Source organism: Lepidochelys kempii, chromosome 18 (assembly GCF_965140285.1).
Source record: "Lepidochelys kempii isolate rLepKem1 chromosome 18, rLepKem1.hap1, whole genome shotgun sequence".
In the NCBI taxonomy this organism is placed as follows: domain Eukaryota; kingdom Metazoa; phylum Chordata; order Testudines; family Cheloniidae; genus Lepidochelys; species Lepidochelys kempii.
Window position 1 is genome coordinate 14,200,697 of NC_136397.1, and position 288,358 is coordinate 14,489,054.

The window sequence follows — 288,358 nt, forward strand, 5'->3', positions numbered from 1 at the left end:
GAGCTTCCACCATTCCTTTGGGAGACTGCTACAGTTTTACAGATCTCATTGTCTGGAAACAATTCCTGTTATTCACCCCAATTTTTGTTTTCTTAATTTCATCCCAGTTTATTCTGTTCCTATTCTCATCCCCACCCACCATGGTGAAGTGGTGTCAGTCCCATTAAATACTGGAAGCCAATTTAAATAACATAATATCCTGGAGCATCTCCTACAGATTTATCCAGTGAAAAAAGAGAATAATGATGAGATGGGAATGGGCCAGCTCTTGAGAAGCAGCACAACAGACTGCAACTCCCACAACCCTCCAGCTGTTTGCTACATTATGCGGCCATTTATATGAGACATGGACTGTTAACTTCCCAACAGACTCCCTCCATGCTAGGACGCCTCCTTTCAGATGTGGCCTCAGGAGGAGATGTGGGCAAGTGAGTTTCTGGTAGTGTGATTCCAATGGAATCTCACTGTCTGAGAGCCAGAGGGGATGGAGCCTGGAGTTTCTGGGGAGGCACATGACCTCCACATGGTTAGTTTTGTGTATCATCAAATCCTCCAAGATTCACCTGGATTTCATGGGGTATCTATGGGGTTTGAGTACCAAACCCTTTCTTCTACCACATGCTCTCAAATCCCCTGCCCATGATGAAGAATTCAAAGGAAACTCAATGAAGGAAGTTTCATCTCTTATTCCCTTCCCTGTGTTTTTCTGCCAGAGGGATTAGGCTGTCGCTAATTTACCATTGACAGCATAAACTTTACCCAGAGCCAGATTTAAACAATATGGAACTGTTAGAATTCAGATCAGAGCCTTGCCTTCCCGCATTAGGGTTCCTATCGGTAGGGGTCCCTGCCCTAGGGTGAGGGTTCCTATGGGTAGTGGACTTAGGACTAAGGTTAGGGTTCCTATGGGTAGGGGTTCTCACCCTAGAGTTAGCGTTTCTATGGTAGAGGACTTGTGGCTAGGGTTAGGGTTTCTATGGGTAGGGATCCCTGCGCTAGGGTTAGGGTTCCAATGGGTAGGGATCCCCGCCCTAGGGTTAGGGTTCCTCTGGATAGCTGTGATGGAGCGTGCATACCCCACACTAGATAAGAAAGGGTTAACCCCACACTGTGGGTGGTGGAAGTCCTGTCCCTCACACCATGCTGGGCATGCTCCAACTGCTGCCTCAGTATAAAAGGGAGCAGCTCAGCTCATTCTATTGAGGGAGGGAGGACACTTGGTGGAGGTGCCAGGCCAGGAACAACTTCAGTCAGTACCTGACTGCAGGAGCCAGCGATCCCGAGGACCAGACCGGAGACTTGTTGCCTACGAGCGGCCAGCTGGAGTTGGAATACCGGGGAGCTACCTGCACTGAGGACCTCGGAGATCCCGGCGGAGTATGGACTCTGGCTTCAGGAAACACGATAGGAAGTGGCCCAGGAAGGTGATGTGACTGGTATCTTCCACCCGAGGAAGGTCAGTGTGTTGTGATAGGATCCCTATTGACTGGGTAGTGACCACACTTGCCACTGACAGGGCCTTGGGCTGGGACCCAGTGGAGCAGGGAGGGCTTGGGTCCCCCTACCCTGGCTATCATCCCCCGGGTGGCAACCCAACTCCACCCATTAGGCCATGTAGCCTTGATCCCAAGGGCAGTCATATTGACTTTGGCTGTACTGCCTTGCGTCCAAGGACAGTCTGGTAGACTGTAACCACAGTGTAACCCTCACCCACAACCCACCCCAATGGGGAAAGGGGTGTGTGCATACACCAGGACAATAGGTAACTTGGGGGTGCAGTTAGGTTTTTTATGGGTAGGGATCCCTGCCCTAGGGTTGAGGTTCTTGTGGGTAGGGGATTTGGAGCTAGAGTTAGGGGACTGGTGGGTAGGGTTAGTGGTACTATGGGTAGGGGACGTGGGGCAAGGGTTAGGGTTCCTATGGGTAGGGGACGTGGGGCAAGGGTTAGGGTTATTATGGGTAGGGGTCCCCACCCTCAGGTTAGGGTTCCTTTGATTAGGGGACTTGGAGCGATGGCTAGGGTTCCTCCGGGTAGGAAACTTGTTGCTAGGGTTAGGGTTCCAAAAGGTAGGGGTCCCCACCCTAGAGTTAGGGGTCCTATGGGTAGGGGAGTTGGGGCTAGGGTTAGGATTGCTATGGGTAGGGTCCCCGCCCTAGGGTTAGGGTTCCTATGGGTAGGGGACTGGGGCTAGGATCAGGGTTCCTATTAGTACGAGACTTGGGGGTAGGGTTAGGGTTCCTATGTGTAGGGGTCCCTGCCATGGGGTTAGGGTTCCTATGGGTAAGGTTCCCCGCCCTAGGTTAGGATTCCTATTAGAAGAGGACTTGGGGATAGGGTTAGGATTCCTATTAGTAGAGGACTTGGGGATAGGGTTAGGGTTGCCATGGGTAGGTCTCTGTGCCATAGGCGCTGACTCCATGGGTTCTCCAGAGTTCCAGCACGCATTGAAAAAATAGGGGGTGCTCAGCACCAAAAAGCCACCAGTAGGTGAGAGGAGTAGGCATGTCGCGCCCAGTAAATTTGGAAGGCACCCATCTGCAAAAACAAAAGTCAACCCCTGTGCCCCTGGTCCCTTTTTCTATAAGGGTCTCAGCGTAACCCCTGTAACTGAACACCACTTTGCTCTCTGCGCATCTTCAAAGCTGGTTCTGGATCTGAGCTTTGTGGTTCAGGCTCATCCCTATTATAGACTGAGTTTGCTGGTCAAGAACCCCAACTCTCCAGGTATGATACACACCTCTCCTTGAAGTAAGAAGCAGTGCAGGGCATTCATTTTTACCCATCGTCTTAGCTCTTCATTTCTGGCTGCTCAGCTCCATTCTGACAAGTGCAAGAAATATGTGTGCTCCTAGATCCTTGTAAACCAAGCATTAGTCATGCTGTGTGTTTCAAGGACACCAGTCCACTAGTTTGTCAGCTGTAACAGAAAATGTGTTCTGCCAAGAGGCCTTTGTCCCAGTTTTATCGGTTACTAGTAAAAACAAAATTGCATATTTATGGCGATGAAGAGGCAGGCCAAGGTGTAGGAGGAAGACTAGTGGAAAAGATTATGAAGTCTACGTTAGTTCTGTATGGGGTTCCTATGAAAATAATAGCATCTTGTATTTTTATAGAGAGGAGAGGGATCTCTTGCTCCACCAATGAAAGTCATAAAGCACAGCAGCTGTTTAACAGCAAACAGCACTACCCAAGTTTAGGACAGGAACCAATTTCCATTTCACGCTGAAATTGCAGGGTGAATTTAGGTTGGTAGAATGCAAGGCTTTTGGTTAGGACTCAGTCTTTAACAATCTTAGGAAAGTGCCCAGGGATCTTTAAGGTCCTAATCCCTCATAATCATTATTTTTATGCCTCATACAGAACTGGCATTTCCAACACCACAACACTCTCTGTCAATGTGCTGGGCTGTAGGGGCCCCAGTACAGCAAAACACTTAAAAACGTTCTTAACTTTATACTTAAATTTCATTGACTTTACTGACTCAGGGCCTTAGTCAGCACTGACTGTTAAGGAAGAATTTTAGTTATTGAGATACTGGCAGCACCTACCTGTTCCTTGGAAATCTCTCAGCTCCATGCTGACCCAGCCCAACCTAGGCTAATTAATGAGAGCTGGTCTACACTATGCGGGGGGGATCAATCTAAGTTCCGCAACTTCAGCTACATGAATAACGTAGCTGAAGTTGACGTACTTAGATCTACTTATCTTTACTAAAAAGAACAGGAGTACTTGTGGCACCTTAGAAACTAACAAATTTATTAGAGCATAAGCTTTCGTGGGCTACAGCCCACTTCATCGGATGCATAGAATGGATCATATAGTAAGATATATTTTTAGAGACAGAGATAAGTTGAAAGTTACCATACAAACTGTGAGAGGCTAATTAGTTAAGATGTGCTATTATCAGCAGGAGAAAAAAACTTTTGTAGTGATAATCAAGATGGCCCATTTAGAAAGTTGACAAGAAGGTGTGAGGATACTTAACTCACCAAGGCGATACCAAGGTGTTTATCAAGCATTCTTAAAACTACAGTACCCACCTGCCGAAGTGAAAAAACGGACTGACAGAGCCAGAAGAGTACCCAGAAGTCACCTACTACAGGACAGGCCCAACAAAGAAAATAACAGAACGCCACTAGCCATCACCTTCAGCCCTCAACGAAAACCTCTCCAGTGCATCATCAAGGATCTACAACCTATCCTGAAGGACGACCCATCACTCTCACAGATCTTGGGAGACAGACCAGTCCTCGCTTACAGACAGCCCCTCAACCTGAAGCAAATACTCACCAGCGACCACACAACAAAAACACTAACCCAGGAACCTATTCTTGCAACAAAGCCCGATGCCAATTCTGTGCACATATTTATTCAAGTGACACCATCATAGGACCTAATCACATTAGCCACGCCATCAGGGGCTCATTCACCTGCACATCATGTGATATATGCCATCATGTGCCAGCAATGCCCCTCTGCCATGTACATTGGCCAAACCGGACAGTCTCTACGCAAAAGAATAAATAGACACAAATCTGACGTCGGGAATCATAACATTCAAAAGCCGGTAGGAGAACACTTCAACCTCTCTGGCCACTCAGTAAAGGGTGGCAATTTTGCAACAGAAAAGCTTCAAAAACAGACTCTAATGAGAAACCGCTGAGCTTGAATTAATATGCAAACTAGATACCATTAACTTGGGTTTGACTAGAGACTGGGAGTGGCTGGGTCATTACACATATTGAATCCATTTCCTTAAGTTAAGTATTCTCGCACCTTCTTGTCAACTGTCTAAATAGGCCATCTTGATTATCACTACAAAAGTGTGTTTTTCCTGCTGATAATAGCTCATCTTAACTAATTAGCCTCTCACAGTTTGTATGGTTTCAGAGTAACAGCCGTGTTAGTCTGTATTCGCAAAAAGAAAAGGAGTACTTGTGGCACCTTAGAGACTAACCCATTTATTAGAGCATAAGCTTTCGTGAGCTACAGCTCACTTCCTCAGAGCTGTAGCTCACGAAAGCTTATGCTCTAATAAATGGGTTAGTCTCTAAGGTGCCACAAGTACTCCTTTACAGTTTGTATGGTAACTTTCAACTTATCTGTATGTGTATATCTATCTATCTTACTATATGTTCCATTCTATGCATCCGATGAAGTGGGCTATAGCCCATGAAAGCTTATGCTCTAATAAATTTGTTAGTCTCTAAGGTGCCACAAGTACTCCTGTTATTTTTGCTGATACAGACTAACATGGCTGCTACTCTGAAACTTATCTATACTAGACACGATAAATCGACCCCTGCTAAATTGATCACTGCCTGTTGATCCGGCCAGTAGTGTAGACAAGCCCTGAGATCTGGTAGTGTCATAGCACAAAGTGACATAATTGCAGATTAATTCTATTTTTTTTTAATTAAGTTAATTTGGGAAAGTATCTATATCTACATAAAGGGGCCCTGACATATTCTCTTCGCAGTGTCTCGCCTTCATAGGTTTTGGAGGATCAGAACTATTTAGATAAGCGCTGCAATATTTTTCCTTCTGATAAACTGTTTGAGATGACACTCAAGTTGGAAAAGAGACGTTAGGAGCACATGTTTTAGTAGAACTCAAGTTAAAAAATTTACCATCGTACCTGGGATGGTAATGTTATTTAATGTTGTTTTCACCATTTTAGGACACAGTAATAGCCATGTCATTCTGGATTATGCTTTTTGAATACGTTTTTTTCTGATGTATATAAGAAGATCAGGTTGTTTGATTATTTACATTTGAACAATGTATTACTTTGCAGAGAGTACTGTCTTGTATGTATATGCCAACTGTCCAGACTGCTGTGAATCGATTCCAAATACATTTACAGTTCCCATGCAGAGTCAATGCACAATTCTGTTTCGGACATAGACTCCCAAGCATGAAGAATTTAGCAGATCTGTACCTTATCACACATGCATCAGCGGCTGTCTTTTAATTGCCCTGCAAACCTTTACTTGTGTGTATGTGGTCCTTAATTGTGCATTGAGTCAATAAGATTACTCGTGTGAGTAAGGATTTGTTGGGTTGGGCTCCTACTTACCAAAAGAAAAATATACATTATAACACACTCTCAGCTGGTGAAACATTGATAGAATGTCAGGATTCAGCTATACACTGCAACAGCTGGGCTAGAGGCTTCTATTGATATGATGTGCTATCTAGCGTATATTGGTGTCGCACATCCTAGCAAGTCCCCCTTCCTAGCCCAGTTGGACTGCTACAAGGGGAATCCAAGCCTGTGTTGCTTTGTCTCCCTGGGGTGTTTCAAGCTGTTGGGGCCTGACTGGAATCCAGCCATGGCCCCAATCTCTGAGTCTCTAGGCATACTCTCTCAGCTCAGACCTTCTATCTAGCACCCCCCTCTGAGTGTTGTAACCCACTGTCCAGCTGTCTAGCCCCTCTGCATGCAGCACTGAGCCTTCAGCTCCCTTGTACTTAAGCATACCCTTCTCCTAGAACCCACCCAAAAGGTGTGAAGCTTCTGGTTTACAGTTTCTCTCTTTCAGGGCCAATGTGGTAGTTGTGAGCGCTTAAACACTAAGGGCAAGTCTACACTATAAAACTAAATCGACCTACGTTACGTTGACTTACAGTCACTGGAGTAATTAAATCGCTTTTCCATATCTGCACTAAGCTCCTTGTGTTGTTGGTGCGTGTCCTCACCAGGAGCGCTTGCACAGATTCAATTGTCAATGTTGGGTATTGTGGGATGGCTTCTGAATGGCAGTAGCAGTCAATGTAAGCAATGCAGTGTCTACACTGACACTGTGTCAACCGAACATCAACCTAAACGCTACGTCTCTCACAGAGGTGGAGTTATTAAGTAGTCGTAGTGGGTAAGTTACATCAGTGGGAGTGACATTTTCATGTAGACGCTTGCACTGTAGTGTAGTGTATTTTCATGTAGACAATGTAAGCTGCCTTATGTCGACTTAGGGTGACCAGACAGGAAGTGTGAAAAATTGGGACGGGGGTGGGGGGTAATAGGAGCCTATATAAGACACAGCTCCAAATATCGGGTCTGTCCCTATAAAATTGGGACATCTGGTCACCCTATGTCGATCTAACCTTGCAGTGTAGACCAAACCATACTGGTAGATAGGCTTAGCACCGATTCTAGCACCGCTGTTCTTTACTTAACAAAACACATAGAATACAGATCATACAGAAAACCATAAAATATCCTAAACGTAATGTCCCTCAGTAGCTCACCTTTCCCTTGGGAGCTCATCAGGCAGGCAGGGTTCTTTGCCCCCTTGCCTATCCTGCCCCCGCTGCAGGCTCCCTCATCTTAATCTGGTATAAAATGGCTCCCTCCCCCATGTCCCCTCTGTGTGTCCCTTTATAATTTCCTGCCGGGGAGTGGGGGTGACCTGCTGCTTTTGTTCTGCTTTTTGGTAACTTTCCATTGCTCCCAAGGCACCCCCCCCACCCCTTCAGACAAGAGGAGGAAGTGTCTTATCCCAGCTAGAGCAAATCCATTGTCCAAAGGTATTTTACTTTGAATAGGCTATTGTCTGCTTTGTCACCCACCATTGTCTCTGGCCTGGCAAAAATGTGAAACAACTCTAACTCGCGGTGGTTCTACAAACATATAGGCTTTCCAAGACACGGTAATGTCATGATACAATTTCATAACCTCATCCACAACTCAGAATTGGTACAGACAGAACCTCCAAATCGTCACAGTTGAGCAGATTGTTAAATCAAGACATTTTTATGGGAAGCTTGAATAAGAAATGCAGATTGACTTTCTAGCTGCTGATAAAGCAAGTGGTCTGGGTCATCGTCCAGCCCCCAAAATAAATAGCTGTGAGGTAAACTGGTCACTTTGTCAAGGGATGGTTACACAGCAAAGTTAGAAGCAGCACTGCCCAACTGGCAAACAGGGAGCATAACACTGAGTGTCTTCCCTCAGGGTATTATCCTGTAGTTTCCTGCTCTTTTCAGAACATGGTGGTTCTAGCAAAGGTGTTGTAATGTGTGGGTAGAATGAACGGGGGTTTGCTCTTCTGGATGCAAATTAATTTTATGGGACTACTTTGGTTTGCTTTCTGATTTTCAAACTCTTGGTTTTTTCAATCTTTCTATGTGCTGGTGAGCAACGTGCCAGATTCGGGTTGTCCTGATGCTCTGGGTCCATCTCTGGTCGATGTAGTCACACCAGCCGTATTTGATTGCCAAGTCAGACATTAGTATCTATGCTGCTGCTTATACCTAAAATAAAATAATAAAAATCCACCCTCTTGCTCTCCACCAAGGAAGTAATAACATCATAAATGTGTTTATACAAGCTGTCCAAACCCTACTATTTTGTTATGAACTAACAAAATTCTATTGTCAGGTAATGATAGACTTGGCACATCTTGGAGATCATATTAAGCTCTAATAAAACTCTTTGAACAATGCATCATATGGCATTTCTCTAGCTACCGAATAGCACCTTGGAAATTCAAAGAGCAATCTGAGTAGTGGAAGCTGTTCCCTCAGGATGGAGCCTCACAGAAAAAGATCCCTGAAGGGTTTCAATTTTTTTGAGCATCAGTTTAAAGAGGAAATGATGCATCTGTAAGGGAACTGTGTAAAGAAAGTAGGCCTATCCTGACCTGCCCTCTGGCTGAGCCCAAGAGATGCTCACCACCCACAACTCCCACTGGTGTTACGGGAAGTTGTGGATGCTCAGCACCTCCTTGGATCAGGCCCCAGGGCTTGGGAAAATAAATTAGTTTACTTACATTTTTGTAGACAGTCTATAATCCTCTCTGTTATCTTCTAATGGGACAGTCTGTTTTAATAATAATACAGTGCATATCCATAGCACCTTAAATGTGAGAATCACACATTACTTTACAAAAAGAAAAGGAGTACTCGTGGCACCTTAGAGACTAACTAATTTATTTGAGCATGAGCTTTCGTGAGCTACAGCTCACTTCATCGGATGCATACCGTGGAAACTGCAGAAGACATTATATACACAGAGACCATGAAACAATACCTCCTCCCACCCCACTGTCTCCTTTTCTTTTTGCGAATACAGACTAACACGGCTGTTACTCTGAAACCTGACATTACTTTACAAACACAAGTTTCAAATGACCTCTATAAGGAAGTATTATTATTACCATTTTATAGATTGGTCAGCTGAGGCACAGAAAGATTAAGTAACTTGCTTTAAAGAAATGATTGGCACTGCTAGGAATAGCACTCAAGAATTCTGTCTCAGAGCGTCCTGCTCCCAGCACTAGACTCCCCGAGCTCCTTTTAATGATGTGGGACATTCAGTTGTTTCTTTCCCTACTTTTCTCTGATGTTCAGTGGGATACATGCTCACAAGATGTTGCCTCCATGTTGAGGAAGCAGTCATATTTCAACAACATAGAATATATAGCTGCTAAACTAAAATAAGCATCCTGGAGGTGGGATGAATAATGTAGGGGACTGGTAATGCATGAAAATCTTCACCTGCAGGATCCAGTTTAAATCCAGCCCAGGATGCTAGGGAGTGAAAGTTGCTTCTGATGGCTCTTTGGTGGCCTTTGTCCAATTCCCAGTGGTGAAGTGTCCATAAGAGTAAGAAAAACAGCACAATAATTGTTACTAGTTGTCTTTTAGTAGAGTAGAGCAAGGACCGACTGGTGTGGTGAATAAATTATCCTCTCGGCTCTGGAAGGCTGGTGTCCCCTACATCTGGAGTTTGCTTTGCTGGTATACTGGTGGGGCAACGTGGCAGGAGCTGTTACTGGGACTGCCTGTTCTATAGATAAACAGAGCTGTCTGTCATGCCAGCACTAAAGGCACATGATGAGTTTAAATATATAAAAAAAGATGGAAATAAAAACCATATCAGGGATGTCAAAACAGTCTGTTTTATTTTACTGTGGGCGTGAAATGGCGAATAGGTGCAAAACAGTCATCTCTGTAATGATAAAATCAGTCTGTCTCACTTTGGCTTTTATGAAGCTCTATACATCTGGGAAGGTAGATTTTCCTCTTTTGAAATTGGCTCTCTGATTGAATTTTTTGATCAAAGAGCAATAATAACAAAGGAACCTGAGACCATCATCCTTCTGCTGCTGAACAGGTTCTGTGCAACTGAATTATTCACATGCAGGCTTTTTCCACATGAGGCACCTGCACGTTTTCCCAGATAGAACTTAATGCTGTGTCTTAATAAAAAAGAATCAATGTACATAAAAATGCATCTGACTAATCTGAATGTCTGCATGCTTCTTAGGTACTTGAAAAACAGTTTAGCTACTCTATGCAGAAACGTTTATACTACTCAATTATGAGAAAGGCATTTTGTGCTTCAGTTTCTCCATCTGTAAAATTGGGCTAATAATTCTTAAAAGGACACCAACTCAAAAATCACCTATAGACCTGATCCTATAAAGACTTATGCATGTACTTAAAGTTAAGCATATAGATAAGTCTTTGCAGCATTGTGGCCTTAGATTACTTTAAAAAACAAACAAACCCTTGCCATATTTTTCTCTATTTTCTTCACGTTGTGCATTTGACAGTACTTTATGCAGGTCTCTTTTACCATTTCCCTGGTAAGCTACCAGCCTACAATGTGATATTTGTGGGCAGACCTCTACGCCTGTCATTGAAGAATCAGGCTCTAAGGGCTTGATCCTACTCCCCTATAGCAGGATCAGGGCCCTGAATCAATTCCAGCCTTGCTGGAAATATCTTTACAAATATTAACACGGGAGCAGGCCAATCCCTTATAAAAATGTAAAGGAATGTTTAGAAAGTCAGGATATACTATTTAAAAGCTGATGTATCAGGAACTGGAATTTTTAAAAAGTAATTTTTAAAAGAATGACTTGATAGTGACCCACTATTGAGTCATGAAGTTTTAATTAGTTAATGTTTGTAAAGTAACTCCAGATCCTCACGTGGAAGGAGCTATACAAGAGCAAAATATTATTTTTGTATTAGCAAGATACAGAGCAATCTTGTAACACAGTTAATTTCAATGGCAGGAATGCAAACAATTATTCTTTGGAGAAAATCAGGAAAAATTAACAACACAACCATGGAAATAGAGTACACAATAATAGAAAGAAGACAACAATCCTACATAGTTTGGAGAGACATCTAGGCTCCTGAAAATAACTGTTGCATTAGGCCAGTTATGCTGCAAACTGTTCCTTATGTAAATCCTACAATCTTTCATCAGTTCTTACCTAGGAAAAATGTCCTTGATTTCAGCTAGGCTTCTGGCTGAGTAAAGACTGAAGGATTTGGTTTCTGGATAGATTTCATTGCATTGCAGTTTGTGAATTTTAATACTGTACAATACAAAAAGGAGAAAGCATTGCGAGTGATATAGCATTTTACATTCCCACCATCCACCCACTCCCTATGCACCCATTAAATAAGTAACAGGGCGCCACCGTTTTAACTCCTCCGCCTCTGCCTCATCCAGTGGAAAACCACGCGAGTTTGCAGTGGAATATGAAGTTTAATGCGACACAAAAGGAACTGAGCATCTGTACCTTCCCTCCCTGCATCCAAGGGAGTCTGCATTGCAGTGTAAAGCAAACTGAATAACGCATCTGTCTTTAGCTCTGCCTTCCACTCCAGCCAACACAGACCACGGTAGTATGCATTGCAATGTTATTTATTTTTATCCTGGTAGCGCCCACGGTATGGTGCTTAACACAGGGCACGACTGACTGAGCAGCAGCATCTGCATTCTGCCCCCTTTTCAATGCAAGCGATGGGAGCTTGCAAGGCAATACAAAATGGATGGTGCGCCAGCATCTACATACCTCCCGCCTGCGCTCCTACCTCTACAGAGCAAATCATGTGAGATGGCATTGCCATGTGTGATGTTTAACACAGTGTAAACGGGCAGGCCCATGAGCACCCGCATCCTCCCCCTCCCGTGCTAAAGGAACGGAGCCATCCCCACGCTGGAGGAGGAAGCCCCGGGCTCTGCAGAGGGAGAGCAGGGGCCCAACCAGCCCTGGCTGTGACAGGAGTCCAGAGGAGAGGGCGGGGTAGTTTTGGTTTCTTCCAGGTAGAGCGTGAAAACAACCTTCCCCCCACAGAGATGAGATGGTTTTTTCCCCATCTGTCTACCGCCCCAGATGGTACTTTCCTTCTCTCAACCCCCGCCCCCCAACATTTCCCGCAGAAATGTTATCCACCCCCATGAGGTGGTCTCTCCCCTCCATGAACACCCCCCCCCGCAACAGGTTTGATTTCTCTCCTCCCTCTAATCCACCCCAAGAAATAAGGTGTGGGTGTCCCCCCCCCATAAATGGTTCTACCCTCTTGCCCCAGGTGAGTTCTCTCCTTTTGCCCCTCTCCCCCTGCGAAGATTAAGTGGTTTGTTCCCCTCCTCCATAGGAATGAGGTGGTTTCTCCCATCCCGTATATCCCATCCCTCTCCCTCTCGCTGAGTTGGTTTCTCCCCGGCTCCCCCTCCCCCGCCTGGTAACCGCTGCGGGAGAGAATGAACCTAAGTATCAGCCGCCGCCATCTTGATCTTAGCGGCCGCTGGCGGAGTGCTGGGCTCTGAGGAAGGGAGCGGAGCTTCCTCAGCGCCCCGGACCCTCCGCCGCGCGGCGCGGGACGCAGCCCGGCCCGCTGGGGGCGCCCCCTGTCCTGTCTCTTAGGGGTCAATCCCCCCACCCGCTCTGAGCGGGGAGAGAGCGAGCGATGCTGCGCCCCGGGATGCTCTGCCCTCTCCTGACGCCCGCCTGGCTCCTCACCGCTGGGCTGCTCTGCGCTGGGGTCTGGGCTGCTAGAGGTGAGTGAGCCCCGGGGGGGGGGGTGAACCCGCCGCACTGAACCCTCCCTGGGAGACTGCGTGTGAGGGGGCGCCTCTAACCCCTACCCCGTGACACCCCGCCCGTCCTCTGCGGGGCTTGAGCCGCCCCCCCCCTCAATTCCCCGTGACACCCCGCCCGTCCTCTGCGGGGCTTGAGCCACCCCCCCCCAATTCCCCGTGACACCCCGCCCGTCCTCTGCGGGGCTTGAGCCACCCCCCCCCCCAATTCCCCGTGACACCCCGCCCGTCCTCTGCGGGGCTTGAGCCGCCCCCCCCAATTCCCCGTGACACCCCGCCCGTCCTCTGCGGGGCTTGAGCCGCCCCCCCCCAATTCCCCGTGACACCCCGCCCGTCCTCTGCGGGGCTTGAGCCGCCCCCCCCCCAATTCCCCGTGACACCCCGCCCGTCCTCTGCGGGGCTTGAGCCACCCCCCCCAATTCCCCGTGACACCCCGCCCGTCCTCTGCGGGGCTTGAGCCACCCCCCCCCAATTCCCCGTGACACCCCGCCCGTCCTCTGCGGGGCTTGAGCCGCCCCCCCCCAATTCCCCGTGACACCCCGCCCGTCCTCTGCGGGGCTTGAGCCGCCCCCCCCCCCCAATTCCCCGTGACACCCCGCCCGTCCTCTGCGGGGCTTGAGCCGCCCCCCCCCCCCCAATTCCCCGTGACACCCCGCCCGTCCTCTGCGGGGCTTGAGCCGCCCCCCTCCTCAATTCCCCGTGACACCCCGCCCGTCCTCTGCGGGGCTTGAGCCGCCCCCCTCCTCAATTCCCCGTGACACCCCGCCCGTCCTCTGCGGGGCTTGAGCCGCCCCCCTCCTCAATTCCCCGTGACACCCCGCCCGTCCTCTGCGGGGCTTGAGCCGCGCCCCCCCCCCCAATTCCCCGTGACACCCCGCCCGTCCTCTGCGGGGCTTGAGCCGCGCCCCCCCCCAATTCCCCGTGACACCCCGCCCGTCCTCTGCGGGGCTTGAGCCGCCCCCTCCTCAATTCCCCGTGACACCCCGCCCGTCCTCTGCGGGGCTTGAGCCGCCCCCCCCCCCCAATTCCCCGTGACACCCCGCCCGTCCTCTGCGGGGCTTGAGCCGCCCCCCCCCCCAATTCCCCGTGACACCCCGCCCGTCCTCTGCGGGGCTTGAGCCGCCCCCCCCCCAATTCCCCGTGACACCCCGCCCGTCCTCTGCGGGGCTTGAGCCGCCCCCCTCCTCAATTCCCCGTGACACCCCGCCCGTCCTCTGCGGGGCTTGAGCCGCCCCCCTCCTCAATTCCCCGTGACACCCCGCCCGTCCTCTGCGGGGCTTGAGCCGCCCCCCTCCTCAATTCCCCGTGACACCCCGCCCGTCCTCTGCGGGGCTTGAGCCGCCCCCCCCCCAATTCCCCGTGACACCCCGCCCGTCCTCTGCGGGGCTTGAGCCGCCCCCCCCCCAATTCCCCGTGACAGCCCCGCCTGTCCTCTGCGGGGCTTGAGCCCCTCCCTCCCCCCCAATTCCCCGTGACACCCTATCTATAGATTTAACCCTATGGCACCCTAGCTGTCCCCTCTGGGAGGTTTGGACCCCTGTTCCCCTTTTTGGAGGTGAAGTTTACTCTATTTATGATGACATCTCATGCATCCCATCTATAATCTCTATGGCATTTAACCCCCAGTTCCCCTCTTTGATGGGGTCTAACCGCATTCTCTTTGGGGCACCCAATTTACCTACCTGTCTGTGTGGTTTGAGCCCCCTGCCCCTCTCCTTGAGGGGGGGAATCTAACCCGTTTTCCCCATGGTAATATCCCCTTTACCTCTCTCGCGGTGGAATTTAACCCTCTCTTATTTCATATGGGAATTAATCCCTTTACCTTGAGTAAAACCACCTTTTATGCGAGGGCTGAGTTGGGGTTGGAGGCAAGGTCGGCTTCCTTCGTTCTTTGGGGGATGATGGGTACTGCTGGATGATGATGCCTCTCTCCAGGGTGCTGGGGATGAAAGGGGGTTACTCACTCTCCTCCATGGTGCTGGGTTAGGGGGTGCAAGAGGTACGATGGGGAGTTACCCCCCTATACACAGCGTGCAACACATGATCCTAATCATAGATCAAAGGATGATGGAGGAGGGAGGAGAGAGTTGTCCTAGTGAGGGAGACTTCCCGACAGCTGGATGGGGATGGTTTATCGTGTGTGTGTTTGTGGTTGGGAAAGTTTAACCCCCCAAAAACTAGGGAGGGGAGTTGCCACCCGCACTTCTCTTTAATGCTGAGCCGGGCGTGATGATGGGTTGTAGTGGTGGGTTATTCCCGGTAAGGGAGACTTGCCCACCTTGGGTTAGGGTGGCTGTTCTCTTCCTTCTGAGAGATGTAGCTCGAGGCTCGACTGCCCAGGTCACTGGGAGTGGCTGGGGAGGCAATGGCTCTGCTAATGACTTTGTTTTAAGATGTATGTTGGTAGGAAGGAGAGGAATGCGGGAAGCATAATGCTTCTGACTCTGTTTTGGTTTGATCGTTGCGTTGATGGAGTCTGCAGCAAGGGGTGTGTGTGTTACATAATTCCCCCCCCACACGCACACAAAAAAATCTTGGATTTTACATCGTGAATATTTTCTTCGTCCTCTTAAAGGTAGTTTGCTCTGAAATTAATAGAGAAATAGAGGTCGTAACTCGTTTCAAAGAAAGGCTAAAGTCGTGAAATGTGATGAGACTACCCGCCCAATCCTAGACTGGTTGCGTATTGTAAATACAGCTTCTCCCCTGGTTCTTGAAAGGCAGGTGTGTGTGTGTGTGTGTGCAGTTTTAAAACCCTGATGGTATTTTGGTTAGTAGAAGAGCTTTGATCGTTAACTGTGAAAAGAAATGGGAAATCTAACACCTTATAGAGCCCCTTGGAACGTAATCTTCATGATTTTATAGAGAACATTGTCTTGTTCCTAAAGTAAACACGTAGTTTTATTGCGTCTTTTGCTATATACCCTTCTTAAACGTTAGCTGTTTGGATATTGATTGATCTTGCAAACTGAAAGCATACGCATTGCAGGTCTGCTTTTGAACAGATTTCATTAGAGTACTGTATTGCAAACTATTCTTTACCAGAATGTGAACCTATGTATTTGAAAGGCATACAAGATACTTTAATTGATCTGGTGGTGGTATTTGTGGACTTTAAATTTATAATTTAAAGGTGGAGCATCAAAAATGTGAATATTTGAAGAGATACTAAAATGCAACTGACTTCTTGCGATGGAAACATTTTATTTGTTTAATCTGTAAAAATGTTTGCTTCTATAAATTCACTGGAGTGAAATGCAATCTCTTGCTGCATTTTCTTTTCATAGCATCAAGACTTGATAAGTAATTGAAAGTCTACAGGACTTTATAGATAGTGGCTATGATTAAAAGTGCACAAGCTCTTTTCAGGTACTCTGACCAGTTATTATGAGTCTAAAGACCAAAATGTAACTATATTTTATACATGTAATATTTATGAAATCATCTCATTTTAACCCTGTGTATCTGCAGAACATGAATACTTGGTTGCTTTGTTGAAGTATTGGTAGAAATATCCGAAGGAAGATCGGAATACACGCTTACCTTTGTTCTATTTCTTTGAAAAGTTGGCTGCAGAAACTTAATTTTCCACTTGCTATTTTTATTTACTGCTAAGATTTCTGCAGAAGACTGTACATAAATGGTAGTTGTTTTAATCCACTAGAATTTCATCTACAGTTTCTTGTCAGAGCTCAGTCTGTTCTTATTTTCCAGCCTAAAGCTGCTTTTACTGGAGTAGAATCCTGAGCTGCTAGATTCTAAAGATTAGTTTTTAACTAACTTGTTGTTGTGAATTGTGGGTTATGAGGCCTTGTTTGGCTTTGGTACATCCACAGATAGAGGCTGCTACGCTTGAACACTTTAATTACTATAGATAGCACATACTAGAATGTTTATCTGAGGGTACATTTATCTGAAGCTACAAACTGTCTATAAGTAAATTATAGAATCGTGACTAGTGAAAGCTAGCAAAGCTTTTCATGGTGGTGTAATTTATAATGTGTATATAGCATTCTGTTACTATGCATAAAACTGAATAAACACACTTAAATTCTTACATTAAAAATACTATTTCCTTATATATGCTACTAATACATTAATAGTTTTAAAAAAGCAGACAGTGAAAATTGAATACTTGTATGTCATTCATCTTTGACAGTGAAAACCGACTAATCAATTAGTTGTTTTGTTTGTAATCAGTTTCACTTTCCAGTCCTCCTAACACAATGCAAACACTGCAGGAAAATGTCTTTGGGATGGGAAGCTGGTTCTCTTGTGGTAATTTAAAATAAATAACTACAACATGACAAAACATGGAAACATTTCAAGTGGGGCTAGGGGGTGTGTGTGTGCACGTGCGTGTACGTACACACACACACACACAAAGCTGTTGTCTGAATTTGACCTGACTGTGTCCTTTTAATACTTTGTGATTTCTTCCTACTGTTTCTGTCCTTCAAAGAAATTATATATATATAAGCTTAAATGGCAGTTTTCAGTTTTTGTTTAATCGGTGCTTTCAGGTATTATAAAGAACTAGAATATAAATGTTAAAAGTACAAACTATGTTGTTTAATGTCCATAGTATAAAAAGCAATTTTTATGAAATTATTTCTTTAGTGTTTATCTTGTAATCAGTTATGTTGCACTAAGAATGAGTATAATACCAGAGTTGTTAAACCTTTTAATATCAATTATAAGAAAAGTGTAGTGTTAGTATTGAGAAATACTCAATGCTTTGGTTAAATACTTCACTCTGATAAATAGAACTGAAAGGGAAATTGAATTGCAAAAGGGAAGAGTGCTTTCTTTCTGTCTTTTAAATGAGAAAGCAGTACATTTAATGACTAGTTCTTCAGCAGTCATTTACTGATCAGGTACAACATTAAGGTACCCCTGCTTCACCTCAGTCCTTAAGTCCTGTCTTTTAACTGAGTGATACAGATCACAGAAAGGAACAGTAAAAATCAAAACAGTAGTAATACCCAGGAAATCATAACTGATTTTGAGCAATTCAAGAGGTTTCCTGTGTTCTTAAGAATTTCTCAAACCTAACCACAAACAACTTTCTCACAAGTAGCATATGGTTTTTCAGATTGTTTATTCAAGATATTACAGTGGCCAGTCTTCTTGATACAGAGTGGTATATTTGGTTCCTTTTTTCCCTTTAGAAAAGTCAGAGTTTCAGATTTTCTTAAAAGATGGCTAAATCGAAAGGGACTTCCTTGTACCCTTGTAAATAAAAGAAGTCCTTTATGGGTCTAAAAGAGAAAATATGAAGGAGAAATTTATAAGTTACTGATAGAAAAACCTTTCTATTAATGCATGTATAATGTTGGGTAAGGCGTGGTATAATGGCCACCCTGTAAGTTGGATGAGACAATGCTAAGTGGTTTTTCCATCCATAGTACGAATGAGATGACGTGCATCTGCAGGGATTAAAGTGGAAGAAAAATGATTCTGTTTAAACAAGTATCCGTTGTTATGCCTATGTTTCCAGCATTCCACTACCTACTTTTTCTTCTCTCGCAGAAATAGCGTGCAGGTCACATGTCTTCCCCCCCTTACAGCCAACAAAGTAACATGAGCCGTAAGTTACGCTGATCGAAATCTCTGGTGTTATAGGAATAGCCTTTTTTTAGTTACCTTGTAATAAAAATTGAATGTGACCATGTAAGCTTTCATTCTGCTTTCTGAACTATCCATGAAACACTCATTGTAAATTTCTTTGCCCACTGCCTATGCCCGTCTGTCTATCTGGTTTTTAACTTCAAAATCACAGGCTACAGACTCCTTAACCTACATTTTTATTAACTTCATTTGTAATTTGTGTCAGTCTGTCGGGCTGTGCATGAGACCTCTGAGGTCTGGTCTATACCTTAAATTTAGGTTGACCTAGGTACATCCCTGTGTGATGTACAAGAGGGATGTAGTTAAGCCAACCTATCCCCAGTGACAACACGGTTAGGTTGATGGAAGAATTCTTCTGTTGACCTAGCTACCACCTATGAGAGGTGGATTTACTACAGCAATGAAAAAACCCCTTCCCTTAGCAGGTGTCCACACTGTATTCCCACAGTGGCACAGTTGTAGTGCTGATAGCTATGCTGCTGTAGTGTCTATAATACAGACCTAGGCTAAGTTTGATTTCTAGTCCAGATCCGCTACTTCTGCCTGGGAGTGAGAAACTGGAAATAATCTGATTTGGGTCTACCACATGACAATGCAGGCTGCCTTTAAACAAAAGTGTTTATCATTTGTTTAGTGAGAGTGTTAGAAATTCATGGGGATGGAGTTTTTTTTCCCATTTTTGTTTTGGTTACATTGGAGAAGACATCCAGGGACTGTCAGCATTTCCTTCAGGATTGTTTAAAAAAAAATTGATGTAGATGAGACACCATGATGGATGGTTTCAGAGTAGCAGCCATGTTAGTCAGTATTCGCAGAAAGAAAAGGAGTACTTATGGCACCTTAGAGACTAACCAATTTATCTGAGCATAAGCTTTCGTAAGCTACAGCTCACTTCATCGGATGTATAAAAACATAAATTGGTTAGTCTCTAAGGTGCCACAAGTACGCCTTTTCTTTTTGTGAAGAGATAGTAACATCAACTTGTATTCACGTGTATTTTAAAAGGCATCTGTGACTTGGACTATTCAGCCTGAGCAGTGATATATCTGCTGTGTACAATGAAGGTGAGAGTCCTCGTTAAATCTTGCTCACAGAGCTACTTAACTTCATCACAGGAATTCATTGCTCCCAAAATGGTTGAATCAAATATTGTACTGCTTTGCTAATTCAAGCTTTGCAGCATTAAAGTTTGCTGTTCTGTTGTGTGTTTAGTCTTGTTTAATTATAGCTGAAAAATGACAAGCTGGAGTTGAGAGAATATACAAAAGCTATTGTGGGAAGTTACTATATTGCGCCTTGCTAAACTGTTTAAAAAGAATTGTATCTTCAGTCATCTGGAATGAGTTAGTATTTCTCAAAGTAAAGAAGCCTGTTTTTAGCTTTCGTTGATGGGCATAATGGATATATCCATAGTGGTATCTGGGTAGTTAGGGTATCCTAACCTCTGAGTAGTTTTGTTTCCTGTTATGATTGCTTGCATATATGGAAACTAGGCAGTTTCTCAGTCAAATTTTGTACTCAACTGCAAGGAAGCAGTTTTCCTAATCAATAGAAAGGCTTGGCTGAATTAGATTTGTTTTAAAAATAATTTTGACAGATGATGATGTTTGTTGTTTGTTTTGTTTTTTTTCCTGTTTTTTTTTCAACTTTAAATTTTCACAGTTGCAGGAAATTATGGGGTGAGGGCATAACAATTATTTAATGACGGACATTGAGATTCAAAAAGTTAAAGCTTTATAACGGCTAAAACACAAACTCTCAACAACCCATGTCAAAATATACAAAGTAAATATCTGTAAATCAAACTCTAAGTTGAAAAGAAGCATTTTTGTACTTAGCCTGTCAATTTCGATTATGGATAGAAATATTTTTGTCAGTTTGTTTTATGTATGGTGAAATCAACGTTTACCAGTCAAAAAAAATTCTAATCCTTCCAAGCCTGCCAGTAGATGACAAGGTTAATATATGAAGCCCAGTAATACAAAAAAAAAAAAAAAAACTTAGTGATAGCGCTTTTGGACCTGGTAACATACATTCTTTTAAATGAAAGGGAAATTATTATTCACCAATTCTGCTAAAATGTACAGTATTCATTTAATTTGAAAAAATAAAGCAATACAATAGACATTATGATCTTGTTTTTAGTATTTAAGGATACTTAAACTTCATTGACCAGTGTTTGTGTGAGTTTGATGTTAATCCTCATTGTTAAATTCAGTTGGCCAGATCTGATTTCAGGGCTTGAAAAATGATCAGATACCTGCTGAATCACTTGATTACCTGTTCTGTTCATTCCCTCTGAAGCACCTGGCACTGGCCACTTTCGGAAGACAGGATACTGGGCTAGATGGACCTTTGGTCTGACCCGTCCGGCTATTCTTGTCTTCTTACCTGTTAGCAGATTTAAAAGGTATTGGGGCCAACCCTCAATGCTCTTAGATTCCTAGCTTCCCAGACACACCCCACTGCTGGCAAGTGAGAAGGTGATGACATTTTGGCACGAGTGCTGAACATGACTTTGCTTGCTAACTTTGTACTGCTGCTGTTGCTTGGTAAAGCTGTGAGCAGCTGCAGAAGTGCTGAAACAGTGTTTGGAGGCTCATGAGAATCATATTTTTAGCTAGTAGCTAATGTTTAGATCATTGTTGGGCAACCTGCGGCCTATGGGCTGCATGCGGCCCATCAGAGTAATCTGATTGTAGGCCGCAAGACATTTTGCTGACGTTGACTGTCCACAGGCACCGCCCCCCGCAGCTCCCAGAAGCTGTGGTTCTCTGTTCCCAGCCAATGGGAGCGTTGGGAAGCAGCGCCTGCAGGCAAAGGGGCCACAGCGACATGCTGGCCATTGCTTCCCACTGGTCCCATTGGCTAGGAACAGAGGATGGTGTCTGCGGACAGTCAACGTCCGCAAAATGTCTCACGGCCCGCAATCAGATTACTCTGATGGGCTGCAGGTTGTCCACTACTGGTTTAGATGGTTTTCCTTCCATCATAAGGAATGAAAACTTTCTGCAGAATGTAAGCTTTCAGTTAAAAGAAATGTCCACCTCAGTTACTGAGAGAGCTACCCACTTTAGAGTGGATTTTTCATACTGGGTAATAATAATTATATTTTACTCTTTTCTAATATCTTTTGTTAAAAGGCCTCAAAATTCATCCAATTTTTCCAGACATGAATTCATTCAACTCTTTTAGCATCTTTGGGTCTAAAGAATCATCACTCCCCTATTTTATAGATGGAAATAAAGTGAGGCTGTATGACTTGTCCATGGTCACATAGTAAATCTGTGGAAAAGCTGGCAATTAGACCCTTGAGTCAGTCCTGTGGTTTAATGGCAAGATCACTTTTTGTCTCCTAAATTATTATACACTTATTCAGTCTTCAGGTCTGTCTTCCAAGCTTGAGTAATGCAAGGCACTGACCAGGAGATAAAGATCGAGGTCTTTGGGGGGAAAAAAACCTCTATACAGTTCAGCATGTTGTAACCAGTCTGCTAAGTAACAACAGTAGCCTGTGTCCTCTTGTTCCCCCCCCCCCCCAGATGTTCTGGTTTAACTTGGATTTAAACTTGGAGAGTGGTCAGTTTGGATGAGCTATTACCAGCAGGAGAGTGAGTTTGTGTGTGTATGGGGGTGGGGGAGATGTGGGAAAACCTGGATTTGTGCAGGAAATAGCCCAACTTGATTGTCATGCACATTGTGTAAAAAGTTGTCACTTTGGATGGGCTATCACCAGCAGGAGAGTGAATTTGTGTGGGGGGGGTGGAGGGTGAGAAAACCTGGATTTGTGCTGGAAATGGCCCACCTGATGATCACTTTAGATAAGCTATTACCAGCAGGACAGTGGGGTGGGAGGAGGTATTGTTTCATATTCTCTGTGTATATATAAAGTCTGCTGCAGTTTCCACAGTATGCATCCGATGAAGTGAGCTGTAGCTCACGAAAGCTTATGCTCAAATAAATTGGTTAGTCTCTAAGGTGCCACAAGTACTCCTTTTCTTTTTGCGAATACGGACTAACACGGCTGTTACTCTGAAACAGTAGATGTGAGCACTTTATGCCATAGTTGGGACCCTCCTTCTAGATGATGTCCTGGTATCCTTTCGCACTGAGGATACTTCTCTGGGGCAGGGAACTCCACTTATTAGGAAGAGACAGGTTATAATGATGGGCAATTTGATTCTTAGAAATATAGGTAGTTGAGTTTGTGATGATTGGGAGAACTACTAAATAAATTGTGTGCTGGGCAGGAAGGTTGCGAACCTTTTGATCCATCTAGATGGACTTGTGTGCAGTGCTGAGGAGGAGTTGGTGGTCGTAGTACATGTAGGTACTAATGACATAGGGAAAGGTAGGACAGAGGCTGTGGAGGCCAAATTTAGGCTGCTACGTAAGAGATTGAAGTCCAGGACCTCAATGGAAGCATTTTCTGAAGTGCTTCTAGTTCCACATTCAGGGCCAGTTAGATGAGCAGAACTGCCGGGTCTCATGAATGAAATGATGGTGTTGGGAGGAGGGATTTCGTTTTATTAGGGAATGGGAAACCTTTTGGGAAAGGAGGAGCCAGTACAGGAAGGATGGGCTCCATCTAAACCAAAATGGAACCAGATTGGTGGCATGTAAAATTAAAAAGATTGTAGAGGAGTTCTTAAACTAAGAGCTGGGAGAAAGCTGACAGGTGTGGAGGAGCACACAGTTTGGACAAAGATGTCCCTTAGGGGAGGATTTATTAAAAAGGTTACTCTATAATCTAGCAAAGAAGAGAGGATAGAAGTTGATGAAGTACAGGTAGATACTGAAGAGAAACAGTCAAATGATGTATTCATTACATCACATGAAGGCAGACAGCTAAATATTGACAGATTTTACAAGTGCTTGTATACAAATTCTAGAAACCTAAATACTAAGATGGGTGAATCTGAGGGTCTGGTATTAAATGAGTATATTGATATAATAGGGATCACAGAAACTTGGTGGAACAATGGTAATCAGTGGGACATGAAAATACCAGGATACAAAATATATACAAATCACAGAGTAGGTCATGCTGGCATGGGAGTGGGACTATATATGAAAGAGAGCATAGAATCAAATATAGTAAAAATCTTACATGAATCAAACCCTACCATAGAATCTCTGATAGAAATTTCATGCTTGAATAATAAGACTGTAGCTGTAGGCATATACTGCTGACAGGATCGTGATGGTGATCGTGAAATGTTCAGGAGAATAGAGTGGCTACATAAATAGAAACCCCAATTATAATGTGGGAGTTCAACTCTCCCCATATTGACTGTGTATAGGTCATCTCAGGACAGGATAGTGAGAGAAAATTTCTAAACACCATTATTGCCTGCTTGTTGGAGGAGTTAGTCTTGTAACCCACAAGGAGTAAGGCAATTCTTGATTTAATCCTAAATGGAGTGCAGCATCTAGTCAAAGAGGTGGTTATAGCTGAACTGCTTGGTAATAGTGACCATAATGTGGTCATAATAGTGACCATCCCATAATTAAGTATAAACATCCTTGTGAGGGTGAAGATACCAAAGAAACACATCACAATTGTATTTAACATAAAAAAGGGGAGCTATACAAAAATGAAGAAGCTAGTTAAATAGAAATTTAAAGGAAGAATCACAAGGATGAAAAGCCTGCAAGCTATATGAAAACTGTTTAAAAACACCCTAATAGAGGCTCAAATTAAATGTACATCCCAAATAAAAAACAAACACAAAAATGTCACCATGGCTAAATATCAGAGTAAAAGAGGTGGTTAGAGACAAAAAGGCATCCTTTTAAAAATTGGAAGTCAAATCTGACTGAGGAAAATAGAAAGGAGCATAAACTCTGGCAAGTCAAGTGTAAAAGAAAAACTTGGCAAGTCAAAAAAGAATATGAAGAGAAACTAGTTAAGGATAGTTAAGAAAGTAACAGCAAAATATTGTTAAGTACATTCAGAAGCAGGAAGCCTGCCAAACAGTTAGTGGTTCTACTGGAAGATCAAGATCCTAAAGAAGCACTCAAGGAAGGCAAGGCCATAGCAGAGACAGTAATAAAAGGAGTACTTGTGGCGCTTTAGAGACTAACAAATTTATTTGAGCTACAGCTCGCTTCATCGGATGCATTCAGACAGTAATGAATTCTTTGCATCAGTCTTCACCACAGAGGAAGCGAGGGAGATACCTGCACCACTCTTCTTAGATGACAGATCTGAGGAACTGTCTCAGACTGGTGTGTCAGTAGAGGAGATTTTGGAACTAATTGATAAATTCAACAATAAGAAGTCACGAAGGCCAGATAGTATTCACCCAAGAGTTCTGAAGAAACTCAAATAGGAAATTGCAGAGCTACTAACTGTGGTAAGTAACTTGTCGCTTAAATCAGCCTCTGTATCAGATAACTGCTGAAGATTTTTTTTTTTTTTTTTTTTTAAAGCTTGGAACATAAGGAAGTACTTTTTCACTCAATGCAGAGTCTGCCTGTGAAATTCATTGCTAGGGGATGTTGTGAGGGCCAAAAGTATAACTAGGTTCAAAAAAGAATTAGATAAGTTCTTGAAGGATAGGTCTATCAGTGGCTGTTCGCCAAGATGGTCAGGGATGCAACCACATGCTCTGGGTGTCCCTAAACCTCTGACTGCCATAAATGGCAACTGGACAACAGGGAACGGATTACTCTGTAACTGCCTGTTTTGTTCATTCTCTCTGAAGCATCTGGCACTAGGGAAGATGGACCTTTGGTATGTCCCAGAATGGCCATTCTTATGTTCAGTTTTCTGCACAGGCTCCTTATTGTATACTGGGTCAAATAGAAGGAATGGTCTTAATCTTCAAAACCTTTGATGGGTTGGACCCAGGTTACCTCAGAGTGCGCCCTTCTACATGACTGCAAAATTATATTTTTCCAGAAACAATAGAACCACTCAATCCAAACTGTTTGTGAACTCTGGAGACAGAATTCTTGCTGGTTGGCTTATGGCTTTGGAACTTCCTTCTGCAGGACATGAGAATGACCACAAAGCTCACTGACATTTGGACAAAATACAGGACTTATCTTTAATTTTCCCATGGTTATGGGGGGAAAAGGAACTTCCCCTCACAATTTTACTGGATTGCTATGGAGTCATGAAATCAAAGTACAAGTTACTTATTTATTTTTTAGGGAGATCTGATATCATAGTGTGGTGCAGGGTATAAATACTTAAACGGTACAGATGGGTGAAAGTTGTATTTGACTTGGGCATGAATTCATTAAAGTAATTCTAAACTATATGTTACAATTTAAATGAACAAAATCACTAAACCCAGCATAATAGAATATTTTTTAAATGAAAATAAATGTTCTATAAATTTATTAAAATCAATACAATTACATCAAATAAAATTAGGTTGTTATATTAATGGAGTATCTTATTCCAGTGGACTTAATGGACAATGTCCATGTAGGGGTCATTAACCCCCACTGAAATTTAGCTATCTCTAGGGTGGGAAGTAGCATCCATCTTGCACCAGCAATATAACATATTTTTAAAGTAGTTAATGTGTTTTTAAAGGAAGAGTACAAGTGGTATTGGACAGTATATTATTACCTAAATTGAAATTAGGTGAGAATACTACAGTTAACACTCTTGCTTTTGTGAAAAGTTCTACTATATAGAGAGGGGGCTTAAACCAATACCTCTGATCTTAATACCACAATTTAAGTTCAAATGTAAGCTTTGCAGCTCTGGCCCATTTCTGCAACTACGACATGAGCATTTCTGCACTTGTTAATCAATTATACCAGTCATTACCAATTTCAGGGCTGGAGAAGAACCATTTCAGATATATCAAGGATATCTTCTTTGGACTAGTAAATTCAAATTTGAGAAACTGATTAGATGCAGAGGAAACAGGGAACTAGTCCTCCTCTTTCAAGCAGTGAATAAGTAGGCAGCAGAGAGATTTCAGTTTCATGGGAAACATGCTGGGCTCAGTAAATTATATAGTTTTGTTAATTTCCAGAGTAGTTATTCACCTGAAGGTTATGGAGGTTTGGAAGCTATCCGTATTCATACTTCAGCTCAGGCTATGAACACTTTCTCTCCAACTTTATATGGTCTCTAATAATAGAACTAGACCTAGTAGAGAATTAATGTAGGTAACAAGCCTGCACTGGGAGAGAGACTAGATAACTTCAGCTTCCTTACTTTCTGCAGTTTTAATGTCTCAAGCATTAAGCATTATGTTATTCCCTTGTAAAACTGTTCCAGAATCAAATAGAGTAAATTCAAATCAAATTTCTCACTGTGGGAAAGTTTCCTCATACTTAGCTGTAATTTTCATTTCATTACTTCATCCCATTCCTAGAATATCCACGTTGGGAGGGACCTCAGGAGGTCATCTAGTCCAACCCCCTGCTCAAAGCAGGACCAATCACCAATTTTTGCCCCAGATCCCTAAATGGCCCCCTCAAGCATTGAACTCACAACGCTGGGTTTAGCAGGCCAATGCTCAAACCACTGAGCTGTGCCTCCCCACACTGAGCTGTGCCTCCCCCCATTGCTTAAACCTATCCAAGGATTGCTTTAAAAATTGTCTGCAGCAGCCAGACTATGTCAGGTACGTGTACCTTTGGTGAGGTTATCTGTACGAAGAGTTCTATAAAGCCTTTATCTCAATAATTAATAGGCATTTCATTTCCATCATTATAATCTGTGTCATTTTCAAAGCTGCAGCTAAAATTCAAGAGGAAGTAATGTCTAGTATTCAAGAATCTCAGAACTTCATAAGGACTGAAATAGGTATTGTTATACCAGATTGTGTGAGGGAGAGTAGAGGCACAGAAACTGTGAACTGCAACCAAAGTTCAATAGTAAGTCTGTAGCAGAACAAGGAATAGAACCCACTCTTCAACCTACAGACCATGCTTCTCTCTTTTTCTCCAAAGTTTAGTGTGAATACATAGGTTCTATAAGACTGTATTCTTTAACTAACTCAAAGGGAACTGGAGTCTAATCTGGTTGACTTTTCCGTTTCCTCAGTTCTATGATCCTTGTATATTTACTACATTAAAATCCACCTGGAGTCTTGCACGTGAAAAGAAATTGTTTTAATATAAAGATTATGCGTTTATTTTTCCTGGGAATATGAAAGTGGTAGAAGGCTTTAAAATTACAGCTCTCTCACTGTTTAACACTGTATCACAGCAAGCAAAACAGAAGTGTTTGATCCAAGAGGAAGGCAGTGGGCTAAAGTTGCATGATATAATCAACAAAATTTGAATCTCTTGACCTTCAAGGCAAGAATCTTCTATTTATTCAAACCATTGAGGAGAGTAGTGACATTTTCAGAGGAGTTCATTTACACTCACATTGGTCACCATTATCTTGTAATGTGCTTATACTATACTTAATGATGTGTATATATTTTTATAGATTTTTGAACTAAATAAAGACTCTTAAGGAAATAATTTGTCTGAATAGTTTGTCATTGTATTAGACACCTAATTGACTGAGCTTGTGAAGCTCAATGATATTTAATTAGGCAATAATAGTGTACTTTAAATAATAATTCACTGATTTATTTCTCAAAGGAGTTGTTTTGACTTCAGTCTTTCTAACCTAGCTGTGAAGAATATTCCAGATGATGTGATCTTGTTTAACAGCCGCACCTCAAGCATGTCATTAAATGTTATTACACAAATTATCTGGAGGCCATGAAATGTTTTTTCTTCACACATCCTAGTCCTAGCTAGGTAGACTACCTAAAGCTGCAGTATCCCAGCTGCCACATCACATTTATAGAGATAAGATGCCCAAGGTGAGTGAGGTAATAGCTTGTATTGGACCAGCTTTTGTTGGTGAGAGAGATAAGCTTTTGAGTTTTCGCAGAGCTCTTCTTTAGGTCTGGGAATCCTACTCAGGGTGCCACTGTTAAATACAAGGTGGAGCAGATTGTTTAGCATAAATAGTTAACAAACATTTAAAGGGACCATTCCCTTATGCTAAACAATCTGTTTCACCTTGTATTTAACTGTGACACTCCAAGTACGTTTCTCAGACCTGCAGAAGAGCTTTGTGTAAGCTCAAAAGCTGCTTTCTCTCACCAGGAGAAGTTGGTGCAATAAAAGATATTCCCTCATCTCCTTGTCTCTCTAATAGTCTGGGACTGACATGGCCCAACTCTGTATACATCACATTTCTGACAGGTTCATTATCACCTCTCAAGGAAACAAACAATGCCTGTTATATTGATGAATGCACTATAAGGTGGGTAGAAAGCTGGCTAGATTGTCGGGCTCAACGGGTAGTGATCAATGGCTCCATGTCTAGTTGGCAGCCGGTATCAAGTGGAGTGCCCCAAGGGTCGGTCCTGGGGCCGGTTTTGTTCAATATCTTCATAAATGATCTGGAGGATGGTGTGGATTGCACTCTCAGCAAATTTGCGGATGATACTAAACTGGGAGGAGTGGTAGATACGCTGGAGGGGAGGGATAGGATACAGAAGGACCTAGACAAATTGGAGGATTGGGCCAAAAGGAATCTGATGAGGTTCAATAAGGATAAGTGCAGGGTCCTGCACTTAGGACGGAAGAACCCAATGTACAGCTACAGACTAGGGACCGAATGGCTAGGCAGCAGTTCTGCGGAAAAGGACCTAGGGGTGACAGTGGACGAGAAGCTGGATATGAGTCAGCAGTGTGCCCTTGTTGCCAAGAAGGCCAATGGCATTTTGGGATGTATAAGTAGGGACACTGCCAGTAGATCAAGGGATGTGATTGTTCCCCTCTATTCGACATTGGTGAGGCCTCCTCTGGAGTACTGTGTCCAGTTTTGGGCCCCACACTACAAGAAGGATGTGGATAAATTGGAGAGAGTCCAGCGAAGGGCAACAAAAATGATTAGGGGACTGGAACACATGAGTTATGAGGAGAGGCTGAGGGAGCTGGGATTGTTTAGCCTGCAGAAGAGAAGAATGAGGGGGGATTTGATAGCTGCTTTCAACTACCTGAAAGGGGGTTCCAAAGAGGATGGCTCTAGACTGTTCTCAATGGTAGCAGATGACAGAACGAGGAGTAATGGTCTCAAGTTGCAGTGGGGGAGGTTTAGATTGGATATTAGGAAAAACTTTTTCACTAAGAGGGTGGTGAAACACTGGAATGCGTTACCTAGGGAGGTGGTAGAATCTCCTTCCTTAGAGGTTTTTAAGGTCAGGCTTGACAAAGCCCTGGCTGGGATGATTTAACTGGGAATTGGTCCTGCTTTGAGCAGGGGGTTGGACTAGATGACCTTCTGGGGTCTCTTCCAACCCTGATATTCTATGATTCTATTAGGTTAATTTGCCCCACAACATGTTAGAAAAGACTTGCAATAGGAAAGAACAGGGCATCCACAGTGGGAAAAAGTAACATGTACAGACCTAATTGAACATGCATGAGCAGTTCTAAAAAAAAGTCACTGGGATTAAGCTTTTTTAATTCTTCTCCTGCTTCTTCTTTTTTTAAATTTAAAGGGGTGTGTGCTAAATGCAATGCTGATGTAATTATAACTCACTCAAGGCATTTACACCTCTCAATGCCAGGACTCAATCTGGTACTCTTTTCTTAACGTTAATTACTATTAAAAAGTCAGGAAATCCTCATTTGAGGTTCCCATACCAACCTTAACACTCCCCACTTGCACATATACATTAGGTTTTTTTTCATCCTTTTGTGCGTCTGTAAGAAATAGCAGAAATTTCTGCCTATCGCTTGATCTGACAAGTCACACCCTTTACTGTAAGCTGCTGCTGTTAGAGAAGCAAAATGCCTAGAGTACCACACTTTCTCAGATTATCCTGCAGAACTATCTGTAGCAATATGAATTAGCATTAGCAGAAACTTGGGTGCTCCATTTCTCATTGTATGAGAAACTGGACATATTAGTCTACAGTGAGGGTATGTCTACACTGCAGCTGGTATAGTGGTACAGCTGTGGCAGTGCAGCTGTGCCACTGTACCACCATAGTGTAGATGTGTTTTACAATGACGGAAGGGGTTTCTCCACTGATGTAGTTAATCTACCTCTTTGAGAGGCAGTAGCTAATTTGACAGAAGAGTTACTCCATCAACCTACCTCTCTCTGCACTGGGGGTTTGGCTAACCTAACCATGGAATTTTGTGCGAAATTTAAGTGTAGACTAGGCCTCAATGAATTTTTTTAAAACTTGTGTTCAGCAAAGCAGATAGCATATCAGGCATTGATGCTCCCCACTCCCCATTGCTTAATAGCAATTGCCATTAGACAGATTAAGAATTTGACAGGTGCTTGGACTGACCTTGCAAAACAGAGCATGTTGCTGGCTCATGTGTGAATGTTAGCGGCTCTAACCTGACATTTAAATTTTCCTTTTATATTACCAACATCAGGACAAAGGAGGCTGTTTAGCTACTGCTTTCTTAATTTTGTTGGTGGGAGTTTTATATTTAAAATTCCATCTTAATAGGTAAATGAGTGCTATTTTAAAGCAGTGTGGATAAAAATCAGTGTTTTTTATTTTAAAAAAAGAACTGGATTTAAGCCTGTTTAAAAGGAAATATGAGTTAAATACAAAATACATTAAGGCCTAAACTTCTTATCTCTTGAAACAATTAAATAAAAAATAAATATGCTGAATCCAGGCGCTTCTGTCAAAAACTTTCAATTAAAGGCTGTTTTTCTATATAAAGAGAGATTTCCCCCCTCCGATTCTCACTTCTGAGATCAAGCTTTATAAATATGGCACAATAGTAGTAAATAGCAATATATCATTCACCATTTTGTAACATACTAAAAATGAATAAGAATCTGAAAATATTAAGTTATGTAGTTGCTTAAATAATTTTATATAGTTATAGTGTACCCTACTGAGTAGCAAAAGATGTATCAAGTCTAGTGGTAAGATTCTTTTATAAGTAAATCAACGTGTTTTAATGGTTATATCAACCAATGAGAATGCACCTTTCTTTAGAAAATAACTGAAGTGCAAATGGAAAAGTTGATTAAATGATTTAAATCAAGGCTTTCCATTTGGTGATTTAAATCAATGCACACTATTTTAACGATGACTAGCAGAGTTAAAGTAAAATTCAGTCTGCAGTCATTCGTGTGTCCAGGAAGTTTCTCTTATTCAACTGAATTAAATGTGAGCTAGGATATAATGTCACATATTCATCATGGGATTTACAGCAGATTCCAGCAGGGGCTGATAAAGTTAGGATGAATATTGTGTTTCAGAGAAACCAGTGTAACTTAACCTGTTTATGTGACAGGAGATTAACAGCAGATTATGCATGTTGTGAATGTCAGAGCTAAAGTGGGCTGCCTCTGTTTTATTTTGAACTGAATATTTCAAGGGCCTTTGGAAAGAGTTTAACCTTGTTTTGTTTTTTTGGACAGGCTTTTGGAATCCTTCTAGTTTTCTGACAAACTGAAGGAAAATCAGACTGACAAAACCATTGTTCGTTATCTAACAAACTGTCATTGGACTCTAGTAGTGTTCAGAGCATATAATGTTATATAAACCAATTGTGATTTGTCAAAGGTGAAATAAGTAACTATTAAGCATTATGTAAATACTTGATGTTTAATGAAACCTATTTAGTAAAGTATTGTACATAGGCCATGTCCAATACTCAGAAAATGCTGGCTTAAGAATTTTTGGCAGTGCTAGAAGGGTCTGACTGACACACCTTTAGTTTGTAGAACTTCATTTAAAAAAAAAAAATGTGGGAAAGGTTGCTATTATGAGACCATTCCGTAAACTACTAATTTCAGTAGTGGGTTCTGACTAAAAATCAATGTCCGGATATGGCCTAAACTTGGTACAGAGACAGCGTTATCTGCAGAAAGGAGTTGAGTGCTTTCACCAAAGCAAACAATTTTTAAGAGAAGCATGTGGACTTTTGGGTTGGAGAGATAGCTCTTACGGTTTGGTTCAGCCTCTACTGTTTATGGACTCTGCAATCCTATAACTTAGATTCATAGATACTAAGGTCAGAAGGGACCATTATGATCATCTAGTCTGACCTCCTGCAGAACGCAGGCCACAGAATTTCACCCACCCACTCCTGCGAAAAGCCTCTCACCTATATCTGAGCTATTGAAGTCCTAAGTATAGGTGAAAATTTGTGCCTCTACTGTAGTCTCACCTTGCCTAAAGTGTGAGATTCAGACTTGGGAACTGAACCTGGATCCCTTGTATGGCAGTTAGCTAAAATCACAATTGCAGCTAGTGTTCCTGCTAAATAAGGATGTCTTAACGTTTTAACTGAATGTTTTGTCAGAACTACTAGTTTCTCTTCCAATATAAGGCAAACCAGTTTATTTATTTATTCAGAATAAAAACCAATGTATATGCTAATAAGAAAACTCTTACTATAACTAGGATTTACAGTTTTAAAAATAGAAATAAATTATCTTAAACATCTGGCTCAGGATATCCGTTAGTCACATAATTGTTTGACTAATGTATTGAAAGCCAGGCTTACTGTAGGGTCTGTTCTATACTTGAAAGTTTTTCTGGCACAGCTATGTCAATTGGGTGTGATTTTTGTTTTTATTTTTAACCTCTTCCTCCCACCCATGATGTAGCTGGGGTGGCAAAATATGGTTGGTAAAGGAAAAATTACCCATGTTGTGAAATAGCAATTGTGCAAAAATTAGTGGACCACAAGTGTATATTTTACCATGGATGTCTGATAAATCATACATCCTTGCCATTCAACAAGAACATAATTCTGCTCATTTTAAATCTGCAGTGGTGTAGTTCAGCTTTTTGTAAGCACTTAAATTAGAATAGTTAATGTGTATGGTTTTGTTACTTGTAGCAAAAGGAAATGTAATGAGTTGGCCTTCAGTTACTCAAACTTGTCTGAAGCTTCAGGACAGCTGCAACAACTGGTCAGTTTTCCGCATAAGACAAAGTATGTTCAGTTCTTCTTCGAGTGCTTGTTCATGTCGATTCCAATCAGGTGTGCACGCACTGCATGTACGGTTGTCGGAAAGTTTTCCCTTAACAGCTCCTGTTGGGTTGGCTGTGGAACTCCCTGGAGTGGCGCCTTCATGGCGCTTAATATATGACCCTGCCAACCCGACCCCCTGCTTCAGTTCCTTCTTACAACTCTGGCTAGTTGTTTAATGTACACTGACTTCAGTTTGCAGAGTCTAGCACTGTGAATGTTGAGATACTATGTAGACAAAAGCATCCTGAAGGATAAAAATCTAAATGTTTATCAGGTGTGAGGATTATAGGCAAGATTCCCTATTAAGTTTTAATAGGAGTTCAAGTCTGAACAAAAATGCCTTCCCCCTTCTCAATCAGGCTATGTTTCCTTGGTGTATGATGTAAGTTTTCCAGACCTCCATAAGGTCCTCCAAGAAAAGCATTGTGGACAAGACCCTGGAATGTGTACTGTATAAATAAGAAGAACCAAGTCCCTGCCTCTTTATTTTTGAGCAGGCAGTGAGACATCTTGGGCCTTTTTCAAACATGAAAAAGCAAGAAAGGGACAAATCCATTTTCTTTCTGTACAGGTTACTTTTATCTGCATTTGATATAATTGCACAAAGGAAAAGGAGTTGGTAGTTTTGTTGGTGGTATGGACCTTGCATATTTGAGTGTTTGTTTCAGCAACACAGTCCTTCATGGGGTGGAATTAAAATACTTTAAATAAATGTATATCACTTGTTTCTGCATTATTTGTGCATATGTGTGAGTAAAGTTGAAACTCCCTTACTTTCTTTCCAAGCTGTATATTAGATTGTTATTAGAAATAAGTTCACTAAAATAAAAAGTGGAACTCTGTTTTTGGCCAGGAATGGCTTTAAAGAGGAGAAAAGCTACCCTCCATGTCCACTGCTCTTTGAACTTAATTCTGGTAGATCAGAAACCACTATTATGGGTTAGTACTATGGAGGAGTTCAAAATTATGCAACACTGGAGGAACTTTTTTCATAATTTAATTTGTTCATATGCAGGTATACAGAATACATAGGACATAGCTATTTTCTGAGTATCTTCAACCAGTTAAGCTGAAACTTGAGTTCTGGTAAAGAAAAAGGCAGCATTTTTAGAACTGATACTTTAGATCACTAATTGCCTGTTATATGATGACGACAAATGCAGCTAGACCCACTTTCTCACATTATTTTTTTTTAACTAATTGGTGCATTGTTTGCAGTTAGTATCTTGTAATTGTTTCAGTTCATGAAATCTTGGTGTATATGCTTAAGTCAGACATGGGGGTTACTCCAAAAAAGTGCAGAGCTGAATGGTTCTGCCTTGCTTTTGAGGGGAGGAGGAGAGGAGAGACCTATTGGTGATTGTACATATTAGGACCTTAATGGACCACCAAAACAAACTACTTTTCAAAGCTGACAGGTAGCAATGTTGTATCTCTTTAGAGTATCTGTTTATGTAATTATTTAACTCTAGTACTTAGATGTACATTTGCAGTGAGAATGTTGCTCTTGAAGCTTATGTGCAAGAACCTGCAGTTTCTTACATCTGTGGTATTGGTAGATTTTCCAGTCTCCTTGAACACTTAATAGTAAAAAGGTGCTGTAAATACAAAGGTTAAGCATGTAATTGGATTGGTGTTATGCTGAGCATTAAGTGGAGCAGTAGGAAGAGCAGTGAGGTTGTGTGGAAAATAAGCAGTCCTCTCATTTTATTCCTTAAACCTGTTTTTAAATTTAAATTAATTTATCTTAGCTTTAAATAAAATATGACTTGTAATTTTTCTGTAACTTTCTTAAAAAGAGAATTTCATACACACAAAATGTGCAAGATTGACATGAGTGTAGATAGAAGTAAAAAACAAAACCAAAGCAGATGTTGCATCAGCAACAGTAGTCTCCATGAAGTGGCCTTGAAAAAATTTGAGCCCTGGCACAGGCAATTCATCTTCTTTGTTCTGATGACTGGTTAATAATAAAAAAATGAATTTCACTTGCCTGTCTAAAGCAACTCTCTTCATGAGTGGGTAAACAGAACTTTGCAAAGCTGCTATAGAGAGAAATTGGTGAGCTGTTCGTATCAGTAAAAGGTTCTTGCATATGTATCTGTATACAAAAAGGAAGTATTTGCAGATGAAGGTATAGACAGAAAACTTTTTTTTTTTTAAATAAAGAACACTTTGGGAAAATGGAGGCATAAATGCATGTAACATTAAGAAACCAGATTTCTTTGTTTTAATAATGTGCTGGTTCAAAATCTGAAAACTCAAAGTGGGAAAACATTTTCAGTATTTTAATAACTTTTAAAATAAAAATTAACTTTGTTTCCATAATCTTTTATTGTTCTTTATAGTTAACAAGCACAAGCCATGGATTGAAACGACATATCATGGTATAGTTACAGAAAATGACAACACAGTACTCCTGGATCCCCCCTTGATAGCCCTGGATAAAGATGCGCCTCTGCGGTTTGCAGGTACAGAATCTATCTTTATTGGTTTTTCCATTGATGTAAGTTCTTGTTTGTTAGAGATGCTGTGTGTTACTCAGCATTTTTTTTCCTAATGAACTGCAGCTTAAGAATGCTTCCTAAGGTTTTCCATAGCAAATGTTGGTTCATGATACTGGGTTTGTGTTTAAAAGATACAGCTCTTCTAAACAAGAGGTTGTTGTATCTTGCAGACTAGAGGTTTTATGCTTACACATTTCACTTCACAAGGAACATCCAGACAGACTGGTACAAGTGTAGACTTTAACCATCTCTTAAATACTTGTGCTCCAGATAACAGTTGCACCATTCAACACAGAAAACGTTCTGCGAAAGTCCGTTTTCTTATCATTCTGAAAGGACCCACCATTTATCTTCATAGTCTTCTTGGCTTGTGCTGGTTCTCAATTATAGACTGAAGGGGTTTGGTGAGGGTATGATTAATTGCTATCAGGATTAATGTTGTGTTCCTTTTGCACCATTTTTGGATTGAGGTTTTCTGCAGAAATCCAAAGGGTCAGTTTATTCAGTAATGTTGGATAATCTTTGGAAATGGATATCCTTTTCTACCTCTACAGTCACTCAGTCTAGTAGTTAATGCTATCCATATGCTTCCTCTGTGTTAGGAGATGAGAAGATATCTTATTTGTCTGTCCTGTTTTCTATATTAAAGTTAGTATTATGGAGTATCTTAAGCATCTTTTTTTTATCCCAGTAATATAGCTTGTTAGCTGAGGATCCTTTAGCCTGAAGTATAATGTTAGAAATCTGATTGCCAATCAGAGTAGCCTGGGAAGAATTCTGCATCCTCTTGGTAGGGAGACTGACTGTTCCTCTTAAGCCCTCTTAAGTGACCAACTAAAATACCTCATGGTCTGAATGCAGAATGCCTTAGTTTCTATATTGAAAGTGTCATATATAGTTTGGCCTGTTCTTGCCATAGGGCAGAAAATATATCCAGAAAATTGAGTTTTGCATCTGCATATTGATCTATTTATAAATTCATGGTACGCCCACATCTTGAAAACTGCATGCAAATCTGGTCGCCCCATTGGGATTGGAAAAGGTACAGAAAAGGGCAACAAAAATGATTAGGGATATGGAAGCTGTTCCATATCCCTAATGAGAAGAAATTAATAAGACTTTTCAGCTTGGAAAAGAGACAGGTGGGGGGAATATGGTAGAGGTCTATAAAATTGTAACTAGTGTGGAGAAAGTAAATAAGAAAGTCTTGTTTGTTTCTTCTCATAACACAAGAACCAGGAGTCATTTAATGAAAATAATAGGCAGCAGTTTTAAAACAAACAGAAGGAAGTATTTTTTCACATATTCACAGTCATTCTGTGGAACTCTCTGCCAGAGGATGTTGTGAAGGCCAAGACTATAACGGGGTTCAAAAAAGAACTGGATAAGTTCATAGAGGATAGGTCCATCAATGGCTATTAGCCAAGATGGGCAGGGATGCAAAACCATGCTTTGAAGTGTCTCTAGCCTCTGTTTGCCACAAGCTGGGAATGGGCTACAGGGGATGAATCACTTGGTTGCCTGTTCTGTTTGTTCCCTCTGAAGCACCTAGCATTGGCCACTGTCAGAAGACAGGATACTGACCTAGATGGACCTTTTGGTCTGACCCAGTATGGCCATTCTTAGAGTGCTTACTTCTGGTAGCTAATCATAAATGTACATCTTATCATTTTTATATCCCTTAAAAATCCCATCAAGTTACTATGGCATTTCCACGGTAAACATCTGATGAAGTGAGCTGTAGCTCACGAAAGCTCATGCTCAAATAAATTGGTTAGTCTCTAAGGTCTCTAAGGTGCCACAAGTACTCCTTTTCTTATGGCATTATGGTAGTACTTAAAGGCTTCAGTAGAGGTGGAGACTCATTCTAGTAGGTGCCATACAGATACATAGAGTGCCAGTCGCAGTTCCAAAGAGCTTTTAATATAAATAGACCAGAAAAATAAAGGGAGATAGGTAGTATTGTTATACTTTGTTTTACAGATAGGGAACTGAAGCACAGAGTAAGTGATTTGTCCTAGCTTGCACAAGACATCTAGGAATTGGATCCAGATCTCCTGGTCCATAAGCAGATGCCTCAGCAGCAAGACCATCCTCTTGCTAATGTGCTTCAAGTGACCACTAAAGAAAGCAGTCTCTAAGCTATTGGATAAAACGTTAGTTATTTGAAGATAGGCTGTGTTTTACTTTTTACATGGGAATAATGGCTTTCAGTTTCAGAAAGAAATTGTTGCTGATGACTATGTTTAAAGATACAGTAGCCAACAATGGGATACAGCTATCCCACAGATAGTCTCTTTGCTTGGGCTAGATATAAGAAGATTGTGTTTGAAGGACATTTCATGTTTTCAGCTCTCAGCCCGAATGAGATGTTTGTCTGCAGACACTTTCTTGTATAAGTAAAATCTTAAAGAATCTAGAGTTCCTGTAAAATAGTTGGAACTAGAGGCAATTCAACATTCTAGGCCTTATCAAGTTTAGGAATTTATCTTTTATTTGCAGCCTGGCAATAAAGACTGGAAATGATATGGAAATGAACTTACTAAATCAGCAGCCAGCTGAAATGTTGAGTATTCTAATTGTGTCAAGTGTTATGGATGTACTGGTCACAACTCCCTAGCTAAGAGTGCACTTACAGCAGGGATTTAACCTCTTTATGTATGAATATAAAGCCTATTCTGCCAAATATATAGCGCTTACACTTTAAGTACAGAACTAATTTTACAAGAATTTACAAGACAATCTACAAATTTATTTGAGCTGAAATTAATTTAAAACTGGGTCCTTTGACACAGGATGCTAAGCTTCATAGTCTTTTTCTTGTCAAGAATGATCTTAACAGGATGATACTCTTCAAACTGTCTGTATAGCTAAAAGTAACTGAAATCTTACGTATAGGCTATAATTTGAAGAAGTAGGCTGTAGCTGAGTTATAAATGACTATATCTAATTGTAGCTATGTAAACTACAGACAGGGTCAGGTCAACAGCTCAGGTAATTTTTAAGAGGAGCCATTGTCACCCTTCTTATACAGCTAATTTACATGAAACAATTACATTGGTTGTAATAAATCCACGATAGGAAGACTAGATAACTTGGGGGGAAATGTCTTTTAGAAATCAGTTTAATTTGGGACCATAAACACTTAACATTATAATGATTTTAAAAACTTATCACATGTCTTTACAGGACAGAGTTAAGATTCTTTGGTATCTTAATGTCTTTGGATTTCTTAAGTGTAACCATAACCCTGAATTTCGTGAGTTTTGTAATGATTGGTTTTGAGAAAACTGCAGCATCCTGTAATGGTTCACCCTTAAATTAATTATATTTACATTCAATCTTTAAACTAAATTAAAATGTAGTTTATCTTGGAATTGGAGACTGTTCTAATTTACCAGACCCTCTAACAGCTAACTTAGAAAGATACTTATCTGTAGCAAGAACAGACTTAATAAAGTTCTAACCATCTAATTATTGATCTCCTCACTTGTGTGCATCTGTCCCTTCTAGTACAAGGGAAAAGAAAACCATGCATAGAGAGGTGGCTCTCAATAAGAGTATGTAGATCAGTTACCAGCTTGCTCCCTCCCCAGTGATTCTTAACCATGGGTATTCTTAGAATTCCATGTTGTTCTACAGGTATGCACAGAGACTATTAAACAAAAAATAATCTAATAATGATATAGGAAGACAGACCTTCCGTCCTGTTGATTAGGAAAAGAGGATAGGACTTCTTTCTTACTGTTCAGAAATACTTCAAATGCTTGCCTTAATAGTCAATTGATGCTATGCAGTAGTTTGTAAAAGCAACAGATTAGGTATTCTGTATCTGCTGGGCAGTAAATGTCTTGGTACATTTAAAGTATAATTAAGCTTTAAGAAAACACTTGCAGGATATGTTCATATACCATATCAAATTTGTGAAGGGGAGGTTCAAGATTAGAGCATCATGTTACTTTACAAAACAACTCCTGTGTAGTGGTAGCAGTAAAAATATGTATGTAAACCTGCTTTACCTTAGCAAGTGCCTGTGACAATTGTAAGCTGACTTAATTGTGAGTTTAAATAAACATTAATACTGTGACTTCCAAGGAAACTAAAATTAGCAAAGTCCGAAGGGCAACAGTCTCAAATTGGCTAAGATCCTAGACTTTTATATGGTGTACATAAACAAAATATGCCGAGGGCTTTCCTTTATGTATTCAGAGCTGGTGGACTCGTATATTTAAATTCCTGATGACAAATACATTATGAGAATTTCTAAAAGTATTTGTCTAGCATTAAATAGGACAGTACTCTAATTTCCTTTTGAGGAGTGAAGATGTGGGCGTGGTGCTGAATCAGCATGATGACCTATTCTGGATTGGCTTATGCATATCTTAGAACAGAGAATAGTATTGTCATTGTCCAGCATCATTTTTGTGGGTGTTTAAGTGAGAAACCCTGTTAGAACAGTGACAAAATGTTGTCATAGCAAAACAAAGAGCTTCAGATTAATTGTTTTATTCTGCTTTAAGTGGTAAAGACTTAAATTGGTTAGACATGCACAATTTGTGTTGCCTAAAAGAGCTGAAGTTCTAATAAACTGCCCTTGCTTGTAGAAATTAAACCACTTCTTAAACTCTAATTTGGTTTTAAAATATTTAAAGTGAACTATTTAACCACTCTGATCATCCTCCATGTTATCCATCTTGAAACCTGTCAATGTGCTTTAATAATGCATTGAATTGTGGGACAAGGAACAGCAGTATTTTATGATTCATTAATATTGCTTTGCTCACTTGAATTGCACTATGGATGGTTCCCAATATTATGGCTTAACTATGATTACACATTCAAAGAATCCCAGGTGTTTGAAGCTAAATGTGATTATCCAAATATCTGCTTCCCAGTTAATTTGAGTGATTGGACATATGGAATATAACATATTTAAATAAAAGCAGGGATCTGAATGTGGTCCTACCAAATTGCCTTGTCTTGCTTTCTGACGTCAAAGTAGTCCCTGTGTAATAAATCTTGCTGATACCCTATTTTGTATCATGGGAATGCCTGGGGAGGATGACTGACAAAGTTGTGCAGTGAATCCTGTGTGAAAGCACTTCTACACTACAAATCTAGCTGTTGGGAGAATATGGTCAAATATAACTTTTTTTTTTCCTGGGACAATCACATTTTGAGTATAAATGAGATCAAACTGTTTAAAAATCATGCTAATGCCTTAAATTCTTAGCATACAAGGAACTTCTATCTACACTTCAATAAGGAACTATGCTTTTATGGTGCTTGTGGCACTGGGTCCCTCAAAACTGTTGAATTTGCAGTGTTGATGGACTTTAAATGGGTTTAAAGTAGGACTTTGTTTGAGATGAGCCACTAGTGGAATTAAGATTCTTCGGCATGATTATAATAGAGTTTTTAAAAGGTGGTAGTTAACCACTCTTAAACCATGTTATTTAGCTTTCCCCATATTAATAAATATAAAGAGGGCCCCCACAAAAATATTTCTTGGACTAGGAATCTTTGTGTTTAGAGAGTACATGTGTATGCAACTCTGAAAAATGCTCTTGTAGGATCTCTGTTCATTCTCTTGAAAAACAAAAAACACGTCTGTTAGCCCCTTCCTGGAGATGCATGTAACTCACATTTTCCAGTTGGTGACTGCTGTTGGTTTTTCTCCACACTGTACTGCCAGCCCTTGTTTGTTTAGGGCAGGGAACTGTGCTGACGTCCTGTCTGCAGCCTGCTAATGCGTAATGCGGCAGTCAACTATATAGTGGCTCTAAATAAAGGATAGGTTGGGTAGATGAATGCACAGTTTGTATAAAGGGTGAGCTTCCAAATGGCTTCCACACTTCAAAGTCCTAGTAATAGAATGATACATGTCTGGAATTTGTTAGAACATATTCATGCTTTCCCTCTTTGGAAGAAATGTTTTTCTCTTTGGAAGGGAGCTGGGATGAGATGCTGACACCAGTATTTTAAGAAGAATTTAGACATCAAACTCTTTATGCCCTCTAGTTCTAATATTTTAAAAACTAATTTTCAGTAAAGTATTTTACATCAAAGTACAGCATAATACCATGAGAGCCTAAAAAATATTACACTCATCAGAGCGTGCTGCAACAAAACAGTAAAAAGTTCCATGATAAAGAATGCCCTTAAGGAGACTGGATTATCTGTTTTCAGGCTTCAGTAAGGTGGATAAATAATCTTGTCAGTTTATACTGAACTGTATCTAAGTTTTGCTTAGCTACAGAGATGAAAATTTATCAAATGATAAACTAATATTCAACATGCTAATTGATTTCCGTTCCCTTCTGGGTGTGGCAGCGATGGAACCATGTTTCACCTCAATTCCAGAATGAGATAAGAAAGCTCTGACAAAAAGCATTGCTATATGAGGTAGATATAATGTAGCATGGTGCTTGTTCTTATTGGGCCGGTTTAGTGCTTGATGCATTATATGGAACTTAACTTTGTTGTGTCAGGATGAAGAAATTTACTAAAAAGAATTGTTTAATCATACGAAAGCTCTTGATGTACCAGGCTCCTGAGTTTTGCTGCAAAATCTCAGTTATTAGTTGTACTGATTTAAGGTGTATGTTATCCGTGCGCCATCTGCACATTGTCTTGTCCATCTTGATATATGCTCTGTAATAATACCTTTAACTTGGAGGGAGAAGAGGGAGCCTGCACCCTTGAAATATTTTGTACTTTAGGAAACTGAAATGTTCTGTTTTGCTGCTTATGTTAGAGACCATTTGGGGGGAAATAGCTGGTATTATCTGACAAGCTCTGCTCAAACTTGAAGCTGCATATGGTCTGTTAACAGCAATTTATCATAACTAACAGTTCGTTATGGGCTTCAGCTTTTTGATGCATAAGTCCCTTTCTTTGTAATGTCAGAGTTTTTGTTCCATAATGTTTTTTAAAATGGGCTTTTTATTAAAATAAGATCTCGTTACAATGAAATGGTAAAAGTTAACATATTGGGTAGATTCTTGTTCTGATAAATTGAACTGTAGTATATCTTGAGCAGAGACTTTAATACCCTTGGGAGTATCTGGAGACACATGAGTATTTATCAGGAAGATTAGTTGTGGATTACTGTAGTGGAGGGATGCCAAGGAATGTAGTACTTGAATTGCCTAGTGGCAGAGGTTGGCATTGGTGCTAGAGTTAGAGTTCAGTTCATCAAGAATTGAACAGCTTTTTTTCCTCCTAATAAAGACAACTGTCACATTAACACACTTCAAGACATTAAGCCCAATAATGTGTGTTGGGGTTATTCTGCCATATCATGGCCCTGCAGTTATGTAGTCTTCTGTAACCTTAATGCCTTGCACAGAATGCTTGACTCCCTAGGTGGGGTGTGCTCAGTACTTAAAAGCATGCAGTTGTGTTATAGTCATTTTTCTGTAGCTTTAGCCAGGAATTTAAGAAGCGTCCAGGTTTTTTTGAATAATCATGCCGTTAAAAATACCTTAAAATTCAGGATTATACTTATGTAAAATACCTTGGAATAGTTTGTACGGAAGCCCTAGGGGATCATAAACCTGGTGCATTTAAAATAAGGAGCTGATTATAAACCTGTGGTCTTCAGGGATAACTTCATAAGAGGTGATTTCAGAAACTAGCTCCTTTATAATAAGGATCCACTATTTAAAAGTGAGGCATTCTGCAGTAATTTTTCCTTTATCCTGTAGGATACGTGTGCTTTAGTATTGAACCAATATTTTTTCTTGTACTTATAAACATAGCATTGGTCTGTTTGCTGCATAGATAATCTCTTTTTAGAGCCAATATTTAGAAGTTTACTATTGCACACTTATGTATTACTAAAATAAATGAGAATTAACACTGGTTCCACTTGACTTGCATATTAAGAGTCGGCTTTTTCTGTAACTGTATTTCAGATCAAAGATCATAGTAGTCAAAAGTGTAATGTTCAACAGTGTGTAACAAGTGCAAGTTCATAGTTTAATACTATAATTTCTATTTGGATAAAGCATACTGTCAGCTGTATCTAGTAATCATGTGTCCAGATTCAAGAAGTTAAGCGGCTGAGTGTGGCTGGGTAAGAGGAGTGGAAATTATTCCTTGTTCATTAAGTCTGGAAAATATACTTGAGGGTATGAAAAAATGGGGAGGGGGTGGGGAAAAAGGTCTTCCCAAGTTAAAGCTTTTTTTACGTTGAGTACGCTGCTTAAGTTAACATAAATGTTCATTTTAAGTCCTGAATTAAAGAAATACTGTGAAGTTAAATTTGACATTGAACTTAATTTGCGAACACAAGTTATTATAGAACCTATACCGATAGAAATGTTTTCAGGACACATAAAAATCCGGTGGCAATGAAGAAATCTTTGCTGTCTGCAACCCCATACATTGCATCATTTAGTATGAAAACCTGGTGGTGAAACTGATGAATGTTTGCATTGTTCAAGCTGTGAGAAATGTTAACTGTAAATAAACTTCATTAATGGTGAAATGTAAATTAGATTTAAAAAAAACTTTAGAAACCTGAAGTGGGGATAATAACGTTAAGTAAAATTTTAAAAAGCCAAACCCCTATTCAGGATGTATCCCTTAAATAGAGAGACTAGTGTACGCTAAGTTCAGTGAGAATTCAACTTGATGGAGTTCTGCAAAAACACAGAAGTTCACTTAGTATCTACCTGTTTAATACATGAATATCCAGTTTTATCACCAGTACCCAATAAGGGAATATGAAATCTTTTTACAATCTGAAAGCAAGTATTAATTTAACCTGAGAATTCCAGTGTATGATAAACTAAAGGCTGAGGTTAAATCACATTAGTGAATGAGGCTCTAGATTTGTAACAGTTAAGACCACTGGAATTTGTTCATACAATTTTGTCCAAAGCTTTTCTGTGTAATGTGTGCATCTTTGACTTTTTCCTTATTTGCTCCCTCTTCAGTCTTTCCTGTATTACTGACTTGGGTTTATCTTTTCTCCCTTTAGAGAGTTTTGAGGTGACAGTCACCAAAGAAGGTGATAAAGGGTTCTTTCTATCCCTTTTATGAATATTAACCCACTAACTTTGGTTATGAAATGGGGAATCAGCACCTAAACAGAAGATCCTGTCATGCTCTTTTACCCCCATTTTATTCTCCCAGTTTTTTTCTATTTTAAAATATATTGATAGAAACTGTTATGTAGCCAAACCCTTGGTTAGAAATATCTTTAAATCAGACATCCATTTGAACTGTTTGGGATTATATTTAGGATATATGAACACTGCAATTAAGCTTTGGTTAAAAAATAGTACTTTCACTTGTAGCTTACATTTTTGGGGCATCTTAGGTTTCTCCCACACATTTTTTTGAAGAAGTAATATAATTGCCAAAACATAGCCACAACCTGCAATACACTTTCCTCACTATATGATTAAGTAGTAATAGTAGATCTGATTTATAATCCAGTTTATAAATAGTTTTAGACATAATGAAAGTGATTTACTTTCTAGGTTTCTTTTTTAGGTCTGTTAGAAAGAAAAGTCTGACTAGAAAGGAATATCTAGTAAATCCCTCTACATGAAATAACTGTCAAGATTTAACATAATTGGTATATTAGTAGACAGCGTTGAAATGGATGCCTGAAAAGTTGGTATTTCTACCTTTGTCATTCAGTAGTTTATTTTGATTCCCTAATTTTAGCCAGGTACATTGCACAGGAAGACTTTGTCCTTTTGACCTGTTGACAGAATTTCTGTAATTGTGGTGCTGAACCTCTACCTGAAGCTTCTTCACCTCTCAACTCGTAAATGTGCATTTTAACCTTCTGCTTTGGTCAAAGTAAACAAGCTGCTCAGCTATTCCCAGTAGCTTGGCATAGAAGATATTACCAGTGGCCTTGGCTGTATGCTCTCATAAGATCTACTCTTACCCTAGAGCTATCTCAAGTACTCCTGTGAAATGCCTGTCTACGTTTCTCTTTTGTATTCCTGCATGAATGGATGCAAAGTAAACAAGTTGCTTGGAAGGCAGACATATGCTTTTTTTTACTAAATTTCTCGGAACTCACCCATTTTAAAGCACAGTGCTCTTGCTTTGTCCACAGACCCTCACAAATCCCTGGCTGCAAAATACTGAGTCATTTACATTTGAAAATGCATGGAGAGGTTTCTGACTGAAATTCTAACCTGTGCTGCTTTGAATCTCTAGGTGAGATTTGTGGATTTAAAATTCATGGGCAAAATGTCCCCTTTGATGCTGTGGTAGTGGATAAATCCACTGGTGAGGGAATAATACGCTCTAAAGAGAAACTTGATTGTGAACTACAGAAGGACTACACATTCACCATCCAGGCCTATGATTGTGGAAAAGGACCAGATGGCGCTAATGCAAAAAAATCCCACAAGTAAGTAAATCTGAGGGTGGCTGAGGGGAATTTCAGTTTAAGTAGTCTTCTGATTGATGTGGCCTATAGTCTGTATATTTGAAATGAACGTAAATCAGGTGATTCTGAAGGCTTAAAAATTATATTAATGCAAGTGGTTCAAAGCAAAACGAGAATTGCTTTGAAGTCGCTACACGTAAATTCTAGGGTGTAGTGACTTATTTGTCCTTTGACATATTGACACCTCCGGATGTTCCACAGGAAACTAATGTGCTAAATTAGGCTAAATTGGAAATACTGAGGAAAGCAGTTAGAATCCCATGAGAGCAAGGACCTCCAAGGGAAACTGAGCTGAAAGAGTAGTCCAAAGAAAATCTCTCCAATAGGTGTTAGTATTGTGGAGGGATAAAGGAACACATGTTTCTATAATTTCCAAGCAGCCTGAATAGAAAATCAAATTGTTGGTTTAAGATTCCTCTCTTTCTAGATTAAAACAACAATACCAGAGCAATCTGCTCTTTATGTAGATGGAAAGGAAATAACCACATAGTAACATCTGCTTTAAAAATAATACAGCACTTTGGAAGAAACATCTGTACAGCATGTGGCAGACTACTGGTAGTGCTCAGGGAAGAAGGGCATAAACAAGATGAGGATTGGGTCAGGAGGAGATGTCATTACTTTCCTAGCTATATATCTTACCTAAGTTAAAGGGGATACAAGCATGGGAAGCCTTTTTGTAGGGAAAGATGCTGTAGGAAAAGTGATATTTAGGTAAACAAAATATTTGATAATACAATCAACTATTGAAGAAATACTCAAAAGGAAAAGATTACAAACCACTTCAGAGACTGGGTGGAATTCTATCCTCTGTAAAGTGTGGCTTCATGTGACTCCCTCTGCACAGCAGCTGTTCATTTTGTAGTAGAATTTGCAATTTTCAGCCACTTTTCCCCATTGCTGCAGGAGATGGACCAAACACAAAATGGCAGAGTCCTGTGGCACGTTATAGTCTATAAGGTGCCACAGGACTCTTTGCCGCTTTTACAGATCCTGACTAATACTGTTACCCTTCTGATACCAAACACAAAATGTAAATGCCAGTTCCCACCAAAAGGAACATTCCCTAGATACAAAAGGGAAGACAAGCGGAGTCAACAGTTTAGAGCAAGCCCAGTGCATGGGTAAAAAAGCAACAGCACTGTGATACTTGCTTCCTAGAGCATCAATAAATGACTGCTTAAACTCACCCCCGGTGTCAAAAACTGCACTTTCACTTTGTGGGTGGCTAGGCTCTTAGTCATCAGCTCTGTATTACTTGTTCTCTTGGTGTTGAAATATGTTACTCTCATACAAATTATTGAGAATGTACTATCCTGAATCTCCTTAACTGATGTGTGGCAATAAAGTTAATCTCTTCCTGCTGATGAAAATGTATCCTGCATTAAAGGAAATTTAAATGTCTAGTGAGTCTCTTTGCACTGCATTTGTTGGCCATATTGGCTAAAATAAGCCCCCTTTTTAAAAGAGAAACTCTTAGGTAAGCATTAGAAATATTTACTTCTGGAGGACGGAGGCATTAATAAAATGTTTCTCTCTAATGTTTTTACATTCCTGACACTTGTTCCATGATTCACACTTTGCTCTTTGTTGTTTTCTTCATTGACACATTTTTCCATTCTGTATTTACGCACACACTGTGACAAGTGCAAGAGGAAAGGCACTGTGTCCCAGACTTTCTGGGATTACTTGGCTCATGATAAAATATTTTAGATGGGTTTTCTGCTATTTTCATAATCTCTGACCTTTCACTTCCCCCTACAAAAAAAGAGCTAATTTTGTTTTAGCTGACTTACACAACTTTATATATTCTTATTGAAACAAAACTAGTCTAATGTTCTTGATTGAGCCAGTAGTCTGAAGCCTGACTTCTAATTGTCATTTTATATTTGTTTTCCATAACAAATTGTTAATTAAAACATAATATTAGGTGTAGTATAAGCTTGCTATCTGATGGTGCATGATAGCAGAAAGGGATAGTAGCGTGTTTGAAGCACACAATTAATAATCAGATATTGAGGTTTTATTCCCAGTTTGCCACAAATTTTAGTTTTTTAACCTTTCTTTGCCTCCCTTTTCCTCTGTAAAATGGCAATAACTTACTTATTGCACAGGGGTGTTAAGGACTTATTACTCCTGGGGGAATTCTGCACCACTGTGCATGTGCAGGATTTATGTCCCCTGTAGATTTCTTTGCTTCCCTACAGAAAAATTACTTTCTGATCGCTCCTTCAGCTACAGGGGGAGGAATCACTGTACACGGAGCTGCTCGCCCACCAGCCATGCATCCAGACACTTGTGCTGAGCCAGACCCCCACTCCCCCTGCTCCTGGGCCACCCAGATGAACCACAAGCACCCAGATCCCCAGCATACCCCCAGATTTCAACTGACATTCCTATGTTAGTTGAATGGCAGCTCTCTAACATTCCTATTTCACCCAGTGTTAAAAGCTGACCATTCTGTCTCTTCTCCAGAGCAACAGTACATATTCAGGTGAATGATGTTAACGAGTATGCTCCAGTGTTTAAAGAGAAGTCCTACAAAGCAACAGTTATTGAGGGGAAGAGGTATGACAACATCCTGAAAGTAGAAGCTGTGGATGCAGATTGTTCTCCCCAGTTCAGCCAGATATGCACCTATGAAATTGTAACTCCAGATGTTCCCTTTGCTGTTGACAAAGATGGTAAGAACCAAGGAGGGGGGAGAAATTGTTCTAAAGTGGTACTTTAGAATAATGTTTCAAATTTGGTCAATGTCAAAATAAAATTAGTGCTTCAGAGTATTCTATTACAAACTTAAATCACTCCATTTTATAATCTAGTTCTACAGTGTAACTGAGCAGACATGTTTTTGTGAGCATTTTAGAGTCCTATTTGAACTGTATATAATATAAGGTAGGTTGTCTTTCACCGTTAGTATGAACCTCGCTATTTCACCTGTCTAACATATCTAGCTTCCACAAGTCTACATTCAGTGCCACACTCAAATAGCAGTGACTTCAAGTGTTTGCTGCTTCTGAAATTTTATTTTGTTGGAAAGTGTTGTGTCTGTGTCCAGCGCGCCATCCATATTCCCCCCCGCCAATATTTTAGAACCCAGGGACCAAAGAGAGCAGTTTCTAAGGCATTTGCTGTTTTGGTCAGGAAGGACAGTCTTTTTCAAACTTCTGTAGCATGTTTAATTGTGGGCTTTATTGAAGAAGCTGGTGCCAAGTTCAGGTCTTATGGGATGTTAACCATGAAGTACAGAGCCTATGGTCTGCTGCTGTTTTGTCTTTTAAAAACAGCAATGTAGATATACCATGTTCTAAACCAGCTGTTAAGATGGTTTTTCTTTCTATAACTGTTCTTCCGTATTTAGGATTGGTTTTACAAATAAACTTTCTATAAAGCTTGAAAACACCATGTAAAACCTTATTTAAGACAGAGAGGGCTTGAGAGGTTACACTATGGAGTGGAGGATGCTGTGGTCAATGAAAAGTACAAATTTAACTTGCTCCCTGAACTGTGAAGGCCACATACCGTTAGAGTTCTCACTCCTCATCTGCAGACAGTTAAATCTTTGGTTTTATTGAAAGATTTACACTAACATAATGAGCTGCAAAAAGACAGTGCTAAGACTGCATCTGCTGCTGTATTTATTTGTGTTAATCTTCTGGATTTAATCTTAAAGAATTGAGTTTGCTGTTTAGGGTATTACACCCACATAAATTGAGGGAAGGGTTAATTAAAGCTTAATTACATGTTACTATCCAAGTCTTAGCACCTGGAGGGGAAAAAAGTATACTTAATGAAGCTGAGTCTAAAAGATGAACATATATTTGCTGTTAATTGGCTCTCCACTTTTGCCAGGTTATATAAAAAATACAGAAAAGTTAAACTATGGCAAGGAGCACCAATATAAGCTTACAGTGACTGCATATGACTGTGGGAAGAAAAGAGCTGCTGAGGATGTATTGGTGAAGATTAGCATTAAGCCTACATGCAAGCCTGGCTGGCAAGGTTAGTTCAATCCCCTCCTTTCACCAGCTGCTATTACTTTACTGCAGTTAAACACTGGTAAACACCAGAGATCTCTAATCTTATTTCTTTGTGTGGATATACAGGCTGGAGCAAAAGAATGGAATATGAGCCTGGGACTGGTTCTCTGGCTCTATTCCCTAATATACATTTGGAGACCTGTGATGAACCCATAACTTCTATACAAGCAACAGTTGAACTAGAGACTAATCATATTGGGAAAGGTTGTGACAGAGATACTTACTCTGAGAAATCCCTTCACAGACTCTGTGGTAAGAATGCATTGATTGGTTTGAAACTGAGTAAAAGTCAGAATAAGGAATATCAAACGAATGGGCAGACTCAATAACGAGTCAGTACAAAAGTTGCCCCAAAATCTTATCTAGCAGACCTTTATATACTTGGTGAGTCTGACTGAACTTGATGTTTTCAAATGACTATCTCATCAGAGGAAGAAGAATCATATTGTAGTCCCCTTTTAACCTCCCTATTCTCCTATTTTGGGCAGTAATTTCTCTTACTGGTGAAAAATGCTCCAGAATTGAATGACTGGGGGTGTGTGTGGATGTTCATTATTATTGAAAACTGCCTATTTTTCAAGATGCAGGACAAATGTGGGGGTGTCTTTTCAGAGGCCGTGATGAAGAGATGGATTATAAAGTGGAGAAAATAAGTCCTGGAATGAAGGACTTCACTTAAACCAGCTAAATCTATGCTCTGTTGCATAGGGGCTAGAGGGCCCTTTTGCATTCACCTATGCTCTGATTAGGAGGATTAAAATTCGTGAGCCCCTCCGATGCAAAATGAAAGGATAGAAATTATGGGCCAGTCTGTCAATGATGTTCAGCACCTTCAGTTGAAGTCACCCAAGACTGTGGGTGGTTCAGCACCTCTGGAAGTCTGGCCATATGCTTATAATATGTTGCCAAACCGTCTCATTGGGTGTGAGAAGGAAATTCTCCTCCCAAAATGTTAACTGAGGCTATGTCTACGCTACAGTTTCGTCGACAAAAGTTATGCCTCTGTTGCATGTCTGCACTGTGCTCACTGTGTCGGCAGAGCGCATCCATATTAGCAGCTCTTGCATTGACACAGAGAGCAGTGCACTGTGGGTAGCTATCCCTCTGTGTGCAACTGGCGGCAGGGTGCTTTGGGAAGGATTTGCAATGCCTCATGGGGCAGGTATAGCATCACATGATGCAGATTTCTCAATCCCATCTTCCATGTGCATCCAACTAGATTGCCAGCCACTTTTCAACTGACGTGTTGGGGGAGAGTATTTGTGGGGGAGAGACAAACTAGCATGTACTGGGGGAGTGTGTATGTGCGAGATACTGTGTGTGTGTTGGGGGGAGAGTGAGTGTGTCGGTGTGCTGTCTCTTTAAGTTCAGACAGAGGCTGGAGCAACCAGTCCTGCGGCAGGGAGAGGGGGACACTTCCCCCCCCATATTAATCACTGCCTCCCTCCCTGGCTCTGCACAGCAGTTGTCCTTGCCCCCTCCCCCTTCCAGCCTGTAGCCTGTCTGCCCCTGTGTTCCTGTTGCCTGGGGAAAGCAGGATTTTGGGTTAATGATTTGCTATTTGCTGCCATATGCTTAGCTGTCAGAACTTCCCAGAGATTTAAAAACGGAGAGGCGCATGCCTGCGTAGCTGTATGCAGTGTGGCAGAGTTCGAAACAGTGAGCAGAGTGGTCATGGTGGGCATTGTGGGATAGTGGGGGAGGCCAATTATGGCGACATAATGAATGGCAGTGTCTACACCAGTGCTTTGTCTCTTTAACTTTGCTGCGAAAAGCTCTATGTCCCTTGTCAAGGTGGCTTTATTTTGTCGGCAAAACAAGAGTTTTGCCAACAAAAGTAGCATTATAGTATGTACATCTCTACTGTTTTGTCAGCAAAAGCTGCCTTTTGCTGACAAAACTGTGTAGTATAGATAAGGCTTAAACTTATTCTCTGTCCCTTATCATCTCTCCTCTTTACACTATTGTCTTTATAATGGTGTAAGTTTTACATGAGCAATTCTGCTTACTCAGGGGCTGAACTTGACTTGTATGTAGGTTTTAGGTGGATACGTGTGTGCAGCAGTCTTATTATCTGCTGAAACTTTAACCAATAACATCCATATTTGTGAACTTTACTTAATATTGTGGCAGTTCCTGAGCTGCTGGCACTATTAATCAATGCAGAAGTCTGGTGTGCTTCACTGTGACATCAGTTACCCTGGATTTGGAGTTCTGAGTAAACAGAATGCTGAGCTTCTTTTAGGGAGTGGATATTTTGCATGATTAAACGGCCATTCTTGTGACTGATTTGGGCTCCAAAGGGAATCTCATCCAGCCCTCTTTAACCAGAAGAAGTAAAGATCTCAAGACTGGTAAAGAGTTATAACAGGAGAAAAGTGGTGTCATCCTCATGGCTCTGGAATTCAGGAAGTAAAATGCCTTAATGTATGATATTATGACTCCTAGCATAAACAGTGACAAGGAGGCTCTAGGTAGGCAAAGCCTAGAGAGCAAACATTGTTTGCTACATTGGATGTCTACCAAGAGGTTAAATGGCTGGAACAAGTAATTCAAAGCTGTTAGGCTTGACCATGTTTAACTACATTGCAATTTAATTTAAAATTGCTTGGTGCATGACACTAATACAGGATTCTTACAGCTAATGCTGAAAGGTTAGCAATCAAAACAAACAAACAATTTGGTTTGACACCAATTCTTAGATTCCTTCTGTGTGTTTTTAGTAATATACTTTTATTGTAGGTGTTTCCTCTGGCACAGCTGAGCTGCTTCCCCCTCCAAGTAGCACTGCTAACTGGACAATAGGACTTCCTACTGATAATGGCCATGACAGTGACCAAGTCTTTGAATTTAATGGCACTCAAGCTGTGAAGATTCCAGATGGCATTGTCACAGTCAATCTAAAAGAGCCCTTTATGATTTCGGTGTGGATGAGGCATGGGCCTAGTACCAAGGAGAAGGAGACAGTACTCTGCAATTCAGACAAAACAGGTTTGTAAATACTTCAATTGTAAACAGTCTCTCTTTGGTTTTGGTGATATATTTGTTGCAGGTCACTCAAGGCTCTTCTAGATTAGATTCACTTTGGAAGCAACAAGCCACGCTGAAAAACTCACTTTTATTCTGGAGTAATATCCAGGTAGGGAGTTATATTGGCATAGCTAGAACAGTATAATTATACAGCTGTAGTTCTACTGATCAATTTTCCTGTGTAGACAAGCCCTTAGAGTATTTAGTTTTCGTGTAGATAAAGGGAACTTAATACCAGTTTCTTTATACTGTAGAGATTTTAGCCATTGTGATATACCAATTGATCTGGCAGTACAATCTGTTTAGATTGTGTGATTTGAAACTCATTCTTGATACGTCATGACTATCATGAGGCTATATGCAGTAGGTTTAGCAATATGGATCCTCACTGTTCTGTTCTGTTCTCTTTTTTTTTAAAGAGGATTGAATGTGGAATATTTGCTTCTAGGGGAAAATAGCTCTCTCCCTCTCCTTCCACCCCCTCCATGGTGAAGCTGCTCTTATCCTTTGAATAGTTTCTGTGAATGCTTCAAACACCGTTTTGAAGACAGTATTTGTGATGGGTTCGGTCACAGAGACCCCCTTGGGACTGTCGCCTGTCATGCTGAATTTACCTCTGAGCCCATTTTCCCTGCCAGCTTGGGATTCCAGAACCCTGCCTTGTTGAGCCAGACATGCTAGCTTGCTGCAACACAGACCAAGGTCTGGTCCATGCCCCCAAAGCTGCAGACTTTAACCAAAAACTGCTCAGCAGGTCACCTATCTCCAGCACCGAGATCCCAATGGGATCCAAAATCCAAATAAATCCGTTTTACTCTGTATAAATCTTATACAGGTTAAACTCCTAAATTGTCCCTCCTCTATAACACTGATAGAGAGAGATTCACAGCTGTTTGCCTCCCCTGGGTATTAATCACTTACTCTGGGTATATCAATAAACAAAAGTGATTTTATTAAGTATAAAAAGTAGGATTTAAGTGGTTTCAGGTAATAACCGACAGAACAAAGTAAGTTACCAAGCAAAATCAAACAAAACACACAAGTCTAAGCTTAATACATTAAGAAACTGATTACAAATAAATCTCACTCTCAGATGTTCCAATAGGTTTCTTTCGCAGACTCGACTACTTCCTAGTCTGGGCCCAATCCTTTCCCCTGGTACAGTCCTTGTTAGTTTCTACAGGCGTTTTGGGTGAAAAGCAGGGACTTTCTCATGACTGGGACCCCTTTTGTTTGGCACAAGGCAGGAATCTTTTGTCTCTCTGGGTTCCCACCCCTCCTTCTAAATGGAAAAGCACCAGGTTTAAGATGGATTCCAGTATCAGGTGACACATTCACTTGTCCTGTGAGACCCCCTCCATTCTTCCAGGGCTGGTCCGCACATATACAGGAAGGCTTGCAAGTAAAGAAACCATTTACAACCAATTGTCCTAGTCAGTGAGAGCCATCAAGATTCTAAACCACCATTAATGGCCCACACTTTGCATAATTACAGTAGGACCTCAGAGTTTATATTTCATATTCCTAGTTTCAGATACAAGAATGATACATGCACACAAATAAGAGGAATATATTCAGTAGGTTATATGATACTTTACAAGAGACCTTTTGCCTGAAGCATATTCCAGTTACATCATATTTATACTCATAAACATATTTTTACAAAGTATATGGTGTGCAATGTCACTGTATTGGTACAAAAGAATATCTGATAACTCTTCTTTTGTAATTGCTTGCTGATAGAGTACAAGATTCTTGCCTCTGTTAGCTAGAGCAGGGGATTTGTTCAGTGATTTTTAGGAGAAGGCTTTCTGGGTAACAAGCTGTCTGGTCTCTCAAAGGAAGCCAAGCCAAAAATACAAGCAAAGCAAAACAAAACAAGGCCCCCTATCATTAACAGAATTGAATTTGATCAAAAGAGAGAGAGACATCTCTTTACATCTGATCTAAGAAATATTTTTCAACCTACTGCTGATACTGTCTACCTAGTAGCAAAGATCATTCTTTGAAACTTTTTTGTGTGTGTTTGCTTGAGAGTATCAGGATCAACAAAGAATCCTTGGAATTATTGGAATCCTTGAAGTAATTTGAATGAGAAAAAATAAACTTAGTTCAGAGTTGTGCCCTATTTTAACAGGGGAGGGAGGTGTACAGAGGTGGTATGCAGCATATCTCCAAAACAGACTGCTTTTTCTGCGCAGTTATGCATATTCCAGTATTGTTTGAGGTTGATAATTTCTGAAATTATGAATCCCTTTCATCTTCTTTTCAGCAGGATATTATACAGTTTCTTTTTTTAAAAAAACTAGGTCTCTTATGTTTAATCATAATATGTTTCTATTCATAATACATTTGTGTTGTTGGGATGGGAAACTACAAGGTTTGGGGCTTTTCCTTTCTCTCCCTCCTTGGCTGATTTATGCAAGATATGGGTAACCTGAATTAAAATTACTTCATCCTCACTCTCACTTCCTTGTATCTCCCAACATCTTCCTTTTATATTTAGTTTAGATCCACAGTTCTCAAACTGTGGGTCAGGACCCCAAAGTGGGTTGCAACCCCATTTTAATGGGGTTGCCAGAGCTGATGTTAGACTTGCTGGGGCCTGAAGCAGGAGTCCCACTGCCTAGGGCTGAAGCTGAAGCCTGAGGGCTTGAGCCCTGGGCAGCAGTAGTCAGGCTTCAGCCCTGGGTAGCGGGGGTCAGGTTACAGTCTCCCCCGACCTGGGCTGAAGCACTCAAGCTTTGGCCCCCCTCCTGGCTTTGTCCACCCACCCCCTGTGCAGCAGGGGTTGGGCTTCAGCTCTGGCCACCCCACCAAGGGCGGTGAGAGTTGGGTTTCAGTCCCCCTTCCTGGGGTCATGTAGTAATTTTTATGTCAGAAGGGGGTCACGGTGCAGTGAAGTTTGAGAAACCCTGGTTTAGATTGTTAATTCTTTAGGGCATGGACCATATGTGTTTAATATCCTCGTGAAGCATCTTTCCTACCTATAGTGCTATTATACATAGAATCATAGAATCTCAGGGTTGGAAGGGACCTCAGGAGGTCATCTAGTCCAACCCCCTGATCAAAGCAGGACCAATCCCCAATTTTTGCCCCAGATCCCTAAACGGCCCCCTCAGGGATTGAACTCGCAACTCTGGGTTTAGCAGGCCAGTGCTCAAACTACTGAGCTATCCCTCCCCCCCCAAACATGTTAAATGGTGTTAATTACCAGCAAGATATGCTGTTTAATTGGTAACAGAAGATTTTTCACTACCCACAATTTGAATTTTGTTCGATTTTCTCCTATTGGTAGGCTTACCCCTGTGATGCTTCAGTCCTAGTCCTTGGTTAGGATGGGGAAGGAAGAACATGTGTCTTATTAGCTATGATGTTATCAGTATTACTGTTGGATTGTTTAGGAATGGATGACCTAAAACTCCTTCCTGGGCACTTCTTTTCCCTTGAAGCTATAGCATGCTTGATTTATTTTAAATCTGTCTCGTGCTCTCATTTGTGAAGCTTAATACTATTCTGTAGGACGGTATTAATAGCACATTCACATATCAGTCATGTAGTTTAGGGTTACGTGAATTCTCAACTATCGTTTCCAGTTCTAGAGTTTTAGGGCACAGGGCAATGGGAAAGAGTAACATTAATGTAACCTTTTGTGCAGATATGAACCGGCACCACTACTCTCTTTATGCACACAATTGCCGACTTGTTTTCCTCTTCCGCCAAGATCCTTCAGAGGGAAAAACTTACAAACCTGCGGAATTCCACTGGAAACTGAACCAGGTGAGTATGAAAAGGGTACTTGTTAAGAAATTACAATTTAAGTATCCATAGGAGCCTAAAACAGCATGATAGTTTTACTTGTAAATTAAGTCTTTGTGGCAATCCAAACTCCTTATTCCACAGTTTACTAAAATAAACTGAACTGTGTTTTATAGTTCTAAAGTTTCAAGGCCATATTCTGCTATCCTTATTCATGTAGAGTTACATCTTGCTTCTGTAGTGTCCCTCAGGAAGTCAATGGGGATTAGTTATGGAATACAGTTCAATTCTGTATGAGTAAGGGTGGTAGAAACTAACTTTAGGTGAGTAAATTAAGTGTTTAAAAGATAGGAACCAGATTTGGTGGAACTTGTCTCCATTGAACACAATAAAAAATGAATGACCATTGTACTTGCAAGTATTCCCATGTGTTTATAACAATTAAGTACTTGTGAGCATATGACTTTTTTGTAGCCAGAGAATGTAATAAGATAAACTGTTTTTTAATTTTGCACACTGGAAGAAAAATTTTCCTGACACCATGTGCATTGCTGGTGTTAGATAAGCAAACTGACTTATTGGTAAAGCAATTTTTGTAATATTGGTAGCAGTCATGATCAGGAAGACTAACATTAGAGAGTTTAATTTTTTTTTTATTGGACCAATAAATGTGAGCAAAATAAGTAAATTTGTGTGGTTAATAGCTCTCATATAGAGGTTCCTTTAACTGCTTCCAGCTAATGTTGAGGATCTGTTTGTTTGCTGCCAGTTATATAAGCAGTAAGACACATCTGAATTTCTGATGCTGGAATGTAACCACACAATTAGTAACTTTCTAGCATTCTTCACATACTGGCATATGCTGCTGTGATTATAAAATGGCCTTGTGCATAGGTATAGTGAGTTGACAACATTCCCATAATTGCAACCAGCTTCCATTATTAAAGATCTCTGATTTTGGCTTGGGACTCTTTTTTTTTTTTTTTTTCCGAAATTGCCATATTTATATATTACACAGAATACTTCAGCAGAACAGGATCAAAATTTTTCAAATAGTGTTTTAATATGGCAGTGTACTAAATGTACTCCAGTGAGTACTTTTCTTTTCTGATTTCGGCTGTGCTGTGTTACAGGTTTTGTAAAAATTAAATTCATTGCACAGAAATATTTGCCCATATGGTGACTTTGCAACTTTCCTTTGTTGGCAATAGAAGAAACTATTAATGGATTTAACACAGACAAGCTTCTTTGGAAACAGCTTTGCTGTCCACAACTTTATTTATATACTTAAAAAAAAAATTGTTTCTTGGACAAAAAATTTTACTTAAGAAATAAAAGGTGCTGGAACTCTGTTTTTAAACATTACCGGTCTTTCTCTTCCCAGGTGTGTGACAAGGAATGGCATCATTATGTCCTCAATGTTGAATTTCCAACAGTGACGCTCTATGTAGATGGAGTTTCATATGATCCTTTCCCAGTGACTGAGGATTACCCACTACATCCTTCCAAGATAGAAACTCAGCTGGTAGTTGGAGCATGTTGGCAAGGTAATGATTGATTTTCTCATTTCCATGAATGGTTAGTTCTCTTCAGGGCAATGTAAAAAGCAATCTTTCATCTCCTACAGATTTTTTCCTCTGGCCCACTATCCCATATTTCTTCTTTAATTTAGTCACCTTTTCTGGAGTGCCGTTGTACTCATCACACATAGGTAGATATGAAATACCAAATTTACATCTAGAAATGCCAGGCAGGGTTTCACTTAAGAAGTGATTTCTGTAATAACTATGGGAGTATAGTCAGTTTCATTTTTGGTAATACTAACAAAGGTACATTTTATTCTTAAGATTACTAGGCAGAACCTTTGTTTCAAATTAGGTTAGAAAACAGACTTTAGAAAAACCAAGCTCTCATTTTTGGCCATGTTTCTATTTGAGGATTTAATTAAGTAACAGTAATGTTTTCCCTTGAGGATTTTACCACTTGTGGTTATAAAAAGAAAAAAATAGCAGCAGTTTTATATGCCAACTAAGCTTCAATTGTGATTCTCTGCAGGCTGCTTAATGCTGATTCACAGCCTATATTACTGGTGATGCTTGCTCATCAAAAGCCTGAGAAAATGGGGCAGGTGTCCTCTGAACATGGAGCATTGGAAGTAGATTACCAAGGCACTGCAGTGGGCTGCTCAGTTCAGTGCTTTTTTTTTTTTTTTAAAAAAAGCATTTTGCTTACTGATGAAATTACTTACGAGTTGGAAAACTGCTGATCTAGCTAGAAAATCTTGACCTAATAGAACAATACTTTTTTAGTAGACAAGTATTAGATCATAGATATTTTACTATAGGTCTGCAAGCTTATGTCAAACTGTTGCATCTGCATACAGTACATAGGACATTCATAGAGCATGCAGTAAGGAGAGTCTTATGGTGCCTCTTTTTCTCTGAGATTTGAGGCCTTGGAAAGATAAAATGACAGTCAAGTGGTCAGAATAAGCATTACATATTGTGAGGGGCCTATTACCTTTTCAATACTTGCTCATTTGCAAAATTCATTAACTTGCATCCAGTCTCCCAATCATTAGAGTGAATTAGTGAGGTTCCAGTTCACTTCATTTATTGCTATATAGATGGATTTCAGATTATCCCTTTTTGTTTTGCTATAGTGCAGCAGCAAGTGGAGCAGTAACTAGCTTCCAGAGCGCTGCAGTGTGAAAGGGGAAACCAGAAATAATTTGCCAGCTAAATGTCTGGAATCCTCCAAGGCTTCGATATAGGCTCTTATATCCTAACACAAGCCCAATCATTTTTACCTGTTAATATTTGTGTTCCTTTGGTCTCCACATAGAGGTTCCCTGTTGTGATGTGCATTAGCACCACTATATAATCCTTTCATTCCTTCCTGCTTCCATCATGGCTGTTGCCAGTAATGGACTTGATTTGAAATGGGGATGCTAAAACTTTGGGATCGAGGACTTGTGGGTCTATCAGGAAATTCTATTGAAAACCTTATTTTAAGAGGATTATAACTCAGTCAGAGAAGAATTTATGCAAGAGTGAAACTAATGCTTAAGGTCTTGACCTGAGAGCAATATTGTTTGCTTTACCAAACTTTATATATAATCTAGATCAGCCCAATTTATTTAAAGAAGATTTTAAAACTTTTCCCTCCTTAAAGTTATGCTTTCTAAATCCTCTTTAACATTTTTAGTCTACTACTCTTCTAAAAAGCTGCAATTTCAAAAATTGGCCAATTAATATATGCAGTATTATTAAATTGGTCTGAATTATTAGTCAGTAATGGCTCCTTTTGATCTGTCCATAATACTTTTTTTCCTTAGGAGATCTGTTAACATAGACTTTAATCTCCCCATCATACCTGTGAAGATGGGAATATGAAGTATACCAGCTGCTGGGTTTGGCAATGGTTTATATAAGAAAATCCAACTCTGTGTCTAAGGCTAAAACTGATTAAATTCATACCAGTTGTGAGGAGCTGGTTGGGATATAAGCAGAATATGCTTGGTGAAAGGGTGTGTGTGTGTGTGTGTGTGTGTGTGAGAAATAACTTACAAGTCCCTCACTACTTGGTCCCTTCCCCATTGTCCCTATTCTTTGTCTTGCTTTTCTACAGAATATACAGGAAATGAAAATGACAATGAAACTGTGCCTGAAACATCTGCAGGTTGCTGGAGTATTTTCCACTACTTTTTTTTATTTCATTTTTAAGCCAAGACATTGCTTCATCTCACCCATAGCATGAAATGCAGGCATTGCATTTTGGCCATTGATACCCCAACATAATCTGCTTCTGGGCTGTTTTTTCATTGTACTGTTATTTCCAATGCTTCACTTCCTGATTTTATTTTTACTGCATATAAGTGCACATCCATGGACAAACTTGAAACCATTGTGATTGCAGTGAAGTGGTGTAATATGAGCCATTAATTAATGAGCCATTAATACAAAGTATTAGCTACACTTTTTTTATCCAGTTTTATTCAAATATCATTGCATAGATCTTATATGTAACCCAAAGGACAATATGTCTTGATAACACCTAGAATTCCCAGTGGAGTACTCACTTGACCAGAAGTCTGTAAAAATGTCAGTTGGAGCCAACAGAAATACCAGCTTTTCTTCCCATTTGGCTGACGTTGCAATGTTTTATTGTTCTACATAGTTTCAGTGGTTCTCTGGGTTTCATGTCTTGGTTTGAGATTTAATTTACTACATATTTCTAAGAGAATACATTTAGGTACTTAATATTTGTGTAAGGTCTGGAACTGCCTTGAATGCCGTAGAAGTACATACATGAGAAGATTTCTGATAGCTTACTTTTAACTTGGCAAACAAAAGCATAACAAGATCCAAGGGCTGGAAGTTGGAGCTAGGCAAATTCAGTCTGGAAGTGAGGGAAACTTTTAAATGAGGGAAACTATTGGAACCACTTACTGAGGGCTGCTGTGGATTTTTCTATCACTTGGATGTCTTTCTGAAACTGCACTCTAGCTCAATCAATGATGAACTTGAAATAAGAGTTACTAAGTGAAATTCTGTGCTCTGTGTTAGGCAGACTGGATCATTGTAACAATCCCTTCTGGTTTAAAATGTATGCAACACTTCAGGTTCTTGGTTTAGCATAAATTGTACTTTGTTGCACTTTCTCCTGTCCTGATAGGTGTCTCCTGATTTTCTAGCGTTAATGACCAATAGGAGATACCATTTCAGCACTAGGGTTAAAGTCTCATCAGAGAGCTCATAAGCTCTGTCTATGGTCTTCTTTAAGTACACCACCTCGCTGTATAGGCAAAAGTAACATTTGTGATGGAAACACTAGCCTCTGCTTCACAGTTCAGGATGGCCATACATGTCTGTTTTGAGGGCCATATGCATGATGAACTGTTTAATTCTTTCATTGTGCTTGAACATGATCACAAGTTTAATACCCGGAATGGATATAAACTAACTTGCATGTGAATACATAATGGTAAAATAAAGCACATTTGATGATAAAAAGAAAAGGTTTAAGGTCTATAAAGATTTTTTCCCCCTTCTCTTTATAAAGGTGGCGAACTCCACATGGCTCAGTTTTTCCGAGGCAATCTGGCTGGATTAATGATCCGGTCTGGTAAACTGGAGAACAAGAAGGTGATAGACTGCCTCTATACCTGCAAGGAAGGATTAGATTTGCAAATTGCAGACGGCATTGGCAAAGGCATGAAGGTAAATGTGCATATGGATGAAGTGAAATGCACCTGCCGTGATTTACTAAGGGTTTGTCTATACTAGAAATGCTACAGCGGCACAGCTACGGCTCTGCAGCACCACTGCTGGAGTACAGAAGGGTTCTTCTGTTGGTGGAGTAAACCCACCTCTCCGAGAGGTTTGGTCAGCAGGTCAATGGAAGAATTCTTCTGTTGACCTAGCACTGTCTTCAGTGGGGCATAGGTTGGCTTAACAACATTGCTCTGGGCTGTGAATTTTTCATACCCCTGAGTGATGTATTTGGTCAACCTAACTTTCTAGTGTAGACTAGCCCTAAGAAAGCACGTTCTTGACCTGGTAAAGATTTTCCAAATAGCTATATTATAGATGCAGCTTATAAAAGCAAGAGTGTTTTTTCTCCAGTATATCTTATACCAGTTCCTCAAATGAAATAATCTATACCAACTAAAGCATTTTTGTGCTAGGATAGCTGCCTTTCACTAAGACTGTTAGTGGTATAGAGATGCAGTTTAAAAAAAATCACACCCCTAGTGATATTAATAAACCAGCAAAAGTTTTCTAGTGTAGGCTTGGCCTCTAGTGGCCTTTGAGAATGCAAATGGATGCATAAGCGCACACGTATGGAGCCTAACAAAACAACTTAACATAATAGGTCTCATTTATGCGTAGGTATTTTATTTCAGTAGCAAGGCCTGTGAGAACAAGGCTACGTTTTCCTGACTTGTTAGCTATATCTCTTTCGGATGACTAGAGTGACAACATTGTTCCAAATTCCTGGAATTTTTCTTGGATAATGAAATACTGTAAATGTTTGACTTAAACTTTTAGGCTAATTGGGGAAGTTAAACTGAGTTGTAAAGCCAGTGACTAATGATTCTTTCTGCTTTGAATACAAATGCTAATTATCTCAGTGCTTAATAGTTTAAGCAGTGCTGAGCTTTTTGGCTTAATTATTCTAGCACATTGGTACTTGGATCTCTTTTTTTGATTTTTCTTCTGCTCTTTGGAATGGTTTCAGATTAATGTGAATCCCAGCCGGTCAACATTGACCTTGGAAGGGGATGATATTGACAGGTTTGACAAAGCCATGCAACATATTTCCTACCTGAATTCCCGCCAGTTCCCAACACCTGGAATCCGGAGGCTCAAAATCACCAGCAATGTCAAGTATGTCCTAGTGCAGAAAAATGCATCTATACATAAGGATATTGGGGACTTGGAGAAATAAACTAGAACAAAATTCTTTAGTGCAATGCCATTGACATGGTCACTAATGCAGACCTTTACTTGTGAAGGCTTTGTTCATGAGCCTTGAGTACTGAGGTGAAAGGGAATCTTCCAGTGATTAAAGAGGGCTTTGAATCAGCCCTTAGAACAGTTACCAATACCAAATTTGTTCTGTTACATAAAAATCCTGATCTGTTTCTTGGGACTGTTGATTAGATATCAGTGGTATTGTAACATTTTTGGGGGATCTGATCCAGGGATCAATATTGTTCTAGATGTAAAGTAAGATATTTGATGCTGATTATGGCCAAAGTGTTCAAATTTAAGTGCCCAAATCTGTATCTAGGTACCTAAACAAGTGGTGTGACTTTTTTTTTTTTTTTAAAAGAGGTGTTAGGCACCTGCAATTCCCGCTTAAGTCAAATGAAACTTCTGGAATAGTGTTTTGGGACAGAATCTTTTTGCTGTGAACAGCAGCCTTAAGTGCCTTGAGCTATTGCATATTTGTTAGCATTGCTGTCAGAACTTCTCCAGACTGGTTTCAGATGACTTTGAAGACACTGATCAGAGGGGGGGTGACCAAAGTCAGGCTGGAAAATGGTAACTTAAAAAAAAAAAGGAAAAGACTATTTTGGATGTATTCTGTCATTCTTCAGGACTTTTTATGGTGACAAGAATGCACAATATTTCTGAGTATGCTGGTAATCTATAGGCCATTGATTCAGCTAGTGGCTGTCTACAAGCATCTGTATGAGATGGTTTATTGAAAGGAACTGCTATGCTGTTTGGACACTTAAACAGAGCTCTTGGCATTGGCATTGTTGCTTTACAGTAGTTCATGGGATGTTTCTCATTGGGTATGCATTTTCCTGGCTTCCTACCCAAGTTTTGGGTTTGAACGTACTCAGTATCCCAAAATAAAACTTGGAATGCTCCGGTGTAAAAAATCTTCACAAACAAAAGTTTCTCCTGGGTTTGCATCAGAGCATATGAAATTGTGAATTATGAACCATTATGTAGTTAGGCATCTAAATCCATCTGTATTTTCATGAAACAAAAAAGCATCATTTGGCCACTTTAATGACCAAAGTTCTCCAGGCCGTGTTAATAGGCATGTCACCCATCATTTCGAGTCTTATTTATATTTCTACTCAATTTATTTCTGGTTAGTTATTTCCTTAATGTCTGGTTTGATTTTTATTTTTCCTCGTTGGGCAATCTTGGTTGTGATCATTGCAAGTGTGCACTGTGAGGACTTCTCCAGTATTGCAGCCTTACCTAGTGGCATAATCTGTGGATGTTAGTCATAGCCCAGAAAATGGGGCAAAATGTTCTCTATGAGCAAAAATTCATTTTAACATTGTTCCCTTTGAGGGGGTGGTAGTGGTGATCTACATTTCCAACACAATTGATGGATTTATTATAGGACCCTTGGGTCTGAGACAGAGCTTATTTATATGGGATTTAATTAAATAGTTGAAATGTTTTGTAGTATTTTAACTATTTAATTGCCACTGCAGTGCATAACTGCCTCTCCTTTAAGCCTGTCTTGCACACTTAAACAAACAGCCGTTGTATCTTTTGTAGGTGTTTCAATGAAGAAGCCTGCATTGCCATTCCCTTTGTGGATGGGTATATAATGGTCTTGCAGCCTGAGGAACCCAAGATCAGTTTGAGTGGCATCAACCATTTTGCCCGTTCTGCCTCAGAGTTTGAGAGTCCAGAGGGAGTTTCTCTCTTCCCTGAGCTTCACATAATCAGCACCATCACTCGGGAGGTGGAACCAGAGGGAGAGGGAGATGAGGATCCTACAGGTAACAAACTTGATTACTAACCTGGTTGTGGAATCTGTCCCCGTCCTGCAAATTCTCTGCAGTGTGGGGATGGCCCTCCATGTGTGTATATCCCCACTGTAGCACAGAACAGAGGGGGTAGGTGTCAAATTCTTCATGATACTGTCTTTTTGATGTAGCAGGAAGAGAGTGGGAAGGCAGGGCTGGGTGAGAGGGTGGGCATACTGTTTTTTCCCTGGGCCTGCAGAACTTCAGTCAGAAGTGAGAACAGTCTTAGACTGTTTCCTCTCCAAGGGAGAGAATGCTTTTTGGGTGTGGTTTCTTAAATAAGAATTCAGTCTTACACCTAGATCATTCTTCATGGTCAAATCCATCGTACCTAGTCAGAAGGGAAGAATTATAGCTGCTTATGACAGCTCCTTCCACTTTGCCTTTGGCCTTTCTGCTTATTTCTTTGGCTTCCATGTCCTCCTTCAGTCCAAGAATCTTTGGTATCAGAGGAAATCATGCACAACTTGGATACATGTGAGGTCACAGTGCTAGGAGAGGAGCTAAATCAGGAGCAGGAAAGCCTCGAGGTTGACATGACACAGTTACAGCAGAAGGGCATTGAGATGAGCAGCTCCAACCTTGGCATGATCATCACAGGTAAGGGGTTGCCACCTTTGGCCTTGTGCTGGGAAGGGTTTGAGGCAAATGAGAACAGGAACTGTGTATTTGTGTGCTTACTAAGTGAAATATTTAAGTGAATGAAAACTTTGTCCTGTCCCATCTCCTTCCCCCACCCCAAAACCCCAAGTCTATAGTTCTGACAAGTAGCTGGGTTTTTTTTATCCTCTCAGGTGTTGATACTATGGCCAGCTATGAGGAGGTTTTGCACTTGATACGCTACAGAAACTGGCACACTGTCTCCCTGTTTGACCGAAAGTTCAAGTTGGTCTGTTCTGAGCTTAATGGTCGCTATGTCAGCAATGAATTTAAAGTGGAGGTATGTGAGCTAATCTCATCCCTTTGAAAGTGGTCAGAGCCTGCATAGATGAAAGTTAATGTTCCAAGAAATTGATCAGTAAATGGTTGGATCTCTGCTTTCTAAATATTACGTCATCAGAGTAGACTAGGGTGTGTTAAGCTATGTTTTAATGGGTTGTCAGTCTGAAAGTTGCCTTCACTGATTCCAACTCCAAGTGATGCACAAACCAGATCATATGGAGTTGGGACTCCGTGTGTATCCTACTATATGGAATGCAGTTAAGGGGAGTAAGTGGGGAAGAGGCTGGATGGGGAGGTGGGACACTAGAAAATGGACTGTTGGGAACAGTACTGCATTGGCCCTAAGGAAATGGACTTGAGAAGTCTTTTCCAACTCTAATTTCTGTGATTCTGTAAATTACTCTATTTTTTCTTGCAATGGGGCTTACTACTGTCTTGCTTGCATGACACAGAGGTTACCAGGAAGACTAATCCTGAGTGACAGGAGGAACTACTTGAAATAAAAATTATTATTGCCCTCCATGTTTACACTGGGAAAGAAGCTTAAAGCTACACAGTATCTATAGAAGAATATGAATTAATGAGTCCTGCTGTTGATGTGAACATCGAGGTTAACTAACCCTCAGTGTAAATATACACCAAAATTCATCAATAGGTCCTCTGAGTGATGATGATCTTGATATTTGCTGCAACATGAAGTTATTGTTGTATTGAGAGCCATTGTTGCATATCTGTATATCTGTCCATTGTAAACTTGAATTTCATAAGCTGCACTTTTAAAAATCAGCCAATGTGAGGACAGTGCAGTTAAATCTGACTAGCCAGCATTTGATAACCATCCCCCACTTCCCTTTCCCCATCGAGGAGCAGAAATTGCATGAGTAGCTAACATGGCTATGCTTCCTGAGGAAGTACTGTAAACTTTGATCCAGGATCTTTACAATTCAGCAAACTGGAAATGCCGTCCTTGGAAATGCTTCCTTGTCATTTACTATATTTCCCCTCTTCCTATTGTGCAGCTGGCCATGCACCACATCTGTCTAGTCACTACTCCCCATTACAGAGAAGGATACGCTTAGCAATGTATTGGTGGAGAGGAAAGGGAAGCTCACCAAAACATGAAATGTGCTGAACTTGTAGCTGAGCCTAACTTAATGAACCAGCTCTTCAGAACCTCTGTTAAACGTTTTTTCAAATGGTCTCTGGAGTTCCAAAGAATCTGAGTGTCTCAGTGTTTTGTCTGTGACCTGCTGTTTACTCATTGCTGTTAACTGAAGGTGATCCTACACCAGAATTGGGCAAACTACGGCCTGCGGGCCACATCCAGCCTGCAAGACTGTCCAGCCCAGCCCCTGGCCCGAGAGGCTAGCCCCTGAACCCTCCCCTGCTGTCCTCCCTCCCCCACACCCTCAGCTTGCTGCGCTGCCAGCGCTCTGGCCTGCCGCTTCTGCCAGGCAGCACGGCTGGCTCCAGCCAGGTGGTGGGGCTGCGAGCTCCTGCTGCCCTGAGCAGCATGGTAAGGGGGTGGGGAGCAGGGGGGTTGGATAGAGGGTGGGCCTGTGACAGATCTGTGCTGGTTGGTGTTGTGTTGTGTTGTGTTTTTGTTTTGAGGGGGATAGATACTGATACACAGGAACTGGATCCCATCTACTTGAACCAAGTGCATAAACAAGCTGCTTTATTTCCCTACCTTATTTTTTCCTTTTTGTTTTCAGGTGAACGTTATCCATACAGCTAACCCAGTTGACCATGCAAATCATATAGCTATGCAACCACAGTTTGTTCATCCAGTGCATCACACGTTTGTTGACCTCTCTGGTCACAACCTAGCTAACCCCCACCCCTTTTCAGGTAAGGATGGTCAGTCACTTAACTCCAATTGATTTTTTTTTTTTTTTTTTTTTAAACTGGGGGCCTGACTGTGTGGCTTCTTGTTGCAGAGGGTTGGAGTTTCTTGGGGTGCCTTTCCAGAGACAGCCAGCAAATTAAACTAATAATCTACACAGCTATTAACTTCAATGCTCTCTAAAATGCGAAGTCCTGTTCTGCTCTCCACACAGGAGGGAACAGCCTGCTAGAGATCTAGAAAATGCCAATCTAATGACAGAAACAAAGTCCAGCCCTTCCTGACTTGGTAATTTTGGAATACAGAACACTGTAGTGGGTGCTGTATAAGGACCTACATAAAGGAACTGGGGAACGGATTTCTCTGAACAGTATGACTTTTTATTCATAGAATATCAGGGTTAGAAGGGACCTCAGGAGGTCATCTAGTCCCACCCCCTGCTCAAAGTAGGACTGATCCCCAACTAAATCATCCCAGCCAGGGCTTTGTCAAGCCTGACCTTAAAAACTTCAAAGGAAGGAGATTCCACCACCTCCCTAGGTAATGCATTCCAGTGCTTCACCACCCTCCTAGTGAAAAAGTATTTCCTAATATCCAACTTAAACCTCCCCCACTGCAACTTTGGACCACTACTCCTCGTTCTGTCATCTGCTACCACTGAGAACAGTCTAGAGCCATCCTCTTTAGAACCCCCTTTCAGGTAGTTGAAAGCAGCTATCAAATCCCCCCTCATTCTTCTCTTCCGCAGACTAAACAATCCCAGTTCTCTCAGCCTCTCCTCATAACTCATGTGTTCCAGTCCCCTAATCATTTTTGTTGCCCTCCGCTGGACATTTTCCAGTTTTTCCACATCCTTGTAGTGTGGGGCCCAAAACTGGACACAGTACTCCAGAGGAGGCCTCACCAATGTCGAATAGAGGGGAACAATCACATCCCTTGATCTACTGGCAGTGTCCCTACTTATACATCCCAAAATGCCATTGGCCTTCTTGACAACAAGGGCACACTGTTGACTTATATCCAGCTTCTTGTCTACTGTAACCCCAGGTCCTTTTCTACAGAACTGCTGCAGAGCCATTCGGTCCCTAGTCTGTAGCAGTGCATGGGATTCTTCCATCCTAAGTGCAGGACTCTGCACTTGTCCTTGTTGAACCTCATCAGATTTCTTTTGGCCCAATCCTCCAATTTGTCTAGGGCCCTATGTATCCTATCCCTACCCTCCAGCGTATCTACCTCTCCTCCCAGTTTAGTGTCATCTGCAAACTTGCTGAGGGTGCAATCCACACCATCCTCCAGATCATTAATGAAGATATTGAACAAAACCAGCCCCAGGACCGACCCTTCTGGGCACTCCACTTGATACCGGCTGCCAACTAGACATGGAGCCATTGATCACTACCCGTTGAGCCCGACGATCTAGCCAGCTCTCTATCCACCTTATAGTCCATTCATCCAGCCCATACTACTTTAACTTGTTGGCAAGAATACTGTGGGAGACTGTGTCAAAAGCTTTGCTAAAGTCAAGGAATAACATGTCCCCTGCTTTCCCCTCCTCCACAGAGCCAGTTATCTCGTTATTCCATTGAGGAAATCTGCCATTCCTCCACTATGTTTTAACTTGGTGTGAATTGTTTAATGTTCCAGTGGTGCATGTGGGAGGAAAGCAATAGGCTTTGAAGAAAGGAGCCTTCATAGTAAATTTTTAATTGGTGGCTGATCTTCTTTCAGATTGATGCAATTATACTTATTCCTCATAGTCCCTGTTTGTCTGATTTCAGTATCTATATAAAAGCACCAGTTGAGCATAATAGGCCTGGTTCTGTTCTGCCATGCAGCTTGGTCCTAGGCCTTTAAGTACTGGCATGCCTCTGGCTCCTGAGCAGATGCTGCTAACCCTAGTGAAACTGCATTTATTTTGTCAACATTCCTTCATCAGACTAGATTGATAGCACCAAACTCTTCACTTCTTACCTGAGCAAGGTATGAATCCAGCCCATTGGACTGTGCCACCAATAAAGAAACTTACTAGTTTAGCAATCTCACCAGAGGACTGGGAGCCAGGACTGTCTGTTTTTGTCCTTGGTTTCCTACTGGTTTATTCTGTGATTGTGGATAAATTTGCCTCAGTTTACTCATCTGTAATATGGGGTTGATATTTGAAAAAATTGTAAGTACTGTGGTATTAGTATGATTATTGTTAAACTCCCTTTTTCTTGTCACAGTTGTTCCAAGTACTGCTACTGTTGTCATTGTCGTGTGTGTCAGTTTCCTGGTTTTCATGATTATTCTGGGTGTGTTCCGAATCCGAGCTGCGCATCAGAGAACAATGCGTGACCAGGATACTGGAAAGGAAAATGAGATGGATTGGGATGACTCTGCCTTGACGATTACTGTGAATCCTATGGAGGTAAGGCTTGTGTCCCAGGATTATGTTACATTGCAATTGATGGAGTGAGTGTATTACTGGTGGGCATACCTAGGCTAGCTTTAAGCTAGGAAGCACATGTAATAGTGTGGACATGGTTGCACAGGCTTCAGCACAGCCTAGTAATCAGAACAAAAAGCCTGCTGGGGACGTTTGTATGTAACTGTTGCTAGTCTGTGCTGAAGCCTGTGCCACTGCGTCCACGCTACGGCTGTTACCTGTGCTAGCTAGATTAAAGCTAGCCTAGGTATGCCCACTAGTATTACAATCGCACCTTTTCTTGCAGAGTAGACAGAACCCTTAATCCTTTTTTACAAATAGTACTTTCCAATCTGTCAAACATGCATGACTGTCAGAGCAGTATCGACCTGGAAAGGGGGTACTGCCGCAACAAGTTTAATGCCACAGGGAAAATTTGAATCCATTCCTCAGAAAGAGAACATAAGAACTGCTATAGTGGGTCAGATCAAAGGTCCATCTAGCCCAGTATCCTGTCCTCCAACAGTGGCCAATGCCAGGTGCCCCAGAGGGAATGAACAGAACAGGTCATCATCAAGTGATCCATCCCCTGTCACCCATTCCCAGCTTCTGGCAAACAGAGGCTAGGGACACCATCCCTGCCCATTCTGGCTAATAGCCATTGATGGACTTATCCTCCATGAACTTACCTGGTTCTTTTTTGAACCCTGGTATAGTCTTGGCCTTCACAACATCCTCTAGCAGAGAGTGCCACAGGTTGACTGTACGTTGTGTGAGGAGCAGTCATGTTTCTTGTGATCTGTTGGGTGTGGCTTGATGGCAATAAACTGCTCAAAAAATACCTGTGTGTTGTGCCAGACTGTAAATAAATATCACTGGCTCCTTCAGTATATTCCTTACAATAAACCCCCACCACATCAGCTTTTTCCATTGAGTTATTCTTGCTGTCGTCCTGGTTTGATGCAGTTAGTTTTTGGGATCATTTCTACTTCAGTTAACTTCTGATGCTTTTTGATATTTTAAAAAAAAAAGGGGGGGTGGGGAGAGCAGGGACACTTTAAACCACTAATGCTGCTATGTTCACACCAAAGGATCCTATTTCAATAGTACTCTCTTCAAAGCACTGGATGACCTTTGGGAATGTATTTATACTAAACAGGGACAAGACTGGCTAGTAACTTTCTGAAATCTCAGAACTACTTCAGAGCCACTTTACTTTTGACAATAGCCAGCTGAGTATTGAGCATTCACAACTCCCAATGAAGGTAGCGTATAAAAGGATAGGAGCCTGTAGGCAGCTAGAAAAGTCAATGGCTAATTTGTGTCTGACAGACATATGAGGACCAGCACAGCAGTGAGGAGGAGGAGGAGGAAGAAGAAAGTGAAGATGGAGAGGAAGATGATGATATCACTAGTGCAGAGTCTGAAAGCAGTGAGGAGGAGGAAGGGGAGCGGGAAGAGGACCAACAGAATGTTAACAGACAGCAACAGCTGGAATGGGATGACTCTACACTCAGCTATTGATTCCAGCTGTTCCCTTTGTTTTTGCTCTAGAAGACTTCACTGTAACCCTCTCCATCAAGGATCCATGGTGTAAAAAAGTCATTTTGGCCAGTAGAGCCAACCAACACATCCCAATATGTGTGTTATATTGGCTAGTTCCTAATACTGTCTCTAGAACTGTAGTTAGCACCACTCCTCCCTCACCTGTCCCTCAGTGACTGGATTTTTTACACTATGTGAGGAACCACCTTGCACTTTTTTCTTCATGTCATCTCAGCTAAGTGACTCTACAGATGTGTAGCCATTGCACATGAGTTTCTGGACACTTCCTTCCCCCCCCCCCCCCCCCCCCGGTGAAACAACTTTGGCTTGATTCATCTTATTCTTTCTGAAAGATGCAAAGGTCACTTGTTGACAAAGGGTAAAGTTGCTTATTTCAGCTTGGTGAATTTTTTCCCCCAAACTAGTGCATGTGTAAAGTGGCAGAATGAGGTTAATATGTAGAATGACTCTCTTTGAATATTTTGTAAATATATTGAATTATGTCATTTGTGGTAGTGAAAACAGGGACTGGGGTTTAAAACACGCTAAGGTAAAAATCATGAAGCATGAAATAATACAAGTTGCGTAACTATTGCAGCAGGAGCACAGGCACAGTTATCTAGTGTAGATGTATTAATAATGCAGTGTCATTGGCCTAGACTGCTGTGTTCACTCCAGCCCTGCTGTTACTTTCTTCCCCTCCTCCCCACTTTGTTTTATGGAGAGAACAGACAAGCTTGCAACTGTAAAGGTTTTTCAGAATTTCAACTGTACAGCCTACTACAGTTTAAGTTTTGATCCTTTGCTTATTTCAGTGTAAGGATTACTAAATTGAGAGGAAGAAATACTGCCTGGATGTAGAGCAAGTAAGTTTGCTATTGATATTCTGTTAATTAGAGTGGGGCTGGTTGTAGTCCAAGGCTGATGCTTGCTGGTCGCATTGCTGGCAGGGCAAGTTATTCAGTTGTTTGTAATAATGGTAACTGAAGCGTCTGAGACCTGTGTACACATGCACCTTGGCTACCAGTCTAGATAGGGATTTTATTTTTTGGGTTGTGAACTTTTCTGATTTAGGGCATGGGTGGGCATAGTTGGCATCATTCCTATTCAACACACTCTTGCTTAGTCCTTGTACAGTAATCTGGACTGTTGGTGTATTTAAACCTTTTGTTTACACTTAGTAAATCTGTTTTCCTGCTGATGAAATTATGGCATATATTATCCAACCAGCAAACCTTGTAAACTGAGTTAAGATTATTGTTCCAAGACATGGCAGGCTGATTTTCTGATCAAAGACCTCTAACGTGGAAGTGCAAACGACTACTTACTTAAAGGAATGGCTGAACGGTACGAAAAGTAAGTTATGACCCCATGGTGGTGAGTGCTAGATTTTTCGTAAGGCAGGTCTTGTTCTCTATTTAATACTTTTGGTCTTATTCAGAGCCTTGTCTTATGTATATCTGCTTAGTCAATTTAACATTTGGAGGTGGGTTAAAAGGTAACTTGATTTGCTTGCAATGTGAAATTAGAACTCCATTCACTCATTATAGTAGCAGAGTTCCAGATTTTGATATTGCATGTAATCTGTTTGTGTACATGGATTAAAACAGGTTAGTGGCTCAGCTTCCACCCCAGTAGTGGCAAATGTTGAATAGTTTCCAGTTGTTCCTTGAGCAGGTATAAAGGTGGGGGTTGGGGGGAAGGGTAGAGAGCAATGGGTGTGAACAACTGAAGGGAAAGTAGACCCAGTTACTTTCTATATCTTTTCAGAGCAGACCTATTCTTACCTACTACACATCTTGCCTCCCAGGGTGTGAAACAGGACCTACGTGTGGGTTTATCTGGGGTAAAGACTTGACTCTGGAGTGCCTTTTACAATAATGGACCTGAAAGCAGGGGAGAGAACCCACACAATCTACTTACTGTTTTTTAATGTAAAATTTTAGATTTCTAAAATGGGGAAATGGGTTTGACTACTTTTATGTGGTAACATAACTATTAGTTTTAAGTAAACTGGGGAACTTTTAACTTATGTCTGACAGTTGTCCTGTGTTAATGTCAATGTGTAGAAGACTTATTCTTCCATATACTGTAGCTGCTGTATTTTAGACTAAAACTGATCATGATTGAATGCTAGTGCTGAAAGGCTGTAAACTTTCTGATGCAGTTTGTAGCCAGTGTGGATGTAACTTTTCAGATCTGTATATTGGTAATAAGTCAGTCCAAAAAGTCTAAGCTACAATAAATTTCTGGTTCTAAAATCTGCTTGCTATGCTTTCTGAATGGTACAAAGTTGATGAGTCAAGTGATGGCTACAGTTTGACTTTAATGCCTAAAGGGAGGGAAAGATTTTGCCAGGACTAGTATACAACTTAAACATTTTATTTTTAGACTTACCAAAAGTGCACCTAAAATCAGATTGAAGGTAACTGAAAAAAATCCATCATGTAAACATACCATGGCTTAAAAAAATAAATTCATTTTTTCAGAGGGCACATACACAATAAGATCATGAATACCTTTCTAAATAAATAAGTATCAAAGTAAAAGGTAATTTCATCACTTTAAAAAGAATGCAACTTGTGTCTTGGACTTATTTACAAAAGGTAATAACCTTCATTTAAAAGAGGCTGAAACCATTGTTTGATACAATGTTTGCTTTGACTAGATCTTTGCTATACAAGATGGTATTAACAATTTTGTAGTTATTCCACAACTGAAGTGAGGGGGGAAAAACCTAAATTATTTTTATTCATGGCAGATAAGGTGAATTCTGCAAGACTGCCATGACCCCATTGTAGACTGATTAGACAGAAAGCACTTTAGTGCCTGCTTGTTTGGTGTGGTGTACACCTGCTATCTATTGCACTTTTAAAAACAAAACAGATGCAACTAACCTGCTGCATCATACCCTTACAAAACTAGAGCAGGGTCTGACCTAATGTAAACAAAAATGCTTCAGAATATTGTATCACTGCATAAACTGAAGGTGCAACTTTCCTGGTTCTATCCACTGCCATCACCCTGTATAGGGACAGTGCATCTTCTATCTTCAGTGGGTGAGGTGGCACCACCCATCTTCTCTCCTTCGTCGACAAGCCAGGCTGAAGGCGGATCTAGGGTGATGTTTCCCAACTACTGTGTATTAGAGCTTGGTAACATTATCTTCCGACTGTCAATAAAGCATCACAAGATGGAATACCCATTTCTAAAAATACAGCCCTGAAAGGGGTGGGGGCAGGTGAGCTGGTGAAATCTTCAACTAGAAAAAGTATTGCCTAGCAGCACCTTCCACTGTGATTACAGAGAGAGAGAGACTGAAGTTTAGATACACCAACATGCTATTTTCACTGCTAGTGCTATTCTAGTCTGGCTTTAAAAAGCTGATATGCCACTGGCCAAATTACAGCCTCTCTGAGCACAGCTCCACATCCCTAAAACTGTGCTAGTTCAGTACATTCCTCACCTACTGCTCAACAGCCTCACCTCCACCCTTAAATGATGGGCTGCATACTTAAGAACTTACATTTGCAAGCTTCACATACACCTACCTTTCAGTGTGTACAGTAATTTTATTGCCTCATGCTGTCCCCCTTCTGCCCTAGAGATCTAGAATGGGATTGTGCAGCTGTTGGTTAGGTAGACTCTTCGCAAACACTTGATCTGTAGAGGTGCAGGTGCTGATCTTCAACATGGCAACATTCAGCAGTCTTTGTCTATTGCTGTTACATTCACCTGGACCACACAAGGGCTATTTTGGTTGCTCTACTGTCTATTATCTTTGGATACATTGTGTGCCAACCAGTTCACCTTGGTTTTCCAGCTCTCTCGCAGGGCTTCATTAAATTTGAGTCTGAAGTGCTTCAATGCCTCCTCATCTGTTTTCCCTAAAGCTAGAGAATCCTGAAGGAAAGAGGCAGAAATTAGTATAGCCCTGCCCACCCAACTGACAGAGAAACAAACAAACCCCCCACCACCTTTGTTTTAGGCAGGCTGCTCTCTCAAAGTAAACCACATCCTATTTTCATGCTGGAGCTGGGAAAACAATCCTTTAAACACTAGCTTACAGCACAACCCCATTTCATCCAGCTGCAGGAAACCAGGTTTTTAGCACTTCAAAGGCACAGTGGGAACAGAAGGTGGTAGCTGGGAGAGCCAACACACTAAATGCTATGCCTGCCTCTTTGCAGCTGATTCTTCAACTGAGCATACCTGGCTGCAACAGGGGGCAAGGAAAAGGAAGACAGGATGGCAGAAGGTAATATTGCCAACTCTTGCAAAAAGAACAGGTCTCTCAAGCAACCTATTGGTTTTTAATTGAGAGATAATGAGTTTAGTTTGAACTTTTTGTAGTCCACATTAATTGAGAATCTCATTCATTTAAATGAAATCTCCAGCAGAGTCCCATCTCCTAGAATTGAGTGAGAAACTCTAAATAGTATGAGCAGGGAGCAACAGCATGAGGTAGAGAATCAATTACCAGCTGGTGCTGGCTATCTGACAGCTGGCTCCTGCATGCTGGAATATCTACTCATTGCTTTTGAAACTTGAAAGGAGCAATTTAACTCCCACTCCTTAACCGCTTACCTTTAGTCCTACCCTCTCCCACCCCCTGCCTCACCTTGAGATACTGAATGTCTTTAGAGCAGCTGAGTTCTGGCAAGCCAGCAGCTTTCATCAGTGCAAACAAATGCAGGAAGAGAAGACCATGGCACCTCAGGATCATGTAGGCTTTTTCACAGTAATCCCTGAATCTGTACAGGAAGAGAAGGGGCAAAGAGCAAGTGAGACAAGCAGCCCAACTAAAGTAAGAGTACAGCCATGATAGCATAAAAACATGGCCAAGCTGAAGCTTCACCTCTATGTTGAACACAAGGTGTTCCAACAGCTGGCCAAATGTTTTTCGACTAGCCCATGCTTCCACGTGTTACCAAAAGAATATGCTTTAGCGAGAGCTGGAAAAGACTTAGTTCATAGTATGTATAGTCCAGTGGCACATTGGCCCCAAATCCAGACCTGAGTCTCTCTCACATACGAACTGTGTGTGTTTATGGGGGTATGGACAGAGACTGAGTGAGGCCAATTCTTATGACATGAGTACTTGATGCTAGAGCTCCTGCAGGGGAAAGCCAGTTCTCTGCTGCGCCCTGTAACCAAATCTTCTAAAAATGCATTATCTTAGGAACAGCCACTCATACCAGTGGATAATCCCCAAGGGTTTGTCAGCTCAAGCAAGTGCTAAGGGGTAGTCTGGGTCATTTTGAACTCAAGTACATTCGCCCACCCTAAATTTAAATTGCTGGTGTGGTTGGAAGAGGAAGCGTTGTAGCAAAACAGATGCAAAAAGCTGGAGATATTTCTCCACTGCTATGATGATCAATACTTGGCGCACCACACCTTTCAAGGTCCATGGGCCCCGTGCATGCCTAACGCAACACGTGATGTACCTCATCCAGGGCACTAAATGCTCCAGCAACAGTTCTGTGGGTAAAACCAGACCATCACTGCACTCTCAAATGAACTCTCACTGAATAACGATAAAAGACAAACACACCCTGTTACCTGGAAGTGAACACTTTTCACAAAACTAGCAGGCCTCATCCTCAAAGGAAACCTGCACAACACCTTCAAAAGACAAGTCTGGGAGCTTAAATTTGCTAGAGCCTAAAAATCATGGACTGAATAGAGAGACTGGATTTACAGTTTAGAACAACAAATCTATACCTGCCCTCTCTTTCCCCTTCATGAATACAGAGGTGGTAACAGGCCACTTCACACTGAATGGTCCCTTGAAACCTGTGTTAACTAGTTATGCTAAACAATCTGTTCCACTTTTTGTATTTAGCTGTGACACTGAACACATTTTCCAGACCTGAGGAAGAGCTCTGTAAGCGCAAAAGCTTGTCTGTCTCCCACCAAATAAGATTACCTCACCCACCTTGTTGCTCTGTGTCCAAAACTGTTAGTGTGCATCTGGGGGCAACTGTTAGATGAAGTGATTGCTACAAACGGACACATCCAACCCAAAACATTTTACTACAGCCCAAGTCAGATCAGTGGAGCTTACCTTTCAAACTTCTCACTGTTGTTAGTTTTCCCTTGCTGGATCACATGCACAAAGTCGTAGGTTAAGATAAAAGGAACGCGTTCTCTGTTAATGCCAAATTTAGTCTTGAAGTTCCCCAAGAAATGGCCAAAATCAATGTGAAACAGCTGGAATTAAGAGAGAAAAGAATTATTAGGGGGATGTGTCTGCTTTCTGCTGATTAAACTCCCTTGCACTTCTCCGTATGAGAATGTGCTTTATCTCTCCAAGCGAAATAAAAAAAACCTACTCAGAATGATCAGGCCCCAGTGGCTGCCTGGCATCTGTACTCTACTCAGGATTCTATTCCAAAGCAATCAGACACAGTCTCATGGGAAACACTAGGCCACCTTTTGCATGTCAGTCCATCGATAGCAGGGGAAGTATTTACTTTGTAGGACACAAGTGTTACCAGTAATGCATCCATGCATAAGTTAAGTGCTGGCTGGGTCAGGAAGGATTCTTACCCCTGCAGCACTTGATACACATGGGGGATTTTTATGTTCTTCTAAAGCCTCGGGAGTAGGTCATTGCCGGAGGCAGGATAGCAAACTAGATGAGCCAATGATTCATTCCAGGAGGGCAATTCTGATTCCTGCATTATGGCTGGAGGGCTGATGCCCTGCTGGACGCAGCTGCAAAACTCTACACATGCCGATGAAGTGGTTGTTTTGGTTTTTTTTTTTAGATAGCGCTCACTAGGTGAGTACAGGTTTTTCATGACCAGGTTGCAAGGCTGCTCTAAACCCTGAAATAAACAAATCAATGCTGCTGTTCAAAGGGTTCCAAGCACACTCTAGTGGCAAAAAGTGGATTGTCACAAGCTGTGCAGAATTTATATCCAAGAGCCTTGCAGATTCCCAAGCCTCCATGTCATTTCTGTCAAGCAGAAAGAAACCCTCAGCAGCTGCAGCTCTCCAGAGCTTTCATAGAATCGTAGAATATCAGGGGTGGAAGGGACCTCAGGAGGTCATCTAGTCCAACCCCCTGCTCAAAGCAGGACCAGTCCCCAATTTTTGCCCCAAATGGCCCCCTCAAGGATTGAACTCACAACCCTGGGTTTAGCAGGCCAATGGTCAAACCACTGAGCTATCCCTGCCCCCCTTTCTTGAGCCCCGTAGATGCAGAGTGCGAAGTTGGCCCCCTTCCTGCTGCATTCACAGAGCAGAGGCATCTCTAGGTTTTTATAAGGTCTTTCATCACAACAATAACTGTGCTTGTTTCCAGGACAGCACTTGTCCCACAACAGGCATCTAAAACAGTAAGGTGAAGCAGGGATCTAGGGGATGTTACATGAAGAAAGTGCAGACAGAGCCACTTATTTTCCACAGCTCTGAATTTCAGAGCTCAGCAGCTGATCGCTTGCTCACTAACATCAGACAGCAATTCAAACAGGACTATAGCACCTAGCAATCTACTGGGCCTCTTTCTAGTTCATCTCCCATAGACCAGTACATTGCTGTTTCCTATGGCTTTGGCTCATTTCAAACTAGACTGAACAAGAGATGGGACTTCCACCCCTTCCCACAAGACTGTCCCAACAGTCTAATGTGTCCTGTTGGCAAAAGGGGTTTCCCCTTCCTAGTTCTGCCTGTAGCCTCTGGAATAATGGAAGTAAAGGACACCATATAAGCTTCAAGATGAGACCTGAAACCCAATGGTCATTAAAAATCCCAGGGAAGTGAAATTACAGCACAGGTAACTAACTACCTTCTTTGGGACCTCAGCTTTCATTAAAGCCTCTAGTCTTTGTAATAGCAAAGTAAAGTTTCAAAATGGGAAGCCAGTGTAAATGACAACCTTGAACAATAGCTGTGAAGTGTGAATTGCACCCTAGCCATTACAAAGTGGGTGTTAACACTAGTCTAATAAATACTGACATTTCCACTGTCCAGAACTATTTCACAGCTCATCAAGGCACACAAGAAAGAAGGGCAAATATATTCTGAAGCTATATAATCGCCTGTAAGTCAAGTCTAGTTTTGGCCACACAAACGGGCAGAGCTAGTGAGAATTTTTTCCTTTTTCTACTGTTGGGCTGGAAGGTCTGGGGCCTTTATCTGGGCCTCAGCAGCTCCCACACTATCTGATCCGAAGATAGTGAAGAAACCAACTGGGATGTTTCCATTCCTCTCCGAGTGGCATGCACACACCTATGGCGAAAGATACAAACAGCAGCAATGAGATCTCCAGTGCCAGCGAATGCTCCATACCTGGCCAGTTTCCCGGATCATGATGTTGTCACTGTGCCGGTCCCCTATGCCCAGCACGTACGTTGCCACACAGTACCCGGCGCAGGAAAGAGTGAACTCCTCTATGGCTTGTTCTAGCGCTTCGCTGCGGGGGACACAAACAAAGATGAGTCTAAACCCAAACAGAAGATTCTACTTTGAATACAAATACTTCACCCTTGGACTCTCGCTCGCATATCCCCTCTCCCATGTAAACTTGCTGAACGTGGTGTGACATGTACACAAACTACCAATCCTGTATTTTCTGTAAGGTCTTTCACCGGGGACTCTTCTTGTCTCTCCTCCATCAGGGAAGGGTGGATGGGCCTCCTGCTCGGTCTTAACCAAATCCGTTGGCTTCACAGGACTGGAGGGGCTCTGGGGACTGAACAACCCCACTCATCCCTAGTGGTGGTTCCTACAGGTCTGGGATAGGCAGGGTGAATTTGGGGAGGAGGGAAGCACTGTTACTGCCCCACACTGTAAGTGATAGAGAACTCAAGCCTGCAAGGCCATCAATCTGTCCCTCTCATTTATATCCCTTAAGAAGTATCAGGATTCTACAAAATGGGGACGATGCAGGCCCTTATCCCTTAGTTTGCATCAAGAGTCTGATCCAATTGGTAATGAGCATCCATGACTCCTAATAAAGCTGTGGATGCTGAGCTCAGCCCCCCAGTTTGGGGGTGAACCTGAAAAAAGGCTCTCGTATCCCAAGGGAGTAGTGAGCTTTGTCCTGCCCTGGAACATTTCCAAGACCTAGCTGTACACACGGGATGCTTGCTGGTCTATCGGGGAAGGACACAGGCATGAGAATGAAGCTATAGCCCAGGGATGCAGCATGCACTCCCAACTGTTCTTGAATGGCTTGGAAATCAGAAGGAACCGAAGAGGGGAGGGGACAACAGGGCAAAGCACCAGAATGCGTCTCCAGTTGGAAGGAAGCCTGAAGCTGCAGTGAGCACAGTACCACCTACCCTGGGTTCTTGGATTTTAGCCAGTTCAGCAGCGCATCCTTGTTGAAGGCTGCAGTGGCTGCCATGTTGCTCTTGTTCAGCTGGATGTTGGCAATGGTGTCCGAGTGCATGACAACTTCGATCAGCCCCGTTTTGTCGCCTGTGGAGAGGCAGCCGTAAGGGGTCATCCTGCAGAGATGAGAGAAACCCCTTCCACTGAGACCTCACACAGCATTGGCTTGGCTTTTCTTTGGGATTCCCCATCCTCCACTTTACAAAGGGGATTTGCTGGGATAAATCCGGGGGCGGGAAGGGGGGACTTCACCTCAACTTCACACACAGCAACCAGGGACCTCTGCAAATCCCAAGGGTACTCAGCCAGTAACAAGCATCAGTGTACAAAGGTGCCAAGCGCCTCAACTTCCAATGACTCCCAAGTGAGCTGAGGGCAGGTTGCACCCTGGAGGACTGGGTGTACAGAAGAAAGAGGTGCTCACCTGAAGGCCCAGGTTAAACAATAAATATTTTGCCCTCGTCTAGGACCTTTACTCTGAGCCTCTTTAAGCACGTTACAGACATCCACTAGGCCTTGTCATAACCCTCCTGGGAGGCCGGTCAGTTTCATTACACATGCCCCCCCTCCACAATTTTAAAGATGAGCAAGGGCAAAGGGAGGTACAAAGAAGCAGGGTGACTTGCCCAAGGCTTCACCACGACGCAGTGGCAGAGCTTCAAATAAAGCTGAGGCGGCCCAACGTTCTGTGCCCTACTCTGACCACTACTCATGCCAATGCTGAATGTCAGGGCCGATAACTGTAGTAATGATGGAAAGAGGTGATGGGACACGGAGCTGGAGGAGTTCCTTTGGTTCTTGGGGTAAGCAGGAGGGGAGCAGGAGCTGCAGTTCTTCTGCCTCCTCCATCCACCCTCCCTCATTAGCCCCCTAAATAGGGCTAGCAGCTGGTTTCATGTGTAAGAGCAGCCCCACTGGTTCCCTCTAGGCACAGCTGTGACCCAATCAGCCCACATCTACTGTGATTTCAGCTGCAATATCAGACATTTAAGTTCTTTCTCCCTCGCCCAATCATACCTCTGCTCTTACCTCCCCCTGAAACAACCCACTCCACACAGACTCCGGCACAGGGGCTGTGTCTCGGCCTTTCCCTAGTAGGGCAATATAGGACGACTGACAAAGTGATTCGGTCCAAATGCAGACTATCACTGCCACAGCACAAGTGACTCACCTCAGGTCCAAACCCTCCTGCTTCCATAGTACGTCCATCAGCTGGATCATCTGCAGAGTCAGCATGTCCTGACGGAGATCTGGTCAGACGTTACAAATGAAGACAGAGTTCTACTTCTCTCATTTTCCCCCTCCTCCTGCTCAGCTTCAGCAAATGCTTTCTTGAGAGCACAGGCATATGGAAGATGCATTTGCCATACTTCTCACTTTCTATAGCTGACCACTAGGAGGCACCTGCATTCAGCAGAGTTTCCCACTGTCACCGCAACTGGGCCTGGCAGTGTTAGATGCCTTCCCTCTCCCCGGAGCGGGACAGGTTTGTCTATTGCATTTCATTTTGCCACTGGCTCTGTTCCCATGGCTCTGTCTGGGGCATTTCAGAAAGCCTCTCTCTGAACACAGGTATCACTGAGCCTCAGTGAGCCAAAATGCACCATGGCGAGAACCCCCTTGCTACAGCAACCCCTACTGGCAGAGGCTGGGATAGGAGTACCTGAAAGCTCTTCCAGTCCCAGCACTCCTTCCCCATTCCCAGCAGTGACTCCTGCTATGAGAGCCTAGGGCTCCCACGCAGCTCCAGCCTCATTCCTTACAGCGACTGGGGCTACAGAGCTACAAGAAAGTCTGAATGACAGAGCTGTGCCTGGTGACTATTTAGATAAAAGCCTGTTAGATCTCCATCGGAAATCCTGGTGTCAAAGCCGCAGCCTCCTTACCTAACAATGATACACGGTTGAGAGACCAAGCCCCAGCCCATTTACTGCACGTTAATGTTTTATATCTATTAATGCTCCCTGGCGATCAGAGGTACAGAACTCGTAGGACTTACCGTCTCCATTTTTGAAAATGATGCCCACTCCCCCTCCACCTTCTTCTTCGTTATTAAACACAATCCACAATGGCTTCATCTTGGAGTCCATAAAAGTACATTGATCCACACTAGAGAAAGAGAAGAAACCTTTCATCAGTCAGGGTCTCTTCCCGCTCAGACATGGGGTGTGGAGCCTCATATGCAAAACCAGCTGCAAATGCTCTTAACAGACAAGTGACTAGCATGGCAGGGAGGGAGAGATCAGGAAAGCCAGTGACCTAGGCTCTTCCACCAAACAGTAATGCAAAAACCACATGGCAGTTAAGGACATGGAGCACCAATCCTCCTTACCAAACTTCAGCAAGAATAATGGTGGGGTTCAGAGGGCACTGGAGATTGGAAAGTGCCTCAAGATAGGTCTCCTGCTTCATGCACACATGCATCATCTCCTTGGCTTGTGGTTTGGTGGCCTTCTGAGAGCTCACTTTAATGAAGTCATTCAAGGCTTTCATTTTATTAAGTGCTTCCCCCTGACACAGACAGAGGAAAAAAAATAAAGTAAGAAACCCTGCTTATAGGGCCACATGGGAACGTACTGCTGGCTTCATTCTTGTTTCCCCGTAGTGAACACTGGCTACACACCGCATGTTTGGGGGTGGCTGCCCGATGGAAGTCCAGAACTTGAATAGCAGGACAGCCTGCAGGTCAGGAGTGAGCTTATGTTGGCAAAGCAGGGGAGGGACTCAGTCCTGAAATAGCGGGTTAGTGTAGAGGCCCAGGACTGCAATAAGAGAGGGGGCTGTGGGTTAGCCATGAAGTGCTCTGGCAGAGTTGTGTAGGGGTCCCAGAACTGGAACACATATGCTGTGGATCAAGATTGACATGCATTGGCTAGATCTGCTGACAATCCTATGGGTCCTTCTAATTTATCTCTTCCTCTTTATCTAAGGTACTTCCATGGCCCATCACCATAGTACCTGAGCACCTCACAGTCTTTAGCGTATTGATCCTCAGCACAGCCCTGGAGGGACGGCAGCGCTATTATCCCCACGTTACAGATGGGGAACTGAGGCACAGCAAAGCTAAGTGGCTTGCCCGAGGTCACTTGAATCCAGGTCTCCCAAGTCCTAGGCTTGTGCCCTGCACCCTCCTTCCTCTATCATAAGCACTAACATTTCATCCAGAATTTAAACAAACAAACAATTCCGTGTTCACCATGAACTGAACAATGCAGCTTCATCAGAGCACCAGCCAAGAGGGCAGTGCCCCATCGCTCTCTGCTGAGGGGAAGTTACCAAACCTGCTGCTGGGGGTGCGGGGGGGGGAAATTTAACATGTCTTTATCCTGCAGTATAACTGAGGGCTTCTGGCTGTGCGCAAGCACCTCTCAGGAGCTGAAGTTTATGCCGTGGGTCACCAGAGTGGTAAGTGATTTTCAAATCACATCTTGGATTTGGCCTATGCCCTGGATATCACAGTCACATGCCCTCTCCTGGGACAGCTGTGTCTAACAGTCACAGATAATGCTTTGCACTTTTACAGCCCCTGTCAGCCAATGACTGAAACCCAGATTTCTCAAGTGCTTAAATAATCCCAACCTGGGGAAAGTGAAGCAGAGAGAGTCATGGCCCTAAATCAGACAGTGAGACAACAGCAGAACCAGGAACTGACACAGGAGATCGGACTCAGTCCTCACTAGTGAACATTGCATTGCACTGTACTGCTGGTCTGCAAAAAGTCCTATCCATTCTGGACCAACCCAGCTGGAAGAAGAGCACCTTCACTTCTAAACCTCGGATTGTGTGTGTGGTGGGGAGGGATGTGAGCAAAACTGCACATGAAGGGGAAGTCTGGGTCGAACACCCCATAAAGAAAAGAATTATCACTGTCAGTCTGATGTTAGTTAGTTATCCAGACTAAGTCCCTGGGGGCAGGGACCATCCTTTTGCTCGGTGTCTGCACAGTGCCTAATACAATGGGCTCCAGGCTGGGGATGTATCAGTGGGAAGCGACAGAGAAGGAGAAAACCTGGGTGTATTTGTTGATCACAGGATGACTATAAGCCAGAGAGCCGCCAGGGTGATGCAGCTGCGAAAAAGGCTAATGCAGTCCTAGGACACATCAGGTGAGGTATTTCCAGTGGAGACAGGGAAATGTTAGTCCCATTATACAAGGCACTGGTGAGACCTCCGCTGGAATACTGTGTGCAGTTCTGGTGTCCCATGTTTAAGATTCATTCAAACTGGAACCAGTGCAGAGAAGGGCTCCTAGGATGATCTGAGGAACGGAAAGCCTACCTTATAAGAGGAGACAAAGAGCTTGGCTTGTTTAGCCTAACCGAACGAAGGCTGAGGGGAGATAGGATTGCTCTTTATAAATATATCAGAGGGATAAATACCAGGGAGAGAGAATTGTTAATTAAGTTAAGTGCCAATGTTAGCACAAGAACAAATGGATATAAACTGGGCATCAACAAGTTTAAGCTTCAAATTAGATGAAGGTTTCTAACCATCCTCTGAATGAAGTTTCAGAACAGCCTTCCAAGGGGAGCAGTGAGGGGCAAAACATCTAACTAACTTCAAGACTGAGCTTGATAAGTCTATCGAGGGGATGGTACGGTGGGACTGCCTATGATGGCATGTAACTGACCTGCGACTGCTAGCAGCAAATATCTCCAACGGCCGGTGATGGGACACTAGATGAGGAGGGCTCTGAATTACTAGAGGAAACGGTTTCCCAGGTGTCTGGCTGGTGGGTCTTGCCCACATGCCCAGGATCTAACTGATCGCCATATTTGGGGTCAGGAAGGAATTTCCCCCCAGGTGAGATTGGCAGAGACCGTGGGGTTTTTCGCCTTCCTCTGCAGCGTGGGGCCTGGGTCACTTGCAGATTTAAACCAGTGTAAATGGTGGATTCTCTGTAACAATGTCTTTAAATCATGATTTGAGGATTCAGTAACTCAGCCAGAGGTTAGGGGCTTATGTCAGGAGTGGGTGAGGTTCTGTGGAGGACCGCAACGTGCAGGACGACAGACTAGATGATCACAATGGTCCGTTCTGGCCTTAAAGTCTGTGACTAAGGCTCCAAGGCACTACAGCAATGCAAATAAATCTTTAAACACTAACAGATGACATGGCTGTGAGCAGGGGACGGTCGGCCTCCTGCCTCAGAGCAGCCCTTACCTGCTTCATTAGAACTTTCATATGGTAGTTGCTGCCTCTGCAATAGGCCTCCAAAATCAGGCCAAACCTGAGGGCGACTGCAGGGACGTGCATCTCTGACCTATAGAGAGAGGGAGATTAAAGCCAGCCTGACTCTCTGTAGCTAGTGACTTGTTCTCTTGTTCACACCAGCACAGGAAAAATATTATTAATGGCGCCATTTAGATTCTTTTTATGTAACAGAGAAAAAAAAAACCCAGAGGGTTCGAAAGAAAACTCCATTGTCTGAAGCCACGAGCCTTCTTACTGGAGACTGACTTGTTAAGCATTCCTCTTGAGAGCCACCTCAGTGTTCTGGCCTGGAGGAGCCTGAATCCACATTTTCAGAAGCGACTGCTGATCCCGGGTGCCTAGCCTGAGACATCTTAAAGGAGCCTGATTTTCAGAAAGTGCTGAGCACCTGCCTTCTAAAAAGCAGGCCCCTGTAGGGCACCCAGTGGAAGCATCCCCCAGTCACCAAATCTGGGCATACACTGAGATGTGTCTAAGGCTTCATGGGGAGCGGAGAGAGGAGGAGGGAAAGCGCACCCTGAAAATGCAACTTTTATATCAGGATCACCGACGTACATTACAGGTGCAAGCTAAACTGACACAAGCCAGAGTTAAACCAATGAAATTGTGTTGCACTGACTTAGTTAAACCCTGTGTGTGGAACATCATACCTCCTGTTAAACTAGTGCGACTTTGGGTGTGGATCAGGCCTGGTCTGTCCCAGAATGTTTAGAATCTCAGCAATCTGGAGTCTAAAAATATATGCCACCATCTTGCCTCTCAGATTCCAGGGTGAATTTGCCAGGCTGGCAGTTAGAAACAACAAGTAAAACTGTGAAAAGCACCTAAACTGACTTAGAAGCCTCAGTGCTCTGGGACATCAACCTGTCTTAAGCTCCCAAATCACTAAAGTACTTTTGAAAATCGTACTCAACATCTTGTTACTCGTCAAATGAGTCCCATTTGATATGGAATCAGCAAGAGAAGAAACACACAGAGGACCCTGGGATGCCATTTTGACAGTCACTTTCAGAGTCAGAACTGCACTCCTGGAAGTCTCACAACCATAGAAATACTTCAACTGAAAGAGACTGGGTAAGACTTATCAAAAGCCTTTCAATACGTGTATTAAACCCAGTCCCCCCCTCTCTCTCTCACATACACACACTCCTGCGCAATCAGGATTTCAGTAAAGGCCGGTTTTACTTGGTTACCCAGGCAGAGAATGAAACACGGTTGCTCCTTACCTGAGATGCCAAAACAGAAAGTGTCCTATTTTGCGATTGGCTAACGCTCTGTCCAATAGGAACTTGGTTAATTCACAGTCTAAGTAGGATTCATACTTGAGCACCTGGACGAGCTGCAGCAGATACTGAAACAATTCATCATCTCTGGGGAAGGAAAAGGAAGATCAAAGATGACGTCACCCTGGCTGCATCACCCGTACTTATGTCTACAGAAGAGGCTCAAGCATTTGCCCATAATCCTCCTCTGCCACCTTCCAGCCAATCAGAAAGCAGCTCAACAGCTTCCCCGCCGTGGTGTGCACTTACGTCAGCTTTTTTAACGAGTTGATCGTGAAGGAACCAACATAGCGATCCGGGAAGCTAAAATCCAGCAGCTCCAGGGCATTCAGGACAGGCAGCTCCGGCCAGGACTGGAGCAGGGAGACCATCTGCAGGGGCAAGAACGAGATGTGGAACAAGTAGTCAGAAAGGAAGAGGAGACAATGGCCACCGAGAGAGACTGATGCAAGGAGCCAGGCCTTGAGCCTGGAACACTTTGCTAACTGACAAAGGTTGCATTAGTTTTGGCCTCGGCAGCTGTGTATGCTCTGGGGGGCAAGGACAGTTTTCATCTGTGTCTTATATAGCGCCCAGAGCCTGCAAAGCCCAGAACACAGCAGAACCTTGACTTTGTCAGAGATGGTGCGGGGGGGACAATGTCTCATTGGACCCAACAGAACCAGGAGCCAGCTCCTCAAGTCCCAACCCAAAAGCCCTACAGCATATATTGCCTGCACCGTAACAGAATCCACAAGCTCTGGGATCTTAGGACCTGAAGGGGCTGAGGACACCCCAATGCGCCTGTGCACAGAGCAAAGGCCAATGGAAAATGGAAGACAAAAGCAGCTGCACACTGTCCCGCTTCCCAACTGGGGTCCCCGAAGTCCATTATCTGGGCTGGCTGCTTGACCCATGGCCCTCACCCACCCCAGCCTCACCTGGGCAACATCCTCATGTTTGTTCCACTTGGTGATGATGAGGAGCTTTGCCAAGGCCTCTGGGTACTGGTCCCGGATCTCGTACCTCATCTTCCACACCAGATCCTTCTCATGCTCGTAGAGTTCGGTGTGGCTCCTCCGCTCCAGGATCTCCCTCAGCTGCTGCTTCTGCTCACAGGAACATATGGGGCTCAGTCTGAATTTGAAATGGCCTCGCAGTTCGCTCCATTCCCTGGGAGATGCTGCAAGGCTGGGCCCCAGGGGGAGCTATTAGAGTGCACAACCCAAGTGGAGAAAGGAGCCAGGATGGACATGGGACAAAGCTTGTGGGGGCCCTCTCCCAGGAAAGCCAGGCCCATGCAGAGCTGAGGGCAGCTGGGTGAGGATGGGGTAGGGGGCGGGTCTCCCAGAAAAAGCACCCACAGAGTCCTATGTGTGTAGTTCCTTAGGGAGGGCCTGTCAGACCTGACAGCAGGTTGCTGGATGATGCCAGACACTTACCTCCTCTAGATCCTCTGGTATGGCACGGGTGTACTCTCCGTTCCTCCCCAACTCCAACAGCTGCAATACAAATACAGGCTAAGTGAAGCATCTGCCTTCATCTTCTTCACGGCCCACCTCCCCTTTATGCCCACCGGGGAACCCGCTCTTCAGCTACACTTCATGAGAGCCCAGCGAGTTCCCAAGCCCTCCAGAGCAGAATCAAGCCCTGCTGACAGTTCGGCAGCAGGAGTGTGTGTAGTGATCAGCCATGCAGTTCTGCTCTCACCACCAGGGGTCACTACACCAAGCAGAAAGTAGAAGGTAGAGAAATGGGCAAGAGGGCAGCAATCATGCAAGCCAAGGGTTCGAGTCCCTCTATGAGAATGGCACGCCTGTCAACAGTCGCAGAGATGTGAGGCACAGCCACGCTCAGTGATGTCCAAGATAACACAAGCCATTCCCTCCAGAGCAACAACAGTGATGGATTCTTGGAAGTGCTCCAGCCAAGCAGATGGTTTTGTACAAGCTGCCACGTGTGGTGACACAGTCGGTCATGGACATGTGTGCAGGGAATTATCAATCTCTTCCAGCAAGAGCAGAATTCCCGCTTCCTTTTCTCTCCTGAAGCTGTTTCCACTCCAGATGTCTGGTCAGTGGAGATGAGCAATAGATGTAGCTTTCTCATACCACATTTTCAGTTATCAGTGAGTGCTGGCCAGCTGGGAGCTCTCTCACAACACTCATTTTCCCTTACGTGTCTCTCCCCTCCTTTCCACAAACCTCACGCCAAGACAGGCCTTTTCAGAAACCTGCCCTTCTGTAAACACTGCAGAATTCTGGGCCCTTCACTTCTGACTTGCAACTGTCCATCTGAAATTTTACCCTCATTTGGAATCAGGCGGTTTTGCATTAACAAGCTTCCACTAGTGACAGGGAAACTCTTCCTTTTTGAACAAAGCCACTTCAGATAATCTGAGGTTGTCAAAAGAGGAAGCCCAAAGTTCTGACCCCGATGAAATGCAGGCAGAGCTCGCTTTCCACCACAGCTTGCAAAGTTCGTAAATCAGTTTGCGGACAAATGCTCATCTACGCGGAGCAGGTTTTCTGGGGCTTAGATGGGACTGACTGACAGGCTGGACCCACCCCAGTGTGTGTGGCGATAAGAACAAAGCTTTCAGTTAGTCCTTGGCAGCCTTTATTAACCAGCTACCTGCACCCAGCCCTGCTATGCTGCTCTATGGGACACTTAAGAACTTTGTGTTCTATAGACCAGGAAGCAAGGTGACCCATCCAGAGAGATGCCCTACCCTTTACCTGCTCGAAGGATGGGTAATACACAGAATGGGGTGTGACGCTAGGGAAGCAGATGACCAGGGCTGCTGCGCTCTCCGTGTTGGGGTTGCTCTGGACTGTGCCCATGGGGTTCAACAGCTCCCCTTTCTCATCTGAAAAAGTAAAAAGATCCTCAGGCTGGATTCCCAAAGCTCAGTGAAGGGAGATGGGAGGGCACCGTGTGGCACAGCAGACAGGGCACTGGACTGAGACTCAGGAGATCCAAGTTCTATTCTCAGCTCTGTCACTGACCTGCTGTCTGGCCTAGGGCATGTCTCCTCAGTTCTCGGTGCCCTGTTTCCCCTCCCAGCCTGCTGTGTCTTGTCTCTCTAGCTTGTGAGCCACTCTGGGCAGAGTCTGTCTCTCATGACATGTGCACCCAGCGTGCAGCACGAGGGGCCCTGATCTGGGTGGGGCCTCTAGGTGCTACTGTAACACAGAGACTTAATAACAGTCCCACCAGCGGGCAGAGAGAGTGTCAGTAAAATACAAGAACTCTTGCTCCTTCTGTGCTGCTAATAGGAGATGCCGCCCTTGCCCTTCCTGTGCTCCGTCCCCACTCCGATGGAGGAGACCAGAGCTGTAGTTCCTGGTACCTGGAAATGACGACCACATATGCAGGCAGCACTCTCCTGTTTTCAGCTGGTCCTTGTAGTCGAAGAGCATGACATTCACCCAGGCTATTGGGCAGTCCTGCAAGGGGAACACGGAGATTGAACCAGGTGTGGTGCCAGGAGCTGGCTGATGGGAAGAGGAGAGGGTTAGCAAGGGAGCAAGAGCAAAACAGCCCCCCCCCCAAATATCAAGAAATAACCCCGCCCCCCAAGAGCCCTAAAAATCTCCACATCCAGCACCTGGAGCAGGTAAAATTACACCCAACACTATATAGTACCCATTGCACCCACCCCTGGGGTGGAACCAGCAGCTTTTCAACAGCAAGTAGATCATTATGCTTCAGTTAGGGCAAGAAGAGCACTGTACCCACTTGAAACTGCAGGGGGAATTTAAGAAGGCAGAATGTAGTTACTGGAGTTGGAATTTGGCCACACGGACAGGACTGAAGTGCCTACACTTGTGGGAAGTGATCACACATGGCAAGGACTTTAGAGTAGGGGTTATCATAGAATCATAGAATATCAGGGTTGGAAAGGACCTCAGGAGGTCATCTAGTCCAACCCCCTGCTCAAAGCAGGACCAATCCCCAACTAAATCATCCCAGCCAGGGCTTTGTCAAGCCTGACCTTAAGAACTTCAAAGGAAGGACATTCCACCATCTCCCTAGGTAACGCATTCCAGTGCTTCACCACCCTCCTAGTGAAAAAGTTTTTCCTAATATCCAACCTAAACCTCCCCCACTGCAACTTGAGACCATTACTCCTCGTTCTGTCATCAGCTACCACAGAGAACAGTCTAGAGCCATCCTCTTTGGAATGCCCTTTCAGGCAGTTGAAAGCAGCTATCAAATCCCCCCTCATTCTTCTCTTCCGCAGACTAAACAATCCCAGTTCCCTCAGCCTCTCCTCATAAGTCATGGGTTCCAGTCCCCTAATCGTTTTTGTTGCCCTCCGCTGGACGTTTTCCAATTTTTCCACATCCTTCTTGTAGTGTGGGGCCCAAAACTGGACACAGCACTCCAGATGAGGCCTCACCAATGACGAATAGAGGGGAACGATCACATCCCTTGATCTGCTGGCATGTCTTACCATTACACTTGGCTACTTTGTATATTTCTACAGTTCCCTCCAAGACACTTTAATACAGGGACCAATTCAGTAAATATGGATTCAGAAACCAGGTTGTGCAGATAAAGCCAGGTATATCTGATCAAGGGGGAGAGGGGGATTGTTATTGTTTAATAAAGGGGGAAGGGACAGATTGCTGATCCTTTAGTATAACAATTAGCACTTTCCACCCACAGATCTCAAAGCACTTTGCAAAAGGTGGCAAAGTATAAATAACCTCATTTTACCGATAGGAGAAATCAGAACAGAGATGGTGGCAGAACCAATAATAAAGCCCATCTCCCCTAGACTCGCAGTCTGCTGCTCTTCCCATTAGACTACACTGCCTTCTTGGAACTCCACTGGCAAGCTGAGTTTGTTTGCACTCAATTCTTCAACAAAACAGTTTGGTCAGTGTGGCAGAACCAGCATTAAACAAGACTTGTCAGAAGCCTCCATGGTTTAAAGAGAAAACACACACAGAAACTGATCTCCCAAGAGGGTAGCTGGGGAGAGATCTTAGATGAAATTATCAGCACAGCCTGAAAGGGACATTTCAGTGCAAATGTGCGCACACACACAAAGGGGGCATCTATCAGATTTAAAAGGAGCCATGATAAGCCCTTTACATCCTTCCACTGACACGTTCTCAAGAAAACACTAAGGCTTCTCTAGCAGTCCTGGCAAAGGGATTTTTAATTCATGGGAGCGGCGGGGAAGTCAGCTGTTTCCCTAGAGTACTAAACATGAAACACTTCTGACTGACCTCTCACAATCTCCAAGCCCCTTTGTTGATTTAGTCAGACTCTGGGTAACTTCAGCATGATCACGTTTGCAACATTAGCTTCTAGGCCACAATGAGAAGCCAAACAACAACAAAAGTCCCTATCAAAACACATGGTGGAGGCTGCCAAAGCACAAAGTGAGATACTTAGTGGATAAGGTCCAGAAAGCAATGACTCAACATCTTCTATGTAAGGGCAGAAATAGCTTTGGCATGACTCAAAGAGGAAAGAGAACAAACCAGAAAAACACTAGTAATCTGACTCATTCCTGTAAGCACGCAGGTTCGCCTCTTTTCTTGGTAGTAAGTGATTCAACCTCACCTTCCTGCTTCTGGACAGTCCAGAGAGACCAACGGCGCTCTCCAGCTAGTTCATGCATCGCATCTCAGAACAGTTACAATGCTATTAGCAAGCAAGAGGCTGACCAGGGACCATGCTAGACAACAGGAAAGATTGTGGTACAAGGCTGGGAGTTTCAAAAGAATTTAAAGAAATTGGGCATACAATTCCCACTGAATTTCAGCGATGGCCTAGCTATTACTTAGTCCTGCTATGACTGCAAGGGACTGGACTAGATGACCTCTCAAGGTCCCTTCCACTCCTACGATTCTATGAAATTTGGGCTCCTAAAGGACTTCTTTGAAAAGCCCAACCTAAATGCACAGGCAAATCTGCCTATTCAAAGCCCCATCCTCCCGATACCAGCAGTCTCTCACTAAAGTCCGGTTCCCTTCTATCACCAGGACAAGCACATGGGTAAGAGCCTCTAACAATTCAGCTCAGACTCATAGTCTTTAAGGTCAGAAGGGACCATCGTGATCATCTAGTCTGCCCTCCTGCATATCACAGACCACAGAATCTCGCCCATCCACTTCTGTAATAGACCCCTAACCTCTGGCTGAGTTTCTGAAGTCCTCAAATCATGCTTTAAAGACTTCGAGTTACAGAGAATCCACCATTTACACTAGTATAATCCTGCATGTAACCTGTGCCCCATGCTGCAGAAGAAAGCAAAAAAAAACCTCAGGGCCTCTGCCAATCTGACCAAGGGGAAAATTCCTTCCTGACCCCAAATATGGTGATCAGTTAGAGCCTGAGCATGTGAGCAAGACTCACCAACCAGACACCTGGGAAAGAATTCTCTGCAGTAATTCAGAGCCCCCCATATCTAGTGTCCCATCACCGGCCTTTGGAGATATTTGCTGCTAGCAGTTGCAGATTAACTACATGCCATCGTACGCAGTCTCATCATCCCATCCCCTCCATAAATTTATCAAGCTCAGCCTTGAAGCTAGTTAGGCTTTTGCTCCCACTCCTCCCCTTGGAAGGCTGTTTCAGAACTTCACTCCTCTGATGGTTAGAAACCTTTGCCAATTTCAAGCCTAAACTTGTTGATGGACAGTTTATATCATTTCGTACTTGTGTCAACATTGGCACTTAACAAACCAAACTGGAGTTATTTAAGTTAACCCAACTGCCCAGATTTCTTCCCAATGGCCTTAAAGATGAATATTGCCTCTTGAACATCCACAGAACTGCAGCATTTGAATGACTCTCAGGTTTTATTTGTACTGAGGTAGCACCCAGAGGCCTCAGTCAGGGATCGGGGCTCCACTGTGCTAGGCATTGGTTCCCCCACTTAAAAAAAACCAGTCTCTCCTTCAAAGTGCTTCAGTCTCAGGCCTCCATGCAAATGGGACACCTGCACAGAACGCTGTTAGCATCAATTCATTCTGCCCACAAGAAGCCCCATCAATGCCAACATGGCTCTGTGCAAGCACAGGGGTCCCATCTGCCAGGAGGCACTTGCAGGACTGGGGCATCAGTAAGACCTTATGATCAAACAGCATCAACCCTCTGCTTTTCGATCCTCTTGCAAAGGCAGCCTGATGAACCCTGCATGCCTCTGGTTCTCAGCTTCGGGACTGTGCCTATGTTTTCAAGGAGGTTGCAAACTTTTGTACAGAATCGAAGCATTTGCGTGGAAATGAAAGTGTTTCTTGCCCTTCGGGGGTCGTTAAGAAAACTTTCCAAAGGGAAAGAGCTGGAGGGATTAAGTTTACTGACTAGATAGTACCAGGGAATGTGCAATTCCTGGGTGCAGAGAATATGCTTTTGGATCTATAATATTATGAATTAAAATTATCGCATTCCTGTACACTGGCTGTACAATGCTACACTTGGCCTCATGTGGGACAACAGACATTACCCTGTGTCTTCTCACTTGGGGCCGAAATAGCATAATGCACCCTTGAATATGGCAGACAGAGGATTCTGAGAGATGGGATCACAGGAGGGTCATTTTGGGGTGCAGGCGATGAAGGTATGAGAACAAAAGGAGCTCGCAAAGTGAATATGAGCACCATGGGCCTTCCCTTCTGTTGCTTGCACCAAACAGCCTCCCTAAATGTGTCTGTGCTTCCCTGCCTGTCCAACCCATTTCAAATGTCACCTGAAAACACATCTTTTCTGCTCCCTGCTTATTCCTCTTGTTCTCTCCTCCGCTTGGCTGTAAAATAGCTCTGCACAGGGTTTGTTCTCACGCCCCCTGGGCTGTAAACTAGTTCCTTACAGAGTTTGTTCTCTTCCCCCACTCCCTTGGCGGTAAACTAGCTGTGCACAGGGTTTGCATGAAAGACATTACTATAGAGATTACTATAGAGAAGAGCCATCATATAATGACTTTTAACCTCAGCTACAAATGAGGAAGCCCTGGAATGCAGAGAAAGGGAAATGAAAATAATTCCCCTTTCTTTGCAGTTAAATATGGAGTAAGTTACTGAATTTCCTCTCCCCTCCCTCCCCAGAGCAGTTACAATGGAACAGCTCCATCATAATGGCAGCCATTCCCCAATTTCCTGCTCCCCTTGGAGCAGTTGCAATGGGACAGCCCTTCATGGCAGCAGCTTTTCTATTGGCTGAAGTTCCCTCTTTGAACAGCAAGAGTCCTAAGTGTTTAGCTCAATGCTGCTTCCGCTGCCATACGGAGCTGGTGAGAATGGCCCAGCACCCACCCCAACCCCTCCTGGGCCTCACTTACAGCTTTCTTGGATTTCTTCTTGGTGGATCGTGCCTTCTTGGCCTTCTCGATGACAGCGTAGAGGGCGAAGCAGAGTCGTGCCATGCGGGGCAGGTCACAGATGCTAATGTCAAAATCCAGCCTCTGTTTCCACACCGGCTCCGAACACACATTCACCTCGGCGCTCGACACCATCTTGCAGAGCATCTCGTTGCCATGGTAAAGGCCTGCCTGTACCACCAACTGAGAGAGAAGAGTGCATTGGGATCACAATGTCCTGAGCTCTTCACTTGGGGACGCAGTTAGAATAGGGCCAGAACTGGGAGCCATGACTCCTGGGTGCTATTCCTATCTTTTGCCACTGTCTCTCTGCGAGCCCTTGGTCAAGTCCCTTAACTTCTCTGTGTGTCAGTGTACTGATCTATACAATTAATATGATCTCTTCCTACCTCACATGTGGGTTGTCAGATTTAATTAATGATTGCAAAGTGCTCATTTAATCCACTAGTAAGCTTGTACTACAGGTCCCTTTCTGTGCCCGATCAACAGAGATGAGTCTGTTACAGGCTTGGCTACTGAGCCTGACTATTTAGCTTAAGCTGTAGAAACTCATGTCTCTCTCTCTGGAGGTCACCAGTTCAATTCCCAGCATGTTGGATAAGATGACTGCGATCACCCTTGCTAGAAAGCACATTCTGCCCACATATATGTAATGTTTGGAACCCTGGCGTGTCAATTCAGTACTGGTAAAAGGCATCAGATCAACAGCCCTGGAGAATTAAATCCTGTTAATCCCAGGACAGGTACCACATGGGCAACAGTGGTACAAGCTGTCCTTTGCCAGTGTGCCTTACCCAGGACCCAGAGAGTCTCTACTCTATAGGGAAATTTAGGCTATTTTCTTAGGAGCACTGAAATTCAGTGGGAGTTGGGCACTTAATTGCCATAGGTTGGAATTTTCAGAAGCACCTGGGTAATTTAGAAACAATTCCCAGCGCAAGTCAACAGGGAATTGTGCTCCTAAATCACTTAGACACGTCTGACTAGCCCTCCCTTGAATCTCCACGCTCCAGTGAGTCATTGGCCTTTCTGCTGAGCCTGCCAACACAGATGCAAATTGCTGTTATCGGGTTTTTTTCTGGTGTGGTCTTGCTAGGTAAAATTATCAAAAGGGCCAAGTGACTTAGGAGCCTACTTTTGAAAATGGGATTTAGGCCCTTATGAAAAGCGTACCCCTTGTCATAAGACATTACTGCCTTGACAGAGACCGAGGTGAGTGAGGTACTCTCTCTTACTGGACCAACTTCTGTCGGAGAGAGAGAGAGAGAGAGGGAAAGAGAGAAGCTTTAGAGCCACACAGGGCCTTCTGGGACTGTCAAGGCTACAACTATATCGTATACATAACTGAGAGCAAGTCACTCATTTCACACCAGCCCCTAAATATGGGAATAACGCTAGAAATGACGCTGGAATTGTTCTTAGACCAAACATACAAAAATACTATAAACTAAAATCCAACAGCAGTAAAACCAATTGGTGGGAACATTTAACAAATCTTAACTGCCTAAAGGCTAGACAGGCCCAGATGAGGAAACTGGACCATGCCCCGTAGGGAAAGCAACCAACAAGAAACGGACATGAGCTTATGCCAAGGAGAAGCAAATTAATAGCACTGGGGAGGATGTGTAGAACTGGCGTGGATGCAGAACAAACTGCAAAGCACATTGCCGGTGGTTAGTTATCCCCTTTGAAATGCCTCTGCATATGAAGCTGCATTTCTGGCATTTGCAAGTCTCCATATGGGTAAATGCATCAGCCCTCACTTCTCCTCTCTCCTGCCTGGACCCTATCACAGAACAGGAAAGAGACCTCTTCCTAGCCTGTGCCACATCCCTCCTGCTGCACGTTCGTCCAGGTACTAGAAATCACCTCCAGTCAGGATCCCCTGCGTGTACTGGGAGCCACTTTCAGCGAGGCAAGAGCCTTATGAGCCCACAATGTCTACATGTGACACCTTCAGGCACCATTCTCTGCCTCCTTTATCTTCATTTGCCAAATCTCAGGGGTCCCACTCCATTTGTTGCCTGCTCCATTCTGTTAGCAAGTCCTCTGTTTCCCAGGGCCTATTTTCTCTCCATTCCCCCTATTGCTCCCCTATGCTGGGGCCACCTCCCCGTTCCTCTGCCCTTCCCCCCCCCTCACACAGCCCCAGTTCCGCCTCCTTTGCTGGTCTCCAGCACTTCTGCATCTCTGTTGAGGTGAGATCACCGCAGATGAGTAGCTAGGCTCAGTACTCAGAAACTCTTGCAGCTGAGGCTTCCAAGAATTTGCCACTCGCTCAGCAAGCTGCTGGCTAACAAGTTCCCTTCTCCTTCCTGTTGTGAAACTTTTTAGAGGTCGCCCTAAAGCTGAATGAAGGACAATGCGGTAAGGGGTCATGTGATCTTAGGTCTTTGATCCCTGCTATCTTTCACACAAGCGGTAAGCAACCAGATGCAAAAAACCAAACAACCCACACCCAGCCCGCACCTACCTTCATCCTCTCATCTGCATTCACCTTACTGCCTTGCACCAGTTCAATGTAAAAAGGCTGATGAAGGGACCAGAGAGACTCATGAGTTGGCTAGAAAGGGCAGAGAGAACAGAACTTAAGTCAGCACATGGACCAGAATGAAGACCGACCTGCATTCTCCGTGGCCAGGAGACAGGCTGGTGCCCTCCCAGCAGCAGGGCCCCTCATCGCCACTTAGCTAATCTCTATGCTCCCCTGGGATGTACTGTACCCACCTTAGAGATGGGAAACTGATTCAGGACCAAATTCAGCCAGAGTAAGTGGGTGGATCTCCCACTTTAACTGTAATACCTAGCACTTCTATAGCGCTCTTCAGAAAAGGTCTTTATGGAGATGTTCAGTATCATTTTCCCCATTGGGAACTGGGGCACAAAAAGGTGAACTGACTCACCTGGCTGGTTAGAGGCTGAGCCAGGAATAGAACCCAGTTCTCCTGCACCACAGTCCAGTGCTCTAGCCACTGTGCAAGACAGCCAGTGGACGCTGCTCATGCCAGGGCTGAATCTGGCTCAGAAAAATTATGGAATTAATCCAAAGCCAGAGTGACAGAGTGAGAGCTGGAATTAGAATGCTGGAGTTCCTGGCTCCCTGTCCTGTGCTCAAACTATTAACCCTGAGAATAGGGATGGAGAGGTGGACCTGGGGCGGGCATAGGGAGTCACTCCCATATTGACCTCAGGATCTCTGATAGGAAAGAGGAGGTTACTTACCTGTAACTAGAGGTTCTATGAGCTGTGGTAGCCCTATTTGTATTCCAAACGTGGGCGCACATGCGTGCCATACACCCGAGTTCGCAAGGTTGTCCGCTGACCCACACATTTGTCCTGCGTCCCCTCATGCTCATGGCCGAGTGTATAATAGGTTGTATGGGTCAACACCTCTCTCGTATCCCTCTTACCACTGGGTAGTCCAGTCTGCATCACAACAGCTGGAGGAAGGGTACTGGAATAGAGGTAAGGGCCACACATCTCAAAGAACCTCCATTTACAGGTAAGTAACCTCCTCCTCCTCTTCTTCTTCGAGCGATGGTCCTTATATGGATTCCAAACACAGGTGAGTAGCGAGCAACGATCATCGTGGAGATGGGTGCAAAGACGTGAGAGGAAGTGCAGTCCGCAGTACAACACGGCTTACAGCAGCATCCGCAGCTGCCACTTGGGTGACTGAGTAGTGGGAGGTGAACATGTGGACAGAGCGCCAGGTTGCTCCATGACAGATGTCTTGCCAGGAGACGTCCGCTAAGCAGGCTCGTGTAGAGTGTGCTGTGACTCCATCTGTTGGGTAGCGTCGTAGCATGCGCGGATGCACCCGGAGACCCATTTGGAGATTCGTTGGGAGAAGAGGGATTGGCCCTTAGATTGGTCGGCAATGGCTACAAACCGTTTTGGCGATGCGTGAGAGGCATTGGTCCTGTGGAGGTAGGACGCCAAGGCACGGCGGATGTCGACGGAGTGCAGGACCCTGTCCGCATGGGAGACGTACGGTTTGGGGCAGAACACAGAGAGGTGAATGCACTGATATAGGTGGAACTCCGACACTACCTTTGGGAGGAATTTAGAGTGTAGCCATAAGGAAACTTTATCTGTGTGGAATACGGTGTGAGGGGGAATCTGCCATCCTGGCTGCCTGTTCACTGACCCGTCTAGCTGAGGTGATGGTGACCAAGAAAATGACCTTCATGGAGAGCTGGGAGAGGGACATGTTGCCAGCGGCTTGAAGGGTGGGTTCATGAGGGCAGAGAGAACAAGATTAAGGTCCCAAAGGGGTGGGGCTTGAGTACTGGCAGGAAGGCACTGAGTAAACCCTTCATGAAAATGGACAGCGATAAGGTGTATAAACACGGAGCCGCTGTCTACGGGGAGGTGGGGAAGAAGGGGGAGGCACTGAGCACTGTCAAGTGGACTTGTATAGAACTGAGGGAAAGGCCTGACATTTTGAGATCAAGAAGGCAGTTGAGGAGGAAAGGTATAGATATCGCATTCACTGGGTGGTGATGGCAGTGAGCCCATGAGGTGAATCGTTGCCACTTAACTTAGTAGCAGGCCCTGGTGGACGCCCTCCTGCTTTGGTTAAGGATGTGTCGCACCAGAGTGGAGCAAGCCCTAACCACCCTCGTGGTCCTAATACCCGGCCATGAGGTGAAGCGGGCTTGGGTTCCGAACCTGGCCCCAATCCTGTGTGAGGAGATCCGGGAGTGTTCGGAGGCGGAGTGGTGTGCGGGTGGAAAGTCTGAGGTGGTCTGTGAATCAGAACCAGTGTGGCCAGAACAGGGCTATGCATATTACAGTAGCTCGGTCCCGTCGGATCTTGTGGGAGGAAGGGAATGAGGGGAAAGGTGTAGCAGAGGTCACCTATCCATGGGAAGAGAAGAACGTCACCCTGCAAATCCTCCCCTATGCCTCCCCTAGAACAATAAAGGGGCAGCTTTTGGGTTTCATGAGTGGCAAAGCGGTCCCACCTTGGGGTGCCCCATTGGTGGAAGAGGTATCGGAATGTGACGTTGTGTAACTCCCACTCATGGGAGAGGTAGAGAGTCCTGCTGAGTGCATCTGCTAGGACATTTTGGGTGCCTGGGAGGTATGTGGCTTGGAGCATCATGTGGTGTTTGATACACCAGTTCTGAAGGTGGATGGACTTGGAGAAGTGGGTGAGAGACCGGGCGCCATCCTGCTGGTTGATGTACAAGACTGCGGCGATGTTGCTGGAGAGCAGGACCCGATGATGGGAAGAAATGCCTGGCATGCAAAATGGACTGCCCTCAGTTCCAGCACGTTTGTACGAATCCTGGCCTCTCGTGGCATCCAGATTCCCTGTGCTGTGTGATGGTCCAGACAGGCTCCCCAACCTGCAAGGGATGGTTGCCTGCAGGGTGGGAAGGATGAAGGGGGTCCCTATCATGACCTTGGAAGGGTTGGTCCACCACGTGAGGGAGGCCACAACCGTCTTGGGGACAATGACTCTGGTGTCCAAATGGTCCTGGTTGGGTCTGCAGATAGAGAAGAGCCATAGCTGGAGGCAACGCATGTGCAGTTGTGAGTGTAGCATGATGGCGGTACAAACTGCCATATGCCCAAGGAGAGACAGACAACAGCAGATGTGCTTGTGATGCAGGTCTGCAATTATAGTCATCAGCATTATGAAGTGGTCCACCGGAAGGAAGGTTCATGCCACGATGGAGTAGAACCGTGCCCCAGTAAAGTGTATCATCTGTGTAGGTACGAGCACTGACTTCTCCTCGGTGATGCAAATACCTAGAGACATTAGGAGAGTGCAAAGGGCGAGGATGGCAGAGGTGAGTTCTTGTCAGGATAGCACAACAAGGAGCCAGTCGTCCAGGTAGGGGGACACACCAAGTAGCAGCATATTTGTGCTGTTATGACGGCGAAGACAGCTCGCGACCCCCATCGAAACCCCTTGTGACCCCTTGAGGGGGGGACACACCAAGTAGCAGCATATTTGTGCTGTTATGACGGCGAAGACAGCTCGCGACCCCCATCGAAACACCTTGTGACCCCTTGAGGGGTCATGACCCCGCTTGAGAACCCCTGGTCTGATGGCAGTTTGTCCTAGAACTCTACTAGCCCCGTATAATTATTAAAATCAAATTTGGCTAGCAGAGTCTGACAGTTTACTCTTCAGAACTGCAGCATCTCCAGGGAATACATTTTCCTCCCCAAGAGGTCCATGCATTTCGCCACCCGATCTGGAGGGGTTGATTTCTGTTGGTGCTGCGGGAGGAAGGCCTCATTAATAAATGGTTTCAGAGGTTGGAGAACGTCCAGGAGCTGGTGCTGCTGATCCTGAATCTCTTCCAGCAGTATTCCCAGGTCCTCTTCCACCAACTGGAGCAGGTCCTGATACTGCCGGTGATCATCTGGCGGAGACAGGGAAGGAGGAAGTGGCCATGGGGACCGGAGGAGCCAACAGTACTAGCTCAACATCCATCTCTTCCTCTGTGTTCAAGGGTGCTGATGGAGGAGCCTGGGTGGAGTGACAGGATGTTTGGAAAGGCGGAGAGACCTAGCGGTAGGTGTTCCAGGGTGCCCCGTGCAGCCAAGGCAAAGGGCGCTGTGGGGTGTGGGGTGCCCCACAGGTACTAGTACCAGACTCTCGCTGCTGGATCATACACGGGCGGATAAGGCAGTCGGGGACGCGAATCCAAGCTGTGGTGTGACGTGGGGGGAGAACGAAGGCCCCGACACCAAAAATTCCTCTGACTCCGAGGATGGTTCCAGCAGCGGGGGAACCAGTGAAACAGGTGGGCTGCAGGGTGGCACCACCGGGGGGTCATTCCAGGAGCAGCAGGAGTGGTTTGTCCACTGGAGCAGGGACCCCCCCAGGCGAGGGGGGGCTGGAGAGGATCGAAGAGGGAGGGGAGGACAGCACCAATTCCACGGTGGAGAGGAGGGGCTCCGAGCAGCTGGGAGTCCTACAAGTGCCCATGGAAATGCTCGAGGGGCCAGGTAGCGTCTCCGGCTTGTCCAAGTGCCACAGAGGTGGCGGTGGGACAGGTGGTTCAGGAGGTTCAGGAGCTGGTGAGCACTCTGCACGGGCGGGAACTAGGGTGGCCATCTGTACTGCCAGACCCCGTTTGCGCTGAGCTTTTCCCTGCCCCTGGGGAAGGTTGGGCATCGGTGTGGTTGTCTCCACGCATAACGTCTCATCCAACCAGGCGCGGCTCAGGGAGGAAACGCTGCGTTTAGTAGCAGGCTGCTGTGGGGACCTACTTTTGTGCCCATGAGAGGGCTTCTTGCTCTCATGGCTGGGCCTGCCCTTCCCCGGTGGTATTGCTGGATCCGGGGCATGGGAAATAATGGAAGGGGCGCACACCGCCGGTGAAGGTCACTGTGTCAGCGGTTCCGATGGTCCCGGATCCGAACGAGCAAGTGGCCTCATTGCTTCCTCCATGGAGGAACTTAACGGAGGCGGAGCTCCCAAGCTTCCCAGGTCCAGTGCAGGAAGGACATGCAGAGGGAACAAGGAGCCGCAACATGAGCCTCACCACAGTGATAAAGACCCCTCCGGTGCTTGCTGCTCACAGAGAATGAATGCAGGCAGGAGAGAGAGTTTTTAAACCCCAGAACGTGGGCCTGGTGCCCAAGCGAGGAGAGGGGGCAGGGAGTCCCCAAACGGGAATGACTAGCACGAACCAACCTACTACTAACTCTGCAGCTACTGTACACAACTATAGGCAAACGGACAGAAATCACTCTCTTAGCAAAAACTAAGAGCGCGAAGGACCAGGGCCGACGCAGGCCATGTGGCCGTAAGAGGGAACTAGAGAGGCTTCGACCCACACGACCTATTATACCCTCAGCTGCAAGCATGTGGGGATGCATGACACACATGTGGGTCAACAGACACTGCTAGGAAACCTTTTGGATTCAGGCACATGCGCAACCATGTTTGGAGGACATATAGGGACCATCGTTTGAAGAAGTAGAGGGTCTCTGTGCAGGTCCTTTATGTAACTGAGGGATGGGCCTCCCCAATTACCCCCTTTTGGCCTTGTTATGATTCCCGCATTAAGGAGCCAGGGTGTCACTCTGCCTGCTGGGCAGTCACTTCCAGGTGGCACTAGCATCTCAATTTGATTGTGGAAAAGACAGAGAAGGAGCAAATGGGTGTGTCAGAGTGGTGGGGGCAGGGAGAGAAGGGTGTCCAGTGCGCTAGCATGGTTACCTTTTTCTTGGGGAGCGGCGGAGGCTTGGCAACCATCTTCGGGGTGTGGGCAGTGCAGTTGGTCTGCTCCTCTCGCATAGCAATGATGGAAGAGAAGTGTACCATCGTCAGGTGGGGCATCAGGCCATGGTGCAGGCAGCTGCGGATGTACTGGTGGGAGGAGGGGCAGAGAGAGAACAGAGTAATCATGGCAGAACAGACGGCCTAGAAGCCACGAGGATGTGGAGAGGGCAGCGATGGGGGTGAACCAGGGCTGGGTCAGAAAGGAGAGGAAGGGCAGCATGTGGAAGTGACCCAGCAGCCACCAAAACTAAGTTCTGCTGCCAATTCCTTTCTAAACCTACATCTTTCCCAAGAGGCGTCTCTGGCACGAAGAACCCTGAAGACTAAAGTGCAGTTGCAAGAGTGAGTGGGTCCAGGTGCCCAAACCCATCCCCCATATATGCACCGGACTGCCTGGGTTTATGGTACGATGCCGGGAAGGATTCATTGCTCCGGACAGCAGAGAGCCCACTTTTGTCACAGCACAGGAGAGGGGATGCCGTTTGGGGGACAGTGTTGCTTCCGAGTAGTGGGAGGCGCTGTTCAACCCTGACGTTCAGCAGCTACATCCTGGCTGGGGAGAGGGGATGGAGGGAGTCACCCCTCAGAACCCCCCCCCAACACACACACAAGCTCACACCCAGTGATAGGTTTGGCTCATTAGCACTCAATGCCAAATGGACTCACAATCAAGTCACACTTTCTCCACCCATCTTCCATGAGCGAGCCCAGCCTTATGATCTTCGTGGTGCCTGCTCATAGACTCCCCACCAGAGGGCCATCCATTGGGGCAGCATCCAGGTCACTTTGTTAACTGGACAACGGACTGGGTCCCTTTAGGGTGTACTTCCAGCTCAACATAAGGGACATGGACGACAATAGCATGGACCTTTTCCTGCCTCCCAGAGAGAAAAAAGTTCCTGTATGCTTGGGAAAGAGCTCACCTGTAGGTGGAGGAAAGAGACTCACCTGGAACTGGTACAGGGGGTAGTTCCCATAGAGATATTCACATTTCCCTTTCACCTGCAGAGTATAATCCTCAGGGCTCTCCACTGTCTGGTGGCGGAAAACGGTAGCTTGCTTCTTGATGGCATAGCTCATTAACGTGACAGGGAATTCCTTGGGGGAGATCTGGAAGGTGAAGCTCTCCTGCAATCCCAACAGAACAGCATGTACAGTCAAATACCAGCTGAGCAGGGGATGAAATTAGTATCGGGAGTCGCAGAGAGAGTCCCGCAGCCCCGGATGCCAGAGGGGATAGCTAGATTCCCCAAAAGCACCTAGGGATGAAGAGAAGGCTACAGATGCAATGTGATTATCCACATTACAAACAGAGGTCAGAGTGGAGAGGGACATGTCCAGTGGTGCAACACAGGACTGGGAGCCAGGAACTTCCTGAGTCCCATTTGAAGTTCTGCCGTCTACTCCCTCTGCAGCCTTCAGCACGTCATTTAAAACTTCCTGCCTCCACTTCCTCAGTCTGCACAAAAGGGGGACAATACCTGCTAATCAGGGGTGGCTGCCAGGATGAATGCTTGGCAAGTGCTATGTTTTATGGATGGTTCCATTCAGGTTGAGCGGGTGCCTCCTTAGAAATTTTGTTTAATGCCTGGGCCCAATATGCCAGGACTGGGGTTATCAGAGGGCAGCAGGAAGGAATGAGAAGTTATCAGGTGCTCCGTGGCAGAGACAGCCTAATGCCTGGAAGCAGCAGGCTGGGATCATGAGACCACTTGACTCTTATTTCGAAAGAAAAGGGGATTTGTTTCAGCAGTGCAGAATTTTGAGAGAGGATGAGGGCAAAGCCCCATTTGGGAAGGGGAGCGTTTCCATCAATCAGTTGTTTGGTGGGGAGGTGGCCGGTTTACACACAGTCCTTCCAAACATCTCAATCTCAAGGAGTCAAGATAACTCCCAAACAGATGGAACCATGGGTGGTTGATCCCACAGCTGGATGCAGAACTGAGCGCGCAAACCCTTTACACATAACAGGAAGCTCAGGTTTTACCCCGCCAGACTCAAACTTGACGTTGACAAAGATGTTCTTGTTGGGGACGCGAAGGGCGCCAGTCCTGGGGCCTTTGGCCAAGGGCTCCAGTTGCAAGGGAAAGCTGTACTCCATCCAGGCCATCCAGGTCAGCTGCTGCCGCTTCGCCGCCTTCTCCTCACACAACTGTCGCATTTTTGCACGGAAGTCATTCACCTCCGGGTCGCGCACCGAGTCAAACTCATGCAAACCTGAGCAGGGTGTTAAAATCAATAGATAGATAGATAGATAAATAAATAAAAGGAGAAGATCCACATAGCAGTAGGGTCACTGGTCCTTGATAATCAGCTGCCTCTGCTGGGCGGGGAGATCGCAGCATCTCATAACATACGGTAGAAAAAGCCAAGTCTACAGCATTAGACTATGATGGCTACACAATTACACCAGTCCCTTCTCGGGACTCTTGCTGGGACAGGCTGGGACTAGACCAGAGGAGAGATCACCCCTTTTCCTCAGTCAGTCCACAGGGACTCCTGCTAGGACTGGCATAGCCGAGAGCTCCCCTAAGTCAGCATGCATGTATCTGAAGAAGTGGGCTTTTTACCCACGAAAGCTTATGCCCGAATAAATCTGCTAGTCTTTAAGGTGCCACCAGACTCAGTCTGTATCCACAAAAACAACACGAACACAGCTACCCCCGATACCTAACTCAGTCAGTGCATCTGTGATACTCCCTACACAGCAACCCTGGCTGAGAGAGGTTGAGCCTGAAGTAACTGAGCTCCCCCTGCAGCCAGCACTCGTGCTCTACCCTGATTAAAGCAGCTCCTCCTGGCACTAAGATGGAGACTCACCTTTCCCAATGAGCAAGCTGATCTGGGAGTTAATCAGCTTCTTGACGCGGTCACCTTCACGAGCCACCAGCCGAAGGACAGGCAGGAAGGGCTGGATGTCGCAGAGGCGCCGCTGCTCATCCTCCAGCTCCTGCTGCTCGGCCGTCTGGTTGATACACGTGAAGACGTACGCTTCGGGGTCATTGAGCATGTGATACAATGGCTCATACTGTGCGTGACGCCAGACCACCTGGGACAAAGCGACAGCAGGGTGTATCCACCGATGTGCCAGCCGACCTATCACATCCCCTCCCTACTGCCCCACTCTCCACCCACAATCCCCCATGGCCATTACACACAGTCACAAACAACAGCAGGGCAGCTATTGACTGGGATCTTGCAGGGCCTTAATGAAAGCCCCTGGAGAAGAGTAATAGTCATTTGTATGACACCTGAGAAATGCCATCCCTTGGAAATTCACAACTGCACACCCATGGGCAGAGGCGCAGTGCACTACAATGGGAGGCAGTGCTAACCCTTTTCACTACATCCCCTGGTCTCTACGCATAGACCACATGAGTAGCTGTAACTATTACTGACCTGATTATTTCTCAATGACTGATCTCACAGAATCAACTGTGAGGACCCAATTTTCAGCCAGACTTTAACCTGGCTTCCCTTTTTGTGCTTGCAATGAGCTGCAATAAATCTCTCTAGGTATCTACAGTATCTGAGCACCTCACAATGCTTATTCTTGGGTTTTTAGCCTTGCAACACCCCTGTCTGGTAGGGAGGCATTACCCCCATTATACAGATGGGGAGCTGAGGCACAAGTCTCACATCTATGACAGACCCAGGAATTGAAGCCAGGTCTCCTGTACCCCAGTCCAGTCCAGTGCCTTCCCCACTAGACCATCCTTCCACCCCAGTGGATGCCATTTAGACAGTTAACAAATTACCTGATTGTGACCACATAGCTGGTGACTTAACAACTAAAGCACATCTATTGTGTCCACAGTTTTCTGGCCTGAAAACTGCCGGCACAGAAAGAACTTCTAATGATCTGGCACTGACTGTCTGTCTCTTGTGCTGTGTGAGTCATGTAAGCCAGGCTGCTATTGCAACGAGAACCTTTTCCACGCTGATTTTTGCCTAGTGAATTGAAAAGGTAATTTCATTTCCTCTACTATTCTGTTCAGCATTTTATGCCTCAAAGGAAACACCGAAAACTTTTCTTTTTAACCAAAGTTCCCAATCGCCACGACACAGCTTCTGCTGTGCAAAAAAATTAGGCTACGTCTACACTGCAATAAAAGACCCATGGCACGGCCGCAGCTGGCCTGAATCAGCTGCCATGGGCTTGCAGGGCTAAAAATGGCAGTGTAGACGCTTGGGCTGGACCCTGAAACCTTGCAAGAGGGGTGGGCCTCAGAGCCCAGGCTCCTGCTGGAATCAGAACGTCTAACACTGCTAGTTTTAGCCCTGCACGCCAAGCCGCATAAGGCCCAAGTCAATTGACCTGGGATCTGAGACTTGGTGTCATGGATTTTTTATTGCTGTGGACACATACCCTAAAAGGGCAGTCACAGCAGAGAACAACTGCAGAACATGTGACTTAATCCAGAATTTGTATTCGGCTTGCCAGGGAGGATTTCTCTCGCTGGCCCACAGAAGACCATTGAGACTGAAAGGCTCAGGGTGAGGAGCGAGTGCTCCGGTGAGCGAGTGAGTGGCAACGGAATATGGGAATCTTTCACTCCTCAGTTGCTGATTCAAATCAGTAGTTACTCAAAAACCTATTACCATCTGAGGGCTGATGTGAACTGAGTCAAGTTCCCAGTGGACTGATGCCCATCACAGCTGGCCCTGTAACTGCCCCATATGTTGGCAGCCTCAGCAGCAACACCAAGGACTGACAAGGACTGTGGAGAGAGCGTCCCAGAGGAGGGTCCCTCTGGGTCAGGAATAAGGCATTCTATTAGCACAGTGTGGGAGAAGCCTGCATTGCTGCCAGTGTGTGGCTAAATGGGGCTGTGAATCCAACCCCTTTCTCAGGCACTGAGTTCACTTAAGAAAAATGCCCTGCACGCTTGTAAAATCGATCCCAAAGGTGACTCTTTAGCCACAGGGGTGAGGCTTGTGGTAAAGGCTGGTACCTTTTTGATGGTCCCCAAGCTGGCATTGCAGGATACAGAGAGGTTCAGGTATATGCCTGTAGGCAGCAGGAAGTCCACCTGGATAGTTTGGTTTTCCTCCTTGGACCAAAATTCCACAGGGCAATAGATGCCTGGGGGCATCCTGCTCACTTCTTAGCTACAATCTGCAACAAAGGGAGAGAAAGGACAATTATTTGTATTGCAGTAATTCCTAGAGGCCCCAACAAGACCAGGGCTTAAGCACTGCACAGACACACTGGGACACGGTCCCTGCTCTGACCAGACCAGATTATCATCCCCATTTCATGGATGGGGAAACTGAATTCAATCCGATCTCCAGAGTCCAAAACCTGTGCCTTAAATCAAGGACGCCCTTGTTCGGGTCCACCCAGACCCTGCCATGCGTACACTTCAAAGCAGTTTCTACGTAGTCATTGGAAAATATGAAATACTTAGTGTTACAGCTGGGCAAATTTTTTTTTAGTGCATGTTAAATGCGCCAAAAAATGAAATTGGGCACAGAAACGGTTTGCAACTTGGGATCACATACCGTGAATAGTTTTGGTCAGAAAAAAAAACAACACACAAAACAAAAAACAACCCACCACCACCTGATATATTTTTTTCCCCCAGAAATGTCATTTCTTCTAGTGGACGTTCTCTTTTGTTAGTCAAACTGTGTGTGTGTGTGTGTTTTGGTGAGGGGAGAAAAGGTTTATTTTGAACTGAAATGGAATTTTTTGTTTTTTACATTTTATTTTTTGGCTTGGCCCTGAACTGACCCCTCCCACCCCACCCCCACGCACACTCCCAAGCCCAATGATTTTATCAGCTCTAGCATTCGTATTAGCCTTCCCATCGACCCCCCACCCCCACCCCCGCTTCACAAAGGAGATTCCAGAATTCTCTCCCCCACAGTACAGGTGGGGAGACTGAGGCACCAAGAAGTGAAGGGGCTTCCCCACACACTCAGTCCGTGACAGAACAGCGAACAGACCCCAGGAGTCCCAACTCCCAGCCTGACATCCTGCTCCCTGTACCTCATTGTCTCAACCCCATTTCTGTCTTCCAGAGCCAAGTTCCAGGTATACTAGGAAGAGTTGGTGCGGGTCCAGATTATAATTTTTTAAGATTAAAAATTATTATTTTGTTTTTAAAAGAATAGGGGGAATAAATGCACAGAGTGGGATGGCCAGGAGTGGGGGCGGGGGGGGCCACAGGATGGGGGCTGATTTTGGCTTTATCCCTCCTTCCTTGCGGGAATGTGTAATTTGCTCCCCACACTATGAATAGCAGGAGAGTCTGTCCCCAAACCCAAAGAGTTGTTTTCAAACTTCAGATGGCAAACACTCCAAGGACAGCAGAGGGCATTAGTCATTACCCAGAAGCCACAGACTATCCTAATCCCCTCACTTTAGGGTTGCCAACCCTCCACGATTGTCCTGGAGTCTCCCAGAATTAAAAATTAATCTTTAATTAAAGTTTATGTTATGGGATGAAACCTCCAGCAATACATCCAACCAAAACTGGCAACCCTACCGCACTTGGTTTCTTCTTTGGGGATATGTAATGCTGATCAGGAGAATTCATCAGTTTCCACCCATTTATCCAGCAGGAAACATCCACAAGAGAACATAGCTTGGATTAATTTACTCTGCTGATTATGGTCAGAAAAGCGTTGTTCCCATCTGTTGATCTGTGCAGAATGAGTTTGGAGATGTTGGGTATAGTTCCTGATGGGCAGGTGCCCACATCACATCGGGATGGTTCCAGTTAGCCCTTTAGGATACGTCTACACACCAGCTGGCAGCATACTTCCCAGCACTGTTCAAGCTAACATGCTAAAACAGTGTGGCCACAACAGCACAGGCAATGGCTCAGGCTAGCTACCCAAGTACCTACCCAGAGGGTCAGACAGGCTCATACTGGCAGTCTCAGCAAAGAAACCAAGGCCTGAATAAGCCACAGGGCTGAAGTCCCTTCTTGCTCGCAGAGGGGACCCCCTTCGCGTCGGGGTGAGGCACGAAGACTATGCAGCGTGAGGAAAGCTCACCCTATTGCTTCTCACGCCGTGGATAATCAAGGCTTTGGCTTCTATCAAACTGACCCCTTTCCCTAGCACCTAAACCCAGTCTTGCCCACACTAGGAGCAACACTATGGGGTTTCATTTATTCTCCCTCCATGAAACTTGTGTTGAATTTGCTGTTTACAACTTAAAACCCAGGCTCAGCAGCTGCCAGAAAGGGGTCGCGTTTGGGGCCGCGAGTTCTCTCCCCCTTTAATCTGAGGGGGAAACCTGGGCTGCAGAGGCCAGGCAGGATCCCCAAAGTACCTCGGGAGCTGCTTGTAAGCCAGTCTTATGCATAAGCATGACAAGAGAAGCCCAGAATCTTATCTGCCAGTGCCTAGGAGCACAACACTTCCCCATCAGCAGTGAGGTAAGGATTCCCAGAAACACGAGCCATGTTTTATCTGTCCCACTTCCTTAAAGAACATGTTGTATCACACTGGGACCGGATGCAGAGACCACAAGCCACCCATGTGTCTTAGAGAGGGAGGGAAGGAGCAGGGTTTGTGAGTTCAAGTCAGGCACAGCAACAGAAATGATCCTGCTCTCCTGTCCACTCACTACCAGTGAGAGTAGCAAATTTCCAGGACTCCCACCCACGACCTCCACTTCCCCACTACACCAACACGGTTCCAGTACTCTCCAGGAGGGCAGCGGGGGGTTGACTCTCCAGCACAGCTAAACTGGATTTTACATCCCATGCGGCATCCTGGAGGTGTGGCTCTGTGATCCAGACAGCAGGTGTGAAATACTGTACCCAGACTCCCTAGCAGCACAGCAGGGCTAACTCAGTCCTTTCCTCGGGAGGAAGATAAATTGAAGACCATGCACTGAGCCCTGCAGGGATTCCTCAGTCCAGGCCTTGAGTAACTCTGCCTGGACTGTAACACCACCATAGCGCCTGGAAACGGTGTGTTAGGAGAAAATTCATGCATCACTCACGTCCCGTCCCGTCCCGTCCCCCCAGCATGCCACAGAAGGGTGATCCTCAGGCTAGGCCCTGGCTTGTACCATGCTCACCTGTGGACACGAAGGACAACAGCGGCAGCATTTCCTTCTCCATGGAGCCGCGCTGTGGCATGCAGCTTACTCAGAGTGTAGCACCAACACTTGGGTCACCGCGTTGAGCTACCCATAGTATATGACTCTTTACCCAGGCTGCCTATAAACGGTGGAGTGGAGGACTGAAGATGCTGATTTTGGCTTTCAAAGCTCTGGCAGGCCCTGGCTCCGTTCCAGACATTACCTGGTGGGTATGCGGGCTCGCCCAGCACCCTGCCACCAGAGATCCCATCTTATGCTCTTCCTGTAGCACAAGTGATAGGGCTCTGAGCTGAAGGTCCAGGGTTCAAGGCCTGCAAATCTTTGAAAGCCACTAGGGACAGGCGTTAGCTTCTTGGCAGGCGCTCAGGTACTACAGTGATACAAGAACCGGAATTATGCCAGAAGGGACCCAGGCTTTAGCTGTGGTGTTCACAGTTCGCTCACCCTTGAGGTTCTGGTCTCTCTCTTCCCCAAACTTTTAAATAAAAGCCCACTCCCAGGTGATGTTTTAAACATGACTAATGTCCCTGTCTTAGTCATTCTTCCTCCCAACCCTGTAGCCACTTGCTCCCTCAACCTGTATTCATTTACAATGTTACAGGGTTCGTTTATTATTGTTGGATGACATTTGGCCAGGTTCTGAACACCGCCCCCCAGCACCCTGAACACACTGACCATGACATTTTGGTAAAAGCCAGGAGTTGGGACGGGTGCCTTTGGGCCAGAATCCACCGCTCCACCCCCTTGTGCAGTGTCCTCCCTGCCAGCTTGTCGCTTCTCCCCACTCCAGGAGGGGCTACACGACTGTCGCAGAGTCTGATCTTTCATCCTGGGGGACCCCAGGGCACTCCAGGGACCATGCACTGGAGGTACATGTAAAAATATTAGCAAGATCAGCCCACCAGGAAACCTTCTTCCACTTTTCTCATCTCCTACGCCCAGCCCTATGTCATCAGTGTCACCCGCTGAACAACACCTGAGAGCCAAACCTGCCGCACATGTGAAAAGGGCTGCAGGATGAGGCTATCTATGGCATTTACTTGGCTCCTATAATTTCATCTTTGGACCTCACAGTCATTAACGCATTTATCCTCACAGCAGCCGGCAAGGGTGGACTGTTCTATTATCCCCATGTCACAGAGAAGGAGTAGAGCCATATATAAAAGAGACTAAATAACTCCCTCAAGGTCAGACAGAAAGTCGGTGGCAGAGCAGGGAATTGAACTCATGTCTCAGGCCCCAGGCTCACACCCTAACATCTTAAACACCCTTCCTCCCTGGGTGTGTATTTTAATTCTTTGTTCTGTAGGGCCCTGACCATAGCCCTCTGCAGGGATATACATAGGTTTGTCACCACACCCATTTGCTCAAGCGGCAGAAAGAGATGCTGTGATGGATGAGTGCTACAGAAAAGCCAAAAGAGAGAAATGGGCACAAAAAAAGCACAGAGCTCCCCAGAACCTTACAGAAATAATAGTCTGTGTATAGACCACAGACACACAGCACAGCAACAAAAATATACCACGAGCACCTCCCATTAGAACACAGCCCTAAGGAGGGGCCTCACCCTCCAATGCTTCCTCATTCACCCTGGGAAAGAACCTCTTTCCTGGCCCATCTGTGCACAAAAGTCTCTTACCCCGGGGGCAGCATTTTAGCTCCTCCGTAGCTCCAAGTCTTTGCTTAACAAGAGCACCAGTGAGATGTCCTTTGAGGTAAGGTGACTATTTCCCAAAGGGAAAACAGGACACCACGTGGGGCTAGCCCTGGCCCTCCCTCCCTCCCTGCACAGGGCTGGCCCGAGCTGCTCACCTGAGGCTTCCCTGCCTCCCGTGCAAGGCTGACCCAACCTACTCGCCCCAGCCCCATGCAGGGCTGGCGTCACTGCTCACCGGAGTCCGGACTGTCCCCCCTGCGAGGCTGGGGCTGGTGTCGCTACTCGTTTCAGCCCTGCTTCCCGCCCGCGCAGGGCTAGCATCTCTGCTCACCCCCATGCATGTTCCTCTGTGCCCCACTTTCATTTGTCCTGTTTGCTCATGCCAACTGATCAAGTTGGCAAAAGCAAACAGGACAAATGCCCACTTCTGCCAAAAAAAAAAAAAAAAGTCGGGACAGCCAGGACAGGGCTTAAAAAGGGACTGTCCTGGCCAAAACAGGATGTATGGTCACCTTACTCCAGGGCTCTGCTTTGGCTGACTGGGCTTTTCAAGTCCTGCAGTAGCTGCCTCTTGGAAGGGGCTGTGTACGGTCTGCAGCCCCCTTTATGGGTGCTGCAGGCATGACTGGGTGCATAGCAATAAGATGAAGGGAAATGTATTTTGCTCAGAATGTATTCTCTGATCTCCTGAGATGGGCAGGGCCCCAGCAGACTGAGGGGCAGAGTTGCCCCATCTTTACCCCTTACCCTTCTGTAAGGAACAAACCTGTCTGATGGGGACCACAATGAGGCTAGCAGGAGGATGCGTGGGAGAACCCATGCAGGACAGGAGACAACCAGGTCATTGCTGGATTCTTGAAAGTGACCTGCATATCTGAGGAAGGTTTGGGCCATGAACACATCCTCTGCGCGGAGCCTTCCATCACCCCTAGCAGTCTTTAAGACAGACAAGCTCCTATGTGACAGAGATGACAAAGCTTGGACCTCCCAGCAGGCATGGAAGAGGAGGCATGATGCCTCAGTTCCCTAACCTCTCCTAGAAGATCAGGCCTGTGAAAGACAACTGATTTTACGAGGCGATTAAGAAAAGCCCACTGCCTCTGCGCACTGACGGCTCCTGGAGGTTTCATCACAGTGTGCTGACCACGGGAATGGCCACACTGTGGAATAATTTTTTTAGAAACGTAAACCAACTGTGGGAGACTGGGCTGGTAATGAGATATTGAGCTCTCTCCCCATGGCCCCCGTCGCCGGTTCAGAGTTAGCCCAGCAGCGACCAAGAGATGGTAACAACTAACAGTCGTTGCGTAAGTTCCTTTGTAAAATGAATGGTGTGGGTTCGGCCTAGTTCCTAGGGGACGTCACCAAAGCTATCACTACTGGCACTAACTGGCTCCCTTATGGCAGCCTCGTGGCCCGCTGTTCCACACGTAGGGGCCTTGTCTTCACTAGGGGTGCTCTTACTTCCAGTTAGCTAACACGACATGAAATCCTAGGGAAGACACGGCAATCGTAGTTTAAAACACAGGCTGGAAATGGAGGTTAAACCTTAAACTCCCCCATAGCCTTCATCTTACCCTGCTAACCCACGTGAAAGCTGCAAACTGCCCTGCCTTCACTAGGCTTCTACCTCGTGTTAGTTACCATGAGATAAGAAGGTCCCCTTCTTCTTAATGCATTTGCACCGCAAGAGCATGTCAGGGCAGGGTTGAAGTACATTGGTGAGACAATGTAGAAAATACCTACAATGCAGGGTAGTCCCTGAACTGGTATATCGGGGTAGCATTTGCAAAACTACATTATTTGTTGCCATGCTAAACATATTGGTATGACATAAGTATGGGGCTTCAGTCATGTACTATGAGTTCAGAACATGCCCCGAGGACGGTGTCATCACATACAAAGCTCTTCTTTATGCAGTACATTACATAAAGAGACACTTAAAGTTATCCAGTCACTATTAAGCAAGCCAGCCCCTTGAAAAACAAAAAACCTATCTCCTCCTACAAAGCTTATCAACCACAGCTCCAGCGTGTTTACAATATGCAACCACTCAGGGGGTGAGAGAAAAAAAAAAGATCACAAACGGCACAGCATTACACAAGCCTCCACCATGCTGCACCAGGCAGATGCGAATGCTCCGACGCCTACAAATTGACAGCAGCAACATTGCTAATCCCACGACTGCAAAACTAACTTTCCAGTTTGTAAAAAGTGCCTGGTGCAGAGCTCACAGGTGATGCACGTAGAGTAGGGGACAGCAAGAAGGGACTTTCATGTTAGGCAGTGACGGGGGTGGGGAAGACGACCAAGGGAATTTATACCCAGACACACACACACCCTTCCCCCACCCCCCAACTTTGATGAAAATAGACCAAAGTTCCTATTTTGGCTCCATTCTTGCAATAAGTTCTGCACAGACAGAAATCACGGTGGACTCACCCACAACAAGCTCACTGCAAGAGGACGGCCTTTGTGGCTACATTTGTCCGTTAAAGTCATCTAGAACCAATTAACCTGGAAAATGTATTTATTTATTTAAAGTGAATTTCACGCTGGTGAAAGGTGCCAGAACAGCTTCCTTGGGGACTGAATTCATCTCTCTGTGGCAATGCAAGCTTCCCCTGCATCATCCCAGCAAATGCATCTACCCATACCTACAGGGCTCTATCTCGGCGCAAAAAACCCTTCAGTTCTAGGCTTCTTTATTGAATCTTGCCAGCAAGGCAGGAAGGACTCTCTGTTCCGCTACCAAGAGTACTGACACCACCAACTCATTTCACATAGGCCACTACTGAACAGCCATCAGATGGTGACTTACTGGTTGCTGTCAGCCTTGAGCAGATATAAGCCAGTAGCTATATCTAGTGGCTAGTAGAAGTTGCTGCTTCACTTCCCCCTTATGAAGCCCCTGAGGAACCCAGCCCACATCATTGTGGGAGTCACCAAAGCCTTGCTCCTGGGCTACCAAGGGCATTCTCTTTGGGGAACAGTAAGAACATTTATGCTCATCAAGTTTTGCTTATACCTTACAATTCCTATTAAGTCATTTATGAAAGGCCCAGACCCTACGGTCCAGCTCAGCTGTGCCTAAAGACATGTTTGTGCGCCCCCAATCCCTGGGACAACCAGTAGCTTGTTTGACCCTCCACATAAATAAGAGCTGCCACAGGGCTGCTCTAACTTCTGTTACCATCCATCCTATTTTACTCCCTCTTAAGGTCTTTGGTTCCCTCTCCAGTATGGTGTGGCCAGATCTGACCAATAAACTAAACACACAAGGTTATCTAACCAAAGTTAGTTTCTTATCCACACAGGTAAAACTCTCATCATCTAATGTTTTTATTACTGCAACTTCTCTCTGGCCCTGACAAATGCCATCTTGCCCTGCTCATATCCATTCAGAATGCTGCCACAAAGATCCTTTTCCTAGGCCATCACTTGGACTATAGCACTCTCTTTGAATCCCTCCACCAGCTCCCCCTCCTCCATTAAATCAAATACAAGCTGCTTGTCTTCCCTTTTAAGGTCCTTCACAGTCAATCCCCACCCTACATAACATCTCTCGTTTCCTATCAAGCTGTCGATGCTCCCCTCCAATCCGCCCACAATGCCAGCTGCCGCTGCCCACTTGTTACATTTTCAAACAAGCACCTTTGTACTTTCTCCTCTGTTGCCCCATATGCTTGGGAGGTGCTCTCAGCACAGATCTGCAACGCTACCTAATTATCCACCTTCAAATCCCTCCTTAACCCTCTCCTTTGCCATGATACCTACAGAAAAAAATTGACAACAGCGACACTGACTGTTGGCGTGCAGAGACTATTGCCTATCATGATGATGAATACTGTCTCATTGTTCACTTATGCACCCCCATCTATCTATATCTATTTGTTGTCTCATCTTATACTTCAATTGTACACTGCTTGGGGTAGGGACTTTTTGTTGTGTTCATATAGTGACCAATGGGGTCCTGGTCCGTGACTAGGTACTATGGCAATACAAATTAATAAATAATTATTAATAATAATATGAAATAAATGTTAATTTCCTCAAATCCTCATTTGTATTATCTACTCTATTTCAGACTATTTGGCCAACCATATTCTGAACTCTACTTCTATCTAAAATAAAATCAAGGAAAGGATTTCCACGTCTTCTCATGTCTAAACCAGCCTATATTTTATACATCAATCATTTATATTCTGCCAGTTAATTCACTGCATTCCTTTGCTAATAGCCTTTTTCATCCTTTTGCTGTTTATATATAATCTTATCTGCTATAATGTTTCTACAGTGTCTTTGAGTTAAAGATCTAAGCACTTGACAATTAATCTCCTTTACTCACCTTCTTCATAGGTTGGTTAAAAACACAAAACTATTAAACTGAAGCAGAGGGGTCCAATTCAACTTGTCCAAGACAGCAGAACAAGAACTAAATCAGAGTCAAGACCCACCAGTACTTTGTTCTGAACACTAGACAATGATTCCCTTCCTTGATAGCAGAAGAGCTGATGTTATCCATTGCTTGTTCGGTATCTCTTAGTGTCAAAATATCAATGAGGAACATCAGTGTAGTGACCATGGAGTCTCATTAGACACCCCACATGATGTAGATTTAATACTGCATTGCCTGACGTCTCAGTCCTGCAGATCAAACCCTTTGCTGAAGTCGAGGGAAATTTTATCTACACAAGGACCACAAGGTCAGCCCCAAAGCATTCACTTCTACCCTTTGGTTTAATCCTGCTCTTTCATATGCAGGAACTCTTGTCCCCAGAGACTTTACACTGCTCACACAAACACATACAGCCATTAGAAGCTCACAGGGGAAAATAATGGGAAGCAGAGCTCTGCTAATATAATCTGGACTGGAACTAACCTTGTTTGTGCATATGGCTAATGGGGAAGGGGCTGTCAGCAAGGGGAGACAGAAAAGAAGTCCTTATACATAACAGGCTGCTGTTCTATAGGTCTTCCTGCTCCAGAATAAATAGAAAGAAGAATATCAAACCGATCCACCCTCACTTACACTAATAGACAAGCATGGGTGAAATACCAGACCCCTGAATCTAACCACAAGCATATGCAGGGGTAAGTGGGGGATGGGGCGGTGGAGATCAGGTAAAAATCATTTAGAAGAAGAATACCAAAGCCAAACATCATGCACCATCCTGGAAGTGACACACAAATCAACGGGTTTGAGAGAGGGGGTAGAGGGAAAAGCTTGGACAAGTTAAAGAGAACAGCAGAAGAATAGTGAGGAAAATTAGCTGTCTAGAGCAGGGGTTCTCACTGCAAATTTTTTGGTGGCCACTATTACAATTTTCCCTAAAATAATTAATTTAAGAAAAACAAATAAATATGCACATATACCTGTCCAAATCAGTTATTTACATAGGGTTTTTATTTGCACACTCAATAATAATGTACAGTTGTGTCTATTCTTTACTGGACTTAAACAGAACAGAAACACAAAAAAGGTGTTTTGCATGTTCTTGTCTTTTTTTGGCTGTGGTTTTTGGAGAGTTTTTTAGGCTTACTAGCTAGAAAGTCTGCTCCTGTGAAGTGATATTTGTATATTTTTTAATATCACTTTTCACAGCAGCAGACTGGTTACCTAGCTCTGAGGCAGTGATGAGTGATATTTACAAACATACAAATACCACTTTTCACATCAGACTTACTCAGCCCTGGCAAGCCAGGGGACATATTAAGCCCTGGATGGGGAGGTGGGTGGGGAGACAGCAGGGGCCAAGGGTGATGGGATGGATGGGTGAAGGGCTGGGGGCAGCAGCGGGGGCCAAGGGTGATGAGGGGGGTGATGAGCCCAGGGCCAGGAAAAAGGAGCCTGCCACTGCACAGCCAAAACCCAGAGCCCAAAGCCCCAAGGTTAGAGCCCGTGGCCGGAGCCTGCCGCTTGCCACCTGCCACCCACCACCCCAGGCCTGAAGCCGGAAGCCTGAACCCCACTGCCCCTGGGAAGGTGGGGAACTCACACCAGCTATCTGCTCCTCTTGGACTTGTGGCGCCAAAGGGGGGCAGGGCCCAACCCCTCCTTGCAGCCCAAGGGAAGGAACCGTTGCTTTGCCCCCACCCCCAATCACTGCCCAGGAGGTTGTGGCCACAAGAAAAGCCCCTGGTGGCCACATGTGGCCATGGTGGCTGCATTTGAGAAACACTGGTCTAGAGGGACCAAAGACCCTTTTCTGGGTAGAAAGATTTTGGGTGTCACAACGCAATAGATGCGTTCATAGTGAAGCGATTGAGTTCTCAATGTTACTTGAGGAAGCATGTCTAGGGGAAAACAGCACAGTCCAGCAGTTAACGCGGGGGCTTGGGCAATCAGGACTCCTAGATTCCATTCCCCACTCTGACTCTGTGTGCGACCATGGGCAAATTATCTAACTCCTCTGCTTATCAGTTTCCCCAGAAGTTAAACAGAAATACCAAAATCTACCTTACAGGGATGCTGTAAGTCTTAAATATTTGTAAAGCGCTTTGGGATCCTTTGATGAAAGGCACAACAGAAGTGGAAGGTATTATTACCTGCTCAACTGAGCTCAATTTGGAGTTTGGTGGAGCTGGTGATGAATTAAAGCATCTAATTAGAGAGAAGACGTTTCTGAAATAAATGTTTCAACCCCTGTATGGGCCATAAAGCCAGAAACCCAATACATCTCACTGGTGGAAAAGAAAGAAGCCTCTAACATATTTCTAACTACCAGACAGGAACCAACTTTCTCTGTTTTTGGCTCCCTCCCTCCCTAAACACACACACACACACACAAGATGTACACATATCTCAGTTTTTAAAAGACCTTCTTCCTCATACCCCATCAAACCACATAATTCAAACTCCACAGCTAAGAACACAATAGGCAGCGTCTGCTGCCATTAACTGGGTATTTGGCAGCACACCCTAGTATCCAATGAGGTAAGGCTGGCTACGGTTGGCCAGCCACAAAAATAAGTGGGTGACTCCTGATAGCTGCAGGCAATCTGCTGGGTGGGTGATGAATTCTAAAGCTCAGGAACAAGGAAGAACAGGCTTAAGTATTAACAGGTCAAGTGCCTTCCACCTAGTGGTGCAGAACAGGAATCTCAGAGCAGTGGGAGATTTAAGAGTGAGCCTCATTCAGCCCTCCTTGGCCAAAAGGAAAGTCACTGCAACATGGTGTTCTCTGAGGTGTTCTCTGAGAAAGGGGTACAAAATGGGGGGGAGCGGAGAATGTGAAAGGAAATTCTTAGGGCTCTGAAAGCAACAAAGCAATCCAGGTGTTAGAGGAAAATATTTCCTAAGCACCAAACTATAGCTCATCAGACTCTTTTAAACTTGCTAAAGAAACAGCTTGTCTGGAGAATAAGACGGTCTCCTGGTGGCCCAAAAATTAATAAGGCTTCATGGCATACAGCACATACTTATACTGGATCCTCCATATGCCACAGCAACATTGAGAGTTCACCAGCTGGCAAGCTACAAAGCATTGGAACCTAATGGACAATGAGGCCTTATAATCGCTCAAAAATGGAGAGATTAAATTGAGGTTTGTCTACACTAAAGGAAGATCTGTAAAACAGCTGAAGTGTCACATGGCAACATGTAGAGCTACAAGAGTGATTAGAAAGCGTGGAGGGACTGAGATGTGAAAAGGTTAAAAGGGGTAAATATGCTAAGCAATAACTAAGGGAGGGAGCAATCTACAAATGCATGAAGGATGAAAAGAAAAACAGGGAAAGAAAGGGATTTAGCGTGTCAACAAAAAGCTATAACAAGGAATAATGACAAAAAGCTGATAATAATTAGGCTGAATATCAGGAAAAACTGCCTGATGCCAAGGTCACATCTATTGGCTCGTAGAATAGCCTCCCAAAGCAAGCGGTAGAAGCCCCATTGCTTGAGAAGCTAAGATTGACGCTAGCTGCCCATGATATGCCAAATTTTCAAACACCTCAAGTAACATTCCCCAAAAGATACTAAACCCCCTTAAATTTCTTATGCCCTATATCTCATGCCAGGATAGAATTTTGGGGGGGAAGTTTAGAAGAGAGTTTTATTTCCTATAATGGAAATGTCTCCCCAGACTAGAAAACCAGGATTTCTTAATCACCTTGTAACCTGATCACATTTGTGATAGTCAAAAAAATGGCTTACAATAGTCTAAATGCACTAGCATCTAAAGTCCCAACCAAGATTGAGTCCCTGTTATACTAGGGACTATACAAAACACAAAAGATGCTGCCCCCAAAAAGCTTGCGAACTAATTACACAGCAAGATTAAGGCTGGGTGGGTTATGTAAATCAAGCAGGGGTAATAATGAGGATTTTAAAGCAATGGGAAACTGTCTGCATCCCTTAACTGTTTACTTCCAGACTTCTTAATGTTTGGGATTTCTTCTGAAGTTGTGGAATTTTTGTAAAGAAGATTTCTGTTGCTAGAAAACTCTTTAATCTAACAGACAAAGTCACATCAAGATCCAATGGCTGGAAGTTGAAGCTTGACAAATTCAAACTGGAAATAAGGCCCAAATTGTTATTGAGGAGGAACCATTGGAACAACTTACCAACCAATGTGGTGGATTCTCCATCACTTGAAGTCTTTAAATCAAGACAGGATATCTTTCTCTAGTCTAACCACAAGTTATTGTGCTTCATGCATGAATTACCAAGTGAAATTCTATGAGCGGACTAGATAATTACAATGTACCCTTTCTGGATTTAAAAATCTATGAAATTTTGGGAGGGTGATGACTGGATGCCATTGAAACACACTTTAGTTTTAATTTGGGAATTTAAATTAGATTGGATAAAACATTAGGAAGTGCATAACAGGGATCAATCCTGAATACGTGGGGGGAGGGGGATCAAGGAGGGAATGGGTATGAAAGGACCTAGAGGACCTTCCTCTGTAGATAGCACAAATTTATGAACAGAAAAGAGCTATAAATGGTCTAGAAAAGGGAGCAGAAAGAAGCCAGATGACATAAGAAATGGATCCAAAAACTCAACACTGGGAAGTGAAACATGTCTGGTCCTGCCAGCCCTTCCTCTTCAATGATGCCTGCCTTCCTTCCCCCCCACACCCCTACAAAAATATAATCTTACAATGGTCTGCTCTCCAAAACGCTTTGTTATAAAAAGCATTTTTCCTTTTTTCTGTTTTGTTTCTGAAGAGTATGATAAGCAAATTGTAATGTAGATTGTTTAGCAAATGTTCTTGGGCATTAAAACAGTTTAACTTGCCTAAAAGGGATGTCTCTTTTAGGGGCAAATACTTCCAATTGTTTCAACAAGTATTATAGTAAAAACCACTAACCATTCAATCCAAACAAGACCAGTCTGAAACAATTGTTGCAGTCAAAGTTGCCACACACAAAAAGACACACTGCTTCAAGCTTGTTTTTCCTCTTGCAACAAAAACCCCTCACAATCGCTTATGATGCTTTGGAAACAAACTCACCTCATTTCTTAATATCACATACTAATATCAGCACACAAAAATGACTGACTTCACGCTACTGAGACGATAAAGCACTCAAAGGAAGGAGGAGGATCTTATTGGAGACTATGTCATATCCTAGAAACAGAGCACTGTGTTGATATATTGGATGTGACAAATTATAATGAACATGCTGGGTTATAAAAATCACACAAGGCAAAAATATTAAACGGCTACTCCTAGGAGAGGGAAGGAAGCGTATTTTAAAATCAGAGTCTGACTTTAACTCCATGTCTTCTTGTTGTGTGTATAGCAAAGGCATCTTAACAACGAACACTTGGTAGGCTTGCATGTTCTCTAGGCAGGGCGGCTGAATTCTTGATGAAGTAATACCATGTAGTGGCTCAGAAAAATCTCAAGTAGCAGGAGTCCGCACACAAAGAAAATGAAATATTCATTTCAGTCCAAAGAACGAGAACATCTGGCATTCAGCAGCCAAAGCGCAGCAGGAGTACATGGGTGCCCAGCTTCCCAAGACCGCTTTGCCTGAGAGGATGGGACCAGCCCACAGGAGCGGAAGGCGGCCCAGCGCTCTGCATTATGACTCAAGGAGGAAGCAGGGAAAGGGACAGCGGGCCCGGCAGCTTTACCCGCAAGGATGGAGAGAAGGGCAAAGCCGCAGGAACGCCGGCAGGGCCCACCCCCACCCTAGGGAGCCTGGGGCGGGGAGGCCAGCGAGGGGCAAGGCCGGGGTGCTGCAGAGAGGAGTCCGGGTCGTTTCCTGCGGCTCCTTTAACGGGGTGCATGGACGGGGGCGCAGTGGGGAGCGCTCCCCCCTCCCGCAGGGGTCTGGCTGCGCCCCCCCCGGAGCATTGGGGGGGCTGCCCCCCAGGAGCATTGGGGGGGCTGCCCCTCCTCCTCCTCCTCCTCCACTGACCTGACTCGGCCGGCTCCGTGCCCATTCCTGGCCGGGCTGCTGCTCTCCCCGCCCGGCATGGACCCGCTCGCTCGCCCGCCCGCCGGTGTAGCGGCGCGGCTGCAGCCGCCGTCCCCGCCCGGGGAGGGGGAGCGGGGGGCTGGGCCCCAGCGCGCGGCTCCGCCCCTCCCCAGGGATAGGGCAGGGCAGGGAGCGGCGGCAAAGTGCCCAGCTCGGCAGCAAGGGCGTCAGGGGCCGTCTGTAAAGTGCCCGGCCCCAGGGGGCAAGGACTCCCCGGCAAAGCCCCCACCTGGCAGCTGGGGAAGGGTGGCTGGGGGCCCAGCTCCCGCAGCACGAAGTCAAGGGGTTACACTGAGCCGGGGTGAGAGCCTGGGCAAACCCAGTGACATCCCCGCCCCAGGCCAGATCTGGCCCTTGAATTCCTGCAAGACCTACCACACCCAGGAGCATCACTATCCAGACAGACTCTGACCTGGCCAGGAATTTCCCCACAGCAAAGAGAGTCCCCCAGATTACCACAGTACTGATTGCCACAGGAGCCTTGTCAAACTCTACCAGCCTATACTTGTTACTATTGCAGCCTCCATCAGGAGTGGGGCCCTGGCCTGCCAGGTGCTCCTGCAAACACAGAGTGAGGACTATCCACCCTCCACCTTTCAGTGAGCTTGCAGCCTAATTTAAAGTAAAATACAACAAAGCAAGTGTGTCAAACAACAGAAGGGAACCAGAGAAATTATTTTGAAAGTAATACATTAATTTTTTCCATCATCGTCATCATGACGGTTGAAGGAGAAGGTTTTGTACCATGTTTGCAAGTTTGTGCTAGAAATCGAGGGCAATGACTGGCGAGTACCTCTGAGCCTTCCAAGGCCCAAATGTGAGACACAATGTAGCACAAACATCCCAAATCTCTCTCTCGCACACACACAAAATTATTCAGAGCAAACAAGCTGATATGGGATTCATTCCTCTTCTGAAAATAGCTTTCTATAATCTCAGTTACATGATTTTTCCTAATTACAATTAATTTTCAAAATTAAAAGTGAGGGGACACTAACTCTGTGTGGAAAGTAGGTAACTAAAATGAGCGCCATCCATCAAAACGAGATACATTTGAGAGCTTTGTGATAGACACATACTGTAGCTACTCTTTCATAACAGCTCGTTGCATTTAGTCAGTGCCTTCTGTTCAAGGATCTCTCAGTATAAATTGAATGAATCAAGCCCCAGAACACCCCGGGAGGTTGCCATTATCCCCATTTTACAGATAGGGAAACCGAGGCACAAAGAGTCTGTGACTTGCCTGAGTTGTCAGAGAGAGTTAATGGCTCTTAGGAGAGATTTTCAAATGCACACATGGCATTTAGGCTACTAACTCTGATGGAAAATTAATGGGAGTTAGATGGCTCACTGCCATATGTGCATTTGAAAATCTCCCGCTCTTACAAGTTCAAAACGTATTTTTGACGCATGGGGTGTTAAATAATAAATAGCCAACAATAGAACCCAGATTTCCTGATTCCTGTTTCCTTGCTTAGTTCCCTAATGACCTACCTCTTTATGATTTGTTTCTATTTATGTTACAATAGTCGATCAGAGTAGAAAGAGAATAATTCTATGTTATAAATGTTAGAGCATTATCCCACTCTCACTGGTATCAGCTCTTGTGATTTTACCATGATGTTTTTCTCACAACACTTGATGTTTTTCTTGAAGTCCCAGACTCCTGGAAGGGGATTCTTGCTCAGTCACACACAAGATATTTTTTGAAAATATCTCATCATTTTTTACATTTGGGGTTGGTAATACCAAAACCTTAGCATAAGTACAAAATGTCACTATCAATCATAGAGTTAGACAGAACACCTTGTCTTTAATATTGTTTAAATCCAGATATTTTATAAATCACATTTTATTCTGACCTTTTTAAATTCTGAGCCTCTCAGTTTTAAACCATAGGCCCTGGCATGTGTTGAGATATTTTTGACAGACAGTTTACAGGAATTCTGGTTTCTGTTCTGCTTTTTTGTAACAGCCTTTCTATTCATTATTTTTGCCTATCACATGTGCAGCAGTACATGGCAACAACATGGGCTTGTGGCAGTATATGGTAATAACAAAACATTTGCCAGAGGGGCCCACATGACACTGGACAAAGAAAAGTGGGCTGTGGGAGACAGGGGAGTTGAAAGGAGAAAAAAAAAATAGTTACAGTCCCACACCGGTAAGACCCTAAGAACTCCAGGACAGCAAGAGAAAGGAGTGGTAAGTTTTGGTTTGCTCTCTATCCCATATTACTCCAGTAACTCAAGAGTTAATTCTTTTATAGAGACCAAAAGAATACTTAGGGCTTCAGAAAAAACATAGAAGACATGGTCCGTTGCCCCAGAGAATGTACAAGCTAAATTTTACAAAGATGACATAGTAAGTTAGGATAACAAATCAGTAGGAAGCGGGTGTGATGTGAAAGGATCATGTTGTTACTTGGTGTATACACATGGTCTGAGCCAAGTCCATTTAGTTTCTGTGTTCCTGTTTATTAGACATTCCTGAAAACAGAATCATACATTGTTACAACTACTGTTCAAGCCTACACCCGTGTTTAACTGATTATTCTGGAGACTGAGCAAGTGTGAAGGAAGTGTGGTAGTTTCTAAACTGGGGACAAAATTTATTTTATATGCACATAGCCACAAGCGAGAACATTAAAAGCAAAACAAAAAGACCCACCTTTTTGTGAGCAACATTAAAGACACCATTTGTTTGCCTGACTGGGTTTTATGATAGAAGAAGCTACTGGTGTGGGCCAGGAAGAAAGGATTAATGAAAACCCTCCAACTCATGCTGTTGTTGGCCCATATTGCAAGATACCTTGACCCGAGTCCTTCCGGTATAAACAAGGCCCTGAGTTCAGCTCCCCCACCTACAGAAAATAAAACACAGTAAGTACGTGTGTTGGATCATGGGCTGCTGCTGCATGATCACCAAAGTCAAATCGAGAGTATATTTTCAAGGCAGGAGACACCTATCTTGTGACCACATGTGGGTATGACTATATATGTATTACACCCTCCTCTTTGAATTTGTTCTCCTCTTACACCAAATCTAGTCCAAGCCTTTTGTCTTCATCATCAAGGCCTTTCACAGCTCTTTCCCTCCATATTTATCCACTAGCCTCTTTTCACATTGCTCTCTACCCTTTCTGTTCCAAACAATGATGTCAGCCATAACCACCTGCTCATTTGCTTTTCCCACAACACCCCGTATGCACAGAACATGTTCTGTGAACGGATCCATATAGCTGCTAACCTGCCTTCCTTCAAATCCCTTCTCAAGACCAATTTCTGCTGTGAAGCTTACAATAAATTCATCCAATGTTTAAAGGTTAGACAGAACAGGCAGGCAGGGGCAGCTGAAGAACATTATTACAGCTCAGCTCCAGGTACTGCTAGCAAGAGTGCTCTCAGCTACCATGGCGGAACATGGGGAGAGAAATGACATATGGGCTCCCAGGACCCAAGCCCTATAGGGCTTTATAATAGTATCACATATAATTTTATTTATAACCTGTACACAGAACTGCCAGTGTCAAAGCTCCAATAGCCAGGAGTTTAAAAAAAACAAACCCCAAAAAAACACAAAAAAAACCACAACCACATTTAATTGCACCACAAAGCAAACAGGAAGCCATCACACTCTTTGGAGAATTACTACTATTTTCTCCATGGGGTTAACACCATTAAACAGGCAGGCAACCACATTCTTCATCAGCTGTAATTTCCAGTGGATCTGCAAGGGTAGCTGGTTCCCACTCTAATTTAAGCACGATATAAAATCTAGGTAATAAATAAATAAATCATTATTATTATTGAAGTCAAAAGAGTGGTTTTGCCACTGGACGCGTAGCAGGGTCAGGCTTGCGTAGGGTGAGCAGGAGGTCAGGCTAGATGATCATGATGGTTCCGTCTGACCTTAAAGTCTATGAGTGCATTACAATAATGCAATCTGGAAGTCACAGAGGGAAGACGTCCACGACCTCGTCAACTCACCTCTCAGAGTACAAACACACAGAAGATAAGGTCCTTTTTTAGAGGAGCTTACAGCCGGCCAATGGACAGTATACCAGTACTGGTATTTTAAGATATGATGACCATTATTCTAGATTCTCTTTTCCCATCCTCAAGTTGAGTCTCTGCAGTGGGTTCTAGTGTCACACTGCTGCCTTTTACATCCATTCTTAATTTGGAGCAGCACACGGTCTCTCCTGGGTCAGGAACATAAATACAGAGCAGAGCCTAAGAGAGTAGCCTGCAAATCTTAGGACTTTACAGTGTTCTTCTATACCAGATATTAGGGGGAAGGAATAGTTAGCATGTATATACGAAAAAGAAAAGCAGTACTTGTGGCACCTTAGACACTAACAAATTTATTTGAGCATCCAATGAAGTAAGCTGTAGCTCACGAAAGCTTATGCTCAAATAAATTTGTTAGTCTCTAAGGTGCCACAAGTACTCCTGTTCTTTTTATAGTGATATAGATATACAGATAAGTTGGAAGTTACCATACAAAGTGTGAGAGGCTAATTAGTTAAGATGAGCTATTATCAGCAGGAGAAAAAACTTTTGTAGTGATAATCAAGATGGCCCATTTAGACAGTTGACAAGAAGGTGTGAGGATACTTAAGGAAATAGAAAAGGAGTACTTGTGGCACCTTAGCGACTAACCAATTTATTTGAGCATAAGCTTTCATGAGCTACATGCATCCGATGAAGTGAGCTGTAGCTCACGAAAGCTTATGCTCAAATAAATTGGTTAGTCTCTAAGGTGCCACAAGTCCTCCTTTTCTTTTTGCAAATACAGATTAACACGGCTGCTACTCTGAAATCTGTCATGTATATACTGTAGCACTTTAAGTGAGCAGTAGCTCACGAAAGCTTATGCTCTAATAAATTGGTTAGTCTCTAAGGTGCCACAAGTCCTCCTTTTCTTTTTTCTTCCTCAGACTGCTATGAACATTCATTCTCACATTTACAGCTTCCCTATTCTCCACCTTTAAGCACCTAAAATGCCACAGCAGAGCAGTCCAATGAGGACTTTACAGGAAGCTTCATACATGAACTTTTTTAGACAGTCCCTACAGAAAGCAGTAAGAAGGTGGAGCTAATTTAATCCCACTTCCACCTCCCAGACCAGACTATTTAATGATACAAGAAAAAATAATTATTAATGGGACTGAACTAGAACCCAGATCCATAGAATCATAGAATCCCAGGGTTGGAAGGGACCTCAGAAGGTCATCTAGTCCAACTGCCTGCTCAAAGCAGGACCAATCCCCAACTTTTGCCCCAGAACGCTAAATGGCCCCCTCAAGGATTGAACTCACAACGCTGGGTTTAGCAGGCCAAGGCTCAAACCACTGAACTATCCCTTCGCCTTTAGGGAAGTTCAGATCTGGCTCCAAAATTTGAATTTCAAGCCCATTATTATTATTATGGATATAGCATCAACAGCGGTACCACATTAGTGATAGCACACAACAAATCAGAGGCATCATCAGAACAAATGCTCATTGGCTGGTTATACCCCCAAAAGCAAGACACTTAGCAACCAACTAACAAAAGCTGCTGGCTTTACAAGCTAATTTTTTCATAGGTGAGGGTGCCCATAATCTGCACTACACCAATGTGCAAAAAAACCAACACTTTTCCTTTACCGCTCTCAAAGTATTCTAAAAAGTGAGTAATCATTGTAACCTTCCCCCCACACACACACACCCTTTTTCTAAACAGAGGGGGAAATGAAGCCACAAAGAAGTGACTTGCCCCTAAAATCATAGAGGCAGACAGCAAAAGAGTGAAAAATAGAACCAAGGTCTTGAGTCCCCATCCAGTGCCCCAGCCACAGAGCTATAGCGCTTGTTTTGTTTTACAGCGGTATGAATCCCTTGTACTGCGGAGTAGCGGGAAAATTAAACAAAACCTAACAACTCATAGGATCAGGGAGGTGAGTAGTGAGCGCAGATGAGTAATTAGGGTTTTGAGGCAGCAACGGAATGAAACACATAACTGGAAGTATTTAAAAGTTGTTGGCTAATGATCCCTTAAGACATGAATTTGAGAGCAATGAGAAGGAAGATCAGTAGTCCTGAGGGTAATGCCAGTTGCCACCTGAGAGCGTGTGGATACAGGGAGATATTTCAAAGCTCATTGTAAAGGATACCAGGGTTAGGTGATGTGAACAGACGGAAAGAAGAGAGCTGCTCTGGGAAGCATGAAAGCTGGGTGCTAATCTGCAGTACACAAAGCTTCCAATTAATTGGTATTATAAAGGATTCTCTCTTTTTGCTGAAAAATCTTTGTTCTAGTTAAAGCAATTGGGGGGCTGCGAGGGGGCAAGGGAGAGAATTCACTGTGGTACGTTATCAAAGGTAAATGACCTTCTGACCTCTGCAGATGCACCAAGGAACAAAAGGTGAGTTGAGGCAGTCAATCCAAGCACCACCAAAAAGGTATCTCTCACACTGACTACAGTCAGGGAAAGGTCAGGTGACCATGATGAACACCACGAATAGGGACATAAAGGTTACAAGCATACTCAATGGCTATTCTGCAGCTAAGAGGGCCGTAAGAACTGGCATTTAGTATTTTATTCTGGATTCCATTCTCAGCTACATTGTGTGGGTCTTCTCCGGGGTGCCAGCGGAGCTCCATTGCTACTGTTTGCTCATAGGAAGCACGTACACAGAAGCTGGTATTTAGTTCCTTCCGTTCCTCTGTGTTTACTCTTGGGTAACCTTCCCAAGAAGGAGATGTGTTGAATGTAGGTCACGATGAAAATGAAAAAAAGCAATGGTTATTGCACAAGACCAGACTTGGGGTCAGCTGGGCAGTCTCACTAGCTTCTGTGCTAGTTTATAATTTTCCCCCTGGGGAGGATGCCAGGAGCTCTAGAGAAGCATATATATGGACGATAGGGACTTGGTGGGTTTTTTGTTCATTCACTGGACAAACATCAAAATGGAAACAAAAGAAAGGAATCTTTCCGTGAACTCTGCGGAAAGTGACTGATGGAGTAGGGGAAAAAACTCAACAGCAGGCCAGCACCAGGTGCTGGTTGTAACAGAACCAAGCCTATATCCATTGGAGGTTATACAGCACCATGCCACCACACACGTACTGGGAAGGACACAGCATGAGCTTCCAATGACCTTGCCTAGATGGAGTCTCATCTAAAAGGCATCCTTGAATCAAAACATATGCTGAAACAAAACAGGATGTAGAAATGGCAGGAAGAAGGAAGGTGAAGACAAGAAAAATTACCTTCTCTGTCTCAAGGACAGAATGGCACATTTTAGTGTTTATTCCTAGGGGGAAAACACTGTTCAAGTTGTGTGGCTGGATAGTGGACACTGTGGATTTAAAAAGACTACACAATTTACCCCAGCAATATTAGCAGAAGAAAAATAAGCAGCAAGAACTGACCTGAACTAGCTGGAACAAGACAGTTGAGATTCCTATCTTATTGATCACTGATGATAGCACAAGGCTTCTAAAGAAAAAAAAGTCCCTCAAACTTGTTTGGATTAGTAAAATGAGAAAGGAACCATCAGGCCTTGCTTGATACCTCTTCGAATCTAACTTCTGAAACCCTGTTGGAGAAACCAGCTCTGTGTGCCAAAATAGAACATTAAAGGAAAAAAATAAACTGACTTCTGCATTGATTTTACAGACAGTGGAGCAGCACTTCATAGCGCAGAGTGGAATTTATTAGCCACATGTTAAAAAAAGGGGTGGAAAAGCCACTGACCCACTTCTATTGATACATGAGGGACTAACAGCATAAGGCATAGTGTCAGTTATTCACTTATAAAACAAGAGGCAAAACAAGTTTACAAAAAAATAATTAAAAAAAAAAAGTTAGTTTAACCTTTTCACAGAGGGAACTCGGAGTCAGGAGCTCATGAATTCTAATCCCAGGACTGACACTCTGTGACCTTGGGCAAGTCACTTTGCCTGCTTGTGTCTCAGTTTCCCCATATGCAAAATAGGGATGAAACTATTTCCAAATCTCACAGGACTTTTTGTAAGTCTTAATGTCTATACAGTATTCTGAGATCATCAAAGGGCAGCGCTGTTGAAATGAAAGCATCAGTATGTGAACACAGAAAATAACATTGTTAATTTCTTTATCCCTTTAGAAATTGTACCAATTTCCCTAGCCCTCCCCCCCAGGATAAGAAAGTCAGTAATGCTTCTCACACACACTCCTTTTTTTTTTTTTTTGCTGAGGATCTTCAAAGACACAGGTACTAAATACAACGAGCATTAACAGATGCCACAACTTTCTTTTCAGTGGTTTGCAACCCAAATTTCTTGGGAGTATTTTTGCAGAAAGTAAGTGACCCATAAAACCACAAATTTCCACCATGAGCTGCAACGGCCTGTTCAAATAAACCAAGGTATTTATTCTTAAAATTACTGTTGGAGGATTATATAGCCCTTGTCTGATATCAGCAGTGATGAGGCATTCAATCATCACGTACCCAAAACTCCAGTTGAAGTCAACAGGGTGCACAAGGAATGTAAGAGTGGTTACCCAATGTAAAGCTGGGGCTTCAGAGAAAGCTTGGCTTGTGTTTCAATATTTAAATTGCCCTTGAATCTCCTAGCTCTGGAATTTTGGGGGTCCTTATTAGCCGTTTCCATTAAGGCCCAGATCTTGGAAGCGCCTTCTGGGGTGGACGCCGATATGCACAGCGCCCTGTTAAACCCATGCAAGTGCAGCTGTCTGCCTGCACAGGACAGCTTTAGGATTGGGACTTATGGGGCCTGGAAAGGTTGCTTGCTTTGGACTGTTAATTAAAAAAACCCAATTAAAGTTCAAGGTGTTTTATGCTGAATTTTTTAAGCAAAGAACCACACCCAGTATGTAACAAACCAAACCAGAAACTATACAGAGTTATGCATGAATGGACAGTTGCTCGTGACAGAGGTTACAAGAAGTTTTCCCACCACCTGAAAAACCACTTATAAGCAGCAAAGGCCATTGCATGAGTCATTGATGCCAAAGGGCTGAGGGGAAAGAGGTAGTTATGTGAAAAGACTTTAATTTAAAAAAAAAAAAGTGTTTTGGCAAGACAAAAATTGTTAGTTTAGCTATTAAAAGGATGAAATTTCCATTGGTGAACCAGGGGGAATTTCCACCCAAGAAATTCATGAAGAAGCAGCACATGTTCACACAGCAGCTGGGAAAACTGCAACTGTTGTCCCGGGGGGCAGTGCTGGGAAGAAAAGGAACCATCTTTGGTAACAGAAAGATTTTGTACTCAAACTTTGGTCCAAAAAAAAAAAAAAAATTTTTTTTTAAAGTTTGTAGTTTATTAAACATATTGTTAAAAATGACAGGTATGTTTCACAGAGGCATAGTTTAAGCAGGAGCAGGAGCAAGGACTCACAAATATTATCACTACTTATATTTATTATGACATGTTGTTTATAATGCAGTAGTGCCCAGTGGCTTTAACCAGGTCAGAGCCCCATTGTGCTAAGCACAAACATATAGTGAAATACATTCCCCATCTCAAAGACCTTTTACCAGCTCTCTTCTGACCACTTCTGTGATTGTGGACAACTCACAAACTTGTTACCTCAGTTTCTCCTTTTGTGAAGTAGGAACAACAGTATTTAACCACCTCTGAGCAGTGTTGAGAGGAATGTTGTTAATGTTTGTAAAGTGCTTTGCCCCAGTGGTGAGATGATTAGTTTGCACGGATAGAAATAAGACCTAATAGGTTTTCTTTTTTCTTGTCTTTCCACCTATGGTACCTCCACCGCCCTCACTCACCCTTTTATTTATTTTTTTTAGCCTAAAACAAAATAGTTGCGGTCTTTAGGGACAGCTTTTCTGACATCCTGGTTGTAATAATAGGGACTAATTACTGTGTTACATCTGAAATAAATATTCCCCACTCTGATCGGAGATTCTAAACTGTTTGTTGACTAGAACAAACCAAGAATAAAACCACAGACCTGTTTGTGTAACTGTCTCCATACGACTATAGTAATCAACAAACTCAATTGGCACTTTCCAAGAGCTTGGGGAAGTTACTTGAAGGCTTTCTGGTTTGGGCCCGTGACCCCTTGCTCACCACCAGATTCCAGATTGGCAGCTGACAGCCTGCTGGGCTATTAAACAAGGCAACAAGGGAGACCTGTCAACAAAACCAACCGCTTCTTAAAATGTACATGGCCTGAATATATTCCTGCAGTAATTTACTGTGGCAATGGGGTGGCAAGCTTGGGACATGGAACTTTTAACTGGCTTCTTCCCTTTGACTGCAAATGGCCACACACCCCAATACACAGGACACCTAGTGCATCCCCCACAAGAATACAGAGCTCTTCCCTATATTAGGAGCAGATTATGTAATGACGATATATAGAAAATATGTGCCTACAGGTCTTTCTCTCTCTCACACACACACATCCCTACCCCCCAGCCTGATATGGAAACCATACAAACTAAGCTATACAGGAGATGCCTGCTAGATATAAGTATTGTATCTAAAATATATCAAAAGCCATTCCCACATATGTACCTTTACTATACCCTTTTGGACCAAGTGAAATTTTTCATACCAATAGTCTGCAAATAAGTTTCTCTCTCTTTGCAATGTTGGCACTAGGTGCTATAAATAAGGCAAATTTCTCTTCTGAAAATACTGTATCACATCACCCCTTGCAGACTGCAATATGTACACAAACTTCACTTCTTTCTGTGTAGATAATATAACATATATGCCCCTTATCCAGAGATTTCCCTTCCAAGCCCAGTTTGTCAAGCCACCATCCTCTCGCCATTCAAATCACTCATTATTATTTGCCTCTTCCATGATGCCCACAAAAAGTGATTTAACAATTTTAAAAAATTCTAGCCATCTTTCTCCTCTGAGCTTTCCAGTGAGTCATGTTGTCTGTCTGTCTTTTAGGTCCCGATTTAGAAAAGCATTTATGCATATGTTTAACTTTAAGTAAAGTAGGAGCCCCATTAAAATCATTGGAACTTCACTTAAAGCATATGTTTAAGCTAGATCAAAGTTATCGACTCACACTGATGTAAGTGTTTCCACATGGGATGGTTGCACCCATAGCTAAATCAATTTTAGTGAACTGGTGCAATGTGTGTGTAGAGCAGGCCCTTAGAATGTAAACTGCTTGAGGCAGGAACGATGTTCATGTCTGTCTCTTTTACAGCATTGAGCGCACTGCTGGAACTTAAATAGTAAATAATAAATAAATATTTTTGTATTATAGCACTCACAGAGAGCAATCTTATCTAGCATGTTTACATACCAACTTCTGTTGCATAATCCCCATTTTCACCACATATAAGGACTGGATCTACGCACAAAAGTTGCACCAACATAACTAAAAGGGTTTTAATTTACTCCTTTCATTATTTTGGTGCCCATCTGTCTGTGGGTGCTCATTTCAGAATACTGCCTTACGTAAAATCAAAACAGGACACTTTTATTCTGAAAAAAAAAGTGTCTACACATAAATTTGCAGTGACATAACAAAAGCTGTGAATTAAAACCAATTTTATCATTTTGGTTCAACTTTGAGAGTAGACTGGCCCTGATCATTCTCTAATTTGCCTAGTCATCTGAAAATGTCCATGCCTGGTACCAGAGCAAGTGACTGAAGTTTGAGGAAAATGCCTTCATCTAAACTTTTTTCCACTTTAAATAAAATCAACGACACAGTATAACTACCCCCAACTTGTACACCTTCACATATCCTGCTAAGCCGTCACTTGTCTGGAAAGTTGTAGTGTTTTAAGAGTTAATTTCATTCAACTTTATTTCCACTGGGTCCTCATTAGTTGATTCCTGGACAAGTATAGTGCATGGCAACTCCTGTTTCTTCTATACATATTCTTTAAACAAAAATGACATTCTAAGACTAAGTGGTTAGATGTTCTCTTTTACCTGTGACACCTGGAAGCTGCCTCTCCAGTCCATTCCTACTGGAGGTAACTTCAGTAAAGAGGTCTAAAGTTTGGCTCTGCCCAACTACTGAAAAAGAAGCAACATCTTACAGGTGCTGCAGGAAAGTGCAGGCAGGTCATGCACTAAATGCACAGCAAGTTCATAGCTGTAGACAACCTGAGCTTGCATTTCCTATTGTGTTTCCTTGGTACCTGGCAACAGGAAAAAACAACTCTTGTTCCTCTCCCACAACCCACCTCCAGCTCTGTGTTTAGAACAGATGGTGAAATCAGCTCAATGAGCTGCAGAATTTTTTGGGGGACGGGTGGGGAGGGGGGAATTACTTTTTTCCAGCGCAATATTGGGTAAAACAATGAAGGACAAAATCCTTTCCTTGCGTGGTGCTGTGTAATGGGGAAGAAGGCAGTTCCAGCTATACATGAATTACCAGAACAGCCTGAGTGCCTGGGGAATGAGGCTAACAGTGCTGTAGACACTCAAAGCACAGGATTAGGAGAGGGGAGACCTGAATTCTAGTCTCCGTTAGGCCACAGAGTTCTTGTCACTGAAAATCTCCCCTAAATGAGCTGTTCCAAAGGTGGAAATGGAAACTGTGGAGAGGGGCACCTAACTTCCTCAAGCTCCTTTGAAAATCCCAACCTCAACCTTTCTGTGCCTCAGTTTCCTTGTCTGTTAAAGGGGAATGTAATTAATACAAGGATGCCTAGCAAATGAAGCTGAAGCCCTATCGGCATAGGAGAGACAGGGAAGCTGGCAGGTAGGTCTGTGTTAGTGCTCTGCTCTTTGGAACTCACCTCCTGATTGCATCTAAGCAGCTGGATGGCCTAGTGGTAAGGCTTTCGTCTACCAGGCCAGAGATACTGAGTTCAAATAGCTGTAGTGCTGTATTTGGGTGATTGAAAAGTAAAAATGTAGACAGGCATGGCCTAGGAGATCAGGCCCTAGACACAGAATCACAAGACCTTGAGTTCAATTCCTGCCTCTACCACTGACCTGCTGTATGACTCTGGACAAGTCGCCTGCTTTTCTGTGCATAAGTTAAGTTTATGCCTATATGGCCATACTGGACAGAATGCACCCAGTCTTGGCTGATCTCAGAAGCTTACCTGTCCTGGGCCTGGCTAGTACTTGGATGGGAGACCACCTGAGGATCTCAGGTGCTGTATTTTTTCCTGAGGTACACTTTGTCCTGCCTCAGCACTCGGGGGTTGCACTGGATAACCTCTTGAGAGCCCTTCCAGCCCTATGCTTCTATGATTCTGTATCTCTGACAGCCTTCAGCGCATGCTGCAAGGACTACTTTTTCCGCCAGCCTTGCCCCTGAGAAGCTGGGTAGCAATAGTGTGGGAATTGTGTAGGGAGGATGACTGATTTTTATCATTGTTATAGCAAACTGTGCTGTTATGAGTCATGGCTGCATAAAGACTCAGGATGAAACTCCACAGAAAGAGTCAATTACCTCTTGCATTAAATGCACCCTGACAGTTGTTAAGAGGTCTGTATACTGTAATGCAGTTGGAGCGTCTCTGTAATAATTTACAAATGCTGTATATTGACCAGGTGATGGAGAGGTTTTCTGGACACATATATTGGTGTAGTTTAATAGGGGGCTATAAGGAAAAACATAGAGGAAGGAAAAAGAATGGCTCCAGACAAGGATCTTCTCTGCAAACACGTGACGGTTGTTAAGACACAAAGCCAGGAAAAGGCCTGGGAGACAGAATGTCCAAAGGAGTACAGCAGTGTAAAAAGGAACACTCAGTGGGGACTTGTATGGGGGAATCTGACTGACACACAGGCATCTGCTGGGATGTCTGAAGAAGCGAGGCCAGCCCCAGTTGCTACCCAGGAATTGTAAGACTTTAGGTAAGGGAGATGTGTGCAGACTGGTGGTTGTTTTCCAATCTTTCTCTCTCTAATACTTTGTTCCTACTGTTAAAATAGACACTATTTCAGTTTTAAGAAGGCTGTCTGATCACTGGTCACAGATTCCCACAGGAAAGAACTGCAGGTGTCTGAACCCAGTTGGTCCTACTGGGTAAGTACAGTGGATACATAAAGTACTGTAGGAGAATTGTGGAATTCTGCCCCAGAATAGGTAAAGGCATGGGGCCTGGCACCTGGTAAGGTGCATGAAAGGGGACACAGTTGCAGACAGCCCTGTAACCAGCACTCTCCTTTGCTTAAATGAGCAGCCATACCTTTTTTGAGGTTCCGTTATGTTGCAGAGCAGCCACACAAAAAGTTCAATGCTTAGGCTCACCTTTCCAGAGCACGTGGTCCAAGATGAGCTGTTTTGCACTCCCGCATTCCCCAGGTGAAATACGGGGGCAGAGGCAGGAAAAGAAAACAGAGAGGAGAGAACCCAGTACAAAAACAGTCTTGTCTACACAAGAAAATCAGACTAGTTTAATCAATTATTTTAGAAAGTGATTTAGTCATATCACTGCAACCCTCCTGCCTGAGCATACAACTGGCACTAAATACTAGAGTTGGTCAGAAAAGGCTTTCATCACCCTGCCCCGCTCCCCTCCACACACACACACAGAGAAAATGCTGACTTTTCATCACAAAACCAAAACCTGAAAAACTTCCGCCAACATTTTTATCAGTTTTAGCGGATCTTGGGGGGCCGGGGGGGCAGGGAGGGGAGTTCCAAAAGTTTTTGGCTGAAAACCAAAAAGCTTGTCTGGAATAAAATTGTTTTTCCAGATTGAAACAGTTGGTTCTCAAGTTTTGGAGCATTCTGATGTTTAAAAAATAACTGTTCAGGGAAAGCAGATCCTCGCTGAGAAAACATTTAATAAAAAATAAAAAAATTTCCAATGGGGGGAAAAAATTGACAGAAATTTGCCACCACCCACACATCAGAGTAAGTAGAGATGGAGACACACCGCAAAATTCACTTGCAGATTTTGAACCACTACTGGGCTTGGCATTTTCTGGTCTAGGGTTTTGATTTGGGCTCCACTCCAAGATACTAACAAGGAGAGAAGATCACATAAGAACCGAGAGAGAATAAACTAATTGACAGGCAAGTTGGGCGCTGAGAGAGTCAATAAGAGATGGAGTTGATTGTTAGCAATCAGGTCTCAGGCTCCATGTCTTAGAAAAGATGAATATATAAAGACTTAATAATAAGGAAAAAGGAACCAGAAAAAGGAACCAGAAAAAGGAACCAGCTTCCTCTTCCCTGTACTAATACCCATGCTGATGGGAGATTGATACCCACTCCCCAACATCCCACCTCAGCTCAAATGTCTCCTCTGTGCTCAGAGATCTGGAGCTTAAGCACCCCTGCTGCAGCAGATTTAACTCCAGAGAAGAGCTCTTTGATGTGGCTTAGACAAAGTACCATGCTGGCTAGTGCCTATGGCTCACCACTGCCCTCTGCTCGATGAAATATCAGGCGAGCTCACTTCTAGGTCATAAGCCCTAATACTGCTCCAGGTAATGGAAATTCTCCCTGAGCCCAAGGGGTAAAGGCCTCTACTTCTGGAGCAGAACACCAGTTGTCACCATTAAGTGGTGCAGGACCATAGCAAGCAGAAGAGCAACATCTAGGTCCTAGGTTACGTTACAGCAGTTGAAAAAAGCAACGCGTGAGAAGTTAAACCAGCCTGAGACGCCTTAGATGTCTGCCTTTTATATGAGGCGCAGCTTAAAGGTCTCAGGGAGGCTTGTGAGTCTCTCCAGGCAGCAAACATATGACACACCACCTTGAAGGTGTCCCCAATGAGAGTGTTTCCTCTCCACTGCGCTGACCACACATTCACCCACTTACTAGTCTCTCAGGGTTACTTCAGGACGCTCTGAGGAACTGAGATATTCACCCAGCTGTGTAAAGACGAGTTTGCAAAAAACAGGCGCATTAAATAACATAGCCAGATGCTACACCTGTGATTATTATGTGGCAAAAGCAAAGAGCTTCAGAGACCCTTTGACACTAAAAATATATCCTGCCTCCTTCTCAGACTTCTCTTTTTTAAGAGAAGCACACTGCTCTCTTTGCTGTTTCCCAGCCTAATTTGTCTCTCTTGATAATTCAGAAGCATCTGCTCTGGGGCCAAATGGAGCCTCTGGCATAAAACTTCTTCTGATGCCACAGGGGTCTTTAGAGAGACAGGTGGGTCCTTCAGATCCTGAAGAAGAGCTCTGTGTTGCACAAAAGCTGGTCTCTCTCACCAATAGAAGTTGGTCCAATAAAAGACATTCCCTTATCTGTGTTGTCTCTCTAATATCCTGGGACCGACATGGCTACAACAACACTGCGTACAATATATGGGTCTTTAACACTCTGTCACTGTAGAATCTAGGTATAATATCTATGTAGAGATAATTCTGTGCTGAAGGTCCACGCTCTCTGCATTCCTCCATGTACATTATTTATTCATAGGGTTGCCTCTTCCTTTGAAATGTCATCTATTGCTGCTGATTATTCCCCACACTCTATTTGTGACATTTCTGGATTGTGCAGTTAAGAGCCTTGCCTAAGGTCACACAAGTAGTATCTAGCAGAGCATGGAACAAAGGCTACCTCTGACTCCTGGCCTTAATGCAAGACAATCCTTCCCCAGACTACATGTAAAACATCCACAGCAATAAAGAATGTCTGAACAGGGGAGACTGGGGAAAGGAGGACAGGTGGCTCAGCAAATTGGTAATCAATAGTGGGAACATTTCCGCTGCTGGATCAGATCCAGCCCAGGTCTGGAGTAACTGAAGGGTATTGACAGCTGATGGAATTTCAGACACCAACGCTGTAACAAAGGAGATGGAGAAGTACGTGCCCTACGCTCACTCTTCGCACAGCAGCAGTACCCCTCGTCTCCCACAGCTCCCCCTTTGCAGAACTGTTGCCTTCCCTCACCTCTGATTGTCCAGACTCTCTCACCCCATTTACCAGCAGGCTCCGTGCACTGGAGCAGAGGAAGGATTTCCGCAGGATGGACTGGAAGCAGCACCACATGAGCTGTTGTAGCTGTTGTAGAAGGCTCAGTGCCTGGTTCCACTTGGATTGTTCAGCAAGGGAGCATCACAGCAACTCTCCCCACCCATTCTGCTGCCCCTCCTCTAGAGTCTCTGGCTAACTGGAGGGAGGAGGAGGCCAGAATCGTGTATATTTGCAAACATACTGTGCATGGCACCTGAAGCCGCCCCTCTTGCCCGCCCCCCCGTGTGCCATACTGGGGAAACCAAGGCGCTTGTCAGGTGTATTAGCAAGGGCCACATGATCCACAGAGTTCAGGGGAATGAAGCCTTCCAATCAGGTAGCAAAGCACCCACAAGCTCATGGAACACTTATCGTAGAATCATAGAAATGTCCAGCTGGAAGGGACTTTGAAGTCTTCTAGTCCATCCCCCTGTGCTGAGATAGGACCAAGGAAACCTGACAGGGGTTTTTCCAAACTGTTCTTAAAGACCTTCAAAGATGGGGATTCCACAGCATCCCTTGGAGACCTATTCCAGAGCCTAACTGCCCTGAGTTAGAAAGTTTTTCCTAATATCTAACCTAAATCTCCCATGCTACAGATTAAGCCCATTGCTTCCTGGCTTACCTTTAAATGGCCTTCTCTTGGCCCTGGCTCAATTGTGAGTAGCTTCCACTCTTGATCCTCCTCTAGGGGGGCAGCTGCTGTGGCCATGGGCCCCCGTCGGTTAAACAGAGGAAGGGGAGAACACATGTTCTCCCACCCCACCTGCTCCCTCTGGTTCCAGCAGCCTTGCCTGCATGAGGCAAGTTGGCAATCGCAGCAGCACAGTAGCTAGTGGGCAAGCCTCCTTTCACCACAAGCCCCCCGTCACACTGAATTTGGATAGAACCGAGCCGCCCTGTTGGCAGCTTCAGCAGAAAACCTAGGACTGAATGGTCAGCGACTCCTTCCCATTGCTTTGTGGTCAGTTTTAGGGCACGTGAGGAGGGGAGTGTGTGGGAAGCTTGCACTGCTCTCTCTCGTGCCACAAAGAACAAGAAATAGAGGAAGAGACCAACAGAAAACACATATCAGCAGAATCTGATTCTTAAAACACAGGTTTAAGTTTTGCATGAGGAGTCAGCAGCTGTGATTGCCATGTACAAATTCCCCAGAAGTTTCCGAGAGACTTCATGTTACCGAGAGACACGGGGCATTTCCTGTAGATAAGAACCCTCATAGGGAGGGTCACTGATACTTTGTAACTTGTTTCTATGTTCCCTGCAAGAGCCTATCAATACTAACCGAATTATCCCCAACCACCTTCATGGTGCTGACTCTCCATGGATGGAAGAATGATCGGCAGCACTTCTCTCAGTTGCAAGTGCTCAGAATTCACCTTTCGGCTACACACCTGATTTTCCACTCACGCTACTTCCCTGCTCTCATGCTGGGATACTCCCTTCAGTGGTCCTTCATCCATGCTGGGTCCCATACGCAGGGCCAGATTATCGCATGGGCTTTAGGGGCTGCAGCCCAGGGCCTCGGGCTAAGGGGGCCCAGAAAAAAAACAACAACATAATTATATACAATTCAGTGGTCACCAACCCATCGATCTTGGAGCCTCTCCCAGTCGATCGCAAACTTCAGGCCACTAAAAGTCCAGCGGCACAGCAGGGCTCAGGCAGGCTGCCTGCATGACATGGCCCCACGCCACTCCCGGAAGTGACCGGCTGCTGGCACATCTCTGCGGTCCCTGGAGGGGGGCGGCGGAGTGGGGGGAGGTGGCTCCATGTGCTGCCCCTTCCCCCAGCACCGCCCCCGCAGCTCCCATTGCCCAGTTCCCAGCCAATGGGAGCTGCGAGGGCAGCGCTTGCAGACATGGTCAGCACACGGCGACACACGGTCTCTCTCCCCCGGGGGTACGCAGAGACGTGCCAACAGCTGGCCGCTTCCAGGAGCGGCGTGGGGCCATGGCATGCAGCATGCCTAAGCCCAGCTGCACTGCCGTCAGCCGGGAGCCACCTGTGGTAAGTGCCTCCGGGCCAGAGCCTGCACCTTGCACCCCCTCCTGCACCCCAACCCCCTGCCCCAGGTCAGAATCCCCCTCCTGCACTCAAACTCCCTCCCAGAAAGAAACTAATATACCAGCTGTTCTAAAGTAAGAAGTAGGCTATTTTGAATTAACTGAACTATATTCTACATGTTTTAAGAATGAAATGTAACCACAGAACAGCTTTATGTTAATTAAAAGGCAAGTTTAGTATAGCGTTAATAGCCTTGATGCCATAATTGTGATCATTTTGTTTTAAATTAGGAAAAAGACTTGTATACAGGTGCCCCACAAAATCTAATAGCCACAGGAGAGTTAATTTGGCCCTGCCCATAGGTCAGTTGTTCTTCACTCCCAGCAAGGAGCTGCCCGTCAGAAAGCTGAGGGTTGTCAATTTGGCAGCAGTTTTCTCCAATGAATAAAGCATAGTAATAGCTTCATTGCTCTTCTGGGTTTATCACATGTCTCTTTAAAATTGATGAGGGTTATAGAGAAGGACATTGGAAAGAGAGGGGGTTTGACTCCTGTGTACACCTAGCCAGCACAGAAAGCAGACACATGGGACTCTCTGCTAAGATCACGATAGAGCAGTAGCTAAACTCTAGACATGGGAGAACATAAAAATGGCCATACTGGCTCAGAATAATGGTCCGTCTAGATGGGGGAGATCTCCGCTGGGAACCAGAGAGAGAGCCAAGAGCCAAGCAGATGAATAAAACAGTATGGATGGACATCTTGAAGACCGAAGTGTGACACGTTCCCCCCAGGGTGCCACCTGGAACTGGGGTACCACTGAGCCCTCTGACCCATCAGCCTGGGCTCTCTCTCACACTGCTGCTGTGACAAGTTGCAAAGCCCTCCAAGCTTGCACTTCTACCAGCATTCACACAGGAAGGGGCACACCAAGCTGCAGCCACATGCAGGCTCCCTAACCACCAGCCTAGGACCCCAGAGCAGTGCCGTCCTGCCCTAGTCAAATCTGGCTAATATATGGGTTTAATACACGGTCTGCCTCTCCCTCAATGTGAAGAGGACCATGCACACGTGTGGTAACCAAGCTGAGATTTTCCCCAGACACCTTAGTCAAACGCTCACTGGTTTGGATTAAAACATAAAATAAGTTTATTAATGACAAAAGGATAGATTTTAAGTGATTATAAGTGATAGCAAACAGATCAAAGCAGATTACCTAGTAAATAAACAAAACCACAAACTGAGTTTAACACACTAGATAGGTAGGATATGAATTAGGAAATTCTCACCCTGAGTAATAAACAGGTTGGCAGATTCTTAAGGCACAAGCTGCCTTGGTTTTGCAGCTTGGGTTTCCCAGGTTTTCATACACAGGCTAGAAATCTCTTTTAGCCTGGGACCATCACTTCTCCCTGTTCAGTCTTTTTTCCTCAGGTGTTTCCAAGTGTTGTTGTTGTAGGGAGAATGAGGTCCCCCCCATGATGCCATTTTCCCCCTTTTAGATCTTCTTCCCACTTGCTGGAAAGCTCTTTAGCTGTGTCCTGGGTTAAACAGTTCCCACTGTGCAGTGCTATCTCTGAGAGGTTTCTGTTGTACACAGTTCCTGGGGTAATCCTTGTGCTTGTGTGCATTTTCTCAATGAGCCATTCACATTGTTTGGCCTTTTTACTGTTGTACCTAAAAGGCTGCTTGTGGGTGTTTCCAACCTCAAACAGGTTTCAGTAACACACACAGAGCCAAACTTCATAACTTCACATATGATGATAGCACACACAATCCAACGAGATATTAATGTCTAGCAGATCAAGACTTTTAAAAGGATACCTCACAAGGCCTACTTTGCACAAAACATGTCCTAATGACATGACAGTGGTGAATATTGGGGTGCCAGGGTGTCACACAAAGAATCTAAAAGGGCACCACACAGACACTCACACCACAAGCAGTAGGGACACCTCGTTTACATTTATGACACAATAGACTCCCATTACTTGAGCCTATTAGCTATATGTCTGTATCACAGAAGACAGTTACTTCTGCCATCATATCTGAGACCACAAATAATACAGCAGCCAGGTCATTCTTGTGCCAGTGTCCTTGAATTGAACTATCCACTGTTTTGTAATCTTATGAAAAAGGAAATTGTTAATACCCACCAGAAAGCTGGCATTCAGGAACCAGGAGGTACCGATATTCTGACCAAATCCCTTTGTTACCCTGGAACTGCTTCAGGTAGAACAAAGTCACGTAGCCCCTCACATACTTAGCAAGTGTTTGCATACCCTGCTCTCTCCCATCTTCACACCTGTGACATCTGAGGTCAGAAAAGGGCCAAGAAAGTGGCATTTTATTTGTAGGGGTTTAACAACTGTATAGAGGGTACCTCCACTTCCGGGATCTGCACCCACACAAATTAGAATGTTCATTTTTAGTTCCCTCCTGCTTTAGAGTAAGTTAATTTTAAAAAATTGCTCTATTATTTTCCCTCCTCTTCTGTCTCAGTTTGGATCCTTCCCCATGCCTTTGATATGGGCTCTGTATCTGGCTTTATTCCCCTCTCTGCCCCTTTGCCTGCTGCTACCTTGGCTTATTATTTTACAAGGCTCAGTAATCAATGCAATCTCTCCCCTTTTCTTCCTACAGCAGCTGCTCACAGATGACTTCCCATCCACCACCTACTGAGGTGAACCATTGCTAGAGCAAGCTCATTCCCTTTGTAGCTAACATCCCCATTTACCTTTCTCTGAGCCCTGCTGCTGTCAGCCAAAGGGACAGCTTTTTTCAGTCAATGGGAGTCGGAGGGTGCTCAGCTACATCCAGCATCAGAGCCATACGGTATGTCTATGCATTGAGCTGGAGGGGTAAATCCTAGCTCCAGTAGACAAACCTACGCTGGCACCCTTTGGCTGACAGCAGCCGGGCTCAGAGAAAGATAAATAGAACAATTAAATAGAGCAGGGTTCCTTGGTTGCCAGAGTCAATGGTGTAGGAAAAAAAGGGGGGGAGAGACCGCATCAATCATGGGGCTTTGTAAAAATAGAGCGTAGTGCGGGTAGCCGCTCCCAGTATGTACCCATTGTCTTGGACGGGTATGGACTCGGCGTGGCTAGCCCCTCCTGCCAGTCATGCGGATGCTATTTTTAACATGCTAGCTGCTCTATAGAAAGTCCTGTCCACACTGCATCCTGAACCCACTTGGCTCCAGCCTGGACTGAACACAGTTGTTTATCTCCATTCTGCCAAAATTTTGCTTCTGAACAGTTTACTTTTTTTTGGCTCTAGCCAACACATTTGCATCACTTAGTCATGGTGGACAAGATTGTCAATTCTGTAACAACCGTGCTAGCCAAAGTTGGGCGAGACCTGCCTGCTGCAGGGCTTCCTGCACCTTCCTCTTGGCCACCATCAGAGCACGACACTGGACCAGATGGATGGTTCAGCACGGTTGTAACCACAGTGTGTATGAACCTGGGCGTGTTACAACTCTCCAAGGCTGCAACTGTGCAGGTTTGGATATGACAAGTCCTAGTATGGACCTTGTTGTAGATTTGCTATGGGCAGGACCTCAATCTTGCTCATAGCAGACCATTTCTTAACAGAGATTACCTTCTGGAAGCCTTCCTTCCTATTATGGCTGAACAACATCCATGTGACAGGTACTGACATCACTCACATGGAAAAGTAATACCAGGAAAGTATTTAATGGATTTTTAGCTTCTTTGAATGCTATATAGCAGCTGCAGATGACGAGGAGGAAGAACCAGCACCATTCAATCACCCACAGACTACGCACAAGTGCTCCATGGACCAGAGTTTGGGACTCACCTCTCTGAACAGTTCACTCATTTTCCAGCATTTGCACAAGTTGCTAGCACTTAGGTTAGGGCAGCCTGTAGCTTTACCACCTCAGGCTGTGAGCTTACCTGGTCTCACAAGCTAAACAAGACTGGGCCTGCTTGGTATTTGGATAGGAGACCTCAGATGCTGCTGAAAACAGTGCTGGCAATCCAGAACTTAACCCAGCGGTCCCAGGATGGCGTGTGTGTGTGGTGTGGTGGACACAGGACACTATGGGGATGCTGATAGAACTGTCGTTCAAGCTCTGGCCACTTGTGGTCCAGGATCCCATGGGACTTTCCACAAGAGGCCAGTGCCCTGGGCAAATTCCAGCTCAACAATTGCAGTCACATCTCCTGAAATATTGTTGTATCATTCCAGCTTTCCCTGCTGATAGCCCTGCTCTGAGCACTCTCCTGGGCCAGGGACACTGTGAAGGAGTGATGTTCCTTGGAGTAACATGTGCCTATGCCAGCACTCCCGTCTCGGAGATTAGGTAGCCCCTTTCATATGGGCATGGCCCCACATGCAGCTGCAGGTGCCTCTTGGGATGCATCAGTGTGGAATGCTAGGCCTGAAGGCAGAGGCGCCTCCGTGCCCACTAACCTCCTCCTGCCCCAAGCTGTCCTCTCAGTCACTTGCAGCTTGTTGTTTCAAAGAGCAATGGTGTGAAAAAACAGGAAGTCAGCCAGAGGAGAGAGACAGAAGAAAGATCAAGGCAACAAGCAGCAGCAGTTGCAGCAGCTCCCCGCTCCTTTCCCCTCCCACCCCATTACCACAGGCCCCTCTCCGTGAGACGTGCCACACCAACTCTGACGGGAAACTGGTTACGCTGCAGTGTGACCAGAGAGCCCCAGAGAGGGGAAATCCAGCAGCCTGAAGGGAAATGCTTCTTACAAACCTATATAGACTCAAGGGGTTTTTGTGTTAAAATTAAAAAGGGCGAAAAAACAAACAAACAGGGCTGCGGTACAGCAAGGGCTCACGGATCCCCGGCAGCACGGGTTATTAATACAATTCCTGGCAGACCCCAGGCCAGAAATGGACTGAATGAGCAGCAAAACTAAGAAGAGGGAGCAGAGCCCCAGAGCTTGGCATCTCACGCCCACTCCTGCGAGATCTACATGGCTGCTCGGTCAGACCCAAGTCCTCGGACCAGGCATAGTCCATGGTGGACACTGGGAACTCCACCGGGGCAATGTGGAAGGGAACTGTGCTGCCATGACTCCACCCTCTGCTCTCCACAGATACAGGTGTCCAGTGACCCCATCCTGCATAGAGAAGAAATAGCGAGCTACTGTACGAGTGTGGGGGGCCACCTGCAAAGCTGGAGCCTCTACTTCTAGGAGTCCGATGGCAGCTCCCTCCCCATTCCCTTTGAATCCCCTTGCTTTTCCCTCTTTCACTGGTAAGCGTGGTCTCTCCTGGGCTTCCTCTCTCTCCCCTTCTGTTACTAGCCTTCCCTTGGGCTGCCAGCGATTCCACTCCCACTATCATCTCCTCGCCCCCGCAGCTGTTCACTGCTCCAGATGTTCTAGGCTAGATTGTAAGAAGTGACTAAGGATTTGGGGCACCCAAAATCACCAATTGCACTCTAAAACCTTGGTCTCTGTATAGTGACCATGGGACACGGTAGCTCCTGCCATAACAAGTGCCATCCCCAGCACAGACTGTGCTGTTCCACTATGCAGCCCCCTGCTCTTCCCCCTGGTGCTGCTGCTCTTCACTGCCATTGTGTCTGTTCTTTAGTCCTTTCCATAGCTCAGCCCTCCTCCAACACTCTAGCTGGCCATTTATGGGGTTAACGGTTGGATGAGAAACTGCCAGCTACAGCCCTGTGACCCACCCCTCTCCAAGCTAGCCATAAAGGGGCAGGATCTGTCACTCAACTAGAACTTCCAAAAGTTGCATTTGCCATAGGTCACACTCCTGTGGCCATGGAGGACCTGAAATGCACTCCGCACAGAGGCTGCTCTTCTCTCTTGTCAATACTGAGCACTTTCCTTTCTCCCCAGTGTGCTGGATTTGTAGCTTCAAATGCCCACTGAGGATCTGCAGCAAATCACAACACCTTCCATGAAATCAAGTGGGGTAACAGCCTTTGGCTCCTTTTGTACAGCCATTTAATTACTGAGCGGCTCTCTCCTTCCCTCTCACCTAGTCGTGTGCACCCACCGAAGATGGAAGGCGAATCCTCTTGCCCTGCGGCCCCTCAGAATTCAGAGATCACCAGTGATTTCTGAGAGGAGGGAGAGGCCTCTATTCCGAGGAAGTCGTCATTGTTCATGGCCTTATTTCTCCATTGTACATGACACAGAGATTAAGGAGTGGGGAGAAGGGAACTGAACAGCTAGGGACAAAAAGTCAGTGTGGGTGGGAAAGCCAAACAATCCACTGCACAGACCAACAGCCAACATCAATGATCCTTAAAAATAAAAGGAGTACTTGTGGCACCTTAGAGACTAACCAGTTTATTTGAGCATAAGCTTTCGTGAGCTACAGCTCACTTCATCGGATGCATACTGTGGAAAGTATAGAAGATCTTTTTATTTATCGTGTAGCTCACAAAAGCTTATGCTCAGATCTTCTATACTTTCCACAGTATGCATCCGATGAAGTGAGCTGTAGCTCACGAAAGCTCATGTTCAAATAAATTGGTTAGTCTCTAAGGTGCCACAAGTACTCCTTTTCTTTTTGCGAATACAGACTAACACGGCTGTTACTCTGAAACCTATCAATGATCCTTATTTATACAGTTGCTCAAAGGGTTGCCAGCTTCTTCGCTTTATTGCCATGACCAGCTGCTTCTATTTTTACACTGTACAATTAACTGGATAAAGTAGGAGCAATAGAAACAATATCACAAGGAGCTCAGTGATACTGAAGGGAAACATGCTGGCCTTGTGCCTCTGCAGACCCAGGCTCCAATTCTGATAAGGTTGCAGGAAGAATGCATTCAATGATCTCAGCCTAACCTTTATTGGACAACTGGGTTCATAGCATGAAGCCACCAAACAACCTAGTACAGTTCAGAATGATTGACAGCTTCTACTCAAGACAATGATAGTTGGCAGTGTTGCAGGTCAAGACTCAGGTGCATTGGCAGAGCTAGGGGTGGGGGGGGCATCAGTGTAGCACCTCTCTGCACTATGCCTGACTTCAGTGGAAGTCACCCTGCTGGGTTTTGTGGGTTGCAAGTCTCTTGTACACACAAACGAGGGTAGAGTTGTGCAATGCAAAAGCAGAATGCTTGTAACAGTGCAGGTGTCCTCACTGCCACAATTTCTCAGGTACTCATTTTGCATGTTACTAAACTCAGCATGGGTGACAGACACTGACTGTCTGGTAGAAGAGGGAAAGAGACAAGAGAAGAGAGGCTACCAGAGCAGCACTGCAGGATCAGTTTGGATCCCAGATCCACACAGCCTTCATCAGATCTCATGAGTCATGCAAAATTGCATGCACATGTATCAGCACCTGCACTTTACGAGTGCAAATACCTGCATGCATGCTTTTAAAAAATCCAAACACCTGTATGCATAGAATTGTTGGGCTTTGCACCTGCAAAACCCCTTTGCCCTACTGGGTGTTGTGGGTAGAAAGTCTCTTACACATGCAAGTGTAGAATTGTTCAAGTGCGCACACACAGTGAGTACACTACAGCTGGGGTACATATGTGAAAACACAAATGGCAACTAGGGGACAAAACATGCCCTGAATGCAAACCTGACGCTCACACAGTTTAAACTGCTGCCAGACCTGCCATGCAAAATCCACTCTTGTTCTTCTTGCACAGAGAGCACCCCCTAGTGTAGCGAAGTGGGAAAAAAGCTGTCTGTGTCATCCTCTTCTAATCCCTAGTGGGGGAAATGCAACTAACCATTTCTGGATTTGTTTTTAAAAGGTCTTCATATTGCTCACACAGAGGGCTGTGGCTGAGGACAGACACAGCTTGGTTTATTTGCAGGACTGACAACAATAATGGCAATTATTTTATTTTCTTAAAATGATACAGACCTGAAGAGATCAGCATTTAAACAGAAACACACAGGGACACAGACGCAGGAGGAGATTTACCAACAAAAGACTCACAGCTTTAACAGGAATATAAAACCCACCGAGGATGGCCCCAAATACTCCTGAACAGCTAGACCAGCTTCAGGCCAGCCTCCCAGGCTTTGACAAAGTCAGTATTCCCATGGCAGGCATGGAGAACGACAATACTTGGCAGCCCTACAAAAGACCTTGCCATAAAAGGATCTAATTGCTCACTGATGGGGCATGCCTCTTTCCTCACCACCTGGGAAGTGGGACAGACCGACTGCGGCATGAGAAACACCAGAGGAGACAGTGGAAGGTCCAGTCCTTGGCATTAACCTCTGCACAACGGAGTCCATAACCCCAGCATCATGATCGCAGGGCCCGAGTCACATAGGCCCTGATTAGGGATACAGTGAGTGCCATTTCTGTTGGCTGGTCCATACACATATCCAAGCACCTTAATTGAAATTAATTTAACCCAGCCTAGCCGAATCCATCACAAAGATCTCGGGACCAGGTCCTGAGACAGGGTCAGCAGTAGAGGATTCTCATTTATCTGTAGCTCAGTAACAACAACAGATATAGTTTCCGAGCTCTTCTCCCACAGGATGAGGGACCCACACCCCATGATTTTCAGAACCTCCCTCTAGATAAGATTTGCTTACAACTGTAGGGTTTTATGGCCTCATTTTCAGAGGGGATGAGCAATTGTAGGTGCTTCCCCCCCCAATGACTAAAAATAAAGCAGCCACTATCCAAATAGCACAATGCAAAGGCACCATCTAGTGGAGATAGGCAGTAAAGCACCCAGGAGCTGAAGAAGTCTTCTCTCTAGTGACCATTCTCTTAGCTTAGACATGCCCAGCTGCTTTTAGCATCATCAGTGGGAGTGACAAGCACATAATGAAGAACAGACCCCGCCCCCCCTGCCCCCATCCACCTTCCCATGTTCCCTCAAGCTTGTTACCTCTGTGTATTTTGCACAGAGATGAAAATGAGCCTCAAGGGCCCACTCTGAACTTGTCCTAAATTTGGGTGTTTTGGGTGGGGTCCACCTATAATTTTGCTCCATTATTGCTGTGTCTTGATGGGTGATGGGATGTATTCATTAATTGTTTTTGAAAGGTATTGTGAACTGAGATGTAACTCACAATTTGACATTCAGACACACACTGATCAATCTGCACTACCGCCAGAATTTCCTGTCATAGAGGATTTCCATGACAAGGCCTGTCCGAAAGAACTCACACATGCCTGGTACTCAATGTATTCACCTTGGGATCGTTGAGCGGACCCTGATGGGATTCAAACCTGTGATGTTCCAGGGATTCAGGGAGTTCCAGCTCAATGAAATACAGCCACAGTAAGAGGGAGAAAAAGTGGGGGGGGGGAGGTATTTGTAAGGAGATACCAGTTAGCTTTCAACCTGCAACTATCCTGCCCTGCAACCAGTATCTCTCTCAATATCGAGCAAAAAGCATTGCACACATGGGCAGGCGTAAGTGGTTAGCAAGACTGAGAGGAGATCTCAGTTGTGTATTCAACCCAATATGCAGTTGGATGTAAGGCTGGTCAAAAATTTTCTGTTGAAACTGTTTTTTAATGGAAAATGGGAGGGGGTGGGTTGACTAAAGTAACTAGACAGTGAAAAATGTTGACTTCCTGCAAAAAAAATAAAATTGATTTTTCATTGAAAAAAACTAATTCCCAAAACCCAAAATGTTTCTATTTGGATACAAGGTCACTGTGTCTTCTGGGAGCTGTAGTTCAGTTGTCTCATATCCCCAGTCTCTTCGATGGACTTTCATTCTCTCCCAGCCAGATTACATCTCGTCATGCACATGGGCAGAGACTCCCATGATGCACCACCTGTCCTCACCAGCCAGGGCTCCCATGCACCAATCAGGAAGCCCACAGGAACATCTGAACTACAACTCCCATGAGGCACTCCATTGGCATTTTGGTATCAAAATATTTTGGGTTAGGGTTTCCCCCCCCCCCACCGAAAAACTGAACTTTTCAGTGGAAAGACACCTCCATTTTCTGATCAGCCCTACCTGGGTGTCTGATGAATAGCTAGGGAGCTTTCATGGCAGTGTTAGTCTCCCCTTTTCAGGGTAACTGATCACCTGCAGAAAGAATGTTCCCATGCTGCTGTAAAGGCCATGACCATGCCAGTGAGATGTACTTACTAAGAGTAAAAGCCATGAACACCATGGAGGTGGAGAAGCGGGGTCCCCCTTCTATATATTTCTCCTGCTCTTTTGTCATCTGCTCACACCTCGAGTCCAGACACAAGCACTGTATCTACCCAGCGGAGGAGACTCAAAGACCATTCCTGATATACTCAACGCCTATTGCCTCCCTCTGCCCCCTCTCCCCCCAGACCACATATCAGCAGATTACAATAACCCTCACCTCACTTAACTAGAGCTTGCCTGGGTCTCCCCTGGGGTGGCTAGCTTTCCACTCTAAGCCACTGGACACCCTGTGGCACAAAGCCTAGGGCTAGATCCTCCCCTCTGATGGGAAATCCATGTGCTCAAAAGGGAAGGACGACAGGGGTCACAGGATCGGCAATACTGCTGGATCGTGGTAAAGACCCCGGGCCAGTAAAAGTTCTGTAGCAACCTCTGCCGGGTGCACCGGATTCCCTGGTGCCCTGCGAGGGGGATGTCATGGGCCAGGTACAGGAGCTTGCGGCGATACTTCTGGGGGACCACCAGCTGCCTCCTGATCCCACAGGACTCTACTTCCCTTGTGGGAGCCCATTCTCGGTACAGGAACCCCTTCTCCCACAGGAACCTCTCCTGGCAGCCTCTCCTCATGGTCCGTACCACACTGAGGTCAGCCAGATCCCTGAGCTTCCGCAAGGAGGGATCTTTCCTCAACTCGGCCTGGAACTCAGCGGCTGGGGAAGGGACGGGGCCCGGTTCCCCCTCAGTGACCAGGTCTGAGGCCTCAGCCTCTCTGAGCCGTGCCCCTCGGCGCTCCCCCCCCCACCAGGGTAGGGTCCTGCGCCTCCGGTGTGGTACCCTCCCCAAGGTCAGGGTGCAGTGCCCCTCGCCGGCTCTGGCTACGCGTCACAACCAGGGCGGTCTGGGGCTTGCTTGGCCAGTCCTCTAGGTCTCCCCCCATCAAAACCTCAGTGGGCAAATGGTGGTGTACCCCCACATCCTTGGGGCCCTCCTTGGCCTCCCATTTCAGGTGTACCCTTGCCACGGGCACCTTAAATGGGGTCCCGCCCACCCCTGTCAGGGTCAGGTAGGTGTTGGGCACCACCCGATCTGGGGCCACCACCTCAGGCCGGGCCAGCGTCACCTCCACGCCCGTATCCCAGTATCCATTGACCTTCCTCCCATCCACCTCCAGGGGAACAAGGCACTCTCTCCGGAGGGACAGCCCCACGCCCACCCTGTAAACCGAGCACCCTGAGTCCAGAGCCTCCAGCCCTCTGGCGGAGTTGGCCTGGGGTACTCTTCCCTCCTGAGCAGGTGGTAAACTGGCAGCCCCCCTTTCCTGGGTCGTCTGCCCCTCGTCCAGCTGGGTCCCTACCCAGTTAACCCTGGGTAGGTTGGGTCTGCTCAGTCTGTCCCTGAGCCCAGGGCACTGGGACCGTACGTGGCCTCTCTGGCCACAGTGATAGCAGCTCAGGTCACGTTGGTCCCCTCGAGCAGGTCGGAGGGGCCCGACGCTAGGCGTTCCCCGTGGGAGGGGGTTCTCCCTATTTCCCCGCTGGGAGGCCCCCTGGTGACTCTCTCTCTGCATCGGGGGGGGGGGGGGGGCTGTTCTTTTGGGACTCCTCCCGGCTACCCCCTGACCGACTGTTCACAAACTCGTCGGCCAGCTGCCCTGCGTGCTGGGGGTTCTCGAGCTTTTTGTCCACCAACCACAGCCTCAGGTCGGAAGGGCACTGTTCATACAGTTGCTCCAGTACAATTAGGTCAAGCAGGTCCTCTTTAGCTCAGGCCCCAGCTGTCCACTTGTGGGCATACCCCTGCATCCGGTTGACCAGTTGTAGGTAGGTGACCTCAGGCGTTTTACGCTGACTCCGGAACCTTCTCCGGTACATCTCGGGGGTCAGCCCAAACTCACGGAGCAGGGCCTGTTTGAACAGTTCATAGTCCCCTGCCTCCGGCCCTGTCATCCAGCTGTACACCTCCACAGCTTTGGGGTCCAGTAAGGGAGTGAGGAACTGGAGCCTGTCCGCAGGGTCAACCCTGTGCAGCTCACAGGCATTCTCAAAGGCCGTCAGGAAGCTATCTATGTCCTCCCCCTCCTTCCGCTGGGCCAGGAAGCACTTATCAAAGTTCCTTGCCGTCCTGGGTCCCCCCTCACTCACCGCAGCCGGCGCCCCACTGCTCCTCAGCCTGGCCAGCTCCAGTTCATGTTGTCTTTGTTTCTCCTCCTCCTCCTGCTCATGTTGACGTTGTTTCTCCTCATGTTGACGTTGTTTCTCATGATCCTCCAGCTCCCTCATTTTCATCTCCCTCTCCCATTCCAGCCGCCTCCGCTCCAGGGATGGGGAGCTCCGCCGGGAGGATCCCCTGCTGGGTGCCAGGGTGCCCTCGGTATTCACTGGGCTTCCCCCAACCCCTTCCCCAGGCATAGGTAGGAAGGGTCTCGGGATGTCCTCGGCAGCAGTCTGACCCCTCCCAGCCCGGTCAGGCCCCAGGGCCCATGCTGCGTCTGCCGGGCGGCTTCCCTCAGGGACAGGGATCGGGTCATCCAAGCGATCCCTCTCCTCCAACTGGGCAATCAGCTGTTCCTTGGTGGACCTCCCGATGCGCAGCCCCCTCTGCCTGCACAGCTCCACCAGGTCGCTCTTAAGGCGTTTAGCGTACATCTCTCTGCTGGCCACTCGCAGGCCGGGCAGCTTCCCACGGTTTCCAGGAAAAGCCCTTAATGTGCCAGTCCTTCTTGAGGTCACCACCTCTTTGCCAGGGTCGAGCTGCAGACTCCTCCGCCCCTGGGACTGCTCGCTGCAATCCCCGGGGAACCCTGTTACTGCAAAAGTCCTTCTCTCTGGTCGCACATTCCCAGGGGTTAACCGCTCCCCGAAACTGTCTCTCTCTGAATCTTCAGCATGCCTGGTCCCTGTCAATTCCCCTTCGTTTTACTGTTCCCCAGTCACTTACTGCAGGAAGCGCCGTTCACGGGGTGCAGTACATCCCACCGCTACCACCAGTTGTCACGGAGTGTGGGGGAGTCCAGGCCCTGCACCCCTCTTCCTGGGATCCACTGAGACTCTCAGCCAGCCAGTAAAACAGAAGGTTTATTGGACAACAGGAACACAGTCCACAACAGAGCTTGTGGGTACACCCAGGACCCCTCAGTCGAGTCCTTCTGGGGGAGCAGGGAGCTTAGACCCCAGCCCTGGGGTTCCCTGTGTTCCTCCACCCAGCCCCAAACTGAAACTAAACCCACCCAGCAGGTTCCCTGCTGCAGCCTCCGTCCACATTCCTGGGCAGAGGTGTTACTCCTCCTCCCCCTCCTGGCGCAGGTGACAGGCTCTCAGGTCTCCCATCCCCAGGGCACATTCCCAGGTCAACACTCCCCCCTCCCTGCTGAGTCACATCGTCACATCTCGTTACGGACTGGAAGGAGAGGGAGCACCTCATGCTGCTCCCTAGTGTCTCCCTGTGGCCAACTGTGGGAACAGCACTGTACCCAACTAAAGCTGGCCAGAAAAGAAGAATTCTGTTTTGCAAAATATTTCACGGTTTTGCCATTTGGTTCTATTCTGATGTGGAATGAAACCAAGAACTTCCAAAAATTTCATGGGGCGGGGGGAGGGGGAGCAACACACAGAGAAAGAGATGCACACCTGGGATGTGTATGCTTTAGCCACCAGGTTACTGGCTATTCTAGAGTGGGTTTTTCTCTCTGGTTTTGACCAGAAATCCCATTCTAGACCTGAGAAACCTTCCCAAGGAAAGTTTCTTCAAGAGGGTTTAATAGGGATGCTCTGCTTGGTTCAGAGCAGGGACCTGAACCTAGCGCTTCCAGATCCCAGGTCAGTGCCCCTCTCTCTAGCCCAATGAATATTTATTCATAAAAAGTGGAACAATTCCAGTAGGTGAGAGTTAAAGAAAGAGACAGACTCTATAGCCCAGTGGTTAGGGCATTCATGAGGGATGTAGGAGACCCAAGTTCATCCTGTTCATAAAAACTGATACGTTTGTGTGAAGTTTTGGTTTCAACAAAATCAGCATTTTCAGACAAGAAAACATTTTGTCAAAAAGCTGCCAACAAGCTCTATGCTCAACCTTCCTCCGAGCGGGAAAGCTGCCTCCATGTTGGTCTTGACAGAGCGGGTGCATTGGGAGGAGGGTAAGAGGAGATCCTGCCCTTCAAAAACTCGTCCAGCAAGACAGTCTTTTGTTTTATCAGTTACTGAGGCTTGATAGACGATCAAATGTTTCCCATTGGGCTTTGAGCACCTTTTCTCTAGGGCTATTTCCAGGATAAACCCTGCAATAATGGTTAAAATTATGAGATAGTTAAGTGAAGAGGAGGAGACCAGTGCTTCCTGTCAAAGTGTTCCTTGGCCGATAAGCTGATTTACCTTGGCTTTGGGAAGCTTTAAGTACCCAAAACAAGACTTAACCCTCTGTGCAGCCACAACTCTGAGGGGTCCATTTACCATATTCTGATCCCTTCCTGCTACCTTCATTACTGGGAAATTCACACCCTTTGCCAGTTTCATTTTACGCAGCTTTGTAATTGTTCCCCTCCAGCGAGGGTCAGTATTTCACTCTTAACATCTGCTCCCTTTCATCCAATGCACAAAGGCACCAAATCGAATGACAGTGAATATAGTCCTGGGAAAGGTCCCCGAGTCTTGGCCCCGATGACTGAAATCTCCTGTTTGTCCACACAGCAGCTACAGTGCAGCCAGCAGCAGCACAAGCTTCCCCTGTACTTCCTCAATCCTGAGCCAGGATGGGTTAGAACGGATGACCTGTAGTTGCCTGTCACCAATGTTCTGATCCATTCATACATCCCTCTGCCCCCACCATACATTTAAAAGGTAGCTTTATCATGCACACCATCCCAAGGATTTTCTCTCTTCAGAGCAGCATTGCTCAGGGATAAGGAAAAAAAACCTGATGTTAAGACTTGACAGTCCACTCAGTCTCCCATTGCTGTGTTTTAGGATTTATCCTGCTCCTTAATTTTGTATTTCTTGGGCTTTTTAAAGCGATCATCATACAAACAGACTTTCTGACATTTAATTAAACACAAATATTGTCATACATGTTAAGCATGCTTAGTGCAGATGGGTCCACTGCAATCACTAAATAAAACAAAGACTGAAGCAGTATTCAAATATTTATCAGCTCACAGCTTCCTTTTCCTAGACAGAGAACACTTTGTGGAGAAAAACAACAGGACCTGGAATGTTGTCGTTGTGAAGATTATTATAGAGACAAGAATTGCTGTTTACTTATTATAATTAAATCCAGACACCTAAATTAAAAGCTAAAACTGCTCCTTGGAAAGCATGATGAGTGTTGTTTTTTTTTTTAATTATCCCTTTCAAAGCCAGAATTTACTATAAGGGACAATTCCTGAAAGAATCTCTTTCAGATGAGAGATTGGCAAATCTTTGAAAGGTGTCAGACACATGAAGAGAAGCGTGAAGGGAATGAACAATTAGCCAGGGCCCAGATTTTCAAAAATGACTGATTTTGCATACCTCACAACATTTCCAGTGGCTAAAGTGGTCCTGCCCCTGGAGGTGGGAGGTCCTGAGGTGGGGGACTGAGTGCTGTTCCCTGGAAGTAGGACACCCTGGGGGATTGGGTGCTGTCCTGCCCCCAGGCAGTGGGAGGTTTCTGGGGGTAGGGAAGTCGCAGAGTGACACCCGCCCCCCCCCCACCACACACACACCTTGCAGCGGTAGCTCCTATCCCGCAGGGCTGGCTGAGCTTGGCTTCCTGCTCCGGATATCATGACCTGACTCCTGGGATTGCAGTGCTGCTCAGGTTTGGCCTGGCCCCCTCTTTAGCCACTTGAAACATTGGGAGGCATGCAAAATCATAGTCACGGGAGCTGCTACTTCAGATGAACAGAGGGTTTGGGGAGTCCAAGTGGGACAGTCCCACAAAAGCCAGGGCTGTTAGGAGATCTGGGTTTTGGGTGGCCAACTTAAACCATCTTAAAAAGAGACTGATTTTCAGAATCAGCCTCCTGTAACGTGTCTCAGGTCAGATACCCACATTCACTGGTCACTTTTGAAATCTGGGCCCAGGTCTAGCTAAACATGTATACCTTGCTCCTCACTGTAGTAGTGAAGCATCTGAAGTTTCAAAGTCACTCTAAATTCATCTCTGGAAGCTGGAACAAGAGATATTTAAAAAAATATTCATAACTACAGTATTAGGGTCAGAAAGAGCGACTCTCTCTCTTCCTAAATGCAGGATTGTTCCATGCTTTGTCCAGCCTAAGTGTGAGTAATTTACTTGGATTATAAGGATCTTGGGACAGGGACTGATGCCTTTTTCTGTGTTTGTACAGCACCTAGCACAGTGGGGCACTGGCCCAAGACTGGAGCCCCTCGGTGCTACTGCAATACAAACAACAACCAGGTATGCAAATCTAACAGCTCCCTTTCTAAAGCCGCTGTATAGTAGTTTAACTATCGTAGAAAATATTTCTTGATGTCCAGTCTAAACTGTTTTACTTTATTCCATCCCATTATAGATTGTAGTCAGTTTCCCATTCTTGTCCTTTTTAACCAAGCTACATATATTTAATTCTTATAATGCCTCCTCCACTCTCTGCGTCTTTGTTGCTTCTCTTATTATCCTTTCTAACTGGCCTATGAGCTTGGAGTTCAAGCACAGGACTGAGACTTGGAAGATCTGGATTCTCCTCCCAGATATACCAGGCTCCTCATGTGACCATTAGCAAGTCACCTGCCATCTCCGTGGCTCAGTTTCTCCATCTGTAACAGGGAAACCTATCTCACAGTGTTGCAGGAGGCTTAAATTGTTGATGCTTGTGCAATGTATTGAGATCCTTGGATAAAAACAACTACATAATGGCTGGATTGTAACTATAGTTAGGTGTTCCAAAATTGCAAATAAAATTCCACATAGGGGCTTAGCAACGCTGAATAGAGGAGGACTATCACCTATGGTTTTCAATTAGATGCTTCTCTGTATATAGCTCAAGGTGGCTAAAAAGCTGATTCTATTAATACTTTATGGGCTCATATCCAACGTGCTGGTCACAGTTACAAGCCTACTCTACAACAGAAAAGCTGGCTAATATAACTATGCAGGTATAGCTATACTGGCAAACTCTCCTAGTGTAGATGCAGCTTCTACTGGCAAAAGAGCGTTTTTCCTGGTGTAGCCCATACCAGGTTCCCTGGATTAAAAAGAAAAAAGCTCTACCAGCAAAGCACTCCCCCCCATATTAGGGAATCCACACTTGGGCTTTTGCCAGTATAGGAATGTCATTAAAATATCACCCCCCGCCCCCAGTGCACTATTAAACTGGCCATAATTTTGAATGTCAACCTGGCCATCCACAGGGGTCTTTCGGCATTAGTTCTAACGACTCCCTTCCATTCCCCCACCCCAGCATACTCTGGCTCCTGCCTATCAGACAGCACCTCCTCTGTATGTACCGTTGCAACTGCTGAGATCCGCTAAGGTGCTGGAGCTAAGAACCCATTGATCAAAGTCTGGGGGACAGTTGCAGAGTATTCTCAGCAGGGGGGCAGCAACTCTAGCATTCACTTATTCCACTGGTAAGACAGTCATGTTCTGTTGGCCTTACAGGAGTCATGGAAGGCCTCTCTCTTCTCAGGGTTTTTCCTTAGAAGATAATAACAAAGAGGAGGTTGGTTTCTACTGTCTTTTCTTTTTTTTTTTTTTTTTTTGGGGGGGGGGGAAGAGGAGAGAGAGAGAGTTGGTTAATCACAAAAGCTGTGTCCTCCTCCCTTTCAAATCTACAACATTTGCCTTGAGCTTGTAAAAACTGGGCCTGTTTAATCCATTAAAGTGAATCAATTCAACACCGCTGTGTGTGATTGTTTGTGGCTAAACTTAGGAAGTTACATTTTTCCAAATTAAAACTCATTTTATGAGTTTCTGCCAAATTTTTACAGTTTCTCTGAATCACCCTGTACTTCCTTCTTTGCTCCCCTTGGAGTCTGCATCACCTCCTAGCTTGAGACCATCTGTGAATTTAATTAACATGCTAGTTACTTCCATCCACATCATTTACAATCTCACATAGATGTTCAAGCATAACACAATGCTTACCCCTAGGAGGCTCTACAAGTCACCTCACCCCAATTAGATGCAGTGCCATCTAAAAACTATCTTCATTAGGCATCAAAGATCCCTTCACCCCATTCAAATATGTAAAATGGGCGGGCATGTGTTCGTTCCAGCAAATGATTTTTTCTTTGCTCGGTCTCTCATAACAACATCTTGACACTTTGTCCCAGAAACTGTAACTGCATGGTATTCAGTTGTCATCATCAATGTTCTGATGCTCACGCAGAGCAATACCACAAAACCCCTGAGGTTATCAACACAAAGCAGAGAAGACAGACAATGGAGCACATATTCCAGACTATACAGTCTAATTGCCTGACTAAAGAATTTCCATCTCACCCCTAGGATTTGCTGTGAGATTTCAGATATAAGGTTTATGGCCTGATTTTCAAAGTTGCAGAGCACCTGCAGTTCCCATTGACTTCACTGGGAGCTGGGTTTGTTCAGTGCCTCTAAAAACGTGGGCATTAATCATTTGGCTTTTTCTGCCTTTAAAGCCCATGAGCGTGCTCATGGCTGATCTCCCCATGCTGCCTGTTTTCTTAAATGCAGGAAGCTGGATAACTTTTTACACACAGAGCAATACTTGTGACTTGAGTTTGCATGTTTCATACTTTGTTTGATTCACTCTAGGATACTCTACTGCTGAATAGCAAAGGTCAAAGTATAAGCTCAATAGAGACAAACACCCTTTCATTTCCTTAGTAATGAACCTGAGAGCCATCACAACTCTAAAATAAGTCTGTTAGACGGTTTTCCTTACCCAACAGAAACTACCTTATGTGACTCCAGCTACAGGGTGTCAGGTTTTAAATTCGTGAAATGCAAAGGAAGCTGCATATATTGGGGTCAGTGGACATAGGTACAGCAATTCCTACATTTAGGAAAATAGAGACCCTTCCCCTCTCCACCACAGGGTAGAGCCAGGACCAAGAATGAAGGCAAGCCTAGGAATAAGACCACATCATCATACTAATGAAAACCCGCTCTCCCCTCGTAGATAGAGAATGGTGGGTGGATGACTTACAGGACTGAAAATACAAATCAGAGTCACCTCAAAGTCACAGGCTTGAATGAAAACCCATGCAAGTAGCAACTGAAAGCTGTTACTGCTTGGGTGGCTGGTCAGTTCCCTGTGTTCAAGGAGTTGATGGTCTCAGTCCAGCTACCATGTGGACTGCATAGTTAAAACCAACAGGGAAACTGGACCATTTTTTGCAGTCTTAAGAGAGAAGCTAAGGGCAACGGCAATGAACACAGGTGGAACAGTGTGGAGACACTTGCACAGCTAATGCCGTGTTTGTTTTGTGCATGGGAGGGAGGCTTTCAGTCTTCAGCACCTCCCACAAGCACCAAAATTTAAAAAAGTAGAACATTTTAGGAACCAGAGATAAACACCCTGTACTCTGCCCCACATTGATGATGCAGGAGGCGCACTGATGGAATCTAAGGAGTTCCATCTGACCCCCTTTGGCTAGCATGTGGTAATAAAACGAGGCTTTCCATAGGGTAGGAAGTGAGCCAGAGAAAAGGTCAGGGGACCCTTGAGGGACACACAAAAAATACTTCCTCCCCCCTCCCACAGGTTAGAGCTTTACTATCTAATGCTTTCATGTGCACCAAACATCTAACTACTGCCAGGAATAAAGCACTTTTTCACCATCAGCTGAAATATCCAACTGCTAGGGGTTGGTGTTATTTGGTGGCCTTCTCATACCAGCATGTCTGTGGTGACCCCATCAGTTTCTGCACAATTTTTGTTTAACACTAAAAAAACATTGTTCTCTCATTTTTTGTATTGCAGTAGCACCTAGGAGGCCCACTTATAGACCAGGACCACATTGTGCTAGGCACTGTACGAACAAAGACAGTCCTGCCCTAGAGAGCTTGCAATCTAAGACTTTCCTAGTGTGGCTGCAAAGAAAATTTTCTGCATGTGAACTAAATATGAACTGGTGTGTTTATCTTCTTGAGTCTGCAGACAGACCAAAACAATAACTATAGATGAAAGGTATGAACTATGCCTTTCATCACACTGGTGGTATTGGCTCTGAAGCCATGTGACAATATTGAAATGTCACCATTTCACTATGGTTTCTTTTAGCAGAAGCATTCCTCTTCTCTGTGATTGCATTCACATTTTGGGATTACAGGAAGAGCAGAGTAGAGTATGACTACTACTTTCCCCCTGCCCTCCCCTCCCCCAAGAATCATACCCCTGCCAACAGTTTACAAGCTCAGACCCTGACTGCCCATTCAGGCCAGATCACTGAAAAATTAAACAAAACAATTCACCACCCTATTTAAATGGAATTCATTATTTTCAAAGTTCTTCTACCTAGTTTTGAAAGGCTAACGCCCATTCTGATGGGAGCTGGAATGTTATAGATGCCAACAGCAGGAGAGCTGGATCTGTCTTGTACATTTCACCTGTGGCTGCCCACCAGTAACTGCAAGTCCTGCATTGGGTTTTTCCCTCATTTGAAGACAGACATTCTGATACAAGGAAAGGAAACACACTAACAAGCCCTGACCTCTGTAATAAAGCACAAAGCTGATCAGTTGTCTCCTTTTACTATGGTAATTTTTGAAAGGTTTATTTCTCTCCCACTCGTAGACACAGTCATACATATTATGCATATATTTGATATATGTTATAAGGCAGCAAATGTTAAAAGAACATGAACTACCATTATTAACTTCTTTTTGCTTGATGATAACTTTCTGAAAAGATCTATGGGGCTAAACTTTTCATCCCTGCTTCCAGCCTAAGGTTTTTATTTAATATATTTTATAATTCATATGTATTTCATACAGAGAGAGAGAGTATATATATAAATCTGAGGAAAGACCATTCAAAGATTTTTGAGTTATGAGAGGGGGGAAAAAAACCAAAATTTCCTTTTTCAGTTTAAAAAACACATGCGCGCACACACACACGCTCATGTATCTCACAGATAACTCAAAAGTGGCTGGGGACAAAAAATTCCACCGTGGCAGAGGCTCCAGTAACACATTGTATTTATCTCGGGTCTACAGTTTATTTTACTCCTTTGGCTACCTCTTCTATAGTCTGTCTTTTGTCTTCCATTAACTTCTAGGGGAGTCTGGTCTATACTTAAAAGCCTGGTCTATACTTAAAAATTGGATTGACCTACCTAAGCTACTCAGGGCTGTGACAATTTTGCATCCTGAGCACCGTCCGCAGTGAGGTCGACCTAGCCCCCCCCCCCCCCCCACCGGGTAAATGCAGCTAGGTCAGTAGAAGGGTTTTTCTATCTGCCTAGCTACCACATCTCAAAAAAGTAGATTAACTACAGTGAGGGAAAAGCCCCTTCCATGGAATTATCCACTGTAAAATCCCAGAATTATTTCTTCGTAGCTTTTTTTCTGCATTTAATACCCAAAGTTCAGCTATAAGCAGGTGGTCTGTTGAACAATATATTAGGGTTCACATTAAAGCAACAGTGGAAAATTACTTATTTATCTGAAAATCTTAATACTGCAACAAATGGATATTTCTTATATACACTTGCTTCACCAACGGATGGTCCCATAACTAAAATCTACTAAGGTTGCTAAAATTTTGTTTGTGTTGTATTATGGAAGTTAGTTTGAAGAACAACAACTTCAAAACTACTTTAAAGATTAAATATTAGAACTCTGGTCTAGTTTGGGTGACACATTCTTTTAAATCAAGGGGAGGGAGGAAGTCAACACAGTATTAAAAATAGTTTAAATAAAGCCATATTTTTTATAAAGTAACAAATATTTATTGAAACAAGTCTCAAAATGTAACACACCAGAAAATGCTGCTATGCATATTGATAGTATCTCAACCATTCATTTCTATAACAAACTGCGATTTCGACTAGAAATACTATTTGCGTTTAGAATCTTTTTTTGACAGGAAAAGAGCTGAAGCCACTCCTGAAATTCAAACAACAAAAGGACCGCTGCATTGCCATTATAACCCTGTTCACAATAACTATACTAACAAGGAACAGTATATAAAATGCCTCTGACTTCACTTCAACCAAAATAGTTTCTCTTTAAATATAAAAACGTAAGGATTACAACATTTATCCCAAAAGTCTTTGGTATTTAGCATCTTTTTAAAAAATAAAGTTATTCCTTTACATAACGCTTTTAAAAAAAAAAGTTCAGAAATTGAGTTTTGAAGGACATTTGCAAAAAGTATTTCACTTTTAAAAATGATAGCACATTACTTTCAGTCCCCAAAACAATTTCTCAGACTTAACAAAACTGAAATATCAGTTCATCAACTTCTCTTGCTTACAGATAACAGCCCAAGGTCAGGCATTTCCAGTTTCACTAGTACCACTGAATTTAACACAATAAAAGAAACAATGGTTATGCAGTGGAGAATTCACGTTTCTTAGGAGCCACCGGAAAGAATGAAACAAGGCAGCATACTTTAAATCCCTTCAATAATCCAAAAAAAATAAAATAAAATAGACAGGTTTTTAAATTCCTAACAGATGTACCAACCACCATTTTCAAATATATTGTCCTTGATGCTTCCTCAGTAACTGAGTATTTTAAAGCGGCTTTCATGAATAAAAGTCTCTGAAAACGTTAACACTATTCTTACTTAAACAACACATTATACCACTTCTACAATAACTATGTAACAGGAAACTAGCCTGAAACTCTTCATTCTTTCTTTGGAACAAGAAAGTTTTGACCCCAAATTCAAGTTATTTATAATACTTTGCAGACAGGGAATTTCTAAAATATTAGGGTTAGTTTTGCAGAACAAATAACGTCCTCTAGGATCCTCTGCCCGGAGAAGAATCAGTTTGGAGAGAATTAGAGCTGCAGGGCGAATCTCCGGAGCCCTGATATTGTTAGTGAAACGCACAACTCACTGTATTCATTTGGACTTCAAAGTTAATGCTTGTGTTTGCATTTATAATGTGGTACTGTCCCAGTTCCTCCCCTTTCCAAAGCAAGGGAAGTACAGGCTCACTTCCGAAGTCCATTCCGATGTGGCTCCTCTTCTCAGAACGGTGGTTCCCCTTTCAACCGAATTTGCACCCCCTTCTTTCAGCGAGGCTCCCCAAAAGCCTTTCAACGACTCCTCTTTAGAGGCGGCGCGCAACAAACCTCGCCTGCCGGTTACTGCGTTAACACGGGAGGGGTCCCCGTGATCAATCCAAGCGCTCCCCGCAACGCTCAGAGGAGAAGCGGGGAGAAGGGGAGAACACGGGGTTGTTTGGGCTCCGATCCCGATCCGCCGGGGAGAGGGAAAGGCCGGGGCACCTCTCAGGGTCCGGGCGCAGCACCCGGGGCCCTCTCCTGTCCGATGGCCAAGGAGTCAAAGGTCTATGCCGGCGGGCAAGGCGCCGTAGGGTCTCTCCTGCTCCCCCCAGTACCGCATGAAGGGCAGCTCCGGGGGCTGCTGGTAAGGGCAGCCGGACCCCGCTGCGGCAGGGCTCAGGTGCGGATGCGCCACCGCCCCGGGCAGCAGCAGCCGCGGGCAGGGGCCGTAGCCGCCCAGGGGCGCCGGGCACGGGGCGGGGCGGCCGCTGCTGAGCGGGCAGCCCGGCGGGCCTTGCCCCAGGGACGCCCAGGCGCTGCCCAGCAGGTAGGCGCCCGGGGGGCTCTGGCGGGGCAGGTAGGCGGGCGGCTGCGGGCCGGCGGGGGCCGGGCCGGGCCCAGCCAGGGCGGCCCGCTGGGGTCTCTGCAGCCGCCGCCGGCGCCGGTAGTTGCCCTGCTGGAACATGTCGTGGAAAGCCGGGTCCAGGGTCCAGTCGCTGCCCTTGCGCTCGGCGCCCCGCGCCCGGGGCAGCTTGAGGAAGCAGGCGTTGAGGCTGAGGTTGTGGCGGACGCTGTTCTGCCAGCCCTTCTGGCCCAGCCGGTAGTAAGGGAAGCGCCCCGCGATGGACTGGTAGATGCCGCTCAGCGGCAGCCGCTGCCCCGGGCTCTCCCGGATGGCCATGGCGATCAGCGCCACGTACGAGTAAGGGGGCTTCTGCGGGGCGGCCTCCCCCGCGCCCTGCCCGTCTCCCGCCGGCGGGGGGCCCAGCGCTCCGGACCCCGCGCCCTCCATGGCGCCGGCGCACGGCGCTGGAGGAGGGGAGGGGAGGGGAAGGGGCCGGGGGTGTCCCGGCGGCGCCGGTCGCTTCTGGGTCCCAGCCCGGGCGGGCGGCTCCCGGTCCCTGGGCTCCCTGCGCTCCCCCTCTCGGGCTCCTGTCTGCGGAGCCGGCCCCGTGCGCTCTGCCTGCCCTTGTGCCCTGGCCGGGGGGCCGCCCCCCGGCTCTCAGAGCTCCTGGCGCTTGTTTAGGGTCACGGCCAGGTCACGCCTTTGCTGTCATTAAAAACAAAAACAAACAAAAAAACCAAACCCAAATACAGCAGCCGGTCAAGAGGTTGCACCTGGACCCCGCCCTCTCCCCGCACCGGGCAGAGCCTGCAGGGCGCGTTAAAGGCGGGTAAGGAGAGCGAGTTCCCCCCCTCGCACAAACTCACCGGCTGCGAAGGGGCCCCGCCGCCTGCCTCCAGGAGAGACAGCGGGGTCGGGGCCGAAGCGGTCCTCCGCTGCGGGCAGGGTCCAGGGAGAAGGGCCGGCAGCAGGGGGGCCCCAGGGCAGCATGGCCCTGCGCCGAGACATCCCCTCTCCCCGTAGGCCCGGCCCCTGAGCTTGGCCACAGGAGCGTGAGCTAAGGCCTTGTCCACACTGGGCAGCTGCACTGTTTGTAAGGGGACTCGTTCAAGCCGCCCCGGCAGGGCTGGCGCAGCCTGGGGCGCAGCCCGCTCATCACCGTAAGTCAGGGCAGCTGCAAGGCGCTCTCGTACCTCAGCTGCCAGCAGCAGAGCATTCTGGGAGATTGCACAAGCCCAGCCCTGGCCTGAGGGAGGACTCTTGGGGGGCCCTATGGCCACTAAAACAAGTGAACCAAACAGTATCTAGCCCCCCAGCAGCACAGCCCCTTCCCAAGGGCAGGGATTGCCTTGAGCTTGGACAATGCTGGGGGTATTTCAGTCCTGCTCCAGGACACACACACTGTTCCTGGGACATTTTGTTCCAGCACGGAAAGCTGTGGGCCTAATGGTAAATTTAAAAGAATACACAGAGCAGCATCTACTTGCCTCTTTCTTGGCTGTGACTATACATTCAGCAGCAAAAAGAAAGGCCCCTTGATAAGCAGTTAAAGGGAGTTAGTTGATGGGAAAAGCCTTGAACACAGATAACCAAGACCAAGAAGAGAGTGCAAGATGGTTTAAGGTCTATCACAGTAAAGTTTAAAATTAGTGCCAACACCCCTTACGCTTATGAAAAGATAACTATTAAATAATTTAAAGTAATGACAGGTAAACCTCCTCCCGTTGAAATCACTGCTGGAAGTCAGTAGGACTTCTGCCAGTGATTTCAACCAGAGCAGACCTGTAAACAATATTTGAATTACAAAGTGTGGGTCAATGCTACCATGTGAATATAAAAGTTATTTACTTGTCAATTTATACATCTATTAATTTAAATGAGAAAATTAAATTAGCAAATTATACTATATATGTTTTGCAGAGTGTGTGAGGTAGAGAAAGGCTAGTAAGTAAAATTGGGGAATCACTATTTTTTTTTTAAATACTGTCAGCACATTGAGAAAGTTACCATTCACCAAGGAATCAACATATGGGTCTTGAACCCTCCATAGAAAGTGTCTGAGTTTGACTTGTGGCCTAAGTGGCCAACCAGGCTCAATCTAGCACTCTATCCAGTTTAGTAACCCCAGCAGCCTCCCTTATATCAGATAGATAGAGGATGACGTCTGCTGGATGATCCCATAAGTGAAGGCGGCATAGTGGCAGAATGCTACAGTGCTACGGCAACTCCTGCCCACGCTATGCCCGTCTCATCACAGTCTGCCACATTCACAAGTACGACAATTCACCAAACACTAAAATGTAAGAGTCAATGAGAGAGGGATAGTCTAGATTCTGGTTACACAACAAGTCACATTAGATCCTTAAAGAGCCTCTGCAGCTGCTTCCAACCACTTACCTAACCTAACCAAAGCTGTCTTAGTTATAAGTCAAAACCTTACCTACCTTTGCCATTAATTTAATAAAGTTATTGGTGCTTGTTTGTCTGGGCAACAGAGGCTCTGTTCTGCAGAAACAATTTTTATAAAATGAAGAAAGAGAAATGTATTTGAGTGTCATTTTGTTGCATTTAGATCCAAAGCAGCAATAGCTTGATGCTAGTGGATCACACAAAAGCCGTCATGATACGTTTAATTGATTACTAAATCTCTTACCTTCACTCTCGGACTTAAAGTAATGAGGGTAGAAATAGCACAAAGATATTCAGGATGAAATATCCCCGCCACCAACTGATAGCTCTCCTTTGAAACAGTTTCTGTTGACGTTTCAGAGTAGCAGCCATGTTAGTCTGTAGCCTCAAAAAGAAAAGGCTTCACTAGTACTCCTTTTCTTTTTTCTGTTGAGGGTGGTTTGTAAGGAAGTATGGATGGATTATGGAGGTACATCTCCTCTGCAATGGTGTTCAAGTCTTTGCACACTGCAATGAGAATACATCACTACCACTGCTCTTAACTGTAGACCCATGAAATTCCAGTAATACCTGACAGTGTTTGAAATGAGAAGTTTGCATGGTACAAGGACAATGCAGCCCTTTTAGAGAGTCCAGCAATATTCTCTTCCAGGGCTATTCTGATATCTTCCTATTGGTGCAGTTCAGTGCATTTGAAAAGGAGAAACTGAACAAAACATCACTCTTCAGCTGTATCATTATAAGCCAGGTACAGAAGTCTTCACAGATGAGGATGCAATATTATCAACTTGAAGCATTCTATCTTTAAAGAGGAGAATGAAAATGATGCAGGGAATTATTGACCATTCAGCCTAACTTTGATACCTGGAAAAATACTGGAACAAATTATTAAACAATTAATTTGTATCCACCTAGAATAATAAGGTGATAAGGAATAGCCACCATGGACTGGTCAAGAACAAATCATGCCAACCAAATTTCCTTCTCAGTGAACAGTGGGGAAGCAGTAGAGGTGATATATCTTGATTTTAGTAAGGCTTCACAATCCCACATGACATTCTCAGAAGCAAACTAGGGAAATGTGGTCTAGATGAAATTACTGTAAAGTGCGGGGGACGGGACACAGCTGTTTGAAAGACCATACCGAGTAGTTATCATTGGTTTGATGTAAAACTGAGGGGGTGGGGGAGAGAGCAAGAGTAGTAGGTGCGATAGGGGTTAGTCCTGGGAATGGTACTATTCAATATTTTCATTAATGAATAGTGGAGCGGAGAACATGCATATACAATTTGCAGATGATACCAAGCTTCAAGGGGTTGCAAGCACTTTGGAGGACAGGATTAGAATAGAAAATGACCTTGACAAATTGCAACGTTGGTCTGAATTCAACAAGATGACATTCAATGAAGACAAGTGCAAAGAACTACACTTAGGAAGAAAAAAATTAAATGCCCAGCTAGAAAGAGGGGAAATAACTGGCTCAGAGGTAGTACTGCTGGAAAGTATCTGGGGGTTCTAGCAGATCACAAGTTGAATAGGAGTCAACAATGCATTGCCATTGCGGAAAAGGCAAATATTCTGGGATGTATTAACGGGAGTGTTGTTTTTAGAACAGGGGAGGGAGTTGTCCTGCTCTACTTGGCACTGGTGAGGCCTCAGCTGGAGTACTGTGTCCAATTCTGGGCACCACACTTTATGAAAGATGTGGACAAATTGGAGAGAGTCCAGAGGAGAGCAACAAAAATGATAAAAGGTTTAGAAAACCTAACCTATGAGGAATGGGCATGTTTAGTTTAGAGAAACAAAGACTGAGGAAGGGACGACCTGATAACAGTCTTCAAATATGTTAAGGGCTGTTATAAAGGGGACAGGGGGATCAAGTGTTCTTCTCCTTGTCCACTGAATGTAGGACAAGACATAATGGGCTTAATCTGCAGCAAGGGAGATTTAGGTTAGATCAGGGGTGGGCAAACTTTTTGGCCTGAGGGCCATATCGGGGATGCGAAACGGTATGGAAGGCCAGATAGGGAAGGCTGTGCCTCCGCAAACAGCCTGGTCCCTGCCCCCTGACTGCCCCCCTCTGAACTCCTGACCCACCCGACCCATACAATCCCCCCCCCGCTCCTTGTCCCTAACTGCCCCCCCCGACCCCACCCCCTATCCAACTCCCCCACTCCCTGCCCTCCCTCCCCCCTCAAGAAGAGAAGGAATGAAAACTATCCAGTAGATTCTAGCATTAAATGGAAGGGAAAAACATACAAAATAAAGAGACTGAAGAACAAAGAAGTCTCCCACACCAGAAGAAAAAGTGTCTGGAAATTAGCACCCCCATTCCATAACAATAAATAGAAAAAATTTTCAGAGAAACTTCAGAAAGACAAAACACATTTGCTTTAATGTGTCCTGGAGGTTGCCAAACACCAGCAATAAAAGGAGGGGGGAAAAAAGTGGTAGTCTTTAAAGTCTACATTCAAACAAGAAGCTCTGATTAACCCACTCAGATCTTCCAAAATTTTAACTTCCACTACAAAATTAAAACATAAGCTTACCTGACAAGTATAAGCAAAACCCTGCCAAAGGAGAACACAAATCACAAGGCTATTGTCATAATTGGACCACCTTGATACTGAAGAGCTTGCACATATGGCATTTGGGGGGCTGAATCTAGCAGCGCTTATGCACTCACATGACTAATCCCTACTCATGCGAAGTAATGCCATGGAAGAAAATAGCACTACTTGCATGTGTCAGGATTGCAGGATCAGGATCTAAGCATCTTCACTCTCTCTCTCTCACATACACACCTTTGCCTATGAAACACTGGAAGACATAATGGCAAATTACTATTTGTATAACAGTATTGCCTAGAGGTCCCCGCTGAGATCAGGCCCATTGATGCCAGGGGCTTTACCTACAAATAGCAGGAGTCCCTGCCTCAAAGGAGATTAAATGACAAAGTCTACTGAAAGAGGCAACTGAATGTGGCTAATAATTAAGAACATTAAGTTTGCTGCACGAAATGGCTTTCCTTTCACCTGGAGGGGCTCAGGCTTCCAAGCACGATCTTTCTCAATCTTCCCCATCTCTGCTCTCTAACCTGGGGCTCCTCCTTGCCTTGAATCACAGGCCTCTCCTCATCTTGCCCGGCCCCATGACAATGAGGCTCAGGACACTCCAGTAGTAATGCAAAGATACTGGCTTAGTCCATGTTGGAGTTGTAGTACTTCCATTCTGGGTTGTCATGAAGTCCCATCCTCCAAGCGACTGCTCTGAAACGGAGGTAGAGGAGGGAGGCTCATGAGGCGTGCAGTTTGGATCCCACCCAGCCAGCTGAAAGTCATCCTTCCAGAGCCCCAGCCTGCGCAGGGAGCAAGTGGCCTGATCTTACACAAATCTTGAGAATTACCATGTGGTGCTGCCACCAAGACACACATTTTTACTTACTTCCTCTAAATTAACATCAGGCTCCAAAGACATTTTAAAACGAATACATCTATGAAATCAACACATTAGGTAGTAGGATTATAAAGCAGTTTCCCATTACACCAGTGTTTATCAACTATTATGTAGTCTGCAATAGTGTCCAAAGGCTCCCATCAGTGCTGAGACCCCACTGTGCTAGGCAGTTATATCAGTATCCACCAGTCTCATTTTTCTATGCTTAAGTTGCATTGTATTTGGCACAAGGAAACCCAACGTGCATAGTGCATCCCAGCTAGCTAGCTGGAGTGTGAGACTAGCACTGGGTTCATAGGCTAGTTACTTACCACTGGGTGTCCAGACTGGCAATGGAGAATAAATAAAGGACCATACAGGGCTAGCAGGAACAAACTCTCCCCATTAAAAAGACATTCTGGTCCATTTCCCCACGGGTAGGCAGCAGGAATACCGAATAGTAAAGCAGAATTTGAAAAATGCTTCTTTGATGGACACACATCATCAATAAGAAAGCACTGAAAGGGGAAGTCCCTAATTTTTCTAGTACACCTTATCGATCACACCTTCTGTGCTAATGAATGGACCTGATATGTCCAGCAGAGATGAGTCTAGACGATTAAATGACTGATAATGGGAAACAGACCCTCTCTCTCTCACTACTGATGTTCTAGCAAACTAGAAATGAAAGTTACCACCAGCTCTGTGGCAGGTCAGTGGCTGACATGGTACCTGTTGGTGGGTCTCAATTTAGTTTCTAATAGATACCTGTCCACATCACAAAATTCCCATTCACAACCGACACCCTGACTGGCAGTCTCCATGGAGGAGAAAGAATCGAATGGGCAAGATTATCAAGTTTCCCACTCACCCTAAAGGCGATTCCCTCCAGGTCAGGGTTGAATTTCATTGGTGGGGCACTGCATGGGGGCAACTTGCATTGCCTTGAGTTGTCTGCTAACTCTGTGTAGCTTTGAGATCACAGCTTGATTGCAAGGTACGCATGCGCACACACCAGCGGTCTCCCCCCCACCCACATGCGCGCACGGACACACAGAAATAAAAGACACATTTAAATGAGATTTATAATTTCAAATTTTTTGGGGTATTTTTTTCTGTTGTTTTTTAAAGAAAAATAATCCTCTTTAAACACCGAGCATGAACTAAAAACCTCCTGGGGACAGATTTCCCCGTAACTGGAGCACAATATAACTAAACTGTACAGCATCAGAGCCCAAAGCAAGCATACAGATAACATACAACATTTCTTTAGTAGGAGATAAGGTTTAGGACTCCGCTTTATCATCATTCCCCCCCTCCCCAAATACCTACTTCTACCAGCAGGTACCTCAAACCTTTCCCCACCCATCCAAGGACACGGAGGATTTGATAGTCACTTCTGGAGGCAGCGTTTGTGGAAACAGCTTCCTTGCACTGACGAAATAGGTGCTTTCTGACGTTCTTACAGACATCTGGGATAGAAGTTAAGGAAGGGTGGTTGGGAAATATAGCAGTATCCAGAGATATCCAGAGGCAGCACAGGCTCCCAGCTGCATCACTTTAGAGACCCCCAACTAGTTCGGCAATGTTTCACAATATTACTGTCACCCAGGAATAGGGAGTGGGATTTGGACGTTCACTGGCCAAAATTTGCCACTGAGTAAGCGGGCTGAACTGCAGCGAGTTCAGTCCGCTTATGTGCCAGGAATGCTTACCTCTAGGTCTGGGCTATTATAGGATATGACAACTTGTTCTCCAAACTCTCTTCACTCCCTGAACAATATACACAACACCTGCTGATACAGCTATGCTCTTGAAAAGTAGCATTGGGAATCCAAGATCCCGCCCTTAATTCAGAGCTGACATCATCATGGGAAGACTCTCCAGGGTCTTGGGACATGCATAATAAATCTGGGCACAGAGAAGAAGGAAGTGTGCATCTTTAAGGGAGGATGGGGAGGAGAGAGGGTGATCATTCAGCAGCAGGGCTGAGGTTCCTTTTGGTAAGAGTTCATTTATGTCCCACCTCTCAGTCAACCTTGACCTTATTTAAATAAAGCTCAAATCTTGTTTAATGTACAGAAAGTTTACATCCATCCCCCACTCCTAAAAGGCTTTTACAGCAAAAACAATTGGAAAAATAAAATTCCATCCCTGAACAATATTGTACGAAGACCCATGCCACCAGCAATTCATGCACAAAGATTTTGACCGGGGAACCATTTTTTTGATTCCTCCAAACCAGCGTTATATAGAACAGCAGCAGGATGGACATACTGTCCAGTAGCTGGATTAGGGCTGACAATATAGTGACAAACATGGGCTCAGATCTTTCAAAATGAAGAAACTCTTCAAACATTTATACACACACATGCACACACACTAACAACAGTGAAGGCTCTGCATCAGCAATAGCATCGCTCCTGCTTTGTTCTAGCACCAGATTGAAAGGGCTTGTGAATTTCCTCTTAAGTGAGAGCATCCAAAAAGTCTTAAAACGGCTTCAGACAGTGTCACCTAAATGCCTGGCCAGGAGCCCAACCTCCTGGCAGCAGATTCAGAAATGGAATCAGGGAGTTCCTGAAACAAGAAACATGCAAGAGGAAGAAAGGAGGGGCTGGGAGTCTACAGAGCCGCGGGTGCTGGGAACAAAGAAGAAATGCTAGACAGGGGCAAATCCAGCACTGGAGTTTGGTGGGGACAAATAAAAACCATGTGAAGTGGGGCCATGTGCTAGATGTGGCGGTGGGTAAATACAGCACAGACCGTGAGGTGAGAAGTGAAACAAATTTCGTAGCATAAGCAAAGTCACAGTGCACATCTATCACAATAAGACATACAAGACCACCATACTCTACGGCATGCCAGTCTCCACTTAGGAGCATGTGAGCACGCCAAAAGTCAGGACAAGGGGCCCTGACCAGGATACCACGGGTTGCTGCGGGTCAGGAGTGAGTTACAGGGCCACAGCGGTATGGAGAATGCTTGTGGAATGCCACTACCAGTTTTTTGCCTGTATGAACACTAAATACAACCCAAAGAAACATCAGAGGGACACAAATCTCACCACTATGAGGTCGCAGACTAGCCCAAACATGGGAAACATTTAATGCAAGTTACAAAGAGTTACTAATCAGCATAGGGCATGGCCCACTATTTCTGATACAGTTGCTAGTCTGAATCTAGGCCGTGGGGAAGGAGTTGCCTGGTAGACAGCCAGGCCAGAACACCAAAGGAGGGTCCAGACAAAGCTACAGAGTCAGAGATCCTGCTTCCACAATCTCTTGATAAGAGCCCGTGGCAGTCAGTCAGTCTCCTGCATGTGACGAGAGAGAGGAGAAGGCAGTAGGAGGGCTTCGCGGACCAATAGGGGCTATAAGAAGGTTGCTAAGATAATGCAAGAATAGGTGCAGAGACACAGGGAGAGCAAGACTTGAGTCACCAGCAATAAAGGCCACTTACCTGGATGGGCAGCACATTGATTAGTGTGTTTGGTTATCACTTTGTTTGTCCTAGGAGAGGGCATGACGGCTCAATAAGCAACATGAAGGAAAAGCAGTTTCTTAAAGCACCAGATCTCTACTATGAGGTGAGATTTTCAGATTAATAGGGAAGTCTGTTATCGCCAACAGACTACCACAGTGGTTGGTTGTGGAGGAGGAGGAGGAGGAATGCCCAAAGTAGCCAGTAGAAGGGCATGCAGAGGGGAAGAGACATGGCAAGCGCAATTCAGTAGATCCAAAACAGAAGAAGATGTGGAGAGGTAAGAGGATTCAAGACCAAAAGGAGAACAGGACCAGAACCACAGGAAGGTTCTGGGCAGAGTCCTGTCATGCTTCAGAGGCCTCATCCTTTGGGCCAGCCAGGTCTCCCTTTGTGCCATGTGGTTGGGATGGAGGAATTTAGACATTGGGGCCATAATTTTCAGACATGCCCATGATTTTGGGTGTCCAACTGGACACCTTAAAGGCACCTGACTTCCAAGGAGCGCTGAACACACCCTCTGGAAAAAAATTACCTGGCTCCTTTAAGGCATCTCAAGTTGGACACCCAAAAAATGGAGACTTTCAAAATTAGAAACTATTTTTGAAAGTCTTGGGCTAGCACCATGGATTTTAAGGGACATCCTGGACGTTTAGCTGGTCTGGTGCATCTCTAGCTGAGACAGACTTGCAGTTTAGCCAAGAAGGCAATACCTTAAATAATGAATGATAAAGGCCTCCACCAACCATGAGGAGCCAGGCCTCTAGAGTGGGGCATGTTATCAGACTCCTCCCTGTTAGAAGTGCTCTTCACACAGTTTCCAAAACAGTATGTTTATGTGGTTTACAGTAAGAACAAGCTGTGCAGCTCCCAATGTCAACAAACACATCAGCAGTCAGAGCTGCAGCCTGGAGCTCCTGAGGCCCGATGCAAGCGCATCAGGGCACATATTACAGTAGTATTGGCGAGGCAAAAAGCATCGGTTTGCTTTTTTAATGCAGATGTGCCCAGCTCTACAGCAGCTGTACTGGTTTGAGCAATGGACATGAATGGTTACCGGGAGCCAGAATTGCAGGAAGGCAACTGGCTAGAGACCTCAGACAGCAGATCACACACACACACACACACACAGAGCAAGAGAATCACAGAGCAGCTAAGGTCCCCACTATGGGTTCCGGAAACCTTAAGGAGGACATAAAACCATTCATATAGAACAGAACCAGGGAGAGTGAGAGGGAGGGAGAATAGGTGCCAACAAGGAAACCAGGCTGGGGAAGCCATTTCAATAATTGAAGACCAGGTCCTGCTTCTTGTCTCCAACTTATTGTTCAAATTCTTCTTATTCCATCGTGACCGTCCATCCAAGGTTGGTTAATAGGTGGGAAAGATGGGGTGAGACAAAGCCAACCAGGTCATTTACATCTTCTCCGGTTCATGCCGCGGACAGATTCTTTAGAAAGAAGATGCAAGGGACGTTAGCTGACCTCTCACCTTGAGCTGGGTATTACGAAGAGTCCCGCTGGCCACCTCCAGCATCACAACAGCCCTTCAATACGTTCTGCTCCGAGGTGGCAGCAGCAGCTGTCTGGCCCGGTGTCCCTGCAGCCTGGCAGGCAGTGGTTGATAAGCAGCATGCGCCTGTGGCATGGCCATAGGACACCAAAGCTGCGGTTGAATTGTTCTCGTGTCAGTCTCTTGGGAAGTAGGTGGCGTCACGAAGAGCCGGGGCGGCGCAGGTCAGCGCAGGCTCTGGTAGAGGTAGGCTGATGTGAAGATCGCATTGGCTGTCAGGCTCACGGCAAGGAGACCTCGGATAGTGGAGTTACCAAAATGACCTTTGCAGGGGCGGAGACGGGAGGGAGGGGGGGGAAAAAAAAGAAAAGAAGATGCCAGTAAGAACTGGTAAGGAACTTGATGAAATAACGATGAACAGAAGTCTCCCTTTCCAGGCCCAATGTTTTTATTCGGATCAGAAGTTGGTGAACCAGGTTTCCAGCCACAATCCAGGCAGGAAAGACTCTGATGTACTTCTCCATCCAATTCTTTCCCATTCCCTTCTAATCTCACCCACCGTTTCCTGACCCAGGAGAACACTGTAGTGCTCAGTGTTTCTCTGACAATCTGAGGAATAAGGAGAGCCTTGTAGTAAAGGCACAGGACTGGCACAGAGGAGATCTGCTGCCTTCTCCTGTCTCTGCCAATTATTTTTGATTATTGCCAAGTCACTTAGACACAATGAACAGTTCGTTCTCTCTCTCTCTCTCTCTGAGACACACACACACAGCCTGCCACCCACCTCTCCAGCCTGCTGGGTCTTCTCCTTTGGTGGTTGTGTCCACCACACAGGTGGATGAATGTGACGAATTATCCTCTTTTTTGATGGAATTATTACTGCAAATACTCCCTCTTTCCATGACTGACCTCATATCTGCAAGAGGAGAGGAAGAGGCACCATCAGAAAAAAACAGATGCAATGGAAATTATAAGCCTGTCGCCAGAATTGGATGGTGAAACATTGCAGAGCAGTGCTGCACAAGAGGTTAGGACTGGAGGTGAAGACAAAAGACAAATCCAGGAGCTCTTTGGCATAATTCATCAGTGTGAAACAAACAATCTTACCACAACTGCAATGGCTGGATGAATTTCAGAAGTCAGAATGTAATTATTTAAGCTAGAATGTGGTCAGGACAATTGGGTTAACACCCTTAATCATGTGAAAGCACCTATGATCATCCAAATAATAAAAATAAATAACAACAATGGGATCTTAAATGGCAAGTGGAGAGGATCTTGGTTTCACGTCGAATCTGAAGGACAGGGCCTCCAGCAGTACAGTGGCCCCCTAATTTTACCCACCCCCTACAGTGGTACACAAAGGGCCACTGGACCCAATAGGGACTCTCAGCTACTGAACCATCGGTACCACTTGGGTTTTCCTTGATGGTCTCCCCTTCCTTTTACCAACTGCTTAGCTTGCAAGCTGACCGACTGTGACTGGACTGGATGCTGGGGAAGAGGTCAGGCACGTACCAGGCATTCCACGCTCGCGGAGGTTCTTTTTTGGGAACAGGGTCAGCTCAGCAGCGAAGACATTGCTGTCGGGGTGCGGAGGCTCATCCAAGCTGGTCGGCGTGTGCAGGGCGTCACTCTGGGATGGGAAAAGCAGCAGCTTCTGCCCTTTCAGGTTCAGGCGTGCAGGACTGATGAGGGGCCGGCGGTAATGCAACGAGCCGGAGCTGGAGGTGACGGAGCCAGCCACCGAAGGTGCTGGAGATGGGATGGGGGATGGGGCGCAGCTTCCAGACAGCAGGGAGTAGTACTCTGAAATGGAGACACGCCGGGGGGCAGAGAGAGGGGATTTAGGCTGGGAAATGTGGTGGATGTGTTCGCCAAACAGTCTGCGAGAGGAGGGTGTGTATGTGTCCCTATTCATTTCAAAAAGTCCTTGCTGTGCTATGAGTGACCGGAGCATCTCCTCTATGCCCGTTCTTTACTCTGAGAACACACATTGTAAGATTGGGGCGGTTGGGGGGGGGGGGGAATTCAAAAGTAATTCTCTGCTGTTTCCTAGGGTCAGAGCCAAAAACTTCTATCTTTGCAAAGGAACTTGGGGAAACAAGGTATATCATAGTAGTCCTCAGTTAACTCTGTTAAGGCTATGTCTATACACAAGCGTTGCAGCAATTTGACTAAGCTGACTTATAAAATGATGCATTAGATCTGTGCAACTTGTCTTTAGAAAAGACCCAAGACTTTGCTCCATTTAAATGGAGATCGTTTAAATTCTCTGTTGCCCAACAGAACAGGAGGTTAGAAGGTCAACTCTCCTCTCCGTTCACTGAACTTTTCACCTCATGCAGCCCAGGTTCAACCCACTCTTACCCTTTCCACCCTTTAAGGTTCCCCAAGCCACAGATCAGCTACTTCTACTGCACCATCACCCCAGCATCTATCATGGAACTCAATGGAGAAAATTCAGCTGGGATTTCTGGTACTGAAACCACGATGTCACATCATGGTTCATGCTGGTGCATCACAATGGGGTAACTTTGGAGGGGAGAAGAACACTTAGAACAGGAGAGAGAAGGTAAGTTTTTAATGGCCCAACACCCGCTTTGGGTCTGGTCGCTGGGCTCCTTCAGTGGAGTTTACATTTTGCATGCAGCTTATTTTTAAAGGAGTGATTTTGGCAGATACTTTCAGACCGTTTGTTTGAAGAGTACACCAGGAAAGTGGGGGGTGGGCAGGGAATTAACCCAGACTGCAGCTGCGTTCGGATTGTTAAAACACGGGCAGTACAAACTTGATGCAGAGGCAAGGGATCCAGACGGGGACAGAAGGTCTGTCTGGGGTCAGAAGTGCAACAGACAGGTCACCGGTATGATGGGGCAGCGAAGAGGCACAGCAGACAAAGAAGTTTGATAATCAGTTCCTTGGACAGGGGGAAAAAAAAACAAAACAAAACCTAAAGAAAGAGGAAAAGAGCTGCAGATGGAAAGCTTGAAATCACTCAGTGAGATCTCAGCTTTTACATGTTTTCCAATATTTCTGCAGCTATCAAAAGAACGTGAAGCCTGGGGATACCACAGAGTAGCTTTTACCCTTTACTCTTCAGTTCTTCCTCAGTGGCCCTACATAACATTCACCTCTCTCCAAGCCAGGTAACTGTAACTGCATACACTTGTTGCAGGGATAAAGCACTCCAGCCCACACATGCACCCTCTTCCTGTTCTTCTCTGCCTCGAGGCAGGATGATGCTACTTCTGCAGCATTCCCCATCCCTGTTGGCCCAAGAAATGGAGAACCTGAACTCTTCCATGGCAGCAAGCTATACTGTCACGAAGTGACTGAGCCAATTCAAGGTCCAGTTGTGCGTGTAACATCCCAAGCAATAGAAGAAGTCTCTGACCACACCCCAGTGGGCAACAAAACTGTTGCAACTGGCCAGTCTCTGGGAAGAGGCCAAGGACTGAGCGGGCATGGAGAGTAAGTTTCCCTCCTAGCTTTGAGGTGTTGCCCTCCAGATCAGGGCTGAAATGCAACATACTTGCACTGTTGCTGCCAATGCAGCTGCCTAGAGCCTACAGGGCTCTCTCTGGCACTAAATGTAGACTTTAAAAGGTGTGTGTGTGTGTGTGTGTGTGTGTGTGTGTCTCTCTCTCTCTCTGAAATACTAGATTTTCCAGCCCATTTTGTATTCCCATTTGCAATAAGATTTTATAAAGGGCGATGCAGAGGACTTATAGCTGTAGCACTGTTGATGCATCAGTACACTAGCAAACCGTGATCCTGACTTTGGTGGGTGAGGGAACAGGGAAGGACTTTAGCAGTGGAGTTGCACTGCAGAGACCTTTGGAGCTGTATGATCTGGAAAAATAATAGTGTTTGGAAGTCACTCTGACCCTCACCCACTCAGAAGGCATCATGTTAAGGTCAGATCCAAATCCAAGGAAGGCTGATCTTGTGTTTAAAGCACTGCACTGGACACTAGAGATTTGGGTTCAATTCTTGATTCCACTGCAGATGCTGTAGCCCACTGGGTAAGTCACATAACTGCTCCATCCTTTCTACGTCTGTCTTGTCTACTTAATTGTAAGCTTTTGTGGGCAAGGGTTTCCTTATTGTGTGGAAGTACAGCACCTAGCGTGATGGGGATCTGAGCCTCAGTTCAGGCTACAAGGTGCTACTTGCAATCTTACTAATGATTACTCTGATCTTTCATTGGAAAGTGGGCAGGAGGGAAGAGATGGGGAAGAAATAGGGTTAACCTTCTACCACATGTTTTAGCAAGTCATTTCAACCCCTGGGAGTCTCGGCACTGAAAGTTCTTACCCTTACCTGACGCAGGCGACTCCTTAGACTGAGATCCCTGGGATGCCGGGCGGCTTCCACTGAACAAGTAGCCAGAATCTAAAAAGCAAACCAAAGAAACTCAGCACAGGTGCTAAATACTGTAGCAAGCACCAAGAAAAGCACCTGTGTTGTCCAGCCTCGCTAACACAAGTTAATGTACCAGCTCCAGCAACTTCCTCCCAGGACTGTCGTGTGCTCTGCTAAAAGGGGCTCTTCATAACCCCAAGCTGTCACACCGTGGCTAAGGGGAGACAGGCCTGAGGTGCACATGGGTTTGAGTGTTCAGTCATCCAGATCACCCCTCTGCTATAGAGCTGGCTTCCACCCCCACTGAGGGCGAGCAGAGGGCAAGCTGCTGAAGACAAACTCATCTTAATTACCTGGACCCAGGCAGCCGGATAGCATTCAGGGACCCGGTGTAAGAGTCACCACTGCCGACGTAAAGCTGCATGGACTAAGGCTAAGCCACTTCTAGCCCTAGTTCCATAGTCAGAGTGATCCTGGCCCCATTTGTTGCTTCCCTCTCTGCGCCTCCTTTCCTCCCTTCCCTTAAATCCTCGATAAAGCCCCTCATGACTGGCTCCCATAGTACCCCCCTCACAAGATGTGTCTCAGACCAAAAGCCCATTTAAGACCCTATAGGGTGTCACCCCAGGGTCCTGCCCACTGCCGAGTGAAGGGCCCTCCATTTCAATTCAACATTCCCCCTTCTTATTCCCTGCCCTACTGTGTAGTGTGGTGTTGAACAACTGTCACCTTTGCCCCTAGAAGTGGCTGCATTTCATTGACTGGCAAAACTAGGGTTAAACTATCTGGGATGAGGACACAGAGAGAAACATATGGTGTTATTACTACACCATATGTCTCAGCTTCTCAGAGAGTCTGAGCAATGGATGCATTGTGTGAGAGCGTTTCTGGCGACCAAGGCTGCTCAGTAACTATTTTGGAGTTGCATCCCCTGCCTTTTATGGTTCAGTTCTCCTGCCTGAGCTGGAAATGCTCAGTGCTGTAGAGGGAGCCAGCTCCAACTAAATGCTTGAGAAGTGCGAAGGCAAATCCAAGGACACTGAGTGCACAAGTCCTCCCTCGGGCCTTGTGTGCAGAAAGGGATCCCTTCTCTGCCTGGCTGCAGGGGAACAGAAGCAGCCAGCAAACTTCAAAAAAGTTCTTGGTAGGAGGCAGGTTGAGAGTCTCACAGCAGCGAGAGAGGAGAACTCGCCCCCTCCCCTCCCATGTTCCCCAGACAGCCTTTGCAGGCGCTGCGTGCGGCCTGCTCCTTCGTTCTATAGCTATGGACAAATCTATGACCCTTGGTGCTTCCCAAGAGGATCTTTATCCTTGTTTGAGTTGCTCTGTATTTTAAATGAACTAAGAAGCTGCTGGCCTGACAAAGAGCTGGGGAGAGGGTCTGAGAAGGCAACAGGAGGAGAAAAAGGAAGAAGCTGGCAAGGAGACTTGTGGTTTAACTGACACCAGCAGAAGATTCTACCACTCTGTGCTGCATAGCCAGTAACTTACGGGACTTTACTGTGGTGCCCATTACTTTCAGGATCCCACCTCTACTCAAGTGACCCTTCCAGTTCTCTCTGATTGCAAAAGTACTAACTGAGCCAGGATCTTTAGGTTCTGAGCCCTGTGCTTGGCGCGTCCCCTGCTTTGGCAGGGACTTCAGCATTTCAATGGGTCTGGACCGCACAGCACCTTAAATGCGTTGCGGGCTCAGTGCTATTTTAGAAAGCATCAGTACCAGCTCCCAACAGTCGCTTGCATGTGGCTCCCTCACCAGGGAGCCAAGGGCCATTAGGTGCACATTTCCTGCCATGCATTTGCACCATGGGGTGGCTTGTCACGATCTTAAAGGATGGAAGGTAGAGAAAAGATTCCACCCTCTCCTGCATGACTGAGCATGCAACTCTCTCTCACGTTCTAGTGACAGAATCACATGAATTTCCATCTGCATCTTTGGATGTGCAGCGAGGAACCTATGGTAAAGTTCAAATAAAGCTGCAAGAACCAGAAGACCCAAGCGTTATCCCCAAAACCTCAGTCCTGACATTGTCCTTTGGGACAAAGCTATTTAAATAAATATTGCTAGAGGTGCCAAATGGGTTTGGAGACTGAAAGCCCTGTTATGCACAGAAGAGATGCGGCACAGACAGGGCAAGCTTCCATGCACTGCTCAGCCCCGGTGCCTCAGCCTGGAGCGGCAAAGCCAAGCAAAAGTATGGTGGAGTTGGGGTGGGGGGGGAGAGAATCACAGCTGCATGGCAGATTTGCACCTGCTGTCCCCAGTTGTAAAGGAATAGGAAGAAGAATGCTATGCCAAAAAGCCACCGTCCAGCTGAAAGGTTTTGCACGGCTGTTCTTTCAACTGTTCCTGATGGATCCAGGAGAGCAGCTGGTGGCACGAGTCAAACTGAACAAAAAAGGCTCGGCTGTTCTTACCACGGTGGTGTTATTCTAGAACCCATCAGTGGCTTGGCCTCTGACCCTTGATAATCACTCACTGACAGGGCAGGGCAGCGCTTCCCTTGGATGGAGAGTAGCATGTGCTTGCTGGTTTCAAGAACAAATTTAGGGCTGAGGTTTAATGCACTGGTAGGAGACAATCTTCCCTCAGGCTTATAAATCTTCCCTGCACTGCACAGACTCTAGTCAGAGGCCCTCCCAGCCAGACAGTACAAAACCAGGAGCGTGGTGGGTTGCAGCTGTGTTTGTGCACAATAAAATCAGACTTAAAAGATGGCCCAGTCCTCTGCCCCATCAGTTTGTAGTGAGAAAAAGCAGCCTTACCCGCAAGCAGATGTACTCCAGTGAGAAACAGTAAATCAGGGCTAGTTTACACGAGTTCCTGCTCAGCAAGCTGGTGCACGGCAGATTCACGTTCGCCTTGCCATGCAGTAAGTTGTCATGTAGACAAGACCTCGGTCTCAGACTAGGAGAAGCTAACTTAGTGACTCAGGCCCGTTTTGTTCAGTTACTTTAAGACAAAGACAGCTCCACTCTTCTTCCCACAACCACTATCGTAATTAGCTCACGCCCCCCCCCCCCCCACCTGACATTGGCCCAAGAACTGAACTCTTTCACGCCTAGAAGATACCACAATAGGTGAAGGTTGAGCATGCTGGATGGGCAGCGTGCAGGGGATGTTTGCATCATTGCTGCCTGGGTTGCACTTATTTTAGATGTCTTCAAGCTCCAGAGCTGTCAAGTTTGTACCTTTGACTGACACTGAATTCACATTTAAAACCAAAAAAAAAAACCCAAACAAAACAAAAAAACACCCACCAGAAAACGTTGCAGCTTTGCAGCCTGGTTCTCCCTCACATGCAGAGATTTAAACTGTAATTACTATTATTTAAACTCAACAGTTCTGTTCACCTGCCTCCTCTAAACACGTTCCTAAAAAAAAAACCCTCCAGGAAAAGAGTGGGTGTGTTGGAAGTGTATGTTTAAATTGAGACAGACCCGGATCGCGACAGTGAAATGGAGACCACAGGCTGGGGCACTTGTTAGGGTGTTTAAAAGACCTCAGAGACACTCAGAACTACTACCAGAGCAGGTCTGGAATCGGGGTATGGAATACAAGACCCTGCTGATGGCTGTAAATTCTCCCCAGACACTTCTGGCTCCAGTTACAGCACACTGGTCCAGATGACAGATTTGAGCAGTGTGTTTTACGCTTCTGTTGCTGAGGAGGACAGGAATGTCCCACTCTAAGAGTCTGACTTTTATTAAGCTTCCTATCTCCCCCTGGCCAAAAAATACTTCTAATGCACTGCACAACCACCTGTGGGTAAAATATTTGCTTTCTCTCCTCCACCCTCAAAACAAAGGCAATTTGATCTCCCATGACAGCTCATTTGGAAGAGGGCTCCCACTGAGGGCAAGGATCCACACTACATTGGTAGTCATCCTCAATGATTGATCTTTCCCTCTCTTCACAAATGTGGAGGCTAAACTTTTCCAAGCTGCCCTAAGAGACCCAGATGCCCCTTTACGAGGAATTGGAGACCAGAGTCTCTTAGGAGGCTTTGAGGACAAGATCTAGCCCACCCAGACATCTTGAGGCAGTGTTTCTATCAGAGTACTCTGCACTAGAGCTATTGCCTCTCGAGGAGGTGGATTACCCAGGCTGACGAGAGAACCCATGGTGCAGCTAGGCCACTATAGAATTTTTCATGTAGATGAGCCCTGAGTCAGGGACAGCTGGGGCTTTAAAACCAGGAGATAGTTAAGCAAGAGTCACTTTTCAAAGACAGGCTCAATCTGACAGTTGGTAACAAGTTAACATTGCAATGTTGCTCTCTGCAGCCTACCTCAAACACCCGTTGGAGGGATGGTTCAATGGTCTAAGGATCAGATCTGCAGCAAACACAATTCCCTGAGTCCACAGGTTCAAATCCCAGAAAGGTTGACACTGCCATCCTGGCCTTTGCTACTGGCCTGTTGCTGAGACAGACACTGACTATAAGGCAGGATCTTCTGTCCAAGGGAGGGTCCCAGCAATTGCGGAGGAGTTGAGAAGACTTTGACCTCCTAGGGCCCCATAAGACAGATGGGTGACTCCTGGTACGTTTAAATGTGTTTATTGTTTTTATTATGTTTTCTCAGTGACGTTTCCGCTTTAGGAATAAATGTGCTTGCTTAGAACAGCAATTAATATGACTGGTAAATCACACCGGTCATAGCCCTTGGAGAGAAAGCAAAGCATCAGCGCTGGCCATTAGGCAGTCTGGCTTGCTGGGGGTATCACAGTGCAAGGCAGGGGCTGTGCAGCCTTAAAACCCCTGGTCAGAAGGCAGTGGAAACAGGGTCTCTACCCAGAGACAGGCAATGGCAGGAGTTCTGAGTCCTGACTGGGCACGCCTGGAGTGGACCACGGAGGGAGGAATACGGGGGCAGTGATCCCTGATACTGTGACAGCTGTGCTTTGGGGCTGAGGCATTCCGGTCACTGCCTTGTGTGTCAACAGTGGGCAAAGCAAGCCCTGTGTCTGCAGCTCATGGAGAGCTTTGGGTTGAAAGGCCCTAAAGGAGACATAGTGACACACTTGAAATACAAATCTGAGTGACTGATCCTCTCCTCACATGATTTTTGTGATTACAGTTCCTGAAAACTAATAACTTTCAATCTAGTCCACTGCTGGAGAACGGAACTCTCTGGAAAACACAAAGAGAACCTCTGACTGGAAACATTAAGCGGGTCAGTCACTGGGGGCAATGCTCTTTGTTCTGGCTTCCCAGCTCCACAAACTCCACCCACAGCTACTCACCTACCAACCTAAGAGCTCCTTTGCTCTACCTAGGTGGTGACAATACCAAAGTTAGTTGTCTAGTATTAAAATCAACCGCTTGACCCATAGCCATGGAAGAGCATTGTATGGTACTCTTCTGCACCACAGGGACTGCAACCACCCAAGGATCAATGAAAAGCATTTACACGCAACTCCTATCAAGAGCTGCCACCCGGGCAATAAGAATTAGCTTATGTGCACGAGCGCCAGCTTACAGACTCTCTGTTGCCTTTGAAGAATCAGTTATACCGAACCGGCAGGCTGACCATCTTAGAAGCAAGCCCTATGCTATACATGCTGTGCCTACAGTATCTGTGAGACACCTCGTGCAAGACCTGCAAGGAGAGTGTGTGCACACCCAACTCGTCACTGCCCACCAGCGTGCAGCGACTTATTCCGAATAACTAGTACTCACCACTCAGTTTGCACTTTTACAAGCAACATCATACAGTGCACAACAATGACCTCTAACTAGACTTACTAGTCTATTAGGCAACAGGCCAGGCACATTACAGTGGGTGGGATTCCATGACTCACTCCCACTCGGGTATGAACACAGCTACACTTTCATTTCCATCAGGTGTAGAAATGTGATGCATGCCTTACCTGTCCTGGCTAGAGAAGGGATGGTGCCCAGTGAGAGGGCCCTGTTCAGACGTCCAGGGAGCGAGGAAGAGGAAGCTCTGCGTGGGGATCTGAAGAACTGCTGGTTCGTCAGCTGGAGGATGCTGGGGGGCGTTGGGATAAAAACAGACGGCGAGCCAGTGGAACAAGGAAAACCAATCCCAGAGCCACTGGGGAACAGAGTGACCGAATCCCCGGAAATAAACCTGTAAATGATATGCATGACAAATATTCAGCAAGGGATAAATTCCAGCATCAACTGCTCACTGAGCTCTCACAGATGCACAAAAAGTGCAAAGCGACAAATCTCCACACACTCAGTAGTGCAACTAAGTATAGGTTGGTATGCTTGGTGGGGATGCCAGGATTGTGCCAATGCCTAGTCAGTCTACACAGGGAACATAGCACCAAATTAATCAGGAGTTAGCATCAAGTGGTGCCAATGTGAACAAGTGTGTCCCACAGATGTTCTATTCCAGCAATACTGAAAAAACCACCATGTCCACCTACCTCCAGTCAGTGCAGGGGCTGGCTACAAACCATTTAAAGGAGTTCACAACAAGCTAAGATGCTTGGCCTTGTTTATATGAGTCAGTTGCACCTGTTAATCTAAAGGTGTGATTTTAAACTGGTTTACTTAGAACCATTGTGGACACTTACTTCAGTTAAGCCTAAATCAATTAAAAACGGACTCAAGCAACACCCAAATAAACCACTCAAACTGAAGTAAGTGTCCACCACAGGGGTTTGCACTGGTTTTAAGTAAACCAGTTTAAAATCGCAACTTCAGTTAAACAGGTACAACCGACTCATGTGGATAAGGTCTTACTCTACAGGAAAGGATCTCACAGTAAAGCACCATTGTTGCCCGCTGCAGCAGTGTCCTGTCACCTTTGCCCGTCAGCTCTCTCCCTTGACTTCCAGCATGGATCATAGCAGTCATAGTAGGTTCAATTAGACAGCTGCCAGTTTGCTCCTCTTGTACGTACAAGTATTGCTTTTTGCTACAGTTAAACGCAGCAGCAGCCAATGTGACTAACTGGTTTATTTAGGCCTTTGCAGAATACATGCAAGTCTAGGACTATAGGGTTAACTTTCTGATGAGTAAGGGAGCTCGTATTTTTCTTCGTTCCAGGACACTGACGGGGTTACACATTTTTGGTGTGTCTACTCCTCCATCATCACGTATCTATCAATACTTAAGTTTCTCAACGTCGGAATGGAAGATCTAAAAGAGAAGTTGATGTTTAGACTCCAATGGAATAATACTCAGGGGATTCCATCAATTTACATTGAGGCCTTGGGCTCAAAGCAGTTGGTGGGCCAGATTCTCTGCTGGTATACATTGGTGTAACTCCACTGGTTTAATTATCAGCTAAGAATCTGACCAGATGTTGATAACTAGAATGCCTTATGAAGTGCATAAAAGCACAGTACCAATGGTGTGCGCTTGCGATTGCCCTGATGTTCATGGGAGTTAGGTGGTGAATAGAATAGCTTCCATCTCTAAAGTTCAGAGTTAAAAATCTCACCTCTGGTCATGCTAATACACTGAACATTAATGTGGTGGGCTCTTGTTCGCTAGCACCTCAGTTCTCTAGCTTGCTCTCTAGCCAAGTTACTTTTATGCCCCCCCCCCCACACGACTGTAGTATCTGAGCACCTCACAACATCCCCCGCAAGGCAGAGAAATGCTGCTATCCTCCTCATTCAGATGGATCAGTGAGGCACAGAGAGATGAAGGGACTTGCCTGAGGGCACACAGAGACGCTATGGAGGAGCAGGGACTTGAACTGAGACCTCCCAAGTCCTAGGCTAATGCCTGAATCATCCTTCCTCCTCTAGGGGTTGCAGTTCATACAAATGTGCACTAGCAAAGCTATGCAGTGGGAACTGTGCTCCCCAGTGATGCACATTGCTTGATTGGCTCATATCGCTTTATTAGTCTCTCTTACTTTCATGGACACACACAAAATACTGGAGTTCTCGACGTGGAAAAGTTTAGAAAATTTAAAAAAGTTTGCCTATATTCCAGAACAGTGATTCTCAACCTGTTTACCAATGGGGGCTGCATATGCGGCTCTGTGTGTGTGTTAAGTGAGCTGCATCCACACAACGTATATACCACCTGTATGGCCCTGAGGATGTCACATGGGCCGCAGCTGTGTACTGATTGGACCACAGATTGAGAACCACTGATCCAGAGCAACAACAGCCCTGGTTTCATGGGCAGTGGGTACAATAGGCTGGGGAAGGCTGTGCCTCCCCAAACAGCCAGGTGTGGCTCCGCCCATGCTCTGCCCCCAGGCTCCCCCGTCCTGCTTCTGCTCAGTGCAGTCGCTGCTCCAGTCTCCCTGTGGGGTGGCCCCAACTGGGGCTGCGCTGCCTGCCCTCACGTTGCTTCCGGTGGGGGTGTGTGTGTGGTGTTGGGCCACCCGCCGTCCCGTCACTCTGGGGCTGCGGCTGCCCCCCTGGTGCTCTGGGGCTGGGGCCGTGCTGCCCACCCTCCTGGTGCTCCAGGCGCGGAGCCTTGGGTGGAAGGGCTGGGACTGAGGACTAGCCTCCCCCAGCTGGCAGTTCAGGCACCACCCATGCCTGGTTCCCTGGACCATTTCAGAAAGCTTCCAACCAAGTCTCAGGAGGGGCTAGAGGACAGTGCCCCAGGCCTAAGAACATAAAAGAGTAGATGTAGATTTAAAGGAGGACATACCAAAAATACCAGTGTCAGATATTGTAAAATAAAGCTCTCAACTGTATAACAGGGTTCTAGTCCATAGCTGGGACAGCCATACCACAGGGATGCGTTTTGTTTTTTTTAAAATAGGGCAAGACAAGACAACTTTCCCAGCATTTTTCTCACAGGATTACTCCATACAAATAAACTATGCAGTTAGCAAAGCTGCATTAGATGTCACAATTCTACCACCTACATTGACATTGGTTCATAGCCCTAACAAACGATATATCAAAAGATTACTCCCATTGCCGCCCTCTTCTGTTCCTCCTGGCAATTTTGAAACAATCATGGTCATCAGAGCCCCTGGACACGTACGCATAGCTCAGATGATCTACACAGCAGACAGACAGACAGTTCTGTTCTAATGACACTACAAAAAACAATGCTTACCCAGGCTCCAACATCAGAATCATGGGGCAGGCACAAGCTTAGTTTCTGGTGGCTTTTTAAAATTGTATTATTGAAAGATGTCACAGGAAAAACCTGCTTTATTTAAATTTTATACAAGATATCCCCATGTTCTATTACAGGATTTGTAAAACAGTTAAAAACTACAGGAGAGAAAAGCAAGGGGTGGTGAGAAGCAAACTGCCAATACGTGGAGGAGTAATGGGATAGACAGTGCAATGGTGTGACATCAAAGCAATCTATTTGCATACTTCAGTCCCATCACTTAGACTATCAGATGTCTAGGGACGCTCAGATTTTAAGAAAGTGACTTCAGAGAGAAGTGATGTAGTCCCGTAGTTACACTGACCGAGCATCAACTTGTTAGATAAATACTTTACATTTTTGTAGTGCCTGATAGCAGAGGACCTCAGAAAGTTGAAACATCTAACTAATCTAAGTTTTGACATCCCGGTGGAGGTAAAGTATTACTCCCACTATAGATGGGAACACAGACACAGAAAAGTGAAGTAACTTGCCCAAGGCCATACAGGAAGCAGAACAGGGAGAAGCTGCCAGAATTCCCTGACTCTGTGCTCAGATTTATGGTGATTTATGCTATATAGCATTTTGAAACAAATGAAGCACATGCCATTCTCTTTCATGGATAATGGGGTGATACAGTGACACAATGGAAGCAACAAGACAAATTTGTCTACAACAAGCAGGTTAATTTTAAAAGATCACTGCACTTTAAAGGACAGAGTCAACATCTGAAATTTTCCTCTCTTTTTAAAAGCAATCTGCAAGTATTGGAGAAACTATCCAACTAGTTTCACCTATCAGGCTAACCAAGATCTGCATCAGCCAACCTTACAGTAACGTTCTCAGTCTGGACATGTCTCGTAACAGAGGCAAGCAGCTTATCAGTAAACCAAAATCTTCCCTCTGCCTAGATTCCAGAGGGCCTAGGACAAGATGCCATGCTTCTCAAGTCTAGCTTTACCCTTTAATGTTCGCACACCCACTCCCCCAACCCACACACCCAGATCCAAGCTCCGTCTGTGGAGCAGAAACGGACGTACACAGCTGGAACGGGATGGAAATGAAACAAGACTACGTGTCAGTGGAAATTGCCCATCCCAGAGAAATACCCACCATACACAAAGTGGCCAGAACAGCAAGGAACAAATCCAAGTCCTCACACGTGGTTCGTCAGGTTGCTTTCTCCTACCGCCATACCTTGCTACATTTTGGGGCAAAGGGTTTGATTTTGGACAGCTCCTCTCTGTGCCCGAACACACTGTGTCCAGCTCACGAGCTGTTGGAGCTTTCTCACTTGAGAACTTTGAAGATTTTACAGTCATTCATCACTTTCAGAGTCCATGACTGGGATTTAAGCTACTGTTTGAGTTAGATTTCTCCCTCATTTTCTTCCTGTAGACCATGCGGCTCTCCAGCCTTACTGCGCCCTAAACCTCACCTGGGCAGAGGGTCTCCTGTCTCCCAGACAGTGGAAGCAGGGAGGGAAATTATTCCCCTTGCACCATAATGATATGAGAACTCTTACAGTCAAGAAGGACAAGAGTGGCCAGGTAATCTGAGTAGAGGTCATGAGCGCAGCAGGCCCCTGGCACTGACTGACGGGGAGGAGAGTTCTGAAGGACTCTTGGTTTGACTGTAAAAAAAATTAAGTCCTCTGGCTGTTTTAAGTCAACAAGCACAGCTTAGTGTATGCAAAAGCCTGCCCCTTCTACAACACCCATCTCTTGTGGCCTGTCCAGTGGTGCCTTCTTCCCTTCAGTTATAGTGAGGAGTGAGTTCAGCACTGCTTAGGAGCTAGAGCAGAGGGCCTAGCATGGAAACGGGTTTCCATGCCTGAGCAGTAGAGCGCTCACCTAAGCAGTTTATAGAAGCAGGTGGAAAGGAAGAGGAGGAAGAACAGAGTCACTGTGCAGGAAGCAGCCACATCAGCCCCTAAAAACACAGCAATGCAGGATGGAGCTGTGACCTCTTCTCTCTGCCTCCCCAGGGGGCGAAGAACGGGCTCTGAACTGCGTTGCTCCATGTTGTGCATGTATAAACACTTGAGCAGCAGTGGCGAAGTGATGAAAAAAGGCTTTGGAGTCAAATGGGTGTTGGAAATAGTCAGGGCCACGAAGCCGTTTATTTTAAAACTCGATGTCATGAACAATAATCTAGTATCTCGAGTCATGTTTACAGTGATTCTAAAAATTACGAGACAGTCAGCCACAATTCTACTGTACAGGTACTTTAAATAGTGGTTAAGTAAAACATTGCCTGATATGGGACAGTATGCAGGACTGGAAGAGCTGCCTCCCACCAGCAGGGCCTACTCTGTGCCAAAGCCTTTCCTCAGTTCAGAACAAGGCCCACAAAGGGTGGATTTTGAATGCCATCTAAGGGAACTGAACAGGGACGACTTGTCATCCCCAGGGCAGAGAGGAGTAGTCAGCGTTAGTATGTGTCAGCAGGGCCCACATGGACCCACTCCAGTGACTGGACTAGCACGGAGGGGGAAAAAACCAAGGCAACATGCAGTCAAGACCAGATAATCTGCTTTTTCCACATATGCCTGCTCTGCCCACTGGACAGGGCCATATACAGTCAGCTTTCGGGCTCCATCTGCCCTGGCATAAGTGATCCCTACACATTTCACATCCCATCAAGGTCCACCTACAAGGATTCCTTTCTCCCAGAAGTCACCCTCCTTTAGGGGACGAGGGGCAGATGGAGCATGGCCAGAAAGCCACTTGCCCCATGTTCGTTCACGACCCTTCCTGAGCACTCACATTCAGCACGGAGAGTTCCGGCTTCCCACCTGACCAGCAGCACTGGATATTTTACAGTGTGCGCGGGAGATGCAGTGAGTCAGTGTGTGTGTGTCGCCACCCCCTGGAATGGCCCCTTTGGGGAGGGAGGGTGCAGGTGACCTCTCCATCGGACACCTTCTCACTGCTGCTCTATAGGGGGTGCAATTTAAAGTGCACTTCAGAACTGAATACTGTCCCTTTGGAGAACTTCCGCTACTACCACCAAAGCCTCAAGCGTTAAGCCGCACATTTCACCCCAGCTATGCACGTGCTGGATGCTGGTCACAAGCAGCTCTTACAAATTAAGCCAACCCCCCACCCCCAATTTCAAAGACAGAGTCAAACAAGCTAGGGCAATGGCAGCAGCTATTATATTAATATAATTTTTTAGAATAAGAGCATAAATAATTCCTCTACATTACAGCCACATATACATCTGCTGCAGTGTCTAACATGATTATTAGCATCACACAATTTCAGCTTGCTTTAAAGTAAAGAAGAGCACAAGTTAAAACAAAAACAAAAAAAAGGTTAAATTTCCCTCCTTTCCCCGTCCATCTGGCACACCCAGCTCATGCACACCACAGACTTGTACCAGGGAGGGAAAGGAAGGGATAATAGCAAGGGAAAGATGGGATATAAATATGCTGAAGTAAAAACTGCAAGGGGGTCAATTTACATGCAAAGACACGTTTCGGAAGGAGAGGAGCAGCAGCTGGGTGGGTTTCCCTGCTGCAAATCCTTTGCTCTCCCTCTTCCCCTGCTGGGGTCGGCAAAGCACCTTGGAAATATAAAGCACCATCCAAGTATCCTCTCAGCCCCAGCCAGCCTTGTTGGTAGGTAACAGAACAGAAGCAGTAGCTCAGCTGAAGCATGGGCTCTCTGTCCAAGCCAGCCAGTTCAGTCCCAACTAAGGCAGAGCCATTTAGTGTTGCAGAAGTTAGTGTATTCAGGGAAAGGCATGTCTCTGCCCCTTCCTTATCAGTCCACTTCTATCACTGAAGTGATTGTTCCTGCTGACAGGCAGCTGCCTCCCTCAGCCTTGGAACGGAGGGAACTGGCTCCCTGTAGAAGGAGCAGAGTTCACAGACAAAGTTTGTCAGATGGTGGCCATGTTTAGACTGATGGACAAAGCCAGCCACCATTTCTCACCACCCACTATCCCTACATGTTTGTAGCATCATGCTAATAAGGCAGAGTCCTTGCCCCAGTTTGCATCCTGCACTTGGATCTACTGGTGTGCCACCAAAACGAGGCCGATGGAAGCACAGAGTACCTGGGGCAGGATGTTTTTAATTTGGGAACATCTACACTGCTGGGTACAGGCACTCGATTTCGTTTGTATGCACAGGCCTGCAAGGCTTCGGGAATCTTCAGGCAACAGCCCTGCTTTGGTGGCTGATAAAACAGACCACAAGCTTCCTTGCTGACTGATCTCCAGTCCAGCTGAGAGGAGACACAGCAGGAAGGTTAGGGGAGCAAAGCACCTTAATTCCTGGTCTGGCACACTGTTGTGAACAGCCCAGATGGCATTCCGACTTGGGAGTTTCAAGAATGACCCTAAGAAAAGGCAGTGTTATGGTTTATTTATTAGCGCTGGTGACTGCAGTTCCAAAGACAGTCAAAGCATCTGCAAGCAGTCAGGCTGCAACAAGAGATGAGAACCTTCTACCTAGATCTAAGTGCACAAAAACACCCAACCAACGCCCCAGTATGACTGATACACCCTGTATGGATCACCCTGGGTATGGAAACAAGCATCCTACATCTGAGAGCTACAGTGAGTTAGACAAGATTGGCACAAGGAGGACAGGACAGGACAGATTAAGTTAGAGTCTTCCAGTGAGTCAGTCACTGCCAGTTTGATTTCGCTGCATTGTGCGATTCCATAAAAAAAAGTTATTTCTACTGATTATTTCTAGCCACATGCAGCAGCACGCACCTGCCAAGGCACCCAGAAACATCAAAGTAACATGACAGTGTGTTGACAAGAGCCTCTGAGGCTAAAATAAAACTGTTTCCAGTATTTTCCAGAAGGCTGTCTTGCCTTTGAATGTTCTGGTTAGAAACCTTTTAGGGATCCAAAAAAATTGGCTAAAAGCACTCTGGGATCTATCCCTTCAGCAGTACAGCCTAGCAGGTACCCAAAATACCTCTTGCTAAACCAAGATGTTAAATTGTCAGGGAATGTATATTTCCCACTCCCCCTGCCTTGAGGTCATGAACTCCAGTTTGATTTCATGCTTCCTAGCTGCAGTAACAGACTATCCAGATCAAGGGATTCTGGCCGCCCACAGTTTAAAGACAGATTATTGTCTCGGCTGCTTATTTCTGGTGTCTAACTTCCCCTGCACCCTCACCCGCCTCCACCCGTCTGCCACAGCAGCATATCGGAGGAAAGAACAGAGCTAGAGATCAAGCACACTGGATGGAGGGTGACATAACACAGCCAGCAAACTGGCATGCGTTTCTTTAGAAAAGGTGCCAGAGACCTAATGGCTAGAGGCAGGACACATCTAAACAGTTAGAAACTAAGGCACTGTCAAAGGGAAGCGAGAGGGCAAGAAGCCTGCCATCTGACCGAGGCCCAAGCGAAACCTCAGCTGGAAAACGACCGCCGAACCTTTGGGCACCAAGAAGAAAATGGGTGAAATGGTTCTCAAAGGACTGCTGCTTGAGCTGCCGTGGAGCATCTTCTTGCCAGCTGGGGAGTCAGCCAGGCTGATCCTTGGAGTGAGACCAACAGGGACGTGGCACTGGTCAGAACAGCCTCAGCCACTTTCCCTGCTTCCACTGGCAGCGTGGCAGGCTCCTGGACAGAGGAGGAGCTTGAAGCAGCGCCGGAGAAGACAACTCCCCTAAGGGGACAGGGACGGACGGGTGGGCAAAAGAACGTCCACCCTTCAGAGAGCTGCAAGCAGCAGCGCGAAAAGGATTGCAGAAGCACTGAAGAGGCCTTTGACCTGCAGTGGTCTGGATCAGCTGCTGTGGCTGATGGCTCAGCAATAGGTTTGATTGGCATTGCAACCCTGGGACGGGCTCAAAACAGGTAAGACTCGTCTTGTTTGAGCAAACAAGCTCCATCCCAGCACGTACTTGGTGTATCATTAGCCACGGAGCCTTTCAGCTCATGTGGGGCCAGCGTCAACTCCCACAAGGACTTTATTAGCTCTTGAACTGCATGCCCTGGGAAGAGCTCACAGCCCTCTTTCCTGGAATGGAATTGATACTTCCCCTTAGCACAAGGTTCCCCACGTCACAGCCTTTCCCCAGCACCCATGCTTCCACCTGACCCTGAGCCAGCCCCTGTGGACAGCCACACATCTACCATGCACAGCGCACCTCTGTGGTTACATAGGGATGCCACAGAGGGACAAGCAACCTAGAGTGAAGAACTGTTAATGGCTCTGCATTCACAGCTAAGCATGCCTGGCAAAACCATAAGGGGATCAATTCCATACCAGGCGCTCACTGACACCAAGGAGAAACCTAGCTCTGTGCAGCACTCTGCCTCTTAGGAGCTGGCAGAAACACACACAAGCAAATGATCTGATCCCTGACCTGCCAGCCCTCTGCAAACCCAGGAGTCACCTGCTTACACCAGCAGAAGGGCTCTGGTACACTGTGGAGGATAAGAAGGAACTATGACACAGCAAATGAACAGGTGGGATTAGCTCTTTACCCTGCAAGCTACAGTGCTTTCCTCACTGACCACCTTGTTCTGCACTCTTCTCAAAAGGTTCCTCCCCCTTGCCCCGTTCCCCTCTGCACACACGCGTGATGGCTACCCACTATGCTGGCCTCCCCTGAGCTACAGGCCTTACTGGGATAAAGGGGAGGCCATGCACAGCGCTGACCATTTAGTCAATCCCACCTCCACCATGAACAACAGTATCTTAATGCGAGTACCATGCGCTTGTTTGGGCACGGAGCACCCATTATTCACTAGCCCTGATCGAGGTGTTCAGGTGCAAATGACCCAGAAGCTACAGACAGCTAGAGACAAGAGTGCCAGGGCAACCTCCTTTAAGTGCCTGTATAACTGGAGATGGCTGCGGGCTGAAGAACAGAAGTCTGAGTTGAACGCAAGAAGCTTTAGAGGATAGATGAGGAGTGCACTTGCAAAGCAGCTAGAGCCTTGAGGCAAAAGTGATGCTGCTCATGCAAAGAGCTCACAGTCGGACACCTGGCAAGTCTCCCAAAACCCGCTAGTGTCATCAGAGATCCAGATGTGACCACGAGATGATAGATCTGAGCAACGAAGAGGGGAGATTATTCCCTTCGCAGCTCGTTAAAGAGGAAATCTGAGAACCCAGAAGGTCCTCTGGCTCAGAGCGGCCTCACAAGAGGAGATGAGCAAGGTCACAAGGCTAGAAGGAACCTTTCAGCAAGGCAAGGACAGAGGCTGTGGGTCTCTATCCAGCTAAGGCGGCAACACAGCAGAGTGAAAACTTGGGTCTCACACCACATAGACTTTGCTGGAGATTGAAAAACCTCCAAACAGGGAAAAGGAAAAGCAAAATACTGGATATCCAGCTCAACAGAACTTACATTTTTGTGCAGCTTAGCTGTGAATGGAGTGAACCTGAATCAGATCTGGCCCAACTGCCAGAAAATTTATTATATGGTTTTACCCAAGACAGTTCTGATGGTCAATATAGCGCCAGTTACTGATGCATTTGCAAGGATTTATTAGGCAACCCAGCTGGCCTGTAAGTGACCAGGCAATGGCACTAATTGAGAATGACCACTTCGTTAGGTGTGCATGTGGTACTAGGGGCAGTACCAGTGAGTGGACAAGTGGCCTGTTCCGTTTCTTAGATCAAATTCGCTCCTGCTACGATTCCATTTTGGAAGGAGAAGGAGCAAAGAGAAATCACCATGTCTCTGGGAATCTCCAGCCGGGGGGGGGGGGGGGGGGGGACGACGACGACAAGATGGCTGCTCTGGGCAAGCTTCTTCACTCCTTTCTTCCCCTGCCAGGAGACCGTGTGATGCCTTGCAACCTTTGCTTTTAAAAAGAAGCCCTTTAATACAAAGGGTTGTGTTCCCCATCACAACTGAAGCCCTGTATGGCAATCTTAGAGCCCAAGAGTCAAACTGGTAATAGAAAGCGAGGCCCTCACCCTGGCAGGTGGCCCTATAGGTCGGGTTGAGCAAGGCTGGCAGAGCAGTGGGGAGAAGCTTGCCTTTGCAAATGCTGGGGCTACTGTGGATAAGTAGGTCTTAATTCTCCAGAGCAACACCCTTCACAAGTACCAAAGTTGTATGTGCGTGGGGAGAGTGGGTGGGGGTGTTTGTCTGAGAGCAGAGAAGGGATTTGGATAGTAAAGTTCCCTGAAGACACCAGCAAAAAATCCCAACAAGAGGGATCTTAGGGTAAAGCTCCATGGTCAGGCTCTGTGCATGGACTTCCTCGAACAGTCGCCCGACACAGTTACAGGAGTTGCTGTGACAGCTGCCTAAGTTACAGCTGCACTGCTGTTTCTACAGGAAAGAGGATGGCTGTACATCCCAGGCTGCAGCCAGCTGACTTTGTTTGCTCTTACTGGAGATTTCATCAGACCAGCTCAGCATTACAACTCCGCTGTCTTGGTGAATAGCGGTTACAAGTGGCACTGCAGTGAATAGTTAGACATGAAAAATTGTTTTAAAAAAACCTCAAGCTTTCAGATATTCCCTTCTGTTTCACCATTTCTCTCACTCTGAGTAGCACCATTGACTTCCTGGGTGGGAGACACAGATTCTTTCTAGCAGGAGCTCCATTTTGATTTAACAAACACATGGTAAAGCAGAAGACCATTTAATCTACTGTCAGGATGGCAGCTCCCTGTGCTGTTTCATAAATATAATGCAAAAGAATAAGTAAGCAGAATCTTAAGTAATGTTGCAGTTTCCCTTTTAGAGCCCACCTTTTGCTGCAAGGCCTGTGTCCAGGCTAGAATGTCCTACACAACCAAATGCAGAACCACCCAGACCAGACCATCTAACCCATGGTGGGTGCCCAAATTGTTCCTCCTGGAAACACTCAGCCAAGAGAAAGATCCTCCCTTCCCCAACGCACCTCACCATTTGGGTCTCAAGATTTCATTTGGACCCTACTGGAAAGAATGCCGCCGATCACATTTCATGGGCTCGTTTTTTGGCATGGGTAACCCCTCCCTCACCTCCCAACTGCCACAACTCCAAAAAACCTAAGCACTTTCCTTTAGGTAACACCACGTAATTCAGATCTGTTTTCATGAAGTCCCATCTAATTAGTAACCAACCCCCTGGATTCCACCTCTCTGGCACTTCCTCCCATCAGATGTCCTGAACTCAGATGTCTTGAATACAAAAGACAACACTGAATGGAGTAAGGCTTATGGTTATGTATGCCGGAAGACTGACTATACAGCACAGCACCTCCTAGTTGTGATTTGTGGCCTAGCGTGTCCTCCTCCACTGCTAAGGCTACAGGAGCAGAGGAGAACGGTTTAATGAATACATAAATAAAAATTGTGCTTCCATTTAGATCTTCTTTACAACCTCCCCCTCAAAACACAGAAATTTGGAGATAAAATTTTAAAACAGTTGAAGATTTTGCACCAGTCAAGATACCCTGAGTTAAATAATCTTTAAAAGCACCTCTGTTTTCAAGCTATTAATAGTTCCAGTAAAAGCACCCAAGGAGCTCTTCCTATTCAGAGTAGAAGCCAGAGCACAGCAAAAGGACATGCGGTTAGGTGAGGCTACACAGTGGAGGGTGAGTGGAAGCAGGTTATTTAACAAGCGTGTCTCATCCCCCCTCCCCATTAAGGATCAGCCATGCAGTGTAAGTACAGAGAGGTTAAAAAGAATCCAGGAGTGCATTCCCGTCAGTGTAAACTAAAAATGATCAGCACCATTAGGAGACAACGTGGCATAGCCCTTGAGAGGCTCAGGGCAGAGGATCCCTCCAGGACTAGCTAGGGATGGACACGCAGTGAGTGGAGCTGGAAGGACAGAAGCAGCCAGAATCTCTTTGGCCGGAGGCGCAGAATGGGGGATGAGAGCAGTCTGTGAAGCAGCTGGTGGAAGATTTGGCTCTGGGGTCGCGCAGGGGTTGGTGTTTGCACCTCTGGCGGAGGTTTCAGGAGGAGGGAGAATGGAGGCGGCAGAAGCGGCTTCCTTGGCTAACGGAGGCGGCAGAAAGGCTATGAGCAGCTGGCTTGGTAGGAAGCGAGAGTGGAAAAAGGAGGAAGAGTCTTCACTGTGCTTCTAGGGGAAAAAAATAGAAAGAAAAAAAGAGGGAAAAAAAAAGAGGAGAGAGAAGCACCAGTCGCACAGAGTTCGCACGGCTTTTTTCCTCCTTCCCCCAGGGTCACTGCTCTGGCTCTGACCTTCGGGGCCGGTATCTCCGTTGGCCCGTTGACTTTCGCGTGGCCACTGCTGCGGTGAAGCCCACCAGGCAGCACAGGGACGTGGTGCCGAATTTGGCCGTGTCCAGCCAGCTGGGTGTGTCCGCCTTCAGGTACTTTTCAGCCAAGTGCAAACCCATCACCAGGAGCCACAGGACCGAGGCGAAGGCATCGATTCTCCGCAGCCTGGAATGCCAAAAAAAACGAGGATGTGCGTCAGAGCAACACGCCTACAAACTGGCCACCCAGAGCCAAGCCAGGCGTGGCCCCGGAGGGCGGCGCTGAGGAGTGAAGGAGGTGGCAGCCTGGGATGAACAGACTGAAGCAGGCTATAGGCCACCTCCCAATAAGCTGTGTCAGCTGCACGGCCCCCCCACCTGCCCTGATCAGTTACTGCTCCATTCACTAGACTGCAGGACAACAAAGAGATTTCTCCATCCTTGGTAATTCAGGCCATGGTTATAATCCAATGGGATTATCTAAGAACTCCCCCGCCCAAAATCTATATCTTTCAGAGAGTCCTTTGCAACCTCAATAGCATCCCAAGAATCTTCTCCCACAATCCGAGCACTGAATGGGAGACCGCCATAACAATATACATAGGCCTTTTAATCTGACAGGCAGGTAGGCATCACTCTAGGCACAGAGGCTCACTTAGTACCCGAGATAGAGGCAGGACTAGAACCCAGGTCTCCCGATTCAGCTGGCTTGGAGGATGGCTTGTGAGCACCGCAAGGAGACAGGAGGCCAGTGCTGCCAATTGCTGCATTCTCAGCCCTGTGCAGAGAATCAGTCCCCGGTTTGGATCTCCAACAGCCCCCAGATGGACACAGAGAGCACACAGGAGACCCACCTGATCCGTCCGGCCAGAAGCATGGCTAACAGGCAGGTGAACAGCCCGAGGAGGACGACCGCAATCTGATGGTTCCTCCCGTAGGTCCAAGCGACACTCAAGTTCTTCACCGTTTGCTCTGGCAGCAGGTGGAGTAGCTCCCACCAGCCTGCAATTCCCAGGAGAGTGCGATTCTCCGAGGCCACTGCTGGGCTCGCTGCAGTCCCATTCCCAATGGCCATGGGGCCAGTTTCCATAGGAACAGGGGCCGTGACTTTGAGTGAGAAGGGGTCACCTGACCCATACAAGGCCATCAGGACAAGGAACGCACAGCTGAGGAAAGTCAGGAACCGCAGAATTATCACCTGAGTCGGGGTGCTCATGGAGGAGGAGGAAGAGCAAAAGCTCTGCAAAGAGGAAGGAGAAATATCTCTGGTCACAAGCAAAACAAGTTGGGGGGCAGGGGAGGATCCTCAGACTGGTGCCAACTAAACATTTCTACATCGTATCGACCTACTGAGCAACTTGGCCTCACTGAACAGGGGGCTGCAGGTCAAGAGTGAGGGGTATCAGCACCGCAGTGGGCTGGGGAGGGGCAGGAAGGAGGAGAGCCCAGGACTGGAACAGCAGGGGATTGTAGGAGAAGGGCCAAACCCTCAAGTTATCACTCCCGCCCCTTGCTCAGTTCCACACTTGCTCAGTCCCACACTTCATAGTTCCCCTGCGGCAGGGCGAGTTGGTTCTTCCCACCCCTGCTCCACCCCTCCCTCACTCCTTCCAGTTCAATGGTGCCCCATAGATCATCCCAGCAAGATGCAAGCATCGCACAGTGAGGGGTGTTGCAATCCCCCAGCCTGGCACAAACCCAATGCCAAACATTAGAGACCAGCTCATCAGGGCCCGAGAGAGAGAATTATACTGAGAGAGATCTGGGCAGACATCTAGGGCACCATCAGCTGGACAGACAAGCTGGCAGGGGACTGTGATCACAGAAGACTCACTGTTATTCACCCCTCTGGATTTATTTACAGCTACAACATCAAATTTGGCCGAAGACCAGATGTTAGCCCTGGCCCCAACTTAAGCCAAATGTGATCCCATCATCCCACTTAACTCAAAAGCGGAATCCATCAGAGCCGCCCGGGCAGACACACTCACTTCCAGCCCCGCTCCTGGGTCGGATGCCGATGAGCCTGGGTCACTGCACCACTCTCCTTGCCACTCACCCTGCTGCCCATGGCCACGTACCTGCATATAGGGCTTGTCAGTCTCCCGGCGTTTGAAATGGTGGCTCAGCAGCAGCGCCCGGAGCTGCCGGTTCTGGTGCTTGATGTAATATTCCACAGCGGCCTGGCATGGGCGGCACAGCTTGTAGGTCTGCTCCAAGTGGTGCTTATATACCTCGATCTCCTCATCGTATTTACCCTTGGGAGAGAACAGGGAAGCAGATCAGAGGCACCAAACCCCAGCAGTCAGAGGGCACCATCGCTCTTCCACCAATGCACAGATCCCGATCTCCATACTATAGAGCAGCTGGGTACCACCTCAGAATTCTAGGTCAGCTGGGATCAAAACACCCAGCTAGCACGTGGGAAATGTCTCTCAGCCCCACACAGTCTGGGAGAGACAGACAGTGCTGATGGAGCAGAACCAAGCCACAGCAGCCTTTGGTGGTTTATGGGATATGGAACACAGTCAGCCATGACCTTGCTGATTTTATCAGCTAAGGACCACATCTAGGGGGAGAGGTGTCCCATATCTGTAAGCAGGTACCCCAGCTGGTACCTGCCCACAGAGATTTTCACTCAGCCCAGGCAAGCCAGCCAGCCAAGCTGCTTCCTCTTTCTGGCCTAGGTTCAGCAGCAGTCACCGGCAAAAACCCCCCCGCTCAAATCAGTGCAATAAATCATCATCAATGGTTGTCAAAACAGCCTGTGCGAAGGGTGCATTTATCACTGTCACTGGAGCGGAGACGTCACTCATCATGGCAGGTCCCAGGGCTCTTTCAACGCCATCTCCATTCCCAGGCTGTTCTGGGCTCCCTGCCCCAGCCGTGGCATCGGAAGGTCAGTTCTCTCCCAAACTTGGCTCCTGTTTCACCAGGGGGGAGCCAGGATGGGCCGGCCCCTCCCCTTCCCACATGCTTTATTTAGTCTTGCAGGCTGGGCTCCTATCTGAACCCTACAGCTCAGAAGTAGCTCAGGTAGCGGGGCAGCATGGGAGAAATCTTATCCTGCCCCAAGAACAAACAGGGGCCTCCATTCCCCAGGGCTGTCTACCAGCCCCATGTGGCTCAGAACTCCTGCTTCAGTTATGATGAAACACAGGTGGCCCTGAACACCACAAGATCAGAGCCTCCAGTGCCACAGCCCCTGCACTCAAGGGGAGCATCACACGGATGTTCTGCTGGCTTGAGTCTAAGCAGCCAAAGGGACAGCTCCCGAGCTTTCGACAGCACCCAGCATGGGCATCACTACCCATAGGACCCCAGGAGCAACAGTGCCTCGGAAAACAGAACAGACCCAGGTTGTTCTGATTGAACTCCGGCAGGACAACATGCCCACCCCAGCCTGTCCCTTCCTCTCCTCAACCCCTCATCTGTCCTCACTCCCAGCATGGACCTGCAGAGAGATCTCGAGGATGGGAGCGTGCAACTTTGCGTGGAGGCTGCTGAGCACTGACTCTACTGGGAGGAAAAATCCAGGCACGAGGGTCACCTCTCTGTGCAGGTCTTTTTTGGGACGGCTGGGGGGAGGAACGGGGTCAAAGAGCTGCATTTGAGAGTGCTAAAGGAGTTGGTGGATGTGATTGCAGAGCCATTGGCCGTTATCTTTGAAAACTCATGGCGATTGGGGGAGGTCCCGGACAACTGGAAAAAGGCTAATGTAGTGCCCATCTTTACAAAAGGGAAGGAGGATGATCCTGGGAACTACAGGCCAGTCAGCCTCACCAAAGGCCCTGGAAAAATCATGGAGCAGGTCCTCAAGGAATCAATTCTGAAGCACTTAAAGGAGAGTAAAAGTGATCAGGAACAGTCAGCATGGGTTCACCAAGGGCAAGTCATTCCTGACTAATCTAATTGCCTTCAATGATGAGATAACTTGCTCTGTGCATGAGGGGAAAGCAGTGGACATGTTATTCCTTGATTTTAGCAAAGTTTTTGATACGGTCTCCCACAGTATTCTTGCCAGCAAGTTAAAGAAGTATGGGCTAGATGAATGAAGTATAAGGTAGACAGAAAGCTGGCTAGATCATCGGGCTCAATGGGTAGTGATCAATGGCTCCATGTCTAGTTGGCAGCCGGTATCAAGCGGAGTGCCCCAAGGGTCGGTCCTGGGGCCGATTTTGTTCAATATCTTCGTTAATGATCTGGAGGATGGCATGGACTGCACCCTCAGCAAGTTTGCAGATGACACTAAACTGGGAGGAGTGATAGATACGCTGGAGGGTAGGGATAGGATACAAAGGGACCTAGACAAATTAGATGATTGGGCCAAAAGAAATCAACCAAAACAAGGATAAGTGCAGAGTCCTGAACTTAGGACAGAAGAACCCCATGCACCGCTACAGACTAGAGACCGAACGGCTAGGCAGCAGTTCTACAGAAAAGGACCTATGGGTTACAGTGGATGAGAAGCTGGATATGAGTCAACAGTGTACCCTTGTTGCCAAGAAGGCCAATGGCATTTTGGGATGTATAAGTAGGGGAATTGTCAGCAGATCGAGGGACGTGATCGTTCCCCTCTATTTGACATTGGTGAGGCCTCATCTGGAATACTGTGTCCAGTTTTGGGCCCCACACTACAAGAAGGATGTGGAAAAATTGGAAAACGTCCAGCGGAGGGCAACAAAAATGATTAGGGGACTGGAACACATGACTTATGAGGAGAGGCTGAGGGAGCTGGGATTGTTTAGTCTGCGGAAGAGAAGAATGAGGGGGGATTTGATAGCTGCTTTCAACTACTTGAAAGGGGGTTCCAAAGAGGATGGATCTAGACTGTTCTCTGTGGTAGCAGATGACAGAACGAGGAGTAATGGTCTCAAGTTGCAGTGGGGGAGGTTTAGGTTTGATATTAGGAAAAACTTTTTCACTAGGATGGTGGTGAAGCACTGGAATGCGTTACCTAGGGAGGTGATAGAATCTCCTTCCTTTGAAGTTTTTAAGGTCAGGCTTGACAAAGCCCTGGCTGGGATGATTTAGTTGGGGATTGGTCCTGCTTTGAGCAGGGGGTTGCACTAGATGAACTCCTGTGGTCCCTTCCAACCCTGATATTCTAATGATTCTATGAAAGGCAAAGTGATTTGCTTGACGTCAAACAAGGTTCTCGATGGCCCTGGGATTTGCCCAGGGGAGATGGGCACCTTTGTCCCAACAGTTGCAAGACACTGGGAAGGAAGCCACAAGCTGTATAGGAGAGTAGGTCTTTGAGCTGGCTACTCCTCTTAACAGCGACCCACAGCAATGGAGTGTGCGTGTGTGTGGGGTGCATGTGAAGGGCCACACCGGAGGTGACAATGCTATTATGACTTTGTATCCTGTTTGCACTTTACCACGTTCACAAGCGAGTGACAGCTCCAAAGATGCTCCCAAAACTTCTGCCTCATTAACGTCTTCAGCAACAACGGGAAACATTCCGGATTCCCTCCCTACCCCTATTGGATGGCTTCGTCCCCAGGCACAGCTGCCCGAGCACTAGAAACCCAGGTGCACCGAGGGCCCTGCAGACTTCACTGCAAATGGCCCATGGCCAAGATGAGGCTGCGTGGAAGGTTTAATGCTCCTTGTTCACACAGCAGCGAGGTTGCCAGCTGCTGCAGTTTACTGCTCCGTCAGGTCAGAGCAGGTGCTTATTACTGTGCCGGACAAAGGCGGCTTTATCCAGGGGGTAAGGGAGGAAAGGCCCATCTCCCTGGCTATCGCCGTGCCAAGGGCTCCCTCTGCTGGCACCCAGCTAGAATTACATAGGATAAGAGTGCTCTGCAAGCGTGGGAACCTAAGGGATGGGGCTGGGAATTTGGCAGCCACCTTTGGACCCTGCCTCTCTTCTCTAAGCTGGAAAGGAACAGTGTTCTGGAAGAGAGTCATTGCACAAGCATGAACTGTGGGAGGTCTTGAGGATTTGGGCATCAGGCTAGTGGGCACAAGAGAACTCTGCAGCTCACAATGTTACTACATTGACAAAGATCTTGGGAGGGCCAAGTGACCAGGCATCTCTACAGAAGGCAGCACCGTCCAGAAGCGCTGAGACCCAGACAGGGAGCGAAGAAACCCACATTCTCTCTGCCTCTGCCACTAACATGCTACCTGGCCTCAAGCAAGTCATTTCACCTCTCTGTCTAAAAGACAGGCAGTAACGATACCTCCATGGCCTTTGCAAAGCAATTTGTAATGGCCGGATGAAAAACACAATGGAACTGCCATGTATTATCACTGAGGGTCACAACCTTCTGGACTGAGATGCTTTGGGCTGCCACCAAGAGACACTCTGAGGAGCTGCTCAGCGGCAGCAGGCTCATCACATTACTGCACAGCCGCTCTTTGCAGGGAGTAAAGACTGAGCCAGCAGTTTATATGCTGACCCCACATGTCTAGCCAGTGTGGAACCAGCAAACGGTCAGGCAGAGGTGAATCAACCACAGAGGAAGCGAAAACTGCTGTTTCAGGAGCAAGTGGACAGAATCAGCATGAGACAGAGACACAAGAGAAACTCAAACACCATGAAACTGCCAGAAGGCATCCTCATTAATCACAATCCATGGGTTCAAATCTGCTCCCCAGGAGACATCCTGATTAAGCAGGCTCCAATTACATGGAATAGATTGGATAAGAAAAAGTCTACAGAGTAAAACTAACCCACTAGGTCCTGGGGTTGCAACCCAGGGGGCCCAGAATTTTTCTGCTGTAATAAGGGGGCTCATTGCATGGCAGAGGATGAGACCTACTGCCCTAGATACTTTGCAGGAACACAGTTAAAATAAGAAGCTGGGGGAGAGAAGCCCACACCAGAGCGGACTACCATCCCGCGCTCCACTGGGTGGACAGCACTGACGTCAATCAGCAGGAGAGCTTCCTAGAGCTGCACGAGTGGCAGCCTCATTGTCCTACGCAAGCATGAAGATGAACCTACTACTCCCAGGAGAAATGTCAACTGGACTGCGTTATTCTTTTTAACCTCAGTAGCTGGATCAGAGCAGCTCAGCTGAGGCCCTGTAGAAAAGGGCAGGGCGCTTGAGAACTACCACTATGTTATTCTGCCCATCGCATCCCACAAATTTAAGCAGGGCGAGGTCCGACCAGTATGGAGATGGGAAACCTCCCACGGAAACCCAGCCTAGTGGCAAGAAGTTATGCTAGCTGCTCAGTAGGTGGCGCTCTTCCTTCCGTGACTGACATGGTGTTGTTTGGCAGGCTGGACAAAACCTTAGAAGTCCTAACTACGCTAGCGATCCCACAGCAACCTTTGCAAGGTTAGGGAGAGGCGGTTCCAGTTTCCTGGCCACATTCTAACTCCGCTAATTCAATTCTTCCCATCTATAAACCCCCTCGCCAATGCCAATCAGAATGGAGAGTCTTCTTCACTCCCCCTCCTGAACTATTTGCACAAAGTCCCTGGGCAGCACTGAATACAGCATTCCACCCTCCAGCTGAGCGAAGAACCCCTCTCCCCCCATTACCAGCCTCCTGGGGCCTGGTGTCATTTGTAAAGCCTCACACAAAAGGCTACTCATGCAAAGTATTAAAGGGAGGGAGTTCAAAGAGCTGCAGAAATAATTGGGAGGCTGGCAGGATTCACTCAAGGAAAGATTAAAAAGAAGAATACAAACCCCCCATTTGGCTAAGGGTGAGGGGAGAGACATAACCAGCCTAGTAACATGTGCCGAAAAGGGAAAGGAACTGGCCTAATGAATGGATGGGTAAAAACTAGAGGTAATGAGCTAAAATTCAGAGACTCTGGCTGAAGATTGGGGGGGGAAAATAAAGAACACCCTCCCCCCCATGTAAACAATGAAATCTATTAGGCCTAGGCGTTGCAAACACACTGCTCTTTCCATACTGCTAATTGGGTCAGTGGGGTTCTGGTCCGGGAAAGGATTAGAACCACTGTTCCAGGCTGTGGCTCAGTTTCCATAGGGAAGTGATAGAAGTATCCTGGCTTGCCTCATTTCAAACCGAACAGGACCATAGTCTGCAAAATGGACAACAGGGAACCACGCTGTATTTGCAGAGGGGACCCAACAGTCTGGACTCTGAATAATAAGGGAAGTGAAGATATAAAGTGGGGCTGAGTTTAACATCGGGGAAATTCCTCCCCAAGACAGACTGTGAGGGCTGCACTCAGGGGCTCCTTGCTCAGTGTTCATCCAGGATTCTGCCATCAGCTCAGAGGACTCAGTTTTCTTAAGGCCCTGGACAAAAAGCTCTTTGTGTAGGTGGGACAGTAATTCCCTATCTGCATCATCATGCAGTTGCCATGGCCTCCCAGATAACTGGGGCAGGCACTTCACACACAGACACATGGGCTGCGCTCACAGTTAGAATGAGCAGAGGATGAGCTACCTGCATGGCAGGGAGAAGACAAGAAACAGCCCTGCTGTCTGGAGGATGCAATCCATGGAAAAATCCAGGGCAGGGACAGCAGGAGAACAACTTGGAGGCTGCTCGCATTGCTGAATGCCCTGCTCAGGGATCAAATCAACAGATTTGCCCTCCAGCTCCGAGGCACACACCACTCTCTGGAGACATAGGAGGGGGCTGGGTGGGCAGACAGAAAGGGTCTTGGTAGTTCAGTCATCTTACAATTGCCCAGAGCTTATCAAAATGGTAGATCAGGATTAAAGGCTGTTGTTCCTCCAGCAACGTAGAGTGGGAACATAAGATGCCTTCATGGATAGATCTGGGGACACCTGGATGTTATCTTTACCCAAACAGGATAGAGAGAGAGAGTCTGTCCAAGCCAGCACCTACCTCTTCCCTGGGTGCGAAGGACGCCAGCTGCTTGATCTTCATGGTCTGGTGATTGTTGCATTTCTTGCACAGCAAGATCTGGCTGCTCACCCACTGCTGTGGCTTGGTGGGGTCGCAAAAGGTGGTGGCGCCTGACACGACGTGGTTTAGGTGCTCCATGTACTGGGCAGGAATGGGTTTGTTGTAGTCTCCATTCTGCCAAGCAGCAAAGAAAAGCATGAGCTCTTGAGTCCACCCTCTGCAAGGGTTCCACTGTCAGTGCCCTGCCTCATACGATGAGGAAGAAATAAAACCAGAATAAGATCCGTTGCTCTTCCCCCCATTCTGTACGCCACTCCCAGCTGTTTTACAGGCCGCGCTGCAGAGATTCGTGCATACTCCTGGGCCATGGATTGTCTAGTGCACACACCACTAAGGGGTGCAAAATCAGCACTGTACCCTGCATTTCACTAAACTGCCCAGGAGCCACAGCAGGGGACAGACGGGCCCTATCAAAAATGTCCTTAAGCAGCTAAAGGTTACCAAGCACCCATGCCCATCAAATGCCACTGCATATCCTGTGACAAACATATTAGCCAGCACCTCTGGACCCTTCAGTCTTCAGCAGCCCAGCATCCACCAACTAACAGCTGGCAAACAACGAGGTTCAACACAGAAGATGAGTCTCCCACGGCAGAGAACAGCATCGGGCTATAACCCTGTGCATGCAGATGTGCAGGCCACAGACTAACATCTGGACAGAGTTTCTACCAAGATTTTAGGGCCAGTCAACATATAACAAAGTGTGCACACCCCAGAAGTGGGAGAGGTTTGGAAGGAGGAGAAGATGCAGCAGAGTTGGCTTCTTTTGCCATACGTTTGATGAGCTAATTATAGGGGAATGGCTTTAAGGGAAGGGAATACATGGAAGGGCAGGAAGGGAGTCAAAGTGCCTCGAGGTCAGACTTTAAGGAAATCCTGGCTGGGGACATAAAGCCAGGGGAAAGATGGTTGTGTGGTTAGAAGCAAAGGACTGGAGATCAGGAGACTGGGATTCTATTCCTGGCTTTGTCAAAGACCCACCCTGTGACCTTGAGCAAACCCTTTGTGCCTCAATTTCCCCACCTGAAAACTGGGCACAACCCTTCTGACGGAGTGGAGGGTGGGGTTTAATCTCTCTCTGTAAAGAGAGAGACTTTGGGAATCTTGGCTAGAAAGCCCTGCAGTTAAGGCTACGATGAAGCCATTTTCTGATGCTTATTACGCCGGGTATGTCTACCCAGCAGCAGGGAGGTTAAGTCCCAGCATCGGTAGGCATATGCGCGAGCTCCTAAAACACCATCATGGCCATAGCAACACAGGCGGTCGCTTGGGCTAGCCGGTCAAGTTCAATCCTACCCAACCTCTGGGTCAGGGGTGAGCAAACTTTTTGGCCCAAGGGCCACATCGGGGTTGCGAAACTGTATGGAGGGCCAGGTAGGGAAGGCTGTTCCTCCCCAAACAGCCTGGTCCCTGCCCCCTCCCACTTGCTGCCCCCTGACTGCCTCCCTCAGAACCCCTGCTCCCTCCAACCCCCCTGCCCAACCCCTTGTCCCCTGACCGCCACCTGCCAGGACCCCCCACCCATTCCAACCCCTCCCCCGCTCCCTGTCCCCTAACTGACCCGACCCCCTATCCACACCCCCACCCTGTAACTGCTCCCCCATCCAACCACCCCTGTTCCCTGACCCCTATCCACACCCCCACCCTGGCCCCCCAGGACTCCCATGCCTATCCAACCTCTCCCTGTTCCCCATCCCCTGACCGCCCCCCACCCAAACCTCTGCCCCATCCAACAGCCCCTTGCTCCCTGACTGCCCCCCGGGACCCTCTGGCCCGTATCCAACCCCCCCACTCCCCACCCCCTTACCATGCTGCTTAGAGCGGCAGGACTGGCAGCCATGCCGGCCTGAGCCAGCCGCACCGCCTGCGCGGCGACATAGCCGTGGGGGAGTGGGGACAGCAGGGGCGGGGGCTACCCTCCCCGGCCAGGAGCTCAAGGGCCAGGTAGGACGGTCCCGTGTGCCGGATGTGGCCCTCGGGCTGTAGTTTGCCCACCTTTGCCCTGGGTACATACCTGAGCAGTAGCAGCCATGCTGCTATTTTGTGTGCGCTAGCGTGTATGCGTCTGGGACTTGCACCTCCCCGCTGCTGGGCGGACAGACCCTCCTGCAAAGGCTCACCGTTCGGGCTGAAGTTTCCCATGCGGTGCCTACCAGCCCCGGCTGAATTTACTTTTTTTTTTTTTTTTTTTAAAAGCTAGAATGGTTCAGCCATTTTGGAAAACAAGGTTGGGGGAAAAATACATCATTTTATCCATGTCAAAAAATTCCCACATCTGTTTTGTTGAGAAAAATCTAGTGCCTCGATGCTCTGGAGCAAGGACTTGAAATCTGACAGGGTCTCCCTTTCGCTGTTTGTGAAATTCACTCAAACTTGACCAAATGATAAATCTCAGTTTACACATGCTCAGTAGAGACTTGTTAGTGTATAGCAGCTAAATTCTCTGCAGATTTCATCTGCACAGAGCATGCTCTGTCATGTGGGATTGAGTAGGGATTTCCCTGCAACTGCTGCTCCCACAGGGCACAGCCCCTCCCAGCAGCCTTCTAGCCAGGTAGCCCCTGCGGTACCTCTTGGAAGCCATTGTATTGTTCACAGTAGGGACAGTCCCAGCAGTTGCGATTCCCATAGGGCACCACCGTGTCCTGGTTACAGAACCAGCAGTTCACAGACATGTGTGTGGGCTTCTTCCTGTTAGAAACAGAAACAGAAGGGTGTCAAACTGAGCTGGGCCAGTGAGCTAGAAGGAAACAGGGCAGCAGCCTGTTTGCTCAAATCGGAAAATACAGGTGTGTTTTACATACAAGTCTGAGAATAGTAACCAACTTTCCGCACCCCATGCAGCCTCACAGTAACATCAGGATTTGAATGATCCTTCTTAGGATGGGGCAGAAGACTGGAGAGATGAGTACAGGCAATTCCAGCACCTCCTGGCTAGTCTCCCTGGGGCTTGCACAAGGAAAGTACCAACAATGATGGCTTTGCCTGGAATCCTGCTCTGCTATTTCTGCACCCCCAGAACTGCCTCATGTGCCATCCCCGGTGTGGCTAGCATCAATGCAACTGGAGGGTGCACAACAGTACCTGCCTAGGCTACAGGGTCCTGGCACACCTTCAAGTTTGTGCTCCAGTTGCCATGGGAAAGGGAAGCCTTGGTGGTATTGAAAGCTGCCGTGACCATCACATTCTATCAGGCCATGTGTGGGGACATCAGAAATATGAGAGACTAGCTGATAATCGCTGTGTGCCCAAATGGCTCATCGCACCTCACATTAAAGGGACATGGGTAGATCAGATTTGGCCCCAAGTTCAGCCATTGTAAACTGAAGCTTTTTACACAGCACTAGACAAATGAATTGGCAAGGAGGACTGAAGGATTAATAGGTCATTTCTAATTCCTACACAGTGTTCCCATAATCTTAAAACAACAGCCAGAGAAGGCAAGTTTTGCTCAAAAGCCAGCTATTTATCAGACCTCTGTAGTTACAATCCAAACCCACTACACTGGGCTAGTGCATGAAAATCAGAGAGACTTAACAGAATGAAACTGACTGGTCTACTGTCACTGTGCAAGCAGAGAGCTGCAGCAAGGAATTCATTGTCATAAACAGGGAACAACTAATTAGACTGTCAGGCAAGGTGCTAGATTGGCAGCCCTGGAGACTAAAATCATCCACCCACAAGGCAGATCTAAAGCACTGGGCGGGGGGGCCTTCCCCCACAACGCTCCTTTGTCAACATCTCCTTTAGAGGCAACAGGGGAGTTAATTCTCATGCCCTATTCAACTTGTGATCTCTCTCTGCCAATAAAAATGAAGTAGTGAGATTTTTGAAATATGGATTCCTGCCCACTGGGAACTAGACTGAGACCCAAACTCATGTCACACAAGCCACTAATTTTCAGACGGAAACAACTTCCAATCCCCATTTTTCTGTGCCTGGGTTTGAACCATCAGCCCAATCCCCTGAGCCCATCAGTCCCCCTTTTTTAAAACAATCCTGATAAAATAGGAATCTCAGCAAGTTTAGCCTCCTTCATGATGCAGCCTGACTGGAGGAGACCACAACAAAGACTTTGCTTAAAGTCTCCGCATTTGGACCTCTCGGATCTCTCAAGTAAAATTCTCTGATTTGGTCTTCCACCAGGAACCGAGCCAAGAAACAAGTTTCATCGTAGCTCAAAGAACAGAGTTAATCTGTTTGGGTTTATTAAAACCAGCCAACCAGGTCTGGGAGCGAAGGGACAGCTGTTCAAGCCAACAGCCAATCAGTGACTGTGTACAACAGCTGTCTCGAGTGACAGGGACAGCTGCTACCCAAATCAAGAATAGCAGTTTCTAGTTATGCCACGCAATGGCCGTGTCGCCAATGGACAGCGTGTTGGAAAGGGCTGTCCATGGCGTACTGCAGTAAACACTTGTGTGACAGGTGAGTAGCTGCTACATGTTGACCCTGTGGGACAAAATAAGACTCAAACACCGGCCATCTGTACCCAGGGAGGCAGAGGGGTGGAGTTCTCCTTTGACGCTTGTCCAATACGGCTGCAGCAGCAGGGCATGCAAGCACATCACGGGCTTAGAAATCAGAAAAAACCCCACAGGAGCTCCAGCAGCTATGAGAAACTTCCCATCCTCCTGCTGTGTGGAATCTGCTCTTTGCCTCCAATCTCTGCCCTTTTCGGTATTTTATCAATAGGACTTCTGTCCTGGTGCTTAGTGGGTACTCAAATCTGCTTTGCGTTACACAGATGCCTGGCTCCTCCTATAAATATTACCTGGGTGCTTCGATCTCTCTCCTCACCACCGTATCTGTGCAGCTACAGCTAGACAGGCATGCAGGACAGGCGCTTGAATGATTAAGTTCAAGAAACATTCAATGGCCATTGGGACTATAAAACAACGTGAAGTACCTATCTGACCCTGCCCTTCTTCTGGGAGGTGGGCAAGATGGTTGGGCTAGATACTCAACTCAAAGAAAGGGGTAGAGGCTTGGTCTGCTGATAAATGCCAATCTTCCTTCTCCCCTTTGATTGCCCACCTCAGATGGCTACTTTATAAACAAATACGGAAAGCTGCAATTAAAATAAATCAATCCAATGGCTGAGTGACAGCAACAGACTTGGGGATGGAAGATTCAGAAAAACAGCTCCAAGGAAGAGCCAATGGAAAGGGGACGCAGGAGGGTCTGAGATTAACTGATCTACCCACCGCTGCGTTTACATACCCTGCACTCACTGTGAACGAAAGCTGCCTGGCCACCCCGTGCTGGGGCAAGCTGAAGCAGTAAGTAACTACTTCAGTTCTCTTGGGCAGTAGAAATGCCACTGGAAGCAAGTAGAGGGGAAAAAGGCTTCTCACTTCTCTGCACATACCCAAGGCCTCTGCAACACAACCTCATTGCAAGACACAGATACCTTAGGGCCCCCACAAAAAGCTGCCTTAAAGATGAAGCTGAAAATCTGCCCAAGCTCCGTTTGCAGCCACCCTATGCAGTCAGTCAGCTGACCACAAAGGCCCATTTGAACTACAGCTGTTGATAAGAACAGGAGGAGAAATGCCCATCTGAAGGCATCTCATTCACACAAGCCCTCAGGACAGAGGCAGAAGCCAACCCACCCAGAGCAATGGCACTCATTCATTAGTGGACTGCGGCCAGCTCTGCTGGGACCCACATGGGCTCCCTTTGAGTCCTGGATTATCCAGCAGCCCTTGATGAGGGATCATGCTGACAATTGCAACCCAGACAGCCGGCACATAACATGCTTATAAACCCTCCCAGGGCCCTAGCATGGGGTCTATGCCAAGAGATCAGAGCTGAGAAAGTTTCTCTGAGGATACCAACTAGGTACAGATGGCAGGGCTGGGAGCTTTCCTTTTTCTTGTCCCATTTCCCACCTTCACACCCCTTTCAGTTCCAGTCCTGTGATTCCTGTCCATCTTCTCTCCACACTTCTCCCTCAGGGCCCCCAAGACTCCTTTCCCTACTCCTGCCTAAAAGACATGGCCAGGGATCAGTCACAGCAAGGAGCGCTCTGCGGCCCACCCTGGCCTTGTGTCAAAGGCAGAGCTGCTGGCATTGTTGCAGAACTAGTTCTGTTAAAGATCTTCTACATACTCTCTGCTGTCAGGGAACTGTTCCCTCCACAATCCACAAAGGACCCTGCTGCAAGGGAAGCTACCGACTGAAGGACTTGGGCGAATCTCAGAGAACCAGTGAGAAGCAGCAGCCACCGCTACCACCCGTGATGAGATTATAAATGCCAGGATACAGAATGCTAGCTGGACGGCAGGAGTTAAAGGGAGTGTGGTAGGGATGTGGGTACACCCCCTAATGCAAGACACTCCTATTTGAAACAGGAGACTTGGCAGGACCATAAATAAAGGGGTCAGCTTCAGCTCTTGAGTTTCTCCCACCCTGCCCAACAGTGCTGCTGCTCTCTACCAGTGAAGTTGAAGGTGGTGTGGAAAGTCGTACTGCTGGGATAAAAATGCTGCCCTGCACCAGAATACCCATCCCCATGGGCTCTACGGCAGGCAAGAGAGTGGGTTGGGGAGAAGAAAGAAAGAGAGAGAAACAAACACATATTGAAACCAACAGTCTATTGCAGGGGTGGCCAACCTCTGGCTCCAAAGCTGCATGCAGCTCTTCAGAAGTTGATATGTGTCTCCTTGCATAGGCACCAACTCTCTAATGTGCCGGGGGGGGGTGTGTGGTAAAAGTGCGCGCATGCTCACTGCAACTCCTGACTCTGCCACAGGCCCTGCCCCTACTTCACCCCTTCCCCCAAGGCCTCCACTCCTTCCTGCCCCCTTCCCTGAGCCTGCCATGCCCTCGCTCCTCCCCCTCGAGCTTGCATGCCGCAGGAGGCATAGGAAAGGAGAGGGAGGTGCTGATCAGCAGGGCTGCTGGCAGGCGGGGGGTGGGGAGGGAGCTGATGGGGGGCTGCTGAGGTATTACTGGGGCTCTTTGGCAATGTACATAGGTAAATTCTGGCTCCTTCTCAGGCGCAGGTTGGCCACCCCTGGTCCATTGGTTAGGAGGTATGAGTGGGAGAGTCCTGGAGATTTTGGGCCAGAGAAAGATGGTGGTCTTCACTGGTGAGCATTCTGGATCAGAGAGACAGCAACGTTAACCCCAAGCGTTCCAAAAGTCACAGGTACTCTTTGTCTTCTGGTTTCTGAGTCTGTAGGGTACGCTCCGGTCACATTTTCAAGCTTTTCTTTGCAATCAAGAAGGCTGGATTTTTTAAAGATGAAAACAGATTCTCATGTAATCACAAACTTCCAGGAACTGGAACATGAAGAAATACATCAAATATCTCAGCCTTTGTGCAATGTGCCTCAGGTGGCATGCGATCAGGATTCATCACTGAATTTGGTCCACTGGTTGGCTCGTTAGCTTCCCCAGCCCGGGTACTGGCGGGGAGTGAGACACGAGCGCAGATCCACGCCTCCCACACCAAATACCGTGAAACACCTACTAAAATTGGAAGAGCTGGCTACCCTGGAGACAGTAAACAGTCAGATATTTGCTGCCTAAGTTATCACTAAATGGTCTCAGCCCAGCTCCCAGGTGCACACCTCTCAAAAACACCAGCATAACTAGTACCAACTGGTTCCCTTCATGGCAATCTCAGCAGAGCACGCAACAAGTAAGTGGGCATGAGACTTGGATCCCGAGCAGGTGGTCTCCTTACCACATCATTAAAACATTCATGAGCAAGTGTGCCTAGCTGCTGTTGTGCTATACCTGCTTTGTGGTAAGATGAGGTCATTGGTCCCCAGGGCTGAGAACGGAGCATAAATATCGCACACACGGTGGTATTTCACGAGAGGGAAAAAGGCGTATTCTGAACTCCAGTGGAAATCCTAGAGAAGACAAGGCAGTTTGTAGTCTTCTTATGAATTAGCAGGTCCAATTAAAGACTATGAGGGAGCCTAGGGATTACCTGGACCTGCTAACTTCTGTTAAAACTATGCACTGTCTTGTCTTCCCTAGGATTTTAGCTCATGTTGGTTAATGCTAGTTCAGAGTGAATCTTCTCCCCCACAGTGAAGACAAGACCACACAGAGAAAATCTTCAGTGGTTAAGAGACCTATAGGAAAGAGAGGCCCTTCCCTCTATCCCCCTGAGAGAGTCCTAAGGCAATAAGATTTATTTTAATGCCCAACGTGCTCAATTCAAGACAGGTACTTAAAGAACACTGTTAAAATTGGGGGGGGGGGGAAGAGAAGAGAAGAGAGATGTCCTTCCTTTAGATTAGGTGGCCAATCCAAGTAAGCCACGGGCTACCGGCATTCACCTTTCAGCAGCCAAGCAGACCACCATACAGGAGTTTGAGGTCCATTTGAGGCACACTTCAGTCTACTTCTGGCTCCTCCAGACAGGTCTGCTAGAGGGCATGCTCACCAGCCCCTTAAGGATGATATAGTACTGGATGCCGTGGGCACAAAAGAGGGGTGGGGTCTATTGGGTCTGCCTCTGAGAAACTAGGAGAAAAGGAGTGCTTTCGTCCCGTCCAAAGGTTTGCTGGTACCAGAGACTACACAGGAGAACTAGACTAATAGGTACAAGAGCACTCTCTACTGTGGGAAGAGCATGGAAGCTCCGATTCCTACAAACATGCTTCTGTTTCTCCCCTCCAGATTTGCATCCTTATCAGGGTGGCGGAATGGCCACAAAGAATTCAATATCAACCCTTCCTTCACACAAAGGATCAGGATTTCTCCAGCTCCTCCTGCTTATTCAGGATAAGAAGCAATAATCCCCCTGGTATGACCCTGTAATCTGTTGCCATGGAAATGGGTTCAAAAATCAGAAGATCCCAACCTCATGGAGGGGAGGATGGTTTGTGGTGAGAGCATGTGAGTGGGATATTACCCATCTAATTGCAGGGCAGGAGTGAGGGACGAAAGTATGGGTACGGAGGGATTTCCCTAGGCTGGACTCCAAGGGATCTGTTCCAAGGTTCTAGAGTGACACAAAGTTGGATCAAAGTTTTAAAATGTATTTAACAAATTTACCTTTTTCAAAAAATCTTTTTGAGAGTCAATGCTCCATCTTAAATCAGTGTTCTCAATCCCTCAGACTACATCAGTCTTCCTCAGTACCCAATCCACACCAACCCCTCCCACTCCTGAAACTGCTTTGAAAAACTGTCCTTCATCAGTGGAAATATGCTCTAGAGTACCGTAACTTCACCAGAAACTCCTTAAGGGGATGTCTACACTGCAGCTAGGAACCTGTTTCCTGCTGCAGGAAGAGCAAATGTAGACATGCCCAGTGAGTGTAATCTAGGTCTGCAGACATTATAAGTGCTAATGACTCCATTCATCTCAGTGGGATGGGGTCACTCAGAAACCTAGGCTGCTCTGGGGTGGCCCATTAGTAGCAGGGGTTTCAGAGTTAACTACCCATTAATTTGTACTGGACAATTCACAGTTCTTCCAGGTACTGTTGCAGGCCCCCAGCCCAGTAGAGAATTCTGTAGGGAAGTGTCACTGCCACCCCATCGTCCCTTTGCTGTTAGCAAATTATAGGAGGACTGGGAAGCGCTGGTGGAATAATTTTTAACAAAAAGAACAGGAGTACTTGTGGGCACGTTAGAGACTAACAAATTTATTTGAGCATAGATTTTGTTTCATGTTCTCTGTGTATATAAAATCTCCCCACTGTATTTTCCACTGCATGCATCCAATGAAGTGAGCTGTAGCTCATGAAAGCATATGCTCTAATAAATTGGTTAGTCTCTAAGGTGCCACAAGTACTCCTTTTCTTTTCGCAGATACAGACTAACACGGCTGCTACTCTGAAACCTAATTTTGAACAGTACTTTGTCCCGGCAGTGCTCAGCACCACTATGTTACCCCCCAAACAGTTATGAAGACCAGTCCCTGAGAATGTTTTCAGAACAGTGGTAATTTCCCTGTACAGAAGGGGCTCAAAAAACTCTAAGATTCTCTGGATTCCACAAACACATTCCACCTGAGCCACTTAAGCAAAGCAAAGAGGCACTTTGGCTAAATCAGCACCAAGAATGGTCATGGAAGCATGGCTTATTTCATGGAAGATAGCTGCATGCCATCAGTTTCTTATCTACCCTTAATGTCAAATGGAAATGTCAGGTCCTTTACATGGGGGAACATTGACTGTTGTCCTATTTGTTCATTTATATAAAGCCTACGTGTTTTAGAAGAAACCTGAACTATTCTGCTGTAGGTGTCTTATTTCCATTTGAAAGTTCAAACTGTAAATGAACCTTACACTGGTCATGGGGACTGTCTCCTACTCCAGTGAAGCACAGTATGGGTGATAGGATGGCCCAAGTTTGCTCTGTTACACCAAGTGTGTCTTGTCAAAAAGCACATATCAAACATTGGTTTTAAGTTATGCTAGTTCTAAGCTTCTCAAATTCAACTCAGCTCCCACTGTGCAATTCAAATCCTGACTCCACCCCAGATACAAGAGGCTATAGAAAATAATGTTTCAAGGAATAAGCCTGAAAAAGGGGAAAAGATAACTAATAGAAGCGTATATAAGGTATATAAAGCTTCCTTAGGCCAGTACAACTCCATTCGATTCAGCAGGAATCACCAAAAATAACCAAAGCCTAAAGAGCACCATTAACCCCTGCTTACCTTTCTAAGTTGCTATAGTGCACCACTGTATGGCATGAGTGTACCATCTTGGCATTGCTTTCCCTAGTGGGATTCTGTTCCATTGCACTTATACACGCCTGCCTCCCCGCTAATGAACCAACCAAAAGTCTGCAAACCAAGTAAGTAGCTCTCACCTTCCCCATTATAATGCCTGTTCATTTGCTTAAAAAAATAAAAATAAAAAAAATATTGGAGCTGGAAAGAAAATCTCAAAGCCTGAGGCCAAACTTACTTCGGTATAAGTAGATTGCTCAGGGGGTGTGAAAAATCCACACCCCGTAGCAACACACTGACCTAACACCCAGTGTAGATAGCACTATGACATGGGAGAGTTTCTCCAATTGACATAGTTAATCCACCTTTGTGAGTGGCGGTAGCTATGCCAATGGGAGCTCTCCCATCAGCATAGTACTGTCTTCACTAAGGCCAGCTCTATACTATCACTCACTTTGATATAATTTATGCTCCTGGGTGAATTCTGTGCCGATGTGCAATGCAGAATTTGTGCAGAATTAATGTTCTTTGTAGAATTTTATTTTACCCCTGCAAAATAGGCGCTGCAAAGCTGCTGGACCTGGCAGAGTTCAGCTTACCAGCTCACAGTGTGCCTGCATGGGAGGCATGGGCAGGCTGCAGTTGCTGGCATGGCCTGAATGAAGGAAGCATTGTGTGGGCCACAGCCTTGCAGCAAGTAGAGCTCTGAGTCCAGCAGGGATGCAGACTGCACACACGGGCTACCGAGCCTGATCCTCATCTGCCCAGGGATGGGAGCAGACCCAGCTGCGCCATCTCTCCCAAACGGTGAGGAAGGGAAGGCTGCACCGCATTCCGCAGAGGGACAGTAACGAAGCTGCACAGAAAGGAGCCTGTGGCTGGGCTCTGGGGAGGAGCGAGGGTGCGGGCATCTGGGCCTGGGGGCACCTCGCAGCTGGTCTCTGGGGGGAAGAGGTGCAAGTGTCTGGGCCAGCAACCCCCAAATACCCCCTCCCAGTGTACACACCCCTCCAGCATGCTCCGAATACCCACCCCTATTGTACGCCCCCCTTCCAACTGCCCCTCGCCCTGCCATTGTCCTCTATTTAGGAACTTGAAATATGGTACCCCTACGCGGGCAAGGCAAAAAAGTGAGAATCAACTACGAGATGTGTCCAGCTGGCATGTGTGACACACCGAGTCAGGCACTCAACAAAAGCATAGAGGTTTCTTTAATTCTCTACTCATGGGGAAATCTTTTGTTGTTGACTGTATTGTTACAGACATACTTGCTGACAGATATTTTGAAATAAATCATCAAAATAACTGAAACTGGAGGGATTATATTGTGTTATTCTGACAAATAAAACATGGAGACTTTTAAAATATAGGGTGCAGAATTTTTAATTTTTTGGCACAGAATTCTGCCAGGAGTAAAACGTTCATTGCTCAGGGGTGCAAATAAGCCACCCTCCTGAGCAATGTAAGTTACACCCACCGAAGCAGAGCTTCTCCCGCTGACATAGCTACCACCTCTCATGGAGGTGGATTTAATATGCCAACGGGAGAACTCTCTCCCATCGGCACAGAGCATCTCCACCAGACGCACTGTAGCGGAGCAGCTGCATCAGTGCAGGTGCACAGATAAATAACTTATTGTAAATAACTTATTGTAATATAGTTCACAAAAAATGCCAGCCACTGACACATCTACAGAAGGAAGGGAAGACACTTCAGATTTTATGAATTTATGTATCTCCTGTAAGAGCCAAGTGCCTGGTGTTCAGTTATGGAACACAAAGACAGGAAATAGTTTTGGGGACGGGGAAAAAAATGTATCCGGCTATCCCCCTACAAATAACTGCTCCCAAACAGCTCAAACTTTTGCCCATTTCGGAATTTTGTTTCCTAGACAGATACTGAAATTATGGAAGAAATTAAAAAAAAAGACAGAAATGCCCTTCTCAGTTGCGTTCCTACCCATTCCACATATTTTAATCACACACAATTTTACCGTAAGACCCAAAAGTCCCAGTAGCAACTGAGGCATCCCCATGCTTGGTACTGAACAATCACATAAAGACGCAGTGTTTGCCGCAAAGAGCTTACAACTAGACTGGACAAAATTGGATTTTATTTTTTAAGAATTTGGACAAATACCCATTTTTAAGCATGTTTTCAACTTTTTACAGGTGTGGAAAATGAACGGGGGGGGGGTCAGACACTAATTATTTAACGGCAGGGGACATAACTACTTGTGGACTGCCAAAGCTTTGTAACTGTTAAAACACAAGCTGTCAACATCACGTCAAAATATTCGGAGCAGGCGGCTACTAAATCAAACTAAAAAGTGCTGAAGCATCATCTTCCTTAGCTGCAAATGTTGATAATCCAGGGAAATATATCCCCCCCCCCCACACGGTTTACGGTGAAACGGACCTTTATAGCCATTTTTCGATCAAATCTCATCCTCCCAAGCCTCTTTAGAGCCTAAATACCCGGGGGGGGGGGGGTCAGACAGGGCCACGGCACCCGAACAGGACAGCTCCGACGGTTTATGGACCGCCTAGTCCCGTGAGCATCTGTCCTTCCTACTCCAGCCCGGTCGGGGCCAAAGCTCCCAGCGGCCGGGGTCTTTTCTCCTCTTTTGCCGCCTGTGCGCCAGTGACAAGCTCGGGGGAGAGCTACGCCTCCTCCCCTGCTTAGCAGAGGGCGCCGGGCTTCCTGCCCCTTCAGTCTCTCTCCTTCAGCCACCCGCATGGCGAGCACGGTCCCCTCCACGCGTCGTCCCCCGTCCCGCCCGGCCAGCCGGCCCCACCACGCGCCCGCAAGAGCGCCACCCGCCGCGGCGGCAGCGCCCGGGACCCCGGTCCACTTCCCGGATTCCCCCTTCGACCGCACCCCGCCTCCCGCGGCGGCAGGACCCAGGCACCCATCGCCGCCTCCGCACAAAGGGAGCCCCGCGCGGGGGGGGGGGGAAGCGAGGCAGCAGGGAAAGCCCCGCTCCCCGGCGGAGCGCCTACGGGAGGAGCCCGGCGGCAGCGGGCCGGCCGGCGCGGTTCCGCTTCCCGCGCCCATGCGGCAGAAGAGGAGGCCGCCCCTTACCTCCGCGCGATCCTGCAGAGGAGCAGCCCGGCGGCGGCGGCGGCGCAGACGGTGACCCCCAGCCCCCCGGCCAGGCCGGCGACCGGGCAGCCGGCCAGCAGCGCGCTGGCCGCCTCCATTGCCGGAGAGCGGCCCGCGGAACGCCCGGTAACGGCCCGGTAACGGCCCGCCCGCCCCGAAGGCGGAGTAGCCGCGCGGAGAACGCGCCCGGGCCCCTCCGCGCGCTCCCTCGCCAGCCGATCCGCCGCCTGTGACCTTCGCCGCCGCGCTTTGTAAGCGCCGCCGGCCGCCCCTCCGCCCCGCCGCGCGCCCGCCGGTCCGCCAATCAGCGGCGGGCAGAGGGGGCGGGCGGGGATCGCGGAGGCTTGGCGGAGGGGGGAAGCGTGCAAGTGACTCATGCCTCGGAGGCGGCCCCCGGCTGCTGCGTCTGCAGCGGCTGGCCGGCGGAGGTGGGCGTAGGAGTGGAGGAGGCAGCGTGAAAGGCCAATGTCGTGCCAGGGGGGGCTGTGAATCAGGGAAGGCGGGCGTGTGTGTGATTCAAGCGCGCAGCGGCCGGCCTGGCAGGGAGGAAGAAGAGGGCAGTGGTCCGACAGCCGCACGGATTGGTCGCTGCACGCACCAGGAGGGCAGCTGGGGAGAGACGGGTTGTGAAACGTTAAGATCGTGCGGAGCCAGGGAGGCGGCGGAGAAGGTCGTGTTAGAGGGACGGGCAGGGGGCCAATCCCTCTCCAAGTCCGAGCAGGTTCCCTACCTGGGGTGCAGATGCTAGGGGAGTGAGAGTCAGAAAATGTTGAAGATCCAGGCTGCGGCTTGTACGAACTGATTCTGTGCACTGCCCTCAGCTTGGACTGTGAAGAGTGACCCTGTTCCCTTTCCTCATGGGAAATGTTTCATCTTATCTACTACCCTGGGGCTTGCAAACAATGGAAAGACCCAGGGCTGCAACCCCCTCCGGTTTTCAGACTGGCAAGGTAAATCTCGGTTTTTCAATAAGTTTCTGGTCTTTGAGAGAAAAATGACATGAAAGTATGCTAGTTTTGCTTGACAAATGCAGGTTAGTTACCGGTCTCCTCTACATCAGCCCAGCACTGGCTTTCCGAGCCTATGGCTAGAGTCAGTAATTTGATGGAAGAGTAACTGGGGCAGGGCCCTCTCTCTCCTGCCTCTGTTCAAGTCCACGTCCTCCTCAGAGACCTTTTGCCTGGACGAACACTGGGTGCAGGTTGTTTACAATATTAGTTTCCACCGCCCATATACTCTACACAGCACCACTCCAACAGTCCTGGAGAACCCTCCGCTCCTGGGGCAAGCAGGAAAGAGCACTCTTCCTGTCTGCTTCCCTGCACTTCCTTCCTGTGCCTTTTGTACCATCTGTCTAATTAGCCTCGCAGTTCTCAGCCCATCAGTTAGGCACAGCTCTTCTTAATGAGGTCTGCTCTCAAGTATTGAATTAGAACTGCTGTACCCAGCAGTCTGTCACACACCTCCTTACCCCCTCCTCCACCATCCCTTACCAGAGGTGCCTCCATGTAGGAGTCTCTCTCTCTCCCTAGGGTAATCATCTGGGTCACCCTGGTGGAGTCTGCTCATTTTCCACCCACAGAAATCACACTTTGTGGGAGGAGGATACCCCCACAGCTCAGGCTTAGCCCACAAGTCTTCACAGCATGGGCACCTGGGGGAATGGCTCACAAGATTCTCTCCCTTTGTATCTAGCAACGGATCAAGGTTACTCTCTTTATCCCACTGCTCACTCGGGGCCTCGGGTTCTCCAAATCCTCAAAACCATGCCTGGGTTTCTTCTCCTTGGGGCTGTGGAGCAGGGGACTTCATAGGTCCATCAGGCTCTACTAAGGAGTTCAGGCTATTTCCCCTGTACCTCCTTCCTTAATTCCTATCCCCGCACCCTCAGTTTCCTGAAGGACTCTCCTTTCCTTCTGACTTACGCTTTGTTGTCTAGAGGCTTCTACTGCTTTTCTTTCGGGCTCATTCTCTTCTCTTTCCTCTGGCTTCTTTTTCCCCACCCTGGGATTCCTTATACCGCCTTGTTTCCCTGTTGGGAAGGGGTTCCAGTCAGTGCCCAATACAACCAGATAGGACAGCCCGTCCACTACCCCAACCTGTTTCCAACAAAACCTCCCACTGACCTCAAGGCGCACCCAGGCCATAGGGCAGCATTTCTTATCCCCATGGACTCACTATGTTCCTAGTTGCTCCTAGAATCATCCAGTAAGACTTCACCAGCTCCCTCCAGACCAGAGAGCAAGCTGAGGCTGTATCCACAAGTCCCCTCCAGAGAGTTTCCTTCCCACCATAACTGAAGTGTGGACAGTTTGTCCATTGCTTTTCTCTAGTTTTGGCCCAGCTACAAAACTCAGCAAAACCACAGTCCATGTACAGGCAATCCCTGCGTGTGTCCCTGTCACCTGTCTCTCTATCCCCTTCCTGCTGAGGGTCTCTGGTCTGCCTCCCATGCTCCAGATCCCTATATGGTAATCCTCCCTTTGTGGGAAAGTCCACCTCTGTGCATTCCTCAGTTAATATTATGGCCGCATCCATCAGACCCCGTAGATGCTTCCTGGCCCACACTTGGTTATTCTCAGGAAGGCCCTGAAGGAACTGTTCTAGCACCAGAGCTCCCTTATTCCCCGCCCCCCAGTTTGGGTGTCTGGTCTCAGTCAGCAGATGGCCTAGTCCATCTGCCTTTGGGTGAATGCCCAGGGCCATAAACCCCCAGCCCGCCTTGCAGATCAGAACTTTCAGTGGAACTTCAGTGGGCAGCCCCACCCGCTCCAGAATGGCTCCCCTCACTGCCTTGTAATTCGTGGCTTAAGCCTCATTCAGAGCCATATAGGCCACTTGGGCTTTCCCCACAGATAGGGAGCCAGCCTCAGGGCCCAGGTTCCCCTATCCCAACCTGCATCCATACCTACCCTCTCAAAAGTACCCAGAATGCATCAGGATCCTCAGCAGGGCCTATCTTATGTAGGCCCTAGGCCCTGTGTCTGGTTTACCATCCCCCATCACAGGACTCACCACTTTCTGTAGGAGCTGCTGTGACATGTTGGCAAGCTTTTCTGCTGTAAGGCCTGCCTCTCCATGCAATAGGCTTGTTGGAAACTTTGCAGGGTCTTCTCTGTTTCACCAGCCATTGCAGGGTCTCCTCCATCATCCAGGCCACCAAACCTTCACGCTGGCTACGATCCCAGACAAGCCCCCACGTGTGGCAACCCCCCCCCAGCCCCCGCTCAAGTTCACAGACAGTTCAGAGGCCTTTTCAGGTAAAACACCCAGTGCTGTTTATTTGCAATATTAGTCTGCACCACCCCCATATCCTCCCTCCAACAGTCCTATGGAGCCCTCAGCTCCCAAGGCAAGCAGGGAAGACCAGTCTCTCCCATCCCACTTTCTTCCTGTGCCTTTTGTATCATCTGCCTAACAGCCTGATTAGCCTCTCAGTCCTCCTCAGCCCAGCAGTTAGGCACAGCTCCTCTTAACGAGGTCTGCTCTGTTAGAGCCGCAGTGACCAAAGTGCTGGCTCAGCTGCTATTTCCCAGCACCCCTCTGGTCCCCTGCTTTTGACCCTGTTGAATCATTCTTTGTCCCCTGCTTGACTTGAACCTTGGATTTAGTGCTTCCTCCCCTCAGGCTGGGGGAGGGGCCTTCTGATACAGGTAGGCTGGTTCCCTTCCCCCTCCCCCCTGAATTTAATAGATGATGTTGCCCAGTACACAGCTGTGAAATGGAAGTGGCACCTGGGCTGCAGCTTCTGGCTGGCTGGAAGTGGGACAGCTCTTTGGCTATAAAGAGGGTCAGTTCAATAGAGAGGTGCAGCCTAGGATCAACAAGAGGGGCTGCTTTTAAGAAACCAGCACTAGTTTTACATTTCTCAACTTCTGGACACCTGTATTTGGCCTAGTTTTCCAGAGGTGCTAAGTACCCACAGTTCCCACTGACATCAAAGAAAATTCCAGGTGTGAGAACTTCTGAAAACCAAAGACCAAGCTGTTTCAAAACCTGGGCCCCCAGAATCAATGGACAAATCAGAAAATTTGGCTGAGACACCTGTATTCTAATCCTAGCTCTGACACACTCCCTCCTTCTGGCATTGGTCAAGTTGCTTATAATTTCTGCCTCCTTTACTTCCAACTGTACAAGAGATATCTACCCACTTCATAATTACGAAGCAAGGCTGCTTCCACATGAGTACTTACTAAAAATGAAACAGGACCACAAAGACAGGTGGGGATGAGGCAGAACATGAAAGAAAAGGGGAATAGAGAATGGAATGAATATACACAAACTCTTCAAAGTTGGAGGTAATCAGCTACTTTTCAGGAGGAGGAAAAAGAAGTGACAGATCAAGACTGCACCACTTTCTCTAGGCACGACCATAATATATAACCAGTCATGCAAACAGCCTTCTGAGGAGCCAGGACACTACACCTGATCCATCCTCTCACCATCAATTCCATCAGAGCTACCCCAAAAATTAGACTTACAGAAACTGGTATCCTGAACCACCGTACGGCTTGTTTTAACCATTCTCCTACAACGGGTGAAATCCTGGCCTCACTGTTGTCAATGCGAGTTTTGCCACTGACTTCAATGGGGCCAGGATATTACCCAGTATTTGCAACATGGTGTTAGGAAGCAAGAACCTGGAAGTGAAACAAGTGACATTGACTAGTATATTTTCATTACCTAAACAGAATGAATTTTTAAAAAGACCACATCAATTGTGAAAAAACACAAACATCTCATCATAAAAAGGACTCCCCTGCCTTTTTAGAGTATTTTAACATGAATGTCCCTTGAACTATTTCCAGTCCTTTCCTCCAATAATGGAGTTAGGCCTAGACTTACTGAAGCAGACTTCAGTGAGAGATTACTCACAAAGCATGACATTAAATGTGTATAAATCTTTACAGGATTAGGGTCTTAGACTTTTGAACTTTTTGGATTTTAGTGTAAGGGGAGGGAATAATTTAAACTTGAATTCATCTTCCAACAGCTGTCAATATGATACTTTCAATCACCATCAAATAATTTGCCAAGGTCATTAGTAAAAACAAAATCCAAAACACCTTATTGAACAGGCTTAGGTATTTTAAAAAACCCTGTTTGTAATCTCAAGTTTTGAGCTTCAAGCAAACCACTAGTTTCCCTTTTTCTAAAAGGGAAGCACCAGCAGCTCAGACACTTGACCAATGCTGTAAAAGGGAGCCAATGTACATGAAAAACAGGAATAATTTAAGAAAGCAGATCTCAGATTCAAGTTTTGAAGGAATAAGCAGCAAAAATCTTTTGGTTTTCAAAACTGACAGTTTAGAGTCCCACAAGGGTTTTAGAAGAGAGACAAGAAGCAAAACTATTTTAAGAGTCCTTTCACAATTTCTAGTTTATTCAACTTTCAATTTTTTTAATTTTAAATTCAAATTAAATGTTACATTCTCTCCTTGCCAATGAACCACTGTAGGATTTAATAAATTCTTCTATAGTTACATTGGGCCTCATCTATAGGGTACATATGCTTCACTTCCTCCTACCTCTGCAGTTGTCCTCAAGGGGGGCTTAACTGTTAGCATCCAGATTGGCATTCTAGTACAGAGACAGAGTGGGTCAGTAAGTACATTTCTAACCATCATGGTTATTCTCATTAGCCTTTTATAAGCAGACAGGATTCTAGAGCCCTAGCCTCACTCCTGGGCTTTTTCCTAACTATTTGTAACACACTCCGAAGTCTGGGTTTGCTTCTTGGTGAAGTTAGAGAAGTAAACACTGGTGCATGCCCAAGAATTCAACACCTGCTGAAGTCACGAGGAGCTCAGTTGTTCAGTTCCACTGTAGAAAAGACAGAAGATGATCTTTCTTGCGCTGTAGCATTTGTCTCAGCTGTCAAAGCAAATTACACTAATGGGTACAAGAACACAGTGGCCAGTCAAAAAGGCAAAACCAATTGTAACCCTTTAAGTCCCCCCAAAATAATCCAGAAACACCCAGCAATTATACCCGGACAGTGATATCTAGGCCGCTGGGTGCTACAACAATGTACGTGACTGCTTAAGTTTAAGCACCTTTCAAGAGCCCCATGAAAGGATTCGAGTTATGCAGGGTGCGTCATTTAAAATGGAAAGGCAGGAGCTATGTCACTGACTCGTGGTGAAAGATGACCAAAGTGTGTGTGTGTGTGTGGGGGAGCCATTCAATCCGGTCTCTTTGGAGCACACAAGAGATTACTGAACCTACATTAAGTGGGGGGGGGGGAGAACAGTCCAATAGGTTGTACTGGAGTAGGAGATCTGTCTCTCTCCATTTTTAACTTCATACATGGTTTCCTTAAAGTCTCATTACATAACTTTATATGGTTTTTACTTAGCCCAGTGAGGTAGCAAGGGTTATCAGGAGGTAAAATGTGCATGATTCCATTCCAATCCCCAAGTTTCTATTTCCCGGGGCAAATCAGATTAATAATAATTATTGATATCACCAATTAAAACTGTTTAGCTCCTAGATATTGCACCAGAAAGTGGAGCTCTAGAGTTGGCTTCATACCTCGAAGAATTTGTACTGATTCCCCCATGCCATTCAGAAAAGAAGTCACCCACTGGAGATGAGGAAAGTAATAGATTAGAGAAGACTTAAATGATGCAAACATTAAATGAGGTGCCCCTCCCAAGTATGATTTAAGTTTATCTCAGGGGAGCTATTTTGCTTAGCCTTTACAGGAATGTCTTCCAACATAGTGGCTTATCCAGGAAATTCCGGCATGAACATTTTATACTGGTCGAGTTGCAAGTTACAAAGCTGCCTCACTGTGCTCAGTACCCCATTCTGAAAGATCACAGGAATGATGAGTATTACACCCATGAATCAGCCATGAAGCACACTGAAAAGTCTCAGGCCTCAGTACTTCTGGGAAACAATAGTGTGACACACCAGTGGTAGGTCTCAGTTTCAGACGCCAAACCAGTTCCTCTCCCACTTCAATACAGTTTTAATGACTATCAATCCAAGAGACATCTCAATAGCACAGGTACATATATGCCACATATACCTGTGCTTAAAGAAAAGGACAAACAAAACATACATAAATTAAATGCATGATTTAATTTAGTAGCAGTTTAATTCTGAATCATCTCTCCTTAAGTTAAAAAGTTTAATTAACTATTAACGTTAATGAGTTGAACCCTTCCAGAAAGCATGAATCCAAAAGGAAAAAAGTGTCCAGCAGGTGATCAGAGACTCATAGCTATTCTCCATCTTCATCACCTGTATCAGTCTCTTAAATGGCTATTTGCTCAAGTCAGTTTTTATTTTCCAAAGGATGTTCCCTGGCTCTGCTACTTAGTGCGGTCTTCCAACAGGTACACAATTAGCTCATAGGTGGACAACACAATGGCTGTGTTTGGTATCTGCCTGATGAGCTGCGCAAAGAGTCCTCTATAGAAAGCCAGGTAGCCTTCCTCACGTGCTACCAGACGAGCCGTCTGAAAGAAAGTCTTGTATTTTGTGCCTTCCTCTCGCAGTCTTGTCCGTATGACCTCTGGGGGGGAACAAACAGAGCACTAGGTTAGTGTCTCCAGTCAAATCCCCCAGCGCAGAAACACATACAGGTTTCGGAAAGAGCCTGCATAGCTTAGGGCAACCAGAACCTTACCCTGGACAAGTGAGATGCCTGTTGGATAATCCGCTCACCTACAAACCCTGGAGTCCTGCAGGCACTGCTCGTCAGGCAAGGCAGGAAGTTAAAATTGGCTTTCCACTTCCATGTAAACACCAAACTGCACAAAAAATGGATGGCTTGCTCATGACAGCTGTTAGTCAGCTGACTACCTCCTCTGTTTCTGCTCACATTCCCCACACTGTGCTTTGGGAAGGGGGTACACAGTTAAGTATGTCCTGTGCTCTCCTCAAGCTGGTGTATGGTGTGAGCTGTGGCTTGGTGGCATTTACTTACGATGAAACAGAGGGAAGCCACTTCTGATTTGGCACAGCTACAGTGTTGTTCAAGGCCATAGCTGTGATCGACAGATGCATTTGGGCTGGATTCCAATTGATTGAACAAGAGAGGCGGCTTGCAGTACAGTGCTTTCTGTGAGGGGCCCACCACTCTGAAACTAGCTTCCTCCTCTGCTCCAAAATAGCCAGGCTCCATTGAACTTCAGAACATCTTGCAAGATGCATCAATTTGTGTGGGCTGCTGTGGTGGGCAGCTTTGGAAAGGAATCAGATTTGGGGTGGGGGGATATCTGCATGGGGTGTGGGCTGTTTAGCTTTATGGCAGCGGCATCTACTCCCTTAGATAGGAGCCACTTGTAATTTGTATAAATCAAAACATTTATACAAGAATCAGGCTCTCTTTGGACAAGTCACCCTAGATTTTTTTTCTTACCTGACTCATTTGCACATAAATTTATATACTGTTCAGGTATGATGGAAGTCAAAAACAGTCTCTGTACAGTTGCAATAAAAACTGGCCTCATCTAATCTGTCTGGAGAGCTATGGCAGAGAAAGGCTTCTTATAGATTCAGAGCATTGATGGCACTATGAAATCTCTATGGAGTTGCATTCATTAAACAAGGTACCGAGGACAATTTAAAAAAGGAAGAGGAAGGCCTGGAATAGAATTAGTTTCTGACTAAAACTAAATTAGTCAATGGTTTGGTGAATCGGATTTCATGGTCTTTTCTCCCCCCTGGCTCTCTTCCATTTGTGATGTGATCTGTTGCCTAAAAGTGAGTGCCAAGAATGAGGTAAAAGCCCAGATTGGCATTTTCATGGTAGCATCTAAGGGTATCAGACTAAGAATTCAAGCCATGTTAACAGCCAGTATCTAGGGCTCTGATTTTAAAAGGAAGGAAAGAATTTGGCAGAGAGAGATGTGCAGGGAATCAGAATAATTTTTCCATAAAGCACAGCATATAGCGGAGTAAAGAAATACTGCCGGATAAGGAAGAGAATATCTTTGGCATTTTAGGACCAGCCTCATTGCCCTGTTTCCATCTCTCCCTTTAGCAGCCTTCTCCGTGCTACCCCTTCTGTATGGAACTCCCATCAATTTTCATTGTCTGAGGGGATGGTGATGGCTAGGCCAAATCCCTGCTAAACCCCTCTACTGAGCTGCCTACAAGAGGTGGGATGCGGCATCTATTTAACCACAATGACAAGCATAATCCAAATGCTGCAACCTTGTCATTCCCCAGCCCCCTTCTCCCTTGATGCATCTCTTCAGGACAGAAACAATAGTCTATTTGTTCTGTAAAGCACTTACCTCCAGTCATTTATGTGGCACTCAAAGTGAGCTAATAAAAATGAAAAACACACTCATGCTCCAAAGACCTGTGAGGAGCTGGATGAGGCTAATAGTGAAGAACAAGAGAAGGGAGGGAGAAGAGTTCGCTTTCTGTAGCGAACCTCCTTCAGGAAGTCCCAGCAATCAGCTGTTTAGCTAGCAAGGAGTAAGGGGAACAATGCTGAAGATCTGGGTACATAGACAGTCACTGCAGTAACATGGCATCTGCAGACATCCAGATTAATAAGAATATTACAGCACTGTCAGCCATAGAATAATACAGACTAAAGGCAACAGCTGTTCTACTGTACTGGTAAATGGAGAGTTTTAACATACCATGCGGATAAGCAATACAGGAGGCACAGCCCTTAGAAACAGCAGCAGCAAACATCAGTCCAAAAAAGTTTGTGGAGTTCCTCTTGGTCCCATTAGTAGGGGAAGGGGGCAGCTGGACATCCTTCAGGTGCTTCTTTAAACTTTCATAAATAGCAAAGCAGATAATGGTCTCCGAAATCCCAGCATAGGAGGCCGTCAAGCCTCTGTAAAAACCACGGACCCCTTCTGTCTGGTAAACGTATCTAGCACACTGCCAAGCATTCATCGGCTTTGAACCCCTGACTCTAAAGGGAGCAAATTAAAACAGGGTTAGAACAAGGCAAAACTCAAGAGGTTCAAAAATCTGCACAGACATTACAAATGAAAAGTGATCCAGGAGAAACAAGAACAGCTCTCTGCTAAGTGTAGCTGCAGGAATTTTCTAGGAATGCTGTGCAGAGACTTTTAATGTTCCTTTCATTGCTTTTGGCATTGTAGTCACATTTCAAATGCCAGTAGCAGGACTGTAATGCTAATTGTGCACATTTGCCTTTTCCAGTCAGCTAATACATGCCTGTGCTAATCTTTTCAGCGCCAGTCCTGGCTCCTCTGTCATAGTTTAGTGCTTTAATAACAGTACTATGGAGGGAGCATTGCTTTTTATTGAACTAGCAATTTCCTTCTTGTCTGGTTGGGGTGGGGCCAGAGACAAAGGTCTGTCTGTGGAATGATTCTTCAGGTAACAAGCAGCATTTAGGTTCAAAGGTGCCACCTAGTGAACTACTGGAGTTAGGCTTTTTAAATAATTTATAAACTGCGTAAACCAACATATTTTCAAGTACTTCTTGGTGAGTAATCTCAGTATCTTAAGGATCTTTCTGATCTATCACCAAACATATCCCTGGGAAAAAAATTGCCATTTTAAAGAGTCACATTATTAATGTAACCTTAACTATAGCAGAGCTCTCACTGTGCTAGAATCCCTCATGGCTTTCACATCCACCGGTGGATGTGAATCATTCAGCGCCAAGCTGTTACTATCAATTTTTACGTAAGACTATCCTCTGTCTCTAGAACATGTGGTTGAGAGTAATAGAGTCTTGAAGGGGGAGCCAAAGGACTTTAAACCCCTGAAGGGGACCCTTTTATTGCCATTATAGTGTTCTATGAAATTAAACAACCTCAATGATAGGATTTTTAAAAAAAACTTCACATTGTTCAGAGCATAGCTAATGGGCAGTTACGGAGGGGCTTGTATTATTGAACTAGCCGAAGAGAATATAGAACCTACTTCTGTATGATTTAGGGCCAATATTAATGCTTTTTTTGTCGTAGAGGGGACACACATTGCATCCTCAGTCCTGACCTTTACCTCGTTGAACCCACCCTGAGCATTTCTCTTCGGTGCTTGGATAGTTCGGTAATGGGGGTCATACAAGTGCCGCACAATCTTTCATGTACTTAGGTTTGACACCACTGTGTGTGAGGTGGGAAAAATGGGGAACTGAGGCAGAGAAAAAGACTAGTGACTTGTCCAAGGCCACACAAGAAGTCTGGGGCAGAGGTGGGAACTGAACGTGGGTCTTGAATCCCAAGCTAGCACCAATTGGACCATCCTTCCCCTCCTCAGTAGTGACCCCTCTTGTCAAATTAAGGTACAAAACTGATAGGCTTAAGCTGTACCCTGGTCATCTGACAGGACAGGGACTTAAAGGGTATGGGGGTTGACTGGGACAGGGAATAGGAAAAGCGCTTTGTCAGGGATGCCAGAGCCACAGATGGAAGGGGCAAGAACGTGTGTTTTGGAGCTCCTCTCAACTAAGATGACCCGATTTCTTTCAGTCACTTACTTCCGTTCCAGCTGCATTCTGGTTTTCACCATCCATATAGGGTTCATCAGGGAATTTGTGACAAAAGCTGAAAGACAAAGAAAACAAAAAAACAGCGTAATTAAGAGGGATTGGTTGCTGCAATAACCATGACAATTGCTAAGCTTTAATGCTCTGTAGTCCCATAGGCGAGATTCTATTTAGAGATTTCAGAACAGGAAGTATAGGGAGGGACGTAGTCAGTTTGGAATCAACACACTGCTACAGAATCATAGCAAGTTCCCCTTATGAGGTATTCATTCTCTCTACCGTAGGATTTTGTTAGCACTCAGCACTGGTATTATTATGTAGCCCGGGTTGCTGTAAACAATCTTTCTATAAGATTTAATATTTACTGATTGGTTTTAGAATAATTTATTAACTTGTCCATGAACCAATCATCCATACCAGATAGTTCAAGACTCTAGGTGGTGCTGTTGAGCCATCTCCTTAACTGAACCCATCCATGCTTGAAATAATTTGAGAATGTTTTTTAATGGGCAGTTAGGTGACTTAGGTCTGAGTAAACTGGTGCAGTCATCCTGAGGTAAATTCTCCCAGAACAGCAAAGTACCATCCCAACACTGACAAAGAGAGAGACTACAAAGAATAGCTGATTTAAAAACCATTCTGATTGGGGATTGGCTGATTTCAATTAAATTGCACCTTTCCTTATTGTTCACAGGAGCATCAGCATAACCTCCTCCTCCTCGTCTGCAAATGGCAAACGTATTTTCAGAAGAAATGTACACAAAGTTTTCCACATTAAAAGGGTTCCTACATAAGCAAGATGAAATACACTTGAGCACTAGCACATTCACTTGATATTGTGCTGCATGAGAGGTTAGTAACTTCACCTCTTCCCACCCCTTAAATCTTTAAGTCTCAGTTTCAAAGGCACTTATTATAACACGCAAATGGTTTCTTTCCCCAGCTGAGGGAATGACGACATATTGCTGGTCGCTGCTCAAGAACTGCAGTGCTTGGTGTATAACACAGGGTAAGATTTCTTTAAGACTAGGATTGTCAAAGGAGCCTAAGGCCCTGTCTATACTCTAATTGTACCGCTTGAATTATTCCGGTATAGTCTAGCACTACAAGCCCCCTAGTGGGATGCATTTACACCAGTACAAAAGTGTTTTGTTTTTTTTCTGGTAAATCTTATTCCTGTATGGGAAGGAGAATAAACTAGTCCAGAATAAGACACCTTTATATTGGTATAATTGTGCCAACACTAGGAGTTATAACAGTGTAAGTATTTCAGTAAATAGTTACTACTCCCCACCCCGAACCCCCCTCCCCAACATTGTTTTACTTGTGTAAAAACGTCGACAGAGCAGGCCTAAGGGACTTGTGTGCCCAACTCCCTTGGAAAGCCCCATAGTCTTATTTGAAAATCCCAGCTTAAATTCCTTGTTCCACTGGGTAATCCATCCAGTACTCTTCAGAATTTGTGACATATTGGACCCTCTGCGGTATACCAGTTGTTAGGCATTTCTTTATGTGGGGTGACTACAGCATGTACATATCTTATGTGGGTATTCACCTGGCAGGCTCCTCTAGAGTTTTATTTCTCACCTTCCAAATGCTTTACGGTGACTTTGAAAGTATCCTTGTCAGAGCGTCCCACAACTATGTTATACAACTGGTAAAAACAACCCTTGTTTGGAATTAATTCCTCCCTGGTTGAAACGGATACTCAGTTGTGTAAGTAGAGAGCTGCAGAAGTAAGCTGCATGACTAAGCCTCTGCATGAACATTAACTTCTAGTTCTGCAAAGAGGGGTTCCTTAAGAATCCATAGAGGAGCTTGCCAAGTTGCCTCCTGCCTCCCTGTTTTGAAGAGAGCTGGAAGTTTCTGGTCCAGCAGAGTTGATTTTCAACAGTCCCTGTACTTTGATTCCTGAGAGGTGCCCTTCCCAACATCATTGTTTCATGAACTCAGCCACCTCTCCTGATCTCAATCTTTTATGGAGATCATTTGCTGGATAAATGTTCCTTGGGAAAAGAATGCCCTTCTCCATGGTGAGGCCCAGCAACACAGTGGGTGTACAAACCCAGGGAGACCAAATGAACATTTTCAGGAAGATCTGGGCATTTCTGCACCATAATACACAGCTTGTGTCTTCGTGTGTATTATGGTAGCATACAGAGGTATCGATCAGATCAGGCGCCATTGTACAGGGTACTAATACAAACACAGTTCCCTGTTTTATGCTTCATTGCCAACATTTCCTGCTGCTTTAGTTGGGAAATGTGCTTTAGGCAGCCCTAGATGGTACGTGTACCATACAGAGTAGCATGTCGAAAGAATTATGGACCATCTGATAGATAAAACTTCTTCATTGCCCTCTATAAAGAGAGGTTCTTGAGAGTGGAGTGGAAAGGAAATGGTGCGTGACTGATTCTGGAGTAGGATCACCACGGATAACCCATTACTGGAAGCAGAATGGCTGGGCACCTTTGTACTATGGCAAGACAGCCTCGGAGACAAAGGGACACCCTCCATGTGATAACATACCTGCAGAGCCTGCTGAGCAAATGTGCACAATGTTGCTGTTGGGCACAAAAGTGCCATTAAATCGCTCCTTGGCTTTGGAGTAGCATGCAAAGTAGACCGCCCTGTGCCAGGAAGAAGAGAAGAAATTGCAACAGAGGATAATCTACAGACATGCAATTCAAACCAGTCACTGCTTTCCTCCCATAGTCCTGACCAACAAGGTAGATCTCAGAAGGGCCTCAACATTATTGTTTCCATCTGCAAAGGCTCAGCCTGCCAACCTGCACCGGGATGTCTGCCTTTACAGCCAGAGGATTAGAACTAGGATGTCGTGCATTTCATAGCTTCTGTGGGCCAAGCTCAGTGTGCACATCAGGAACTCCATGCATTCCTCCATTCCACCCCACATGTTCCCATGTGCCACCCCCTCTATTTCAGGGACTCCCTGCAACTTCCTCACTGCTCCCTTACGTACAGGGCTCTAACTCCCACATCCTTCATTCACCTCCTCAATGCCAGTGGCTCTGCCTGCCCCCCATTCCTCCCTCTCAATCTCCCCCCTGCCACCAGGGGCTCTGAGGTTCCCCCACTCCTCCGTTGGCAGAAGCTATGCCCCCCATTCCTCCCACTCTCCCCCACCAGAGGTTCAGAGTGCCATCCCCCCATGGCAGGGGCTCTGTGTACACCCCTATCCCCCCAAACTAGGAACCCCCAATTTCCCCTCCACCAGGTGTTGTGTGTGCCCCATTTTCCCCATGCCAGAACTTTGTGCATGCCCACATTTGCTGCCCCCTTTCTTTTTGGTCTGTCTTAATGTAAATCTCACATTTTTTGCACCCCTTTATTTCTATTGTCCCCGTCTATGCCCAGCGAGTCACCCATTCCTGATATTCATTTAAATACATGGTTCAGTCTACATATTTAAAAAAAAAAATAAAGGACTGGCTTGTACTAACAGAAACCCCTCTTTTTATCCAATCTCAAGTTCCCTCTCTGCAGATCAGTTATGTTAAGACAGTGTGTGAAACTGATAATGAAAAGCAAAAATCATAAGTAGCAGCCTGGATACACACACAGAGAAACAAAATGTACAGAAGCCAATAAATATGCCAGAGATAGCCAGATTTTTAGGCGCTGTAAACAGGCACTTGCTTTCAGTCTGCTCGTACACCTTCTCCCAGGGAGAAGGAGAAGGAAACAGACAAGGAATTGAAAAGTGCTAGGCAAGTACTAAGTAAGATTAATTCACATTCAGTTTTGATTTGCACACCTCAAAAATAATGGCTCGAATTTAATATATATTTGCATCACACTTGCATGGCACTTTTTTCATCCATAGATTTGCAACTGCTTTATGACAAGGAAAGAGCTTCAGTAGCCCCATTTCACAGATGGGGTAGCTAAGGTATATAAAAGTTAAGCAACTTGTCCCAAATCACTGAGTACATCTGTGACAGAGCTGGAATTGGAATTCAGGTCTTCTGTCTACTAGGACTATGTGCTCTTACCACTGGCCAGCAGTTAGTTCATAAATGAACTGTTCGGGTGGTTTTTAGACTAGTTTAATAAAAACAGAGCATTTATAATATGCTTAGTACAATCTTTTTGCCACAGCCTTAAAATGTACTTTTTTATTATTATGGAACTGAACCCTTTAAGATCTTTACCTTGATGGTGCCACTCCAACCAAGTTTGGACCCAATCCTCGGAAGAGCGACCTTGGTCCTTCTTTTTCCAAAATTGACCTAAAAAAATAAAAATAAAAAACAAAAATAAAGATCACCAACTACCTCTCCTGGTAGATAATAACCATCAGTCACAGATCAGGAAAACTGCGGTAAAAGATAACACAGTATTAAACAACAAACCTATTAGCGATCAGGCTGTGCTCTTTGGTAGAAAGCTGGCTGATTTAGCTATTGACTTGAAAAAGGAAGCTAATGCAATGGAACTTAAGGGTATTACAGACAAATCTGCATTTGTGTCATATGAGAGCAGCTTAATAGCTCAATTGCTAGAAAACTATTGGGAGCTGGGTTATTAAAAAAGTTAATGGAGATCACAAGAGAAGTCAGTTCTGAAAGACAAAAAAAGCATTCATTCTATCACAGCTATTCCTTCAGGGGGAACATTTGAAGGGAAGTGGAGATTTCATTGAGAAGCAAAGGTGTATGGGGTTGAGAGGCCTTGCTAAATGGTGCACCCCTTCAAATGGGTCACCTGTGGGGGCTAACGAGCATAGGAGGTGGTGTTCCCTGCCCACTCTGCGGTGGGCGCGAGACTGAGCTTTCCTAGTCCTGAGTCAGTGACGCAGGGGCTGCCCGGACCCTATGAGAATCAGAGAACCATGCAGATTTCCCCACATGGGAGGGAGGAATGGGGAGATAAAGACTAGAGTGGAACTGCCCCACACGCTCTTTTTGGAGGACTGTGAGAGTATTTTTTGGGGAAAAGGGGGACAGGAGAACACATGGTCAGAGCATGGGGGGAGGGTGAGGACTAGTTTCCAGAAGTAGGAACCTACACATTCCTCCTTCCAAGGGGAAGCATACACTCCCTGTTACGCAGCTTGGAGTCTAGTCTGACCAGGCATTACAAATTCTGGTTTAGGCCTCCTAAGCAGAAGCACAGAACACTGCAGTTGCAGTACTGTCAATTCCGAGCATTGAAAAAAATCATGCATTTGATATAGCAGAGCCTAAGTTGGCTTTAAAACTCATGAGATTTAAAAATAAAATAATAAATAATAATGTTGGGATTCATTCTCTTTGCCTTCTGGGTTTTGAGCTTTTAGGTTACACCTGGATCACGTTTTCAAGCTTTTCTTTGCAATTATGATGGCTAGAAATGTACTCTTCTAAAATGAAAGCTGAGATTGTCACAATCACGAGACTCTAAGAGCTGGGGCTTTAAGACAGCCACCAAATATAGTGCGAGTTGGCAACACCGGTGAAGATCAGTCCAAATTCCTGACCTTGAGCGTAATTTTTTCCTTCCCATGGTTTAAACCCAAATGGGTGAGATGAGCTGGCACCAATATAAAAAAGGGAAAATGGTTTGGATGCCTCCTGGGGACCCTGCACAATTTGTACAAGTTTGGCTCAAAAGCATCGCTAGTGTAGGGTTCGATTCCAAGCAAGAAGCCTTGGCACAGAGGGACATTTACAAGTAAGAAAATAATGGTTGAGCCCTAGTAAGTATCCGTGGACCATATTTCAACCATCAGCAAAAGCCACTTTTATTGCCATGGAGCTGCTTTGGATTTCAGTACGGTGGCCTGCAAGGCAGTAGCAGCCCTCCTATTTAATAAAAAAAAAAGTGCGTGTGAAAAACATGCGAGGAAATTCAAACAGCTCCTGCTTCCAAAGGTCCTTCACACGTGCCTGTTCTTTTGGTTTAAGTCTCCCATTTTGCAAAGTTTACTTTCCAGGTCATTAATGCTGCTGGCAACGTTTGCCGCAGAGCCCAAAAAACAAGCTCATTAGAAAGCTTCTGAAATGCATCCCCAAAGCAGAGCCGAATATTCTGTGTAAACTCCGAGGCTAAGTGTCTCCTAGGAAACAGATCCAGTGACTGCTTGTTCTTTGTCACTTTAATAGTCACGACTGTGGCTTCCAGCTGAGGTGACTCACCAAAATCTGGTTTACACACAAGCAGCTTGCCCTTCTGGGACCATTTTCCATTCTGAAAGGTTCCACAGGCAAGTTTAACCAGGTCTGTCCAGGGCATTTATTTTCTTTCTAGCCTTAACAGTCAGTGTTTTCATAGCCAATACACAACTCCCTGGGAGCAATCTGACAGAGGCCTCTGAAGGCTTTTCCCCTTTCAATGGAATTATTGATACCACTCAAAGCACCTAGTTCACCCACCCCCAGCTCAGCAGTTTCAGAAGAGAAGGGCAGAGGGAATTAATGCAAAAGACCCAATTTGCTCTCCATCCTGCTTTAAGGTTTCAAGTTCACAGCAGCAGGAAGGATCGCCACCAGCAGCATTATTTGAATTGTAGTGGCATTTAGGAGCTCCAATCATGGATCAGGACCCCACTGAGGTTGTTGTGTGTTTGCACAGCATCTACAACAATAAAAAGACAATCTATGCCCCAAACCCCTAGTATTCTACAGCCTGGAACACGCTGAGACATCAGTAAGAGGAGCCCCAAAAAGTCATCACCGCTCATTACCTGCTCTAGAAGGCTTGCTTGAGTCGAAAGCTATTAATACAGCATCTTCTCTGAAGAATCAATCATGAATAAGGCTAAGATTTTGTCACGGTTATTTTTAGTAAAAAAAAGTCATGGACAGGTCACGGGCAATAAATAAAACTTCATGGAAGCCATGACCTCTGTGACTTTTGCTGCTGTGGCTCCATGGTTTCCCCCGCCACTGTAGTAGCCGGGAGCTGTGGGGAACCCCCTCTGCCTGCGGCAGCTGCAGAGCAAGCCCCCCCTTTCACCTACAGATGTTGGGAGCTGCAGGATGACCATTTCTGTCAAAGAGAAAATGGGACACCCCCAGCCACTTGCCCAAGGTGGCCCCCTCCCCTCCTCACCCCTCCACTTGAGGCTGTTGCCCATCGCTGGAACCCTGAGGAGGGCCCCCTCAGGAGGCTGTTGCCTGTTGCTGGAAACTTGAAGGGGGCCCCCGTCACTGCTGTCACCTGTTGCTGGAACCTTCCTGGGGACCCGCTGGCTGCCAGCTCCAGTCCCTCGGCCCCTGGGGCTGAAGCAGAGACGGTCACGGAGGATTCTGGAAGTCAGGGATTCCATGACCTCAATGTAGCCTTAATCATGAAGAATCAGGTTCTGAACAGTTGACTCCAACGATATAACTAAGAAAAATGCTGAACGAGTCCATGCTCCCTCTATACCCCTTCATCCAATGTTGCTATAGAGAAGGCAATTAGTCTTGGGAGGAAAGTGCACTCCTATCTATAGGGAACGCTCTACAAATGTGGTCTCTGAAAACTTTCTTTGGTGGAGGTGGCAACAAGGAAGGCGTTTACACTTTCCTTGGAGAATGTGCCCATTTACACAAAGTTGTGGTTAACTGCAGCATCAAGGGGGTCTGATTTCATCAAAATGGGAAAGGGGAGCCAGTGGCAAGTGTACACTGTCTCTTTAGGAGAGTGCACTGAGGTCCTGTGTGAAATCAATTCTAGACTCTGAAGAATTTATTGTCTGTGAAATACAAACAGTACAATCGATTCGCAAGATTGCTTCACAGACATCTGGAAAAGGAGCCAGGCAAGCGACAGACTTTGAGCAGTTGCTGAAATGAAACAAGATTAAATAAATCCAGACCACAAATGCTGACTTTAATGAGTCTATAAGGATGGTAAAAGCTCACCCAGTTTTAGCCAACTTTCTATCTCCCCACAAAGGACAACCCTGAAAATGAGAGAGTGGTGAATACTGTCACAAGAACTGGCTACCTTGAAATGGTTTTATTGGACTCCCTTTTAATCAGGATTGCTTTGTGTCGCAGGAGGGAGGGGAGTTAGATGCATCCAAAATGTACTGATTTGCTCCGGTTACCTTGGTTGTGCATCGTGTACTGCTCTAGACTCAATCTGACCAAAAAAAAATGTTATAAAGAGGAGTGCTTGGCATTTGTGGGATAGGGTGGGAGAGAAGTATTGCTTATCTATAATAAGAGATTCAAGTTGTGACGTGACGCAAGCTACACAGTCTGTAGAGGACTTGATTGCCACTGTATTGTTATCTAATTCGTGCAACTTCACTGGGCAATGTGCCAAATTTATCAGTATTACATGAATCAACCAACATGTTTGGCTGGGCTTTTTTTTGGGGGGGGGAAGGGGTGCACCAAAATGCCTGATGTAAACAAAAAATCGTTGCACGAAAATAAAGTGCAAATATTTATTTGCACAGATCCACATAAACCTGGTGCAGATTAGATTTTGCCTTTGCTTTCTTCAGAAATGTAGCAGCAGAGACCTAGGCCTCAGGTTAGGCCATACAAACCCATTAGCTTGGGAGCACTGACTTGCCTTCGATCCAGTCTTCTTTTGTTGGATGTATGTCATGAAAAGATTAGGCTGAACACACTGCTGCTCCTACCTGTCTGCAGAGGCATCTGACGAGCCTTGGAGATTTTCCAACAGGGATATGCAGGGGGAGTTCAAACTCCCAGCTGAGGATTTACGGGAATGACCATATAATGTGCACTGCCTGAAACCACACATCAGTAGCAGACAGAAGGCTGCTCGTTCAGTCAGAAATAGCAAAAGAGGAGGAAAGAATAGGGCTGTCTTAGGGACTGTTCATGCTGGGTTTTCTAGCTGGACTGCTTTTGTGAAAGACACTGTCTCCTTCCTCTTCCCTCTCCTCCCCCATGAGTTCCCATGTGGCATGTCACAATCAGCGCCTTTCATAACAGTGCAGAGAAGCCCTCATTCACACGCATTCACCAGTGCCCTACCTGTACCAGAAAGGCCTCCAAATTCAAAAGATCACCCTAGACCAGGGGTGTGCAAGCTTTTTGGGTCAAGGGCCACATCAGGGTTGCAAAATGGTATGGAGGGCTGGGTAGGGAAGGCTGTGCCTTCGCAAACTGCCTGGCCCCTGCCTCCCTCCCATTTCCCGCCCCTGAATGCCCCCCTCAGAAACCCTGATCCATTCAACTCCCCCCCCCGGCTCCTTGTCCCCTGACCGACCCCTCCTGGGACCCCTGTCCCTAACTGTCCCCCAGGACCGCACGCCCTATCCAACCCCCCCGTTCCCTGTCCCCCCTCTTCCTGGGATCCCCTAACCCGCTCCCTGTTTCCTGACCAGTGTGTGTCTCCCCCCCCCCTCCCCACAAAACCTCCGCCCCGTCCAACCAATCCCTGTCCCCTGGGACCTCCTGCCCCGTATCCAACTCCCCCCGCCCCCTTACCATGCCGCTCAGAGCAGTGGGACGGGCTTATTGGAAAGCCTCGGAGGTGGGCGGGCACAAGATGTGCTGCCCGCGCAGCGGCGCGCCTGCGGGGGAAGGAAAACAGCGGGGGAGGGGCCAGGGCCTAGTCTCCTTGGCTGGGAGCTCAAGGGCCGGGCAGGACGGTCCCGTGGGCTGTAGTTTGCCTGCCTCTGCCCGAGACCTTCCAACCCCAGGTACTGAGCAAAGATTACATCATGTAGATCCTGTTTGCATCAGCTCAGGTTCTTGGACAGAAACCAAGTCTCATCTAATTTGCAGCACGTAGCTGGGAATGTAAGAAGGGGGACAGCAACGAATGATGTGGCAAACATGAAAGATAGGAAGCTTGTATAAAATGGATTGTTAGTTTTATCAATCTATTGTTTCAAAGAAGCTGGGAACAGGAAACCTGGCAGCCAGATCGCCACTGGAAAAGCTCAGTCTTGAAGCTGCCAATTGGGCAGTTTTTGGCAGAATCTAAGCCTTAAAAGAAAGACATGGATAGATTGCTCTGAAAAGCAATCCCAACTGTACACCACTGCGCTACTGCCCTGCAAACCCAGAGCAGTGGCATGTTACACACCCCTTCACCCTCCAGCACAGAGTGTGTCAGAGGTTAGTTTGGACCATTCCAATATTATGAAACTACAGTCTAATACTCTAAAACACAGTGCCAGTCGAGCAATGCAAGACACCACACGCTATGGCCTTTACACTCTTCCCTTCTTCATCACTTGATGGGCTTTTGGCTCTCTCTCTTTTTTTTTTAAAGTGAATTTTAGGCCAAGCCCCACACTATTTGATGACTGGTGTTTGTGGATTCTGCCCATAAAAGCAACTGAACACCCACCCACACAGGCGGGAGGGGGGCCCACAAAACCTTAGAAAGGTGGGTACAGCCCATCGAAACAAAAGGGACCAGGCTCCCTGAAACAGGTGGAGGGGTAGACCCCAGTTAGAGTGACAGTCTTGGAGTCCATGGTCCCCAGAACAGGTACACAGCACAGACAGCAGCAACGAAAAGTTTTTCTCCCATGCTGCTCCAACTCTGAACTAGGATCGTCATCAGCTCCAGAGATGAGAGGGAGGAGTTCTGCCTCAGTGGCTCACTCAGTCTTTCAGTCACACTGCTAAGACAGGGGCCTAGCCAGCAGGACTTGCCCATCACACTGCTCCAGTGCAAAAGACTGAGAAACATGAGAAATCCAAAAGGATGAACAGGGTGAGAATCCACATGTTCTGAGCTATAGGAAATGCTATGGAGGAAAGGCATATTTTTAAAACTTCTCCTGCAAGCAGACATACATATCACCTGTCAAGAGAATACTACCGTCTCTTGATCCTTGGGGCTTCATACTTACCAGAAAGCTTAGAGCCAATAAGTCTATTTAAAAATACTACCTCCAGACACTTATCCAAACCAATACTCTTTGGAAAGCTTCTCAGTGCAGTTTTAAATAAGTTCCTTTGAAAATTCAAAGGTGCTTCCACAAGATGTATTTTTAAAGGTTAATTCAACTTTTCAGTTGATGCTGAATACATAAGGCCCAATTCCCATCTCACACCAGTGAGAGTCCAGAAGGACACCATTCAAGTGTAAAACCAGTGCCAATGAAATCAGAGTCAAGTCCACTGGTTGCACAGAGGGCTACGAATGACAAGAGCTGTACTCACTTTAGAACCCGGAGAAGTCCGGGTGATACAGATGTCGGCCTGACCATTCCTTCCCCACTGATCGTCCCCAGCTGGACTTGAGGATAGTAGACAGTCCGGAAAGCTAGCCTTGAAGACTGGAGCCTGGTCTTTATTACTTCTAAGGGACATGTAACAATGGCACCAACTGTACCCCCGCACCTGTATGGCACAATGCAAACAGAATACGGTGTAAGCAAAAGAAGGTCATATCGAAACACCACCGTTATATAACAAGTGAAGTTCTTTCCCCTCCCTTCTCCCACTGCAAGAAAGAGTTACAACTGTGTTTATGTCAATACCAGGAGAGGGGAATTTTTGGCATGAGATAAAAGAGGAGGATTTAAAAAGAGATTCAGGAGCACTAATGCTTCCTTGTCTCAAAAAGATTTAGTGAATCATTTTCTACTCAATGCTTGCATAAGTTACCAGTGGCAGGAGGATTCTGAAGGTCAGCAAAACGCCCAAATCAATAGCAACTGATCAGTTCTTAGTCCCGTGTTCTATGTTCCTGTTTGTCCAGGTCACCTGATCTTACTGTGCAAGAGAATTTAGTTTTCTTGAATGGAGTGGGGTAATTCCAGTTTTTAGTGGGTCACTAGCCCTATTACAAAGAAGGCTCTAGATTTATGTCCTTGGGGGATTCTTCCATCAAGAAAGCCTAGCTAGAGAAGGTAAAAAATAGCAATTGTAGGGGACTTGTGCCAAAAGTGATGTGACAAAGCCTTCTCTCCTTCAGTCAGTCGTTTTAAAAGCAGTTCATACGCTCTCTTCTGAGAAGTGGAAGGTGGAGGAATCTCAGACTTCCAAGTTAATTGCCCTGAAAAACTAGCTAATATTTGAGAACAAGACAGGGGGCAGGAGAGGGGGGCAAAAGGACAAGCTCTGTGGTCAAATTGGATGGGTCACTGACTCTGATATGGGAAGCTCAGGTGTAATTTATATATTACCTTTACTAACAATTTAAAAAGAAACAAACCATGAATTCCAAGCCTGTGCATTAGCCCCTACTCACAAGGGTCAAGAAAATCTTGTCCTTGACACAAACGGTTGCCACCTGATAGAATCAAAACAAAAAAGTGTAATGAAAGCATTTAGTTTTATTTCAGTTTGTCTGTTGTTTTCTCAACTGTAACACCATGTGCTATGGTTGCTGCTCTTGTTCAACTCTTAATTTCCCCACCATTATCTACATGCTGACAAAACCCAATTTAGTCTTCTTCGCCTTCCTTTTCTTGACTAATGGTTTCTTCCTGTTAGCAAATGGTATAGAGAGGACTCGTTTACTTGGGGACAAAGGAAAATTAATGTGAATTAATTTATGGTGTGAATTTAAAGTGGATTTGTTAAACTGCATGAAATCCCTGAGTGGACACACTCATTCAGAATTTAAGTGATCTTATCTCAGTTTAGTTTAATTCACTAGTGAACAAAACCGAAATAAGGCCACTTAAATTCTGAAAGAGTGTCCACCCAGGGATTAATGGGGTGTAACTAATGCACTTTTAATTCCAAATTAACTAAAAGTGTCCATTTCTTTCCTGAATGTCCCTGAGTAGACAAGCCCTTAAGGGTGTCTACACACGGCATCGTAAATCCAGGTCAGTGGGGTCCAGGCTTGTGGACCGTGCTTCCAAGCCTGTGCTCAAGCATCCTCACTGTATTGGACACCTGGGTTTACAATTGCTGGACCATGATATCACAGCCATGCTAATGTGCGTCAGTACTGCACTACACAGACATTCTGACTTGGGTCTACAGCTTGAGCTGCATCCACCGTGCAAAACGTTCGAGGGGTGGGTGAGAGCCCGAAGCCCTAGCAGGGTCCTATGACCCAGGTCCTGAGTGCTTGCTGATATGAGTTAGACTGATTCGTGTGTGCGGATGAAGGGAGGGCTTGGGCTGAACCTGAATCAGAGCCTGGGCTTAGTGTGCAGTGCAGGCATACTGTAAGTTCGGGGGTGGGGTTCTCAACGTTTTCCTTTCTGAGCCCCCACCCCAACATGCTATAAAAACTCCACGTCCCACTTATGCCACAACAACAGGTTTTCTGCATACAAAAGCCAGGACCAACATTAGTGGGTAGCAAGCAGGGCAACTGCCCGGGGCCCCATGTCACAGAGGGCCCTGTGAAGCTAAGTTGCTCAGGCTTCAACTTCAGCCCCAAGGGGGCAGAGCTTGGGGCCCCGAGCTACACGTGGTGGGGCTTCAGCTTTCGGTCATGAGCCCCAGAAAGCCTAATGCAGTACCTGCTCGGCAGACCCCCTGAAACCTGCTCATGCACACCCCACCCCAAGGACTAGCAACTACTGTGTATACATTGAGCAATGAACAATGCTAACTCACACTACTGATTGGGAAACCCTCTGGAAATTAAAATAAACAAACAAACATGATTGAAAAACAAGGATAGTTGATTGCAAGATGTAGCTGGTTCATTTATTTTGACAAATGTTGTTTACAATGATTTATCCTAACAGTTCACTGCATGCTAGCAAATGTTTTTTTTCCCATAGTACATATTGTGTAAAGCTTCAGTAACACGCATAACTTTTCCAGTAAGCTTACAACACCATTCTGCTATTACATCTGTGCTGAGATGTGGGGCAAGGCTGCAGGTTAGGACAATATGCAAGTTTGTGGCTCAGAGAGGTTCTACAGTAACTCCTCACTTAACATCCTCTCGCTTAATGTTGTTTCGATCTTACGTCCCTCCTCAATTACAGAACATGCTCCATTTAAAGTTGTGCAATGCTTTGCTATAATGTCGTTTGGCTGTCTACTTTGTCCACAGCTGGCAGCCCCCGATCAGCTCCCCTACGCCGCCCCCGCCCCCCACAGCACCTCCCACCCGCTGGCAGATCCTGTGGATCAGCACTTTCCCCCTCCTTCCCCCGCCTCCTGCCCATGGCAATCAGCTGGCTTGCAGCATTCAGGAGGGAGGGGGGAGGAGTGAGGACTCGGTGCACAGGCTCCCCCTCCCTCCCTCCAATGCCCCCTAAACGTCGCAAGGCGAGGCAGGGGAGAAGCAAGGATGTGGCGTGCGGAGTGAAGGGGGAGGGAGGGAGGGTAGAAGAGACGGGTCAAGGGTGGGGGCTTGGGGAAAGGGGTGGAGTGGGCAGGCTGAGGGTTCAGTGCCCTGCCCCTGGTGCTTGCAGAGTAGGGGAAGCTGCAGCTGTGCAACGTGCTTCTCCTAGCCTACAGCACCTTCAGCCTCCTTGCCTGCCTCATGGTCTCCAGTGCCAGTGGGCTGTGCCTGTGTGGGGTAAGGCGGGGGCACCTCCCAACTATAGTACTGTACTGTACGGCAAAAAAAAAAATTTCCCTGGAACCTAACCCCCCCCATTTACATCCATTCTTATGGGGAAATTGGATTCGCTTAACATCGTTTCACTTAAAGTCACATTTTTCAGGAACAGAACTACAACGTTAAGTGAGGAGTTTACTGTACTGCTACGTAAGCGGCCTCCCCACTGCAGCCCATAGAGGAGAAGCCCATATAGCCACGCTGCCGGCTCTGTCTTCTGCAGGCACCACCCCCTGCAGCTCCCATTGGCTGGGGGAGAGGGACAGAAATATCATCACTAATCATTGGGCAGAATCAGCCATGGAGGCAGCATCATTAGTTGCCAGGCAGAGTAAGCCGTGGAGGCAGTGTCACTCCCCCACCCCAAGTCAAAATACCGGCCCACAACTATCTGATGCACACCTTGCCATAATCCTGAAGGTTTCAACGGCTTTGTCACTGAGGCCAAACATCAACAAACTGACAGAACTGAAGTGTTGCCAGGTGTCTGGCAAACACTAAAAACTCTCTGGCACGCAAAGAACTGTATAAAGTTGTATGACAGTTTTATTATTGCTAAGAAATTCAAAATAAAAAACAAAACAAACATTTTCTTTTCGGACCACCATTGTCAGTGACATTACTGGCCTGCTGGGGGGATTTGAGGACTGGCACTGGCTCTAAGGTAAATTGAGTGTGAGACCCCCTGAACTAGTGTGTTGCACCTCACCTTACATGCATGCTGCTGCTTCCTGCAATCATGCTGAAGCTCTCTGCTCCAGAATTAACCCTTGCCAGTAATGATCAACAGAGGCAGTGTGGCCAAGTGGATAGAGCTCCAAACTAAAACTCAAAAGAGCTGGGTATTATTCTCATCTCTTCCACTGCCCTGGCTGAGTGGCCTTGGTCAAAACTCTTTGCCCCTGTGTGCCTCAGTAGGATACTTCTTTTGTGAAGTGCTTTGTGATCTACTGAAGAAGTGTGCTATAAGATATTATTATAGGCGTTAGCTAGGATGTAGAATGAAAAGTTCAGTTTTCTACAACTTAAATAGGAGAGATCTTCCACAGCTCAACTCAATGGAAGGAAGCATTTTCTTTGTTTACACAAGCGTCTTAGCATTTCTTGAAGTGATAACATGCTATGAGATTCCCTTTGGAGAATACCATTTAATTCAGTGGATCTTATGGTGAAATTGCAATTTAGGTGTTGTCCATGAGAAGGAAGCAAAAAACTGCCCCTCATCTTACTCACAGGCCAAGCAGTGCCTGATAGAGTTACAAGGAACTTGCTGGAAAAACTCATACGCACCAGAGTAAAGTCTAATGCCAGGTCTACACACTAAGAACTTTTGCTGCTATAGCCAGGCTGGTTAGGGGTGATTTTCTCTGACATTTCTATGCAGGCAAATGCCCTAGTGTTAGGGGCGTGCACAAGAATAAAAGTTTGGTCGCTTTTGGAGGGGCAATCTCTGTGCTGTCCGCGGCTCGAGAGGCTGGTTCCCCCCTTCCCCCGAGTCAGTGGACCTTACTCATCTCTCCCCGTCCCGCCCCGGGGGCCAGTGGAGCTCGCTCTCCCTGACCCAGCACCGCAGGAGTTCTGTGCCCCTGCTGATTGGAGGTGGGCCTGTGCCACTTCTTGCCCCCTGTTACGCAAGCCCCTACCTAGCAAGGGATTTGCTGAACAACTCTTTTTGGTGGCCTCAGAGTGCGGCCACCAACCCCTGCTGGTGGCTGCTCTGACAATTTTTCCAACCCTAAGCCCCGCTGCCCCAGGCTGAAGCCTGCAGCCCCCTGAGCACGCTGGCACACTGGCCCCACATGTCTGCAGAGGCGCTGTCCGGAGCCCCCAAGAGGCTCTGTGGTGAAGAGCGCTGATCCCTTGCTGGCAGTGCTAGCAAACACCAAGGCAGCCAGGAGCAACTCCTTTGCGACCCTCCACCCAATCTCCACCCAGGCCACAGAAAAATCCCCTGGTGACCGCATTTGAGAAAAGCTGGTCATAACATGTGCTTTTGGTGGTAGAGCTAATTTTGCTTGCTGAATTGATATAAACTATCAGGGCAAAAGCATTTATTTTTGCCTGTATAAGCTGCATCTATCTACACTATAGGGGTTTTGACAGCAAAACTTTTAAGGATAGACTAGGCCTTACTGTAAAGATGATCAGAACATCCAGGACTATTTGGAAACATAGAGGGTACTTTAATTCCAGTTTCCCCATTATTGTTTGTATTTGCTGGATAGACTGCAAGATTCTTCCTCCCTTTACCATTAATAATTCTCCCCCATGCAAACAGCCCCCCTGTGAAATCTGAGAACTTTAGAGCCTTAAACTATGAGTAACAATATCAGTCAAGTGTGTTTTCCTTCGTCTTCTTGATTCTTGCTCCTTCCTATCACAAACAGAAAGAGCTTATCCTAAACTATTGGCAATCCATGCATTTTACAGTAACAGGTATTCTGAGAAACAGCTTTGCCTCCAGACATTTTAATCCACTTGATTTTGACCTTGGCTGTAGAATAAAACACCGAAGCTGCTTAGGAAGCTAGGCACACACACAGCAGCTGAAATTCTGTTGCATGGATGGAGGCTGAGCTACATTTACAGAAAAACTGACACAAAAGACTGACTGAACAAGCAGCTTGGTTGTTATCAGCACTTTGCTCACTTTGTGTACAGAACCTGGGCCTGACATTAGCTATCTGCTCTGCAAATAGAGCTTTGGAGCACAAGGCTTTAGCACATCTTCCTCAATGGACAGCATGAACTGTGCGTGCTGCCCATGTGCTTGCCTGAACACAGAGGTGGTGGAGGGGGAAGGGACTGGGGCCCTGGGCAGGGAAAACCCTTCACAACAAAACCTTTGTCCGGTCCCAGAGTACAGACTTTAAAATAGTTTGGGGTTGGAATTGCATTCTGGGCATGGATCTGACATGTACCTCAAGTCCTTCCCTCTGCTCCTGAATGCCTGGATCCAACACTGGCACAACAAACCAGATTCTACCTTCACTTATGGTAGTGTAAATCACAAGTGACTCCGCTGAAATCCATGGCGTGAGAGGAGAACTTGACTCAGCCTGTCTACACCCCCATCTTAAAGAATTTATCATCCAAGAGCAGAAACCGAAGTGATTAATGAATTCCCTTTGAAATGAAAAATTATGTAAGCACAGTAGTAGGTTTCTGCTTTCACCAAAGAAAGTCATCCTTCCCTATTTACATAAATAATGGGACAGATGCTTTAGTCATACAATCTTCTTTGCTGGCTTTCTTTTTATAGAGTGTCTTAACTGCTAGGTGCTATTACAGGGGGGAAAATTGGAGACACAAAATTATATGTAAAGCCACTCAAAAAAGGCAGAGCTTCGTAACCACCATTTTTGCAGTGTGTCACCCACATCCACATTATGTAACCAGATGCTGGTGAGACTAAATATTAAAAAAAACCCACACCCCTAAAACCAGAGTTTATATGCTCGGCAATGCCCTTAGAATTCTGGCAGGCTGCAAAGAGGGCAGAGAAAGCCCTCTCACTGCTCCTGGCAACTAACCAGCCATCAAAGAATTTCAGACCTTAATTGCTACAACAGGGTGCTAGGCAAAAGGCAATCTTGGCTACTGGGGTCCCTTTTTATTCAGGGCCGTAGGACTGTAGCCAAAACTCTGAATTGCATCTTGAAGCGAACAGGTGGCAGTGCAAAGAACATGAGCACTTGCTGCCTAATCTGTGCTTTCGTGCTGTTAGAGTTAAACATAAAGAACACAATGTTATGCTTTGATCATTTATATTACAGTAGCACTTAGACTGGGATCAGGGCCCCATCGTACAGGGACTGTAAGAAACTTTCCCTGCCTGAATCTTACAAATCTAAACATACAATACAGGTAATGGGTGTGAGAAAGGAGGCATTATCTCTGTTTCACAGATGGGGAAACCAAAGCACTGAGTGATTGAGTGACTTGCCCAAGGTCACACAGGAAGTCTGCATTAGAACCAGGAATAGCCCACACTGCACCATGCCAAACATCTAGTTACATCTTGTTTATTCCATATACATGATAAAACGAAGTTAACTACTTACAGACAATAGATTACACAATATGAAAAGGTTATCCGATTCTATGATTATTTTGTGCAGCTTGCTTCTAAAAATATACGGTCTAGGGTTTTACGTGAGTATGTGTACTAACTACCACAGCCCTCATGACTGACAGGAGAGCATTATGATTCCTACACTGAGTGACATCTCTTGTTATGCAATTTCTCCAACCTTCTCGGATACCTGGCCATTCTCCTCCAGCCACTAGCTACCTCCTCTGCCATCTTGTCCTGTTCACACACACGAACTGCCCTTCCATCCTGCAATTCAGTAACCTCCGACACGTATGCAGCCTCTACCATTTAAGTGCAAGTACCTCCTGGAATAAGTGTGTAACCTTTTCATACACAGCACGAGTTAGTATCCACATAATCAGCTTTAACCGCTCAGGGCAAATGTTACCAGCATGACTTTAAACACAACACTATCTAGCACAGCAAATCTCTGGACTTCTCTGCAGGTCAGCTCCAGTAAGTACTTCAGTATATTAACACTATGCTCTGATCAGCTGATTTTCCTCCGCATGAGGTTTCCTTGCATCATCTCTCCCTGTGATGTTTATTTCCTGGGAAGACAGCTGAAAATAGCCTGCTGCACATAAAGGAAATACTTTCTAGTATTCCCAGAGTGTCTCATACTCCCACATCTGGGAAAAGGAAAAAAACAGCAACAACCTTAAACAGCTACGCAAACAAAGCCAAACCCTTGCAGTACTGGATTATGAATAGGCAGCCAGATCAGAGTTTCCAAAGTAAAAGTTACAGCTATCGCGTCCACCAAGACTCCATATTGGTTAAAATTACTTTGAGGTACCAGCTGCAAAATTTTAGTTCTCATGACAAGATACACAGCTTTTATTGCATCGGCCTCTTGTAAAATCAAAATAAAAGGGTTTCACAATCAATTTGTTCTTCATTAGGAAAGAGAAAGCAGTCCAGAATCAGAAAGGTCTAAAGGTAGCTAAAAGTAGCGTCTACTCTCTCCACCCTCACCTAAGAATTACAGGCAGCAGAAACACGTGATCGCAACAGAAATGGATCTTTCCCATGATGTGCAAGAATTCCCATCAGTGCCAGAAGGACCACAAAGCAGCTAGTAAGCAGTTATGACAAGAACTGATGGGAAGCCCTATGTAACTACATACAGGGGGGCTGGAACAATTTGTATAGTGAGGATGCTGCGAGACATTGAACTGAACTGTAAACCCTGTATATAATTGGAAACCACTTGAAGCCAGGGGGTGCAGTAGCACCCCCCGTACCTCTCTGTACATATGATTACATAAGTATATTTGTTTATTTATTGTAGATGCAAAAGCTTTATTTAAAAATCATGTCCTGGTTGCTAGGCTCAACATTTGATTGTGCTTCTCTTTTTACCTCCCACTTTCTATATTTGCAAAGACCTTGACATTCATACTTAATGTCTGCCCCAGTACACAGTGACTTTATTCTAAAGAAGCTGTCAGCATCCCAACAACCTAGTCTATGTGCACGACTCCCAAAACTTAAAACCAAAACTCAACTAGAAAGGAAACCCGAACTCAGCATTGCTAGACCAAGCATAATTGTTGGGGAAAATTAAGAATGGTAAATGGTGTAATCCCAGAAGACACAGAATGGGTCAAAAACTGCTATGAGCCCAGCCAAGGCTATAATGAAGGATAATTTGAGAGGACCAGATTGGAAGCCCCCTTATTCACGCTGTCAAGCATTTGATAACACTTCACTCTTATATAGCACTTCTCAACAGTTGATCTCAAAGCGCTTTGCAAAGGAGGGCAGTATTATTTACCCCCCATTTTAAATATTGAGAAACTGAGGCACAGAGAAAGGAAATGACTTGCCCAGGGTCGCCCAGCAGGTCAATTCCCTTCAGTGGGACCACTCAGGTAAATAATTGCTCATTTACACAAGTAAGGGGCTCAATATCTAGCTCTTAACATTTCATTGTGCGCCCATCTTCGTCCTAGGAAAACTGGAAGCACTGAGAAGCGTCCCCAACAGCTGAATTTTGAATCATCTCAAAGTTAGGGGGTTCTGAGGTGAATGCTCTTTACAGAGCTTTTCCCCCGATTTATTTTGCGGTGGAAAGTTTCAGTCTGTTTTTCTGCAACATGCCACAATCTCCAGCAATGAATACTCAGTGGGGACTGTTAAGCAGGTCATGCCTTCAATGCTTGAGCACTGCATTAAGTGAAATAAGTGGATGCAAACTCAGGGACTGAAGCAGATTTTGTATTAAAATAAGTAATGAAATAAGGACAAGCAGACAAGCCCCTTAATTATATTAAGCATTCAATAAAGTTCCAACTAATAATTTTGTTACCAGGTACATGAATTCTTGCAAAGCATTTTCCTGTTTTCAGATCAGTGCTGTGTTTAGACACTACTCAGGAAATAGAAAGACCTTTTTCTTATCAGAGTGTACACAGACCGGTGGACTAAGCATTGGACTGGGAGCCAGGAACTCTTGAGTTCCAATCCAGATTTTGCCCATAATTTACTGTGGCCCTGCAAGTCATGTTAACCTGCATGTCTCTGTTTCCCCTATCTGTAAGGTAGATGAATTAGTATTCTCCTCCTCCCAGAGGGTGTTGTAAGGATGAGTGTTTGCACTGCACTATACAAGTATTAACCTCTGCTGGAGCAATTTATTAGGAGGCCTCCTCTGCCCTGTTCCTTATTGATTTAAGAAAACCCCACAAATCTACCTGCTACTGCAAGTGCTCTACATGGATCAATATTTTAAATCCTGAAGCTAGTGCAGAGAGTGGCAGCTTGTTTGTTAAATAGAGTCCTTCACCATAAAAACATGACACCAATGTTTTGTGACCTGCATTGGCTACCCAGTGGTCCCATGTGAAGTTTAAAGGTGTTGGTTTTGATCAATAGAGCCATAAATGGCCTGGGACTCACCTGTTTGAAACACCTCTTGCAGATGCAGTGATGCAACTTAACACATTGGCAGCGATCAAACTAGAGCAACTTTGGATGTAACTGAGAGCAGCCAGGAAGGTTCTCCATGAGGACTCCTTGTATCTTCCTCATCTTTGGAATCTGCCCCACACCTTTGGTCTGAAATAGCTTGAGCTGGTTGACCTTCAGGGCATACTGCAAACCCAATCTTTTCCAGCAGGCTTTTCAAGAGGGCTTTGCTGGCTGTTTCCTTTTGGAATCTGCGAAGCAGGGGAGGTTTTGAATTGGGCCCCAATCCTTGAAACATTTAAGCACACACACAAATTAAAAATTTTATTAAAGCGAATGTTGAAAAAATTATATAATACACAGGTTGGGAAAAGAATGTCTATACATCTAGGTATAGTGCATAGAGTATCCACAAACACAAAGTTAGTTTTTAAAAGTCATATGATACAGAGAATACATAATCAGCAATAACCCAAATTTAGCTGAATAGATTGAATACTACAGTTTAGATATTAGAATCCGAATACTCAGATACACTACTCATGAAAAGTTGTATAGAGATTTGGTAATGGAAAGCACATCTCAATGAGGGGAGTTTGTCCCTCAGTAATTGAGAATTAGGTTGGTTGTCCATTTAGAAAATACAATCCATGAGGACAGTATTTGTTACTTTCCTGAATGCATCCGATGAAGCGAGCTGTAGCTCACGAAAGCTTATGCTCAAATAAATTGGTTAGTCTCTAAGGTGCCAAAAGTACTCCTTTTCTTTTTGCGAATACAGACTAACACGGCTGCTACTCTGAAACCTTTCCTGACTGTGTTTCTCATCAGCACTCCAGCTCATTCCTCCTGGTATTGCTGATGTCCAGTGACGTGTTCTATGGAGATGTCCCTCAACCACCTGATGGCATCCAACACCATGAGTTGCCGCATCAGCTGGGCGTAGTGTTGACCAATTCCGCATTCTCTCAGCACTCACTCTTACTGGGGTCCCATGAGTGTAAGGCTCCGACGATCAGCGCACATGTCTGGACCTGTTAACCCTTAGCTCTCAAGGTTTCGGCCAGAGGGGCATACTTCTTTACCTTTCGAGCTCGGGCATCGTGGAAGGCTGGGGTCCTGTTCTTGAATAGCGCTGTGATGTCCACCATGATGATCTTGTTCCAGTCCCCATTGGTGAGGACAATGTCTGGTCGCAGTTGGCTGTCAGTTCCAGGGATGGCGGAGTTTACAGCAACCTTCCCCACAGGTTGCGGAATGGCTCTGGCCAGGTGATCTTGGATGGCGTTGTGTCGCAGCCGCCAATCTCGCATGGGGCTTGCAGCTACACAGTACGTGGGGTAGCGTCTCGTTGGCATAGCTGCACTTCCTGCATCGCTTGTTCCGATTCCCGTGGTGAACAGCTCTGTTCAATGGGATGCAGTTGAGCCAGGTCTTGTGGATGAACCTCCAGTTGGCAAATCAGGGAAGAAGTGGTTGCTGGCTTCCCACTTGCACGCACATCCAGTGGCAGCTGATGCACTTCTCCAGTCATCACATAGCGTTGCGGGCATGAGTCCAGAGCAAAGCAAAGTCTCCCCATCTCTTCCAAATTCACTTTCCAGCGAGCCGCTCAGGTAGGTGCGACATCTTGTTTGGAGGGGGTCCTTGCGATTTGCTTCTTGACAGCATCCTGCAGAGCACTCTCCGCGATGTTCCTCACCGTGGTGTCCGGGCACGTCAGAAGGCGTGAGCGATCACGGTAACGTCACACAGATCACCCATTCAAGGTGTTCAAGGCGTTACCAGGTCTCATTCTTGTTTGTTGCTGATTAAATCCTTCTTGCCTCAGACTCATCTTTCCAATCCACAGCACAGGAGGATTTGCTTTGCTGTTGTTAGTGTGATCCTTAACAGAAACACTCCATCTAACGAACAAGACGAAATCAGCAAGAACCACTGTGACTGCCTATAAATACACTAAAGCTAATAGGAAGCTCTCTCTCTACAATTTAAAGATGCTTTCTAGTGTCAAAGTCCATTCTTTCACTCCTAGTCTGCATTAAGTGCTGGATAGCTTCAAAGCTGTAGGGTTAGGTAAACTTGCATGCTGGTTGGGGCAGGGTCCATTTTAGTTTTGTATAAGCACAGTGCCTAGCACAATAGGGCCCCGCAGCCATCGCCATAATCACCAACAACATTGTTTTAAGTGATGGAGTGGCTCTTATATCAACTGCAAAATTGTCATTAAAAGGGGGTTTAAGTTCAGAATTTATCTTACAGAAACTTCATTTGTTCCCACTTTCTTAATGCTTTCTACTGGCAAAGTGGAACCTTTTCATCCTAGGCCCTGGTACTACAACCAACTCTGTGTGGGCTGACCCTTACATCTAGGGAGCCCCACTGAGTTCAGTGGATCACCATGCCAGGATCTGATTAGGTGGAGGTGCTTGCAGGACCGGAGTCCTAGTTTGCACCATCAAAGAGACCCTGATGGGAATTATTATTATTTGTGTGTACTGAGGTAGCACCTACGAGCCTCACTCATGGACCAGGACCCCATTGTGCTAGCTGTACAAACAGAACAAAGAGACAGTCCCTACTCCACAGAGTTTACATGGAGGGGAAACAAGAAACTTTGCCCCTCACTTGAATGGAAGAGCTGAAGCAGTGACAATGGTTTACAAAAATTGCTTTGATAGTGTAATATAGTTAGCAAAATAAATATCTAATCACTGAAGTTCTCCTTTAATCAGATTTTGTCTCTCAAGGGAATGTGCTGTAAGTTTATTATACTGCTAAAAAGCAAAACCCCATAAGGATAGCAGGGTTTATAACACTTAATCCAAGGTGATGTTGGTTTCCCAAGTTTATGTATCTTGTCACTGTTCCAAAACACACCAGATTTCCTATGCATATGTGAAGAGAAAAAGAACAATTCAGTAGTTAGGGTGCTAGTCCAGGACACTGAAGATTTGATTTAAATTCCTGCTTTGCCTCAGACTTTCTATGTCGCATTGGGCAAGTATGTCTCTCTCTGTCTTAGTTCCCCATCTGCAAAAATGGGCATAAACGCATACAAATTAAGCACATGCTTAAGTGTATGCAGGATTGGGACCTTGGATTAGGAGCTCTTCCAAACAGTTTGGACAATGCCTAGCAGATAGCACAGTAGCACCCATAACTATCTACATGTCTTAGGTTTTCATACGGACTTTATCACCATAGTAACATAGCACCTAACAATCTTTAATTGTAAATATCCTCAAGCAACGAACAATGGGTTGAAGAAAGATACAGCACACAACTCAGACATATCAGCTATCCCCAACAGGTTCCCTATTGAGCTATTACAGCTGGCTAATTTCTCAGCTATCTTAGTAGAAGCAAGTCTAGAGGAAGAATTTAAGTTCAGTGCATTAAGAGTTCACATGGAAGAAAGCAGGAAGACAGAAATGAATAGGGGCAGAGGGAGCCTCCAGCACAGCAGAAGAGAAGTGGTTGGTCACATGGTTAAGAGCTGTAAATGTTAAATAGCATAACCACACTGTGACCACCTAGGCACTTCACTGTCACCACTATGCTGCATAAAACAGCTTTATGAATTTCACCTAGATCCTCTAGCCTCAGGAGTGCAGGCTATGAGCTTGAAGACAAGACTTCACGACTACTTTGTTATTTTCATTTTTATAGACGTTTCTGTGGTGTTCATCACGATCATATATTCGCAAAACAGTGACCAAGCACAAAGCTGAGCAATTCCAGCCCAATCCAATACAGGGTAGTGGTGCACATTTGCACTAGCTTGGTTTGTTACAGTACCATTACTGCTGTTGAGTGCGAACTGTCAGTCATGAAACATGGATGACCGACAGCAAGGATGGATGGGAGACCTTCAGCATAGGGATCCTCTTCTATTAGTCTGTCTGTACAGTGCCTGATCTACCTCCCTGTGCCTTACTGCCAAACATGTGGTCTCAAGGGTGCTTGAACTAGACCCCCTCGTTATAAAAGAGGGGATGGTTGGCAGGGTGTTTCCTGTGACAGCCCAAGATTGGTGACTTTCTAGGTACGCTGCAAAAGACACCTGTTCAATAGGATCTCTGGAGAAGCTGAGGTTAGGTGGTGAAGGGGATGGCTCAGGTCCTGTGGAACTGATTTTAATGCTGCTGAGGATCAATTTAATTATTATTTATTGTACAATTACATTGGGACACCTGGAACCTTGGATAAGCATCTTTATTATCTACATAAATGAACAGATAGGGCCCACATCTCAGTGGCGGGATCCAGATACTACTGTACTTAAGTCAACATGTACTACTACAAGCCAGAAGGAGAAGAGGTAGTGCCTTCAGAAAACAGCTTTGTGGGGTTTAATTTACTGGATGAATCAGTACTGCTAACTTGAAAAACAGAGTATAAAAAGCTGTAATGGTTCCTGGCATTTCTGAGTAAATAACCTTCACAGAGAGTTCTGTGCTCCACCTTTTAAAGAGTTGTAAACTTCTTTCCTATTTTTATGTGAAAGTTCAGTATACTACATGTAGGATCCTAGATATTCTAAAAGTGACTAAATGATGAAAAGGCTACACTCTCTTTTCTCCTCCTGAATAACTTCTTGCAATAACATTTAAAAATATGGTGCGTCTCTCTCATTTTATGGTTGACATTCTTAGAGAAAAATCCTGCAATGCTAGCACTAAGTAATTACATGAAGCTTGGTCAATTTCCATTATAAGCCCATCTTTTTGGATAGTTCATCTGTCTGCACTACAAAACCTTCTTCCAAAGTACTTGCCAACTGACAGGACTTCAGTAGACTATATGAAATTGATCGCTGGTCTTAATCTAGTTAATAGTGGAGCCTTGCTTACCTCTCAGAACATTGGTCTGTTGCTAAATAGAGGACTTCAGTCTCCACAGTCTTCTGGCATCTTTTGAAACATTAGGTTATGCAGTTTCAAGGCCTTACTTTTTAATCGCAGCCTATGCAAGAAGTTCTAAATACGCTCTGCAAACATTCCCACCCCCACCCCCACCCCAAATTCAGTTAATTGATGCTCAGGCAAGTTGCCTAAAGACCACGGGCTGAGCTCTGCCTTTGTATGACGTCCTGCATTGACTTCAACAGGAGGCACACATAAGGGCAGGATTTAGCCTCAAGTCATTCATTTAACAAATGCAGCAAAATGTCACAGTTATATATGATTTTGTAATTACACACACTTGGATATCATAGCAAACACAACTCACTTTTCCTAAGGGCTTGTCTACACTGGCAATTAACAGCGCTGCAACTTTCTTGCTCAGGGGTGTGAAAAAAACACCCCCGAGCAGAGTGCTGTAAAGCGCCAGTGTAAACAGTGCCCCAGCACTGGGAGCTACACCCCTCATTGAGGTGAGTTTTTTTAGAGGGCTGGGAGAGCTCTCTCCCAGCGCTGCGACCACACAAGGTACACAAGACCACAGCAGCACTTTAGCATTGCCAGTGTAGACTAGCCCTCAGTCCGGTCCCAAGACCCACTAAGTTAGGGTAGGTCTTCACTAGCAACATAGTCATGGCACCAGCACTGGGAGAAAGCTCTCCCAGCGCTGTTAAAAAACCCACCACCTCCATGAGGGGACTAGCTCCCAGCACTGGTGCACTGTCTACACTGCACTTTACAGCACTGAAACTTGTAGCGCTCAGGGGGGTGTTTTTTCACACCCAAGCAAGAAAGTTGCAGCACTGTAAAGTGGCAGTGTAGACAAAACCTTTGACTTCTATCTTTACTGCCTAAGAGCTGCCTTGCAAACCAGTCATAATTTGCCAGCCCTGGCACAGAATCCATTGGTTTTTATTATGAAGACAATGGGAAAAACAACACACTTTCATAATTCTGATTAGTACACACACAAAAAGGCTTTAGTGTTAATACCTAGCAGGTCAGTACAGAAACATACAACTGGGTAGATACTGCTTTTTTAAGTCTCATGTCTCAAGCAAAAGCCTCTGAACTGTGCTCTTATGTAATCAAGAAACAAAACACAAAGCCTTAAAGCTATTGAAATTCGCTTTGGACAAGACTGAATTCCAGCATGTGGTCAACCACAACTATCAACTGCCATTACCCTTCCCAAGTCATCCTCATAGATCACACACTGCTAAGATCAAGAAAAACAAAATCCTCCCCACCGGGACATCCCTGCACCTGTATATGAAAGAAACCTGAGGATTCCAGGCGTTCAATCATAGTATTAAAAGGAAATTCTTGCCCTGCCACGTAAGTCCTCTGCACTTTTTCAGGACATGGTCTCTTCTATACTGCAGATGTGGACCTAGTGACTCCATCACAAACTGCTCTTTTCCCTTTGCCTGCCGCAGGCTGCACGAGCCTTACAGCATGAATGCATAATACAGGTCCTCAGAATGCTCCTTTCCTCTACCAGGACTAGTCAATATGCACCACAAGCGCAGGGTCTAGAAAGAATAGATTATTACACTGACCCTTCCAGGAAGGTAGTGACATTTACACAGAGTCCAAACTTCACTTTTATGGGGACGTTCTCAAGGGAGAGAAACACTTTTTGTCACTGAGGTGTGGGAGGGGGAAGAAGCACTAAACCATTCAGCCTCCGGAGGAATGAACACAGATTGCTATGTTGCTACTCCATGGCTCTTTCTGGCTTTGCAGATTAATGGCAATTGCTGCTCAGGGTATCCCTGGGATGTGGCACTCCAGTGCAGTCATGTTTCCAGCCAAGTGGCCCCAGTATCAAATGCCCACAAAGTCCATACCAAAGGCTGACCAGGGCTCTAAGAACCTCCCTAGTACCTTCTCAATTGCTAACACCATCAATACTGCACCAAAAACACCCCCATTTCCTTCTCAGTCATAAGGCTTTAGACTTGCTTGCCCCTAATAATGCAATATTTGGAAAAGATGTTTTATTTTGCTAAGATGCAATACAGTTCCACTGCAGGGAGGCAGCAGCACCACCTTACACAGCCTTATTGCAATGGCACAAACAACAAGAATACAGGGGAAGGAGGTGGATGAGACAAGGAAAGATTTAAAAGACTGAAAGGGAAAAAAACAGCAGATCAATAACAACCCAACATCTGATTCCAGGAGACAGAGAAAGCAACAATACCGTAGCATCAAATGTTTGCAATATCAATATCAAAAAATATGTATAAAAGGATGAGGAATTGCAGCCCAAAGGGAAAGTTTCCAGTGAGGTTATGAGCAGCTGAAAACAGGTTATAATGCAAAACTCAGTGCAAACCAGAACTGCAACGGTAGCAGCAGGCATGCACTGTGATCCAGAGCACTTCCAGATATCACTGCCACTTTGGCCTATGCTGTCAGCAGGTATATCCTGTGTGCCTGCACTAGAGCATGAACGTTTTGGGTCATGGATTGTGCCTTCCACGTCCACACAGCCAGGTCTTTAAAAGACAGGAAGGAGAATGAGCCAGTCTGCCCTAACCCCAGCCTTGGCTGCTGCAGAAAGGCATGTTCTACTGTGTGTGTGTGTCATGTGAACCTCATTAACCCCATCCCTGCCCGTACCACTTCCCCCCGCTCCTCAGTCGTATTTCTCTCTGAACTGAGGCACATTTGGGTGGACATGGGGGGGAGGAGGGTGGCGGCGATACTTTCCCTTCCCCCCATCCCACGTGTGAGACTATTCAAGTCTCACCCTCCCCATACAAAATCTCTTTATAACCGAAGCCTTTTAAGAGAATATCTAGAGATATCAACAGGAGAGGAAGGGAAGATGAGGCAGGAAAAATTAAGGGGGGACAGGAAAGAAGGAGAAGGGAGATATCAGCTGGTGAAGGGGGAACGAGTGCTGAGCCAGGACACCCGAGGGAGATGCAAGGAAGGAATAGGGGGGGAAGAAGAGAGGAGAGCAGGTGAAGGGGGAAGGGAAGAGGGGGCTGATCCAGGGCACCCGAAGGGAAGGAAGAAAAGAATGGGGGGGGAGGAAGCTGGGGACGTGGGGGGACCTGAGCCAGGACACCTGAGGGAGAAGGAAGGAAGGAAAGAAGGAATGGGGGGGGAGGAGGAGAGAGGCTGATCCAGGACACCCAAGGGAGACACCAGGAAGGAATGGGGGGAAGGAGGAGAGAGGGGAACAGGTGAAGGGGGAAGGAGGAGGGGGGCTGGTCCCAGGACACCCCAGGGAGGAATGGGGGGAAGGAGGAGGGGGGAAGGGGGCTGGTCCCAGGACACCCCAGGGAGGAATGGGGGGCAGGGAGGGGGGCTGGTCCCAGGACACCCCAGGGAGGAATGGGGGGCAGGGAGGGGGGCTGGTCCCAGGACACCCCAGGGAGGAATGGGGGGCAGGGAGGGGGGCTGGTCCCAGGACACCCCAGGGAGGAATGGGGGGCAGGGAGGGGGGCTGGTCCCAGGACACCCCAGGGAGGAATGGGGGGGAAGGAGGAGTGGGGAAGGGGGCTGGTCCCAGGACACCCCAGGGAGAAATGGGGGAGGGAGGAGCCCCGGGGAGGCCGGGCCCGGGCACTCACCCCCCCGCGAAGAGGTGGAGCAGCGTGTTCTCCTGCGGGGCTCCCGCCATGGCTCCGCCGCCGGCTCCTGCTACCGGCTCCGCGACTGCCTCCTCACTGCGCCTGCGCCGACCGGGCCTGGGACCAGGGCCTGGTGGGGGCGGAGCCTCGGAAATCACGTGAAGCCAGCGGGATGTGAACCCACCAACCAGGGACTTTCGGGGGCGGGACTTTCGGGGGCGGGGCGGGGGCGCTGGCACTGACGTCATAGGGGGAAACGAAAGCTCTGGTGCTACAATGCGGAGGAGGCGAGCCTGGAGCATTGCGGGATGGGGGGGTGCAGGGAGCTTGGGGGGTGCAATGGTATGGGGGTGCAGGGAGATTGGGGGTGCAGTGGGATGGGGTGCAATGGGATTGGGGGTGCAATGGGATGGGGTGCAGGGCGATTGGGGGCGCAATGGGATAGGGGGTGCAATGGGATAGGGGTGCAGGGCGATTGGGGGTGCAATGGGATGGGAGTGTAGGGAGATGGGGGGTGCAGCCCAGAGGCTGGTGCAATGGGGGTGCATTGGATGGGGGTGAAGACTTGGGGCTGGTGCAGTGAGATTGGAAGGGGTATGCAAGGGTATGGGTTTAGGGCTGGCACATTGGGGCTGGGAAGTACAGCAAAGGTAGGGCTGCAGGGGCAATCAGGTAGGGCTGCACTGGAATTAGATATGCAGCAAGAAGACTGTGCAGTGGGAATGGGGTTTCAGCAAGCAGGTAGGCAGTGCACGGAGGCTGTGTGTACACCAAGGAGGCAGCTCTTGCAGTGGGGCTTGATTACATTAAGGACACAGCCAAATCAGTTCGTATAACAGGATTGTGAGGTTCAATGGGGCAGGCTGTTGGGACAGCTGGAACCTAGGGTGCAATAGAGCAACTGTTTGCAACTGTGCAAAGTGTTGTCTGCAGTCTTTCAAGCAGATTGATGCTACAATGTGGTGACCAGGTTGCAGATATTTAGGCCTTGAGATGGGTGGAGATTTGAGATCAGAGGCATAATGATAGTGTCTGATAGGAGAGTTCCAGGCCATAAATTCAGAGCCTTCCTGAGATAAGAAAATCTTATCTGATCCTCCCTTGTGATTGCCTTGCTGATTGGAGTTCCTGGGTATTAGAGCTGAGTGCATTATACTTCTGAAGTTGGTGGGGGGGGATGAAAGCAGTGGCACGATTTGTCCTAAAGGTATTTTGCTACTGACACATTTCAGACAAAATAAACTAAACGCTGCATCTTTTCCCTGAGTGTAATGTCAGCATATTTTGCACATCTAATATCTCCCTCGCCTATCCTTCAAATCTCTCAACTAAACTGTCAGCTGACATCCCATTCCCATCATGCTCTATCCAGGTGTTTTCTATGGTCATTCACTTGCCTGACCTGGCAGGATTGAAACCCTCTACTTGGTATTGGCAGCCCAAATTTCCCCAAATTAAAAAATCATGAGTTTGGCTTAAAGGTAACACATTTCATGTTCTATTTCCAGTCTGGTTTTTGAATCTTTAAAGGGCCCAAGGGTCACATTTGCCAGCTTTTCACCACAGGCATGAGGGCTAGAGGCTTTCAACTTAAAAAAAAAAAAAAAAAGTACACTGACTTTCTCACAATCTCTTGACTTCTGGAGTTGCGGCTTTAAGAAAAATACCAAACAAAATCACAAGAGTTGGCCACGCTGTCGCACCCCAAAAAACATGGCTATTCAAATGATTGTAACTCACACTGTGGGCATGCAAAACAAAATATGATCCTTTAAAAACTTCTCCCTTTATCCTCTTAACCTCTCCAGAACAAACACACAGGTACTTGATCTGGATCCTTAATGTCTTTATTGACTGTGTTACCTGTATAAATCAGAATGTAAGCTACTCAGGGCTGGGCCCTTGCCTGCTATGATACCTACTGTGAGCCATGTGGAGCTATGGCCTTGATTCAGCAAAGTAATGGGACTATTCACTTGGTTCAAGCTAGGTGTGTGCTTAAGTATCTTGGGCATATGTAAACGGTAATTAATAATCAGATCATCCTCTGTATCCTGCCAGATACAGTTGGAGAAGCAGAGACTTGCCAAAAACACAGGCATTTCTAGACAGATGTCAAACACAGGGCACCTGGCTCAGATATCAGCTCACATCAACAGCTAACAACTCCGCCTGCATCACACATTTACTTCTTTATAGAGTCAGCATGCTTTCTAATACTGTCATTGAACACAGAACTATTTCACAAATATACCGGGAGTCTGTGGATTATTATTATAACAGGTATTTTTAAAGTGCTTATCAATGTAGCATCTGGACTGAGACTCTCAGGGGGTACAAGCCAGCAGTGCTATTAACCTCCTGCACCCACATCTTCCTTTAAGCATCTACATTGTGCCTTTTTATAACCTGACCCTTAAAGCTGGAGCTAGGATCTTGTGTCTGAATCACTTTAATGATCATTTATGTTGCACTTTTCTTCCACGGACTTCAAAGCAGCTTCCAAGGTATTCTATTCCAAGGTATCCTGTTCTGTTCTATGAAAGTTCTTATACCACGCTTATCACTGTAGTGTCTGAGCTCTTTTCACTAGTGCATAAAGCAACGTGACTACACATCTGTCATGGGTTGTTTGTTGTCTCATCCTGTCCCCAGGGGGAGAAGCACGTGCAGTGGAGTGTCTTGTTTTTGTAGGTTTTTTTACTGTTCTTATTTTTAAACATGCCTGTTGCTATGTGTTTATGTTGGCTAAGGCAGTTCCCAGAAATGTGCCTTGCAGTGGAAGGCAATAAGGTTTTTGATGGTCTTTGGTTCTTGTGGGGGAGTTCATTCCACAGTCTCAGACTGGCCCCTGAGAAAGTTCTGTCTCCTGCACAGACAAGCTTTACCCTTATTGTAGAGAGTAGTTGAGTTGTGAACCATGGTCTTCCTTCCAGAATGTTAGGTGATCTTTTAGATGTCCTAGGCCCAGGCCATGAAGCACTTTGAAGAGGACTGAGAAGACTTTGAAACTGATTTGAAATTGAATGGGGAAGCCAGTGCAGAGAGCAGAGGACTGGTCTGAGGTGCTCACAGCAGACTGTGCTGATGAGAAGAAACACTGCAGCATTCTGTATTAGCTGGAGTTTCCCAAGTGCTGAAGGTTTCATGCCCTGAAAATTTATCACATTGCTGTAGTCCAGTTGAGAAGTGATGAAGGCATGAATAACTGAGGCCAAATCATCATCCGCCAAGATGGGACAGAGTCTCTTAGCCAGATGGATATGACAGAAAGCATTACTCGCAGATTCTGTTATGTGAGATCTTGGCATCCGCAAGGAATCCAAGAGTACTCCTAGATTATGGAACAAATTGACCACTTGTGAATGTCTACCATCAACCAAAGGAAATGGCACCCTAACTGCAAACTCTTCAAAATGCTAGGTGAAAAGAAAAGGAGTACTTGTGGCACCTTAGAGACTAACCAATTTGAGCGTAAGCTTTCATGAGCTACAGCTCACTTCATCGGATGCATTCAGTGGAAAATACAGTGAGGAGATTTATATACACACGGAACATGAAAAAATGGGTGTTATCATACACACTATAAGGAGAGTGATAACACCCATTTTTTCATGTTCTGTGTGTACGTAAATCTCCTCACTGTATTTTCCACTGAATGCATCCAATGAAGTGAGCTGTAGCTCACGAAAGCTTACGCTCAGATAAATTGGTTTGTCTCTAAGGTGCCACAAGTCCTCCTTTTCTTTTTGCGAATACAGACTAACACTGCTGCTACTCTTCAAAATGCTAGGTATATCCCTAATTTGCAGATGTGGAAACTGACGAACTGAGAGTCAGCAATTTGCCCAAGTTTGCATGCTGAGTCAGTGGAAGAATCAGGAATAAAATCCAGTTCTCTTGTAGCCCAGTTATCTGATCTACCCACCAGACAATTCTGCCTCTAGTTCATTTTACCCTTTCACTGCCAAAAATATTTCAAACCACTCACCCACAGGAATGTTGTGGTTTAAAGATTAAAGTATTTCTCAGGCCAGTAACTGCATGTTTTCTCTGGAACGCCCATATGATACATTGATTTTCTTACTAGAATAATAATTAGGGTCTTTCATTACAAAGGATCAGACACACTACATACAACCCATTGGAATGCAGCCACCTCTGGGGCAGAGGCAGGCAAATAAGTTGAACACAGGAATAAATTTTGGCTATGCACATAGGGGACAAAATCCAACTACTACCAAAAAGTGCCATCAGATTTTACCAGTACTTTTATATTTTCACTTTGGTTCAGTCCATGTCATCATAAGAAATAAGAATCCATACATGGTTAGCAATTATAAACCTAATCTATGCAGCACAGTAAGCCTGTGTACCAATTCAACTATACTCAAGTGCTATGAAGAGGACTATGTATATGTTATTCAGGGAGTAGCTGACTGTAAATGTTTTTTGCAGAATGGAAAGGTGTAGGTGGGGAAGTTTAAAAGTCATCCTTGAAATGCCCGTACTATATGTCTGTGTTATAAAAGGTCCCATTCCAGTTCCAACCTGTGACACACTTTGCTGGCATTCTAATACCATTCAGCAGCAGGGATCTCAGTTTCATGTGTTTCAAGCCACCAACTGCAGTCCCAGAAAATCATGCCCTCTCTCACATGGTTCCCGACAGGCAGCTGTCAGTCATGGGACAAGCCTTGCACAGGGATAATTTTGGAAGTAGTGTAGTTTAAATGAGGGACCAACGTGGAGAGGGAAGGAGAAGAGGCAATACAGACACTCCAGGAAAAATGTTTCACCAGGATATTATGTTATATATAGGCAAAGACACTGCAGCTAGTAGAAACGTGTTTGTGATAGATAGATGGATAACAAGGAAAGATGACTTAGGTTCCGATTCCCAAAATGAAGGGGAGCTCCACAGAAGCCCTGTTGAGAATGATGCTATCTAGCAGTTTAATGTCAAAGGTAATGTGACATCCTTTCCTCGCCCACTCACGTTCATTATCTTACCTTGGCTCAGATGATCTGGCCCTGCTCTACTGTTCTTGCACTTTCTGGTCTGATTTTTGGGCAGCATCCTCCAGTCTGCAATTTACGAGGGCCACTTTTTCTGGGTCCAAAGTCTCTGTCCTGCCCTCCCCCACTTGCTCTGTATCTGCAGCCAACCCAAGATTTTTAAAAAGTGCATTAGCCTGAGACCTAGGGCATATCAATGCAAGCACTTACTGTGCCCCCACCAAGCTGGAGTGTACATCTACAGCACTCCAGCGTGCCACAAAGAGGGTCTATGTGGACCCTGCTGGTGTGCACTATAGGTTCCCTAGTGCAGATTGCTACAGGGTCCACATAGACACGTAGTGTGTGGCACACTGGAGCATTGTAGATTTACACCCCAGCTTGCCACACAGTAAGTGCTCATGTAGACATGTCCCAAGACTGAGGCCCTCTCTGTACTAGTGGTTCCATTGCAGAACCTGGTTACAACAGTAGTCACCTAACATGGTTAAAGGATGGCTCTGTTTTCACTATAGAATCATAGGGGTAGACTCCTGAATGGTGCTAAAGCTTTGGACTTTCCCAGGGTCTGAGGGAGGAGGGTCCCAAGCCCGAGTCCTGAACATCTACACCATAATTAAACTGCCCCTTATCCTGAGCCCTGTGAGTCTGAGTGAGCTGACATGGGCCAGCCTGGGTGTCTAATTGCAGTGTATTGAATTCCTGCAGGGGAAGCAGGGTTGCCATCTTGGTGAATTTGTCCAACAGCACAAATCCAGCTACTCTTATCTCCTGGGGCAAACCTAATGAGCTGCGACGATATTGCATCCAAACCACCAGCATAGTGCAGTGAAAACCACTTCATCACAGTGACATATTTTGGGATCCATGCAGGGCTAATACGAATGCTGCTGGAAATACGGCCTTGTGTTCACTAACTCACCCAAGTTGCACTGTCCTGTAGATGTACAGCTACATCGGTGGTAGCAATGATGGGATTGCCTAATGCAGACAGGCCTTAGGCTCTGGACAGGGGGGGTTAGAAAACACAGTGGGGAAAATTCCAGGGCCCTGTCTACACTAGAATCCCTATCATCGCTCCTGCGGGTGGAGAGACACAGGTGGCGATGCAGGTCAAACTAGATGATTTGTAGTTCGCCCCAAAAAGTTTAGCGTTGACACAGCCAATGCAGGAGCGCCCCGACACAATCAGGAATATCCTGAGCGAATGACAGCCCTACCTGGGAGGTGTTTCCTAGTCTGCTTGGTCCTTACAGTTTAGTATCATGTGTCATTATCAGACAAAGAATCACTGGCAATATGTATTAGCGTGTTATTGTGAATTGCCAGCACTGGCCCAAATCTTACATAAAAACCACAAAAATCTCCACTCTTTTTTTTCCTGACAAAACTGTAGTTGCCACTTGTCCTGGGGTGGAACTCCACTAAGTGGGCCCCTTCCGAACCCTTCCAGGTCCCCAGAGGACTTCAGAGATATCAGAGTCTCATGTTGCAAAGATGACTTATTGCATCTATGTACATTTTAAGAACAAGGGGAAGCATCTCAGCAATTTCAATAATTCAAGGAAGAGTCAACAGTTCTGTTTACCTATTCAAACCAGGCAGCTTTATCCCCATCCTTTGATGTGCCTGGGGAAAGCTCAGACAGCTGCATTCTGGCCACGTGAGTTAGCTGGATGTTTCTGAGAGGAATATCAACAGTGTTTAACAGTGTTTATATTTCAGGGACACATGATATTAAGCTCCAAAGTTTACATCCTACTGAATTCAACGGAGGAACTTTGTCCTTATGTTAGTGCAATGGTTTACACCCAGCTCCCCGCAGACACAATATGCCATCAGTTTATATGCTGCGGGTTTACTTCACAACCAGAAGGGCTACTGCAGTGTTGCCAACTCTCATGATTTTGTCATGAGTCACATGATAATTATTGTTTTCCTTAAAGCCCCAGCTCCTGGAGTCAAGTGGAGATGTGATGCTTTCAGCCTTCATTCTTAAAGAAAAAGTAAGTTTCTTGCCCTTGTGGCTGTGGAGAAAGCTTCAAAATGTGACCCCAGTGCACCCTAAAGGCTCAAAACGCAGAAGGCAAATAAAAAGAACCCCAAATCGATTATTTTTACATAATCTTATGATTTTTGGTGAGACTGACTCATGATTTTTGAACATTTAGGGTTGGTGATACTGAGCTAGGAATGTCTGGCTTTATACATAGATGTTTTAATCCTGGGGAAAATATTAAAGTCCACAGAAAGACCCTCACTCTGCACATTTTCCATAAACATGGGTTTTCTATTATTCCTGACAATAGCTCTGAACTAATGCCCCTGCAGCCTGAATCCAGAGTTGAACTTCAGGTCGCCCTCATGGGACAAACCAAACCGCTGGCTCTGAACGCTTCCAAACTTGTGTGTTTGAGATCTGGATCTGAACTTCCCCAAATTTCAGGATTCAGCCCACTGCACAAAAAGGTTCAAGTAGTGAACTCAGAACCATTATCTGGATCCAGAGTGTGGATCAGTTCAGTATGATGGGGTTCCAAATTTGTAGCCCTGTCCCTGCCCCTCAAACTCCAAAGAGCAGTCATGTTAGGCCATTTTGTATCTCTCTGCACTGACAATGCTGATGATGCTCACAAAAGTCAGAAGTTATTTTGGAAAAATGCTTTAGATTTTAACTACCTCGTTTGGTGGCTTGCGTGAGATGTCTTCAACACATTCATGGATTTTAAGCCTAGCAGGGACCATTGTGATCATCTAGTTTGACCTCCATAACACAAGCCATAGGATTTCCATGAATTAATTCCTGCTTCTAGTCCAATAGCTGGGCTTGAACTACAGCAGTTCTTTTAGAAAAACATCTGATCTTAATTTTAAAATGTCCAGTGATGGAGAATCCACCACAACCCTTGGTAAATTGGTCCAAGGTTTAATTATCCTCTTAGTTAAAAATTTGCACCTTATTTCTAATCTGAATTTGTCTGGCTTCAACTTCCAGCCATTGGGTTTTGTTACACTTTTGTCTGCTAGGTTGAAGAGCTCAGGCAGCCCCTGGGCCAGCAGCAGTAGTTTGGGTGTGTGGGAGGGGGCTCAGGGCTAGGGGGTTGGGGGAGTGCGGGAGGCACTTACCTCGGGGTGGGGGGTGCTCCCCGGCTCCCACTGGCATGGCCCCCCTGCAGCTCCTCTGGGCGGGGGAGGGGTCTCTGCGTTGCCCGCACCTGCAGGCCCTGCCCACGCAGCTCCCATGGACTGTGGCACCCGGTGCTTGTGGTGGGAACAGCCCCTGCCTCCGCCGCCTCGGAGCTACAGGGATGAGGAGCCGGGTGAGAAGCCTCTGCCAGCCCCGCCAAGTGCCAAGCTCTCGCGCCCACAGCGCTGTCCACACTACCGAAACGTGTCACTCCGGGGAGTGGTTTCTTCACAGCCCTGAGGGACATACATGTTGCCGACGTAAGCGGCAGCGTGGCCGTGTTTGCACTTAAACCACGGCAGTGGTGCAGCTCCAGCACTACGGCTGCGATGCTGTAGCGGGTCAGGGCCGACGCTCACATAGATTCATAGATTCATAGATATTTAGGTCAGAAGGGACCATTATGATCATCTAGTCTGACCTCCTGCACAATGCAGGCCACAGAACTTCACCCACCACTCCTAAAAAAGACCTCACACCTATATCTGTGCTATTGAAGTCCTCAAATTGTAGTTTGAAGACCTCAAGGAGCAGAGAATCCTCCAGCAAGTGACCCATGCCCCATGCTACAGAGGAAGGCGAAAAACCTCCAGGGCCTTCCAATCTGCCCTGGAGGAAAATTCCTTCCCAACCCCAAATATGGCGATCAGCTAAACCCTGAGCATATGGGCAAGATTCATCAGCCAGATACTACAGAAAATTCTTTCCCGGGTAACTTGGATCTTACCCCATCTAAAAACCCATCACAGGCCATTGGGCCTATTTACCATGAATATTTAATTACCAAAACCATGTTATCCCATCATACCATCTCCTCCATAAACTTATCGAGTTTAATCTTAAAGCAAGATAGATCTTTTGCCCCCACTACTTCCCTCGGAAGGCTATTCCAAAACTTCACTCCTCTGATGGTTAGAAACCTTCGTCTAATTTCTAATCTAAATTTCCTAGTGGCCAGTTTATATCCGTTTGTTCTTGTGTCCACATTGGTACTGAGTTTAAATAATTCCTCTCCCTCTCTGGTATTTATCCCTCTGATATATTTATAGAGAGCAATCATATCTCCCCTCAACCTTCTTTTAGTTAGGCTAAACAAGCCAAGCTCCCTGAGTCTCCTTTCATAAGACAAGTTTTCCATTCCTCGGATCATCCTAGTAGCCCTTCTCTGTACCTGTTCCAGTTTGAATTCATCCTTCTTAAACATGGGAGACCAGAACTGCACACAGTATTCCAGGTGAGGTCTCACCAGTGCCTTATATAACGGTACTAAAACCTCCTTATCCCTACTGGAAATACCTCTCCTGATGCATCCCAAGACGACATTAGCTTTTTTCACAGCCATATCACATTGGCAGCTCATAGTCAACCTATGATCAACCAATACTCCAAGGTCCTTTTCCTCCTCCGTTACTTCTAGTTGATGCGTCCCTAGCTTATAACTAAAATTCTTGTTATTAATCCCTAAATGCATGACCTTACACTTCTCACTATTAAATTTCATCCTATTCCTATTACTCCAGTTTACAAGGTCATCCAGATCCTCCTGTAGGGTATCCCTGTCCTTCTCTAAATTAGCAATACCTCCCAGCTTTGTATCATCTGCAAACTTTATTAGCACACTCCCACTTTTTGTGCCCAGGTCAGTAATAAAAAGATTAAATAAGATTGGTCCCAAAACCGATCCTTGAGGAACTCCACTGGTAACCTCCCTCCAACTTGACAGTTCACCTTTCAGTAGGACCCGTTGTAGTCTCCCCTTTAACCAATTCCCTATCCACCTTTCAATTTTCCTATTGATGCCCATCTTATCCAATTTAACTAATAATTCCCCATGTGGCACAGTATCAAACGCCTTACTAAAATCTAAATTAGATCCACTGCATTTCCTTTATCTAAAAAATCTGTTACTCTCTCAAAGAAGGAAATCAGGTTGGTTTGGCACGATCTACCTTTTGTAAAACCATGTTGTATTTTGTCCCATTTACCATTGACTTCAATGTCCTTAACTACCTTCTCCTTCAAAATTTTTTCCAAGACCTTGCATACTACAGATGTCAAACTAACAGGCCTATAATTACTTGGATCACTTTTTTTCCCTTTCTTAAAAATAGGAACTATGTTAGCAATTCTCCAATCATATGGTACAACCCCTGAATTTACAGATTCATTAAAAATTCTTGCTAATGGGCTTGCAATTTCTTGTGCCAATTCTTTTAATATTCTTGGATGAAGATTATCTGGGCCCCCCGATTTAGCCCCATTAAGCTGTTTGAGTTTCGCTTCTACCTCAGATATGGTGATGTCTACCTCCATATCCTCATTCCCATTTATCATGCTACCATTATCCCTAAGATCCTCTTTAGTCTTATTAAAGACTGAGGCAAAGTATTTGTTTAGATATTGGGCCATGCCTAGATTATCCTTGACCTCCACTCCATCCTCAGTTTTTAGCGGTCCCACTTCTTCTTTCTTTGTTTTCTTCCTATTTATATGACTATAGAACCTTTTACTATTGGTTTTAATTCCCTTTGCAAGGTCCAACTCTACTTGACTTTTAGCCTGTCTCACTTTATCCCTACATATTCTGACCTCAATAAGGTAGCTTTCCTTACTGATCCCTCCCTTCTTCCACTCCCTATATGCTTTCTGCTTTTTCTTAATTACCTCTCTAAGATGCTTGCTCATCCAGCTTGGTCTACAACTCCTGCCTATGAATTTTTTCCCCTTTCTTGGGATGCAGGCTTCCGATAGCTTCTGCAGCTTTAATTTAAAATAATCCCAGGCCTCCTCTACCTTTAAACCCATAAGTTCTTCAGTCCAATCCACTTCCCTAACTAATTTCCTTAATTTTTGAAAGTCAGCCCTTTTGAAATCAAAAACCCTAGTTGCAGATTTATTTTTGTTAATCCTTCCATTCAGTTTGAACTGAATTAGCTCATGATCACTTAAGCCAAGATTATCCCCTACAACCATTTCCTCTATGAGATCCTCATTACTCGCCAAGACCAAATCTAAAATGGCATCCCCTCTAGTCGGTTCAGCAACTACTTGTTGAAGGAATCCATCAGCTATCGCATCTAGGAAAATCTGAGCCCTATTATTATTACTAGCACTCATCCTCCAGTCTATATCTGGGAAGTTAAAGTCTCCCATGATCACACAGTTTCCATTAGTATTTACTTTATTAAAAACATTAAAAAGGGCTCTATCCATATCCAAATTAGATCCCGGCGGTCTATAGCACACCCCAAGCACTATCCCAGGGGAGGCTCTAATAGCTTTCTTCCCCAATTTAATTATTGCCCAGACAGACTCAGTCATATCCATTTCATCGCTTCTTATTTCTTTACATTCTATCTCATTATTGATATACAGTGCTACTCCACCACCTTTACCTTTATTTCGGTCTTTCCTAAACAGCACATACCCTTCAATACCTGTAGTCCAGTCATGACTACTATTCCACCAGGTCTCTGTTATACCTATAATATCTGGTTTCACTTCCTGCACCAGTAACTCTAGTTCCTCCATTTTGTTACCTAGGCTCCTTGCATTAGTGTACAAACATCTTAATTTTTGCTGTTTGGCCTCACTCACATTCTGTACCCTATTAGGCACGGTTATTTTACTACCAGTATAACCTATTAGACTTGTATCTACACTGCCCTTCCTCCTACCTACAGCTGTATCCACTCTTACTTCATTTTCTTTCCACTCTATGCTAAATTCTGGCGTGGAGATTACCTGGACATCTCCCAACCATCTCCCCCAAATTCCTAGTTTAAAGCTCTCTTAATCAGTTGTGCCAGCCTCCATCCTAGAAGTCTATTTCCTTCCCTACTCAGATGAAGTCCATCCCAAGAGAACTGTCCTCTATCCATGAATGCCTCCCAATGGCCATACATCCCAAAGCCCTCCTTATAGCACCACTGCCTAAGCCATCTATTGATAGTCATAATCTTGTCACACCTTTGTTGCCCTTCTCTAGGAACAGGCAGAATCCCACTAAAGATCACCTGAGCCTCAATTTCCTTAAGCGTCCTCCCCAGCCTAACATAGTCTCCCTTAATACTTTCCAGTGAGAATCTAGCCGTATCATTTGTTCCCACATGAAGGATAATTAGGGGATTCTTTCCCGCTCCCTTTAGAATCCTTTTTAACCTCAGGTCTACATCCCGTATCTTAGCACCTGGAAGACAGCACACCCTCCTATTTTCTGGATCAGCTCTGGTTACAGGCCTATCTATTCTTCTCAATAAAGAGTCCCCAATCACATAGACCTGCCTTTTCCTAGTGACGGTGCTATTCTCCAGTCTATCCCCTGTTCCCTCTGGCTGCAAGTTTTTTCCATTCCCATTCTCCCTTGTAATCCTTTTTAACCCATCCTGTATCCTCCTGGGGCTCATATTTGGTGTAATCTCCATTAACTCTTCCCCTTTTCCTATAGGACTAACCGCTCTTCTCTTCTTCCTTGCCCTGTCACCTTCAGTGACTACCTGCTGAGCCCCTTCTTCATTTTCCAACTTTGCAAACCTATTCTGAAGCTCTATTTCTCCTTCACTAGCCCGTCTTTTCCTCTGCCTAGTTCTTTTAGTCACATGCTTCCACTGACCACTTTCCTCACCCAGTCTCCCCTCAGAATTCCCTAGTCCTGCTTCCATCTGCAAGTCTGAGCTTTTCCCTTCAGATACCTCATGTCTTTGCTCCATAATCTGCTCAAACCCCTTCCTAAACTCTACCAGACTTTCCACCTGCATCTCCAAACCTCTGATCTTTTCCTCCATCAGCTCTATCAGACGGCATTTCATGCAGACAAAACTCTTAACAGGTGCCCCCTCCAGGATCATGTACATACCACAGCTTACACATCCAGTCATCTTCATTGTGTCATCTGCTACATGGGTCACTCCCACTGCCACCTCTGAATCTGTCATAGCCTTCCCACCTAAATCCTGTTAATCTGGGAAACACAAACCACACCAAAACACCACCACCCACAGCAAAACCAAACCCCACACAAGCACCACAAGACAAACTCCGCTTTCAAACTCCCACTCAAACTCCCCTGTTTACAGCTCTGTTTGCTAGCTCCTGTGCTGCTGCCTGACTGGCTGCTACCTTTATAGGACCCCTAGTCAGTGAAGCCCCGCCCCCTAATCAGGGCTCAGCTTCTCTCCCAGCACAAAGCCCCTACACATACAAATACTACCAATACAAAGCCAAACAAACACAAATACCTTCTCCTCCAACAGAACTCCCACTCAAACTCCCCTGTTTACAGCTCTGTTTGCTAGCTCCTGTGCTGCTGCAGCTGTCTGTGCTGCTGCCTGACTGGCTGCTACCTTTATAGGACCCCTAGTCAGTGAAGCCCCGCCCCCTAATCAGGGCTCAGCTTCTCTCCCAGCACAAAGCCCCTACACATACAAATACTACCAATACAAAGCCAAACAAACACAAATACCTTCTCCTCCAACAGAACTCCCACTCAAACTCCCCTGTTTACAGCTCTGTTTGCTAGCTCCTGTGCTGCTGCAGCTGTCTGTGCTGCTGCCTGACTGGCTGCTACCTTTATAGGACCCCTAGTCAGTGAAGCCCCGCCCCCTAATCAGGGCTCAGCTTCTCTCCCAGCACAAAGCCCCTACACATACAAATACTACCAATACAAAGCCAAACAAACACAAATACCTTCTCCTCCAACAGAACTCCCACTCAAACTCCCCTGTTTACAGCTCTGTTTGCTAGCTCCTGTGCTGCTGCAGCTGTCTGTGCTGCTGCCTGACTGGCTGCTACCTTTATAGGACCCCTAGTCAGTGAAGCCCCGCCCCCTAATCAGGGCTCAGCTTCTCTCCCAGCACAAAGCCCCTACAAGCCTCTACACATACAAATACTACCAATACAAAGCCAAACAAACACAAATACCTTCTCCTCCAACAGAACTCCCACTCAAACTCCCCTGTTTACAGCTCTGTTTGCTAGCTCCTGTGCTGCTGCCTGACTGGCTGCTACCTTTATAGGACCCCTAGTCAGTGAAGCCCCGCCCCCTAATCAGGGCTCAGCTTCTCTCCCAGCACGAAGCCCCTACACATACAAATACTACCAATACAAAGCCAAACAAACACAAATACCTTCTCCTCCAACAGAACTCCCACTCAAACTCCCCTGTTTACAGCTCTGTTTGCTAGCTCCTGTGCTGCTGCCTGACTGGCTGCTACCTTTATAGGACCCCTAGTCAGTGAAGCCCCGCCCCCTAATCAGGGCTCAGCTTCTCTCCCAGCACGAAGCCCCTACACATACAAATACTACCAATACAAAGCCAAACAAACACAAATACCTTCTCCTCCAACAGAACTCCCACTCAAACTCCCCTGTTTACAGCTCTGTTTGCTAGCTCCTGTGCTGCTGCCTGACTGGCTGCTACCTTTATAGGACCCCTAGTCAGTGAAGCCCCGCCCCCTAATCAGGGCTCAGCTTCTCTCCCAGCACAAAGCCCCTACACATACAAATACTACCAATACAAAGCCAAACAAACACAAATACCTTCTCCTCCAACAGAACTCCCACTCAAACTCCCCTGTTTACAGCTCTGTTTGCTAGCTCCTGTGCTGCTGCAGCTGTCTGTGCTGCTGCCTGACTGGCTGCTACCTTTATAGGACCCCTAGTCAGTGAAGCCCCGCCCCCTAATCAGGGCTCAGCTTCTCTCCCAGCACAAAGCCCCTACACATACAAATACTACCAATACAAAGCCAAACAAACACAAATACCTTCTCCTCCAACAGAACTCCCACTCAAACTCCCCTGTTTACAGCTCTGTTTGCTAGCTCCTGTGCTGCTGCCTGACTGGCTGCTACCTTTATAGGACCCCTAGTCAGTGAAGCCCCGCCCCCTAATCAGGGCTCAGCTTCTCTCCCAGCACAAAGCCCCTACACATACAAATACTACCAATACAAAGCCAAACAAACACAAATACCTTCTCCTCCAACAGAACTCCCACTCAAACTCCCCTGTTTACAGCTCTGTTTGCTAGCTCCTGTGCTGCTGCCTGACTGGCTGCTACCTTTATAGGACCCCTAGTCAGTGAAGCCCCGCCCCCTAATCAGGGCTCAGCTTCTCTCCCAGCACAAAGCCCCTACACATACAAATACTACCAATACAAAGCCAAACAAACACAAATACCTTCTCCTCCAACAGAACTCCCACTCAAACTCCCCTGTTTACAGCTCTGTTTGCTAGCTCCTGTGCTGCTGCAGCTGTCTGTGCTGCTGCCTGACTGGCTGCTACCTTTATAGGACCCCTAGTCAGTGAAGCCCCGCCCCCTAATCAGGGCTCAGCTTCTCTCCCAGCACAAAGCCCCTACAAGCCTCTACACATACAAATACTACCAATACAAAGCCAAACAAACACAAATACCTTCTCCTCCAACAGAACTCCCACTCAAACTCCCCTGTTTACAGCTCTGTTTGCTAGCTCCTGTGCTGCTGCAGCTGTCTGTGCTGCTGCCTGACTGGCTGCTACCTTTATAGGACCCCTAGTCAGTGAAGCCCCGCCCCCTAATCAGGGCTCAGCTTCTCTCCCAGCACAAAGCCCCTACACATACAAATACTACCAATACAAAGCCAAACAAACACAAATACCTTCTCCTCCAACAGAACTCCCACTCAAACTCCCCTGTTTACAGCTCTGTTTGCTAGCTCCTGTGCTGCTGCAGCTGTCTGTGCTGCTGCCTGACTGGCTGCTACCTTTATAGGACCCCTAGTCAGTGAAGCCCCGCCCCCTAATCAGGGCTCAGCTTCTCTCCCAGCACAAAGCCCCTACAAGCCTCTACACATACAAATACTACCAATACAAAGCCAAACAAACACAAATACCTTCTCCTCCAACAGAACTCCCACTCAAACTCCCCTGTTTACAGCTCTGTTTGCTAGCTCCTGTGCTGCTGCAGCTGTCTGTCTCACTACAGAGATGGGAGCGGTTCTCCCACCGCTGCCGTTAATGCACCTCCCCACGAAGTGGGTAGCTCCACCGGCCTCGCGCTGTCTGCGCTGGGGGTTAGGATTCTTCACACCCCTGAGAGACGTAGCTATGCCAGGGTAACTTCTCAGTGTGGACCAGCCCTGTGGGTTTGCTTTGACTACAGTCAGTGGGTGTGACTGCAGCTCAGGGCCACGCACCCGACCTAGCTTTAATCTCGCTAGCTCAGGCCCAGAGCGAGCTGCAGCAGTGAAAGCTTCAGTGCAGGCTGTCCAGATTTGCACAGTACTCCTGGGGCTAGCCCATGCTGCCATGGCTCCTCTGGATTAGATTAACGCTGGCTCAGGTATGTCGGCTCGAGCAGCAATCATACCTAGGGATTGCAGTCTAGACCTACCCTAAGGATTGAACAGGGCACTGGGTGAAGGTTTGCATTGTTTTGTACCTTCTCGGTGGCTACAGGACCCATGGCTGTCACTTGGGTCCTCTGAAGCACAGTGACTCACTCCCTGCATGCGTAAATGCCTGTTTGAGGTTGCAGACAAGCGAGCACAAGGAGAGGCAACTCCCGCAGATACACACTGACGGCCTGGGCTCCATGCAACTCAGGATCCTGGGTATTCTGTCTGCTCCCACCAGACTCCATGCAGTTCCTGCATCTTCTGTGTAGCTATCTTGGGTATGTCCATGGAGGTCTGTAGATGTGCCAGTCCCAAATATATCTAAGGACCAGTGCTGGGAATGCTGAACTATGTGAATTATATCAGCTAGAACAATTGAGTGCTTTTCCCTATGAGTGACCCTGATGGGCCATGTGAATGTATGGAGATAGGAAAGTCTGGGAAAGAGGCAGCTTATTCAGCTTCAGAACTGATCTGGTGACCTTTGCAGGTTTATCAGAATGTAGGTGAACAAGCAAGCCTGATTAGTGTGTCTCTCCCTTTTGTTTGCTGACAGTATTGATCTAACCATCATGTGATCTTTGAAGATCTTCCTTGGGTCGACAGCCTCTGATCAACTAATAAACCCTTTAACTTTGATAAGACTTTTCCTAACCTGGCAGTTAACTATCAACACATAGAGAGCACGTGTCTATGCCACTTGGTAACAGCCATCTAATCACAGGGACAGTGCTCTCCTCTACATTTTGCAATTAATTCCATCTCTTGGCTCCTGGGAATGTGTGAATCCAGAGACAAGAGACTGGCTCCTAAGGAGGTGGGGACTCACTGTGAGTATGCAGCCAGAAGGGAATGACTCCCAAGGGGCATGGGTGCCTGCTGCCCAGAAAGAAGGATCCAACTTCCAGGATGGGGGTATGAGGAAGAGTGCCCATTGTCCAGTCAAGAAGGGAGGCCCAGGTGCTCATCTGGCTGCCCATGAAGTCAACAAGCAATTCTATCGAGAGAAAAACACTGAACTAAAGATGGAGGGTGCAGGGCCATCCCTAGGCATACGCAGCATACACGGCTGCATCGGACACCCGAAAATTTGGGGCACCACCGGGACTATAGGCGCTGACTTCTCATCTTGCCAGGGGGTGCTCGACCCCCCCGCCTCTGCTCCAGGACCTACCCCCACTCTACCCCTTCTCCGAAGCCCCCACCCCGCCTCTTCCCGTGCCTGCTCCACCCCTGCCCCGCCTCTTCCCCACCTCCTCCCCCAAGTGGCTCCATCCCCACTCTTCCCCCTCCCTCCCAGAGCTTGAACGCTGTGAATCAGCTGTTCGCGGCTCTCCAGAAGCACTGTGAGTGCAGGGCCACCAGCACACGAGAGCCATGGGGGGAGAGGAGGAGCTTGGCTCTGGTGGGTGCTCTGCACCCACTAAATTTTCCCCAGGATGCTCCAGCTCCGGAGCACTCACCCACGGAGTTCGTGCCTATAACTGGGACAGCAGGAAAGAGCAGGTCGGCTCCCACACACCCAGCGCGCTCTGCGGTCTCCTTACTAGGCAGAAGCCAGGGGCCATATTCGCAGAGCTGAATGAGCCAGCATAGGGGCATCAGTTTAATAATACTGCGTAGGGCCCCATAAATCCTAAGGACAGCCCTGGGAGGGTGCACTGTACACAGCTTGTGTGAAGAGCTGCAATAAAGCTGCTTCCATATGAGAAACCTGCTACAGTGCCCTGTAGAGCTGTGTGAATCACAGATTTTTTTGTTGTGCTGGCAGAGCCAAAAATTATGGGGCAAAAGAGTTTCGGATTGAACTGAAAATTAAATTTTTCATCTAACTGAAAAGAAAAAAAAAGAATAATTGAAATGAAAAGTTTTGTTTTGATTTTGAACTTTTTTGTTTTTACTTAAAAGTACAATAAAAGGACATTTTGAAACAGTCATTCTGAATTTTAAAAAATCAAAAGATTTCATTTAGAAAATGTCCAAAAAAAAAAACATTTAATTTTTTTTTCCAAAGTGAACAATTTGGTGCAATCAACACTAATTTGCAAAACGTTTCAGTGCTGCTGAATCTGCATTTTTGACCCCCCAAAAAATTTTTTGGCAAAAAAACGTCAAGCAGCTCGAATCCCCTGGGCTCTGAAAGAGCCAGTAGGGACCAGTTTAATGGAGTTCCAACCCTCTCTTTCTGCTGGGATTACTTTTTGGGCTCTGGGCCAAGCTTAGAAAAACATCATCCCCAATGACTAAACCATCAACATCCAGGAGAACTAGATGGACATTTTCACTATCCACTGCTTGCCTGGCATTTAATTACAGCTCAGCTCAAGCTACTGCCACAGAACAAAGGCTACAGGGTGAAAAAGCTAAAGGCACCAAGTTCACTGATGTGCACAGCTCTCAAATGTTCACAAATACATACAAAAAAAACACACACTGATGCAAACAGCTGTGGAATAAGCTCTCTTCTACATAACCCTCCCTCCCACCCCTGCCCAGTACATACAAATGCACAAAGCTGACATAGCTGGGGTTGCTCTTCTCCTATATACACACAACCACAGATGTGTACACAGACACACAAACATACACAGAGCAGGGCTAGTCCTTCTACATATACAACCATGTTATAAAAAAATCAGCACCTTTTAAGCCCCAATTTCAGGCACAAATGCCATCCCCTCCACCCTCAAGCACCCCGCACAAAGATGGGAAGGTCCCCCTCCCCCCCCACACCACTGTGTGCCAAGAGCAGTGCCAAGAGATTAGTTATAACCCAGAAGCTAGCTCAGGAGAGCAGCTCCTGGATGGAACCGGTTTGCTCACCTGGGGAGGTGCCAAGTAACCTTTTCACAAGCTGGAAACAGGAAATTGGATCGTCTAGCTTGAGCTGTGAGAGAGGGGGGAGAATCTGCTTCTGCCAGGTGACTGAGAGGGGAGGGAGAAGTCAGCATGCCCAGGTGATGGAGGGTGTGGCGGAGAGGAGCCACACCAAGCAGCTGACTAGGGAGTGGGGAAAGAGAGGGAGAAGTGGGGATACCCAGGTGATGGGGTGGGGATGCGGGAGAGGAGCCAGCCTTGGCAGGTCAGGGATGGGGGAGAAATGGCTGCTCCCCTGGCATGGAGGAGAAGATGGAAAAGTTTCTCCTGATAGGAAAAGGAGGGAGTTGTCAGATGGGGGAGGGGGATTACAAAGTTGCTCATGTCTAGGGATGCAGGGTGGAGTGGGGAAGCAGAAGCTGCAGGGGGGATGGGGAGAAGCATGCCCAGCTTAAGGGTCCCAGTAGGGTGCGTGGATGAGATGGGCTATGGCTCAGTCTGCGGGGTCTTTCCCCCAGTTTAGTTTATTCAGTAGCCACCCCACTGCTGTATTTCTGTCCCAACCGTACGCCTGAGGGGGAGTCCACCATGGCCGTCGCTCAGTTCACTGGGCAGCAAGCTCTGCCATGATGGCAAGTGGCCAAACAGGAGCAAGAGCGACGGACAGGAATGAGGAGAACACCAGCTGCCCAGAACACCAGCTGCTCAGGAGAACGCCACAGCCCAATGCAGCAGGGCGTGAAGAAGGCGTAGGCTCAAGACAGCCACTCAGCAAGCAGCTCTAGGAAAAGCCCTTGGGCAGGGGTCCTAGCAGGCTGCAAGTGATCCTGGGACTTGGAGAGGGAGGCCCTGTCTTCACTGAGAGCTGAACTGTTCTTGGACAAAGATCTGTCATGCACGGTGTGCCTGACGAGCGTGGACAGGCTAGAAATGCATCAGGGAGGTCTGGTTACAACACACTCAGTAAAAGCTGTAGGCTTGATTCTCAGTTTCCCCATTCCTGCACTGGGAAGGAATGCAGTGGGGCAGATAAAGGTAAGGTTTCAGAGTAGCAGCCGTGTTAGTCTGTATTCGCAAAGAAAAGGAGTACTTGTGGCACCTTAGAGACTAACCAATTTATGTGAGCATAAGCTTTCGTGAGTTTTGTGCTGATTGTATTCTGGAGTCATCCAAGACATACCCAGCTCCAAGGATAAGTTAGAATAGCCTCAGGGGATCCTGCTCCATGACTTGGGATCCTAAATACGACCCCAATACAAACAAATAGTAAGAGGTGATTTAGACACCCAGGCCACAGAACTGGGCTACTCCAACTCATTTCATATATGCCACAGCCATTTTCAGATACCAGCAGCCCGACGTGGATGTAAACACATGGCCTAGAGGGTTCAGCTATTATTAGAAAGTCTCTGAGCCGTCCTGTCCCTCTAAAGTCACCCTTTTATTCTCAACATTAACAAAAGCAAAACCAGAACCAACCAAACAAAAACAAAAACAAACCCCCAGTCCAGCTGATTCTGGAGGATTTTTGCTTTTCCCTCCATGGTTTGAAGCCTTATTTCCGGAGTTAAATCCCTAAATAGAGGGGAGGAATATACTTAACAATGGACTATAATGGGATCTTGACTGGAGCAGATATTTTGATCACTTTAATTCGTTTCACTTCAATTACTCTTTGTCACCAGCACAGGGAGGAAGTAGGGTGCTCAGGTAAGAATCACTGCCTGCTCTCTAAAGCCATATCTTACACTGGATTTCAGGTCTCATTAAGGAGCCTATTTACATATGGTTCCAGCTAAGTGGTTTGTAACGTGGCTTGGCTGGTCAGTGTGAATGTAGCCAAATTGCATTGGAAGCATGTTTTGCCTGAGATCATCACCATTCTGACTTAAAAGCTAGCAGAGATTGGCAATTATATTCAGAATTACTGCAGATGTTCATGTATTTCATCCTTACCTTGGCTAGAATGTGTTTCTCAAACACAGTTCAGCCCAGTCCATGCTGGCTGGCCAAACCATACTGCAGAACAATTTAGCTGGAGCAATCTCTAAGCCAAATTTAAACACTGCTCCTTTGCTCATTTCCCAACCCAGTGTGCATGCCGATGAAGAATGTCTACCATCCAGCTGCCTTCTAGCTCACAGTCACCACCAGAGAGCACTCTAAGACCAGAGTCAGGAGCACAGACAACTCAGAGCAGTGTAGGAGTTAGAGCCAGATGCAGGAGGATCTTTACCAGATCTTGTAAATTAGCTCTGCCTGTACATCTCTGGGTCAGTTTTATCTGCATGTTTTCAGGTCTCACCAGCCTCCATGGATTCAGAGCCCTCCTTATGCATCCTCCCTAATGGCCACTGCTCCGGTCAAGATACACGCCGGAGAGATCAGCATAAAAATTCAGGTGATAACAGTAGTCGATCTGAAACTCAGGAGTGCAGAGCCCCCATCACTCCTCAAGCTTCTCACTCCGCTTCATTAGAGATCAGGATCCCATTACAGCCTTCCTCTGTACCCCTTTCAGATCAGTATCCTGGCCCCACACTTTCTCTTCCTAACCATGGTGAGAACAAGCTTCTGCATTTGCCTGTATTTATTGGCTTTCTGTCACTGTTCATGTCACACCCCAGAGATGCAAATATGGCTTTACCTACTGGCTCTCCTTTCTTTTCCATTCTCCTCTTTCAGGATTGCTCTGAAATTGAGGGATCTGTAAAAACTGTAGGGTCTCTTTGCAACCATAGGCATGGCATGCCCCAGACTCCTGCACTGTCCACAGTGCCCAAATCTTTCTGTTGCGCCAGCCAGACACTCTGAGTGGGTTTGGCCTATTGTGGAGTTCCATGCTCAGGAGCATCTGGTATTCTGGCATGCTGAGTGGCACACCCAGAACTTGAAACAGGAAACATTGGGGCCCACAGGTAGCAGTTTAAGGAGTTGCAATCAAAGGTAAGAGACAGGGAACTAAGAGAGCTATTGGAGTAATCCTAGGACAGTGTCAAA

General features: G+C 45.9%; 5 protein-coding genes and 2 long non-coding RNA genes across 18 annotated transcripts; 2 read left to right on the forward strand and 5 right to left on the reverse strand.

Annotated features, from left to right (window-relative positions):
- Window positions 1-7,734: 7,734 nt before the first annotated feature.
- LOC140900183 (uncharacterized) lies at window positions 7,735-12,002 on the reverse strand. Its single transcript, XR_012155589.2, has 3 exons — window positions 11,548-12,002; window positions 11,236-11,340; window positions 7,735-8,257 (listed from the first exon to the last, which is right to left on the reverse strand). It is a non-coding gene; the product is annotated as an uncharacterized LOC140900183 (long non-coding RNA).
- Window positions 12,003-12,484: 482 nt separating this feature from the next.
- CLSTN1 (calsyntenin 1) lies at window positions 12,485-74,493 on the forward strand. Of its 4 annotated transcripts, XM_073316578.2 has the most exons (19): window positions 12,485-12,809; window positions 35,789-35,911; window positions 44,937-44,966; window positions 46,139-46,334; window positions 48,849-49,057; window positions 50,226-50,375; window positions 50,480-50,665; window positions 53,156-53,404; window positions 57,102-57,223; window positions 58,587-58,749; window positions 60,833-60,883; window positions 62,267-62,424; window positions 63,446-63,594; window positions 65,242-65,468; window positions 65,925-66,095; window positions 66,290-66,435; window positions 68,153-68,288; window positions 70,506-70,690; window positions 72,020-74,493. In XM_073316578.2, the coding sequence occupies exons 1-19, from the start codon at window positions 12,719-12,721 to the stop codon at window positions 72,209-72,211; spliced, it is 2,934 nt and encodes a 977-aa protein (XP_073172679.1). In that variant the 5' UTR covers window positions 12,485-12,718; the 3' UTR covers window positions 72,212-74,493. The 4 variants fall into 4 exon arrangements, with proteins under 4 accessions (XP_073172679.1, XP_073172681.1, XP_073172680.1 ...); XM_073316580.2 differs by lacking the exon at window positions 60,833-60,883; XM_073316579.2 differs by lacking the exon at window positions 44,937-44,966 and having other exon boundaries at window positions 12,486-12,809.
- On the reverse strand, window positions 70,956-124,868 carry PIK3CD (phosphatidylinositol-4,5-bisphosphate 3-kinase catalytic subunit delta). 4 transcript variants are annotated; one of them, XR_012155539.2, is made up of 24 exons: window positions 124,754-124,868; window positions 109,607-109,770; window positions 107,472-107,700; window positions 106,639-106,868; window positions 105,600-105,779; window positions 104,589-104,738; window positions 98,868-98,957; window positions 96,356-96,577; window positions 91,406-91,502; window positions 90,792-90,922; window positions 89,496-89,555; window positions 88,995-89,162; window positions 88,324-88,445; window positions 88,018-88,161; window positions 86,741-86,840; window positions 83,910-84,088; window positions 83,577-83,686; window positions 82,749-82,827; window positions 81,526-81,693; window positions 80,531-80,654; window positions 78,300-78,445; window positions 76,854-76,986; window positions 75,784-76,135; window positions 70,956-71,529 (listed from the first exon to the last, which is right to left on the reverse strand). XR_012155539.2 is itself a non-coding variant. In XM_073316575.2 (23 exons), exons 2-23 carry the CDS (start codon window positions 109,745-109,747, stop codon window positions 75,998-76,000), a joined length of 3,141 nt encoding a protein of 1,046 aa, XP_073172676.1. In that variant the 5' UTR covers window positions 109,748-109,770; window positions 124,754-124,868; the 3' UTR covers window positions 73,848-75,997. The 4 variants fall into 4 exon arrangements, 2 of the variants coding, with proteins under 2 accessions (XP_073172676.1, XP_073172678.1); XR_012155538.2 differs by lacking the exon at window positions 70,956-71,529 and adding an exon at window positions 73,848-75,404; XM_073316575.2 differs by lacking the exon at window positions 70,956-71,529 and having other exon boundaries at window positions 73,848-76,135.
- Window positions 124,869-167,222: 42,354 nt separating this feature from the next.
- On the reverse strand, window positions 167,223-178,389 carry LOC140900227 (forkhead box protein L2). Its single transcript, XM_078849376.1, has 2 exons — window positions 178,329-178,389; window positions 167,223-168,215 (listed from the first exon to the last, which is right to left on the reverse strand). Exon 2 carries the CDS (start codon window positions 167,955-167,957, stop codon window positions 167,223-167,225), a length of 735 nt encoding a protein of 244 aa, XP_078705502.1. The 5' UTR covers window positions 167,958-168,215; window positions 178,329-178,389.
- Window positions 174,461-224,896, reverse strand: TMEM201 (transmembrane protein 201). 3 transcript variants are annotated; one of them, XM_073316751.2, is made up of 11 exons: window positions 224,564-224,896; window positions 213,397-213,517; window positions 210,746-210,940; window positions 204,028-204,204; window positions 202,801-203,186; window positions 201,930-202,133; window positions 188,593-188,816; window positions 182,676-182,747; window positions 179,868-180,158; window positions 179,134-179,265; window positions 174,461-178,672 (listed from the first exon to the last, which is right to left on the reverse strand). In XM_073316751.2, the coding sequence occupies exons 1-11, from the start codon at window positions 224,680-224,682 to the stop codon at window positions 178,575-178,577; spliced, it is 2,019 nt and encodes a 672-aa protein (XP_073172852.2). In that variant the 5' UTR covers window positions 224,683-224,896; the 3' UTR covers window positions 174,461-178,574. The 3 variants fall into 3 exon arrangements, with proteins under 3 accessions (XP_073172852.2, XP_073172851.2, XP_073172853.2); XM_073316750.2 differs by having other exon boundaries at window positions 182,670-182,747; XM_073316752.2 differs by lacking the exon at window positions 224,564-224,896 and having other exon boundaries at window positions 182,670-182,747; window positions 210,746-211,008; window positions 213,397-213,443.
- On the forward strand, window positions 224,856-258,632 carry LOC140900113 (uncharacterized). 3 transcript variants are annotated; one of them, XR_012155563.2, is made up of 4 exons: window positions 224,856-225,534; window positions 236,728-236,885; window positions 236,977-237,042; window positions 258,248-258,632. It is a non-coding gene; the product is annotated as an uncharacterized LOC140900113 (long non-coding RNA). The 3 variants fall into 3 exon arrangements; XR_012155564.2 differs by having other exon boundaries at window positions 258,298-258,632; XR_012155562.2 differs by lacking the exon at window positions 258,248-258,632 and having other exon boundaries at window positions 236,977-244,345.
- On the reverse strand, window positions 231,671-266,069 carry SLC25A33 (solute carrier family 25 member 33). 2 transcript variants are annotated; one of them, XM_073316755.1, is made up of 7 exons: window positions 265,967-266,069; window positions 247,133-247,312; window positions 240,209-240,286; window positions 238,563-238,663; window positions 236,025-236,091; window positions 234,196-234,479; window positions 231,671-232,109 (listed from the first exon to the last, which is right to left on the reverse strand). In XM_073316755.1, the coding sequence occupies exons 1-7, from the start codon at window positions 266,014-266,016 to the stop codon at window positions 231,907-231,909; spliced, it is 963 nt and encodes a 320-aa protein (XP_073172856.1). In that variant the 5' UTR covers window positions 266,017-266,069; the 3' UTR covers window positions 231,671-231,906. The 2 variants fall into 2 exon arrangements, with proteins under 2 accessions (XP_073172856.1, XP_073172858.1); XM_073316757.1 differs by lacking the exon at window positions 265,967-266,069 and adding an exon at window positions 248,166-248,207.
- Window positions 266,070-288,358: the final 22,289 nt, after the last annotated feature.

What these genes read in the sequence shown, in the direction of transcription:
- LOC140900227 (XM_078849376.1), bottom strand. Translation starts at nt 167,957, where the DNA reads ATGGAGGGCGCGGGGTCCGGAGCGCTGGGCCCCCCGCCGGCGGGAGAC.
- TMEM201 (XM_073316750.2), bottom strand. Translation starts at nt 224,682, where the DNA reads ATGGAGGCGGCCAGCGCGCTGCTGGCCGGCTGCCCGGTCGCCGGCCTG. An exon ending in CTGACAAGCCCTATATGCAG is followed by an intron (nt 203,187 to 204,027) that starts GTACGTGGCCAT and finishes TCCTCTTTGCAG; the next exon opens with AGCTTTTGCTCTTCCTCCTC. An exon ending in GTCGCCTGCGTCAGGTAAGG is followed by an intron (nt 180,159 to 182,669) that starts GTAAGAACTTTC and finishes TCTCCATTTCAG; the next exon opens with AGTACTACTCCCTGCTGTCT.
- SLC25A33 (XM_073316755.1), bottom strand. Translation starts at nt 266,016, where the DNA reads ATGGCGGGAGCCCCGCAGGAGAACACGCTGCTCCACCTCTTCGCGGGG. An exon ending in GTTGGAGTGGCACCATCAAG is followed by an intron (nt 238,664 to 240,208) that starts GTAAAGATCTTA and finishes TTCCTGGCACAG; the next exon opens with GGCGGTCTACTTTGCATGCT. An exon ending in AGAATGCAGCTGGAACGGAA is followed by an intron (nt 234,480 to 236,024) that starts GTAAGTGACTGA and finishes TGCTCCCTTTAG; the next exon opens with AGTCAGGGGTTCAAAGCCGA.
- CLSTN1 (XM_073316578.2), top strand. Translation starts at nt 12,719, where the DNA reads ATGCTGCGCCCCGGGATGCTCTGCCCTCTCCTGACGCCCGCCTGGCTC. An exon ending in ATCCCTTCACAGACTCTGTG is followed by an intron (nt 50,666 to 53,155) that starts GTAAGAATGCAT and finishes CTTTTATTGTAG; the next exon opens with GTGTTTCCTCTGGCACAGCT. An exon ending in CCTTGGCATGATCATCACAG is followed by an intron (nt 66,096 to 66,289) that starts GTAAGGGGTTGC and finishes TTATCCTCTCAG; the next exon opens with GTGTTGATACTATGGCCAGC.
- PIK3CD (XM_073316575.2), bottom strand. Translation starts at nt 109,747, where the DNA reads ATGCCCCCAGGCATCTATTGCCCTGTGGAATTTTGGTCCAAGGAGGAA. An exon ending in AGAAGAAATCCAAGAAAGCT is followed by an intron (nt 91,503 to 96,355) that starts GTAAGTGAGGCC and finishes TTCCCCTTGCAG; the next exon opens with GACTGCCCAATAGCCTGGGT. An exon ending in AACATGAGGATGTTGCCCAG is followed by an intron (nt 88,446 to 88,994) that starts GTGAGGCTGGGG and finishes TTGCCCCTGCAG; the next exon opens with ATGGTCTCCCTGCTCCAGTC.